General features: G+C 37.5%; 11 protein-coding genes across 27 annotated transcripts; 2 read left to right on the top strand and 9 right to left on the bottom strand.

The window, feature by feature from the left end:
• Nucleotides 1-15,841: 15,841 nt before the first annotated feature.
• ccnq (cyclin Q) lies at nt 15,842-25,283 on the bottom strand. Its single transcript, XM_067370796.1, has 5 exons — nt 25,021-25,283; nt 24,680-24,863; nt 24,464-24,596; nt 22,745-22,963; nt 15,842-17,953 (listed from the first exon to the last, which is right to left on the bottom strand). Exons 1-5 carry the CDS (start codon nt 25,136-25,138, stop codon nt 17,864-17,866), a joined length of 744 nt encoding a protein of 247 aa, XP_067226897.1. The 5' UTR covers nt 25,139-25,283; the 3' UTR covers nt 15,842-17,863.
• Nucleotides 25,284-25,535: 252 nt separating this feature from the next.
• On the top strand, nt 25,536-27,877 carry cfap126 (cilia and flagella associated protein 126). The gene is made up of 5 exons (XM_067370797.1): nt 25,536-25,575; nt 25,661-25,723; nt 26,125-26,202; nt 26,309-26,491; nt 26,579-27,877. Exons 1-5 carry the CDS (start codon nt 25,549-25,551, stop codon nt 26,855-26,857), a joined length of 630 nt encoding a protein of 209 aa, XP_067226898.1. The 5' UTR covers nt 25,536-25,548; the 3' UTR covers nt 26,858-27,877.
• Nucleotides 26,120-41,340, bottom strand: b4galt3 (UDP-Gal:betaGlcNAc beta 1,4- galactosyltransferase, polypeptide 3). 5 transcript variants are annotated; one of them, XR_010892835.1, is made up of 11 exons: nt 41,106-41,340; nt 40,826-40,906; nt 39,436-39,911; nt 38,087-38,322; nt 37,706-37,896; nt 32,898-33,020; nt 32,653-32,745; nt 31,238-31,342; nt 29,619-29,972; nt 26,352-26,421; nt 26,120-26,185 (listed from the first exon to the last, which is right to left on the bottom strand). XR_010892835.1 is itself a non-coding variant. In XM_067370793.1 (10 exons), exons 3-9 carry the CDS (start codon nt 39,695-39,697, stop codon nt 29,654-29,656), a joined length of 1,329 nt encoding a protein of 442 aa, XP_067226894.1. In that variant the 5' UTR covers nt 39,698-39,911; nt 40,826-40,906; nt 41,106-41,340; the 3' UTR covers nt 26,136-26,421; nt 29,619-29,653. The 5 variants fall into 5 exon arrangements, 4 of the variants coding, with proteins under 4 accessions (XP_067226894.1, XP_067226893.1, XP_067226895.1 ...); XM_067370793.1 differs by having other exon boundaries at nt 26,136-26,421; XM_067370792.1 differs by lacking the exons at nt 26,120-26,185; nt 26,352-26,421 and having other exon boundaries at nt 28,058-29,972.
• An 11,876-nt stretch (nt 41,341-53,216) lies between these two features.
• bgnb (biglycan b) lies at nt 53,217-77,695 on the bottom strand. 2 transcript variants are annotated; one of them, XM_067370813.1, is made up of 9 exons: nt 77,444-77,695; nt 74,882-74,910; nt 69,070-69,344; nt 64,041-64,153; nt 58,149-58,362; nt 57,911-58,021; nt 57,578-57,671; nt 54,859-54,997; nt 53,217-54,781 (listed from the first exon to the last, which is right to left on the bottom strand). In XM_067370813.1, the coding sequence occupies exons 3-9, from the start codon at nt 69,311-69,313 to the stop codon at nt 54,584-54,586; spliced, it is 1,113 nt and encodes a 370-aa protein (XP_067226914.1). In that variant the 5' UTR covers nt 69,314-69,344; nt 74,882-74,910; nt 77,444-77,695; the 3' UTR covers nt 53,217-54,583. The 2 variants fall into 2 exon arrangements, with proteins under 2 accessions (XP_067226914.1, XP_067226913.1); XM_067370812.1 differs by lacking the exon at nt 74,882-74,910.
• A 10,681-nt stretch (nt 77,696-88,376) lies between these two features.
• si:dkey-32e6.6 (extracellular matrix protein 2) lies at nt 88,377-110,173 on the bottom strand. Of its 3 annotated transcripts, none has more exons than XM_067371645.1 (11): nt 110,046-110,170; nt 107,010-107,143; nt 106,563-106,916; nt 105,444-105,508; nt 104,623-105,058; nt 104,377-104,492; nt 103,638-103,770; nt 103,026-103,183; nt 102,793-102,932; nt 90,515-90,841; nt 88,377-89,544 (listed from the first exon to the last, which is right to left on the bottom strand). In XM_067371645.1, the coding sequence occupies exons 3-11, from the start codon at nt 106,717-106,719 to the stop codon at nt 89,370-89,372; spliced, it is 1,707 nt and encodes a 568-aa protein (XP_067227746.1). In that variant the 5' UTR covers nt 106,720-106,916; nt 107,010-107,143; nt 110,046-110,170; the 3' UTR covers nt 88,377-89,369. The 3 variants fall into 3 exon arrangements, with proteins under 3 accessions (XP_067227746.1, XP_067227745.1, XP_067227747.1); XM_067371644.1 differs by having other exon boundaries at nt 107,084-107,143; XM_067371646.1 differs by lacking the exon at nt 107,010-107,143 and having other exon boundaries at nt 110,046-110,173.
• Nucleotides 110,174-111,412: 1,239 nt separating this feature from the next.
• On the top strand, nt 111,413-113,344 carry tnnc1b (troponin C type 1b (slow)). Its single transcript, XM_067370868.1, has 6 exons — nt 111,413-111,630; nt 112,266-112,296; nt 112,407-112,553; nt 112,650-112,764; nt 112,860-112,996; nt 113,100-113,344. The coding sequence occupies exons 1-6, from the start codon at nt 111,607-111,609 to the stop codon at nt 113,129-113,131; spliced, it is 486 nt and encodes a 161-aa protein (XP_067226969.1). The 5' UTR covers nt 111,413-111,606; the 3' UTR covers nt 113,132-113,344.
• A 913-nt stretch (nt 113,345-114,257) lies between these two features.
• tktb (transketolase b) lies at nt 114,258-125,767 on the bottom strand. Its single transcript, XM_067371084.1, has 14 exons — nt 125,485-125,767; nt 122,557-122,674; nt 122,336-122,449; nt 120,761-120,858; nt 119,754-119,945; nt 117,898-118,025; nt 117,598-117,794; nt 117,297-117,461; nt 116,539-116,695; nt 116,293-116,423; nt 116,095-116,178; nt 115,783-115,879; nt 115,254-115,373; nt 114,258-115,120 (listed from the first exon to the last, which is right to left on the bottom strand). The coding sequence occupies exons 1-14, from the start codon at nt 125,586-125,588 to the stop codon at nt 114,948-114,950; spliced, it is 1,878 nt and encodes a 625-aa protein (XP_067227185.1). The 5' UTR covers nt 125,589-125,767; the 3' UTR covers nt 114,258-114,947.
• Nucleotides 125,768-127,652: 1,885 nt separating this feature from the next.
• Nucleotides 127,653-130,556, bottom strand: lrrc23 (leucine rich repeat containing 23). The gene is made up of 7 exons (XM_067371085.1): nt 129,427-130,556; nt 129,151-129,260; nt 128,770-129,032; nt 128,427-128,557; nt 128,200-128,336; nt 127,871-128,069; nt 127,653-127,746 (listed from the first exon to the last, which is right to left on the bottom strand). The coding sequence occupies exons 1-7, from the start codon at nt 129,517-129,519 to the stop codon at nt 127,705-127,707; spliced, it is 975 nt and encodes a 324-aa protein (XP_067227186.1). The 5' UTR covers nt 129,520-130,556; the 3' UTR covers nt 127,653-127,704.
• Nucleotides 130,557-131,187: 631 nt separating this feature from the next.
• si:dkey-32e6.3 (uncharacterized) lies at nt 131,188-134,715 on the bottom strand. The gene is made up of 5 exons (XM_067371520.1): nt 134,147-134,715; nt 132,655-133,049; nt 132,418-132,578; nt 132,208-132,340; nt 131,188-132,135 (listed from the first exon to the last, which is right to left on the bottom strand). The coding sequence occupies exons 1-5, from the start codon at nt 134,403-134,405 to the stop codon at nt 131,965-131,967; spliced, it is 1,119 nt and encodes a 372-aa protein (XP_067227621.1). The 5' UTR covers nt 134,406-134,715; the 3' UTR covers nt 131,188-131,964.
• Nucleotides 134,716-135,079: 364 nt separating this feature from the next.
• usp19 (ubiquitin specific peptidase 19) lies at nt 135,080-158,037 on the bottom strand. Of its 9 annotated transcripts, XM_067372507.1 has the most exons (27): nt 157,639-158,037; nt 156,645-156,686; nt 156,166-156,495; nt 152,062-152,193; nt 151,303-151,439; nt 149,988-150,491; nt 149,535-149,868; nt 149,261-149,417; nt 149,111-149,182; nt 148,897-149,012; nt 147,031-147,254; nt 146,722-146,914; nt 146,498-146,631; nt 146,232-146,390; nt 145,876-145,986; nt 145,180-145,290; nt 144,950-145,051; nt 143,784-143,924; nt 143,530-143,648; nt 143,270-143,413; nt 141,994-142,331; nt 141,801-141,914; nt 141,501-141,717; nt 140,890-141,042; nt 139,965-140,131; nt 139,711-139,886; nt 137,429-138,575 (listed from the first exon to the last, which is right to left on the bottom strand). In XM_067372507.1, exons 3-27 carry the CDS (start codon nt 156,329-156,331, stop codon nt 138,288-138,290), a joined length of 4,509 nt encoding a protein of 1,502 aa, XP_067228608.1. In that variant the 5' UTR covers nt 156,332-156,495; nt 156,645-156,686; nt 157,639-158,037; the 3' UTR covers nt 137,429-138,287. The 9 variants fall into 9 exon arrangements, with proteins under 9 accessions (XP_067228610.1, XP_067228615.1, XP_067228608.1 ...); XM_067372509.1 differs by lacking the exons at nt 137,429-138,575; nt 156,645-156,686 and adding an exon at nt 135,080-136,170 and having other exon boundaries at nt 157,639-158,036; XM_067372514.1 differs by lacking the exons at nt 137,429-138,575; nt 156,645-156,686 and adding an exon at nt 135,080-136,170 and having other exon boundaries at nt 147,031-147,248; nt 157,639-158,036.
• A 749-nt stretch (nt 158,038-158,786) lies between these two features.
• Nucleotides 158,787-208,052, bottom strand: lamb2 (laminin, beta 2 (laminin S)). Of its 2 annotated transcripts, XM_067370395.1 has the most exons (35): nt 207,849-208,052; nt 207,627-207,698; nt 193,026-193,195; nt 192,784-192,919; nt 188,713-188,786; nt 188,445-188,633; nt 188,296-188,359; nt 185,499-185,701; nt 184,263-184,383; nt 183,981-184,169; nt 183,719-183,898; nt 182,696-182,808; nt 182,113-182,192; nt 181,873-182,008; nt 180,431-180,589; nt 180,198-180,325; nt 179,733-179,862; nt 179,444-179,636; nt 179,207-179,350; nt 177,842-178,073; nt 177,495-177,658; nt 177,182-177,217; nt 175,300-175,524; nt 174,990-175,207; nt 172,226-172,322; nt 171,676-172,048; nt 170,149-170,333; nt 169,692-169,933; nt 169,248-169,451; nt 168,972-169,116; nt 161,700-161,907; nt 161,461-161,602; nt 161,204-161,380; nt 160,971-161,130; nt 158,787-159,630 (listed from the first exon to the last, which is right to left on the bottom strand). In XM_067370395.1, exons 2-35 carry the CDS (start codon nt 207,655-207,657, stop codon nt 159,494-159,496), a joined length of 5,385 nt encoding a protein of 1,794 aa, XP_067226496.1. In that variant the 5' UTR covers nt 207,658-207,698; nt 207,849-208,052; the 3' UTR covers nt 158,787-159,493. The 2 variants fall into 2 exon arrangements, with proteins under 2 accessions (XP_067226496.1, XP_067226497.1); XM_067370396.1 differs by lacking the exon at nt 177,182-177,217.
• Between the last annotated feature and the right edge of the window lie 470 nt (nt 208,053-208,522).

Below are 208,522 nucleotides of genomic sequence, written 5' to 3'. Positions count from 1 at the left end.
TGGCAGCCAGACACTTATAGTGTATTTGGAGAAATTCTGTCCTCTCTACTCAACCCCCTCACCCCGAGGGTCAACAGAACGAGGGATCTGGCCGCTTCCAATCCATCAGGACACAGAGAATGAGAGCAAAGAGGGGGATATTTTGTAGATTTGCAGCACTGATGTGTTAAGATTCAAAGGGTGCAGGATGTTGGGATTGGCGAAGAAGCCTGTAGAGACACACAGACAGAATAACACATTACAGTCTTTAAAGTGCTCATGTGGGCAGCAACTCAGAATATAGTGGGCATTCCTTAAGAGACAGAGCGATTATACAGTCAGATGGCTCCAAGCTAATTCTTTCAAACGTATCAGCACATTTTCACCTCAATTCAAAGGTCTTTTGTGTTCTAATTGAGTCACACATTTCCCTTAATCTGGTTAATAAGGTATTAGACAGGTTTTTGCGACAGCAATTATGCTAAACAGAGAGGTCAGTCCATTTCAAGTGCAACACAACTAAAATTCCCGGACATACAGTGAAGTATACAGTACGAGAAATGTGTGCTCTCACAGATGGTGATGCATATAGCATATACTGTATCCCTAGCAATCCAGACCACCGCATTGGCCCATAGTTGCCATGGAAACCTACAGATGCATCTGACTCCCACAAAGCTCCTTCGGCCTCGCTATATCCCGACACACACACACACTTGGTTCTTATTCACTCACTCACAAACACAAACCCAATCACATTGACACTAGCACAGAGTTTCCTCTCTATCTCTTTAATTTTGCCCCTAATGCCATCTTCCGACTTCGTCTTTCTCTTTTTTCTTTCCATCTCCCAGCATGCCTCTGTATCTGTCCCTATGTTCTCTTAGATGACAGTCTCAGCATCAGACTGCACGCCCACAGACCACCCACGGTCCGTTCACTGAGCGTCTGATGCACACAGCACACAAAACTGGAAAGAACTTTCTCAATCTGGCAATGTCTAATTTGATTGGTTGACTCTATTCAACACCCAGGAGTAAAAGACAGGCTTTTTTTAGCAGTCCGCCTGGAAACAAAGTTGTGTTGAGGTATTGGAATAATAAATATATTGAAATATTAAATATAGAAAATTATTTAACTAAAATATATGTAATATTTTAAGAATTAATATTAATTAATACATTTTTTATGCTTGTCTTTTCACGCTTGTGGTATAATCTGTGATTTTTTTATGTTTGTGGTATAAACTTTTTCAGAAAAACTTGGCAAAATGCAGTAAAAAAACCCAAAATGAACTGTGATTCATCATGGACCTGTGAGTCTGTCAGGAAAAAAGTTGGAATTAATCAAATAAAATGAACTGGAAATAAATATAATTAAATATTATAAATATAAATGAATATATATAAAGTTTGAAAATTGCTTTAATTTAAATATTTAATTTAAAAATTCAATAACAAATTTTATATAAAATTTAATGACCAACATCCATCCCAAACTGCGATAGAACTATGAAATGAACTGAGGTTGGTCAGGCAATCCATTCCTGTCTAAGTTCACGGTTCCAATGTGGACCAGGCTGTATGCGGTTTAGTCAAGTTCTGGCTATGCATGTCTGCTTAAATATGGTGATGAGTCTGGGGTATGCAGCATGCTGTGTGAGTATTTGTGTAGGCAGTGTGCAGGAGTGTCATCATTCTCATGCTGACTCACTAACCCCAGCCTTCCTTTCCCCCTCCTTTTCCTCTTCTTCTCTGATGCACTGCATATATGCACAACAGGAAGGTTCCGCACAGTCAAGACTCAAGAGATAATCAGGGGTCATGTGTAGGCCCAGACACAATCTATGGATATTTTTCACTTTTTCTGCACTGATTTTGAGGGGGGGGGAAATGGTAAAATGTGTAAAACGGAGCTGAGGTTACTGCATGCTTATTGGGAGTTGAAAGCAAATTGTCTGAAGTATATCATAAATGAACAGACAACGAGCTGAGTATGTGTTAGTCTAGTGTACCCAAACAGGACAGTGAAAAGTCTGGTCTGCTCTTCATTGCAGCTTTTTCTGGCCAAGAACCGCCTACTTAGATGGGAAAATACTGACTGAGCGCCGTGTAACATGACCAACCAGTTTATTTTTTAGTTGTTGTTTAGGGCCAGGTGTTATCTTGTAAAAGATTACACCCTCCAAAAAAAATATCATCTAAAATGATGGTGAGATGGTTGTACAGAAAACATATGAGGTCAGAAAAAAATATCTTATGCTCACTATAGCTGCATTTATTTGATCAAAATACAGTAAGAACAGTAATGTTGTGAAATATTACTACAATTTAAAATAGCCTTTTCTATTTTAATATATTTTAAAATGTATGTATTTATCCTGTGATGGCAAAGCTACATTTTCAACATCATTACTCCAGTCTCCAGTGTCACACGATCCTTCAGAAATCATTCTAATATGCTGATTTGTACAGCAGGTCAAGAACATGTCATGGTTGCCCTTTATTTACAGTGTGCACTTGTGCACATGTACTTAAAGTGTACTTACCTAAGAAAGTACTGGGTAATATAATGTAAATACATTAAGTTAAGGTTAAGGGTTAAGGTTAGGTTCAGGTTTAGTATTACAAAGTTATTGTAATTACTATAATAGTACATAATATGTACACAGGGATCAGGACGGGGATCAGTGCTACTCATTTCATATTATTTATTATCAATGTTGGAAACATTAATATTTTTGTGGAAACCATGCTACATTTTCTTTAGATGAATAAAAATGTTCAAAAGAACAGCATTTATTTTAAAAATAGAAATCTTTTGCAACTTTATAGATTTCATTACTGTCAGGTTTGATCAGTTTAATGCGTCCTTGCTGATTAAAGGTATTCATTTCTTTCAGAAAATAATCTTTCGGTCCCCTAACTTTCAAACGCTATAGTGTCCTCAAAAAATGTCAAATTTGACATGGATATAAGGCAAAACTCACATAATGGCACTTACATTCTCCTTCAAAAAACACTCATTGCATCAACACAGTACCCTCTAAATATGAAAGCAGCCAATCAGATTTTTTTTCATGATATGTGCTTGAGCACATTTGTATCTTTTGGGGTCACATTCAGTAATCGGTCTATGCAGATTTCCCTCACCAAGAGACTGCTTAACCGTGCAGTTATGTTCAGTGTGCAGGAGGCAGATGGTCTGGAGATTATGCCGATTATTCATATTGATCCGTGTTTTCCCAAACCTTTCAGCAAGTGTGCTCTAGTGCCATTCGGTAAGACACTGTTGATACTCTACTGAGCTTTCTCAGGACTGCCTTGCTCAGACCGGCCCTGACTACCACAACCCAGCCCAATCTGCTAAAGTTAAAAGGGAAAGACAGAGGGCCAAGCATTACATAAATTGTTCAGCGCCTTATGTAATGTGTCTAAGTAACTAACAGAGAAGTACTCGCGCTCACACCCACTCATGGGCACAGACACACACAAACACAACCCCCTAAAGCTAGAAGAAACTCTAACCCATATTCAAATATTAAATAAGGGCCACACCACTCTACCCACCACATTCACACCAGGAGCCAATGATCTGACGCTGTGAAACAATGCAGGATATTACTTTGTTGAACGGCAACATTTACAATCCAGAGGTCTGCGGCACAAAAAATAAATAAAAAAGCAAGCAAGGTTCGATGAGTCAGTGTGTTGCTCACTTCATGCTTATTACACAGACAGACCACTGACAGAGTCCGAACACACACCCCAACCACTGAGCGAAGTAGTTTAGCCGCACTTCCGTCCACTCGCATCCAGACATCAGCTAGGACTTGTTTAACAAGGCATGACAGTTTCTATGGGGGAATAAAGACACATATTCACTCAACATCTACTAAATAAAAACAGATATGAACACCAGTTGTATGAGACTATTGTGACCGAGGCAAAAGAAGCTTTTAGAGAATAAAACAAACTGAATCTGAACATGAGATGTCTTAAGGGGATAATTCACCCAAAAATGAAAATTCTGTCATGGTTTACTCACGCTCCTGTGGTTTCAAAATCGTATGACTCTTCCTTCTTGTGTGGAAAACCAAAAGAAATATTTAGCACATTCTGCAAGCTGCTCTTTTCCATACAATGAAAATGAATGCATGGGAATGCAATTAGTTTTGTTCATTGAAGCTTACTGCATTGTGTAGAAGAGTATTGTGAGCGAGTGCATTACCTGCATTCAGATTTAGCATTTTCCTTTCTGGTCAGTCCTACGTTCATAATAAAAAATCCATTTGAATGTCTGCTGCGATCTTGTCCTTTTAACTTTTAATGGCTTTTCTTGTGGCCACGCTGACACTGACAGTGCTAGTCAAAGCATATGTCATGTGTGTCATGTTCCATGTTTACAACAAGTTTAAATATTTAAACATGAGATGAAAATGTATTTTGACTCTATTGAATTTTCTAAAAACCTGAAAGCTTCGAGAACAGTGGCTGTGTTTAACGACTTGGCACTTAATCTGGACTGAAAGACTGTTGGACTCTGGCGTTTTATTGTTATATGACAATGATGACAATTGTTGTTGCTGTTTTTTCTTTTCTTTCAAGCATTTAATAAAAAAAATAATAATAATTAAAAAAAAAAAGTTTCAATATAAAAGTCTTTACAACTGTTGCCGCCATTATTGCTGTGTTCACACCAGACGCGACTTGCGCGAATACATCGCGCTATTCGCGCGTAGTTGGACGCTTGAACATTTTGAGTTTACTCGCTTCATTCGCGCGTGACATTCGCTTCATTCGCGCGTGAAAATCCCTTCACAACAGACGCGAATTCGCGTCATGAGATGGGCTCTCCCGCTCCTTTATGTGTCCCAGACTCTCCCACTGCTTTCTGCACACTTCCTCTGAATAAACACGACAGTGGGGAAATAATTGTAAATTACAGCGAACAAGCTCAATTGGTCGTCTTTAGTTGGCTTGTAGTCTTAACATGTATATATATATATATATATATATATATATATATATATATATATATATATATATATATATATATATAGATCAAATTGAGTAAAGACCGTTTTTTACAATTTATCAGATTGTCCGACCTCCTCACTCACTTTCTTTCAAACACGATCCTTTTTATTTCTGTTTCTATAAATGTATTAAGATGTACAGCGACGATGATTTTGTCCTCCATTGTTGTTTCGAATTTCTGCCTCAGCTCGCTACGTCACGCCACTACTAGAGCAAGCTCCTGATTGGTTAACGCGGCGCGGAAATTCGCCAAAGTTCAGATTTTTCAACTTGCGCGATTCGCGCGAATCGCGTCATTCGCGCCGCTTCATTCGCGCGAATCGCGCCGCAGGATGTCAATTCGCGTCTTTGCATTGACTTAACATGTAAATCACTCGCGCTTACCGCTTCATTCGCGTCCGGTGTGAACGCACCATGACTGGGAAAATTCCACAACTAGGCCTACATATGTAACCATGTTAACAATATTGTCAGGCAAGTTTATTATATTAATAATATAGTATCATATATATTTTCATTGTATTAAAGTATTGAGGCAAAGCAAAAATACCTGAAATCCGAAGCGCTGTAGCCATCGATCTGATCGTAACCTATTGGTTGGTATACACCGGTTTTTAAACTTTTTTTTGTTTGTTTGTTTTTTAGCGCGACCCTTTTTATTTAAGGAGACCCATAAGCATACAACCATAACAAGCCAAAACGAATTATTAAAAACGAAACTGAAGGTAAACCTGCGTTGCTCTGGTTAACATTACCTCTCTCTTTCGGTGAAGTGGAGCAGCTGCTCTTGCTGAATGGCACGGATTGCACTATGGACTATTGTACCTTTTGTATATTTAGATTTTTTTTTAACTGTATTTTATTTTTTATAACGAACAAGCTGCGATGTCACGTTTCCAGTACTTTGTTGTGTGTGAGGCGCGGGCGCGATCAAACAGCTGTCTTTGCAGGGGACTTGCCTCATCGTCATGGCAACGGTTCGTAGCCAGGTCAGATTACGTCAGAGTTTGTTGCTGTTTGTTGGAAAACTGTTCACATCGCGCAGACATTCCACGACCCGACAAACGTCGATTAAACATGTTCAGTCGGGTGAAAACCGACTCCGATCAACGCCAGCAAACGCCAACAGGGGTTTCACACCAATCCAACAAACTCCAACAGACGAGTTTGTTGGTGTTTGTTGGCTGTTGTCGGTGCGGTGTGAATTGGCCTTACAGGTTTGGAACAACATGATGTTGCGTAAGTGATGTCAGATTTTTTTTATTTTTTTTTTTATTTTATTTTTTGGTGTGCTGTGAGACTCTTCATTCATGCGTGGAACCCAATAGGAATTAGTTAGCAGATCATCCAAGCCATGATGAAAGTGAATAGGGACCAACTTCCCCATCCAGTTTCATTGTATGGAAAAGAGCAGCTTGGACAATCTGCTAAATATCTCTTTTTGTGATCCAAGCAAAAAAGAAAGTCTTACAGGTAAGTAACTGTAATTTTTTTTTGGGTGGACTGTCCCTTTAACAAATTACAACTATGACACTAATTCAATGTCAGTGAGTTTCTTTAATCAGAAAAAAATGTCCTTCTGTTCAGTTTCTAAAAATGGAACAAAGAGAAATGATATAGAGAGAATAAAAAAGGAAAGAAAAATCAGTCCAGCCCTATGCTGCTTTGATGTCAGCGGAAAGACATCGCTTGAGTTATTTCTGCAGAATGACAAATTCAGCTACACTTTACAGGACTCATCTAATTGTCAAGCTTTTTTTTAAGAGCAGAAAATAAACTCTTCTTCCCATGAGCTCCCTGTTTATGTAGTGTCTCAGTGACAAGGGTAAATACAGCACAGAGGCCTGCAGCCCCGCTGCTGACAGGGCTTTACTAACAGGATCAAACACAGTGGTGGTAATGAAGGTGCTGTCATACTGAGGGAGAGAAAAAGGTGATTTTCCCAAATTGATGAAGTAGGACACAGCAGACACACTCCCTCTGGAATATGCTATAAGGCAATAATTAAGAACAGGCAACAACTCACTGGAGAAAAAGCCTTGGGTCAGAATGACTCTGAACACTGGAGAATGTTGTATAAGATGCTTTTTTCTGCCATTCATCCACATAGCCATTTGGCATGACACATAGAGTCTAAACACACTGCTGAGATATGAAATTAGCTTGCCATGCAGGATTGTTTGTGTTTTCTGAACTTTTTTATGCACATTCCCTAACAAAACCTGCTTGAATTACCTCATTTAAGATTATGCCTCCCCGATCTTCTCATGTGGGCACAAAACCACTCAGCGCATGCTACTCTAAGTGAACATTACCTCCTCTCTTTATAAGTTCATAAGATTCCACCCCCCTCCACACGCACTCTCCATTATCTTCAATCTTATTCTCTGTCCATCTGTTCTTTGCTCTTCCATTTTTACCTCCTCCCATCCACCTTCACTGCAGATGCCTGTATTCGTTACACTGGTTTTAGGCTTTCAAAGCGAGACATGGGCTGCATTGGCGTAAGAGCCTGTAGGGAGTAACATAAGCTGCTCGGCTTTGATTCTAAATACCTGCTCACGGTCCAGACATTTGTGTGATGTTGATGAATGCACAAGGATGGTATGATTGCATTGCAAACAGGCTGGAGTCATGTTTATCTCATGGAGATGAAATATAACCATGAACCCCCATCCCATGGGTCATTTGTTTTCACCATGCCTGGGTCTACACATGTTATCTAACCCAGCATCAGCTCTGCCATTCATGTGTCAAGACGATTCCGCAACACTACATGCTCCACAGGAAATATCATTGTCTCATACATGCCCATTTTCTATGTTTTTTTCAGTTAAAAAGACAAAAACTATAAAGTATGGACAAAAATGTATTTAATTTAGCTTATAAAATTTAAATAAACAATGCAACTTTACATTATTTCTTATCCATAGAAGACAGCTGCAGTTTTGTCCAGACATCTTCTAGGTCAACTTTCCTTATTAATGCAACAGCAGCATTCAAACTGGGGCAACCTGGACAGAGAACTAGAGCACCAATAACTCTTTTTTTTTTTTTTTTCTATGAAGTTTACAGGCTACCAGATATAAAGTTACTCGCAATGGGGGAAGAAAAAAAAAAACAGTCAAGTCAGTTAATGACACTAAAGCTGACTTTGTAATAATCAATGCAAAAAACTTACAGCTGTACATAGGCTATCAGTACCAATATATAAGATAAACTTTGCAAATCAATTTTTTAAGCTGAGACAAAGGAATATTAGATTTTGCTTAAATATTTTTCTAATTGATGTGTTTCAGACCTTGATATAATCTTATATTTGTCTGTTTGTCATTTACTACTCATTACTTTACTATATATTATAACTATATATATTTATATATATAGATTATTAACTATATATATATGTATATATATATATTATATATATTATATATTATATATATATATATATATATAGTTAATAATTTTAATATACAATAAATATTATTGTAAATGCTATTATTAATATATTATAAAATATATAGGCAATATATAGGCAATATTTACATTTTATACGTATGTGAATCTACCACATCGACCACAAAACCAGTCATAAGGTCAATCAATCAAACTTATGTCATCTGAAAGCTGAATAAATAAGTTTTCCATTGATGTATGATTTATTAGGATAGGACAATATTTGGCCGAGATATTTAAAAATCTGGAATCTGAGGGAGCAAAAAAAAAAAAATAATCTTGAGAAGATCGCCTTTAAAATTGTCCAAATAAAGTCATTAGCAATGCATATCCATTCACAAAAATAAATTGTTGATATATTTACACAAAAAAAATAAATAAAAATATCTTCATGGAACATGATCTTTACTTAATATCCTTATGATTTTAGGCATAAAAGAAAAATCGATCATTTTGACCTATACAATGTATTGTTGGCTAATGCTACAAATATACCCGTGCGACTTATGACTGGTTTTGTGGTCCAGGGTCACATACACTTGTGTGATGTTGCATATGAAATAAAAAAAAATGAGAATTTGCCATCTAACATTCATTAGCACAATCATCATCTAAATAAACCAGATGTAAAATGATTTTTGTCCTGCAAATCCTCATATTCTTACACCAAGTCGAACAACTTCTTTTGTTACCTCAAGAGGATGGTGTTGTGCGATTGATTTCACCCCTGAAGGTCATTTGTAATTAGTAAAACTGATATAATTCACAAGCTATAACACAGCCCAATCCCTCTAAATTTAGCAAACAAACAAACATACAGTACAAACACAAAGAACGTAGAAGCTTTCAGAAGCCTGATATATTGATTAGCCTGAGAATCAAATGCTGCTCTACAGCCATCAGTTTGTACAAAAAGAAAGGAAGGAAGAAAAAGGTAGGCTAATATTGATCAGCCAGTAGTGACTATTTTTCTAGTCAATGTACGAAACGTCTCTTTATTCTACACAGTTACACTGCAACAGTCTCAATTTCTCTGAAATTATGTAAACCCCCAGAACTGGGATCCTGCTTTGACGGTCATACGTAAATGGCCAATCAGAGTCGAGTATAGATTTACGGACTCATACTCGGTCACCGGGCTGTCTGAGCCATGCGAGACTACAACTACCCCCTCCTCTCCTCGTCCCACACCCAGCATACTTCGCACACCTTGCAGCAGGAAGGAGGAAAAGTCCGCACGGTTGCCAAGGAAAATGACAGCAGTGCACCTTAAGCAACTCAGACAGTGAAGTTCCCACACCGCGCTCCATAAGTCAGGTGTGTTTCCCATCGCGCTGTTTTCCACAATAAAATGACCTTTACTGGTCACCTTCAGAGGGCGACCGGTTCTCAAACAAAAGCCAGTGTGACAGCCCGAATAGTTACAAACAAAACGCGATTCTTTTGAGTCTCGTGAGCGGCTCGCGATGTTAATTGAATTAATAGCGCGAAGATGCTGCTCGTGAGAGGATGGTGCGCCACTCGCATCCGGAATAAGCGCAATGCCCCTCCGCAAGGTGACCAGTGTGGGTACCAGTGCGAGATGTACACGCTCACAGAGATGTTAGACAAAAACAACACAACTGTTAGCTGGATGTACGTGTACTTGGTTGGTTTACTAACAAAATTAGAGAGTGCATGATACATTTTCTATGTAGGAAAACGTCAGAATACCCTGGGAAGTCATACAGTCCAACACAATTAAAAGACAAGGGATGGTAAATAGTCAACAAAACACCTCATAGATGAGAAAACGTGTCATTGGGAATAATTAGATAACTAGTAGATTATTAAGGCTTCAATGCAGTAGTTTTAAGGTGCCTGACAGCTATCAAAATACACGACAAAGAGATCTGCATTAGAAAAACATATGCAGGTACAATTTAACAGTATGACAGAGAGCGGTCATTAATGAAAACGAACTGCCAACTGTTACCATGGCAAACACATCCCGATTGGTGTAAATATCAGATACTCACCAGGCCATGCTCCAAGGACATTGCCGTGGTTTGTTGGGAAAGGGGAATATCCTGGAGAAACACAAGAGCGGCTGGATTCACTCAGTAGCTGTTATCATGTCGTCCTTTATCACCCAGGTGTTCAGCAGTGTGTTTACTACGGATGGAGATGATGGATCCTAAAATAGTGCAGTTGTTGCCTGGTTAAATGGAGGTTCCGCAGAGGAAAAAATTAGAGATGGAGACATCGTTTTGAGATGTCCGTCTTGACCAATGTATCAAAAAAGGCAAATGTATTTTCTTTGTTTTTAAGCTTCTTCTTGAACGTGAAAATCTAAAAGGTGGTAAAGCGTGGTGATGCAGTATTTGGATTTTATATGCGATGTGTGATGAGAGCCCCCTCGCTGAGCTGCGCGCTGAGGACCGTGGACGCAGCATCCGCGCGGGCTGCTATGCGCGCGGATGGAGAGGACGGAAAGGAGGAGGCGCGGGGGAGGGGGGACACTCTCTCTCTTCCCACCCTCAAATCCCTCCCACTCTGCTCTGTTACAGTGCGATCACGTCAGCTCACACAACATGCCACATGCGCCGAGTTCAAACCTCCGAGATAATGCAAGAACGGAGAGGTGCGACCAGGTCATTCCACGAAACAGGTGCAATTTAGCCTACATTTCCACAAGGTGTTTTTAAAGTGAATTATATTTAAAATGAGAAAAATAAATAAATATATATATATATATATATATATATATATATATATATATATATATATATATATATATATTATATATATATATATATATATATATATATATTCAAAGCCTTAAAAAGTGCTAAGAAACTGCACTGTCATCTCCAGCTAAATTAAATAATAAAAAAAAATAATTATATTTACATATAGCCTGCATTATAGGCTACGTAACAAAATTGATGGCAGCAGGGTTGAATTGTGCTCAGGGTCACAAAACTTTTATTTCGTGTTTATTAGAATTTAATTTCTAAGTGTTTATTGGAAAGACAGTTTACCGTTTATTTTTCTACAATATAAATTTGTAAATAATCAGTTACAAAATCATGCTGTTGGTGATCGTTGTATACTGACAAAAAGTGATAAAAAAAAGGACACTTGTCCTTGAAAGGGTTCATGGTGATTTTATTAGTTATGGAATTGTACATATTTTTAAATAAATATTTAAAAACTAACAGAAAATACAGTACAAAATATAATAAGGCCTATATGAAATAAAAGTTAAAATTTTGTGTTTATACACACACACACACACACACACATATACATATATATATATATATATATATACACATACACAGATCAGGCATAACAATGACCACCTTTATTGTATTGGTCCCACTTTTGCTGGCAAAATAGCTCTGACCAGTCAAGGCATGGTCTCCTGAAGGTGTGCTGTGGTATCTGGCACCAAGATGTTAGCAGCAGATCCTTTAAGTCCTGTAAGTGGTGAAGTGTGGCCTCCATGGATCGGACTTGTTTGTTCAGCACATCCCACAGATGCTCGATTGGATTGAGATCTGGGGAATTTGGAGGCCAAGCTAACACCTCAAACTCGTTGTTGTGCTCCTCAAACCATTCCTGAACCATGTTTGCTTTGTGGCAGGCCACATTATCCTGCTAAAAGAGGCCACAGCCACCAGGGAATACCGTTTCCATGAAAGGGTGTACATGGTACACCACGCCCACTGTTGGTGCTTTTGGCAGTGGACAGGGGTCAGCATGGGTACTGACTGGTCTGCGGCTATGCAGCTCCATACACAACAAACTGTGATGCACTGTGTATTCTGACACCTTTCTATCAGAACCAGCATCAACTTCTTGAGCAATTTGAGCTACAGTAGCTTCTCTGTTGGATCGGACCACACAGGCCAGCCTTCGCTCCCCTCGTACATCAATGAGCCTTGGCCGCCCATGACCCTGTCGCTGGTTCACCATTGTTCCTTCCTTGGACCACTTTTGATAGATACTGACCACTGCAGACCGGGAACACCCCACAAGAGCTGCAGTTTTGGAGATGCTCTGACCCAGTCATCTAGCCATCACAATTTGGCCCTTGTCAAACTCACTCAAATCCTTATGCTTGCACATTTTTCCTGCTTCTAAAACATATACTTTGAGGACAAAATGTTCACTTGCTGCCTAATATATCCCACCCACTAACAGGTGCCGTGATGAAGAGATAATCAGTGTTATTCACTTCACCTGTCAGTGCTCATAATGTTAAGCCTGATCTTTCTATCATTCTATATGTATATATATATATATAGAATGAAAGATTAGACAGACAGACAGACAGACAGACAGACAGACAGACAGACAGACAGACAGACAGACAGACAGACAGACAGACAGACAGATAGATAGATAGATAGATAGATAGATAGATAGATAGATAGATAGATACTCACTTTCTATTGTTTTTTAATTCATAAATTCAGATGACCCATCACACCCACGCAGGTGTAATCTTCTAGTTGTCTCCAAGCATACAGGGCTCAAATCTAATAGCCCTAATGCAGGAGGCCTCTCAGACCAGCGAGAAAAAGCTTTTATGTGCTGACGAGTGCTCAAGTGTGGCTCTCCTGAAGCCTTCATATGCAAACACACATGCACACAAGCACAAAATGCTCTTTCCCAGATGTTCGCACTAACTCAAAAGCACAGAGGGAAATACCAAGACTTGGATCACAATTTTTGGTAGGTTGCACCTAGTTGTCCACAGTATACCAAAGACTATAGAATAACACAAGACGCGTCACTCGTATTATTATGAATGGGAGAAAGTGCAACATGCAATATGGCGGAATAAGCCCTGCCTTCTAAATACGAGCCAATCACCGATTGGTAAAGTCATCGTGTCACTGCAGCGGCCGTTAGAAGCTCCGGTTTCTATAGAAACAGACGCGTGCCTCCGAAATGAGGCACAAGAGATGCGCATTTAGGAATGCGCATGAGGTTGATCCAACCTGAAAAATACATTTTTTTTTGTCATGATTCGAGCATTTAGAAACAAAATTTATGAGACAGTTGTTGTCGGATTTCAAATTTTCAAAGAGATTGGAGCTGCACTTGGATGCCTGAGAGTCGTTTCAAAGATGGCCGCTGAGTGAAATGACTTGTCTTAAAGGCACTTTGAGTATACTCCCTAGGCTAAGCTTGACACTTTTACACCAACAATCCATGTTTCTTTGCAAAAAAAAAAAAAAAAAAAAAAGGGCCAATTTTGCACGCCTCCAATTGCACACTCTTCAACACTACATTTTTCTTCCCTACATGTGCACAAGATTGCATGCTCACACTGAAATATTTGTTAGGCATGTCCGGTAAAGTAAAGAGAAAGTTTCAGATGTAGAGTTATATCTATAATTTAGAGGTGAGGGTTTAGGAGATGGCTGTCCCTCTGGGAGCTGCTGTGCATTAGCCCTGCAGGTAGTGCATCACAGCCTTGGAGCCCAACCCAACAGATGGAATCTCACTGTCAGTCAAAACGCAATCTGCCCAATCGCATGTTACATCTCGCTGCTTTACTGAGGAACTCCGTACAAAAGCTACCAGAGTGAGACCGTTCCATGTCTGTGAACTCTAACCCACATCTCCAGGATTCGACATGAATGTTTTTCATCTAAAGGCTCTCAATTCTGGGGTGGAGATTAGATTTGAACCGCTCACAATTTTTGCAGCTACTTCAGCAGAGTTCTTGAGCAGAAAACATTTTGTCACCAGCATTAACTCAAAATTAAATGCTCCATTGGCTTATCAACCCATTTCTACTCCAATTTACCTTTAACTCTTGTTTCTAGACCCCCCTGCATGTCTTTCCATCTCTCATTGTGCTGTAAATACAGAAAGAAACATTACACTTTCATTTAGATTTCCTTAAGCACTCTGTATTGAACATCAGTAGTTTGCCCCTTTGAGAGTTGATTGATTTGGCTGTGGTCCCAACTCTGGCAGGAGTTCTGGTGTCAAGAAGAGAAAAATGCTACATCTTTGGTCTGCAAAAGATATTGTAGTAGTTCCAAAATGGTTCGTATACATAAATAGGAAGAGATTATTTTAAGGAGGATTGGGTTCTTTGCAGGTTGGGCCGTGTACTGAAGAAACTAAACAATTTGAGGAATAATGCAACAAAACAATTGCAAGTGCTCAAGTATGCCTGTACAGTCATTTGCAGTTTGAATGGCTTGTTCATTTTTCAGCAAAACACAAAAGCAGATATTGTGAAGGACTGTTTTTGTCCATACAATTAAAGCCCAAAACAACATCGGACCCCACTGACTTTCCAATTGCACACAGTTGGACAAAAACCATGAAGATATATATATTTTTTAAATGTCTTCTTTCTTCTTCAACATAAAAAGTCGTAATTGATATATTAAAAATGTAGAAATTAACATTAACCAAGGTTAATAAATGCTGTAAAACTGTTAGAAAAGAATATACCAAATGCGTTAAAGGGGTGGTTGATTATGATTACACTTTTTTAACTTTAGTTAGTGTGTAATTTTGCCATTAGAGCATAAAAACATCTGTCTACGACGAATTACAATGCCCAAAGGGAAACATTTTCATTTAAAGATTTCTGTTTAAAGAATACAACAAGTTTCTTCCTGGGTTCCCAGACATCACTAACCCTAAAATTTACATAAAACCTGCCCCTGAGAACACACAACGAAGGGGCGAGGCCACGTTGGGCTGCTTTTGAGAAGAGGAGAGTTGTTGTAGTAGTGTTGTTACCAGCTTAAGCTGTTAAAGCTCTGCCTTCTTCTGAAAAGCGGCTGGGAGCAGCAGCTCATTTGCATTTAAAGGGACACACACAAAAATGGCGTGTTTTTGCTCACACCCAAATAGGGGCAAATTTGACAAGCTATAATAAATTATCTGTAGGATATTTTGAGCTAAAACTTCACAGGCACATTCTGGGGACACCAGAGACTTATATTACATCTTGTGTAAGAGGCGTAATATAAGTCTCCTTTAAGTAATATTAATGAATTTAATTTTAACCATATAATACAGTGTTAACAAAATAACTTTTAGCTAATACAAACAACACTGGGCCCCATTGACTTTCATATCATCAACAAAACCCATTCAGACATTTTCAAAAATATCTTCTTTCATGTTCCACATAATAAAGCAAGTACTGAAATGACACATATTAAATGATGACAGAATTTTCATTTGTTGGGTGAACTGTTCCTTTAAGAAACAGTTCATTTTAAATCTTGTTTTCCCCCTCCCCCAATGCATTAAAAAAGGTCTGGAATTATAAAAAAAAAAATACTTCATCCAGCACCAGCAGAGGAAAACAGAAGAGAGAAATATTAGCAGAGAAACCTTGAATGGGAGAAAAGAGTTGAGTATCTGTAGTATGAGACAGTGAGGAGAGAGCACAGGAAAGAGATGAAGGACTACGAGATGGACTCCATGAGAGGGAAGCACAGAGCCAAGGATGTAACAAAGAGGCTTGTTTTCACACAGGACAAAATCTTGCAATGAGGGACACAGATTGAAAGTAGAGAGCGAAGAAAGATGGTAAAGAGAGTTAGGTTTGAGTCACAATCAATCCCATCCTTCCTATTCCCAGCACTCCATCCCATAGTAAGGGCCATGCTGATGTTTTATTGATGGAAGAGAATCCGGCTGCACATGTACCCTCTCCATAATTCATGATGCCCAGCATTAGGGCCTGCCTGCTGAGAGATGTGTGTGTGTGAGTGTGTGTGTACATGTAACTGTGTCCGTGTGGCAAGGAGAGAGAGAGAGTGAAACAGGAATGTTCAGATATTTTTCCCCAAATATAATCCTTAAAACTACTTACTGCAAAGAAAATTCATCCATCTGCATCACCCCAAATCATAAATTGTACAATTTGAAAACATTCCAATATGATTTTTAGTGCATTTGTTAATGCATTAAGTATCATGAATTAACCATTTTTTACAGCATTTATTAATTTAGGCTAATAATGTTAAAATTGTTCATTGTTATTTCATGTTCGTTCACAATATATTAACTTTGAAACATTAAAAATGTATTAATATATGTCAAAATTAACATTAATCAAGATAAATAAATGCTGTGACACTGTTAGTGCATGATGCTTAATGCATTATGTAATGTTACTATATAATAACTTGGAGCTGATCAAATTTATGCAAACAAATCACCATGATTGTAATATTCTGTAGTGATTAAATCCACAATTTCTAAATCATATTGATTTCATAATCCTTCTTGTTCAGGGATTTGGATGACAGATAAATGTTGCACATACTGAAATCTCTTAAAGAGCAGCTGCAGTCACTGGTTAACACAATTCAGTTAGCAACAGGGAAAACAGCTGTTTAACATGTTAGCAATAACTGATTTGGTAAATAATGACTAAATTAGTACATTTCCCGACCGCAATTATTTGATGTGCTGAGGTTGACAGGTGTGCTATAATGGAGTCTCACATTTGTATGTTTCAAAGGCTACCTCCACAATAGCAGTTGCCATAGTAACTTATTAAGATCCACTCTAGAGCAATGTCCTGACCTAACTAGATCCAGAAATTTGAAGTAGAACATCATAGATGGGGAAAAAACTACAAAGAAAGACTATTTAAAGGTGCTGTTTCAAAAAACAAGAGCAAAAAAATGTTTATTAGAAATTACATTTTTAAATATAGACCTTAGAACTATTCGTCTGTCAGTTCATGTTCATCAAAAACTGAGAATATGAAAAGGTTTTTTTGTTTTTGTTTTTTTTTAAAGTTTGAAATAGAAGTCTGGTGTCTAAAAAAATGATGGTGCTTTGCTTTACAGCATACAATAATTCTGCTGTTGGGAGCTACATAAAGAAGCCTACTGGGACAAGATCTGTAGGGAGAGGAGGAGAGTAATTAAATTAGAAAATATAAAAGAAATGGCCCAGATCTCACGACGTTTTACCTCACAATTTAGCTCGGGGGGCAGGATGGCTCTTCTTTTGTTTCATTCTTCCTTAAACCAGCTATTTCATCTCTTTTGTAATTTCTCTCCCCCTCTTTAGGGGAAAAATAGCACAAGGTAGGAGAAGAAAGTAGGTCGGTGGCTGAGAATTGATTGATGTGGTGTTGCTAAAGTCTGATTTTCATACTTCCACTTAAAAAAGCCTGTTCCTATATACATCTAAATTCCCCTCATCATTTTTAATTCTTGAAGAGCCTTTTAAACCTTCATGTTCTGTGATGTAATTAACGTGTAGAGCTTACATTAGGTTACATCACAACATCAAAAGAAAGAAGGCTGAGTCCAGGTGTCACAGATCTCAAGTGATCAGTGTTTTGTTTCCATATCAGTGTTTAAGTACCAGATTCATTTTTTTGTCCCTCAGGTACACTTGGCCTCCATGTCATAGAGCTGCAACAATTCACTCATGATGGTCTCAATCTGAGTCTTGGTGATGTCTGCACAAAAAACCTGCAGGGAAACAAGCAAACGAAATCAACCATCAATGCAGATCCCAGAGCTGGTCTACCTGCACCCTATATCTGAAATGACAACTAAATATTATTTCTGAAGTATTTAATAATAGGCGTGTTGTGGTGTTGTTCTTGCAGTTTAGTGAAACAACTGTTGGGTCATTCCATGTCAAATCAAATTTCGGAAACTTCCCCAGCTCATATTTATTTATTTTTTTTTCATATTTTTTCTGAAGAAAGTCAAACATAAATAGTGATAATAGCTAAAATATTAAATATAATGAATGAATATTAATTGAGCAATTCACTATTTTGTAGAGCAGGGTCAAAATGACCATTTTCACCTGAGATTTGGAGCCAAATTACAGAGGGGTAAAAATGACTTTAGAAAGGTGGCAGCGTCATTATTTTATTTTTACACATAGGTTGGTCTATTAATTACATCTGTTCACTTTAGCAATCATTGTTGCATTATATGCCAATGGTGCCCATTCAAAAATAGGTAAAAGCAGTTTTCAAGTGTTTTTTTTTTTTTTTTTTGCATGTCTTTAACTCAAGCAGTATTAAAGATATCTCAACATCCTTTTAGATTTTGGTTCTTAAAAAAAACTTTTTTAAAAAATCTTCATTTTGAAGGCCATATATGGTTTAATTCCAGAGATTGGATCTTCATATGGGTCCAAGATAGTTTAATTCCAGAGATATTGGGATCTTGATATGGGTCAAAGAATACATTTTTAAATTGTACAAATTTTCAATTGTCAAAAACCAAATGTGGGTCACTTTGCATACAGATAATACTTGTTTTCCTTTTAAAGAGGAAGAGGAATGTCCAAATTATTTAATATTACACATTTTCAATGTTCAAAAAAACAAATGTTGAAACTAGAAATGTAGCTCGTTTCCCTCGATCAAAAACATTTGCGTAGAACATACCCATCTGAGTGCCAAAAATACACTAAAAAAGTCAAGTTGTGGCATATTAACCTTATCTCAGTAGTCTCAGTCTAAGATATTACAATGTGAAGCATAGTCATAGATTGAGTAGTAACTCTACTCTACATCTGAAACTTTCCCTTTACTTTACCGGACATGCTAAAGGGCATATTTGGTGGAATCGCTGATTATACCTCAATCTTTTAAACATTTAAGGTCTCTTACATTTAAAATAGTTCATCCTGGGTAATTCTAAACCCAGGTAAATGGGATCCTGGGTTTCTTATTTCATGTTTCACACTGTTCATACTTTACCTGGAGTTAACAATTAATCCTGGTTATTCATAATCTGACATGTCATACTATACATACTGAAAGTCTGAGTTACTGGTCTTATAGCATATATGCAGTGTCAATAGTCATGACTGGATAAACACAAAATCACATTTGGTTTTCAACCATTGAAAATGGGTAAAAATCAACAATTTGAACATGGAGATATTTTTAACACTTCTTGAGTTAAAGGCAGGTAAATACAATTTTTTGGCACTCAGACAGGTATGATCTATGCAACTGTTTTGATATAGGGAAGCAAGATACATTTCTACTTTAAATAATGTTTGTTCTTCAGACATTCTTCTTTAAATACAGTAAGTTTTCAAACACTGAAAATTGGTAAAATTCTACAATTTGAATAGAGGAACATTGGGATACCCAAATCTCTCGGATTGAACCAAATACGGCATTTAAAATGAATACTCCAAAAAAGAAGTTTATTAAGAACCAGAATCTTTCAGATATCTTTAATACTTCTCGATTTATATTTTTGCATTCATACAGTGTTTTGTTTTTGTTTTTTTTTCCCATTTTTGAACCATCATCATTGGCATATAATACAAGAAAGATTGCTACCTACCAATCTCTGTGTAAAAATAAATGATGCTGCTATCTTTATAAACTAATTTTTACCACCCTGTAATTTGGCTCCAAATCTCTGGTGCAAATGATAATTTTCATCCCCCTCTACATAACATCGAGTTTCTCAGTAAATATTCATCCATGACATTTACAGGGATGCAAACGGGTAAGGGGGAAAAAGGTGAGAACATTGCGTGGGGCGGGGGCATGCTTCGAACAGAATTTTTTTTTTTAAAGTTATTTGCTTTACATGCTCATTTGTAGTTACTTTAAGGGATTTTGTATGTCCAAAACTAATTTTTCACACACACACAAAAAAAAAACTGTTGCAACATTTCACCAATATCAAGATTGAATAGGCTACATTTGGTCAAAACCTCATGTTATAAAAAGATGAAGTGCTATTGCTATTTAAGACAATATTGGCTGATTAGATGGCAATACTGAGCTAAACTGCAACTATTTGCCCTCTTTCTCTTCACCGTTCCCACATCTCAGACCCCAGTTTTTAGGCTCAGATGGCATCACATAGGGATGCACCGATATTGACATTTTGACTGTGATAATTATTATATTTAAAGGTGCCCTTGAACGTGTTTTCAAAAGATGTAATATAAGTCTAAGGTGTCCCCTGAATGTGTCTGTGAAGTTTCAGCTCAAAATACCCCATAGATGTTTTTTTTAATTCATTTTTTAACTTCCTATTTTGGGGTATTATTAACTATGCGCCGATTCAGGCTGTGGCCTCTTTAAATTCTCGTGCTCCCCGCCCCCAAGCTCGCGACTGCCTTAAACAGCATAAACAAAGTTCACACAGCTAATATAACCCTCAAAATGGATCTTTACAAAGTGTTCGTCATGCAGCATGTCTAATCGCGTAAGTACAGTGTTTATTTTGATGTTTACATTTGATTCTGAATGAGTTTGAGGCTATGCTCCGTGGCTAAAGCTAACATTACACACTGTTGGAAAGATTTATAAAGAATGAAGAAAATGAGGAAAAATGAAAATAGCGACAGCTCTCTTGTCTCCGTGAATACAGTAAGAAACGATGGTAACTTTAACCACATTTAACAGTACATTAGCAACATGCTAATGAAACATTTAGAAAGACAGTTTACAAATATCACTAAAAATATCATGTAATCATGGTTCCTCCTTCTTATTTGCATATGCCAGCCCATGTTCAAGGCATTAGACAAGGGCAGCCAGTATTAATGTCTGGAAGTGCACAGCTGAATCATCAGACTAGGTAAGCAAGCAAGAACAATAACGAAAAAGCAGTTATTCTCGCTACATCTGCCATTTTTCGTTATTGTTCTTGCTTGCTTACCTAGTCTGATGATTCAGCTGTGCACATCCAGACATTAATACTGGCTGCTCTTGTCTAATGCCTTGAACATGGGCTGGCATATGCAAATATTGGGGGCGTACATATTAATGATCCCGACTGTTACGTAACGGTGTTATGTTGAGATTCGCTTGTTTTTCTGAGGTCTTTTAAACAAATGAGATTTACATAAGGAGGAGGAAACAATGGTGTTTGAGACTCACTGTATGTCTTTTCCATCTACTGAACTCTTGTTATTCATCTATGCCAAGGTAAATTCAATTTTTGATTCTAGGGCACCTTTAAGCCATTAAATTAAAGCGTAAACCAAAAGTGAGGTCCGGCTTAGGAAAATCGACATCTTCCCCCTTTATTCAAATGTTATTAAATTTAAAAAACTGTTAGCATTTTGCATAGTTGTGTTTGGAGTCATTTGTTTTATTTGTGATAACGCAATGAAACATGCCAGAATATGCACCTTTAAATATAATAACCTATTTTATCAGACAAATAATGATAACATTAAAAATAAAAATCACATTCATGACCACCAATATACAGTACTGTGCAAAAGTCTTAGACACGTTAGTTTTTTCAACCCAAAAACCTGTGTGGAGCATACTGGCTCTTGTCAGACTCTTTTTGCATAGAAAAATCTCACTGATTATTACACTTAATACTTAATGGCAAAAGGAATGTGTGGAAATTTAAACTGTTATTTCTTACTGACACACTACAGCAAAAGATATAAATTATTGGCTTAAAATTTTTTTCTTTTTTGGTGTGTGTGTGTGTGTGTGTGTGTGTGTGTGTGTGTGTGTGTGTGTGTGTGAAAATACTAACATGCCTGAAACTTTTGCACATAACTGTATATGGATAAAACTGCACACCAAAAAGCACATGCTGTGGCAAATTCTAATCTGATTGGCTGGCTTCTAAGAGCAATGGAGTTTTCTGTACAACCATTTGCAGACACTACCAGACTTATTTGAATCCATTTTCCACATCATTATTTTGGCACAAGTCAGATATACCTGCACTAAACAACACAAAAAGCAAAACCAACTGAGGTTGGCCGCTTTATATGCCAGTCAGATGCTCTCTTCTTGTCTAAAAATATGATTATTGGCAAGAATAAGATTAAATGAGTACCAGGAATTATGCTGCAAGACTACATAGCTTCTATGATTGTTTAGAAAAACAAATCGTGCCTTAAATTGGGAATACAAAGTCTATTGAATTCTTGTGATTGCACTTAACAGAATTCTAGGAAACGGAAGCAAATCAAGTGGCTTTGAAATATATGAAATGGTTTGGTTCTTTCTTTTTAAATATTACTTGGGGGTGTCACCAAGGGAACTTGTGTGAAAGACAAAGCTATTTCTCTCAGCCCAGGCAGCAACCATTAGGTGCCCCTATTGCCATGGGAACAACATCCAGCACTCTAAAGGTTACTGCAATTGTGGCTCAATTGATGCCTGATTCAGCTCTTGCACCAGTAAGACTCAAACGAGTCAACATTCAGTCTCAGTGACTCAATGCAGACACAGCATGACCCGAATGCTGCCCGGACATTTTATGTTTTTCGCCACATGAAACTCCTACCTGCCACCACTCTAGTTCTCCTCTGGGGAGCTGCACTCCATACGTCTGGAGAGCAAGATAGAGGGAGGTGAGGGCAAGGTGTTGAGGCTCATGGCGGACACACACAGAGCCATGGTAACTGTCTTTTAATACAGCCAGGGCAGTCTCTGCGATGGGGGTTCGAGACCAGGCATGGCGATTCAACAGACTTCTCACAGAGAGCAGGTAGTGCAGCAGGTACTGGGAAGCAGCAAAAAGAAGTTTGTTGGAAGGGGCAAAAATATAAATTACTTTTTGAAAGCATTAGTTAGAGAAGGTAGAAAGATAAGAGTAATGTTGCAACATATAATTGATAAAATTGTTAACAATTGAGAATGAAAATAATACATCAATCCATTGAGTCTTGGCATTGCCAGTGATGACACTTTAAAGGGTTAGTTCACCCAAAAATCGTTCCAAACCCGTAAGACCTTTGTTCATATTTTTGATGAAATCTGAGAACTATCTGGTCTCCGACAGACTGCAACACAACGTCCACGCTGTTTACATAGTAAACACAGTGCAGTGCTTCCAGGTTCTACGCCAGAACGCCGACTCATTATTGTCCAGCTCCTGCGTCAGCATCGCACACATGCATCATGGTGTTCACATGAACAGCGTCGGCCAACACTGAGCTGTCGTTCTGATGTAGAACCCGGAAGCCCACACTGTGTTTACTACATCAACTGCGTAGAAGATGAGAAAAAGAAGAAATTGTTGAATAAAGCTGTTATTTTTGTTTGTTTTTTGCGCACAAAAAGTATTCTTGTCGCTTCATAACAAAGTTTGAACCACTGCAGTTATGTGGACTATTTTAATGATGTCTTTAATACCTTTCTGGGCCTTGAAATCGGTCGTTGTGTTACAGTCTATTGGAGACTGTATAGATAGCTCACAGTAATAATACATAATACAGAAAGCTCACGGATTTCATCAAAAAATATCTTAATTTGTGTTCCGAAGATGAACGGAGGTCTTACGGGTTTGGAACGACATGAGGGTGAGTAATAAATGACAGAATTTTCATTTTTGGGTGAACTAACCCTTTAACAAGGAAAAATTAATAAAAGAAATGAATAAAAGACATCAATAAAAACAATAAATTTGAATAAATTCAAATATTAAAGATTTTTGCATATACCAGATTTTTGCACAAGTTTGCATAACTTATATATTATAGTTTTTATTAATATTTTCAGTTTTATAAATATTACTATTTAGTATTCATTAATTTTTTCCTTGATTTTAGTTTTATTTATTCCCAAATAGTCATTTTAACTTATTTTCGTTTAGTTTAAGGTTTCACATTATATTTATATTTTATTCTACCTTCATTTCTATTAGCAAGAAAAAGTTTAGTTAACAATAATAACCTTGCTTTAAAGTAGTAAAAAGTGCATGTCTATGGAAAAAAGCTTACATTTTACAGTTACCTTGTGATTAAATGTGGCATGTGATTTAGCAAAACTAGTTCTTTACTTCATAATTGTAAATTGATTACAGTAGAGCATTAGTATTATTTTACACACAATGTACAGTATACATTCTATAGACTTCAATTTGCAAACCATCCAATACTTCACCCAAAAATGAATTCTGTCATCATTTACTTAGCCCATGTTATTTCAACCTATACAACTTTACTTTTCTCTGGATAACAGATATAAAGCTAGGCTAGTTGAGTACCATCACATTCATTACCTTGTGTGGATGCTCAAAGGACACTTGGAAGTTAAGCTGCCGAAGGATGAGGAGCTCACACTGTACTATACTGTCCCTCAACTCCCAGAACTTCCCATCCAGTTCCATTGGTTCACTGTCTGGGTGAAAATACCTGGATTGAAGAAAAAAAGAACAAGTGAGCTACTATGCACTGAGCTTGAAAACTAAACAGTTATTTAATATCCCCTTTTATACCTGTGACAGACATTGATTATATCTCTTGTCCTGAGATGCTGCTCTTCTACTTTGCCTGCAAGGTAGATGGCAGACATGGCCACTAGGTAAGGCTCATAGACCTGCAGACTGGCAGACTGGAAAAACCTGTGATACAGCACACATGCTGTAGCCATTGGCACAGATCTCATGCCTAACTTCACACCTACAGATGTGGAAAACATTGGATGCACCCAATTAGAAACTGAAAGCAATTCAACCTTTGACAATGATAATGAACAAGCAGTGCATACTTATAATTCTGACAGTTACTGAAATTAAAAACAAATCTCTAAACATTTCAGACTGCGAATTGCAAATACCAGTCTCGATGATAAACCGGCAGACTCTGAAGTGTATTTTGGAGTCCTCGACATATTCAGCACTTCCTCTGCCTCTCGCCTCATTGACAGCTGCAGATGTTGACGCCTGCGCGCTCATTTTACGTCTTGACAAACTGGTTATAGCTTCAAAGCGTATTATTCAGTTTAGACTTAACGTTACTGTTTTTGTGCATTTTACAACGTAACAACTTCATAGTTAGTACTATTCGTGCGCATAAAGATTGAGACTTTACTTCGGCTGATCGTTAAGAGACCAACGTAGTGCTCCAATGGTCTACAGCGCCCCCAACGTACGGGAAGATAAAACAAAAAATATATATTTATTTTAATTTTAAACTATTATATAAAAATATAAAAGCTGATTTTGACACTTAAAAATAGCCACTTTCACAAGAAACTGTCTTAAGCGGTCAAAGAGCACAAAAAAGGGAACTGGTTTAAATTATAATTTTACTGACATTTTAAGAGGTTGCTAGGAGACCACTGCCAACACATCCGTGCGGAAAGATGTCGACTAGTTACTCTGCAAACCAGGTCATTATTCTACAATGTTATTTTATTTTTTGATTGTGATATTGAATAACCTTGACTTATAACATGTTTATTATTATTTCTGCAGTATGAAAGCGCCTTTAGGTCGCAAAAGCTCCAGAATTGGACCATCCCAAAACATTTCAAGGAGGTAACGTTAACGTTAATGTCATTGGGAAAGAAATTTGATCTTTTTTTCCCACACAGAAATCTTTCGTAACTTTATAAATGTCTTAACTGTCACTTTTGATTAATTTAATGCATCCTTGATAAGTATTGATTTTTTTTCAGAATATCTTACTGACCCAAACGTTTTAACTGTAGTGCAGGCTACATTTTACTGTTACTGAGCATTTCTTTTAGGCAAAACAATGAACAATGCCACTGTCATTAAACCTTAAATGCTAAAACATGCACATCAATCAAACAGAATGCATCAACATTCTTCACTTGTTTTTTCTTTAAATGAATCAGTTACACAAAATGGAGGGAATGTTGTTCATATTACAAATGCTTGTGTTTGGTCTATTTACTTCTTTTTTGTTACTCAAGAGACCATCAGCAGCAGAAGGCCACACTTCATTTATAGCCACAGACCGTGGCCATCTTCTACCTGGTGTGAGAAAAAAGGTTTGCTTGATGATTTACATGAGTTGCATAGAATTTAAATGTAATCATCAAGCTTATGGATTTTTGCAACATACATTTTTCTATTTATAAATAATTTCATTATTAGAGTGGAAGTGCATGGCCAGGATTCCAAGGCACATGGGATTTACCTCGCCAAATCCCCCCTGCTTCCATAAACCCCACTGCCCGCTCACAAGAGGGACAGGATCGCCTCCGGACCTGGGGAAGGATTAAATTTGCCACAAATCAGGCTCATGAGCCTATCAACAGATCCACTCACAATGTGTTGGTGGGTATTTAATATCACTTTCTTATGATGTTGTTATAAAAAAAATGACACAGTTTATGAATTCTGACAAAAACAATATCCTTACAGGAAAACATAAATGTGGAACAAACTGCCGAAGAGTCAGAAATACCTGTGAGTGACCCAGACCAAAATGAGAGGCCCAAATCACAGAATAGCCAAGATAAGTCAAGACCAACAAGCCAACAAGCCCAGTCTAACCCAGTAAACCTTCATGAAAACCAAGTGCAGTCTAGACCAGGAAGTCACCACAGCCAACAGGCTCCATCCAGACCAGCCACTCAGGAAAGCCAAGCTGAGTTGAGACCACCAACCCAAAACAGCAGACCCACATCTCAGCAGAAATAACACTAATTTTAATCAGATCCCCTGCATGGGCAGTTATAAATGTTCTTCCATGAAATGGCATTATATAAGTGTAACACTTCTTTGAAAAACACTTACTTTACAGATATTATTTTTGTGTTTCCGTTGATTTATAACTGTCCTCTCCGTTTGTGCAATATGTGTGTGCGTGTCAGAACACATTAACTGAATTGTTTCAATGAAGCTAAAGCTGATTAGTTTTACTAAATGGCTTTTGTAATGGAATCTGCTTAGATGAAATGCTGCTCGAGTGCAGGGTCAAGTATCACCAGAAAATATATCAGAGTACCTTAATATCTTTATTTTAATAATATTCTTAATAAAGATAAATGCATCATTAGAGATTTTTAATATTTTTTCTTTATTTGCTCAATAATGCACTGACAAACCTGTAGGGCCCATACAACACAAAATCAGCTTGATTCACTAGTCATCGGTTAATGTTTTTGGTGCCTGGAAGCAAATGAGTGATTTTGGTAGCAGACACTGAAAGCTTGGGAAACCAAAGTTGAACTTACAGGGATGGTTCACCCAAAAATTTAAATTCTGTCATTGTTTACCCATCCTCATGTCATTCCAAACCTCTTTGACTTTCTTTTTTCTGTGGAACATAAGAAGGTATTTTCAGAAATGTCAAATTTTTGTCCTTACAATGGAAGTCAATGGTCACCAAAATTGTCTGGTTACCAACATTCTTCAAAATATCTGCTTTTGTGTTCTGCAGAAGTCAGTCATACAGGTTTGGAACAACATGAGGGTCAGTAAATGATGACAGAATTTACATTTTTGGATCAATTAGTCACAGGTCCTCAGATGAAGGCCCAATACCCTTGTTAAAACATTTTTTTCCACTCTCTGTTGATAAACATATAATAAAACAGCTGCATGGTGAACTCACAATGTTACAGTTTTGTCGATTTTTGTCTTGTGTTTATTTACAAGATAACTGAACCGTAGTAATATCAGTGGCAAACTTCACACAGATGAAAATGCAGAGCTTTAGAGGATCCATATATATATATATATATATATATATATATATATATATATATATATATATATATATATATATATATATATATATATATATATATATATATATATGCAAACAGTCATCATAGCCAAAAAATACACATTCAGATCAACAAATAGTCTGACCAAAAATGACAAGAGTAGGTCACATCTAAACTGTTAATATCAGATATAATAGTGTTCTCAAGCTAGAGACTATTAGGCATCAAAGTAGTTTAACACTAATTCCAAATATCGATAGAAAACTATATACTTTAATAATTATATATATGGTATACCAGGGTCTTGCAAATATGCTAGGATGAAATATATTTACCTGCCACATGCATTTATTTACAAAAAGCTAAACTTTTTGTAGTTTAAATACAAAGGCAAATGTTATCAGTTCTTCATACTAATAATTGTGTATCAAAATCAGAATACATATACTGATCTTTAAATAGACTCTTTGAAATGTATATCTAGGTTTGAAATATGTTGTACATACAGCAAGATATGCACTGTGTCACATGAGCACCTTCAGACTATCATTTACAGAAAATTATTTAATCTTTCCTAATAGCATGTAGTGAAAAAATGTCAGTGGATCTGCTAATATAATGTGCAATGCGATTTTATTTTCAAAAGAACTTCAAAAGAAAATGTCTGCCGCTGATATCTTTGTTCTTCAAATGTAGCTTATATACTCAAGGATTGTATTTAATACAGAGTGCAGTTTCATTTATATACTGAAAAAGTGCTATGATGGTGATACAACCAATATTTTTGGCTAACAAATAAAATTCTTGCTGCTATATTACTAACCAAAGAAGTAACCATTACCCATTTACTGTTTATAAAATCTGAAAATGTCAACTAACATCGTACACTACATTCACGCCTTCAACCTAAACCATCAAATCTATTAAATTTAACAGAAACATATTCCTGAATTCAAATAATAGAAGTCTGTAAAGCTTGTAAATATTTTTTCACTTTATATGCTTATCCCAATGATTGTCTACAACCAAAATGGAATCCAACAAAGGCACCACACAATACCTAAAATAATTAAACTATTTTACACTATCATAAAACTATTAATAGGTATCTGAGCAGCTAAAAGGGAAAATAAACCAGTGCTCACTATCAAAGATCACACCTTTCTAAGTTTGTACAATTGGACCAAAAATAGACCACAGTGATACACATCTGCTCAAGCACTAGATCACAAAGCAGTGTGTGCTGATTAGATATTAAAAGAAGAGAAAAATAGATAAACATGTGGAATGAGCACTCAACTCTAGTATTAATAACAGTGGTGTGCAGTAATAATGCTTTTGGCTGAGTCATGGCATGTTGATAAGAGACTGGTTCAAGGGTAAGAAAAGGCACAGAAAAACAGACCCACACAGTGGGATGAAGAGCAGCAGCTGGCAGCAGGTCGGCTCAAAAACACACGGGACTTGCACAGGTACGTCGATAGGTCGCTTTCGAGAGTGTTTACAACTTAACCCATTCTGATACGACTCCTACAGCAAAACGAGATCTTCAGCAAATGATTCCAGACTTGTGCAAATGTCACCATATCAGCAGCTGAGCAACATTCAGAGATGGCCGAACAGTTTCAATCAACTTTTACTGGAATTAACTTATTTGCCAAGTAGCGATGCTTCACGATATAAAACAAAGCGCAAACTGGTATTCCCTCCATTGTCTGTTAATAACTCACCCTGTGAAGTGTCTGTGGAAACTCGATTGTCAATATCATCCTACTTCTTGCTTCACAGGAGCTTTTTTAACAACACTTGAACTTTCATTACTGGCTTTCAAGTGGGTGGGCTCTACTTTTGTGGAATTAGTGATTGCCACACCCACTTTTTCAGTTTTAGTCTTGTTAGTTGGAGCAGGTTGTGGCTGTGACTTCCGGGGAGGAGCCTTCAAAGTGGGATGGTGTGGATCATCCCCAATGTTGACAGACAAATTGGTGTACAATGGCTCCAACTCTTTGGACAGGAGCTCATAAGTCAGTGAGTTCAGTCCATCTGAGTGCCAGTTCAGCCTTGTGCGCTTCAGCAAATCAAACCTATGAGAATCAATTCATGAAGAGGAACTGACTCAATAAACAGACTGAACAAATGGATAAAATAGCAAATCAATCGATCAATCAATCTATCTATAACAACAAATTATACTATAAAACATGTGTAATATAATATAATATAATATAATATAATATAATATAATATAATATAATATAATATAATATAATATAATATAATATAATATAATATAATATATACAACAGTTCATTCTGGTTCTCAAATTTCATTGGCTGAGAGGTCTTTCCAGCCATGTGATATTCTACCAGTATTGCCACAGGAATCAGAGCTCATGTACCCACAGAGAACAGCTTCATCTTGGCTAGTCCTTTGGGAATTTGCCACTGGCTCTTATGTAGATAGTGTTTAAACATGAGGTATAATTCGTTTTGGGTATATCAAATGGGCAATCTTTGGTCTTAATCTATTAATTGTTCCAGAGCTAACAGATTTGGATTAAGGGCTTTATTAAGTTTCGTAACTTTATATTTACATTGAAATTAAATCCTGCACTAACTAGAGCGCTGCTTTTGTACGTTTGACTGAACTGTTTGCTTGTGTTTATTTCCAATTTTACTTATACTGATATAATGGCTTATATTGTTAATAATTTTTTATATAATAACATGCCATATTTTTTGGTATTGAGAGAGTCTGTTAGTGATTTTGACTTCAGTGAAAGTTACATTAATACGGCATGAGATGGTGGCAAAGTCTTTATGAGTGAGTCAGTCAGTCGCAAAGACTTTTATATTGAAATGGACTAAAACAAGGAACCAAGGACGTTGTTTTTACTTTAAACATCTTACAAGAATGACAAATGCATTGACTAGCGCTGTCATGGGAATGTCTTAAATGTCACATATATATATATATATATATATAACAATGAGTTTCAATGAAGTTTAAATGAAGCAATTCAACGATTCTTCGTTACTAGTTTCTAAAGTGACATTTTAGAATTATTAACGAAGGCTTGGGCTCAATTGTTAAACTGTCAACTTGAGATTTGAATCTGTGGCGGAAGGAAGTACTTCCTCACTAAAGAGGGTTTTTAAAGGCAATCCATTGTTGTTTCTTATTTACACTCATGCCATCGAACTGTTGTATAAACACAATATTATAACTGCGATATGGCTATATATCAGCGCGCTGTGGTTACCTACGGCACTCTGCCTGATATACAGTCATATCGCATGACTACTCATGTGATATTACTCATACAATATAATTTGCCATGTGACATCACCTTCTCGGGTTCTGCTCATTGCCCCGATCTCCTTTATGTTTGATCATCTTATAATGACCAATGGCCAAAGGGGGACGCATTATCTTCATCCCAGAGAGACGGACTCTAAAGGCAAAACCATAGGGCAAGTACAAATAGTAAAACAGTATATAAGAAAAAAAAAACATGGTATAAATTATCAAAAGGACAGAGACAAAAGAGAGAGCAGCACAAAGCACAGCAGGAAAACCATTTCCAGCAGAGTCCGCAAGGTGGGCCAGATAGATGTGAACTAACTAGAAAACTACTGTTGTTGAGGATTCTTATGTAAAAAGGTTCTAAACACAACTCAATATCCCCAAAAGGTTCATCTAAAGTTGGTGAGTCTAATCCAGCTTTTAAATACTTAAAACTTTGGGTTCTTGCCTCTGGAGCAGCCATCTGAGTCATCTGAGTCAGGCAGGGATACTAACTGACGGTTAATTATGCGACAGTCAGGTTTGCAAATCACCATGAGCTGATATGCCCTTCAAAATGATCTTCAACAACACGTAACGTCAGTTTTCCCAAAACACAAAGCCGGCTCCTGGATTATCTCCACTAAAAATACTTTTTGAGAGAACTAGATTTGATCTGTACTCTAAAAATTTGCTCATGGTAAATCAAACCATGTACGCATATTAAACAAAGAATATAAAAAAACACTTGTCAAAGACGTTCAGCAGCAGGCAGAGGTGTCATGCCCATTCAAAGCGATTTTTGAGCCAAATGGAGTTTGAATGCAACTTCCAAAATATTTTTTTCATTTGATAATTCAGTTTCAAGGTTATTATAGATACAAGATATGTGATTCATAGATAGATATGTGATTCATAAATTAGACGAATTAGAGGAGTTTTTGTGTGTGGATCGTTGATTTTTACATTTGATAATTCAATTTCAAGGTTATTGTAGGTACAAAATTATTAGTGCCCCAAAGTCATGGCCTTTTGCTGAATTTCACTGTTTTGAAGCCAAAATATTTAGCCTTTTTTTGTGAATTAACACAAGACTTAAATCAGTGGGTACTGACTGGTTGTTCATATGACAACATGAAGCTAAACATTATTTATTTAATAAAGATTAATACTGTTATTTAATATTGCAAACACATTGAATTTTTGCATTTACACCTTCCACAAAAGAATTGTTAATGGAAACTTTAGGGTTTAAAATTATAAAGAACATGTGTTTCAAATTCTTAACACTATCCACTACACCTAACTCATTCTGGTTTCAAGGCTTCAACAACTTCAGACTTTTAAGTTTCTCATTGTCAAAGAAATAACAATACTTGAATTTATAATTGAATCAAAGGCAATAATCACTGAAGTAATACTGTCATCTAAATAGTTGGAAGCCTTGAGTCCAAACTGGTGATTCATGCATGTACTTACTGGTCCCTCCTGTGGCTATGCGGGGGAGGGCATGAGGGATAGACGGATGCAGTGAAAATGAGAATAATGACAAGAGACCAATGAGAATGTGAACTGAAAACAAAATGATAATGGAGAGATGTGCAATACAAATGCTTAATAGGATGTAGATGTGTCAGATTATTTGATCTGTACTACATTTCAGGCTGTTTTATGCTGAAATAACTCATGCAAATGCATCATAAACCGTATTCTGCCATCCTCACCGAGCTGCGATGTCATCGTCCTCCCCTCCCCAGCCCCAATACTGGTTTGGAAAGCCGTTCATTTTAAGGTACTGCTCCGGGGTTACAGCAGATACCCCTCCGAAGTACTGAGAGTATGGAAGCCTGCGGTGGAGTCAGAGCATAATTTGGTGAGGCACAGAGGAATAAGGTCATCTGTCTCTTCATCAATCATTCCATCTGAAGTGTCACAGCTTCCCTTGCAGTTTAATGTTAGTGTGTACGTCTGCATTACGGGTGGACGGAAAACCTGGACCTCTTATTAAGTAACAAAGAATGCTGATGAAGTTTGTGTTGTAATAACTCAATGTTCTAAACTACTTTGTAGAAAAGCATACTATCATACTACTATTTCTGCAGTATATAGTATGTACAGTGTATAGTATGCCCTTTTTTTCTATGCACTGAATAATCATATGACCTGCTTCATTTGGCAAAATGTGCAGTATACAACAGGGCTAGGTAAAATAACCCACAATGCAATAAGCACAAGGTGTAATATTTTAAACTTTTCCATGACTCATTTTAAATTGCTGCCAAATGTAAAAGAAAAACACAAACTTGAACAACAAAACTATATAAAATCTGTATAACCATGAATGTGATTTCATTGCATTTCCATGTGTTCTTTGTAAAAAATTAGAAAAAAGGGATTGTAAAAGCAAGTGATGTGTGTGTTAAGTGAAATACACTACTGTTCAAAAGTTTGGGGTTGGTAAGATTTTTTAAAATGTGTTTAATGCTCAACAAGGCTGCATTTATTTGATGAAAAATAATATTAAAATTTTAAATAACGGCTTTCTATTTTAAAATATTTTAAAATGTTTAATTTATTTGGGCAAAGCTTATTTTTCAGTCTTCCAGTCTTCAGTGTCACATGATCCTTCAGGAATCATTCTGATATGCTGATTTGGTGCTCAAGAAACATTTCTTATTATTTATATCAATGTTAAAAACAGTTGTACTGCTTAATGTTTTTGTGTAAACTGTGATACTTTTTTCAGGATTGTTTGATAAATAGAAAGTTCAAAAGATAAATCTTTTGTAACATTATAAATATCTTTACTTTCACTTATGATCAATTTAAAGGTGCCCTGGATTCAAAAATTGAATTTACCTCGGCATAGTTAAATAACAAGAGACATACAGTGAGTCTCAAACTCCATTGTTTCCTCCTTCTTATGTAAATCTCATTTGTTTAAAAGACCTCCGAAGAACAGGCGAATCTCAACTTAACACCGACTGTTACGTAACAGTCGGGATCATTAATATGTACGCCCCCAATATTTGCATATGCCAGCCCATGATCGAGGCATTACACAAGGGCAGCCAGTATTAACGTCTGGATCTGAGCACAGCTGAATCATCAGACTAGGTAAGCAAGCAAGAACAATAGCAAAAAATGGCAGATGGAGCAATAATAACTGACATGATTCATGATAACATGATATTTTTAGTGATATTTGTAAATTGTCTTTCTAATGTTTCATTAGCATGTTGCTAATGTACTGTTAAATGTGGTTAACGTTACCATCGTTTATTACTGTATTCACGGAGACAAGAGAGCCGTCGCTATTTTCATTTTTAAACACTTGCAGTCTGTATAATGCATAAACACAACTTCATTCTTTATAAATCTCTCCAACAGTGCAGCATTAGCCGTTAGCCATGGAGCATAGCCTCAAATTCATTCAGAATCAAATGTAAACATCAAAATAAACACTGTACTTACGCGATTTAACATGCTGCATGACGAACACTTTGTAAAGATCCATTTTAAGGGTTATATTAGCTGTTTGAACTTTTTTTATGTTGTTTAAGGCGAGCTCTTGGGGCGTGGAGCACAAGAATTAAAGGGCCACACACCCTGAATCGGCTCATTTCTAATTATGCCCCAAAATAGGCAGTTAAAAAAATGAAGTAAAAAAAAATCTATGGGGTATTTTGAGCCTAAACTTCACAGACACATTCAGGGGACACCTTAGACTTATATTATATCTTTTTAAAAAAAGTTCTAGGGCACCTTTAATGCATCACTCATTGCTGAATAAATGTAATAATTTCTTTAAAATAATTTTACTGATCCTAAACTTTTAAACGGTAGTGTAACTTTGATTGCTCACTCAACCTGCCCTCCAGAGATCCCTTGTTCACCTGTTCGAAATTCTTTAGTGCTATTCAGTTAATTTTTGAGTGATAGCTAGATGAGCTGCTGTTATGTATCCTTCCTTCTAATCTATCTGTATTTCTACCCAAGGACTAACTCTCTGAGTCATGTCTGAATGCTTTACAGCCTTCAGTGGATTCATCACAGAGAGGTCCTGATGCTGTCCTCAGCCTTGGTGGACTGAATATATGGGTTGTTTTCTCTGCGATCTTTCCATTCTTAGTGAATGTTTATATCTAGGTAGACATTGTGGCTGCAGAGTACAGAAATGCAGACTCGGTGACCCGAAATGTGCAGACCTGGATGTCAATTTAGAGGATCAGACCCATGAGTTACTGCATACACCTGTGTCAGCACTAATAATAAATGAACTACATAGTCTATTTTACCATGCATGAAGAGAATGAACTTTTTGTTTCTAGAAGTTCTCTAAGATTTAGCCTAATGTATTCTAAAATTGTGAAAATAGTTGATTGAAATTGTTGTGAAATTTGACAGTCTGAACATTAACCACAGCAATTTTGGAGTCTCTAACCCAACCCCTCTAGCGCCATCAACTGTCCAAATTTGCACTAATGTTTATGCTAATAACTTTTAAACCATAAGGGCTAGAATTTTTTTTTCTCCCTCTATCACATTATTTTTCGTAATGAAATTTTTTCCGCCATTTTTAATTTTTTGTAAAGTTTTCATGGAAACGAACCAGATCATCTTCAGACCAATGCCGACACAAAAACATGGAATTCAAGTTGATTAGTCAAACCATATTTGAAAACCATGCAAACTAATTTGACAAAGACCACGCCAAAATTGACGTGAGGCTCTATCTACACAATGCTTTAGCGTATTCTGACCCAACTTTGTGTGCGTTATAACTATGACCTGAGGCTACCTGCACAGTTTCATTGCAGTGCCACCTAATGGTCAGGAGAAATTAAAAATGTCTATTTTTATAACTTCTGAACAGTTTTGCCAAAAATCACAAACTAATTTCTTTAAATTTGGAATAACATGCTGAGTCAAACAATTTTCCCATATCGGCATTTTTGAATTTGGTCATAAAAGCTGTATTTTACGAATGCACTGGCGTATCATTACGAAACCCGTTAAGTATCACCGGCACCATGCCCTGAAGGTACTCAAAATTTTGCGGTCAAGAATTGTAATGAAATGCTAACGCAAATAATGCTAACAGCTTTAGATTAATTTTGCCTGTTGTAATGAAGCTGTTCTTAATTGATTTTTTTGGTCATGCCAAGAACATAGGTACTAATTTTGCTATAGTTGGTCGAACTTCCTGTCCACCATTTAGATTTTATTTAAAAAAACATTTTTTTCGAACACCTCCTAGACCATTGCACGAAAATTTGTTTCAGATCATCCTAAGACAATGCTGACAAAAAATATGAAATTCAAGTCAATTCGTCAAACCGTTCTTGATTAAGTCACAAACAAATTTGATGAACAGCATGCCAAAATGTGAGGCTATATCTCTGTAAAGCTTCAGCATATTCTGACCAAACTGGTGTGTATTATGACAAACATGACCCGAGGCTACGTGTATAGATTTGGCACAGTGCCACCTAGTGGTCAAGAGATATGAAAAATTGGTGTTTTTGCTTATAAATTTTGAACAATTTGACCAAACTGTATTCTTGAGGTTCGGTGCAGCATGTATGTTGTAAACTGGTCTTAATAGATTCCTTAGGTCATGCCAAGAACATAGATACCAAATTTACCATAGTTGGCCCAACTTCTTGTTCATAATTTAGATTTCCTTTAAAAACCTTATTTTTCAAACTCCTTCTAGAATGTCTGTCCGATTTTCACCAAATTCAAATCAGATCATCTTCAGCCCATGCCGGCAAATGTTATGGATTTCGTGTCGATAGATGAAACCGTTTTCATATGTTTCACCTCATCAATGAATGTGATGGCATAATGCCAACCTGCATCTGAGGCTGTATCTCTGGAAAGATTTGATATATTGATACCAAAAGTAATAAGCAATTATTTTGCATTACAAGTGATTGTATTTATGGGCTTTCAACCATTTTGCTTAAAAATGTCTCCAAATGTCTTTACTCAGTTTTAAAGTTGGTCTGATGCTTGTTGCCTTGATTTTTAGCTCTGTGGTGCTGCTTGCAGTTATATTTAAAAATTGTTGTCCTTTTATTTTTTAAATATTATTTATTTACTTAATTTACACTTATCAGAAATGTTTCTTGAGCAGCAAATCAGCATATCAGAATAATTTTCTGAAGGATCATGTGACACTGAAGACTGGAGTAATGATGCTGAAAATTCAGCTTTGCCATCACAAGAATAAATTACTTTTTAAATTTTTAAATAGAAAGGTTATTTTGAAATAATGTAAAAATATTTTACAATATTACTGTTTTTACTGTATTTTTGATCAAAGAAATGCAGTCTTGGGGAGCATAAGTGACTTCTTTCAAAAACAAAAACAAAAAAATGTTACCAACCCCAAACTTTTGAACAGTAGTGTATATTGGTATCTGGGACACTGTTCAACTACCCAACAAATATAAAATTAGGGGAATTATAAAATTAGACAAATGGTTCGTGAACACAAAAAATCCAGTCAAAGTGGGTAGGGTACCTGTATCTGAACTTGTCCATAGCCACGGAGAGGTGTGTAGGATACTGGGGGTGGCAGGTGTAGGTATTGTGGTCATTCTCAGGTAACAGGTCGACGTCATGCAGGAAAATACAGCTCCAGTCCTCCTCTTTCAGCGCCTCTCGCACTCCAACATTCAGCAACTTTGCTCGGTTAAACGTGGAGTTCCCTGACTGATAACACAGACTATGAGGAAATCAACTGTACACAAATTCATTCTTCGGCAAGAATAAAACACTAATATAGCCTGACAATAAGCTATGAGGTATGTTTACCCTTTGTCACAGCTACTTCCTCTAATTACTGCTAGGACTTTTTCCATACAATAGATGTGACAAGTCAGCGTAACGACAAACAAGAGACCTGGTGCACAATGTAAATGCCGTAGTGGACCTGCTGGCGCTGCAAAAAGGGGTGCAGATGGTAGAGGAGGGCGCGGAGGTGGGTTTGGCGGTTCCGGTAGGGGACCACGATGGCTGTGTGGTGCCGTGGCTCACAGTCTGGTGGGCGGTAATGACCCCCTAAGGTCACCAAGGGGTTCTTCTCTTTTATCTCCTCTAGGGAGGGGGGTGAGGAGAGGTGGACAGAAACAGGACCCACTGGCAGGAAGCAGGGGGAGAGCACACATGCACTTGTTGTATAAAATCTGTTCTACAACATCAAATTAAAGAAATTATTTCCCTAAAATTGTAAATGATGTCATTATTGAATTACAGCGTTATGTCTTTCCAAACCTGTATGACTCTCTTCCTTTTTGTTGAAAAATTTCTGACTAGGGATGCACATTATATTGGACCATATCAATTATTGCACAATATCAGAGAAATGTTTTTAATTTATTGCAATGGTTGATTTTGAATATTTCATGCTTGTTTTAGATTACCTTTGATGTCATGTAACACTCGCTTAATCTTTAAAACACTAAGAACCTAATTTCACTGTTAAATGTAATATTTATAGAGGATTAAGAGTGACAGTTAAAAAGTTAAATTTAATAATTCAAACATAAAAATGGAAATAGATAAATTGCTTTTTTATGGGCAATATAATAGAAATATATATATATTATATATATATATATATATATATATATTAAAAAATATTTAATTCATGTTTTAAAATTTAGTTAAATAAAATATTAAATTAATGAATCATCATTAAATGGAAAAAAAATAAATTAGCATAATTAAAACTGTTTATTTGATTGATAATTATTTCATTTTATTTTTAGGCATTTTTAGTCCTTCATAAACATTAGCATATCTCAAAATAAATATCTGTCTCCCATACTGTACATTATACCGTTGTGACGGCTAAATTCAATTGTAGCGTTTTAGATAAATATTGATTACAATTTTCTACAAATCTTGCCTGAGGAGGGCTGATCATGGCAAGAACTTGCTGAGCCTCACTAGTAGCCGCACAGCTGTAAAAATTATTTCTGATTGTTAACCATAAAATGAAAATAACTGGCATCATTTAGTACATTCAGTACATTCTTTAAAATATCTTTTTTGTGATCCATAGGAGAAAGAAAGTCACAAGTTTGGAAAGATAAAGTGTAAATAAATGATGATAGAATCTTAATTTTTGAGTCAACTAAACTCATCAAAGTGTGTTTAGCACACTAAAAACTGCAATGAGACTAAGTGAATGAACACATCCAATTATTGATCAATGTCTTAATCACTTCAGTGTGGATTTATATCTACCCAGCAGTGGAGAGGGCAGTGTACAGTCCCTGAGCTGCTGTTCTGGTCCACTGGGTCCTGGATGGTGGAGCAGCAGAGAGGTGAGGTTGGTGTAGACGTCATGCGGTCGAGAGTAGTCAATCTCAGGCTCGGTGGAATGAACCAAAACAGACACTAGGCCACGAAAGCCTCCCAGAGAGAAGTACAGGACAAACGCAAACTGGAAGCCCACCAACAGAGCCAGAGTGCAGGGGGAGTCCAGCGCTCGACCACAGCACACCATTATGACATCCAAAACAGAGCAGGAGTGACAGAGGAAGGGAGGACGGGAAAGTCAAAAGGGGTGGACAAGGGAGAGATAAGAGTAGAGAGATGGAGTGAGGGCGAAGCAAAATGCATGAGAGAGGGAAGAGAGGAAGGAAAACGGGGTGACAAGGAGAAAATAAAGTAAGCTCAGTGAGCTAAGGGAAGGACATCTATGGCATGAGTGGGAGTCACTGGAAAAAACAGAGGAAAACAAAAATCAATAGTGACAAATCCATCACATCTAACTAGAAAAGAGAACTTTAAAGTGCCAGCGTGCCCTGGATCAAAGCCAGATCTCACATGAAATCAGCAAAGACCATGCAGTTTTTGGGTCATTCCTGTTATAATAATATTGTCATTTTTGGAAGCATTTCTATGAATACATAAATCAGACTTTCAGAATAATGCTCACTTGATTATTTACACAATGCAAAAGAAAAACAATCCTACATAATTATTTTAAAAAATATATGTTTTAATAGAGGTTGTCAATCTGAAGGTACTTTTGATATTGTCTTTTGAAATTATCATTGTAATATAGCAATTTCTATAACTTTAAAACATTCTTTTAGGTTATGTAAAGTAAGATGAACATTCTAATAACACAAAATTCTTTAAACCCATAGCTAATACTTGCTCATGTTTGTACTGTTGTTATTAATCATTCCTGGAGGATCATTAAGGCAGTGGCTTTTATTAGTTATGGAAAGTTAAACTGATGGCTCATGAACAACTGAAATAATTATCAATTATTTACAAGCAATATTTACAAGAAAACCTGCACAGTTTAAAACATTTTTATGAAAAATCCCTGTAATATTTCTTAATAAATTGCATTTTTTTTTTTTTTGTTATCTACTATTTAGAAATGCATGGCACACTCAGACATTGCAAAAATGGCAACATACACTTAATAAAAACATAATATAAAAACATAATCACTTAGTTTTGATTTTTCAACAAATAACTAACATCATCGCCATGTTTAAAAACTGAATACATTAGGCTATTTTAATATGCTAAGACATGTGGACATGAAAGTGTGCTGCATAACAGGAATGAGCCTTTTATCACTGAATATCAGAGTGGTGTTCAGTTAGAGTACCTGGGCTGGCTGAACGGTCATAAACACAGGGTTGACGGACCACTGTCCTCCTCCTCTTGTCCATCACAGAGCATTGTGCACCTTGAAGAGACAGGCAGTTCTGGACTGATTAACAAGATCTCCTGCTTATTTATAAACAAGCTCGTCTTTTGCATTACGATAATACTGAAATGTATTTAATGCAGCAATGACAAAAACAAGCGCAAACCAAAGCTGCAAAATAATCGTCAATATGACAGATAATTTCATCACTTTAGGTCATGCGTTTCCTCTGACTCACCGGGATCACAGCGACGCTTCAAATGAGGCTCCAGCGGCAGACGATAACTAGGCCTTTATTTAATATTAATCCCTCTATTGTGAATAATCATTCCCTCCTGCCGGACGAAACCGTGTATAATACCCGCAGTCGCATTAAGCGCGTTGTGTCGTTGTTTTGAAACGCTTCCTGAGCGCGTCCGACGCTTATAGCAGAGACCCGCTGACAGACATGTTTGATGCGGTGACGCGCTACAGACGGGCATTCTTTGACTCTGTTACAATAAAAGCCCCTCAGATACCTGTGTTAAAATCAGAGTGCTGCCTACTAGTGAGAAAACACACGACAGGTTTAATACTAGAGGCCGTTTTCATACGACAGATGATCTTGTGAGGACGGGAAAGCGAAATTAATTTGATGGAAAAGGGACACAATGTGTAATCATGTGGATTATATGTAAGTGGTTATAATGTGATTTTGTAATGTGAATGGCGTCTGTGAAATTGTTTCTGTCCTCAACAAAACAATCTATGATTACACAAATGTTTCCATAATAGTATAGCTGGGGTGATTCTGTTCAAACTGTTATCTACAAAAATTGTTCTCTCCAAGATAATAGTTCTTTCAAATATTTGAACTTACAAAGAGATCTAATCATCTAATAATTTGTAATAATTAGGATGTTTTGTAAATGATACTACTAGAGTCATGTTGGCCAAAAAAAATCCTGAAATTTAAATATAAGTAGTCAAATTGTCAAGTGTGGCTTCAGATTGAGCAGGTTTTAATTACATAGTCTTGGGCAAAAAAAGAAAGAAAGGGAAAAAAGGGGGCCCAAAAATGCCAAAATATTTAGCGTCTTTTAATGGTCTTAAAGGTGCCATAGAACGTCTTTTTAAAAGATGTAATATAAGTCTAAGGTGTCCCCTGAATATGTCTGTGAAGTTTTAGCTCAAAATACCCCATAGATTTTTTTAATTAATTTTTTTAACTGCCTATTTTGGGGCATCATTAAATATGAGCTGATTCAGGCTGCGGCCCCTTTAAATGCTCACGCTCCCCGCCCACGGAGCTCGTACTTGCCTTTAACAGCATAAACAAAGTTCACACAGCTAATATAATCCTCAAAATTGTTCTTTACAAAGTGTTTGTCATGCAGCATGTCTAATCGCGTAAGTATGGTATTTATTTGGATGTTTACATTTGATTCTGAATGAGTTTGATAGTGCTCCGTGGCTAAAGCTAACATTACACACTGTTGGAGAGATTTATAAAAAATGAAGTTGTGTTTATGAATTATACAGACTGCAGGTGTTTAATAATGAAAATAAGGACAGCTCTAGTCTCCGTGAATACAGTAAGAAACAATGCTATTTAACCACATTTAACAGTACATTAGCAACATGCTAACAAAACATTTAGAAAAACAATTTACAAATATCACTAAAAATATCATGATATCATGGATCATGTCAGTTATTATCGCTCCATCTGCCATTTTTCGCTGTTTTCCTTGCATGCTTACCTAGTCTGATGATTCAGCTGTGCACAGATCCAGACGTTAATACTGCCTGCCCTTGTCTAATGCCTTGAACATGGCATATGCAAATATTGGGGGCGTACATATTAATGATCCCGACTGTTACTTAACAGTCGGTGTTGTGTTGAGATTCGCCTGTTCGTCGGAGGTCTTTTAAACAAATGAGATTTGTATAAGGAGGAGGAAACAATGGAGTTTGAGACTCATTGTATGTCATTTCCATGTACTGAACTCTTGTTATTTAACTATGCCAATTTTTAATTCTAGGGCACCTTTAACAATTTTAATCACTGGTCAGGAAATTATCAAAAATTGTAACTTAGCACAGAATAGCCTTCCCCAACTTGCACATAGCTTTTCACAGGAAGAAGAGTCAGTGTTGTTCCACTCAATGTTAATGGCTTCAAACAGTTCATGTGTAGTTGAAAAATGTCTCCCATTTCATTGAATTAATGTGAGACCAAATATTCACTATAGGGTTCAAATCTGAACTCTGACCCAGGCCAAAAACATGAGCTTGATGGACTTGTTCTCAAGCCACTTCTTGGTTGTCTTTGCATTTTAGGCTTGAGCAATGTCTTGTTGAAAAATAACATCTGATCGTTCCTCTTTAGATAGCAACTTTTCAATTGTGGGAAGCAAGGCATTCTGGAATATTCTCTGAAGCACTGAATGACTTTTCACAGTGAAGTAGCTCACCAATACCAGAGGCTCCCCACACAATGACACTCTTCCTGCATGCTTCACTGTGGTAGAGATGCATTATTATATTTCTCACCAGATTTTCAAAGACAGCGCTCTGGAGCATCACCATGCAACTCATGTGATTCATCATTCCACACAACTCTCTGAATCAAACTTTGGTAACACTTTACATTAAGATTCCCTTTATAAAGTGTTTATAAAGGCACTTGTTCATGTCTAATAAGTCATTTACAACTGCATTATAAATCGTTGATAAGAAGTTATAACTGCATGAATAAAAAGGGCGACCTTAACACAATACCTGCCAAATAGTGAGCGGCTTTTAACTCACATTTTATAAATGCTTAAAAAAAAATATTTATTCACACTTATCTAACTCAAAACCAGATTCCTGATTTATTTCATGATGCAGCAAAAATTGACTATTATAGTGAGACCGAAGGGTGTTGTATTTATTTGTGGTTTTCCCATTAATATCTAATGACTGCCACTTTTCTTACTATGTTGCTTACCAGAAGTTACGGTTTTATCCATGATAGTCTGCAAAAAGGTCATGATGCCTATCTACAGCAGTGTATAAAACTGATTTCTTGTTATCAAGATGAAATTCAAACTTTATTCTGAAAATAAAAACATAAGAGCACAACCATTATTAGTTACCTGTCTACTTTAATGAAAAGTGGACACTTGTGAACAATTTATTCATGAGTTACATGAGTTTTAGTTTCCTACTAAAGCAAGGCAGTATTCGACTCTGGTAAGTATATCCATAGCAGACTGGTGGGAGAGGCCTTGGACAGCAACACGCCCAGTGCATTATGGGTGTTTAGGTTTTCCTACCTATTTGGCAAAAGGAAAGACAGCAGTCTTATTTTCTCCGTTTTGTCCAGTGGTAGTGCCGATTTCATTTTTTTTTCACTTTTCTACTTGGCAGTTTTATTGAAGGCCCACAGTGTAGGCTTCTGTGTTTACGTCCGAATGCCGGCTCAGTATTGGCCAAAGCTGATCACGTGAGCAGCACGACGCATACGTGTGATGCTGACGCAGGAGCCGGACAATAATGAGTTGCCGTTCTGATGTAGAACCTGGATGCGTTGAACGTAAACAATGAATGAGAATGACACAGGAGATAATATATTGTTGAATGAAGTCATTATTTTTGTTTTGTTTCTGTGTACAAAAAGTATTCTCGTCGCTTCATAAAATTAAGGTTGAATCACTGCAGTCACGTCAACTGTTTTAATGATGTCTTTAGTAATTTTCTAGGCCTTGAAAGTGTCGGTTAAATTGCTGTCTATGGACGAGAATTTATCTCTCTGATTTCATAAAAAAAATCTTAATTTGTGTTCTGAAGATGAACGAAGGTCTTACGGGTGTGGAACGACATGAGGGTGAGTAATTAATGACAGAATTTTCATTTTTGGGTGAACTAACCCTTTAAAATCAGGTTCCTATTGGAAAAAAAAAAACTCATTGTAGGCTAATGTCGAGAACTGGTTGTAAAACATTTCACTTTGAAATTCACTTTGACATGACATATACATTATACAAGTTTGGGTTTAGACAGATTTTTTATTAAAGATTTTTTATTTATATGCCAAAAAATATATTTTTTTTATTCAGCAAAGATGCATTAAATTGATCAAAAATGAATAAAAGAAAATAAATAAATGTAAAAGAAAAGATTTCTATTTCAAACAAGTTTGTGTTCAAAATCTTAGGATAAGAAATAGTTCAAAGAATGAAAAATATTATTTTTTATTATGAGTAACAAATGCATGCAGAGCTGTTCATGTGACCAACATTAAGGTACAAACCTTGATGAACTGCGACTTCTGAGTTCTGACCCAAAGACCCAGGCATGTATCCCTCAATAAAAGTGGATATTGCTCAGCTGTCTTTGCTACACAGTAACCCAGAGCTGAAAAACAAAATACACTGCTATCAGTCCACTAATTAAATTTAAATTTAAAAGGAACACTCCACTTTTTTTGAAAATAGGCTAATTTTCCAACTCCCCTAGAGTTTAACAGTTGAGTTTTACCGTTTTCGAATCCATTCAGGCGATCTCCGGTTATGGCGGTACCACTTTTAGCATAGCTTAGCATAGTTCATTGAATCTGATTAGACCGTTAGCATCGCGCTTAAAAATGACCAAAGAGTTTTGATATTTTTCCTATTTAAAACTTGACTCTTCTGTAGTTACATCCTGTACTAAGACCGACGGAAAATAAAAAGTTGTGATTTTCTAGGCTGATATGGCTACGAACTATACTCTCATTCAGGCGTAATAATCAAGGAACTTTGCTGCCGTTCCATGGCTGCAGCAGTGCAATGATATTACGCAGCACCTGTGAGCCCATGCTTGCACAGGGAACGTGCCTTGCAACCATGGAGACGTTTGTGGGAGACGCTGCGTAATATCATTGCGCCTGCTGCACCCATGGAACGGCAGCCAAGTTCCTTGATTATTACGCTGGAATGAGAGTATAGCTCCTAGCCATATCAGCCTAGAAAATCGCAACTTTTCTTTTTCATCGCAAATGAAATTGCATTTTCATCACAACTCATTTCTTAGTACACGATGTAACTACAGAAGAGTCAAGTTTTAAATAGGAAAAATATCAAAACTCTTTGGTCATTTTTAAGCGCAATGCTAACGGTCTAATCAGATTCAATGAACTATGCTAAGCTATGCTAAAAGTGGTACCGCCAGAACCGGAGATCGGCTGAATGGATTCGAAAACGGTAAAACTCAACTGTTTAACTCTAGGGGAGTTGGAAAATGATTATTACGATTACTATTACTATACTATTTTCAAAAAAAGTGGAGTGTTCCTTTAAGTCTCGAAGTCTTCCTAAAGAGTACCACAAAGAGCAAGACTTTTTGATTGTAAATGACCATGTAGAATTACTTAAAGTCTGGGGCAAGACAGTCTTAGAGTCCCTAATTTCATTTGATTATGCCAGCAAAATATAGAAATATCAAAATAACCCATCATGGTTCTATTGAAACACTTCTTCAATTGCAAAAGTATTTCAGTTCAACATTTCAAATTAATTTATTTCAACAGTTTTGATGTCATAAACTGTTTCTGACTGCATGATACTGCATTAAAACAGTGATAACTGTAGTGACTTACCATATATTTCATGTTAGTGGCTGAGGGGGAACACTTCACCAGATAAATCAGGTGTCAGATACTGGATTCAGCCTTCAAAAGACAAGATCATCTATCTTTGACCACTGACAATCAGAGAGAAAGACAACACACAGCAGGCAACAATGAATGCAACTTTCTTCAGGACTCAAACAGCAAACAATTATATTTTTAGACTGACCACAAAAAAATGTCAACAGAGAGTGATGCTGACATGGAGACTGGTGTGCGGGGTCATGTTTTGCCTAAATAGCGGGGAAACGCTGTTCAAAATACATTTGAAAAATGTTATAAAATAATTTTACAAAATAAATTGAAAGATTACTTCAGCACATATACATAGGTCCTTTTAAGGTTGTTGATTAATATATCTTCTTATATATTAATATTTTTGTAATTTAGGAAGCTGGAAGATTCCTTACTCCGCCAAAAACAGGTTTGTTTTTGATTATCATTATAGATTATCACGCTCACGTGACATTTTCACTCATGGAAGTTTGTATTATTTGCACATCAGTTTAAACTTCTAATATATAATTTTGTGAGCGCACACAGAAAAAAATGCAAATATACTGTTTGGTAGCACATCCTTGATTGCGTTTCTCAAAAGCATTGTGAGCTGGTAGTAGAAACGATGCCTTTTAAGGTAGCACGCTGCTGTCTATTATGTTAATGAGAATCCAAAACAGAAAATCACTTACTGCTCTTGTTTAAATAACATTAGTACCAATTTCTTACCCAAATATGCTCTAGCGAGGAGATAAACGAGATAAACACGACGAACTGTAGTATGCAGCCAGCGCACTCAGGGGAGGAGCTTATGAGTTCTATCGTCAGTTATGGGCGGGGCATGTCACAGCAGACGTCATCAACTGGAATTATTTAATTACAATTGAAACAAAAGTTGTCAGTGTAAATGCAGCTATTGACCAAAATGACAAACACATTACATTCTGCGCATTACACACCTTGGCCAGTTGGATATTTTGGCAAAGTTATCAGTTCACCCCAAGTCAGCACTTGAACTTAGGACTAGGGTGTGTCCTGTAAGGCCGTGGTGGATGGGACACAGGCCACACCCTGGGTTGCCAAAAAAATAACAACAACATCGAACATTAAAAAAAAAAAGGTAAGCTAAATGAAATCTGAAATAGTTAAATTCAAAATGAAACACTGTAAAAAAACATTTCTAAATGACGTAGCAAAACTAATGCCTGGATATAATTATTTTAAAATGGGAAATCTGTGATGAATTGGCCTTTTTGTTGTATTGGTTCCTAGCTCTGGTGCTGCACTCTGGGCGGGACTGACCGGCTAATTGTTGTAGACTGCATCCAGAAAACCCTTAACCAGCAGCCATATCACCCTGTAGCCCAAGACTGGTTGCCCACTGAAGCTAAGCAGGGCTGTGCCTGGTTAGTACCTGGAAGGTAGGCCTCCTGGGAAAACTAGGTTGCTGCCGGAAGAGGTATTAGTGAGACCACCAGGGGGTGCTCACCCTGTGGTCTGTGTGGGTCCTAACGCCCCAGTATAGTGATGGAGACACTATACTGTCAAAAAGCACCGTCCTTCGGATGAGACGTTAAACCGAGGTCCAGACTCTCTGTGGTCGTTAAAAAACCCAAGATGCCCTTCGAAAAGAGTAGGGGTGTACCCCGACATCCTGGCCATCCCCATATATAACTGCCTGTACAATTAAGGAAAAGCTGCCATTAAGGTCAGGGAAGTAGGGAATTTGTGGCACTGAACGATGTGCGGGACAATTCGCAATGGACTAAGAGTGCATTTTGCGCATTACACACCTTGGCCAGTTGGATATTTTGGCAAAGCTATCAGGTCACCCCAAGTCAGCACTTGGAGATAGGACTAGGGTGTGTCCTGTAAGGCCGTGGTGGGTGGGACACAGGCCACACCCTGGGTTGCCAAAAAAAAACAACATTGAACGTTAAAAAAAAAGAAAAGCTAAATGAAATCTCAAATAGTTAAATTCATAATGAAACACTGTCAAAAACATTTCTGAATGACGTAGCAAAACTAATGCCCAGATATGATTATTTTAAAATACGAAATCTGTGATGAATTGGCCTTTTTGTCGTACTGGTTCCTAGCTCTGATGCAGCACTCTGGGCGGGACTGACCAGCTACGTGCTGAAAGTGCAGTCTGTTGTAGGCTGCATCCAGAAAATGTGCAGGACGATGTGCAGGACAACTAGCAATGGATATTTGCACTGAGGAGGCTGTGCGACAAGGAACCCTGATACAAGGGTGCACAATCCAGCCTGGGGGCTGATCTCACTGGGAGGCTTCATAGAAGTCTTCAACCAATAATCAGCTTAGGGAGCTAAGCACAATTACAAAAACTACCCTAAAAGGGGAGTACAAAGCTCAACCTATCAGATAGACCATACTGTAGTGTAGGCACATAATCATGGAGGCCGGAAAGGGGCCTACAACTTGACAAAATGTTCTGCATAGAGAACTAAGTGTACATATCACACTAGTATACTTATAATGGGAAGTCCAAAAGCAGCCTGACAAGGCCACACACCTGAACATCTTAACTTGCTGGGAGCAAGAACAGACCACATGACTTCAGTAACAGCAAATAAGACTGTGAGTGCGCACATAACAGTCCATCCAACATAAACAAATGAGCAGTGCAAAAGAAACTTTTACTCTTTAACCCTCAGGGGTCTGAGGATTTTTGGGGCCCTGGAGAAGTTTTGACATGCCCTGACATTTGTGCTTTTTTCAGTTGTTCATAAACATATTAATGGAAAAAGTGTCATTACACTGTATTCAGCACAAACTAGGCTACCATAATATGTGAGGAACATGTATGTACATGTTTGTGTTTTTGAAGGAATAACGTTTATGCGTGGTTATTGAAAAAACAAAAAACTTAAGTCACTGAAATAAGGCCAAAAAATATATATTAAATCTTTGTTCACAAGACTTCTGGGTATTTGAGGTTGTAGACTAGAGTTTTTGCTTCAAAATGAGGTAAAAATTATGTTGTATCAAAGTATCCAGTATCCAGTATCAAACTGCAATAAAATCAGGTTATAATCATATACATTTATTTGTAACATTTCTGATTCAGTCCATGTGAAAAAAATAAAATTCTGATTGGTTCAACTGATACATTGAAATGAACGGCTTATTCACCGTTTTTAAGTCAAACAGTAAGGAACAGAATGAAACTGGACCCTTTAGAAAAGCTTAACTATTTTAACTTAAAACACAACTCCAAAGACTTGTCTGACATTGCTATGCCAACACAAATTAAAATAACAACATAATGCAAAAACGTGCATTACAAGATGTTCATAGGAATGACAAACAAAACATTAGGCAATGCAAAATATAAAATAGTAGATTCTTTTGCTGCTGCATAAAAGACATTGACATAAGTAGTAGCCAAGCATTTACAGTCTTTGATAAGACTTGACACTGTCAGGTAGACTACAATAAGAAATCAATCGTTAATTAGCCTTAGGACCTTTAAATCCAAAAGGCAACATTCCTTCCACGTGATGGCTAGAGTCCCCTCTGCTATTACCCAGCCTGGTTGTCTTTCAGGCTCTGGCTGAGGACCAGATGTCAATAGCTGCATCAGAGAGTGAGCTATCGTCCTCTATGGAAGACGAAACTGAGCTTTGCCCCTCTGGGGTGGTCGCTCCTGCTGAGTCGGATTCAGAGCCACCACGGGCAACGTGCTTGAGTGGAACCCTCCTGCTTGTCCTGAGCACTCTCAGTTGGACGATTGATTCTTGGGTGTGGGGCGCAGTTCACAGCCGTGTGCTGCCCCAGTGCCTTTCTTCCCGAAGGTGCATGAGGAGATCCAGAAGTCATGGAAGGCACCTTTGCCTGAAGCCACTTGACGGCCTCCTCCTCTCTCACTACCCTCATTTAAAGAACTGCACGAGGGTAGTTCTGAGCTGGGGTTGATGCAGCGACTGATTTTGCTCTCCGGGCAACCAAGGTCACAATGCAGGCCCTCGGCCAGATGTTGTCCACCTTGGTGGTCCAGGTATGCCATCTCTGCAGGGTTCCCACGGGTCCTTGAAATCCTTGAAAGTTTGTGAATCTGAAAAAAAAAATATCAAGGTCCTGGAAAGTTTTTGAAAATAAACATACATAGATACGTGTCCTTGAAAGTGCTTGAATTTATTTCTTTTTGTTTTCTGGAAAAAATTCCATATTATTCCCTCCAGTCCGCTAATGTGTTATTTCACCAACACTTTGTGGCCTATGCACACTAGCTTGCTTGATTTATGTTAGTTACGCACATTTGCACGTTACATTAAGTTTTTCCCATGTGAGGTACTTTGTGTTGTACGTTGCCATGACGTTCATGCTCGCACGAAATTACTGTGATGGTACCTCAATGTTTCACAGATGTAAACCCATAAGGCAAGAAAAACTTAAAAGCATATTCATATATCTTAGCTTCTGGTTACATTCAATAAATTCATCAATTTTATTTTCAATAAAATCCATGCAAAGTTTAATATCAGATCATTTTAGAATACAGTATAGGATGCACCAGGTATTCTTCAGTTTTATGCAAAACAGAAATAAGGCAAATGGAATATCAGATCTCTGTCATATGGCCAAAAATAAATGCAAAAAAAAACAGAAAAAATGCTTTTTTGCATAGTTGTGTTTGACAAATGAAAACTGTAACAATGTATCTTAAAAGGTAACACGATGTAACCTTGCTATATCACTTGCAATGTGTCCCCACATTAAGTCCTTGAATTTGAGGGTACTTGAAATGTCCTTGAATTTGAAGTTAACCAAGGTGTGGGAACCCTGTCTCTGGTTGAACCTTGCTGAGATGCTGGATGCAGACAAAGTGTTCTTGACAACCCCAATCTCGCATGGCGGCCTCTTCAGCAATACTGTTGAGGACATCAGCCAGCAGTTCTTGGAAGTCCAAAAGCAGACAGAGACCATTTAACTCAAGAATCTGTGGTTTGTTAATTCTCTTCAACCTATATTTAACAAAAGTTCAAAGAAAAGCTTTTTAATGTTTTCACTGACCAACTTAAGTGTATTTTGTAAATATAAACACATTTTGATTTTGATGGCTGCAACACACTCCAAAAGAGTTTGGAAAGAGGCATGTTTACCACTGTGTCACATCATCTTTCCTTTTAATTACACTTTTTAATTGTTCAGGAACTGAGGATATTAATTTTAGCACATGCTGAATGAGACCTGGATTGTCTTTCTTCCCAGGAAAGATGTCATCTTGATGGCGTACCAATCCCAACATATGCCTTCATGTCAATGATTACTTCACACATATGCAAGTCACCCATGCCGCTTACACTGATGCACACCATACCATGATAAATGTTTGCTTTTGCTTTTATGCCACTTTTCATCAGAAGTCATGCTCAGTAATTTTCCAATGTGCTGTAAAATAAAAGTTTAATCTTTTTTTTGTTTCAAGTTTAAAGTTGTGTTTACTGATACAATGCATCAAAAATAAAATATTTCATAACATTTAGTATGGGGAACATATGTTCACTATTAACTACGACTTTTGCCTCAATAAACTCTTAATTTACTGCTTATTAATAGTTAGTAAGATAGTTGTTGAAGCAAGCTAATAAACAACTAGTTAAAAGTGAGAATTGCTCCCCATACTGAAGTGTTGCCAATATTTCATTAAAAAAACCTTTTATCTTCTCTGTGTATTAATAATTAATAAACAACGTTTGCAGGTTATTAAAATTTGTAACTCATGAATAAATTATTCATATATGTCCATTACATTAACAGGTAACTAGGGCTGTAACGATACACTCATGTCACAATTCGATATATATCATACTGAACTCACTATACGATATCATTGGGATACTCAAAGACATAAGGATAAAGGCTAACAAAAAATTAACTGTTGATTCAAATGCTAAATCTGGTAATAAATTGGAGGTGGAAATGTATAGGCTATAGGACTTGGTGCTGGTAACCCAATGCACAAGGACAATGGTGACACCAGAATAAAAATATTAATTGTTCTGAAGCTGAAAATACATAAATATTTACAGGTAACATAAGACATTTAGCATTATCAGAACACACAAATATTCCCTCAGTGTACATCATTCCCTCATTATACATTACATTCAACATTATATATAGTAGTTTAATGTAGGACTGACACTAAAACTCTGTAAACTTGAATTTTTTTCACACAGTAATCTTCATTTTCAGTGAACTATACACAATATACATATTGTCACTATACACAATACAGATTGTTGCATTTTTGTTTTAATGTATACTGTATTGTGACACAATATAATGTTACACCCCTACAGGTAGCTAATAGTGAAATTATTTTTATTATTATTAAATTATTAATATCTCATTATGTTATGGTTGTGCTCTTTGTTTTTATTTTCAAAGTAAAGTTTGAATTTTGATAACAAGAAATCAGTTTTATACACTACTGTGCATCATGACCTTTTTGCACAGTATCATGGGTAAAACAGTAACTTTGGTAAGCTACATAGTAAGAAAAGTGGCAGTAATGAGATATTAATGGGAAAACCACAAATACAACACAATTCTGCCTCACTATAATAGTCAATTTTTGCTGCATCATGAAATAAATCAGGAATTTTGAGTTAAATCAGTGTGAATAAATACATTTATTAAGCATTTATAATTTATATTTGGCAGGTATTGTGTTAAAGTCCCCCTTCGTATTCATGCAGTTATAACTCTTATCAATGATTTATAAGGCATTTGTAAATTACTTTTTTGTCATTAACAAACACCTTTATAAACCAAAGGGAACCTTAATGTAAAGTGTTACTTAAACTTTCCATATTCCATACTAATATTTCATGCCAAAAACTTTTTAAATGTTTTTCTCAGACAGCAATGGCTTTGCATTTGCTTAAATTTTTGCTAATTTCCTGACCAATCATTTGTGTTTAAGGCAGTTAAAAGCTTAGTGTTTAGCCATTCAGAGACACAATAACCTTAACATACAATACATTAACACATCTCCCACAAAGATTTGATGATTTTATTTTTATGTATAAAATCTGGAATTTCGCTGGCATGGTTTGCAACAAGTAGAATGATGATCCATTGACATTGTGCTTGATAATTCACTCAATCAATATTTGGCATTCATGTTAACTCAAGTTTTATTAGTCACAGCTTTCAAACCATGATGGTATGCCACTTCTGCTCCTGAAATCAAGCTGAAAGATATTTTATTGGAACATGCAGCAGTGTGCGCCACAGTAACCTACATGCATGCAGTGGTACTGCAAGAGAAAAATCACACTTAACAACAGGCTACAAGGAAAGATTTGGAATTCATAGAGAAACTGTGCAAAACAACATATCATTACAATCCTTTTCTGAATCAGCCTCGAAGCCAAGAGGGCTTGGTAAGAACATCAGGCATCTGACTGACTGAATCTTGAAGACATAATTATATTGTGTCTGTGTAAAGTTCCTCCATTGCCCTAAAGTACTCCCACGACAATAAGACCCCTGAAGCAAGGAAGCAAGGCAATGACACAAAAAAAGAGAAAAAAGTAATCTAAAACTTGACAAACAACACAGATACACTTATTATAAGCACCATAAATTTAACATTTAGATTCAACCTTACCATTTCAACATCCCATCCGAACCATACTATTAATAATACAACATAAACTAATATAAAATAATAACAATATAACAGTATGCATCAATAATATTATTATAAAAGTGTCGAGCGAACAACAAGCCCTTGCAAAGTGAACTGATAATATTAAGACTTTACGGCAACACACTTATAAAACAATGACCATTATACTGGTTTTGCAAATTGAGCCAGTTGTAAGAGCTCAAATTCCTTAGTTTTCATTTTTATTTTCCAATACTTATTTTTATTGCCCTTGCCTTTTCTCTTTAGACTTCACAAACAAATACATCCAAAGATACACATTAAAAACTATTTGGAAACACTGTTTGTTGACACCCACTTTCTCCAAAGTTTTTCTTCTGTTTTGTTTAAATTCCAGCATTATTATTGGTCCCCAAATTTCCCTTTCATCCTTTCTCTATTTCTTATAGTTTCCAAACTGAATGGCCAATCGGTCACCAACACAGCGGAAGGTGGCAGGCTGCACCTCCCAGTAGTTAACCGGGTTGCCAAAGAGGCTGATGCCATTGTAGAAGCTCCTCTTCATGTTAAAACCTTGAGGGCAGAAGTCATTAATGGTCACTTGACTTATATTGTTGGAATGAAGGTAGACCACCTGAAAAAGAAGCAAAAATCAATGATCTTGCATGTGCGAATGGGATACTTTTCATTCATCTGCTTAATATCTCGCACCTGCAGGTACTTCATGTCTGGAAGGCCCCTCGGGACGCGGGTCAGCCGGTTGTTTTCCAAATGCAGCTCCCTCAGATTAGGGAGGTATGATAAGCTGCCATTCTCAATCATGCGGATATGGTTAAAACCCAGACCCAATCTGGCAAACAATGACAAGCACGACCATGAATAAACAACGGACAATAGATGGTCCGCACACATTGTGGCAGACACCTAGTGAGGTGGAAACACAACAGACTGGAAATACTGTGAACAGGCACTGGGTCAACTGCAGTCCCGCAGAACAAGCTGCACTATAAAAATACAGCACATGCAGGATTTTTGAGCAAAAATTTATTTTGTGTGCCATCTATATAGGTTCAGTATACTTTTGAAAAATATTACTTTTTCTTTAATTTTCTAAATTTGGCTTTCGATCTCAATTTAGTTTTAAGTTGTTTTAATTGTGCATAATGAAAGTGATTTTTTAACTTTAAATTCAATACAGTTCTCATCCCATAAAGATAGTAAATTGTGTACCAAAATACTCTAATAGCAAAAAGCTACAAAAGTTAAACATTTCATTTGTCACATTTGTATCAAAATAGATGCAGTACTTTCTGACATTGAAATGTGCCACTGTGGGTACATTTAGTAGTAAATTGTGACCATCTCTCCAGCATCTCCTGGGCATCTATGACTCAGTCAGCACCATTAAATGGCCCACACAGGAGAAAAACTAGTCACTGGATTTGCCAGAGTTTGCGAATTCAAACACACACACACACACACACACACATATATATATATATATATATATATATATATATATATATATATATATATTCTCTGAGGAGATACAGGTTCAAAATGTTAACAATCCTGTTGATCTTGACTCAAATCAATTCTGAGGACTGGTTTGTCCCAATAGATCTGAGGGATATCCATCCATCCACAACAAAAGAAGTTCCTGAGGCTCGCTTGAGGGTGAAATATTCAATATTGGGTTCTTCTTTTAGGCTTAGATGCCTTTGTACCCTTGTCATGTGGAGGAAACTGTCCCAGGGTCCTGTATTGGGGGCATCTTGTCATTGGAAAATAGTGACAACAGATGCGTCCCTCACAGGCTTGGAAGTGGTCATGGAGGGCCACTTCATAAAGGGTCTGTGGAGAGGGCATCATCTCTCTTGGCACATACATTTTCTGGAGATGATGTCTATATTTCTAGCTCTGAGGTACTTCCGCCTAGACCTCAAGGGCCATCATGTTCTAGTAAGAACAGGGGCCTGAGGTTGTACCCTCTGTGCAGACCGGTGAATCGGGTCCTCCTTTGGTCTCAAGGAATTTGGGATTTGGAGGAAATTTGACCAAGAAGAAGTGGATCTGTTTGCATTTCAAGAGACTACCCACTGTCCACTGTGGTCCAGCTATGCCTTAAAGTGGAACATGTTCACTTTTTGGTGTAGAGAACATCAGTTGGACCCAGTTAACTACCCAGTGGCTTCAGTGATTTTTATCAACAAGCGTTAACAAACATTAAAAAATACTGTAATAAATATATTGTTCAGTGTTAGTTAATGCATTAACTAATGCCAACTAATAGACCTTATTGTAAAGCCTTACTACAAAAATATTGTTTTATTGCTAGTTTTTATCAGCACAATAGTTTTAGTTGACAATAATAACCTTGCACACTCCTGAGATTACTCAAATTAAATTGGCATTGTGAAATTTAAAGGATTATACTTAAAGGATTAGTCCACTTTTGAATGAAATGTTCCTGATAATTTACTCACCTCCATGTCATCCAAGATCTTCATGGCTTTCTTTCTTTAGTCGAAAAGAAATTAAGGTTTTTGATGAAAACATTCCAGGATTATTCTCCTTATAGTGGACTTCAATGGCCTCCAAACGGTTGAAGGTCAAAATTTCAGTGCAGCTTCAAAGAGCTTTAAACAATACCAGACGAGGAATAAGGGTCTTATCTAGTGAAACGATTGGTCATTTTCGAAAAAAAATACAACTGTATATGCTTTATAAAGGTTTTTCTAGATAAGACCCTTATTCCTCGTCTGGTATTGTTTAAAGCCCTTTAAAGCTGCACTGAAACTGTAATTTGGACCTTCAACCGTTTGGAGGCCATTGAAGTCCACTATAAGGAGAATAATCCGGGATTGTTTTCATCAAAAACCTTAATTTCTTTTCGACTGACGAAAGAAAGACATGAACATCTTGGATGACATGGGGGTGAGTAAATTAGCAGGAAAAGTTTATTTAAAAGTGGACTAATCCTTTAATACAGTTTTTTTAATGACTAAATAGTGAAGTAACTGCAGCTGTTTTCAGTATATTACAATATATTACTGTAAATATTCACATAATAATACATTTTCAGGGGGTCGAGAAGACAAACATATGGTCTATTTTCATGACTATCATCAATCTACGACTGCCAACAAGTTTAAATATCTGTGTATTTTGTGTGAAAATGTATATTCATAATATAAATTTTGTTACAAAATAAACTTGTGATAAACATGATCTGTTTTATAATTAAATAAATAAATAAGACAATGCTTTTTTATTTATTTTTTTATAAAACAGACAAAGTTTATCACAAGTTATTTTCACATCCATAAGATTTCATTCACCAGGTGGCGCTATTGCTTTACAGAAAGCCCACCGGCAAAGAAAAGGCAAGTTGTATGTTGGAGTGCAAGAGAGTCATGAGACAGTTCACCTGTACAGGTGTTTATAGCGGCTCAGGTCCTCTAGTTCAATGGCTTGGATCTGGTTATTGTCCAAATGGAGCTCATGAAGACTGTCAGGGAGGTCTGGGAGGAGAGAGACATTCATCATTACATTATTGGAAGTTGCATCACATCTCTGCTCTTAACATTACATTAAAACTCATGCAAATTGTGATTTATGACCAAGGATATTCCTAAAACTCATTCAAGTGAGAAATTGCACAAAGAAGAGTATTATCCAAATGTTCTTTTTGAAAGACTATCATTTGACAAGCGTTCACTCTTTAATGTCTTGACTAATGATTAATTATCATAAAGAGAACCTTTCGGTATTCCAGTGAGTTTGGCCTCAGAGATGCGCAGGTAGTTGAGTTTCAGCCCTTTGAAAGCGCCAGGCTCAAAGCCACTGTTCTGAATAGGGTTTCCGCCCATCTCTATAAGAAGCATTCAACATCAGACAGAATATCCCATCACAAAAACCAGCAGGCTCCATCTAAAAAAGGAAATGGTTTGGTCAGACTGTAACCTCTATACCACATAATGGCAAGCGCGCATACAAACCAATGCAGTTCATGCTGCCCAGACCAGAGAACGTTCCTTCTGCAACCTTCTTAATACGATTCTCATGAATCCGCAGCTCCACCAGGGATGGGGGAAGGTTCTGGGGTACCACTGTCAGGAGGTTCCGGGAAAAATAAAGCTTTTTTAAGTGTCGGAGGGGTGTGAAGGCTCGTGGGTGGACTTTGGAGATCTTGTTGTTGACCAGTGACAGGGCCTGACGGGGGACAGGAAGAGGTCAGCATTTGGTTCATGGAAACTCATGAAGACATGATTAATAATAGCTTGACCATGATCATTAAATATGTACACAAAATTAAATGACTTTTAAACGATGATATAACTTAATATCTTAATCTTTTTTTCTTTTACAGGCCATGTCAAATATTGTGTTTGGTTCGAGAGGCTGAATAAATATTAGGGATAAATATTGGGGATAATATGAGTTCTAAGAAGGGAACTAAAACATTCTGTTTGGCACCGGTGCGTGTTTCCAGAACTACAGGAACATTCTTCTTCAGACTCGAACTGTTTGAACATCCTGTCAGGCTGTTTTGCACAGTGCCAAATGTAAAGCAATGCGACAGACCAATTTTTCAAGAGTTAGCCAAAACATGCTTTAAAAAGACTGTCGTCTTGTTTCTTATGTAAAATCTGTAAAATAATAAAAATCTTAAATATTAATGATAAAATATTAATATAATAAAACCAGCTAAATCTTCAGTATTAAAGTAAATAGTGGTATATGGAGCTTGATGCGCAGCATTGGCCAACGGCGAATAAAAATCAAGCTGTGCGACTGGTGCACATCAGTGTACAGCAAAAGAAACCATCTATAAAGTTAAACAGTTTTTTACAATCGCTAGGACCCATTTCTCAATACTTAGATCACTTTTTCAAAACTCTTCACACAGTTCCCTTAATCAACTTTCAGCTTGGCACAGCAGTATATTTCACATTCAAAATGCACTAAAACACTTCATAAGTCTTAAAATCAAGTCATTCTTCCTTAACACTAGCAACGGTTGTCACCCAACAAACACAGCTTTTGTATAGATGGTAATAAAACTGAATCTAATTGTTTTAATAGTATTTCATTTTTTGATTTAAAATATATTTCAATTTGGTATTAATGTAGAAATGTAGCAAAGTGCTGTCAGTTTTGTATTAGGTTTTGAACTTTTTTACAATTGCTAGGACACATTTCTCAATACTTCTTTCAAAATCTTCACACAGTTCTCCGAACCAACTTTCAGCTTGGCACAGCAGAATATTTCACATTCATAATGAACTTCTTTCCTGTAGCTCAGTGGTTAGAGCATGGCACTAGCAATGCCAAAGTCATGGGTTCGATCCCAGGGATTGCACATACTCAGATATAAATGTATATTATAATGAAATGTAAGTCGCTTTGGATAAAAGCGTCTGCCAGATGCATAAATGTTAAACTACCAAAACACTACATGCATGTCTCAGATCAAGTCATTCTTCCATAACAACAGCAAAGGTTGTCAACCTGAAAACGTTCCTGTTACTAACATAACCTTGGTTTCCTGAGATAACGGGAAGGAACATTGCGTCAGTCTTTTCTGACGCTATGGTGAAAATCAGTTTTCTCTGAATACTGAAGCCTGATTGGTCCACGTCTCTGCATCTGCACCGGGTGTGTCTCATACGTTCTGAAAAGTGAAGCCGCGGGCTCTTTGATCGCCCCCTGGAGGCTGGATGCAGTACAGGTCATAAACCCCGCCCTCTCAATGCAGTCAAAAGAGACTTCAGTGAAAACTTAAAAATAAATTCTGCTTCAAATAAAACTTTCTGAAAGATGGTTTTGGTCATTTAAGGTAGTTGTTATCACGCTGATATATATTCAATTGTTCGTATTTGTGATGATTTAGATTTTAGCTAGCAATTTGATGCTATAAAAACGGGGTGTGTCGTCATGATTCAAAGTTGATTGACAGCTTGTCTGAGGACTGTCGGAGCTTCGAGGGGAGATTGAAGATGTATTAACTAACTGTTAATTTTCGATTTCTTTGTTATTTAACACCAACAAAATGAGTTGTTCAGCAGTAAACTGTACTAACCGACCTACAGGATCTGACGGATCACTGAACTTTTTTTCTGTAACATCAAATGTGGGCGTTATAAGCTAATTAATAAATGTTATTAGTTAAGATAACACACCTAATGTTAACCATGTCGGGAAAAAGCAGGTGATCGTTATCTGGCAGTTACTTATCATTTTTATGGGTATAAAATAATAATTAGCAGGACAAAACTAATGATAGCTTACTCTATTTACAGCAATCGATCTCCTAACGTTAGTTGAACTTGATTTAAAATGGCAGGACCGTTTCTGACGATTTAGAGTTGTTTCTAGTGGCATATTATATTGAGTTTATCTACTGAATTTGCTGTTTCAAAAATATTATTGCTCTAGAAACAGAATAGCCTATTATTTTATAGGTAGACTTTTAAATTGTGTATAATTTTTATAGTCTATTTAAAATACATGAATGATGACGCAGTCGTCTGGGCGGAAGTTTGATATCGCGACTCCGCCTCCGGCTCAACTGACGATTCCTTCTGCGCATGCCCAGGCTCCAAACTTTTTTTTTTTGACGTATTGCGTAACGTGTCACCGCCCACTCATGAGCCCATTTTGACTTCAGTTCAATACAATGGAAGGAAGCGGCATCGCGTCATCCATCTTTTTTTTACAGTCTATGATCTGCACAGACAAATGACTTTTCAGCCCGCCAAAACGGGTGGGGCCAACTGCCTATTTAAGTCACGCTACAAGCCATTTAGAGTCTGAATTTTTCAACTGAGCAGCAGTACAGCAAACTGCTCAATTCTGTTATATCAGGGAACCAAGGTTAAGTTAGTAACCAGAGCGTTCTCTTTCAAAACGGTTCACTCGCATTGCGTCAGTCTTTTCTGATGCACTGCAAAACGCCGTAGAACGTGGCGCATCACTTGTGATGACTTCTGTGCCACCGTGAAGCACTCAGAGAAGCCATCCACCACGGAACCAAATAAGCCCGAGGAAGAAACAGGGAGTCGAGTAGGGCGTCTTGTTAGCGTCCTTAATCCCAGACAGATTAAGCCAAAGGTGGCTCGCAAAGACCACAGTGTGCACTCTGGTCATGAGCAAAAATGTTGCTCTGCATGGCTTGGACAGGTTGGAGACTTTCAGCCATGGGCTGTGGGTGTATGCTTTTAGTGTATGCTTTTTTCTCTGTGCTGTCAACTGTGATGAGGGCCACTGAAGAGGAGTAATGGACATGCACTGAATAGGGGAAACACCATGATTTTGTTAGTTCTTCGTGGACCTCTGAGAAGAACTGGGCTGGTCACTGACGGGGGGCCTGCTGGGAGCTCCCGGGCTGCAGGAACAATTCATCAAGACGTCTGCAGACAGGCTCTTCTGGAGCCAACCAGTCTAAGCCCAACTCACTCACTGCTTTGTTAAGGACACGGATAAGCTCAGAGGCTTGGCTCAGTCCATCTCTTTAGCCGGCGGGAGGGCAGAGGACAGAGACATCGAGTCATCACATTCCTCCTCGGAGCCGCCAAATAAAACCATGCCGCTTGCACCAGAAAACGGGCGTTGGTCATCACAGGTGAAGAGTACAGGCGATTCAGCACGCTGTGGGGAGAATGAGGCATGCAGGTGCTAGTTCGACCTCAGTTCACTGCAGCCATGTTGCTTTGCCTCGCGGCTCCGCAGTTTCTTCCATCTCGGCCCAAGGGGAGAAGTGCCGAGTCAGCTGTGAGCTGTCAGGTGCTGTTGGTCCGCAGCAGGAGGCTTGCTTCAACAGCAAGTAGAGAGGCTTCTATGTCATTGTCTTTGGAGTCAAATTCTGGAGAAAAATTCTGACTCAAAATGGCTTGTAATTTGACTTAAATAAGCAGTTGGCCCCACCCATTTTGTATGTGCAGGTGCCCAGACGTGAACCAATCAGGCTTCAGTATTCTGAGAAAACTGAGTTTCCCCACAGCATCAGACTGACACAATGCGAATTAACCATATCGAGAAAGAACATTAACAACAGGTAGCATTATACTACTACAGAGCCTCTAAAGATACATGGTGAATAAAAAACTATGAGATGTGAGGAAAAATTATTTGGCCATGCTTTTGAGTTCGCTTGCAAAATGTTTGCGTTCCCCCGAGAAACTCTGCATTCTTATTTTCTTATTTTCTGACTGACAAGAGCAGGCTGTGGTCAATTTGGTTCGGGCCAGAAATGATATTCGCCTTCGGAAGCACATCTTGGACAATAACAACATATTAAACAATGTGGAAGCTATACGTTTTCCGACTATTGAAAAGGCGTCAGGTGTGCCTTTTGAAAGAAATGCAGATAGAGTGAAGCAACTGAGGACTGATTATGTTCAGGCATGATCAGTTTCAAGATGCCTGTTGTGAAAAATATCATTGTAATCACTAACTGTTTTTCCTAAATGTTTTTAAGAGGGTGATGGAGCTGGATGCTGATGAAAACCATCACAAATTCATATTTTTGGATGAGACAAGAAGGAGAGGTCGGAATTTAATTGGCCACCGGGCAACCCTCCAAGTACCTGGACAACATGGAGCCAATATCACCATCTCTGCGGCTATATCGAAAGATGGTGTGGTAAGACAGAGACCTTGTATTGGGCCATATAATGCAGTTCTCCTTGGAACCTTCCTTGATGAGACAAATCAAGTCTGTAGAGCTGATGATGTGACCTATGTAATATTATGGGATAATGTTCAGTTTCACCATGCTCAGATGGTACAAGCATGGTTTCAGGCCCATCCTTACTTAGAGGATGCGCTGTTCATGTACTACCCCAACCAACATTTCCTGCCAGTATTGAGACTAGAACCTGCGACCTTCGGGTTACAAGTCCGACTCTCTAATTGAAAAAAGAACCTGTTATGATTTGATTATTTCATTAGTAAATTTCAAATTTTGTTCAATGATTCCCTTGTGTCTGTACTATTCTCTCTAGTCCTAATACAGTGACATATGTACGTCCAGAACCATAATGAACCTGCATATTTAGTGATTGTAATAACATCTACACAGTGAATCTATAGGTATGTTGTGTGTGGGTGATCTAAAGTAATGTTCCTTTGATATTTCATGATAAATTAGTTATTTGAACCAATGATTCTGCCGATGTGCAAGGCTTCTATAAATATATGAAAGCACAATGCTAAGTTTTGAACATACATTTTGAGCCTGTTACAAGGGATGTCTGTTTTGTGTCTAGAGTTTTGAAAAATGACATCAAGGTTTTGAAATTGGTGTTGAAATTATTGAAAAAAAAATACATATTTTAGAAATGTTAATTGCGAGCATACTAAGTGAAAACAACATTAATTGTGTTAATGGTATGGTCCGCAACAGATGTATGTTGTGCTAATTGTGTTTAGTTTTGAAAATGTGACTACAGATTGGACAAGCATGTTAGCAATTGTTAAAAACTGTAACAGGTAAAGTTGATACATAGAGTACATAGATACATAGAGTTTTTGCTGTGTTTGTGTCTAAGAATTCATGTTTTTTTGAAAGAAGAACTTCTGTTTTGATCACTCTGTGAAGAGTTTTGAAAAAGTGACCGTACTGAGAAATTTCTCCTAACGATTGCAAAAAACTTTAATATAATTTGAATACTGAGAAAGTTAAGTTAAGGCACCACCTTGAGAAACACATAGAAGCCAAATAGTTTTCTATTTTTCTTAACAACTGACACTTTATCTTTTGTTCAGCCTCATCTATCTTTATTTTCCCACTTGTCTCATTATTAATGAAGAGTACAATTAATTACTTTTCTTTAAGTGACCTTCACCCTTTCTAGTTCTCATTTCTTCAATCAGTATCAGTGTCTTACATAGAGGTCTGTAAGTCCTTTGAAGTCATTCTCCTTCAGCTCTGTGATACGGTTGTTCTGTAGGTCCAGGAGTTTTGTGTCTCTGGGAATTTCCCTGGGCACTGCAGTCAAACCTAAACAAGATATCAACATGTTAACATGCTAATTTAAAGCATGAGGGTTATAGAACATAGAGATCTGTAAACAAATCTCTATACAGACACACCATTAGCTTACCATCTGGTCTGGATTTCCCCATGACAGAGCTTCTTATTTGACATCAAAATAATAGAATTAAATAGTGAACACAATTGAAAGTCTTAAACATTACAGCATGTCTTTGACAAAAAAAAAATTAGTTAGATATGAACCACTTATTATGGTCATTTTCCATTCTGTGCCAGATTTTGGAGGTACAGGTATACCGAATCTTTATATTGGGGTGACCTGAGGATGTATTGCCAGCACTTTAAATCAACATTTTTAAACCATTTGGGTTCACATCACAAAACTATATCTAAACTCCAACATAACCACATCAAGAGCAGAAATCCAGCATTGTGTCCGTTTTAGCAGTGCAGTGTTCAAGATTCTAAATCAGGCCAATGATTCATGATGATTTCCAGCAGAGCCCAATAACTTATACTAGGCTGGGTTCAACCTCTATTCCCCTCCAGCCATTTATAATGTTCTTGAGAACCACAACTGCCAGCCCGTCTTGCATCAGCCATTTATAATGTTCTTGAGAACCACAATTGCCAGGTCAACTTGCCTCTCTCACAAAAGAAAAGTAAAATCATTTAGATATTAAGCACATTATAGGGATAGTTCACTCAAAAAATAAAATTCTGTCATCATTTACTCACCCTCAAGTAGTTCCAAACCTGAATTTGATGAATTTCTTTGTTCTGCTGAACACAAAGCAAGATATTTGGAAGAATGTCAGTAACCAAACAGATCTTGCACCCCATTTACTACCATAGTGGGAAAAATAAATACTATGGTAGTCAATGGGAGGGCGAGATCTGTTTGGTTACTGACATTCTTCCAAATATCTTCTGTTGTGTTCAGCAGAACAAATAAATTCATACAGGTTTGGAACAACTTGAGGGTGAGTAAATGATGACAGAATTTTCATTTTTGGGTGAACTATCCCTTTAAAGAAATACATTTTGGATTAAATAATAATAACCTAATCTCTATAGACAGCACAGCCCATTGTCAATTACCACAGAAAATAGTTTTGACAAAAAAAGTCTGGATACCTTAATCAACTCAAGCATTTTCACAGAAAACTGAATGAAGACTTTTGTGTTTCTGTGTGGTGTAGAGTTTTTCCTTATTCACATTCTATAGGGAGGAGCTATTATCACATTAGTTTAACATTTTTCTGCCCACCTGCCACTCAAACCAACAAGTCCACTGAGGACACAATGCCAGACCCTCAGAGTAAAGCTGGGCTTCGACAGCTGCCCAGCACATCACAGCCCCCCCCCAACCACAGCTTTACAGACATCTACAGCCCCTAATAAGAACATATTTTTTGATGAAGGCACATAACCACATAAATATATACACAATTATGAACATCTGTTATGAATAAGAATCACCATCAATTTAATTAAAGCCTACATGGCAGAATAAATTCCAGATACACAAAAGAAAATAAGAGAGCGCAGTGGATGGATCAATGTATTACAAAGAAATCTTCATCACAGTGGGAGGAAGCATATAAAGAACCGCCTAAAGCGAGAGCTGTATTTTTCGATTTTATATCAAATCCACAAGCATAAACAAAGATGCAATGACATTCACAAAAACACTTGCAAACACCAAAACACATGGAATAAAGCATCCATGCACATAGGCAAACACAGTCAGACACGCACAAACTAAAAAAGAATACATATAATTAAAATAATAAGCTCCAAATTCCGAAGTTTTCGTTGCTTCTGTCAGTTCAGTGGCTGTAAATGTTCTATGAGGATCATAACTTGGGCAAACTTGGCTGGAGGAGGAGAGAGCGTGTGTATCTATAAGTATGACTGTTGGTGCCATGCTGAAAAATACACAAAACAAACTGGCCAAATTTTGCCTGACATCTAATTTCTTGAACCTAAATCTATAACCCTGATCTTTTCACTTTCCCACATAATAAAAAGGCAAGCTCCGCCACTGCTTTATGGGTGTGCACACATGTATGGTGGTTGGTTGGTTGGTTGGTTGGTTGGTTTGTTTTGTTTATACAATTCTTGTACATGTTTGTCCATCCACAATTTGTGTATTTAGATTTGCAAACTGAATGATCTCTGAAAAGCATAACCTTCACTTGAATGACAAAAATTCCTATAAGGTGAGGGTGAATGGTTTAACAAATCAGTTCAGTTAACAGTAGTGTTTCCTCGTTGATTGTAGGTCTGTTATTTCCCATCCTTGGAAAAGAAAACAAGAGTATCTAAAAGCATTCACACTGAAAGTGGCCCCAAATGACAATTTTGTGGATGTATTGTTGACAAGGCATAACCCAAGACTATTTCTGGCCATTCTGAAATAAACAAATGCCCATCAAAGACTTCAAAATCTTCCTCTTTTCTTATTCTCCCTCTCACATTCCTTCTTACTTTCCCTGTCTATCTCTCACACACTTCCTGTGTGTGTCATAAAAACAACACAGAACCCCTCCTACATTTCAGTGGGAAATTGCACAGGCATTTTTCATTGTTTCCAATTCAGGCTGCAGTTTTCTTTGAGACTGTCAAACAGTCTTTATAAGATGCTGTAATTATCGAAATTAAACTAATATTAGAAAACAATCTTCAAACTTTCAATCAAGCTATCACTCTAACGCACTTTGATGATTCATTGTATAATGTAAATATTTTTAATGATTAAAGGACCTTTCACACAAAAAAGTATAACCATAAAGATAACTATACAGTAAGAATAACTATATTAGTATCCATACCTATGGATGATAATACTCTGTTTATTATAAACACGTGCTGCAGTTATGCAGTCTGGAGTCTATAGCATTAAAGGGATAGTTCACACAAAAATGAAATTTTTGTCATTACTTACTCACCTTCAAGTGGTTCCAAACCTGTATGAGTTTCTTTCTTCTGTTGTACACAAGATAAGATATTTTAAAGAATGTGGGTAACCAAACACTTAATGGCACCCATTAACAAAAAATACTGTGGAAGTCAATGGCTACCATCAACTGTCTGGTTACCGACATTCTTCAAAATATCTTCTTTTGTGTTCAACAGAAGAAACTCATACAGGTTTGGAACAACATGAGGGTGAGTAAATGATGACAACATTTTCATTTTTGGGTGAATTATCCCTTTAAATGCTTGAGCTCATTAAAGTCAGGTAGATCTGATTTTCTGTCAAGTATTTTATCGTTCATCAGCTGTCAGATGTGTAAAGTATTTGAGTAAATGTAATTAGTTACTGTACTTGAGAATTGTTTTGGCTACTTTGTAGTTTTGCTGAGTATCAAAGATATTAGCAGCTTTTACTCTTTATTTGACTACATTTTTGAATAAGTAAATGTACTCTTTAATCCACCACATGTGCAATAAGCAATGCAATTACTCAATGCACTTAACTTTTTCTGCAGCAGTTTATTTGTGCTACAACAGAAGACTGCAAGTACTACATCTACATCGTTTTTTGCCCTTACTCACCGAAACTTGTCAACAAGGCTACTTTACATGAATGTGAGTGCATTAGCAAGTAGTTGTGATTCACTGGCGTGTTATATATGAGATGAGGACATGACAGCCACCGATGAGACTTATTTTACTTATCAGTTATATGGAAGAGAGCATTTTGAAGGATATTAATTTACTTATGCTCTGTTTGAGCACTTGAGCTTAAAGGGTTAGTTCACCCAAAAATGAAAATAATGTCATTTATTACTTACCGTCAGATCTTCGTAATCTTCGAAACACAAATTAAGATATTTTTGTTGAAATCTAATGGCTCAGTGAGGCCTCCATAGCCAGCAATGACATTTCCTCTCTCAAGATCCATTAATGTACTAAAAACATATTTAAATCAGTTCATGTGAGTACAGTGGTTCAATATTAATATTATAAAGCGACGAGAAATGTTTTGGTGCACCAAAAAAACAAAATAACGATTTATATAGTGCTTATAAACACTGTTTCAGGAAGCTTCGGAGCGTTATGAATCAGTGTATCGAATCATGATTCGGATCGTGTGTCAAACTGACAAACTGCTGAAATCACGTGACTTTGGTGCTCCGAACCGCTGATTCGACACGCTGATTCATTATGCTCCAAAGCTTCCTGAAGCAGTGTCGGCCATCACTATATAAGTCGTTATTTTTGGTGCACCAAAACATTTCTCGTCGCTTTATAATATTAATATTGAACCACTGTACTCACTTGAACAAATTTAAATATGTTTTTAGTACATTAATGGATCTTGAGAGAGGAAATGTCATTGCTGTCTATGCAGGCCTCACGGAGCCATCGGATTTCAACAAAAATATCTTAATTTGTGTTCTGAAGATGAATGAAGGTCTTGAACAGCATGAGGGTGAGTAATAAATGACATAATTTTCATTTTTGGGTGAACTAAGCCTTTAACTGAGACTTGATTGTCTGTAGATGTTTAAGAGGCTGTTATGTCAACCTTGATTTACTGATTTATTTTTATTATAGAAAATAAATATGATCAATCTTTTCACAAATCAACTGTTTCTTGTGTTTCACTGGCATGTCTCTTTGGTGTTGAGGACTAGTGCATCTTTGAGCCTATATTTAGTATGAGTAAAATACTTAAGTACTGTTAAAATCAGACTTTTACTCAAGTTGTTTTGGAATTGGTGACTTGTAAGACCTTCTCACAGTAAGGTATCTGTACTTTTACTCAAGTATGGTTTTCAAATACTCTTTACACCTCTGTCAGCTGGAAAAAAAAAAAAAAATTCTGAAAGAGATTCCAATGATATTGTTCCTCTGTGTTGTTATTGTTACAGCTGTGGTATGGACAGACAGACAGATGTGATACTCACTCAGGTCTGAGCATTGCACCACGCTGACTTGACAATGGCAACCAAAGGGGCATATAGACACATCCGGTGGCAGTTCCTCCATAGCCGATCCCTCTACATCTCTCATCATTACTGTCGTCAGATCTCCTCCTTCTCCGTCCATAGCAAAGTCCCAGAATCCTCTCTGCTCAAAGGGCAGATTCAGTGAAGGAGCAGTCAGGCTGCAGACAATGAGCAGCAGCAAGAGAGAGCGGCAGGACAACATCACTGAGCTTCAGAGACTTACACGCACTGACCTGCAGGATCAGGAGAGAGAGATTAATCATTATTTATTGAATTCGATATAACTGTGTGTATTCACACAGGCCTATTAAACAGAGCCTTTAGTTTTCTTGGAGTAAATGTGTTAACTACACAAGAGGCAATGTGTCCTGCAGTTATTTAATAAGACTCTATGTCTTCAAGTTCAGCCCGCAAACCCATTTCCTTAGCTCTGTTTATAATCAATAAAACAGTTTTCACAAAGTACATCAAAAGAACAGGATGGAACCAGGTTGTTATTAGGGGTTTTGGGAGGATGCTGTAACATTGCCATACGAAATATAAAAACATCATTCAGCACAGGACATGAGAAACACTAAGAAGGCTTTGACATTTGTCATGAGGGCATATTTAAACATTACTCAAAATTACTAAAAGTACTATTATTCAAAAGTGCATAAATTAGTTTGTTTCTTGATATTTAAAACATTTTAATAAGAGGAAAATTACTGTGTGCAACTATTTATTTCATCTTTTGGTATGCAGATTTTTTAAATAAAAAATATAGCGTAAGGGAAATTTAAAAAAACAAGCGGTGAGTCTGTGTCTGTAACACACGTCAGGTCAGACAGTATGTGGTGGTGGAAAAACTCAAACTGACCTTCTTAAAACATATCTTAAAACAAGCCATTCATTAGACAGGAAGGAGGTAGGAGGGAATATTTCTGACAGTCTCTGTTTGTCTATGTGTGCGTGTTTGTGCATGTGTGTGCCAAGAAGGGTGGGGAGCCACCCATGATGTCATTTCTCAATGTGTTCCAGCTGAGTGCTGTGACATCGTCAAATTTGGGGGCTGAGATGTGGTTAAGGGTCTGGGGTCCGCAGAACCCACCAGAGGACCTCAATAATACCTTAAACATGGGCCTGTAACCTAAACCGCAAACTCGATTCAGCCACATACCCTCCACCTGTCACTTCCTGACTTAACCTTGGCCCTTGTGGTAAACCTAAACTAACCAAGGCCTAAAGTTAAAGCCAACACCTGTTCTAAACCCAAATCGACCACCTAAACTCAACCTTCATCCTGAACTTTGACTCTGAATCATGCATACTCTAATACCTCACACTAAATGTGATAAATGGCTAAAATATATGCAACATAACATTACAATTATCCTTTAAATCCATCCAGCTGCAAAGAAAATTCAGTAAATCTCATCTATGCCATCATAGTTGATTGCCTACACAAGTGAGTCTCCCAAGAGTTGCCACAACACTTTAATCCATATGGTATTCCCTACACATACTGGGAAGAAACACATGTGGACGGGCTAGAGAATCCAGATGTCAGAGGATGCCATGTTTCCCAAGAGAGAAACTCAATGTCTTCCCATCACAATTTACTGCCACATACAAATTTGTTCCCTCAATAACAAAAGTCGGGATGACCCAGAATAACATTCTCAGTTGTTCATTTATTCATCAGTATCCTAGAATTTGTCTTTTGTGTTACTAATCTTTAGGAATATAATATAATCTGAATTTTCAATCGTAATTCAAGAACACCTTCCATAAACTTCATTTTTTAAAGTTACAAAATAACTGCCGTATCTTTTGTCAGTCAAAGAGGATCATTAAGTTGAGGAATGTCTAAAAGTCATTCTAGACTAACCTCGGTTGCTATTTATGCACTGAAAACTCCCTGTAAAGACTCCCATTATCTCAGAGTTATCCCACAAATGTTGTTCATGTAAATGTGTCTGCTGAGTCCTTTATGTCTCCCATTTCACACGGCGTCTGTGTCATTAACTGAGTAATGAGCACGGATGCTTTTGCCGTTCCCCTTGGCTACTCCTCAATCATCTTCTGTGAACATTCACACTTGTTATCGGTCTGAGGCAACATAATGATCTTTGAAATGGACTTACAAACAGACATTTACATTAAAAATTTGTCACAGAGGCTGACAGTTCCCAGAGCTGACCATATGGCTGATCTAAACATTTACTAAATATCAGTTCATCCAAAGTAGGCATTAGAGCCTAAAGTATCCAATGGAATCCCATTCTTCATCCTGACATGCCAACATCTATGTGTGTTCCTCTCATATTGTCTGCCCATCTTTCACTTTAAAGTTAAACACTTGGGAAAACGACAGCCGTTTTTTAGGCCGCTGACCTGGAATAAAAGCAAACAGGGAAGAAAATGTACCCATTTGTAAAAATAGCAGCTAAATTATACCATGCTCCCCAAAAAAGGTCCGGTTTGGACTGGCCAGAGGAATGCAAGGAGAGGGCCGAGGCACAATTATACACAAGTCCTTGCATCCTGCACTCCATTTGAAAACTATATGCATTATTTATGAACACAAGCACCATAATATGCCATTTTTACAGGATAAAATACAGTTGCGCTCAGCACTTCCACGCAGCAACTCTTTAATGAGCAGCTGCTCAAAAAAACAAGGTGTCTTGAGTAGGATTTCAAGAGTTATGTTCACACATCAGCAGAATACAATTGTCTGTGCTGTTTGGAATACTAAATACGGTTCTACAGGGCTAGACGCTGCAAATAAAATAATTACAAATGAGATAAAAAAGAGAATTATTCTTAAAATTTAGTTGGGAAAGATTTGTCTCTGTCCATATGCCGTTTCATCACATTTCATCAGTGTGCCAGTGTTTTTTTACGCCACCAAGACACCACACAACAACAAAGCCATGGTAATTTGTGAACAAATGACTCTTAAGAGCCAGTCCTTTTCAAAGCTGATGTGTTAGAAGCAGGAAAAATGGGCAAGCGTAAGGATTTGAGTGAGTTTGATAAGGGCCAGATTGTGATGGGTAGACGACTGGGTCAGAGCATCTCCAAACCTGCAGCTATTGTGGGGTGTTCCCGGTCTGCAGTGGTCAGTATCTATCAAAAGTGATCCAAGGAAGGAACAGTGGTGAACCGGCAATAGGGTCATGGGCGGCCAAGGCTCATTGATGCATGTGGTGAGCAAAGGCTGGCCCATGTGGTCCGATCCAACAGATGCTCAAGAAGTTATTGCATCACAGTTTGTTGCGTATGGGGCTGCAGAGCCGCAGACCAGTCAGGGTCCCTATGCTGACCCCTGTCCAGCACCGATGCAATATGGAAAGAAGCAATGTTCTGCTTGGAAACCTTGGGTCCTGCCATCCATGTGGCATGTTCAGGGAAACGGTATTCCCTGGTGGCTGTGGCCTCTTTCAGCAGGATAATGCGCTCTGCCACAAAGCAAAAATGGTTCAGGAATGGTTTGAGGAGTACAACAATGAGTTTAAGATGTTGACTTGGTCTCCAAATTCCCCAGATCTCAATCCAATCGAGCATCTGTGGAATGTGCTGAACAAGCAAGTCCAATCCATGGAGGTCACACTTCGCAACTTACAGGACTTAAAGGATCTGCTGCTAACATCTTGGTGCCAGATACCACAGCACACCTTCAGGAGTCTAGTGGAGAGCATGCCTCGATGGGTCAGGGCTGTTTTGGCAGCAAAAGGGGGACCAACACAATATTAGGAAGGTGGTCATAATGTTATGCCAGATCGTATATTTATATATGTGACAGAACCATAACCATTTATTTATTTACAAACAGACAGAAATATTCTTACAATATTATAATATTGTAATATATAATATTCTTGATATTTATATAAAGCATAAATACAATCAGATCACTAATGTTAGGGTGGTCAATGTCATGTTAGGAAAATGGTGTGAAGGTACACTATGGCTGTACCAGCAAAAGTAATAATTTTTAAAATAGCTATTCCTAGAGGGTTTTACTGTACAAACTGGTAAAGCAATACATGCTGACCTCACTGATCAACTAGTCGCTTGTTAGATGGGTGGTTGTCTATTGTGATCCATCACCGCAGAAGATGATTGATCTATATTCATCATACAGACATTCAATCCGCTACTGTCTGCTGTTATACAGAACAATATGAGAGTCACACCTGTTAGTAAATACACTTGTCAATCCCATAGCCAATAAGCAAAATCACATACACCTGATGCCTTTGACAAAAACACACAAATAATTCTATCACATGGCCTTAGCCAAATACATCAGTGGACAATCCAAAAGCTCATCGCACTTCCGACTCCGACACCAGTCTACAGACACACTCCTCTCCAGCACAGTGACTTGGTATGGCCTAACAACTGCTTCTGCTGTTAATTACACAGCACATACTCCTCAATGAGGAATGCAAACAGCTATTTCTATCACTCAAAATGTCAGTCTTAAAGTCACATGTACATGTTAGTCTTAGAGACTAAGGTGAAAGTTAAAGTATTCTCTTAGTTAAGATCATGTATGTCTGTGTATACATAAGTCTATAAAATATGGCCCAAAGTACCGTGTTAATAAGACATTAGGAATGTAACGATATTGTCAATATCGTAGTATCGCGACAGCAAAATTGTCTCGATATTATTGTGGTCACATGACTGTATGAAACGATACGTCGTCCGGGAAGAGAGCGTATCTCACCTCATGAATATTTCTGTTACAAATATTCCACAGAAGCATACAAAGGTGTATTATTCAGATATAAACGCTGATGTCTACTTTACCCATCAAAATAGGATAAATCACCTTTTGAAAGTGCTTCTAATAATGACTGTATCGATTAAATTGTTACGCCACTAGGTGGCAATAAATCACTGTTAAAAATGTATTTATCATGGAATCATTCTTTTAGGAACAAGTGAAATTTTTATGAATCTTACAAAAATATTCTGCTTCACCTGTCTGGATCTTACATGTGTGTTCAAGCATCTTATTTGAGCTGAATCTGTGGTAACACTTGACAATAAGGTTCATTTGTTAACATTAGTTAATGTATTAACTAACCATGAGCAATACATTTGTTACTGTATTTGTTCATCTTTAATTAATGAAAATACATACAAATACAAAGTGCATTAACTATTGTTAACAAATACAACTCTTCAGAATTTTAGAAAAAAATAACAGATTGTCAAGGTCCAGCTGGTCCAATTATTTTATTTTATAAAGGGGAGTTTTAGGTCTCATACTATACCTCATAACTCTAAGCAACAGTTATGATTAGAAGATAAAGAAAAGAGGACAGGATATGACATGGTTCATTTGTACATCATTGTAATGTTCAATCATTGTTTATCACTTATGGCACTTTTTTCCAAGTCTGCATTTTTTTTTTTAAATATAGCAATAAATATCGTACTGTGGACTTAATATCAAGGTATTATAGTATCGTAAGATTTTGATATCGTTATGCATCCTTTTAAGACATTAATACGCACATGACGACAGGGAGGTGACGGCGGTGCATAAATCGAGTTCTTGACTTCCCTCCCACTTCTGGTAGTTTTACTCAGATTTCTAATCCTGTGCGAATATTACAGACATCCTGTGGTAAAATTACATTACACTATCTACCCTTGTAAAACTAATCCCGTCTGAATAGGGCTTTAGTCTAATAAGCTTGTGAAACAATGCTGTTTAATTTTTAGAACAATACTTGTCTTTTATCTGCATGAAACAATTACTTACTGTCTAAATCTCCACCTAGTCTGGTGTTTCTGAAAAAGACAGACAGTAATTAACAAAATGTCAGATTTTAATAATAGAGCGCACAGCAGACGCCTCTCCAGAAATGACAGAGACTGAGCAGTACCCACACACAGATCTCTCTGAACACCGCAGCATGTTTCCCATGATTACTGTAATAATAATAATAATAATAATAAAACACAAGACTAACACATTAGCCAAAAAGGGAAATTCCCTCCAAACTGTGAGGCATGCGTTTATGTCTGATTTGAATTTGTAGAGTTAAGTCTAAAAAACAAAAAGCCAAGGCTATGACACGTCTACATGCTTATTTATTGATTTTCAATCTATAAATGGGACAAGAGATAAAATATATGATTTATTTAAGCAATTAAATAATATAAGTATAATGAACTACACAAAAAAGCATTTCGAACGTTTACAGCTTATTTTATAATTACCCCAAAATCAAACATACAGTAGTTCACCCCTTATGGCTGGCTGTCGGTTGGAATATTAGAACTAAAAAGCTGTGGGACAAGAGAAAAAGGTTTGGAAACACTGCTTTAGAAGAAAAGCAAACAACTTTAGATATTCAAGTATGATTGTTAATCAAAAATGTATTGTAATGTAACTCTCTTTAGAGCATTAGTAGACTGATAGAAGACTGTTAGTTACTTATAGTCAGTAGAATGTCTTTTGGGCGACCATCAAAATAAAGCGTTAGAAGATATCAACAAACAATCTACCAATACTGTGATGAGAGTTAGTTTACATGTAGTTGCAAAGTTACTAATAGTTTGTAGAATGTCTAAAGTGGACCATCAAAATAAAGTGTTACCAAATGCCTTTTTCATCTTTTAGAATATAACCATGAGGAGCTGAATGTTTAGAATTAAATTATAGCACTTATCTAACTAACATACCAAAGTTGGGAGGAGGAAGTTGTTCAGTTTGCACTAACCGTGGGAGCCAGTGAACTCACATGACCCTGGTGAATCTGTGGTTTTTTATATTAGTTGGCAAGGCCATGAATAATGCATTTCTCTCAAAACTGCTTTGACACGTTAATTGTGGTTTGCTTTCAATGTTCAACACCCAAATTCGGACATCAAGCAAATTCCCAGTGTAATCTGTTCTCACGAATAAAGTCAATCATCTAAACTGAGCCGTTTTGTCTGTTGCATGCACACATGTATAGGCTACTTACTTTTCTCTGTCTTACTGACACACACTTTCTCTCCTGACAAACCATTGGGTGGTTCTGGGCTCTGTGCACTTGGCAGGAATTAACTGCTGGCTTGACTGTAATTTGTTAACTTCAGTCCCTAAAAAAGCTTCTGCCTGGCAATGTCTGTTACTGCTCTGCTTGAATGTGGTGACTGGCACAACAAAGAGTGAAGGCAGATCTGATCATCAGAGCAGCTGGTTGTTAAAAGAGTTATATAGTGTGAAACAATTTTATTTTAAAAAGATATTGGCCATTTCCACAATTATATGTATAGACAATTCTGAGAGAGACTGAAAGAGAGAGAAAGTGAAGGCAACTTGAAAAGGACAGAGGTGCTTTGAAATTTGTGAGAGAAAGAATTCAAATGGTCAAGGTAAATAAAACTTGCTGTGCAGAACAATCACCAAAAAATAAATACATAAATAAATAATAAGTCATCATTGTAAATGTGATTTTTTAGATGTTATAGTGGCCTTCCCATGTAGGGTTCCTACACTGAATAGATAGATAGATAGATAGATAGATTCACTGTTTTTATCCTGAATTCAGCAAGAGTAACAGTCACAACGTCATTCTACATCTCCTAAACATCCGTCTTTCCTCTTCATCCACCCTCTCCTCTTTGAGTTTTAGTGTTCACATATATATCACTGTATTTACTCCATGTAGAGGGACATTGAGAAAGCATGAATTCTGTACATAAGCTAAGTGATGATTCTTTAATCACATACATTATCAAAATTTCACTTCTCTGCATATGAGCTGATGATGTATCAAAACAAGAAGACAGAGTGCTGAGAATTTTAGAATTTTTCCATGACATAAAAGAACATCTATCTGATTAAATTTAAAGTAGGAAGAGAAATTTAAAAGATGAAAACTCTGAATAGCAAGAAATTAGAATCGCCACAAAAAATAGCTAAATTAACAAAACAAAACAAAAAATCTGATTTAAATGTAACTCTTTAACTAAAGCATATTAATGACATGCACCACCAGATCATAATTTAGAGCATCAATATCTTCACAACAGTTCATCACGACTGTATATGAATAAAGAGAGAGCAACAAGTTTGCACACACATAAGATACATAATGCAATTCGTTGATTCCATGTACCTCAAGGCTCGCTAAAGCCATAAACAGTCCATAAACATAAACAAAAAGTCCATAAACTTTATATAGCCTACCTAAAAAGGTTCATTATTCAAAATATCAAAAATCTGAGGTGTAGACAAATCAAAATGACAATATAACAGAACAGAAAAAAGAAGAAAAAACATATGCTATACAAGTAAAGTAACTAGAAAACGCAGTTAAATACCACTCACCTTAATTTAGGCAGTAGTATTTCCACACTGTGAGCTCCTGCTACCGTATTTATCGTCAGTGTTTGTTATTTGGGCTTTAAATTATATATTTTCTTCGTCGTGGCTTGGTCTCCTAATGTTAACTATCTTAACTAACTCTAGTGGGTCAACAAGCCTGTATCTGTCAGTGAGACGGAGAGCTGGACTGGTTTACACACGGAGGAAACAGGCGAACACATCGCGCGGGTTTGGGGGTTGGACAGTGCCAGAACTTCTGCCAACCGCTCTCATACTGTCAGTGATGCGCACTCAGTAGTGTGTAGGCTACTTACTTATTGTGCAACACATTTATGAAACGATTTATGACAGATTTAAAGACGTGTTTTTTTAACACGTCTTTAAATGCAGTCAAGCAAAGGAAACGTTTTTTTTTTTTTTCGTTGATATTATATTACAACCATACCCTAGCAAAAAATGTCAACATGGTAGGATAACCGTGAAGTTTCCGCCAAAATACATTTTGTACCATATATGATGCTATCCCAATAAATTAATGTGGTATACTATACTTTTATTTTTAATTTGCGTCGAATGTGAAACTTTAAAACAAAAAATTATGAAAAATGTTAATAGTTCAGTTAGCAAGTTAGCCTAAAGCAGGTTATTACGTTTTTCTCGTGGTCGTTGTACATTTAAGTAAGCATACATTTAACACAAGCGTTTAAATTTTATACATTTAATAATAATCACAACATAACCACTGAAATTTCGCTTAACAATCTACAGTAAAACAGTTAGCCTATAGATAAAGTAGGGTAATGAGGATGTTGGCACAGATGACAGGTTTAACTTGAAGGAATGTAATACCCTACGGTGACTGAAATTCATCCAAAATTCAAAAGAATCATTAGGTGTTAATATCAGTTTTGCTTGTCAAAACCTATTACAAAAGAACATTAACTTCTTTGTAATTTAGAGCAAAAGACTTCCACTTTCATCAAGGTGGAGGAGGAAAAAAAAATTAAATGCAAAAAAACTATAATATAATCTCATATTAATAATATCAAAAATCTATTCAGGTCTATTTATATTTTTCTGTCCTCTTAGCTATTCCTTGTCTTTTGCAGTTTGAAACTGTTTAATATACCTTAGTAACACACTGCGACTTGTATTTAACTTGTTTGGATAAGTATAGCACTTTCTGAGGAGACTGCAACAAAGCAATAGGGTATGCACTTTCTTTCAGCACAGAGAAAGATGCAGGCAGGACGTTAGTCTGCAAGGGGATATCAATGATTGCATTAAAATGTATCCTAACATTGGACAGTAGAGAGCTACATAATCTAATATGAAGAGTACTACTTTTCTTCATCATGATTTATGGACATTCACATTTAATTCATGTAATGCTGAGCTATAGAAAGCACAATTTAGCTCATGATGATGCTGTTCAGGTCTGTTTCCTATTTACCATTGGCAACCTGCACCGTTATTCATTTCAGCATTTAGTTAATTCTACTGCCAGCACCCACTCACTAAATGCAGCTGGGGGAATGAGAACAGAAACTGGTAGATTTTCTGAAGCAGACCAAGGAAAAATATTTTCCTGATGCTATATGCACTAATTATATTAGAAAAGAGGTATAATGTTAATATGCACGGACACCTTTCATAGTTGGTTAAACAGTCCTTTCGTACGTCACACCTGAAATTCACCACTCCATCATGTACACATGGATCTTTCAGTGTGATGGAGACAATGTTTACTGCCTCGTCTTTACTTCAATGCTCACATTTCCTCCACCTTCATCTTTCTGTCAGCTATCCTCTTCATCTTTTTGTGGTTTGTGTGGTTCATCTTTTTTACTACAGTATAGGTCTGTAATGCGTATTTAGCGGGTCAGCGCCGAAACTTGTGGATGGATGCAATGCAATAATGTACTGAGAAGTATGTCTGTGCATATTCTTGTGCGCCATGAACGTTGCTTGCTATATCTTTTCTCACTCATTCCATTCTCTTTTCACTCTCTGTCATGGAATACTCTGTGATTTGGGTTCACTGTCCAGTAGGGGGGTTTATGGGCCGCTGCCCCCTTCTTGATCCTCTAATAACAAACACAGGAAGCTGCTGTCGCTGGACAAGGGCAGAAAGAGGACAACACAGAGTTTGTACATTAAAAAAAAAAGTTTATTAGACCAGCATTTAATTTTTGTACCATGTGTTTTTGACTATTGTAATATTCATTTGTGCTATTTAGACAGCAGGTGCATTATAGCTTTAATATATGCTTCAACATAAGCAGATGCTTTCATCCAAAAAGATTTACGAAAAGAAAATGTAGAAGCACTGCCTGCAGCTACAAGATACTTTTTTTATACAGTATATTATTTACTCTAATTACTGCTTTAGATTAAAAATAAAAAGCTAATTATGACTATAACGCTCGTAATTCTTCCAACTGCAACATTGTTTCTCATAATTGTGACTTTATAACTTGCAATGTAACATATTTCACAATTTTAAATCTCACAGGTTGAATTGAATTCACAGCATATCTCAGAACAGAGCTTTTGCATTTGCTGGCAACGCTTTTCCATTCCTCCATAAACTTTACATTTGCTTGCAAAAGCTTTGAAATACTCCTGCCTCATATTTTTTACATAACCAGTTTTGCATTCACAAAAACAAAGTTTTTCATGTTTCCCTCCATGACCCTGTCCCTTTAGGGGCATTATTTCTTATTTTAAGCTTTATCCAACAATTACTTTTTACTTTGAGGCAAAAAGACAAAAGAGATTTGTTTTGCTGTTGAACTTTAAAGATTTAAATTATGGAATTCATCCAATTGACATTGGGTTTTTCTTCTAAACAAAAGTAGCTGACTAGTCTGGCAGAAAATGAGTCAGAGAGAATTTTAGATGTTTTTGCATGTCTTTGAGGATGCGTGAAGGCCAGCCTTGCCTTCCATGCAGAGCCCGCTGTACATGTGAAAACAGCTTGAGGCTGAATAAAGAAAGAACAGTGCTTGTCTGTGGGCCAAAGAGGATATGAAGGATAAGACGGATCTCCTCTGGGTTGAAAAACGTATCCTCAGTGCCCTTATTCTCAAGCGGAGGAATCTGAACCAGTCACAGCTTATGCTATCAAGTTAGTGAGTCCAGTCGACAAAAGATCTCTATACCACCATATACATGGTCCCCTGCAGTGACTTTATGAAGCTCATGACAAACAACAAAGCATGTATAATTTATATTACACTGCTGGGGAAGATGTTGAGATGGACTAAAAAGTAATTTTTGTTTTATTTAAATATGCTCCCCAAGCTAAAATCACTCTGAAAACCCAGCAGCAACATAAGCAGCATGAATTTTGTTGGTTGCGGTGGCCACTTTCTTAGACAGTAAAGCACTGTTTTCAAAATGACTGTACAATTATGTCAAATCAAGGTTATTTTGCGTGCAGATCGGATAACCAATTGCACTGGCCAACTTGGTGCTTAGAAGTAATGTGTGATTATATGCTCAGCTCAGCTGGGAGTTAGAGAAAAGAGTTTGTTGTACTTTTTGTTAAAATAGAAATTGTGAATTGCACTGCTTATTGTGTGGCTTCAAAAATACAGATGTGTGTATTTTCATTCTATAGAGCAGCTTTTTAGTTTTATGGAGTACCATTATCATTTCATCAATTCATGGTGCACTGGGAAGACGCCGGTTTTTAGGATATAAGAATTTTTCATACCACATGCATAAGAAGAATGTAAATGGGGCTGCAGTGTTAGCCATAAATTATAAAAATGTTATCAGGAGAGAACCATTGAGAACTATTACAATCATGATTGTTACAAAATATAATTAAAATAAACAGGAGTATCACATCAATTTTTGAAAGAATATATACACTGATCAGGCATAACATTACTGGCAGGTGAAGTGAATAACACTGATTATCTCTTCATAAGGGTGGGATATATTAGGCAGCAAGTGAACATTTTGTCCTCAAAGTTGATGTCTTAGAAGCAGGAAAAATGGGCAAGCGTAAGGATTTGAGCGAGTTTGACAAGGGCCAAATTGTGATGGCTAGATGACTGGGTCAGAGCATCTCCAAAACTGCAGCTCTTGTGGGGTGTTCCCGGTCTGCGGTGGTCAGGATCTATCAAAAGTGGTCCAAGGAAGGAACAGTGGTGAACCGGCGACAGGGTCATGGAGGGCCAAGGCTCACTGATGCACGTGGGGAGCGAAGGCTGGCCCGTGTGGTCCGATCCAACAGAGAAGCTACTGTAGCTCAAATTGCTCAAGAAGTTAATGCTGGTTCTGATAGAAAGGTGTCAGAATACACAGTGCATCAGTTTGTTGTGTATGGAGCTGCATAGCCGCAGATCAGTCAGGGTGCCCATGCTGACCCCTGTCCACCACCGAAAGTGCCAACAGTGGACCGTGAGCATCAGATCTGGACCACGGAGCAATGGAAGAAGGTGGCTTGGTCTCATGTTTTCTTTTACAACACGTAGATGGCCGGGTGTGTGTGCGTCGCTTACCTGGGGAACACATGGCACCAGGATGCACTATGGGAAGAAGGCAAGCGGGAGTGTGATGTTTTGGCCAATGTTCTACTGGGAAACCTTGGGTCCTGCCATCCATGTGGATGTTACTTTGATACATACCACCTACTTAAGCATTGCTGCAGACCATGTCCACCTTTTCATGGAAACAGTATTCCCTGGTGGCTGTGGCCTCTTTCAGCAGGATAATGCGTCCTGCCACAAAGCACAAATGGTTCAGGAATGGTTTGAGGAGCACAACAATGAGTTTGAGGTGTTGGCTTGGCCTTCAAATTCCCCAAATCTCAATCAAATCGAGTATCTGTGGTATAAGTCCGATCCATGGAGGCCCCACCTCACAACTTACAGGAATGCTGCTAACATCTTGGTGTCAGATACCACAGCACACCTTCAGGGGTCGAGTGGAGTCCATGCCTCGATGGGTCAGGGCTGTTTTGGCAGCAAAAAGGGGACCAACACAATATTAGGAAGGTGGTCATAATGTTATGCCTAATCGGTGTACATTTGGTGTAAAGTTGTCCAGTAAATATCCCAAATTGCTGCTAAAACTTGAAATCAATATTAGCTTTGATAAAGTTTCTGCGAGTTGTGTGGACCAGTGTCTTCTGAGCAGTGAACTGCTAAATAAAGCATTAATGTGATGTGTGTGTATGTGTGTCATGACTAATGGAGATGAAAAATGTTCTCTAAGCATGAGACAAGGATTACTAGAATCTCTCAAACTTCCCTCAGAAGTCTGCTTGCTGTCAGATTATAAGGACTGTTCAAAAGGAGGAGATGATGCTATAAATAGAAGCCTAAATGGACTTGAAAAGAGAACAATAATAATAATTGACCTACAGTGTATTTTACAGCAACCACAGGATTATATGTAAGTGTCTTACAAATTAGACAGGATTTCTTAAAAAGAGGAAGGCTTTAGCATCCTGAAAGCCTGTTTTGATTACTGTGCATGTTTTTCATTATTGCTTGTTAATAAAATGTCAGGACAAAGAACGTCAAGAACTAAGAAGTCATTTTGTTAACAAAGCTGGAAGGACACCAGGGTTTCTGCGGCCTGGACGTGCTGGAGAGGATCGCGGATCCTCAGCATACGTCTTTCTGCTTGGCCCAAGTATCTTTTAAAGAATTTCTCCCTTTTGAGGCTACAAGAATACAAGCACTGTGTTTTGCAAACAGACCAGTCATACTGTTCTTAAACCTCTCCTCTAGGAAAAGGATCAGAGGATCACCAGGAAACATGCACATTTGAACCTCAGAGCTATTATCCCTAAACAGCAGACACAAGCCCTGCTGCCTTCTTGACTTTTAGGCCATGACACATTTGAGACCAACATGTGGGATGTTTTAAATCATGTAGCATTTCTTTTTTCCCCCCGCATGCCCTATTTGAAATGTCCAGCTGCTGTTTTGCTCTCCAGATGTCGATGGAGCCATATGATGTGTGTAAATTTTACACTTTATTTTACAGTGTCCTTGTCACACTTTACATGTGGTTACTATAGTAATTACTATAAATTGTGCATAATTATTAAAGTTTAACCCCTCTTTTTTCTTTTACACAGTTCTCTGGAAAAACCAAGTGATTCTCCACCTATGGCTGATTGGTTCTGAGTTGTGTCCACATTACCTAAACTACCCTGAAATACAATTATATTTCAGCAATGATTTCATGATTCATAATAGCTGCGAGTGGTCTGACTTATAAGTACTTTAAATGAGTCCAAATGCCTTCAGTGTAATGTAATTCAAACTAAATGTGTCATGCCATAAGATTTCTTTTGAATGATCAGGCAAGGTCAGTGGGGGCATCCACAGCTTGATGTAAATCATTTAGAATTGTGAGCTAGACATAGATGCTAAAAGAAACTCATCTCGAGGCGCTTTAAGCTTTGATAGATTACTTGGTTACGAGGATTCTGAGGTACTTATGTAAATTCCATTGAAAATAACCCGTTCTTACCCAGAGGCAGTTCTGTTGAATGAGCACAGAGGGGCCCTTTTCAGAGCTGTGGGCGTCATTCACACCTGAACTCAGCAGACATCGCAGCTCATAAGTTCTATCTCGTTACCTTGCCATTCAAGACATCCTCTTCGCTCCGAGGCCTCCAGCCATTCACCTGAGGCTTCACTCAAGAATCTAGCAGTGTGACCTGAAACCTGAAAGTCAGGAATAAAGATGCTGTCACGTCCCTGGGGGAAAAATCCTTATTTATAGTATATATATTAGTGGTGGGCCGTTATCAGCATTAAAGGTACAATATGTACAATTTTTGCAGTAAAATATCCAAAAACCACTAGGCTAGTGTTATATATTTTGTCCAGCTGATTACTAACAATATCTCTAATGTTTTCAACTACTTGTAAATCATGAGAAAATTCCCATTCTAAACAGTGACACGGGGCAGAGCAGTCGCCTGTCAATGACGTCAGTTACCTTTGTTACCGCCTTTACTGACGTATAAACCACATGACAACAGTGCCGTGGACAGATGCGGAAGTAGTGTCTAGCGTCCAGCAAACCACTAGCTTGCTTCAAGCAGTTCCTTATTTACTTCTTGCACGTTTTATGGTGGATTGTGTTACTTATTTATGGAACATAATTACTGTTTACCATCTGCCGCTGTTTCTGTCGACAAGGACAGCTCCCGTAAACTCATGACCGGAAAAGCGGAAGCGGCGCCGGCGGCTGTGTCATAATAAAAGTCCCGCTGCTCGTGAGGCGTGTGTTGATCAATCGCTCCAGCTCCTCGTTCAGCTCCCGCAACACTCGGTCCTGCTCTGCTTCATACTACAGTAACGTTAATAATCGCATCCACGAACATGAGTTCTTCCAGACTCCAATCCCTATTCTTTTGCACCGTCCGTTGAGATGGAGACCACATGTCCCAAGTTTCCGCTCTAAAACTTGGTGTCATCAAACTACGCCTTTGTTTTGAATAGGCTTCTAGCGGAAAAAAATATCACAAATAGTACCTTTAACGTGCTTCTTTAACGTGAGACTCTTATCGGGCGATAAAAAATATAGCCGTTAATCCATTCTCAAAGTTGGGTTGGGAGCTGGGTCTATACTACGCAAGCTATGATGACTTTCACCTTAATATTTTAGCGCGGATGTATACCTAGCCGAATTGACCCTTCGCAAAGACCCGCCCCCCTTAGTTACTGTTGCTTTGTCCGACAAGCTGTGGCGCTGTCACGCCACACACAGTGAAACAGAGTGCCCCAGGGATGACGCGTTTTTGTAGGCAAACCCGGAAGTTAGCGGCGCACGAGTTCCCACGGTTGAAAGCCTATGCATTTTTCCCATAGAATTTTGGAAAATCGCAGATAATAAGCTCTGTGTTTAACAAAGGGTTATGACACTTACACGTTTTGTCTATCAAGATAATCTTTACAAGTGAACACAACATTTATAGATTTTGAAGCCTAAATAAAGTGGTCAGATATAAAAGGCTAACAGTAGGCTATAAACGGAGTACAGCACACCATGGTCGCAAATCAACGTCGTCACCACCAAGCTTTCTCAAACTGTATTTAAAAATCTACTTTATTTACAAACATGCTCGCTGATTATGATCTGCGCTGTGTATGAACACTTATCCATTTTTTCATGAGAAATGCTGTTCAAATGTCCCGTTTTTAATGATGACCTCTAAAGTCCCCGCCAAAGGAAGTAGTCCCTTTTTGTTAGCAACCGCCGATTTTAAGACACAGTAAAAGTTTAAAAACTCACTAGTGGGTTATAACTGGTGTGTTTTATATCATAGATCAAAACGTGAAAGTATTTAGAGGCTTTGTTAACCACAGACCTTATTTCAGGCGATTTAGCAAAAACACATAAAAAAAAAACACACAGACTTTACGGCGTTGGAACCGGAAGTCCAAAAATGCTAACTCGCTTCCGGGTTTTGCCTACAAAAATGCGTCGCGGATCAAAGAGGACACTGACAACACATCGACAGACAAGACAGAGCAGGTTACTTATGATATTAAACAAAGTCCCAGCTTTAAAACTGTGTATTTTCTTTAAGAAATTCAAACAATAAAAACCGTTTTGTTGCTCTTTAATGTGTCGTGACCATAGTCGTGATTGCTGTAGCGCCTCAGCTCAAGAGGCTCGTAAACGATAATCTCTTCCTACTAGTCCATTTATCATGAAATAACCATGAGAATCAATGTTGTTTCAAACGCGGAAAGACATCACTATACACAATTTTTCAAGTTTAACTCCACAAATGTTAATCTTCTAACTCCTGATTGCTTTGTCGGACAAAATGGCGGATTACTATTAGTCATTATTTGGGAAGCACACATATTCTGAATGTCTTCGGCAGAATTCAAATGAGCCATTTTAATCTAAATTAATTCCAAGATTACAGTGAGATTAATCTAGATTAAAAAAATGAATCTATGCCATATATATATATATATATATATATATATATATATATGGGTCATTGACGGATAAGACTTTTTAATAGGCCAATTTTAAAATACCAAAAATATGGGTATGTTTGGCCATTTTCTAAACATTTGGAATGTAGTGTACACATGCCCTTATAAAGAAAAGTAAAAAATTGACATTTTAGTGTTTTTACACTTAAGTTAATAATACATAGCCTTAAAAAAGTCATCTGGGGTGACCGTAATATATCTCAAAATTCACATTTTTATGTATCATTAAGACTAGTTGAACTCATATCAGTAAGTAGATAAACTCATGAAGAAAGATAAACTTTAGTGCCATTTCATTTTCTGAAAACCATTATTTCACAAGTTTATTCTACAATATCAGAGTCTCCCTCATAATCCAGTTACAATACTGATTTTTACTTTAAAAGCAAAAAAACTGAATTAGCATTTATACAGATATTACACATTCAACAATAGCATACCACTGATTAATATTTGAGGCTAAACTGATGGATATTTGGTTATGAATTTATTCATTTATTCATTCATTTGTTGGTTACCCCACATGACATATTGTCACCCCAAATGATAAGAAGGTATAAAAATTTCTCTATCTTTTCTCTCTGGTGTGGAGGACATCTGTGGATGGAAATCCTCATTTTGAGGTGGAGCATCCACCACAACACCCCCCCCCCCCCGCCCCCCCCCGGACTCTCTTGCTGCTCCTCCACTCCTTCTACACCTGCTGGATCTCTATGGATTGAGGTGTCAGGTCCAACATTGCCTTCTCCATCTTTCTTCTCCCCCTGTATCCTCTGGATGCAGCCTTCCACTTGTTTCTCAGATTATTCCTCTCCCTCTCTGATAACTCTGACTTCACATATGGAATCTTCCCCTCATGCTTTCTTTTTTGGTAGCTGAAACAATAGTGTACAGAGTTCCATCGTGCCATCTAGGAAATAGGTAAAATAGATTAAAACTTGTTTACATACATAGAATGTCATTGTGTAGTTTTTTCTTTCTTTATTTATTTTTTACATTTTTCCTGTAGGATTGTACTACAAAAAAAAAAAAAAAAAAAAAAGTTTATCCCTATAAAAGGAATGGAAAATGGCTGAATTAAAAAAAAAAAAAAAAGATAAAATATACAAATAATTACATTATAATTCACAGTTTTGGGGTGGTTGCCCCACATGTTGACCAAAAGTGACTACGACATTACAGCAGTTAAAAAACAGCTTTTTCTTACTATATGAGAGAGACTGATTTACCTTACAGTTGTTTCCAGGGGGTCTTCACTTTTTCAAAATAAAGGTCCCAAAATTGTGGTTTGTTGATGGTCGCCCCGGATGATATGGATAGAATCAACTTAATTCGGACAACATTCGTTTGTATAAATATATGTGCAAATGCTTTATAGTTTTGTCAATGGATGTAAAACATGTTTGAAATTATGCCAACTAGGAAAAGGGATATATTTAAGTTGATTTAAACAGTTTTTAAACCAGTTGTCCTAACAAAAGTCAAGGCTGGACGGTCGCCCCATATGATGTTTTGGCACTTCGGATAGCAGAACAATGATGAAAAACGTAAAAATTTGGAGAAGTTAGAGTGGTTTAGTATGTGAAGAAGGTATAACAAGTAGATGAGAAATTTTTATGTATTTTTTAGTTTTTTTCTGCAAAATAAAATTAACCCGGACAGAAAAAGGGGGCGTCACGTCATTGACCCTTATACATATACATACACAGGGCGTAAAATAAGTATTGAATACGTCAACATATTTTTTATTAAACACAGTTCCAATGCAGCAATTTCGATTTTGAAGAGCCATCGATATTAACTTAAGAAATCTAAACAGAGAAAGAAATCATAATTTTACAATCCATAAAAAAAGCTATGTGTAATAAAGGGAAATGATTCAGGAAAAAAATATTGAACACATTAACTGAAATTATATTTAATAGTTGGTGGAAAAACTTCAAACGAGCTTCAACATGCCTTTTCTTCAGTAATGGCGCTTTCCGTGGTGAGCGTGCATTCTGTGGCAGTAGAGTGCATTTCCTATTGTTTTCTCTGTGAAAACTGTACCTGCTGCCTCCAAGTCTTTCTGGACCTCTTTCCGAGTGGTCCTTGGGCTACTCTTCTGACTAACCTTCTGACTCGCTGATCAGAAATCTTGCGAGGAGCTCCTTTGCATGGCCAGTTGATGGTGGAATGATGTTCCTTTCAGTTGTGGAAAATGGCCCCAGTGGTGCTTACATTTAGGAGTTGGAAAATTCTTCTGTAACCAGTACCGTTGTTATGTATGGCAAAAATCTTGTTGTGAAAGTCTTGGGAGAGCTCTATCATGAGATGTCCAACACTTGCATTCAGAGGTGGGTAAGTTTTTTTCTAACCTAACAACATGCACTAACCCAACTGATTCTAATTTGCATAGGTAGGAGTATACTAAATCTGTTGCATTCTTGACCTGCCTTGCCTTAGTGTACTGCTTTTTCTTAGTGTGTTAAATTAAACATCATTTTAATGAATTTGAATACCATTTTAATGAATTAATATTAAAGTATTATACATGAATTTGTTTTAATGTCACATCAGAATATGAAGACAGAAAAATACAATAAAGTTATAAATATAAAATAAAATCTTTGCAAATGCACCAAAGTATAAATGAATATTGTGATAGAAAGCCATTAATAATTGTCTGAGCCAGGGAGTTTCTGATCCCGCTTGTGACATTAAATTACAAGAAGAATGTTTTTTATTACATACAAAAGGAAACAAAATAATGTATTTTATGCTACAAGTTGCTGAACATGACCCAAATGTGCATTTCAAGAGCAAGCATGCACACTATTAATAGATCTAATGGACCTGGTGTTTACAGTATTTAATCTGGGAATGACTGACAGCGGGGGCAGGGAAGGGAAGGCTGTGAAGTGAGAGGATGATGTTTCTGTAGAAGTTCACTAGCCCTGTGTTTGGCTCTGGGGCTCCAGTATGACCTTGCTGCGGTCCCGAATGCAGGAGAAAGCAGCACGATGGATTTTCTGCACATTGATGTAGTTGTACTCTAAATGGACAGCTGACAGGGGAGAATCCTCCGTCCTTTTAACCTTACAGATTGATTTCACTGGAACGGAGCTGAAAACACAAAGCCATACATATGTTTCACTATCAAACATTTAATTGCAGCAATGTACATATTTTATCAGTATTTCTGTAATGTTTTGCAATAAAAATATAATTATTTAAATGTAAACATCAGAAAAGCAATAAGACAAGAAACAATTTAAGAATGCTGATTAAGAAAATGATTGCAGTGTAGTTACTGATCGATCCTGAAGAGTATTTCTAGACTTTATTCATTCAAGACTGAAGAGTGGTTTAGAGAGTAATACGCATCTTCATAATTACTGGCTGAACCCCAAAGCAAGCACACAAATATTTTGCAGTTCACGTAGCTCACTCTTGAGCTTGGAGCATCAGCTGTCATTTTGGTTGCTCTATCTCATCTGCGTGTACAAACAAGCCTTTGAAAAGCAAACTAAGACAAAAGAAATAGTCAAATCTGTGGATATCAAAATAGAGAGAATGTTTAAAGAAAAGGAAGATCAAAAAATAAATTAGTTGAGCTGAGTCTGAGCATGTGGGGAAAAAATCTAAAGGGAATGAGGATTTCAAGAAATAAAAGGCCAAAGTAGATGTTTAGATGTGATCATTGGTATAAAGTTCAGAAGGTTTCACAAATGAAGGCTGTATCCATGGGTATATAGCAGCTTAACGCTATGGTTTTGTTCCAAAAATTAGTGAGACAATTAGCATTTTAAGGCATTCAAGCTGTGCTCCATAAACAAATATTTTTCTAATCATTATGCTGCCTTCTTAGATACCTAATTTTGGACAAGTTCTTTGCATTGTATGTATTTTTGGGAATTAAGCATCCCAGAATGCTTTGCGATTTTCTTAAGATGGCATTATACATTAGTCAATACTGCAAAGTATACACTACCAATCAATAACATGCTGCCTTAGAAGGTAGCAGTATATGTAGGCTGTAGGCAGTGAGGCAACTCACTAGGTAAGGATCACAGCTTAAGTGTACTGTACATACCTTATACGGTTGTGGTCTAGACGCAGTAGCTGGAGGTTCTTGAAGTGCCGCATATTGTTGGGCACCCTCTCAAACCTGTTGTTGTCCAAGTGTAACTCTACCAGTGTTTGATAAACGCCACGAAATGACTTCCCCAGCACCCCGTGCTCTTCCAACAGGTTGTGGGAGAGGCGTAGGGACTGTAAGCCTGGGCGGAGGTGACTCAATGAGTATGGAGGAATGGAGTGAATGTGATTGTGCTGCAGGGAGAGTTGGCGCAAGGCCCTGGGCAGATCTGTGGGCACCACTGCCATCTGGTTATGGGACAGGTCAAGAGCTTCCAGCTTCCTGAGGAAACAGACAGACAGAGGTGTGGTTTTACATCATGAAGTGTATTAGCGGTAGGCAATATGACCAATATTTTATGTCACAATTAGTGTTGTCAAAATTTAAAAAATTTCTATGAAATTTAAAAAATGTGACAAAACCAGCATTTCCCCCCCTGTGTGCATCTGTGTAGGCACTTGGTGAAGAGCGTCAAAGATGTCAATTTACAACATGTTTTTGAAGCATTGATCATTGTAGCCAATCACAGACATATCTGTTGGCCAATCAGAGGTGTTTAAGAATCTGCTCAACAGCATTCAAAATGCTAGGAAAAATGCTGGTATCATCACATTTTTAAAGTTTCAGCACAGACTTTGTAACGAAGTCGGTAATTTGGCAACCCTAATCACAATATGAGTAATTTTATTTAATGATAATGATATATATAATAAAGTTGTTATGGTACCAATATTGTAGATACCAGTGAAATTTCACAAGTTTCAATACCACAGCAAAAACTAAAACCATAAATATGTAAATATTGTTAAATATGTAATATCAAAGACTATAGAATAACACAAGACGTGTCACTCGTATTGTTTTGAATGGGAGAAAGTGTAACGCACAATATGGCGGAATAAGTCCCGCCTTCTAAAGCCAAGAGCCAATCGCCGACTGGTAAAGTCATCGCGTCACTTCAGCGGCCGTTAGAATCACCGGTTTCTATAGAAACAGAGAAACTCCGAAGAGACGCGCATTTAGGTCTGCGCATGCGCATTAGCTTGATCCAGCCTGAAAAAAAATACAGCTTTTTGTCATGATTCGAGCGTTTAGAAACTAAATTTATGAGTCGGTTGTTGTTAGATTTCATTGGTGATTTCAAATATGAAATTTAATCGTAAGGTTGGAGGACAGTTTTGGAGAATTTGATGTTTCCCCATTCAAAGAGATAGGAGCTGCATGATGCCCAGGATGCCCGAGAGGCGTTTCAAAGATGGCCGCCGAGTGAAATGACTTGTCTTGAAGGGACTTTGGTAATATTTAACATGTAATCTGAAGAAACCAATCGACACAATCAGTGGATGAATCTGAACAAATCTTTTTCGTGAATAGATGAGGATGAAACTAAAATCCCCACCACTAGTAGTCAACCAGCTTAATCAGAAAGACCATGCTTTGCTGATCTACCAGGCAGACTTGTCCTAACCAGCATGGACCATGGGAATTCATGCTTGTACAAGCTGATCTTTACAACTTGTATTTGTGTAAACCGTGTTAGAATTGTTTTGATGTTAGTGTACATTGGTTGCAGCATATGTAGAGAGTTTCTCTCAAGTGCTGAGGGAGCTTGTGAAGTATTCTGCTGTGTTTGCACGGAGAACGGGCCCCATGGCAGGTCATTAACCCAGCACAAGACAGCTAGAGCCAAAAAAGCCCGAGAGTCATATTCGGTTAAGTGCATTTGAGTGTGTGTGTGCTCTGTGAAGGCACAAAGGCAGCAGAGCAGCAAGAATGAGTGTATGCATTGTGGGGGTTTTTTGGGTGAAGGGTTTCGAGTTCGAGAGAGAATGTCTTGAAAGAAATGTTAGTGTATGAGAGGCTTTTGTGTTTTTCAAGAGGGGTCTGGAGGAGGCAGCTGGTGTAAGTTTACAATGTTAGTCTCAGCTGGAGTCAGGAGCACATTTCCTCTGCCTCCGTAACACTGACGGCTGCCCAGTCCACCAGTGCAGTGAGGAGGGTCTCGTATGGCAACGAGGGTTATTATTACATCAAAAGCTACACTGACCTCCATGTGGTTTTCATTCACCCAACAAGCTCTGATACTGACCTTGAGATGAGAGATGAGACTGTAGATGTTGCAGACTGAATATCAATAAGGATCTCTGACAGTGTATGTAGCTGACAGAGTTTCAGTGGGAACCCTGAGCTATTATGTTTAGCTGTAGATTTAAGTAAAATAAAGCAATAATTGGTATCAGCTAACCTGTGTTTTAAAAAGCCACTGAATACTGAACAAAAACAGCTTTAAGTAATGTGTCACATTCATTGTTTCTCTTTGTGTCTTCCCCCCAAATATATTAATAATTATGTTTTATAATTATTTTAGGCAAAAGAGTTTGTCTTAAACTCTGTGTCAGAAATTTGGGAAAAAATTCTCAGTCTTGCCTAGGGCACAAAGGACTAGTGCCCCTCAAAAAAAGGTGCATGACGTTCCTGTTCTTTGGAAATAAGTGTAAATGCTAAGAAGCAGAGGGAATTTTTTCCCTCTCTTTAGGAGATTTTCATCAACAGTTGGGTTGTTAAATAAATCCATAAATGTTTTATTATGCATGTGTGCAGTGGACCACTGTCACAAGAGAGCCAACACAATAATTTACAGCCAGACACACAACACACACACAAATATACATGTATGTATGTATGTATGTATGTAATATATACTATATATACAGTTGAGCTCAAAAGTTTACATACCCCTTGCAGAATCTGTAAAAATGTAAATAATTATAACAAGATAAGAGGGATCATACAAAATGCATGTTATTTTTTATTTAGTACTGTCCTAAGTAAGATATTTTACATAACAGATGTTTACATATAGTCCACAAGACAAAGTTTATCAAAACTGTTTAAAAGTTTGAACCCTTGATTCTTAATTCTGTGTGTGGTTACCTGGATGATCCATGACTGTTTTTTTTTTTTTTTGTGATGGTTGTTCATGAGTCTGTTGTTTGTTCTGAGCAGTTAAACTGAGCTCTGTTCTTCAGAAAAATCCTCCAGGTCCCAAAAATTATAAAAAGTTCAAACATTCACTGATGCTCCAGAAGGAAACACGATGCATTAAGAGCCGGGGGTGAAAACTTTTGAACAGGATGAAGAAGTCCAAATTTTTCTTATTTTGTTTAAATATCAGATTTTTCATTTAGTACTTCCCTTCGGGAGCAAAAGAAGATATTTTCACATTTCCTGGAAGACAAATTACAATTTACCTCGATATTCAAATTCAAAAAGTTTTCACCCCCCGGCTGTTAATGCATCGTGTTTCCTTCTGGAGCACCAGTGAATGTTTGAACCTTTTTAATAGTTGAGTTTGAGTCCCTCAATTGTCCTCATTGTGAAAAGATGAATCTCAAAATCATTCAGTCACTGCTGGAAAGGGTTTAAATATGCAAAAAATGCTCGAAAACTTAAGATTCTGCAAAATCTGGAGGATTTTTCTGAAGAACAGAGCTCAGTTTAACTGCTCAGGACAAACAAGAGACTCATGAACAACCATCACAAAAAAAAAAAAAAAAAAAAAAACAGTCATAGATCATCCAGGTAACCACACACAGTATTAAGAATCAAGGGTTCATAAATTTTTAAACAGGGTCATTTTTATAAATTCAGCAATTTTTTTTTGTCTTGTGGATTATATGTAAACATCATTTATGTAAAATATCTTACTCAAGACAGTACTAAATAAAAAATAACATGCATTTTGTATGATCTCTCTTATTTTGTTAAAATTATTCACATTTTCAAAGATTCTGCAAGGGTTATGTAAACTTTTGAGCTCAACTGTATATGTGGGTCAATGACGTGATGGGTCATCTTTCTGTCCAAAGGCCTTAATAATAATAAAAAACAAAGATATAACATCCAAAGTATATAAGGTAGTACAACTAGATCTCTTTTAATTATATTTTGCTCGTATAAAGGTATTTTAAAGATTTTGAAGTGTCAAAAGATTATTCAGTTTAACCGTCCAAAGACCAATACAGCCATTTCAGTTGTGATTAAAATTTCTTAAAATGTAATAAATGTATATATTTTTTATTCTGCCATGATTTTATAACATCATATATCAACATAGTGCAAAATGGTATTAAAATTATCTGTTGAAGTCATTACTTTTATGAGAAAGAATGTCAGGAAAAATGAATTTCATTGATGTCATTCAGCGTAACCAATATAAAGGGACCATTTTGAATCAAGACATGCGGTCAATATCATGTAACATCATTCAGACACCTGCAAAGGACCACATGGTCATGAAGCAAAGTAACTAACTCTCTCTTAAAGGGATAGTTCACCCAAAAATGAAAATTTGATGTTTATCTGCTTACCCCCAGGGCATCCAAGATGTAGATGACTTTTTTTCTTCAGTCGAACGCAAATTATGATTTTTAACTGCAACCGCTGCTGTCTGTCAGTCAAATAATAGCAGTGATTGGGAACTTGAACAATAAGAGTCGAAAAAACTTCCATAGACAAATCAAAATTAAAACCTGCGGCTCGTGACGGCACATTAATGTCCTAAGACACGAAACGATCGGTTTGTGCGAGAAACCGAACAGTATTTATATAATTTTTTACCTCTAATACACCACTATGTCCAACTGCGTTCAGCTTCCGGCTAGTGTGGTCTGATCGCGCTCTGACAACGGCAGTGATGTCTCGCGCTCATTGAAGTATATGGGCGAGACATCACTTCCGTCAACAGAACGCGTTTTTTGACCTCACTAACAGGAAGCTGAACGAAGTTGGACATAGTGGTGTATTAGAGGTAAAAATTATATAAATAATGTTCGGTTTATCGCACAAACCCATCGTTTCGTGTCTTAGGACATTAATGTGCCGTCACGAGCCGCAGGTTTTAATTTTGATTTGTCTAAGCAAGTTTTATTTACTGTTATAGTTGAAGTTCCCATCCACTGCTATTATTTGACTGACAGACGGCAGCGGTTGCAGTTAAAAATCATAATTTGCGTTCGACTGAAGAAAAAAAGTCACCTACATCTTGGATGCCCTGGGGGTAAGCAGATAAACATCAAATTTTCATTTTTGGGTGAACTATCCCTTTAACTATTTGAAAAATTCATGTTTTCACTTGCTCATACGCATGTCCAGAAACATCATCAGGTCATTCGGTACAACCGCTATAAAACATGGAAAATGTTGTAATATTTTAAAAACTTATACTAAATATAAAATGTTTGATGGTCCTTTTGCCAGCTAGCTAGCAAGCTAACTAGCTAGATATCAGTCTGTTAGCATTGTTTACAAATATCATCATTCAGTAAAATCGAAATTTTGGTTAAACCGAATGACTTTTTTGGTGACAAACTTTGTTCATCTTGTAAAAAAATAAATAAAAAACAAAACAAAAGTACTGTTAACTGATTATAAAAACCACATAATCTCATTAACACTTAATAAAACTTCTAAATTAATTATATCTTATGTTTTTTTACACTTTTAAAAACCTTCGTTTTATATGTGTGTGTGTATGTGTAAACAAATCATAATTAAAGAACATAAGAGCCTCGGATTATAAAGCAGTTCCAGGATTATTGGCTTCTGATGTCCTAGTCAGATTTGTGTAGTTTCCACACAGATCTCCCCCACTGACTAGCCAACAACGGTGAGCATCCTCAGGGAGCACTGCTATAATGAGAAGCAGAAGAGCACGGCTGCCACCACATGTCCACAGGCACACCGATTCAAGCGTTGCACAACCGCCCTTACATAACCTGGCACGCGGGACAGGAAGACCACTGTCATGATGAAGCACATTTCGTTAGATCTCATGTTATATCATGCATGCGGGAGACCCAGGCTCAGCCAAACTCAGCCCTTTCTTTTCGGGCACTATAATGAGATAACCAGCTCCAGCTGAGGCTTTGCAAATTCATGTTCTTTTTCAGATTCAGAAGACAGGTTTTGAATATTTTTTTACATTTTAAGAGTGAACAGCATCTACTTGTGTATATCTCTCCTCAAAACTGCTGGCTCTTGGTTGTCTCCTCAGGCAGAGGCACTTTATATAACTCATTATAAAATGAGAATGTGCACTTCTAGTTGAAACTGCACTAACTTGCGTTTTTGTCTCCCTGTGTGAGAAAACAAGCAGTGCGTGTCCTCTGTCTCACCCCCCTGCCTCATTCCCGTAAGCTCAGTCCAGCTAGCGCATCAACACTGTCCTCGCCATCCATCAAAATCCTCAGTCTCAGGTCATTGGCCTGCAGAGGAGCCCTCTCCCAGCACACCCTGTTCTTTACCCCGAGAACCAAAACAACCCTCCAGATGACAGGGGGCATGTGGTGTCAATGCACACACACAAAAACATTGTGCACCTATATAAACACACCAGCATACACACAGAGCACTGTTGCACAGATTCCCATGACATTTGGCTGCTTATTGAAGTTTTGTCACTTTTAAAGAAACTTGTGACTCCCATTAGCAGCTAAGAGAATTATACCATGAAGGTTGTTAAGTGAAATTAAAAACAGTAATTAGATTTAATAGGTCTGGCACTTGAATCTTTAATTATATGGTAGTTGTGGCCTAATGGTTACAGCCGGACTTGTAACCCAAAGGTCGTGGATTCGAGTCTCAGTACTGTCAAGAAACGGAGGTGAATGAACAGCACTTTCTTCCACTCCCATTACCCACAACTGAGGTGCCTTTGAGCAAGGCACCTAATCCCCGATCACTCACAAAAATGGCTGCCCACTGCTCCGGGTGTGTGTTCAATATTCACTGCTATGTGCGTGTGCACTTGGATGGGTGAAATGCAGAGCACAAATTCCAAGTATGGGTCACCATACTTGGCCACACGTCACTGTCATTTTAAAAGAGAAGGACGAAGCTCAAGGAAGTTAGGAAAGGCTATACACACAATGTTCAAAGGGTTAGTTCACCCAAAAAGGAATAATCGGTCATCAATCTGTCATGTGTTAAACATGTATGCATCACAAGCTAGAACAAACCTCACTGGCTCATGTGCGTCACACATACATGTTTAAGCTTCTGTGTTTACCATTTTTGAGTGCTCTATGTATGTTTGCTGATCATGATTTATATGTGAATAAAAGCCTAAATTAAATCTGTTCATCATATAAAGCATTTGGATTAAACTGCTTCATTCATATGGATTTGTTTTTTGGATCTTCAAAGTTTTAGTTGCATTGACTTTCAATTGAGAAACAGAAATCTCTCAGGTTTATCTTTAAAGGATTAGTTCACTTTCAAATGAAAATTACCCCAAGCTTTACTCACCCTCAAGCCATCCTAGGTGTATATGACTTTCTTCTTTCTGAATGACGCATCCGAGCTTTATAATGGCAGTTACCAAATGTATGAGCTGAAGAAAGTGTCTCCATCCATCATAAACCTATTCCACACAGCTCCGGGGGAGGTGGGGATGGGTTAATAAAGGCCTTCTGAAGCTAAATGATGCGTTTGTGTAAAAAAATAAATAAATAAATAAAAATCCATATTTAACAAGTTATGAAGTAAAATATCTAGCTTCGGCAAGTTACAAAGAAAGTGTAAACTAGCGGCGCTAGTAAGTTCGTATCCGTAAGTTGAATAGGGAAGGTGTAAGCTTTTTGAACTGCGAGAGTTTTCCACTTTCTTTGTAAATGTAATACTGAAGCGCTCCTTACCCGGAAAGGTCAAGCCTCTTACCATAACGTGTGCTGCACATAGTTTTACATGTGGATTATTGTGGTGTTGTGCCGAATGAACACAAAAGACAATAATTCCCGAGAGACTGAACTCTTTAATCTCCACAAGCAGCGACAGAAAATGTACAACGTTAGCACTCACTCAGAAGAGTACCTCATACGGAAAACAGCCATATACATAAACATAGTCCCCTCTTGTGGCCATTATGTGCACTGCAGTCCAACATTAACTATTGCAGTAAGGATACCACAATTATAATTTTCGGTAACCGAGTTAAGCAATAAATTGTAACCATTGATCTCTAAGTACAGCGTCCCTGGGAAGGCCAAACAAAGGTGATTGGACTGCGGGATGAAAATAACACGTTTCGACAACATGGCGACAAACACACTCTCTTCTCCGCTCTTTTTTGTGTATTTCTGTGGGCGGAGGTTAGTCAAAAAACTGTTTTAGTGACGTCATTAAAGAAGGAGGTAGAGGGATGTAGTCCAAACTGGCCGTTCGATGTAGGCGACTTCAGTTAAATAAAATATCTCGCTTGGCATTGAACTTTGAGCTTTAAAATTTTACAGATTTTATTTATACTCTAACAACAACATTACACACTAACTAAAGTTTGAAACATGGGATCACGAAGAACGGGACCTTTAATATTTCTCAGATTGTGTTAACCAGAAAGAAGAAAGTCATTTACACCTAGGATGGTTTGAGGGTGAGTAAAACTTGGGCTAATTTTCATTTGAAAGTGAACTAACTAATCCTTTAATTTTGTTTCAAAGAGGAACAAAAGTCTTATGGGTTTGGAATGACATGAGGGTGAGGAACTGATGACAATTTTCATTTTTGGGGTGAACTTTCCCTTTAAGTGTTTATCAGGGGCTTTTATCCAAGGTGATTTACAAATGAGGGAAATCAGAATTTCTCATACAGGAGCCATCAGCTTCACTGAATTGGAATTTGAAATGAAATGGCAGGAAAAGGAATTTACTGAATTGCAAATTCAAAATCAACGCAGTTCATTTTGGGACCCTCGTCTGCAAGTTAATTTAATTTATATAATGTATGAAAATATGATGAAATGTGAACTAAATGCAAGTTTTATTGGTGGCATTTCAAATCTATTGTTTTTTTTTCTTCTGAGGTCTTTAAACCTTCAAACCTTAAATAACTTTACTGTTCTGAATTTCTTTGGATTTCAGTTCATTTAAATTCTTTCTTACATTTCAATTCAAATTGCAATTCTGCACCCTGTTTGCAATTTAATTAAAATTCAGGAATTAAATTGGGCATACTCAATTCAATTATGAATGGCACACAACCCAGAGTAGAACAGAAGCTAGAGCAGAAGTGCAAATGCAGAAATGTACAAAAGAGTTTATTTAAAGGAGGGGCCTTTGTTTATATGCAGGGGGTCTGTAATAGCTTGTTCTCAATAATTTCAATGGCAATTCTGGCACAGATCCCCAAAGAAGTACACAATTTGTCATCTTTGGACCAAATTCTAAGCTAATCATCTCTTCTAGAAAATCTCTGATCACAGCTGGAAATGACTGATCACAAAGAGGCTTCAGGAAAATATCATCATGGCTACATCTTTATTTATGTGTATATACTGTATGTGGCTGGGTTGCTACATGAGCGAAAGTTTGAGAAATGGAGTGGTGAGGAGGTGTTGATGGAGCTGGGATTTAGTGGTATTTACACTGGGTCCATGGTGCCGTTATAGACATTATTTGGGCTGACAGGCACTCATAAAGGCTGAAGAAATTGAAGTAGACATTAAAAGACCTGCCTTATCTCGAGGAGGTTCACAGATTTGTGCAGAGATAATAGTACGGTGCTGCAGTGTTTGGATAAATCAGAGGCTCATACACGTGACTGCACACACACATCTAACAGCACAATTTGGCTACACTATAACGTTATTTTTAAAATAAAGAGCCTGTATATTTGAGCTGATGGCTGATCAAAGCTTACTTACACTCACTGCTGCTAATAACAGGTTACCTTAAAAAAGCAGCTGGAAAGCAAACAGTTGGCAACAGTTCCAATGATAATGCAGATGTTGATGAGAGTGAAAGCGAAATTCCTTCTATTCCCACTTTGAATGGCACTGTTTCAAAAAGACTTGCAATTCGCAAGAAAAGAAAATGAGTAAAAGATGTTAGAGCTGAATAATGTATTAGTATGATTTGCTGACGGTATGAGAGTCAGTGTGAGAGCGGGAATGGAAAAGACAAAAAGCTTACGAAGCAGAGAAAGTTGTAATGAAAGGCCTCATTTTGCCGTATGCCGACATTTTGGTCTGTTTCTCACAAAAAAGCTATTGTATGACTTTGGAAGACTTGGAATATAAGTCAAAGGCTACTTTTATGATAATGTTATGGTGCTTTTGTGTCATTTTAGAAGCTTGAAAGCTTCATTGTATATATATCTGTACTTTGGCAACTCATAGAAATCCACAAAATATTTCTCAGCAGGAATGCTTGAGCATCACAGTCACCCCTCTATGAATCATACCCCACACATTCACCGTCACACAGCCAAGCCATAACCAGTGCTGTTAACCGCTTCATTTGGCTGATCAGCGGCCAGCCAAACATCTGCTTTCACCACAATACAAGTGCAAACTGTTATCCATGAGTGAGCTTACGCTTAATTACAAAACTGAGTAGAAATCTTCCAAGTACAATCCTAGATAAAGTCTTTATTACTCATGCAGGGCTCCAGACTGCGCCTAAAACGGTCGCATTTGCGACTAAAAATATTAATTTGCGAGTGATATTTTTGCTTGGGTTGCCATTGGCGACAATACAAAATCACGTTATGGCTGTAAAATTGTTATTTGCTAAAAGCATTGTGTTGTCGCTTGCCTTAAAGTCAAAAGATGGCGTTGTTGCACATTCTTCAGGCTCTCGCAACAGTGCTTCAGAGCAGCTCGCAATCAATGATTAGCGCACATTATTCTAATGCTGATCAATTATGACAAAGTTTACTTTATATTATTCATATTGTTTTTTTATCTTCCTCATCTGAACTTGAATGAGCAGCAAAAGGAAAGCACAGGCATTTCAAAATAAGAGTCCTGCTGTATTTTGGCTTGTTCATTAATCACAGTCATATGTATATCAACTCCCCCTGATTTTTATTTGGTTGCACAAACCAAATTTAATATATTTATATATTTATTTCCATATATTTATATATATTTTAATTTGATTCAAAGTAAACTGTTGTAGCTTCAGGAAGGAAACACTAAGAACATTATTTGACACATATTATTCAATATAAAGATTATAGTAGAACCATTAAAAAAACTTTTTTTTTCATTGCTTGAAATAAATGTTAATACTGAAATAAAAATTTATAAAAACTAAACAGCCATGTTTAAAAACAACCAAAAATAAAAACAAAACAAAACAAAATATTAAAACTTTTAATTAGATTCTATAAAAATCTAATTGGATTCAAAATATTAACAAAAACTATAATAGTATAAATAGTGACATTCATTTCCCAGAAAAATAAAAAATATGAAAATGCCAAACTGTAAAGGGGAGATATATATAAACACAACAGGAAGACTAAAAGTAAGTGATTTAAAAATTTAAGTTCTTAAAAAAATTATCTGGCGCCTGTTTTTTTCCCCCCTATAGGAGCCAATGGTGTCTGGAGCCCTGTCATGGAATTAAGTTCGGATTTCCAAAAAACTGGGACATGGTAAGTATGTTCTCTGGCTTGTTTTTTTTAACTTCACCCCATCTCTCAGTGTGTTTGACAGGGCAAAGGGCAGAGTGAGTGATGAGTGAGCACTCTGTCACTTCTGCCTCCCGTATAATACACTCCTGAGGATGAGTGATGCCAGACCTTGGAGAAGCACATCTACCATGGTCTCCGGAAACTATGAGGCAGATGCAGGATGACAGCAGGGCCAGAGTAAATGATCACCGTCCTTCAAATGATTCTGATGATGACGAACGCACAGGAAGTGTGTTCTACCAACACATTTAGCAACAGGGCGGGTTAGACTGCTCTCAGTGTGGTGTTTGTGCACCATCTAGTGGCTAACAAGGAAAATGCCAAGGAACCATTTATACATTTCATATTTAAATACATTTTATAAAATGGTTAAATATATAAATATATTTAGCAGTTACAATTATATTTCATATATTTATATACATTTAAAAATTATAACAATATATTATATTAAATATTTTATATAAAAATATAGATTTTTTTCACTATTTATGAAAAACTTGCACTGGAACTCTGTATATATATATGAATTTTTTATGGAAACAATTAAATCAATTTGATAAATTTTGACAATTTATATTAAATATATGTTTTATAAAATATTTTGTATAATAATATAAATATATCAATATATATTTTATACAATTTATAATGCACTAAAAAATGTTGAAGCAGGTTGCCATTCCTCGAGTGATAAATCTAAACCTATAATAATGTGTATTAATAAAGTATAAAAATGTGCATGTGAGACTCACGGCAGTTTGATCCAAGCCTGAGGGTAGATGCTGTTCTCTTTCAGGAGGTTGTGACTGAGATCTAACACCTTCAGGTGGACACACTTATCCAGAAGCCTGTCTTGCACCTCCACTATTTGATTTTCCTGCAACCTTAAGTCCTGCAAATACACCAAAACCAATCAAAATACAAAATCCCTAAACTTATACAGAGAAGCAAGTGACTGAAACATTGGCTGGATTACAGAACTGACCTCTAAAGACGGGGGTAATCCCGCTGGAATGGAACTGAATCTGTTTTTATCCAGTCGTAAATATTTAAGTGCCTTCAGAGGTTTGAAAGCCCAGGGTGCAATACTGCCCTCATAGAGGATGTTTCCTGTCAGTTCTAAGACTTGTAGATTAGCCAAGCCTAGAAAAAAATTAAATGTTATTAGTTGTTTCAATAATTTTTGTTTATTTTGAGCTGTCCTGGACTTATACTGACACCTAGCGGTGTGGATGTGACCTCACGCAAAAGCAGAAGCAAAATTATTTGTACTAATGACCTATTAGCAGACTAATTTAGGTATATCTTCTGAGCAAAAGTGAAAGTTACTACAATAAAGCAAGTAATATTGGCCTGGTCATGTGATCTTAACGACTCACTCCATGTACAATAAAACAATCTCCTGTGAGTGCACATTATTTTAAACATATTATCTAAAAGTACTATTCAGTTCTTTATCTGTAAACTGACAAAAAATGACTAAAGAAGAACTCTGACGTTCCTCATAATAATGTTTCTACATCTAAACTTACATAAATCCATACCAAAGCCAGGAGTAAACTCATGTTTGTGCAGCTGGCATGAAAACAGCACAAACCTTTGAAGCTGTGTGAAGCCAGTTGGTTTATTTTATTGCTGTTTATCTTTAGATCCTCCAAAGAAGATGGCAAGCGTGGAATTGTTGTAAGCTCATTGCCGTCAAGTTTCAGACTTTTCAGCTTTGTCAGATTCTGTTAAAAAAGCAGAAGAAAAAAAAAAAACACACTTTTCAACTTGGGACTTGTCTGATTTGGGTCTAGTGAATAGTTTCCACTGTGCCTACGACCAAATGAAAAGCCTCAATTTTGCATGTTGGTTAAATTATTTTAATGTTAAGACAGGTATTTCACACCGTGCTGCCCCAGACTACTGGGCTTGTATTATTTTTCATACATTAAATGTCATAAATTGCCACTGTAAATTGTGCACTTGTTTCCCTACTCAAAGGAACATTTACTCTTCATGCTAATTTCACTAACATTGCATAGACAGTCCAAAGAAGACAGTGCCATTTTCCATTGGTCAGAGTTCCTATTTTCATGGAGCTGGGTTTGCTTTGGGAGTGGTGTGTTTGGTCACTTCTCAAGGTCTCCCAGTGGGAAATCCGGACTTATCTAGGCCCGACATATATTTAGCAGTTATAATTTGAAACTTTGTGTTTTTAATTTGTATGTTCTTAAAAATCCTGACTTTTTTTTTTTTTTTTAGATTTGATGTAGACATGTACAGTACTTAAACTTTAAGGATTATAGATGTATATAACTGGTGTAATTACAGGGATAAAGAAATGGCAGTACCATAAAGAGACTTAGGTCGAAAGAGGAGTCGTCCAGCATGTTCATACTTAGGTCAAGCTCTTCAAGATCTGGCAGTCCAGAAAAACCACGGGAAGGAATTCTTGTTAAGTTATTCCCTGTTGAGACAGCACATTGGTTAAAACGCTAAACGGCTGGGCTTATTACAAGACACAGCCGACATAAATTATAGAGTGTCTCAGAGATCCATATACTTATGTTGGATCTTTCAGCTTGTCCAGACCTTACCAGGCAGTTCAAGTATGGTGACTTCCAGGTTCGTGATGACAGGCAGGTGGGACAAGCCAATCTGCTTGCAGGAAATTCTAGTTTCTCCATATTGGCAGCCTTCTGGTAATGAGTCTATGAATCCATCTCGGGTCAGGGTGCTGTTAGAGGCATCATTCTCCTCCTCTTCTGCTTCCTCTTCTTCATTTTCCTCTTCCTCCTCTTCTTCTTCCTCCTCCTCTTCTTCTTCTTCTTCTTCCTCATCATCATCTTCCTCATCTTCATCTTCATCCTCTTCCTTTTTCTTTGCTTTCTGCTCTTCCCCTTGGTCCATAAGGCGTTTTTTTTCCTCGTTGAGTTCCCTCAAGATTGCGTTTAGTTTCCCTGCTACCCCACCCCATCTCTCCAACACAGCATTGAGCTCCACCCACACGGCCTCAGTTCGCCCCATAGCTGACTGGAGGGACACAGAGGGAACATGGCAGGAATCGAGCCCATTAGTGACACAGGAATGACCAGAAACATGCTGAACAAACTAAACAAACTAAATATAGTGGACAAATAGCACAGACAGGAATAAAGGAGGTGGAAAATGAGAGGTTGAACATTAAGACGGGAAGCAAAAATAGGCTTATAATTAGCATTTATGGTATGGTCGTGCGATCTTGGACTGCCAGAATACACATACTTGTTCCACTGTAACAACAGTAGCAGCTTGTGCAGCAAACAAGCATTACTATGGGACATGAATTCAATATTTACTGTTTTCTATTTATTTCATCACACTATTTGATGTAAGAAACCAGGATAGTGATGTTTTGACTGCAGAAATACAGTCTCACCTTTGTATCTGTGGCAGTGTCGCTCGATTGCCTCGTACTTTGTGCTTGATTGGCTCTCTTTTCACCTGCAAATTCAGCCATGATTCAACACAATTCAATTTTTTTTAAAGAAACTAATACTTTTATTCAGCAAGAATGCACTAAATTGATCAAAAGTGATAGTAAAAACATTTACGTTGTTACAGAAAAAAAAATTGTTTCAAATAAATGCTGTTCTTTTGAACTTTCTAGTCTTCTAAGAATCCTAAAAAAAAAAATTATTATAGTTTCCACAAAAAGCACAGATGCTTTCAACATTGATAATAATAAGAAATGTTTCTCTATCAAATCAGCATATTAGAATGATTTCTGAAGGATCGTGTGACACTGAAGACTGGAGTAATGATGCTGAAAATTCAGCTTTGATATCACAGGAATAAATTACATTTCAAATGTATTAATATAGAAAACATTTATTTTATATTGTAATAATACTATATTTCACAATATTACTGTTTTTACAGTATTTTTGATCAAATAAATGCAGCGTTGGTGAGCATAAGAGACTTTAAATGTTGAAACAATAGATACAATGTTCAAAATGAAAAGAAACATGGTTTATACTCTTTCAGGTTGTCAAATGTTAGTGGGTCATATTCATAGTTAACGTGACTAACTACACTTGCGGTCACTTGAGGAGAACTAATTCAAAATAAATCACCTTGAGAACAAATAATTGTAAAAACGGCACAGAAATGTAAAGTTAGCTCAGTGAAAATCCATAATTTGTTTGCAAATAGCACTTGCTTTCATATTTTGTTATCTAATACAATATAATTCATCAATTTTAAATGAAGTGTCATTAAAAGACATTTCAATGAGTTCATACTACAGTAGTCAACATTTGAAGTGGATCAAAAAAGTTAATTAAAGTTGTCCTAAGAAGGTTTTAGGACAACTTTGATGAATGGTTTTGATCCACTTCAAATGTTGAGTACTATAGTTAAATAAACTACTTTGAACAAGAAAAAGTATAACAGACACCATGAACTTTTTACTTTTTGCCTGACCAAGTCCTGAGATTTCATCCTGTGCCACTGCTCTTGAAATCATAATTACTATAATTATTGCTCTACTCACCTGATGCTGATTCTGAAGAAGAATCCACCGGTGGATGATGTGAGGATGAAACATCAGTATGAGGTGACAATGTGATGGGCGAATCCAGATCATTCAGCGCTTCTCCGTCCACAACTAAAACTCCTAAGCACAAGCAGAACACCAAAAAAGCCTGCATGGTTCTGATCCGATCTGTTCAGATGCTCACTGTGTACCTGCAGGCTCACCTCCAGCTGCCCTCTTAAATTCTCTCTTAGTCAGCAGTGAGAAGGAGGAGGAGGAGAAGAAAACAGGGAGGAGATCACAGTACGTGTACAAGGAGTTCACAAAAATATCAACCCCTCCTTATAAAGTCAACGGTTGTGCCAACAAACACTAGAGTTGGGACAAAGAGAGAGAGAGAAAGAGAGGCAGGGAGATTATGGTCAATGTCAGTCACATCATGCCACAATGACACAGTGTTCACACCTTGTAGCACTTGAGATGGACAAATGAGAGAGTTATCCAAACAAGAGGGCAGTGAACCCGACAGCCTGACTGACCCGTACAGAGATCTCTCTCCGGCTCCATGTCTCGTCCACAACATGTTCCTGCCTGGCACTCTGCCATTAGCACGTATGTAAGAAAAAGAAAAAGACCTTGCCAAAAGAGAAAGACATGGTTCTCTAACTCATAAAACAAACACATGGAGGCAGACAGGCATACAGACAAATGCAATGTGTTCTCAAAGCATACAGCTACACACTCCTCTTGTTTATGGAGATTACAGGCTGATATATATATATATATATATATATATATATATATATATATATATATATATACAGTGGCTAAGTCACATTTAAAATGTCTGAATGTAAAGGCGTTTGATACTTAGACTGCATTTCTTGGGCTTTATTTAAAATAAATGCCATTGGGTTTAATGTTTTGTTTTCTAATGCAATGACATTTATACATTTTAAGTGTGGCGTCAGTGTCGAAATAATACACAGTATCTTTTTTATTTCAAGCATTAGTGTGAAATCAGAGATTTGGGAAATCTAACTGGCTGTGGGGGAGGACAGAAGGATGCTTAAAAAAGCCTGAGTTAAGGTTGGTCGAATGTCTCACACACACATACAAACAGACAGGCTCTTAGGGTCACATTGTATAGGGAGAGATTGTTTGCATTTACATTTACTCCATAAAGTATCACTGCAGAGCGAGATACTGCCTTGCAACTCTGTTTAAATTTGCTCAGACAACACAGGCTACAAAACGGGCAACAACTCTGATTGTTGACATAGGAAGCATATTTTTAAGTGCACTTGAGAAATTTTCATACCTTTTTTTTTTATCTTATTTTTTATAACTTTATTCTATTAAACAAAAACATTCCATTTCTTTTAAAATTAAAATGCTCAAAACACATACACACACACACACACACACACACACACATCCTCCTGAGAACAAGGCTTTTTTTTTATTATTATTTTTTATAAATATTTTTTATATGTATTATTTTTTTTATAGTCATTTCATTGTTTGGAGCATAAGAAATAAATGGATAAAACTATATTTTATATAAACTATAACTATATAAAAATATATTTTATTTATATGTTATGTTATGCTATGTCAATAAATAAAATAAATAAATAACAAGTCATGAATAGACATGTATAGGCAAAAACAATGGATTTTTTTTCATTCATCAAACAATTTTTAGGTTTCAGGATTTCCTTTAACCAAACATTGTATAAAGAGGATTCTCAACTATGTTATGAAAGATATAACAATTATTTGAATAGAATTAGAATCATTTGATATACTATTTTACTCTATGCAATAGGCTATGTGCAGGGTTTAAGTGGGTTGCATGATACATTGTATCTAATTTGCATATTAATGAGTTCTTGCAGCAACATGTAATGAAAAATTATTTGTAATAATGGGATTAATAATTGGCAACATTTTAAGAATATCTAATATTTCACAGGAATACTGATATATAATGCTTATGCTTTAAAGAGGTAGTTCATTGCAATTTCACTTTTTTAGTTAGTGTGTAATGTTGCTGCTTGAGCATAAACAATGTCTGCAAAGTTAGGACACTCAAAGTTCAAAACAAAGGGAGATATTTTTAATTTTAAAGAGTTGTCTGTTTAAGGACTACAACGAGCTTCTTCCTGGATTGGTGACATCACTAACCCTAAAATGTACATAAACCCTTCCCCCAAGAACACGCAACAAAGAGGGTGAGGCCATGTTACTGCAATACAGTACAACACAAATGCAATAGCATGTCATAAAAACAAGATGACAACGTGATAAACTATAACCGTAATTAAACTAAACTATACCTGTTCTATCTTCATGCAGCATATATTCTCTGGCTCTGTAAGCATCTCACAACAGTTCTCACATCAGCGATTTATAGATTATCATGACAGAATATGCTAATCAATGACTTTAAGATAGTTAACTCCACATCAGCTACATAAATTCATCAACTAACCATTCAGAAACGGCCTGTTGCATTCAAAATGTTGTCACTTCTTCTTGAGTGTCTCCATCATTGTCCGACTTTGGTTTGAACATAAAAGGCTGAACAGTTTCTGACATTTTCAGTGAGTCTTTGTGAGGTAATCGGTGTTGCTAATGCTATGTGCTGCTAACCTATAGTGCTAACAAAAGCTATTGAAACTCTTCGTAGGAGCAGCAGCTCATTTGCATTTAAAGGGACACACACAAAAACTGAGTGGTCAAAAAGTGACAAATTTAACATGCTATAAAAAATGATCCGTGGGGTATTTTGAGCTAAAACTTCACATACACACTCTGGTGACATCTTGTAAAAGTGGCATTATATGACCTTGATGTCCACTATAGTGGACGTATGAAATTGACATCCTGTTTTGTAAAAGAAAGTCATATTCAGATTTCAAACCCCGTAACAATTTCCTGAGATGTTGATTTATAACAATTTGAAAACTAGTCAGATTTAAACCATAATTACAAAATATCATATTTCCTTAAACGTGCAAAATTTGATTATTCAATCAATGTCAGTCACATTTAAAGTCCAAGGAGAGGGAGACAAAAGTCTATGCTTGGGTCTCAGGAGGATTATATATTATATATATATATATATATATATATATATATATATATATATATATATATATATATATATATACTAAAATTATAGACTATTTATTAGTTTTCATTTAATTCATTTTAGTAACTGAGTATGCCTGTTCTAAAGTTACTTGGAATAAATTTGTCACAAAATTTAGGCTTTTTCTAAACTTCTCCCAACACAACCAAAGTCCCTGAATCTCTTCTTCTTTAAGTACCATTTTAAAATGGATGACCCTGTATTTCTGTCCAAACAAACAGTGGGTAAGAGTGAGACAGTATCTTGTAATTTTACGCTATCTGGCAAAACCACTTTGGCAGACTGCTGTTCTTCGTACAAATGTCTGTCCATAGTGAGTCACGAATGTGTGTTGTGCTGACCTGTCCAGTGTCCAACTCCTGTGTCCTCATTGCTCCACACACACCTTCTGAACAGGTCAGTGTCTCAGTTGTTACATGTTCTCAGGATGTATGCTGGCCGTGGAGAAAGCTGCAGAGAACGTGGGCAGAGAAAGAGAGAACCAACATCATATCATTAGCTAGACTTCCCAAGTGAAAACAAGAAGAGCTTCCCCTAACACAGCAAATGTTTGGATAAATGAACAAGATTACACTTTCATACTTCTTATGAAATTACACTATTTGTGAATGAATTGTATGGGCATGTACTTTGTAATCTCCTACTCTGAGAGTCTTTTAAGGGAAGGTTCATGGCTAGTTGGTGGTTCTTTATTTAGGCCAGAGGAATCCAGAATAGCATAGCGTATCATTGTGATGTCAGCTCCGGTGCCATTAGTCTTTCATGCTGGTTGTCTTGTGGCCTAAATGACACTGTTGCTGTCTAATTTTGACATAAAATACTGACTGATTTGTAGAGAATGATGAAGAGGGGAAAAAAAGAAAGAAAAGAAACAGAAGGACCAATGTAATAATTCACAAAATAAGTTTATATGTTTTTAAGCAGCTCAGGCACAAGACGTGACTTGACTGCTGGGTTCACTTGTCTGGATTTAATTATAGAAATAAAGGTGGACTTGTGGTGCATGGATGCCACAGTGAAGCAGCTGTTTACATATCACTAACCTTAGGACTTGAATAATTAGATGTCTTTCATTCAGAATTACATTTAAAATGGTTCATTTAGTCAAAAGCATATTACTTTTTTATCTACAACGGACAATAGAAAAATAATTTATGGGTTCAACTATCAGAGATTATTTGAATATACTGTATATAGGGTCCAAAAGTCTGAGACCTTTAGTTAAAGTGCTTCTTTTTTGCATTAGTTAATCGCAAATTGCATTAGACACAAAATTTAAAAACTGAAATTCATGAACTCCACTAGTTTGTGTAAAATCTGATGATCATGTTGTCCAGCATGAATTAAGGTGATCTAAAGATTTCTTTAAAGGACCCACACCCTCAACAAACCCAAACATTGGTTAAGATAGATTTAATAATAAGAAGTGCCCTTGGCTTCTTTGATTAGTCATTTAGTAGTGCCTGCCACAAGAATGGAGTCGTGATGCTTCTCAACAATGATTGGCAAATGCAGGTGACCGTTGGATAAGTTTAGAACTTGATATGGGGTTGTTGCGCAGGCTGCCTGGGAGACCAGTGCCAAGGACTTATTGTCATAACTCGAGTTCTCCTGCCTGTTGTCTCTGACATTCCTCCTCTATTTATAGCCCATACCATCCCTAACCCCTTTCCTTTTTCACCCATCCCTCGCTCTCTCAGATAGGGAAGGGGAGTGACAAAAGGCTTTGTCTTTTCTAAGCCATCCATTCCAGCCATAAAGGCCAAGGCAGGTGGCCCTGGGACTCTTCGTCCTGTGTCTGACGTGAAGAGAGGAGTGCTGGGTGACAGGGCATCAGTGCTGGATTACCTGTGAGGAGTTTACAGACAATTTCAAAAAGAAAACCCCTAATCCAGGACAGCCATGGATGATGTATATAAAGCAGCGGTAAGTTGCGAATGCAATAATTATCAGCATTTTATTACGTCTCAAGCTGCCTGAAAGGAGAGTGACCCTGTAATAAAGAGTCCCATATGTGTTTTTGTATGAAAGCATCAGCTAAATGATAAATTAATAATTGTTAATTTGACAGTTAACCTGTCCTTGACCATTTCCTTCCTCTGTAAATGACATATTTCAACATTATAATTAATAATCTGCCAGAGAAATCAATCAGTGCACTGTCAGGCTATTTAGCACTCAAGGTTAAATCAATAAATGGAAATGGGACAGCTGCAATTTGGTGCCTTTTTAAGGGTATATAGCACACAACACACCATCGAAATGAATTTGTTCAATAAATGAACTCAACAAAATAATTGAAAAGTTTCGGTTTAGCATACCCCACAATAGCTGGTGAAATAGTGAAGGGTCATAGACACTGAGACTAAAGCATTTAACAATGGGGCAGATGGTGTCTGGTGTCTGAAGAACTTTAAGCGAGTGACAGCTGTCATTCCTGTAAAGAATAGACCTTGGTCAGTCTCTGACGAATAACATGCTATATAGTCTTACCACATATTGTATTTTTAGTTCAAAGTCAACTGGAGCAAAGTTTTTGAGCTCTCTCTTACACCTAATAGGTGGAGAACTTGACAGAAGAACAGAAAAATGGTGAGTTTCTCTTTCTAATCTGTTAGTTTAAACATCACTGCATGCACTGTGATTAAACACAATCTCTCTTTATAAGAGTGTTGTTGACGTGTGACTTTTGTACCTGGCAGAGTTTCGCGCTGCGTTCGACATCTTCGTGCAGGATGCTGAGGATGGCTGCATCAGCACTAAGGAGTTGGGGAAGGTGATGAGGATGCTGGGCCAGAACCCCACTCAAGAAGAGCTGCAGGAAATGGTAGATGAAGTAGATGAGGATGGTATGTCGGATATTAGATGAAGATATCATTCATATTCACGTGTAGTTTATGGTAAGAATTGGGATTTCATTGCTGAGCGGTCTCTGTGCTTTGTAGGAAGCGGGACGGTGGACTTTGATGAGTTCTTGGTGATGATGGTGCGCTGTATGAAAGAGGAGAGCAAAGGAAAATCAGAAGAGGAGCTGGCTGAGGTTTTCCGCATGTTTGATAAGTATGGTCCATTTTTCCCAAAGCATATTATAGTGTATTACATCATATCTAAAATAAGTTGTTATACTAAACACGCTTTATTGTTGTCTCTTTAAGGAATGGAGATGGTTACATTGATTTAGATGAGCTGAAGAACATGCTGGAGTCGACAGGTGAGGCCATCACTGAGGACGACATTGAGGAACTCATGAAGGACGGAGACAAGAACAACGACGGCAAGATCGATTACGACGGTAAACGCAAGCAGCAAAACACTCAAAACATGGTACATTTGTGAATATTTACTAGAAAATGACCAATTTCGACAACTGAAATGCATGTTTTTAATACCAACAGAGTTCTTGGACTTCATGAAGGGTGTCGAGTAAAAATCCCACCTGACGGTCGGATTCAAAAGCCATTCCCTGACCCAAAACAGTATCTCTGACGTCACCACACGGACACTCAACTCGGAAGCATGGAAAATTATCTATATTTCATACATTTCAGAAACTTGTTGAAATAGGTCAATGGTGTCATGTACCGCTGCCAAGAATAGTAATGTTATTTGTGTTCGAGTAAAAAACATTTTCTGTACACAAGCAGCACGTTTTGTTCATTTCTTGCACAAATCTTTTTATCGTTTAAAAATCAATTAAACCAAGAACCAATGAAAACAGATACTGGAGTTTTGTGGCCTTTAGTATTTTAACTTTTCAGATAATCTATATGCTACTCTAGTCCTACACGTATACAAAGATAAAAACGTTGTAAGCGGTTAGCATTTCTATGCTCGGTTTCATAGACAGGTCAGTCCCAGACAAAATAAGTGCATGTTTCAGCTGTCTTAACTGAAAGCATCTTGCACTGCTGTCTTAAAATATGTCAGCGTCTTGGAGTTTTTCGTTTTCATAATGTCAGTGCCATTGTTTTGTGTCTCAAGATCCACACCATTTTTTTCATTTCTTTTCCTAAGACACCTTTATTAAAGCTACTTAAACGTCTTAAGTAAGCCTTGGCTAATCTAAACCCTGACTGAAACCAAAGGCCAGTTGCATGAACTTAGTCACTATATTAAGACGGTCTTAAGAACTAGTTTGACCAACTTGCAGTTAACCAAGGGGTAATCAATTTTCCAATTCCAAGTACACCAACCTTTTTATGACTTTAAAAAAAAATAGGACTACTCATTAGTGTCTTAACGTTTAAGACTAGTCTAAGTGGTTTATGCAACTGCCCCCAGAGATTCCATCACATAATTACACACCCCTCTTTCTATAGCAATATTAACCCAACAGGTCAAGGCCATTGCTAAGGGGAGAAAGGGGGTGGAGATTATCGGGCCCCCAACTTTTTGTTGGCAGAGGGGGCATTTGAAGTAACAAAGGGGGCGATGACATAACGCAAAGTGTTCCCATCTAGAAAAACACGTGGCCCATTCACATATATAGAAATCAGTCTACACACACAAAAACTAACTGATAATAAAGCTATACCAAGAAGCAAATAGGCAGATTGGCTGGGCAGTCAAATTTATTAACACATTACATCAAATTCAGTGAAAACTACAGGTTTAAACAAGCAACAACAGTGAGGGTGTCTCAGTAACATGATACATTTCAAGTCACCAAAATCAAACCACTCATGTACTAACTTTCCAAAACAGGGTTGTCCAGTAGTTTATGCAACAGAGTAAAAAACAAAACAAAAAGTCATATACTTTATTACTCCCTGAAAGCACCTTCACGCACCATTATCACCAAATTAATGTTTCATTTTTTCAGGATACTGGCTTGTAATAACTACAGGAAGCACACCTAGTTAAAGCTTGGGAAATTATGAAATGACAAGGTGAAATGGTCTTTTTTTAAGTGATGTTCAGAAATGTGTCAACTGGAATGGAACTCTGATTTAATCCAAGGATACACTCTGATAACCTTACAAACCTTTAAAACCCATTATTAATGCAGTATTAAAGATTACAAGAAGGCAAACCTGATAATGACACAAAATGAAAGCATTTCAGAGCAATAGGTGACTATTGACTATAGTGCACAAGTTAGAGAATTTCACACACAATGAATTTAGGTATATCTGCGAGCCGTAAGCCTCTGGAATGACACTGATGTGTGGTGAGCTTGTCTCTTGGGTTGAGTTAGGAATGGAGAAAGAGGAAGGGTGTAGCTCAGGGTGGTTCAAAGAGTTTCAGTTGGCGAAAGTACGCTTGACGGCAGCAACAATACATTTTGCACTGATGCCAAACATGTCCAGAAGCTCCTGCGGTTTGCCGCTCTGGGGAACACGGCTCACGGCCAGCCGGTGCACCACAATGCCAGGCTCTTCACCCACTGCAGACAGGACAGCCTCGCCCAGACCACCTACAATGAGAGCATAGGAACCAACATAAAATACCTCTCACAGCATAAGGGGTGGAGACAGGGAATCTAGTTGTGCCATCTGATCTTGGTTTTTCACTTAAAAAAAAGAAAAAAAAGAAAAAAAGCAGCTCACCCTCTTTGTAGTGGTCCTCTACAGTGATCACCTTTCCTCCTGTGGCACGAGCACTTGCCACAATAGTAGAGGCATCCAGGGGCTTAATGGTGAACGGGTCGATAATCCGAATGTTCACACCTTGCAAAAAAATATATTTAACAGTTTTTTTTTTTTTTTGTCAGCAGCATGGCTATCTTCATGGCGAGAACAAAGTGAATAACAAAAGTCATACAATTAACAAAAACTAAATAAGACATTAATAATACAAGACAAAAATAAGACATTAATACAAGCCAAAAATTCGGTGATACTTTATCAGTTAAACGCACCTCTGAATAAAAATGTCTATTTAAATTAAGACATTTGAGTACAATCGCATTGAAATATAAGAAAAAGAAAGCAATGTGCTTTAATAACAACAACATATAACATAATAAGTTAACTAATCTTACATTGCAAAGTTACTTTTTAATTTTCTAAAATGAAGCTGAGGTACTGTTCATGACTTATGTAATGTCCCATTATGGCCAGTAGGTGCTGAACAAACCTTCTTTGGCCAGTTGTTCATATGCTGCCAGAGCCTCATGCAGTGTTACTCCAGCTCCAATGACAGTCACCTGATCTTTGTTGGACTGCCGCACCACCTACAGGACAGAAAGAGAGTTGTTAGTAAACTTGTGAAGCAGAGTTTTTTTTATCTGCCCAACAGGAGGCCTCATTTGCTCACTGGGCTACTAAATGGATTACACTGAACTGAGTTTCAGCATGGCTGCTAACTTTAGCCGTCCTTGCAGTAGTGTGAAAATAAATTTAGAAACTATAAATAACAAAAAGTTTTTTTTTAATTATTTATTCTCACCTTGGCTTTGCCAATTTCAAATTTCTCTTCAGCATCATAGAGGACAGCAGTGTCAGGTCGACTGGTGCGGATGAAACAGATACCCTGAAAGCAGGAAATAGCATGAACACTGAACCAAAGAACAACAGATTAACTCTCTGGTGACAAAATAATGACCGTCCTTGTATAAGATCATCAAGTGGAAACCATAAACCATACCCTTGTATTGGCTGCAAGTTCCACAGCTCTCTCAGTAGATACTCCATCACTAGGGTAAAACAATGTGCATGTTGGAATAGCGCGGAACATTGCGAGATCCTCCAGTGCCATCTGTGAAGGGCCATCCTCACCTGGACAAAATTAAAAATAATTAATAGTCAAGTCTTTGCTTTTATCTGAAATATAGAATGGTTTAAGTCCAGATAGAAAGCAAGAATACATGCATTTCCCATCATGATGCCTTACCAATGGAAACGCCACAGTGAGAGCCAACCAGGTTGACGTTAGACTGGGAGATTGCTGCCATACGGATGTGGTCATAGGCACGAGAAAAAAAGGCGGCAAAAGTGCTGGCGAATGCAACCGTGCGATCACGAGTGCCACAACCAATAGCCACACTCACCTGGATAGCAGCATAATTAAATACATAATATTATTAGACAAATTATATGGATGTTTTATGTAGTAAGTATTACATTTGATAAGTTACATACATATACTTGCACTACTGCTCAAAAGTTAGGGGAGAGAAAAAAAAAAAAAATCCTCAGAATAAATATCTTACTGACTCCAAACTTTGAACCATAGTGTATTATGAGGTGTATTTATATTTAGTAATATATTTTAAACTGTTAATAAATCACTAAATACAACAAAAAATATATACTTGTGGCTCAATTTATAATTCATTATAATATTTTTTAGATTTTGACTCTAAATGAGAGATTTTTCACTGTGGGAAATCATGTTCTATTGAGTAAGCACTTGACACTGATAAATATTAGTCAGAAAGTGAATAGTAAAAGATAACATTTTAACAGGGTGAGGTCAGGTATTTACAATGCATGTATGAATAATGCACCACACCTTCAACTTAAAAAGAGCTCCACAAACACAGTTTACAAACCTATTCACCCATGACACACTGTCAGGTTTTACTTTTGCTTTGCCATCATGACTTGTTAAATTATTAGTGCAAAGGGAAGAAAAATCCAGTTACACACCATGTTCTGCTCGGCAATGAAGCACTCAATGTAGCGATCAGGATGGGCCTTCTTGAAGATATCAGAGAAGGTGGAGTTCTTGGTGTCACCATCAAGGGCAACCACACGAGGGCTGGCATCTCCCATCCTCTTCAGGGCGACACCGTACGCCTTCCTAGTGGAAATCTGAGTGGCCAAACAAAAGCAGAAGCTTTATAAAGCCTCATTTTGAGGAACTTTAGAAGACAGGAAGCATTTGCTCAAAGAAATGAATCAGTCAAAAACTCCAACAGCTATGAAGTATAATGTCTCAGTTCATCACCTTGTCTCCGATCTTGTATTCTGGAGGTGTGAGCAGGTGGATGGGAGCGAGGTCGGCTGGAGCAACATCATCATTGGGCTGTTGAGGGTGGAGGGGCTTATTGGGGGACTGGATCTGACTCAGAAGGTCATTAATCAGCTCATCCACACGGTCTTTAGGGATAGGCTTCCCATGCCAGTTATCCTGATCCTCAATGCCTGAACAAAAGAACAGGTCAGAGAGTCACGTATGAGGACTATCATAATAACAGACATCAATGCTGATCATCATGGTCTTGCAGTACAGGATATCATTAGTCACCTTTGAGGCCTTTGCCCTTAAAAGTTTTGGCTACAATGGCAGTGGGCTTCCCTTTTATTTGTTTGGCATGCCACATAGCCTTGCACAGCTCCTCCACATCATGGCCATCCACCACGTAAGTGTTGAAGCTGAAGAAACAAATTGGTTACAAGTCACAAAAAAAAAAAAAAATACGGGCAAGGAAAGTGGTTGTGTTCAGAATGGAATACTAGCACACTGCTTATAGCTTAGTAGGCAGTAGAGAGCATATACACTATGTTAATCATTGTTAAACATATGCAATAAGGCTAAATAATATTGAAAAAAAAAAAAAAAAAAACTTGTCTGCATTCGGCTGAGTCATGTACAGTAAGTGGTTAAATATACTTGCACCTCAGCTCAGAATGCTTTTATGATACAAGATTAATGTAAAGAGCCCACTGCGAACACCCTTGTAATTCACTTCAACCTTTTCAAATTTTATGAATGATTATTTCAGGTTTAGGTGGTGTGTAAAGGAACTGGAAGTGAGCAGAGTATGTGTGTTTCTAAAGCACGTAGTGCCATCTGCTGTTAAAAACTAAGCTCAGAATTCAAGAGAGAATCTGAAAATGGGGTCCAGCCTGGTAATAGTTAGTAGGGCTGGGACAATACATTTATTATCGATTTGCGGTACAATGAATCTGGAACGATTGTGATATTTTCTGAATGTATGAATCGCGATTCATTCAGAAAATATCACCATCGTTCCAGATTCATTGTACCGCAAATCGATAATGTATTGTCCCAGCCCTACTAATGATTACCGGATTGGACCCCATTTTAGGAACTGCTTTAATTCTTCATGGCACGGATTCAACAAGGTGCTGGAAACATTCCTCAGAGATTTTGGTCCATGATGACATATCATTACACAGTTTCTGCAGATTTTTCGGCTGCACATCCATGATGCGACCACATCCCAAAGCTGCTCTACTGGATTGAGATCTGGTGACTGCGGAGGCCACTTGAGTATAGTGAACTCATTGTCATGTTCAAGAAACCAGCTTGAGATGATTTGAGCTTTGTGACATGGCATGTTATCCTGCTGAAAGTAGCATTCAGAAGATGGGTTCACTGTGGTCATAAAGGGATGGACGTGCTCAGCAACAATACTCAAAAAGGCTGTGGCTTTAAACGATGCCCAATTGGTACTAAGGGTCCCAAAGTGTGCCAAGAATATATCTCCCACAGCATTACACCTCTAGCAGCAGCCTGAATTGTTGATACAAGGCAGGATCCATGCTTTTATGTTGTTTATGTCAAATTCTGACCCTACCATCTAAATGTTGCAGCAGAAATCACGACTCATTAGACCAGGCAACATTTTTTCCAATCTTCTGTTATCCAATTTTGGTGGGTTTGTGCAAATTGTAGCCTCAGTTTCCTGTTCTTAGCCGACAGGAGTGGCACCCGGTGTGTCTTCTGCTTCTGTAGCACATCCGATTCAAGGTTTGATGTGTTGTGCATTCAGAGATGCTCTTCTGCATACTTTGGTTGTAACAAGTGGTTATTTGAGTTACTGGTGCCCTTTTATCAGCTCGAACCAGTCTGGCCATTCTCTGCTGACATCAACAAGGTCTTTTCGGTATTCAGCCGCTCACTGAATATTCTCTCTTTCTCCAGACCATTCTCTGTAAACCCTTGAGATGGCTGGGCATGAAAATCCCAGTAGATCAGCAGTGTGTTTACATGCCTAAATGCAATGAGTTGCTGCCATGTGATTGGCTGATTAGATATTTGCATTAAAGAGCAGTTGAATAGGTGTACCTAATAAAGTGGCCGGTGAGTGTTTAGCATAGCAAGAAATAAAACACAGCAATATCTGGAAGACCTACCCGAAAGCCTCGCAGCGCTCCTTGTAGATGTTCGTGTTGTGCTGCAGTGGTGCTGCTTCGCTCTGGCCCAGACGGTTCACATCAAGGATGGCCACCAGATTGTCAAGCTTGTAATAGGAGGCAAAAGCCATGGCTTCCCACACAGATCCTTCTGAACACTCACCATCTCCCAACAGGCAGAACACACGGTAGCTAAATGAGACAGTGAGATAAGAGACGTGTCCAGTTACAGAAACATCAAATTATCAGCAGAAACTGGAGTTTTCCCTCTATAAGCCATATTCAGATGGGACTAGTTTTCTAAATGACATTCGAGTTACATTTATCACTTGATGTTTGTGACTTTGTGTATCAATTCGGACAGGACTAACATCTCCATGTATATTAGAGGTGGGAGTGTGTTTTCAAGATGTGGGCATTACTGAAGGTCATCTGCTGTGCTTGCATGCATCACGTATGATGTATACGTCTTAATTATTGATATAAAAACCCTACTTAAACTTCACATGAGTTTATAGAAGTGGCTGCTTATAAAACTGCATAAGTGAGCAGAAAAATGTAGACAAGCATCTTGCTCTTACCTGACACTGACTGGACAGTCTTAGCAGTTAATTTGGCTATTAATTTTATAATTTTATTTTTTCATAGGATTAAACAAAAGCATGCTTTATGTGCACAAGATTGGTGCACAAACAGTAGCTCAGGTAGATCAAAAAAAATGCATGAGAAGCATTAGGATAATACAACATCAACAATCACAGACATTCGGATGTGATTCGATTTCTCAGAGGACCAATTTAGTTAGCGAAAACAGTAGGTAATTTGCTCTGAAATTTTTTTATGTTTGAGGAAAAACAGACATGGCAGATTTGGATGGGATTAAAATAATAATAAAAAAAATAAAAATAATAATAATTTGGTGTACATTAAATGACTCATGTAGTACAGTGGGTCATGGTATGAAAAAGAACAAAATAAGACTGCATGCTCTGGGAGAACACCCATACCTAGATTTATCGAAGTATTTTCCGGTGTAGGCCATACCGCAGGCAGCACCCAAACCCTGGCCAAGAGAACCTGTCGCCACATCCACAAAAGATAGTTTCTGAAATAAAAAGAAGTGAGGTTATTTTCATGGTAACTGGTTATGTGAAAGAATTGATAAATTTATTCATTATACCTTTATTCATGCATTAAATTAAGAGACAATAAAGGCATTTTTTAACATTACAAAAGATTTCTATATCAAGTAAATAGTATTTTCCTGATCTTTCTATTCTTCAAACAATCCTTGAAGAATGCATTACGGTTTCAACAAAAATATTAAGCAGCACAGCTGTTTTCAACATTGAAAATGTTTAAGCACTAAATCAGTATTAGAATGATTTCTGAAGGATCATGTGACACTGAAGAGTGGAGTAAGGATGCTGGAAATTCAGCTTTGCCATCACAGAAATAAATTACTAGGGCTGGGTGCTGGCACAAATTCCACAATTTGATTTGATTTCAATTCACTTCAAACTTGCGATTCAATTCCGTATTCGATTAAGTGGGTTATGCATCAGGTACAGTACTTTGGATTTCGGTAAGTTTTACAGTGTATTTCAACATACCTTCTAATGTTCATTCATGCTTATTTTGTGCTGTAGCCAGTAGTAAAGCGGAAAAGATGATCAGTTCAGTTGCGCTCAGCGCTGCTGCTCTGCTTGATCTGAGGCGCTACAGCGATCAGTCACGGCACATTAAAGAGCAGCAAGTGGCATATCATTTGAATTTCATAATTAAATTAACAGAATTTAAAAGATTATTACAATTTATTGTAATAATTATGTAATAAATAAGTGTTATATGGGAAACAGGCTACAAAGTTGTTCATTTAACAACTGAAAACACCATAGACTGAAAGATTGATTGTTGGGATTTAAGAATCGATATTGGTTAATCAAAATGAGAATCGATTCAAATTGAGAAATTTATATTTTTAACCCAGCCCTATAAAAAAAACAAAAAACACATGTATTTCTTTGTTCTGGTGAACACAAAGGAAGATATTTGGAAGAACGTCAGTAGCCAAACAGATCTCACCCCCCATTGACTTCAATAGTATTTATTTTTCCTACTATGGTAGTAAATGGGGGGCGAGATCTGCTCATTTACTGACATTCTTCCAAATATCTTCCTTTGTGGTCAGCAGAACAAGGAAAGTTATACAGGTTTGGAACTGCTTGAGGGTGAGTAAATGATGACAATTTTAATTTTTGGGTGAACTAACCCTTTAAATGGCATTTCTTTTATAATCTTGGGTTGACTAAAATGAAAAAGAAAAACTAAATAAATGTCAAGGTTCACATCTAATTCAGTGCGATTTTCTTTCTTCTACCGTCTACCGCAGTCATATAGAAAAAGTAACAAAACAGTAAACTAGATTAATCCAACTAGAATAATCTATGCATATTTCAAATCAAAATTTGATAAATTTTTTTTACTTCCTTTTTTCAATTGAATCGTGACCTCAAGAATCAATTTGGATCCAAGATTACCACCCCCAGTGTATAAGTGCTGATAAGAGTAGTATTACTCACAGGGGTGGGGTGACCCTCCAAGTCAGAGTCGACCTTACGCAGGTTCAGCAGATCAGACTCTTTGATGTATCCAGCCTCTGCCCAGGCAGCATACAGAATGGGTGCAGCATGGCCCTGAAAACAGCAACGTAAGGAGGAGGAGTACAACATTAATTCTCCAAGTACTTAGAGGAAATTAAAAAGAGCAATGAAGCTCAACCCAACACAGAATGACAACCCACCTTGGACAAGACGAAGCGGTCATTGCAGGGGTTACGAGGATCGTCGGCTTTGTAGCGCATGGTGTGGAAGAACAGCACTGACATGAGCTCTGCAGCACTGCAGCACGAGGTGGGATGTCTGCGAGAGGGAAGACACATCAGTATCAATCCATCCATCAACTATTAACCATCAGCTCAAACATGCTAGATGTTAAAGACCAATCAGACGTGCAGGTTATCTTTCACTAGAAAAACTAGAACATGATTGCAAATGGTACTAAAGGGCAAAAGTTGCTACTGTCATCATTGGGGTTTGAGGTGTAGTAATAGACCTTATCAATGACTTCAGTTACTGCCAAAACAGGCACATAATATAGAAGCCATATAATAATCAATAGGGCTGTAGCCTCAAATCCTAATACAGGGACTACAATGCAATAGGATAAAGATTCGAGCCATTACACACATCTTGCTTATTTTTTAAAGGTATAAAAGCTTAAGTAACAGAACATTAACTTTCATTCTATACTTGTAAATGTTTAAGCTTCAAAGAGTCATTCCTTGTAATTGCATTGGAAAAGAACAACTTGTACATATTCTAAATTTCTCCTTGTGTTCCATGAAAGTTTAGATTGGAAAAACATGATGTAAGTAAGAAGACAAAGTTTATTTTCTGAGTGAACGGTTCCTTTAAGTGAGTGCGAGACTTACAGAACAGTCAAGCAATTAAATTGCAGCACTGGTTACTGTCAAACACACAGCAAAAACAAAAAAAAGGGTCTCATTCATGAAACATTCGTAAATATGTGAGTGATTTGCGCGTAAAGAGACCTCCCTGAAAACTCTTCTCCTGATTCACAAATACTTCGTAAACGTCAGAAGTGATAGTGAAATGTGTGTGTGTTAATGAATTCCAATCAGTCGTAAATGGGACGCGCGTGCACGCTCATTCTCAATTACCATAAATCCCGCCCATTAAATCCGACTTACAACTATATATGGGCATCATATTATGACACCAAACGAAGGATTTTGGCCATTTGGGGCCATTAGTTTGCCCAGCCCTATTGAAATCAATTAATTATTTGATTAAAGTGCTCCGTTTGCAGATGCTATTACTGGCTCTCACAAGAAAAGTAAAAAAAAAAAAAAAAAAAAAAAAAACTATTGTAATTACTATATATAATATTTTTTCAAAATGCTGTGTAAATATTAAGGTGAATTAAAATGCAGCCTTATTAATGAGCAAAACGTTCGGATGTTAAACGCAGGTGTAGATTTCTTTCGTACCAACTAACATTTGGAAAATACAAACATTTTAATGAATCCGAAAATTTACGCCAGAACCACTTTACACACGATTTACACAAAAATTAGTTCTGCTCGTGTTTCATGAATGAGACCCAGAGTTTGTACTTCAGTTAAGGGTGCAGTACAAATTAGTTTCTGTCTGTTCCCCAAAGTGACTTAAAACTTTGAAGTCAGAGTTTGGAAAGCACTCATGCAATTCAGTGGTCACAAATCCATCTGTTGAAAAACCTGTTATAATTTAAATGTGAGTCAAAATACATGCAGTCTTATGTTATTGTTCAGTATATTCTTAATTCTCCACCAAACATAACACCATTGATGAATTACCATCTTTGTCCTATAGTGTGACTCATTTAGGCTGAAATGAAAAATGGAAAAGGGGTTAAAAACAAACCTCCACTAAACAGATTCAGAATGAAGGATTAGATTTCAAAAGGTACAGACAAACATCTACATCACAATCAGTACTTCCTTGATATCTTGTTTAAACCACTACATGTATACTAGTGACTATACTTGAGAAGAGGGGGGAAATGGATATCATACATAGAGAAATAACAAGGAACAGAATAAGAGGAAGTGTCACAACAGTAAAACAAATAGTATCAGGTAAAAGTTTCAACACTCAGGGAAATTCCTATACAAGATTTACAATGAATGAAAGATTGTTGCATGCCAGCAAGGGTGTGTGCAGCGTATTGTAAAAAATTAACCCTCTTGAGGCGCAGTCCAAAAAGGAAACACTTTAATTTGCTTTTCCTTTTTGATATAATTAATGTATCTAATAATAAGGCAGTCTTTCTATATGTTAAGAAACTCCCCTTGTCGATTTCAGTTCATGTTGAGAAATGACCATCTGTGGCAATAATTTGGTCAGTCTCAAAAAAAACAAAAAAAACAAAAAGAGAGAGAACTGCAGAGATTAGGCAATGTCAAAGCAAAGCTTTCCTTTTCTGCAGAACTCTCCTTATCACCACATACTTGAAGCTATGGTATGATGAAAATCAAAAGCATGTTTATCCATGGAGACTAACAGCACTTTAACCCTCAGCACAACGGATATCACGAGTCCTGAACGCCTCCACGTGACAACCTGTAGGGGAAACCTGTAGCCACGAGCTAGCAGAATTAATTAATTAGTTATGGCATGTCCGAGTCACTTCCGCAGACCGGTTCTTTCGAACAGTTCGTTTCAAAGAACCGGTTCAAAAAAAAAGATTCAACTCAAAAGAACAATTCGTTTATGAATCGGACATCGGTGAAATGATGCATATGACTTGAACGCAATGGTTAATTTAAAATTTACAAACACTGACACTTTATAATCCCACGTGCAGCCCCACATACCCGTGCTAATTATAGGGGCGATGAGAGCTAAGCCAATTTTCACTGGGCATATGCTTTGAGGCCACGATGGGCTAAAAAGCTGTGAAATATATTTGGAGTCACTCGCGTAACTTAGTATTAATAGCAATGCTAATGACTCGTTTGTAAGAACTAAAAAGGTCGAATGGTCCGCCCCCTTGCCAAGTTCACGTGTTCATTTGCACGACAAAATAAGATAAATGAGCGAACACACTTGCAAACCTGACCTGGAAAGTCATAAGAATGAATTTTAATAAGTTCAGAAGATTTTACCCGGAGTTTGAGGCGCATGTTTCCTTGATAGAGTGAATCCTGAGCTTGTTCGCGATGTCTTTCAGGCCCTGCAGAGTTTTCTCGTCGGGTTTGTGATAGCTCATGTTTCAGCTGTGTGGGTAGATGAGATGAAGTAAACGCGAGTGCTGTAACTCAAATAAACTCTTCTGAGTCTACGTTAATCTGTAGTTGCTGAGATAACGCAGTAAGCACCAGAGCCGAGCACGGTGTGGGACGCGGGTAACGTGGTGCGCTGTCGCTTTTAAGAGACGCGTTACGTCAACTGTCAACTCATCCGCTGAGGCGAGCCATTGGACGAGACGCTTTTCGCAACAGGACTGCAGAAGACAGGTTGCCAGATCAGGGCAGAGAACGCAGACAAACAAAACACTGTTAAATCTCGCATATAAGATTAGGGTGTGAGAGAATTGAATTTAATTTTTTTTTTATACTGAAGTAAAAGCTTCATTTGCACACACTGTTACACTGTCTAAATGTTGCGATTGTTGTAAAATCACTGAAGGAGTAACGTTAGTTGATTTAATCCATGATTCGTCGAGTCATGATGACAGAATTGAGGAAAGGAGTGTGGAAACTATTTAACCCTATGATGCCTGCTGTATCATCTTAGATACACGAGTTTCTAATTACCAAGAAAACTTTTCTGAAAAACATTATCTTCTACATGTCCTCCTCTTGATAGTTCATAATGTTTTAGCAAGTAAAGGCCTTTTAATATTTATTTTTCTGTGAAATCTTTGATGTTTTGAAAACGTAAATTTTATATTATATTTCTAGATGACTATTTTTTCGACTGCGGTAACTTTTACTAGATTATTTATATTTATATATATATATATATATATATATATATATATATATATATATATATATATATATATATTAATTAAAGAAAATCTAGGGAGATATTTATGATATATTTGGGAGAGATTTATATAAGTCTAGGTAAAATCTCATTACAAACAATCAGTATTTTATTCCATCAAAAAAAAAAAAAAAAAATTTTAGTTCAGTTTGGACATCTGATGTGTTTTTCCCCCATGAGCTCCATATTCACACTATATCATAGCTACTATATTGACCATACAAGCCTAATGTATCAAATGTGATACAAAACATGCCATGCAATAATAAAAAATAAATAAAACCATCTCGAGATTAAAGTTGTTAAATTTCGAGAAAAAAGTTGAGAAAAAATGTTGAGAATAAACTCATTAAATTACAAGAAAAAACTCGTCAAATTTCAAGAAAAACTCATTAAATTTTGAGAAAAATTTTTAGATAAAATGTTGAGAATAAACTCGTTAAATTACGAGAAAAAACTCGTTAAATTTCGAATTTGTTCTCGTAATTTAACAATTTTTTTCTCGTAATTTAATGACTATTCTCATAATTTAATGAGTTTATTCTCAACATTTTATCTCGACTTTTTTCTCCAAATTTAACGACATTTTTCTCATAATTTAACTAATTTGTTCTCGTAATTTAATGACTGTATTCTCAACATTTTATCTCAACTTTTTTCTTGAAATTTAACGTTTTTTCTCGTAATTTAATGAGTTTATTCTCAACATTTTATTTTGACTTTTTTCTCGAAATTTAACGAGTTTTTTCTCGAAATTTAACAACTTTAATCTCGAGATGGTTTTATTTTTTTATTATTGCTTGGCCCTAATCCTCTTCCGTAATATGATGACACACATGTAAAGGTTTTTTTTTTTTTTTTTTTTTTTTAAGATTTTGTCTAAAGGTTCAATAAACTGTCCATTAAAAAAATTAAAAAATATGTTTTTGACTATTTCCTGTCAGGCTTACAGGGTTAAAAACAGGCTCTGCCCCTTTCATGTGGTCGAGTTGAGGAAGTAGCATTTTTTGTTCTCTTGGTAGAATACCAAGTGTGTGGCATTGCAGAAAATAAAACATGCATGTATAGATAAAAACATGAATGCATGTACAATTAAGTTGCAAACCTTGATATGAGTTCTCTTCAAGATAGGCATTATATTACAGTGATATGCACCCTGTTATCATATCTAGTGACGTGCTATTCAGTGTCTTTTTTTTTACCAACCGCTACATCTATAAAGTCCACATCAGAGGCTATACTGCATGAAATGAAACCAAAACTTTTTTTTGATAGTAGACTTTATTGATTATAGAATTATATTTACAAGTATATTTCAATGTAACACAGCCTATTCAGTTATCCTCTTGATCTTCAGCAAATTCATCTTCAAATTCCTAAAAAAAAAGACATTGTTACAATGTAAAATTTAAAAATATTACCTGAGAAACTTTTACTGACACAAATAAAAATAAAATGAAGATAATTAACAATAGCATATGCCCTAAACAGGTTGCGCACCTTCTCCTGGGCCGCAGACTTCTCTTCAGCTGTGATGGGATCCTTGTCCAGTCGCTCAAGCTGGGGGAGATGCGAGATCACATACATCCTGTAATCGTCAGTCTTCGCTAAAGGGTTCTCCAAGAGCACAAGGGCCTTCAGTGTTTGCCCGACACTCTCTAGATTTCGCAAAGCCCTCATAGAAGATATAAGGTTCCCCCTAAAGATGTGAAATAGAGGGTTATCAGAGAGTGGTAATAAGACTGTCTATATTAGTGAAACACATTTGCTTCCTCAATTTCAGCCAGACTGAGAACATACCAAACATGGTGTGATTGTATTTCTGTTACCTGACATTAAGATACTGGAGAGATTTCATATTGGGGCTGAGTCCATCCAGTGTTTCTAACTGGTTATCTCTGAGGTGAAGAGTGTTGAGATTCTCAAGCTTCTCCAGACCCTCCAATTGCTTTAGGTTGTTCTGAGCCTAAATAGTTGAATGAAAGTGTCAGATGGTAGTTCTAATCAGCATCATATACTTTTTATCTACCATAAACATCAATACGAGCAATTGTACCAGATACAAGTGGCGTAAATTGGGGAGGTAAATGGCATCTGTAGTTTCCAAACAATTTCCTCTGAGCTCGAGAATCACCAGATTGGTTAGATTGTGATATTCCAGGCCCTGCATGGTCTGGATACCATTACCTACAAATAAAGACATGAAACAATGCTGTTTAGTGCTGCCAATGAAGCTGTATAGTAATTGTCTAGTGCAGATTACAAATAAATGTGGCTATTGCCAGCTCATATGTATTGAATCAACCAATGAAAGAAACCAATGGGGTTGGTACTATAGTAGAAAAAGATATCATTATCACTGCAAAAGTACAATAACCTACTTAATGGACCTAACTAACCAGTGAGATTGAGGGTTTCCAGTGCTGGGCCTCCAATGCCCTTAACATCAAATAGGCGGTTGTTGGCAAAGCTGAGCCACTGTAGGTAAGTGAGCTGGCCAAACGGCTGACCCTCGAACGTCTGAAGCAGGTTACCGTCTCCCTTCACCCACAACAGCTGAGTGAGGCCAGCCAATGGAGAGAAGTCTGACAAATGATTGGAGGAGATGTCCAAGTAGCGCAGATGGATGAAGGAGCTGATCAAGGCCAGGTCTGTCAGACCCCTGGTTTAGGCAGGTACAGTAGGAGCCAATTTAAAATGAGTAGGCTCAACTTTGTGAGATACAGTAAATCTGCGTGGCAATATGTTGGGAATGAGAAGAATGTCCCAGACAAGCTTACTTGCTTTTAAGGTCAAGTCTGACATAGGCATGAGACAGACCATTCCCTGTGCGACACAATAAGGACAAGCTTTTCGCCATCATGTCCTGGGTTAGCGGACAGGACTCTAGCTGATAATTAAAAAGAAAATCATGAAAAATCATCTTCTTAATGTCATGTGATAGCCAATTCATTATTTTACTTTTAAATTAATATAGTATAATATATGTTAATATAATAAAAAGAACAATAAGAAGAATTAAAATAAAATAAAATGCCTAATGCAATCTCGTTTACCTTATCCTCTTGTCCTGAAATCTCCTTCTCTTTCTCTTCATCCTCTTCCTCAGACTCTGCTTTCAACACCTCGTCTTCATCAGAGACTGACATTGTTCTGCTGTCTTGGTTACCTTGTGGATAAACTTTTCGCGTGTTAAAATAAATGATTTGACATTTAAATGAATAAATTCGTTCACATCATCAGCACGCTAGCTTTAGCTTCCTTGCTAGCCACTAAACTAACAATATAGGTTGTACCAAAAAAGAAACAACTTACTCAAACAGTTTTAATCAAAATAATTTAGTCAAAAAAAGAATAAACTTATATTTGTAGATCTGAACATGTTTTCTTTGTCACTCACCTCGCGCTGAATCGTGTTTATGGCCGTTACCATAGTAACACCATGTGTCTCTGAGCGCCTAAATATGCACATGATGCGTATTTTTTTTTATCTCGCATGTGAACATTTATTATATGCTCAAATTAAATGCCTATATTACAAATCTTGACCTTGATGGCACATCTAAAAAGAAAGCTGACAAATATGTCAGAAAAGCAAATGTTTAGTAGATATTCAGTCTCCTGCACATATACACGTAAACTTATACACAACACGTTCGTTTAAAAGTGTGTAAACAAGTAAATACAGAGGCAGTCAACACAGTGCAAAGTGACCAGACAATGAAGTCCAAATAATTTATTTCTGTAGCATCTCTCCCAAACTACAAGTACAAAAAAAACCTACAACTACAACATAACTTCGAAATTGCCATCATAAATAATGCATTAAATAACAATACACACTAGATACTGTGCAGTGAACTTCAGTAGAATAACATCTCCCATTAGTGAGATGAAAAAAAATCCTGCATTCCACAGGAATCAAAAAGCATTAATTGTTGTTTGATTTAATATGATTAGAAATAGTTTTTATATCAGGTCCTTTACCTCAAAACTTTGAAACTAGTGAGAAGAATGTAGTGTGAAACTGCAACATGTCATTTAAATAATGGCAATATGAGAATGTAACATGTAAAAGTGTGTAAAACAGCATATATATTTCAACTCTGAGCTACTTAAAGGGATAGTTCACCCAAAAATGAAAATTTGATGTTTATCTGCTTACCCCCGGTGCATCCAAAATGTAGGTGACTTTGTTTATTCAGTAGAACACAAATTATGATATTTAACTCCAACCGTTGCCGTCTGTCAGTCAAATAATGGGAGTGAATGGGAACTCGAACAATAAGAGTCGAAAAAATTTGCACAGACAATTCCAAATTAAACCATGCGGCTCGTGACGACACATTGATGTCCTAAGACACAAAACAATCGGTTTGTGCAAGAAACCGAACAGTATTGCTATGATTTTTTACCTCTAATACACCACTACGTCCAACTGCGTTCAGCACTCGGTTAGTGAGTTCTGATCGCGCTCTGACAACGGCAGTGATGCCTAGAACTCATTGAAGTATATGCACGAGACATCACTTCCACTGTCAGAGCGCGATCAGACCTTACTAAATGAGTGCTGAACGCAGTTGGACATAGTGGTGTATTAGAGGTAAAAAATTATATAAATACTGTTCGGTTTCTCGCACAAACCAATTGTTTTGTGTCTAAGGACATCAATGTGTCGTCACGAGCCGCAGGGTTTCATTTGGATTTTTCTATGCAAGTTTTTTCGACTCTTAATGTTCGAGTTCCCATTCACTCCCATTATTTGACTGACAGACGGCAAGAGTTGGAGTTAAAAATCATCATTTGTGTTCTACTGAAGAAACAAAGTCACCTACATCTTGGATGTGCTTGGGGTAAGCAGATAAACATAAAATTTTCATTTTTGGGTGAACTATCCCTTTAAAGCAACGAACATGTTAGAAATATTGTCAAATTCTGCTTTGGTTAGTCTCCACTTGAACTGGTGTTAGAACAAACCAAAAGGGTTTAAAAATAAAATAGAAGTGCAAAAACAATGAATTCTTCTTCACAAAAAAATGTCTAAAAATTCAAGTGTTTTAATTAGTGCCGTCAAATCGATTAATCGCGATTAATCACATTTAACAAAGGTTTGTGTGTGTGTGTGTATATATATATATATATTACATATATATATTAATTATTTATATATATATTTCTATGTTAAATGCAATTAATTGATTTGACAGCACTAGTTTTGATATGATTAACTTATTTAGTTAAATGCATCAAAATATAAATAACACTAAAAAACTATCTCTGATGTTCACAAACCCTGAGAATACTGTTGGTAGAACCATCTTCATGAGCATATAACAAACTAGATCTACAGAGCAGCTGCCAGTGCATTTATGATTGGAGTTAATCTGACCAATGACTATATATAAATAATATATACTACTATATTGATCTATAGTCTGCAACATTCTTCCTTAGGTAAATAAAGTGTGCTGATCTGTGGCTGTAGCAGAGAACATGGTTTTTCCACATATACGCACATACCACAGGATTGTGTTTATGCATAATTTGTCGGTTTTATATTATGTGTTCCCCTGCATGTCTTGAGATGCATCCGACTACCCTGTCTGAATGTTCCCCTCATAGTTCTCAATGCAGATCTGGATGCATCGGGTGAAATATCCAGGCTCAGAAATGGCCTTCAGAAGGTCGTTCTGTACCAGACACAGATCGTAGAGCTCTGATGTGGAGGCTGTTCGAGTCTGCAAGCCCTCGGGGTCCAAAAACACCTGAGAGTACAGTGGAATGGGTGAGACACATGGGACGCTCATTCTGGAGAAGAGAAAATGAACATCACATACCTTAGGATGGACAATAGTGTCCTCGTCGTTTTGCCGAATGTTGTCATCAATGAAGATATGCTGAACTTTGGGATCGAAAGGGTCAATCCATAGTGGTTTTCCTCCTAAAATGGAGTATGTGTTCCGTGCCCACCTATTTGGGATAAACAAAGGCTTGATACTGATAATACAATATAATGTTTCTTTTTTGATCCACAACAGGCTCCTCACCAGTCAAAGTTGTCTTGGAAGCCACCCAGACCCTCAGCAGAGCTCAGATACTGGTACACACACCGCTCTCCGTCCCGTGTGGACACGTGTTCTTCTCCACGAATCAGCGTTGCACCCTTACCGTTGCACTTGATGCGTCCGGCAGTCAAATTCACCTTCAGCTGTGAGAGGAGACAGTTCTAATGAGGCTTGCTTCATCTAGGACAACATGAAACCTAGTTCTGCAATGTTAAATACCTTTAGAGCCGGAAGGTTGGGAAAGAGCGGATGTGAGCCTTGTTCGACGGCGTGCTGGATGGCAGTCAGAACACGGGGCAGATCTGTGCCAAACGTACGGAACAGGACGGAGAACTCCACACCCTGTGAAGCCAAGTCCTGCAGCATCTGGAAGAAGGAAGGTAGGATCCAGTGATACAGCTTCCCATCTTCTCCCTTAACAGACAGCTCCTTATCTGCAGGTAAGTCAGACGGCCATCGGAGAAGTTCTAGATGTTCCTCAAGGACCTTCCGGAACCGTCGGCCTGGACCTACGGTGGTGAAGCTCACCACTCGGCCAAACTGAGAGTAGTATGTGACAGCGCCCTCACAAGGCTGGAGGAGAGATGGTGCTTCTGACAACCACTCCCATTTACCTGCAAGTAGTGAGAACATGTGATGCTGTGAAACGTGAGATATTATGAAGCAAGGCAAACACTATATGTGCTATAATATTAAAGGCACAATATGTAATTTTTCTACCACAAGAGGTCGCTTATTCAAGACAAATTCATAACTTGATGACGCCTTGATTTTGTGGAACCATGGGAGGTGTTGTCTTCACGTCTACAGCTGATGGAAAAGAATTCGGCGGTCACGGGACTTTGGTAGAAATCATATTCATGGATGAGCTAATGTATTAAAGATTTATTAACATTACTTTAGTATGAAGCAGGGTGTGCCGTTGGAGCGAAACAAGGCAGCTGGAGCGATTGCTAATGAGAGACAAGCGGGACACATGGCCTGAGAGCAGTGGAGCCTTTATTATTCCATGGACGAATGCTTCCGTTTCTTCCGGTCAAGCGTATGTGGGGTAACGTAACGCTGTTTTATTATATTAGATACATTTGTTTGTTAAAAGTTGTTATAAAGCTAAACTGTGTGTTTGCGCGGTGGCTACTACAAGACACTTGTTGCACAGATCGATTTTAGGCGTGGTACTTGCGGTAAATCAAGAAAACGAGATTTAAACAATAAGACTTACTGTGTTGAGCTATATAACATGATTAGTTTTCTATGAATGTATCCAAACAGTTGCTCGTGTGTCTAATAAAACAATATTTTTGGCGTTTCCATGGTTTCTACAAAATAAAACCGGATATCGAGGGTTATGATGTCATTGATAGGCGACGCACGGACACGGTCCGTGTCCTAGTTAAAATTAAATATTTCTCTAGATTTAAACATTCTTGGAAACATTGGTGTACATGAAAGTACACAAATCAACAAAATATGTAACATTGTTCTAGTGTTTTTGGATATTTTAATCCAAAGTTCATATTTTGTTTTTAAGAATAAATATTTAAAATTAAGTATATCGGCAGTGTATAGCGTTTTGTTACATTTTATACATTACAAAATGTATTCTACACATAAGTTAACGTTTTTTTCTTTATTTAATGAAAGTTGAGAATGTTTTTTAATTAAAGTTGAGAATTCTGGGTCTATAAAAAGCCCTTATAAGTTGTTTTACCTTTTGCCATGCGCCCCCATGTCACCGTGGACAGAAAGTATTCAAGAGCAGCTACAGTTCCTTGTCTTGTGACTGCGTCAGATACAAGGATTGTGTTGTTGAGATCAAAGTGAAGGACGATTTTTCTGGAAGGTCTCGCCGGGATTAAATCAGTATGGTCTTTATCTTGACATGCCCCGTCAGAGTTCACATCACTTCTGCATCCATTGGTTTGGTTCTGATCGAAACTTGTTTCAGGAATCCTCTCCGAGTTATACATAGTGCTGAAATATTTATACGAGGGAATATTTAAAACAACAAATATTCATAGACTAATAAAAGCTCCTTCAACGTAGACTAGGATAATTATCTCTAGCGACGAGTGACTGATGAATGTAAGTTACGAGAATGACACTCATCTCAGTCAATTGAAAACAGCCTGACACGTGATCATCCCATTCTTTGTCTGTCGCGCATTCAGTTAATGATACATTCGTTTAAGAAAGAACGTTTGACTAAAATCCGCTGAGCTCTCCAAACCGGCTTTTGCGATGACAGCATGACTTCCTTGTCACTGTCAAATGCCGCGAGAAAGAGCGGGGTTGCCGAGCTTCACAAGAGAACTTTTGTGAGAGCGCCACCTACATACTCCGGCCCGCCTTTTGGGTAATGTAGATGATAACAACAATGTGCATTGAAGAAAAATTGTTTTACTTCAATGAAAAGTTAGTTTTTTTGTGATTTTTCTGAATTAAAGATAAAAAGGAGAAACAATGCATATTATTGGGGGAATTTTGACCACAATTTTGGAGTGAAGCATGACATTTTTTCATGGTATTTTCATGTGGTTCACCTGCTAATTAAAATATTTTACTTTAAACTTACACGTGAAACATTTTTTAACAAATATGACAAATAAATATGCACATACAGCTGTAACACCTAAGGTTGTTACGCAAAAAAAGGCTTTTATTTATATTAACCATTTGTTTTATTCACAGCAGCATTCTTACGATCAAACCCCCAGTTCCACTTTCTATGCAGTCCAATACGAAAACAAGGAATGGGGAAACAAGACAATCCACTCAAAACTTAGAAAAGAAAATAGGAGATGGTATATGATACACACTACTAGGGCTATTGTAGGTCAACATGCATCTCAGCCAATCAAGCTTTTGCATTTCCACAGGATCTGACATGGAGTAAAACAAAATAAATTTAAATCACTGGATTGTCTGAGAATGAAAGAACAGGACATCAAGTTAAGTAATGGCCAGAGTGTGTGAGGAAAAAAAATAACCCAAACAATCAGCCTTGCCCACACTTAAAACTTCACCTACAACAGTTTTGCACAACACTTCCAGACTCTTTACAGAGAAACACATCAGGCCAGGCGACACTTCAGTGAGAAATCAAACTCTTCTGTGCATCCAAACAAACTGTGTTGATCTCATTGATGGGTTTTTGCCAAAGTAACACCTCGTGTAAATACAAGCAAGATAAACATTGTATTAGAAACCTATCATATGTGAAATTGTGAATGACATAATTTCTAGGTGTTAAAATGTTTACATATACATAAAAAAACACACAAAAAAAAACCAAACAGATCTGTGCAATTCCTCTTGTGCACCTTCCAGAATTATTTGTGAATGTGTTTGAGGATTAAGTCTTTATTTTAAGCATCACTTTACTGTACGTCATCTGAACATACAGGCCATTTAGATCGGCTGTTTACAAACAGTCTCTGCGTTGGAAACGTACACCCAGCCTTTTTTTCACTCCACATTGCTAATGTAAATAGAAAATTGAGCACCTTTGCCATGCTAGATCCACTTGTGAGCATTAACGTCTATTTTTATTTATTTTTTTGAGGAAGCAAGTCTCCCTGACTGGGTCAAGTCTCAATCCACCTCTTCCATGCTGCTGTAGGACGGGGCGGCGCATTCTCCAGAGTGTGCAAACATCTCAGAGGTCACTTCCGTGCTCAACTGAGGGGGTCCGTCTGGGTCCAGGTCTGTCCCAAACAGTGTCTGGCTAGAGGCCTGTAAAATAAACCACCGTTATAGACAGAAACACAGCATTTTCTGAACGAAGTACATAAAACTTCCAACTGCACAATTCATCCATTCATTATAAATAAAAATCAGTGATTTCAAGACCATGTAATTTTGAATTATTTATTATTTGTGAAGAGCGTGGTACAGGCACTATTACAATTGAGCAGCATTTAGAGTGGTCTCAATTATTGCTGGGATATTTTGTGCAGCGTCATAAATAGCATGAGCATTTTTTCTTGTTTTTTTTTTTTTTTTTAAGATTATATTTAAATAATCACTTACCCAAACATATTCAATTACTGCTTAAATATGATTACATACATAAATAATAATGCAGTCCTGTGCCCTTAATCAAAGATTTATCCTTAAATTAGAACCAAAAACATTTCAAACAGGAACACCCATGATGACATAATGACCCATGACCTTAATGAGGTACAATAATATCTGATGGTATTGTTTTGGTCACGGTGTCCAGAGCTGAGGCATTCACAGAAGCCAAATGTCTTTAGGCTTTATAGTGTGGACGGCCACATGAACGATCAAAGCCCACCAGCATCCCTGAGACTGTTGAAACTGCCACATACCCACAAACCCCGTTACCACTCATCTTACAATATGTGGATCTCATCTCAACTTACAACATGTGCAGCTAGGCTTTGAATCAATGGATCAAAGTACAAAAAAACCAAACCTCACTGATTTCCCTAGTTGGGTACAGAAGTACAGTAAGGAGCTGACCTGCCTTGCTGACTCAGAAAATGCTAACCAGTCAAGCTATTTTTAAACAAAACATATTAAACTCTTACCAGATTGCTGACAAACTTTGGCAAAAAAATAAAAAATCGTTTTAAGAAGAAAATCATTTAGTTGTTAAAATGAGTAAATGATATAAATAACTAAAAACAAAAACAGAAAAAGTGAACATGAAACCATAAAATGAAGTAGCAAGATTATCCCAAAATACAAAGAATAAGACTCCAATCATCTAGAGTCAACATGAACTAATAGCACACACCGCTCACTTTACTTCTAGATTGCATCATAAACAAAAAAAACAATGCAAGACAGGACCTGATTTCATCCATTGGAAATGATTGGTTTGCGAGAAGAGGGTGTTACACACAGAATGGTGTCAGAATTAATGAGTTTGCTAAAACAATGTCTAAATCGTTATCTAGCCATTGTTCAACATTATTTTCATCAGCTGAAACCATCAAAATATATATATTTTTTAATTCCAAAGATATAAAAAACCTTTACCTGGAGAATAGCATGCACTGTAAATTCATGCATAAGAGTAAATAGAGTAAATAATTTTGAATTCATGTTGACTTTAAATTAAGCTCTGACATAATACACAAAGATAGTCATCACAGAGTTTAAAATGCCGCCATTATGCCGTTTATAAAGGCATTTAGGTTATATTAAAAACAGATGATACACAATGCTGAGCTCATCCAAAAATGTTAATAATTTAATAATAATTTATTGTCCTTCAAAACCTTGTGAACATAGATATTTTGAAGAATGCTAGTAACTAAACAGTTTGAGTTCTCATTGACTTCCACTGTATGCGTATGGACAAAAAACCCCCCAAAAAATACAATGGAATTCGAAGGGAACCAAAACATTCTTCAAAATATCTTCTTTTGAGTTCTGCAGAAGAAAGAAAGTGAAACAGGCTTAGAAGGGCATGAGAGTGGGGAAAAAAAAAAATCATTTTTGGATTATCCCTTTAATATTTGTAATTAAGCTGTTTTATTGGTTAGTTGTACAGCTAAAATAAAATCTCAAGTCTGGCTAAAAATGAGGCAGCAAATAACGTCCTAACTGCTATAAGTATTAAATGAGTATACGAAGTACATTTATGCAAGACATTTTTCCTGAGTGTTTTTTTTTAAACATTCTGGACAATGTTGTAAAAACTGAAATGGGACAAAAAAAAAGAAAAAAAGAAAAAGAAAAGAGGACTGGCATGGCTGCGTGACTCAAGCTAAATAACATTGAATTTGCCATCAAAGACGGTCATGACTTACAGTACAATCAGTTTAAAGTGCAAATCTTTGTACTGAGGGTCTGCAGCTGCAGTGACTAGTAAATCAAGCCCAGTTAGACCAGTATAACAAAGGATAGATGAGGTTGAACAGCAACGCTAGGACTGCGGCCACAGTGCCCAGGATGAAATATCTCAGGCGCTCGCCGTCACAGTAATCTGAGATGCCATCTCGTCTGCGGTGGAAATGCCCTCTCCTGTCCTCCTCTTCTTCTTCCTCCCCCAGCCTTGTCCTGGCTCTTCTTCCTCGTAGACCGGGGCGGAACAGGCTCCGAAGAGAGGCTTCTCGCTGCCCCTCCTCATCCTCCTCCAGTTCCTGCCATATCAGAGACGCCTGCGATTGGCGGAAACCTGTGTCAGCTTCTGGGAAAGGGCCTTGCTTCATCATTACACCGCAGAACACCAAATACACTTTCAGAGAGCTCACTGCTGTAGTTTCATATGCCGCTCACACACTGGATGGATAAGCAGATAAGCATGCAAGAGTAGATTCCAGAAGTAGAAATTCATAGCTTTTTTTTGAATCAATGTACACACTAAATTAAAGGCAAGATGTTTCCCAAGAAAGATACACCCATAAATAATCAAAAGGATGGACTACCGATGTTTAACTGGATCACGTGTGCCTCATTATCAATCATATAAAATGACCCTGATGTTACCAAATTGCCCTCAAAGCTTTGCGATGGTCAGTCACACGTTCGATTGAGCAGAAAAGCAAGATGTGAAGCAACGTCTTGTTAAGGTGCAGTCACATTTACCATTGCGCTGCGAAATCTCACAGGCGAAATCCAGTCATTTCAATAGGAATCTGTGCGCTTGGGGATGAAAAAGTTCCCCATGAAGATTTCGCTCATGTTCAAGTCGGTCATGCAAATTTACTTTGCTGACCAACAGAAAACTGCTTGGTTTGAAAGTGACTTCTGTGCGAGCGCTGCAATATTGTCACTGAACCTTTTCAGCCAATGATATTTAGCTGAAATATCGCTAATATGACCGCACCTTTACACATTGTTGAAACCAAGGCTCAAATGTCATTGTTGTATATTTATACCTTTTGAGATGCACAAAAATCATGAACAAAGAAAAAACATCAGAAAGAGGTCATGAGATCCTAACACAATTAATCAAAATCCACTAATTTAATGACCGTGATGCATTGTGATTCATCTATTTATCACGACTCTGAAGATGTCACATGGTGATTGTACTTCTGAACATCTGAGAGAAAATAATCTCTCATGAAACTGCTAATTAAATTATAATCATCTAATGTTGTCTGGGCATTTTTTAAAGAGACACCTCATTAAAAAATGAACAATGGAGAAATAGCCCTTTTTTAATGTTGAGAATCCACCAGGAACATTACCCAATCCCTTGCAACTTTAATGACCAAGTATATAGCTGCTCTACTAAGATTAAATGTTTTTCCATTGGGTTGCGGTGACATGAGAAGGTGCTGAGCTCACCTGACTGGCAGCACCACCAGTTGCAGCAGAGGATTCAGTGCCAAGGGGCCCCAGCAAGTGAGACGGCCTCTCCACTGGAGAGTTCCTGCGACGGTAAAACAGCACATATGCGTAACGTGTCACCACCTGACTCTCTTCCACTGTCGTCACTGTGCTGTCATCAAACAAACGCCAACCTGAAACAGTAAGACATACAGTGAGATGTTTCACATCATAGCTGTTGAGATGTTATTGAGCTAGAAGCGCTCACGTACCAACATCGCTGCGCTGGCTGTTCTTGTCACTGGGAAGACGAGCGTAGGCCGTGTAGTGTCCTCCAATCATTCCGCCATAATGGTTGATCACAGCGTAGAGGTCATAGATAGGGGGCTGCTGAATGTCACCCTTATGACCAATACAGAACTTACTGAGGTCCAAGTTTCTGATGAGAACAGAAAAAAAACTTGATGAAATATCCATTATATGGCCAATCCAAAACATGGATGATACACAAAACTTGTTCATACCACCATTAAACTATCAGGGTTATTTTTGCAGTGGTACTAACAACTGAGATGCCACAATTATTAACAATATTAATAACATTAACATTATTGCAGATGTTTTCAATCATTTTAAATTGTTCACTTTGTATCAAAATAACTAACTTGTTTCAACCATTCATAATATATTAAAATTTATTTGTATAGCACTTTTCATAATAAATTTCATTACAAATAAGCTTTACAAGTGATAACTGTTAGGAAAGGACTTCCCAGAAAGATTAAAAACCTTTTCCAATTTTCTAAAACTTTAAAATTAACATGGAACATATACATACATACATACATACATACATACAAACATATATACATATACATACATATACACATAAGTATAATAATAATAAATAAATAAAAATAGCTCAATCATACTAAATCATACTTGGGGTCAATAAGATTTTTTTTTTTTTTTTTATCGAAATGAACATTCAGCAAGGATGTATTAAACTGATCAGAAGTTACAGTAAAGGCATTTCTAATTGAACAAAAGATTTCCATTTCAAATAAATATTGTTCTTTTAAATGTTCTATTAATCAAAGAATCTTGAAAAATATCTATCATGGTTTTCACAATATTACTGTTTTACTGTATTTTTGATCAAATAAAATGTAGCCTTGGTGAGACATGAAAGTGTACCTGACTGGGAAATCGACCATATCATTAATCTTGTCCCTCCATATGAAGCTCCTAAATGAGAAGCGCTTGAGCTGGATGATGAGCACGTTGGGAAGGCGCCAAAGCAGCAGCTGTTTAGAGGCCTCCCTGTGTTGCTGACACTTAGGACAGTACCTGAAGAAGAAAAGATTTAAATGGGCCAATCACATTTATGATGCCATTTAAAGTGCCCCTATTATGCTATATTAAAAGTCTCCTACAATACGTTTACATTAGGGCTGTGCAATTAATCGCAAAACAATCACGATTTGAGCACATGCAATTTCTAAATCGCATAAGACTGCAATTTTATTTCTTAAATTTATTTATATTTTAATTCAGAATATTTTGGAGTATTTTGGATTCAGGAGAGAGGATGTGTCAGAGAGCAAGGTAATTTGCAAGACCTGTGAGATACAAATAGTGTCTGAGGGTGGGTCAAAGCAGATTTTGTTCGCAGGCAGCCAATGAAAGCTATAGGCTGGTATTATGCAAATGTGTTACAAACCAGGTAGGTGCATAATGGGGCACTTTAAACACCTTGCAAAAGGTACTTGATGCTTCAAGAGTTTGAAATTGGGGTGTGTCCATACCATGCCTCTTCAGGGGCCAGCACCTCAGGTTTGGTAAAGAGGTTCAGGCACTGCTCTAAGGTGAAGTGTCCTGCCCTGGAAGTCTCCGTAGCAGAGCCCGGGTCTTCATCAAACTCCAGCTCTTTAGAGCGCACCAGCACATATTCCTTCTGCCGCTCGTTGTTCTTCCACACCAGCTCCAGCGTGCAGTCATCAGGCAGCTCCAGTACCACATCACCTGTAGGTGGCACCAGGATGAAGATATGCTTCTCTAACACAAGCATTTTAAAAAACACATCCATCCAGAAACCTCTGACTGACCTTTGTCCTCAAGTTTTTTGTCCTCCTTTTGGTTTGAGTCCTGAATGATTATGTAGAATTGAGACACACTTCCACTCCCAGACTCAGAAGGCTGCTGATACCCGGTCACTACAGCTATCAATGAACATACAATGATGGACTATTCCTCCACAACAAACAAAGACTTCAAACAAATAGCTTTAGACCAACTTACCTTCTGGTTTAATAGCCTTTTCACATGATGTTTCTTTCTCAACCAAAGAATCTTGGGAGCTGGTAGCAAGCTCACAGCATCCTGAGTCAATGGTGTGTGTGGAGAGTGTGTCACCATCTGCTGCGGAGAGTGTAGACACGGTCTCTGTTTGAGGGGCTGTGACAGTATCACCCTGCTCCGCTAGGTTTTCCACTTCTCCTGCAGATGGCGGCTCTTCCTCCTGCTCTTGACACTCTGAGACACTGCCCGCCATGGAGGTCAGGTCAACACGGGACAAGCCGGCCTCTGGGGACGTCCTACCGGACTGGAAAGGTGGCTGGAACACATTGACAGAGTACCTGCACACAGAAATGAAGGGTTGCACAGTGCTTGCTGGTTCCTAGTTTTTAAAAGATTTTTCTTTTTATGTCAGCATCAATCTATTTGCCAAAACTACTAAATAAACTAGCTAAGAAAAATAATAATACAATTAAATAATTTATAAGTAAATGCTATAGTAAATACGCAAACAAATAATAATAAAAAACAACTCAAATCACAAATACATTTTAAGAGTCATCAATAAATAGACAAAATTATATTTAATAAAGGGTATCAAAAATATAACAAATAAAATGGTTAACGCTACAAAATATGTATAAGATATACAACTAAAAATAAAAAAAATGCCATTAAATAGACAAAAATAAAAAGCTATAAAATAAACAGACAAACAAGTAATTTATAAAATAAATTACTCCAATAATTTCTATAATAAATACAAAATGCTCACAGAAATGCTATCAAAAATATAAAGTATATAAAAAATAAATACTATGGAATTTACAGACAATTAAATAATTTATAAATAAATGACATCAATAAATGCTATAATAGACAGACAATAAACATAAAATGTTCACCAAAAAAAAAAAAAATTTCTTCAAAATCTGCGAAATGGCTAAAAACTCTATTATGCTGCCAGGCCAGTAGGTGGCAATGTCACTTTGTAAAGAAAAACTACACGCCTGTTAACTGAACATTTAATATGCATGCGCATGACGTTAACACCATTGTTTTCAAAAACTTGCACTTTGAAGGCAGTTTTCAAAAGTTTGCATTTCAGGAATCCAAAATGTCACTGTGGTATAAATGAACAGCCAAAACGTAGAAAAAAAAAAAGAAAAAAAAAAAAGCCAAAAATGCTGTGATGTAAACATCCACTTACTTCTAAAACTGACCCAATTCCCAAAATACACAAATGGTTAAATAATTCTAAATCTAATTGTAATTATACCTAGAGTAGCCTTCCAGAAGCTGTGTGAGGCGGGTGTAAGTCAGCCTAGACTCAGGCACACTGATTAAAAATGGCAGTCCTATATTCTCCACATTGGGCCGGCACATGGTCTTGTGATTAGGCCAGTGGTTCTTCTGGCAGGCCCTGTAATCAGAGGAAAGAAACTTACCACCAACTAAACCAAGACAAAGTCTCTAAATCCTAAGCGTGATCTCAGAGCCAGCACAACACATGCTTCTAACGAACAGATGGAAACTCACTGATTGCAGTAGCCGACACGGTAACAGCGAGTACAGCGCTTGAGCTTCTCGTCATCAGAGGCAGGAGGCTTCAGGCAGCCAGCACACTTTGTGATTGGGATGCTAGGTACCTGAGGTCTCTGAAGATCAATACAAAGACAATTAATACATGAAATCATAGCAAGAGAAAAAACAACAAATACTTGAACAATACTGACACAAACCCACAAAACCTAGGGAAAAAGGTGAAAAAATAAGTGATGGAAATGGTGTACCTGTTGGACCTTCAGCAGCACCACCCTCTCTTTGGCAAGATCTTTTGACAACATCTCAAAGCAGAAGAGCAGGTCATTGGACGAGACCGTGTCTAAAGATTGAGACGGTGAAAAGATTCTGTGGAACCTGCCCTTCAACACCTGAGAGAAAATATAGAGGCTTATAAATGGCGTACAAAACATAATATCACAATTCCAACAATTATGAAAACAAGATAATCAAGATGAAACTAATATTGTGGCACATTCTGCTTTGCAATGTTAATTTAGAAAAAAAAAAAAGAAAAAAAAGGGACACGCAAGACATTACAATGTACTAACAATGTTTCTTGGAGAAGAAAAATCAGAAAGAACAGTTAAAAAAAAAAAAAAAAAAAGAAGTTTCAAATAATCCAATCAGTCAATAATGTCAAGGATTTCCTGGCTTGAGCTGAGCATTCCTTAAGCATGAATTCAATGCCATTTTAGTAAAACTGACTAAAGTTAATAAACAAGACAACAAATTATTGACTAAATTGAAAGGATATTTTCATTAAAAGACAAAAAATTATGACTAATAATCAATGTGAAACATATATATATATATATATATATATATATTTATTTTTTAAATTGCACTTTGTATCATTGCGCCCTCTTCTGGACTGTTGATTTTAAAATCTGGGTGTTCTCTTGTAATTTCACATAACTGAACTAATGTTTAGAAATATAATCAATTTAAAATAAATGTTTCCAAAATTCCAATTAAGTGAAAATTTTCAGTTTTGTTTTTGGTCATACACCCTTTTCTTTAAAGCTAACGCCAATGGAATATGTTGAATATAGTTTACAAAAATGTTGACTATGTTTTGGAGTTTTCATTAAACATTATATCCACTCTTAAAAAAAATGAATAAATGAATGATGTTTATAATGACTAATCATGTAAATCAACATTTCAATATTGACAAAAATAATTGTGATTTTGACCATAATTGAGCAGCCATATACATCAGCATATTTTCTAAATCAAAATATGAATATTTTAGAACACAAACAAAATGTATCATAATAGTTCCTGGGCATTGTATAGTAAAAACATGTTTGCATTTTAGCCTCTAGATAATTTGACAGAAAACATGGATCAAACAAGTGCAGATGAAAAGTTTAGAACAGAATCATCATACCTCTGCCAGCCTCAGATTCTCTGGTTTGGTCCTGACGCTGCGAGATATTGAATCCAGTACTTCAGTCGTGCTCGAGTTCTCTTTACTCACACTGACCAAAAACTGCACAAACGGTCGGCAAATTGTTTAGATCAAATATTAATTTGAAAATATTACAGATTAAGCCCTTCATGCCCAGGCTTACTGAGGAACTTTAGATTGATGTGCTGTTTTTTTGTTTGTTTTTTTACCTTGACTGGTTTCTTGTGAGGTTCTTTAGCAAAATAGAAAACAGTCAGCACCTTCTGTTTCTGAGGTAGAGGGACAGGCAAGTACAGGAAGGGGTCAAAGGTTATGGAAACCTAAAAAAAAAAAATCATAAAAAAAATGAAATAATAGATGAGTAAACTCCCACAACCATATAGCTAAGAGATACTAGACATCATAATTATCTGCCCAACATCATCAAAAGTAATAAACATTTCCTAACACACAAAGGCGGCCTAAACTGGGGACCACTTGACCTGTATTAATATCCCATTCTGTTTCCCATAGAAACCAAAAAGCCAAATCAAAAGTAACAGACACTTAAAATGTTACAAAAAGATTTCCATTTCAAATAAATGCTGTTCTTTTGAACTTTCTATTTAAAAATCCTGAAAAAATGCATCTGTTTCCACAAAAACATTTAGAAGCACAACTGTTTTCAACATTGAAGATAAATGTTTCTTGAGCACCAAATCAGCTTATTTATAATGATTTCTGAAGGATCATGTAAAACCTGAATTAAGTGACAATATTCAGCTTATATTACATTTTGAAATATACAAAAATATTTTAAACAGTAATATACAAGAGACCTTGTTTAAAAAAAAAAACCTCCAAAACATTTGAATAGTAGTATATACATTTGAATCATAGGTCTTGTTTTGCTCTTGACGCATTACCTTAGAACACACTGGACACACCAGCTTTGACTTGTACTGGCCCTGAAAGAGGTCAACAATGAAGGAATCGTTCCTCATTTTATGCCTCTGCCATGCCTCTTCTGCAATAACCTGCCAAACAATAAACAAGAACAACGTTCAGCAGATTTGTAACCATACTTGATAAAGCTTGATACTCCTAGTAAGAATGCTTACGTTTGTCAGTTGTAAAACTTAATACAACATTTTTATTTGTTTATTCCTGGTATTTGCACACTCTGCCCCAAATCCAAGTGCACAATCTCTTCCAAAATTCAACTGAAACCCTTTTAGGTAATATTGTTCAGTATGTTTTGGGACAAAAATCAAGAACTCACTTCATCCTGACGGCCGTCTGAGTCAACAGTCTCTGTATATGGTTTGTGTTGGATGCGGTTCAGGTCCTCATGCAGCCCATCTAGCAAGAAAGCCATGAACTCCTGAGCATCGTGCTGTGCGTAGCCTGTAAATTGACTGGCCTTACTGGCAACTATAGCCTATGAAGAGAAATGAAACACCACCCGGTCATTATGGGTTTTTTAACCATTAAGTTTTTAACTAGCAGATATGGTATAACAGGACAGTTTTGTTGCTTCATTGATACCTTTAATTTGGAGGGTTGAAAAGCGTGGTGAGTGCCCTTCCACAACGCTCGAAGTAGAACAGCAAAGCCAATGGCCAGTCGTCCACCCGTGCCCAATGGGTTAGTACAGTTAATCTCGGACTCAAATGCCCGGTCTGAAAACAAACAACACAAAAACACACAGCTGGGTAAGACACATAACCATATGAAAAGTAGCAATTCTCATCAATGAAAATGCCACTGACCGTGGAAATAATCCCTGAGCTCCCGTGTGTTGGAGAGGGACTGAATCACACTGTTCATAAAGCAAGTGTTTCCCAAATTGACTAGTCCAGTGAAGCCGGGGAGACACACCTTCTTCTCCTCTACTTCTTCAGCTCTCTCACTGCCTGCAGGAGGAGTGTGAGTCATGGGCTGCACCATGCAGGTGGGCTTGGGCTATGGACAGATGAAAAGAAAAGTCTTATCTAAAAGGTCTGAGACAAGTTATGGTCCACTAGATTATCATATGTGACATAAACATGATGATGCAGCCTTATTGTCTGCTATATTACCGTTACAACAGTTGGTTCCTGTTTGAGGGACACGTGTTCTGGGACTGAGCGAGGGGCCACGGCATCCAGACCCGAGTCCTCTGGGGCTCGAGGGGGTTTGACTTTCTCCTCTCCCACACGTGGTTCTTCTTTAGCAGGAAGTGCATGCTGGCTGCTTCCTGGCTGACTCTTTTCAAGTGTGGAAGGGCTGGAGGGCACAGCAACCTTGGCGCCCCCCACTGCACCTTAAACAATAGACAACAGACAAGAGAAAAATAAAGCTTATGGTTAGCAGATTAAAAGTCATAGCTTCAATCTTCAGTCATTTCTTATTAATATGTTAAAAAGAGTTTTACTGCTTAAAATTTGTGTGGAAATCATGATACATTTTTTTCAGGATTCTTTAATAAATAGAAAGTTCAAAACAAAAGCATTTATTTGAAATAAAAATTGTTTGTCTCTACTATCACTTTTGATGAATATTAAACGGTAGTGTATATATTATTATAACAACCACAACTGAACAAGCTACTTAAATTTGTAAAAAGTTAGGCTGGGTATTGTCAACCACTTCATGATACACTTAATTTGTGAAGCATTACCATATCACAGTGTATCAATATATAATTGGACTGAAACAGCCCTAGTAAAACGCAATGTTGGAGTGGTAGCTAAAATTGAGAGAAGGCTATGTAGAGCAGTGTGGGTCAAAACCCTGGCATAAAGACAAGAACACATTGGCACATTTGGCTTGACCCCGTCTCACACTCGTATTGAGTTACTGGATCACTCCCTGTAGTCACATTCCTTTTCTTGACTGGTTCCCTCATTTCAGCATGTAAACAAAAACAGTCCAGCTTTTCCACAGTAATAATATAATATGTGCTCCCTATTACACATGTCAGAGCTCTCTGAAAGATCAAGGGTCCAGTTGTTCTGATTTAGCCAAGCCTTAAAGGCCTTTTCACACTGAGCGTGGTTAAGTTATGTGAATGCATAGATCCCTATGGAGCTATTCACACCAAGTGAATCACGCGATCATTCTTTCGACCAGTGTTTTGATGTTTTCCCCTGTCGTTCTATGATAAAATAGGCCGTCCAATTAGATTTTAGCTTTAGATCGCATAACCTGAGTCACTACTGTTGCACAAAAGGGCGAGATTGGTGGCGCAAGAGAATGGATGCGGAGTTCTTTTAATCATTGGTGTCTGAGAACAGATTTATTCTCACATGTTCTTTCACTTTAGAGCGCAGTCGGAAGTTATTACAAGCACTCGAGGATGGTTTAAAGTGGGGTTTGAGCAAAAACATAGTAATAATCTCATAAGTTGTGATGTAGCTTAATGCTTATTGTAGCTCTAATTACACCTGTTACCCAGCTGCAATATTTTATGATGTATTAAGTAAGAATTCTCATAAGATCTCGTAAGATCCCACTTTTTTTTTTTTTTGCTATTCAAATCAACAATGGAGTACGACCGATGGACCAACAATGAGGTTTAGGCTTTATTAAGCTTATATTTGGAGGACAAAATCCAGCTGGAACTGGAAAGTCGCACCCAGTCCTATGTCACCGGACTTCACCAGTACTTTGGACCGCAATGGAAACGCAGACAGCAACAGGTCTGGGGGGAAAAAAAGTTCCTGGAGCAAATTGTTCTGGGTAATTTCGGTGGAAAAGCAGCTATAGATAGCTTGTGTTTCTCGCGTAGCACCAAACTTTTTTTATCTTAATATATACTTTTGTATGTTGTGTAGCGAATGAGGTTAAAGCCAAATTGGAAAACCTACGAGATACATACATGAGGAAAATGTATTTATATAAACACATGTGTGTGTTTGTTTGTAAAAGACTGTTCAGAAGCAAAGAGAATCCAGGCAGCAGACCTTGTGTGGCAGGGGCCTCCAGACCCCCCCAGCGCTGACTGTGTCTCTTCTTCAGGGTGATGTCGATTCGGGACGGAGTAAAGGCATAGCTGGACTGATCTGGCTGGATTAGATTCCTGAAACATCAGCAGATGGAACCAATAAAGAAACCTTTAGAAACGCACACTTGATAAGTGGATCGACAGAGATTAGGATGCCCATCAGACAATCTTACCTGAGTTTAACCTGCCATTTAAAGACAGTGTTTGGTCCGCAATCCGGATGAAGGCGCAAAAAGTTGGGATCACTGTGGACAGTTTCAACAATTAATGGAAATATAGGTGTTTCTCATGAGGAAACTCATGAGTGCAGACTAATCTTTCACCTGGTCTGGAAGATAAGAGTGAAGTCTTGTTCCCTGAACAGCACCCTGGAGGTCTGCCGGCAAATTTCTTTCATGTAGACATTAACAACCATCAGGTCTGTCCCTTTCTCATAAGAGTCATTCTTCACCAACTTCAAGTTCACCATCGGCTCTGGACCTTAACACACATCAGTCATGAGAAATAAAAAGGTTAAAAAGGTTTTGGGTCAGCAAGATTTTTTTATGTTTCTGAAAATCTAAGCGTCACAGTATATTACAAATATTCTTAACTAACCTTCGGTATCCTCCTCATGGCTCCCTCCATGTGGCTCCTCCTTGGACTTGTCTCTCTTCTCCTCTGTGCAGCTCTTCTCCTCTGTGCAGCTCTTCTGAGGAGACTCCTCTCTCTTTGAGGATGTTGAAACAGGCTCTCCAGATCCTGATTCATGAGATGGAAGCACTTTAGGGATCTGGGTATCAGCTTGTGGCTTCTTTTCCTCCTTTCTGTTTCCTGTCTCATCTGATGCTATTTTTTCAGAGTTTGTTTTCATAGGAGAAGAACTCCTCTCCTGATGCGTCACCTTCGACTCACACACAGAGGAAACAGTCTTGTGATCATCTGCTTCAACCTGTAAACAACACAAAGGACAGACCACAGGATGTGAGAGACTTTTTCCACCATTCTATTTCCTGCTGATTATTTTCATTTTCAGGTGAAGTCTCACCTGATTATTGTTATTAGTCTCACCTGAGCATTGCTTTTTGGCCTCCTGTCAACTCCTTTTTCTTTCGGCGATGTCTGGCATGCTTGACCTTTGACCTGCACCTGAGCCCTGTTGTCTTTTGCATTGCTAGATGAAGAGGCACCACTGCTAACGGCTGATGTGTGTGTCTTGCCATTAACTGCTTGTTTGGATTGAGACGTCATCGATGAGCAGGGAGCTAAAGGGGGCTCCTTTATGTTTTTGGAGGGTCGTGTGGTACGCTTTGCGCTGGGCTCATTGCTCGAGTCTGCTTTATCGCTTGATTTAATGTCTGCTACTTTCACGCCTGTGCTCTCAGTGAGCTCCACCTGTTTGCCTTTCATCCCTCGTTTCAACCCACGGTCGGGTTTACCTCGTTTTTGCTCAGCAGAAGTCACTGCGGGCGTTTTCTCAATGCTTTCGCTAGATTTTTCAGGCCGCCCTGTGGTTGACTGCTGGTTGCTGCCATTCTCTGTAAGGATGTTCACCGTTTCTGTCTTTTTCTTGTTCTGTTTAATGGGGAACATGAATAAATAAAGCTTGTCTGAGGGATCTCTGACTAGGCAAACATTCATGAACGCTCAAAGCTGCATGTGTACATGGCAACACAGTTCTGACTTTGCTCTTGCACAGACCAATAGGAAATATCTGTAACTTTCAAACTTTCTAATCATCCTAATAACTTATATATAACCCATATTATGCTACCAGAGTTATGTATTGTATTATACTAAATACTAAATATTTATTAATAATATAATTATTTTGCTAAATATGTTAAAAAACCTTACATAAAACCTTAAATTTCATTAATGACATTTTCAAACACCATCAAAAGGGATGTCTAAATAGACTAAAAGCCAATTCTCACCACACAGACAAATGCCAACAAACAAGTTAGCCTTTGAATGGAGTTTTATGAAAAGAAAAAAAAAAAAAAAAAACACATTCACACTGCCCCAACAGACACTAACAAACATTGACTGAACATGTTCACTAGGGTAAAGAACTCTGACCAACGCCAACAGAGGTAACACTAATCCAACAAAACCCAACAAAAGTGTTTGCTGGTATTTGTCTGTAAAAAGTGAATTGGCCTTAATAATACAAATTGCATTAGATTAGAAGTTCAGTCTTTGAAAATTTGCAGAATTTCTTTCTAAGGAATGACAGCTCTATCTGCCAACAAAAATAGATTTTGCTTAGCAACAAACTACAACAAATCAGTAGGAAGTAAAAAAAAAAAAAATCTTCTTTGAAAAGGAGATGGACAACAGTAGGAAAAAAAAGAAAAGAAAAGAGCAGAGCATGTGTTCTTACAGCGAAGGTAGGCCACGTGTTGAGGGGGATCTTCTTGTGCATGACAAGCTGCAGAACATTTGTTTTCTCCTTATAAAGCAATTTACTGCAGGAGGCTTCGATCTCTTCATGGAGATGACAGCTCCATTCACGGCCATCTAAGAAAACACAAACAGCACAGTACACTACTGTTCAAAAATTTGGGGATGGTAGGATTTTTTTACGGTTTGTGAAAAAAGTCTCTTAAGCTCACCAAGATTCATTTATTTGATCAGAAATATAGTAAGAACAGTAATATTGTGAAATATTATTACAATTTAAAATAACCGTTTTCTATTTGAATATATTTTAAAATGTATTCCTGTAACAACAAAACTGAATTTTCAGCATCATAACTTCAAACTACAGTGTCACATGATCCTTCAGAAATCATTCTTATATGCCGAATTGCTGCTCAAGAAACATTTCTTCTTATCAACTTTAAACTTTTTATCAGCATTCTTTGATAAATAGAAAGTTCAAAAGAACAGCATTTATTTGAAACAGAAATCTTTTGTAGCATTACAAATGTCTTTACTGTCACTTTTGATCAATTTAGGAGTCCTTTCTGAAGGAAATTAATACTTTATTCAAAGAAAATAAAGAAAAAACATCTTACTGACCCCAAACTTTTGAAAAATAGTGAACACTCAAAAACAAACAAAGACAAACACAGCACACACTAACAAAAGACCAACATTAGCCAAATACGATAGACACAAGCACACATAATGTCCTTACCCGGCAAGCGGATGTGGCAGGCGGAATCGGAAAAGGCAGAATCGATATCTTCTACTCTCAGCACCCCAGCATCTCCACAGTTCAGCCTCACAATCACCTCATACGCATTCTGCTTCCAGTCCAGAAACAAATCTACAAATAAATAAACATTCATGTAAGGCTGGATCCATCACAAACACATCACATAATATAATATCACTGAAGAAAACCCTGACTGTAATTAAAAGTATTTTTCCATAAGCAGAGGGAAAACGAGAATATTTGTGTACAGAAAACACAATTAATTATTACAAACTAATAGCAAAAATCAAACCTGATTTCATGATAACGCTACACGATCTGAAAGCCAATCATAGCAGAAAGCCCAACTCCCTTCGATTTCAAACCACTCTGTTATTGAGTTTAACATAGGTGCGTGTTAGCGAGCAGGTCAGAGACAGCAGGAAAGAGCGAGAAAGAGAGCGTGTTTATCTCAGGATCAGGCTTCAGGGTCAAGTGACAGCTAGTCCCGTCCCTTAACTCTCTCTCACTGTGACACACAGATCTAAAAGGTCATCAAGAAACCGCCACGCCCCACAGCTGGGCTTCTATTCCACGTGATGTCATCTCCACTCTGCCAGTATCCCATGAGCCTCCCTTGTATGACAGGAATCAGCAGTCCAGAGATAGACTTCTCCCTCTATTTGTGTAAGGAAGGTGCTCTGCTCCATCTCGCAGAGACAAAACACAACACTTTGACAAAAGAAAGACAATGGCGCACCCATATCGAATGCATGTAGAAAGGCCGATGAGGAAGGAATACTCTAAGTGAAGTCTTCTCATGCATGTGCCGGGCAGAGTCACTCCACTGACCTTGACAAAGCACTTTACTGAAGCAGTGGCTCACAGGCTTGGATTACAACACTTCAGCACTCAACACAGCACTGCAGAGGCAAAACACTCAGCAGACAGCAAACGCCAATATATGTTTGTCAAACCTGTAGTCACGCATCTCAACAACCATTGGTAATTGTAAACTGAACACATTACCAGTCGACGTAGATGTCAATATTTTTATTCTATATTGTGACGTACATACGAGTAAAGTGGTTATTGAAAAAAATAAAAATTAAGGGCATATCTGAATACAATCTTGCAGTTGATTGTAAGTAAGAGGCAGGGTTTATGCAAAGGAAATGATTGACAAAGTCTGGCATACCACCTAGGAGAAGTCAAGTTATGATACTTTAATTAAAGCTGCAATCTGGCATTTTTCCTCTTTGTCGCCATCTCTGTTTGAAACCTGCAATTGGAGTCATATGCGGAATTGTTATCGTTACGTGCGTTGTGCCTCGGCATGGCTCAGCGCAGATAAATGTAATGTTTGCTGTCAGTCACTGCACTGGTGTGGATACTGTACTTCAGAATCACAGATTCTGCGTCTTGAAAGTATGACCAATATTTTCAAAATTTTCACCGGAAAATATCATCTGAACAAGTAAGTAACATGTCTGCCACTGCCACTGTTCTGACCAACTGAGCATTAGGCCTACAATAAATCATGCTGTCAATGATGATTAAATCTAACGATCGCTTAGCCTGGATTATTACTATTGCGCTACAAATTATTATTACTGTTATATTTGTTCTCAAATTGTTAATGTTAACAACATCAGCATTGCATGACTGTGCATTTAGTGTATATTAGCGTTACCTGTAGATTTCAATTTCTGTAACCACTCTGCCGTCTGAAGTCTTTTGCTTTTGACTACAGGTGAATCTCCAGTTGTCACTGATGATGGTCAGTGTCAGATTGATGTTTAATTATTTCAGCTGCTGTGTGAACAGGCTATAAATGATCCGATACCAGCAGCATCCTCACATGCCTGGACACCTTTTTTCTGTTTACAGACGTGATGTAATGACGCAAAGACGAACTGCTGCATGCTCGAATTTCCTGTGGAAATCCACCTGGTGGCTCTTATTATAAAACATTATTACAAGCTTACCTTTGTGAATCGAGCTAAGATAAGGAGATAGTTTTGAATACTGGCTGGATATGTACTTGCTCAAAAATTGATTTGGGATAATTTTTAAACAAAAAAAAAAATAAAAAAAATTACGGACAGCAGCTTTAAATTACAAGGTCAAAAAAAGAAAAGAATCATATGCATGGATGAAACCTTCACAATGAGATCACTAACATGCATCTAAAATGTTAGGGTGATACTAGGGTAAATTCACATTTCATGCTAGGCCTGACCGATATATCGCATGTGATTGTCACACGCATTTCGTCAGTAAAGCCGGTTCCCTGATTACCGCTAAATCGCCATCACCTGCTTTCAAATGGAGCGGCATTTAATAGACAGAACCGTAGATCACTGACAAGCTACGCAATATCACGTTCATATCGCAGATGAATCGCCTTCGATAATGAACGCGATATTGTGTGGTTTGTCAGTGAACTACGGCTCTATTAAATGCCGCTCCATTTGAAAGCAGGTGATGGCGATTTAGCGGTAATCAGGGAACTGGCTTTACTGACGAAATGTGCGTGACAATCGCATGTGATATATCAGTCAGCCCTATTTCATGCCAAGAAGCATTATTAAGATATATAAATATCAGACATTAATTCTCAAGGTAGAAATGTATGGATGCTTGTTTCCATCACTGAATAAAAAAAAAAGGTAACTGCAACTTTTTAATTCACAATTAAACTTTTTTCTCAGAATTATGAGATATAAACTCACAATTGCAAATTATAAAGTCATAATTGTGAGCTGACTTTCTCAGAAATTGACTTTATAACTCACAATTGCAAATTTATCTCTCTCAATTGGATAAAAACAATAGTGAGAGAAAAAAAAAAATCTGAATTGTGGGACATAAACTTGCAATTGTGAGAGAAAAAGTCGCAATTACCTTTGTATTTTTTTTTATTCTGTGGCGGAAACAAGCTTCCATAAAAATGTGCAGCTAAACAATTAGCACAAAACAACAATGAAAATCATGACTATGTAGGTTACAATTTAAACTAATACAACTGCATTTGTTAAAAAATATTTTTTTAGTGTTGCAGTACTAATTTACATATGGAGTCAAAAGCACAAATAAAACAATTTTTTAAAAAAATGGTTCTGCATAAAAGTTATCTGAAAGTTAAGCAATTATCATCTGTATTGGTCTTAAAGCAATACTGATCTCTCTCTTCCCCGGTCAACTGAAGTATATTCACACAAGTCTAAGAAGCTGCCATATACTTTAAGATTAAGGTTCTTCATGAATGCCAAGGACATGATAACTTTAGATAATTGAAAAGCAATCACTAACCAAACAAATTATTACTTATGGACATACATAAACATCCAACAGGGAAAATAAGGCTCATTTAACAACTGTCAGCAATGTAAAATCTAAGATCTCAGATCACAGCATTCAAAAATCACATTGTTGTTTTACTTTCATTATCACTTTGTTTTGATCAAAGATAATTACCAAAAGATGATTATCAGAAATGTCAAAATATGAATCGTCTAAATAAAACTGGATTCACTACATACCAACTAATACAAGCTTCTAATGCCACACAACAACCAATTCAATAGGCCAGCTATAGAAGTAGTGCCATAGCTAAATCAATAGGGACTACCATAGCAGAACAATTACACAAGTTCAGTGCGTTTCACACAGTTCGTGTCTGTTAACTTCACAGTTCCCTGTTTACCACACTATGCAACAGATTGGAATCCAGCCCAGCTCTGCACATGAAAATAGGACAATGACTATACCTTCAATGACTTTAACCTCTAGTTATGGGCCAGACTGCATTTTATACCGGTCAAAAGGACACTGCACCACAGACGCTTTCTATCAGATCATATTACATTAGATATCACTGCAGTACAACATTTATCCCACGCTATATTTTTTGCCCAAGTATATGAATCAAATATCTGTCTAGGTCCCAACGGCTTGATTTCCAAGAATAAAGCCTGGCAGAAGACAAAGCGAGAGCACAATCAAAAAGATAAGAGACAAAATAATTAGGGAACAGGACCTAGGTGAGATAAAATAATTCCAACCCAATTTGAGTGTTTACGAACCATTTCCTCTCCTTACCTTTCCTAGACTCTGTGCTAATGCTTGAGGCTGCCCGCTTGGCCTCTTTGCTCTCCTGGTTGACTTTGTCCTTCTGCTTCTTCTTGCTAGCGCTGACCGCATCGTCAGGTCCTCTCTGACCTCGCCTCCGACCCGATTCGCTGGGTCCTGTACTGCTGCTGGCCATCTTCAGCCACTTGCCGCTAATGGGTCGGCCGTCTCCGACCTCGCTCCCACTGCCGGAGCTGCTTCCACAGGGGTCTGGATCTGAGCTGTGCCGTTTCCTGCCTGGTCCAGCTATCTTGGCGGTGTTTCAAGTGAGAGTACTCCCAGAAGAGAATCAGAGGGAGACTGCAAACAAAAACAAAGGAAGTATGTAATACGAATAGACTCTGGTGGAGGGAATCACCTGGGGCCCCATGGTAAAAAAATATTACCACGATGCAATATAATTATGACATTTTAAGTATTGTAAACATATATATATTGCAATTTATTACCTTTATTTCAACTGCAAATGTCCCAAATGGAAAACTTTTTATCTAATAAGAAACAATTTTAGTTACTTCTTGGCTTGAAAAATAGTAAAGCAAAACTGACTAGGTCTCTATGTGAAGCTTCTAAGCCATTTACATGACATCTCACACCTTTTATATTATCTCATTTCCTATTTGTTCAGTATGTTTGGCAAATTGTATTTTGATGTGCAAGTATTGTGTTGTCACGTTAATTGATTAGAATTTAAATGGCAATATAAAAAAGGAAAAAGCACCTCTTACTTTAAAAGCTAATGTGCTCGGAGACAAATGTTCGACCAAACCTTTTTATTTCACTGATTAGAGTTTGTTTAATAGAAAACATTAAACGCCAACCCACCAACACCGGTTACTGTCAGTGTCCTGTCACTTCTCTGTCATTATCCAAATATATGGCGAAAGAGAAGATATCTTTGACTTCAGTAAATTCTATATTTCCTTTTGTTTTACATTTCAGTAGTCATAAGAGAAATATATATATATATATCTATCTATCCATGGAAACCCAAGCAGCTTAAAAATCCATAACAATCGCTAATGCCGCGGCTGCTAACCCGACTAGCTTAGCCTGTTCGAGTAGATTCCACACTCTTCACCTCAAAACATGCCACCAACAAACTGTCACTTAACGTTCATTTTGTTGTAATGATGCTAAATATCATTTGTAGTAAGTGTGACATATCTTAACTTTGTTGTTTGGTTGTTGGAGATGCCGGTTAGCCGTGTGAGGAGCGAGCTAAATATCCGTTAAAGGGAACCGAGGCGCGAGGCCTCTCGCGCTGCGCCGGCTGTCCAGCTAATAACGAGCTTAGCTTCTAATAGCACGCGCTACTGAGCCGGAACACTTTACCGCAAGGTCGGATGGTGAGGCATTGTCAAAAGTGTGCATACCTGCAAAGGACGTGAGGGCATTTTACGATATCTGGATATGACAGCAGTTGTTTAGATGAAATCTTACTTTGTTTCGTTGTTTTTCTGTAATGACGAGTCGGAACGGCTTGTTCTTTCTTTCGTTAGCGGAGCCGCAGCGACTCCAGCTTAATTCAGCACCAGGCTTCGAACACGGCAGCGGGCCGCCGATCTCCCCTGAGCCGCATCAGCTCGCCCCTAAAAACACGATGCTTCTTATTTCCGAAATAATCCTAACCAGGACCCATTCTGTTGCGTTAAAACAGAAACCAAGCTGCTGTAAATACAAACAAAGACGCAAAGACGGTGCCCGTCCGTCACTTGATGAGCCGACCGCTGCTCTGTAACTCACACTTTGTCAGAGAACAAAAACAAAACCGGGTAGCAACGGCTATCACGCCAACCTGCTCCAGACACAAACATACACACGGGCGACTTCCGGACGCTGTGCGTTTACAACCATGCGCAGATGAAAACGATTTTAATGCATCAAAATAAACATAATAAATTGTTATTTTGAATGCATCACATTTTTTTAAATTAAAAATGTATCACGGTATCCACAAATATATTACGCAGCAATATTATTCAGCATTGATAATAATACCAAATATTGAGCACAAAATCAGCTTATTTAGAATGATGCTGAAAGATTATGTGACATTAATAATTGATGCTGAAAATTTTAAATGTAATTTATTCCATCACAAGAATAAATAACATTTTAAAATCTATCTACCGTTATTTAAAATTGTATATTTATGGATTTTTTTTCCTATATTTTGATAAACAATAAATGCAAACATGGTAAGAATAAGAGACTTTAAAAACATTTTAAAAATGTATAATGAACTATGTTGCATCAAGAAAGGTTAAGAAATTGTTTGGGATTTTCATGTAATTTCTCAAATTTTTAAGGAGGTTCTATTTAGTGCTATTTTAAAAACAGAAAACAGCAATTGCATTTAATAAATGTGCATAAACATGGCTATTTTGTCAACACTGCAGGCTAGGATTTCCTGACTGCGGTGACAATTCAATAGCCCTGCAGTCTGGTTTCACTCTTTAAAGTGAATGCTAGATATTTATAGAACATATTTGACACTTTTTTGTATCTGAAGGTGTTCACACATTAGATTTTTGTTCCTCATTTTGTTAGTGTTATATGTAGAGAATGTACAAGAAATCAAATTGGGATATTATTACTTTTTATTTTTATTAACTGTTATTGTTGGTTTTGATACTCATAAGAACAATCATGATGTACATCAATGTACATGATACACAACCAGTGAACAACAACTCATTTGACTTCATTTAACAATGTCTTTGTAAGTCTATTCTTACAGTAGTTTCTCTTAGACAGATATTCAGCCTATTATAGAAACTTTTCTTAGAAGACAACAAATGTAAAGTGTTTCTCATTAGAAAATGAGAGTGTTAAAATACCATTAAAATCAAATACCAAGCAATACCTGTTTTAAAAGAAAAAGGGCAAGCAGAAAATCTAAACGCTACAACTTCTGTGCCACGATTCAGTGTCTTTTACATTCAAGCAAACTCAGTAACTTCATCATACAGTATTTTACAAGCAAATTTCTAATGACAAGAAAGTAGAATACTGCTCTGCCTTACAAAACACATGTGAATATATGCATTTCATTCGACTCCATAATGAAAATAGGTTAATGTAGTGTCTTTTGACAAAAGCCCTTCGTTAAAACAACATTTGTTGCAGACATTGTGTCTGGTGGCAGTTTGGCATTGCAGGTTTGTTGGCAAACGGCAATTGTTGTAGCAGCCTGGGAAAAAAAAAAGTCATGAAAATGGCAGATCCTTTCAGACAGTAGTGAAGTTTCAGAGACAGCAGCAGTCCAGCTGATGGGCTTCCTTCCTGTGACGGATTATTGACAGGTGTTGTAGATCTGTATCTGTTTATTGATGGCATGCAGGATTGCCTTCATTTTATCTTCTAGGCCATCCAGCTGCCTGGCTTTTCCTTCCAATACCTTCTGGTTTTCCTCATAGTCCTTTTCAAGCTCTATGGATACAAAATAACAACAAAACCAGGTTAGAGCTACCAGGAAATAAAACAATGACTGCCTTACAAGAAAATGGCACAAGATCAAAATTACTTGTCACCACAAGAGGGCAGACCAGGTGATTCTCACAAAACTGTATTTTCTGCAAGCTTTTTTTTAAAGGTAATTGTAGGTGTGACACTTGGAGACTCCATAAAGACACCAAATAACCAAACGATATAAGGAGACCATAAAATTCATACAATTATGCACACAAAAGCACCCCAAAGATACAGAAAAAAGCTTTTCAGAAATCATAGTGTATATTATGAACAGTGCAATACAAGCAGGACCACATGGAGATGCCAGAAAACACTAAACCAACCGCCTTGACCTGACTGCATATACCTACTACCAATGTTGAAGGTAACACATTACAAGTAATGTGAGTTACATAATCAGATAATGCTTTTTCCAAGTAGCTAAAAAAGTAATACATTACTTTTAAATTTACAACACAATATCGGAGTTACTTCTTCAAATAAATAACGCAAGTTTCTTTGATTTCCCATTTAATGACTGAAAGCTTTCCTGTGGATCATATATATTTTAACTGATATTTTGACATTTTTGTTTTTCATTTCAGAGGGAAAATATATATAGTGATGAAGGCAGACATATTAAAACAAAAAACATCAATGTCAATACAAAGACAGTGTCTCAACCAATCATGTATGCCACTGGTCATGGAAATAAAACACTTTAGATGTTTTGTATTTTCCTAATTTTTGACAGCAACAATGTACAAAAGAACAAGGGAAGGGATATATCAAAAGCATTACCTTACAGACCACTTATGTTTCAAGAAAAGTCTGGGAGAATTGGTTTTATATAATCAGTCCATTTTCTCCAAACTGAAAAAAAAATCTTCTATCTGGGTAAGAGGAAAAAGGAAAGCTTTTCTATTACATATTATGTAATATGTCAATCCAGTCTTCAGCTGTAGGTGTCTCTGGTTCTATTTCTTTGTAATTACTTTTTTACTGGCTGCAACAATAATTAACATCAGTTTCTTATCTTTGTTACTTCACACATCAAAAGTGCACAATTAAGAGAAATCACCATATATATATATATATATTTATATATATATATATTTATATTTATTATAAAATAATATCTATTCACTATATGAATACAACACACATGTATTTCCACTACTGGTCTTGGACATTTCAGAAGAAAAGGTACTTCCAAATTCATACAGCTATGAGGGAAATAAAGGAATTGTTAGGATTTATCTAATTGAACTGTAAAAATAGACTTCCTCCAGTTCTCTGTGCGTCTCCCACACACTTACCCGCCAGCCTCTGCAGTTTATCCTGGGCATCCTTTAGCAGCTCCTTCGCTTCTTCTCTCAGGTGCTCTGCTTTCTGCTTGGCGTCCTGCATTGTCTTCGCCTTACTGTCCATCAGACCCTGAACAGTACGGTACTTATCGGACAGTTCGCCATCCAGGATCTAAAACAGATGATAAAGTCACTCAATTCTGGTAAACAAAACACACTATGACAAACAGAAGACTGTCACACACCTCTTTAGCTTCATTGGCCTTGTCCCGGGCCATGGTGGCAGTCTCCTCTGCCCGTGCTGCATCCAGGCTGTTGTTGGCACGTTTGGTCTTTAAGGCCTCTATTTGGCGTCCCAGATCTCCCAGCCTGTCCATGGCATCATTAAGATCTCTCTCACGAGCTGTGGTCTCCGACTGGATCTTTAGAAATATTGCAAGAATGCTTGTGATCAATTTATAACAATAAAAATTCAAGTTAACCCAAATGAAGTTTGTTTTACCTGTACCAGCTGGTTTTGAGTTAAGCCAATGTCATTTCTAGCTTTCTGAATGGCCTTCTCTGCAGCTGCCTGGGCCCTGGTGGCATCGTTCAAGGCCTTTTTCACACTCTCAGCTGTGCTCTTCACTCCCTCTGCCTTATTCCTATAGTGAAACAATATGGATTTATTCACATTTACAAAGTGATGTACTAAAACAATGCACAAATAAAGATAATACAACCAAATGTGCAGATAGTCACCTTGCTTTCTTGGCATCCAGCAGCAGCTGTTCTGCTTTGCGGACGTCATTCTGGGTCTGTTCAAGAATGGCGTCTACATTGGACAGACTCTTGACACGGTCTTTAATCTCATTGGCGAGATGTCGAATCTGCTCGGGAGAAGCAGGGATAGATAGTTCCAGCACCCGATTGGCCACTGCCTCAATGCTGTCAGGATCTGCCCCCTCTTCTGCAAATATTCAACATGACATGTAAACAGTGACCAAAGCATGAACATTAAAGGGGTTTCAGACAAGTATAATATAATATAATATAAAACAATAGGTTACTTGCGTAACCCCGGTTCTCTGATAGCATTAAGTGAGGTGTCTCACTGTGGGATACGCCCCTTCCGCGTATTCGTCAGAAGCTCTATTACATTAAGCCAGCCCCAATTGGCTGGCAGACGTGACGTCGTGTCAGGGAGTGGCTTCCCCACCCTTAGTATAAAAGGAGCGACACAACGTCACTAAGACATTCAAAACAAGCACACCTCTTCCTCGCTTCACACAGCAAGGAGGGTGATCTGGTGAGACACCTCACTTAATGCTATCAGAGAACCGGGGTTACGCAAGTAACCTATTGTTCTCTTTCAAGCATACGTTTCGGTGTCTCACTGTGGGATATCCTAACTCCCGTATTGCCAGATAGCCTGTCTCGAAGTCTCCTGCCAACCACACCACAATCACTGTATCCGTGGCCGAATGGTCATGACTCGTGATTCACGTTCCGACACTCAAAACTGCATGTGCTAAAGTTTGAGCTGTAACGTCCAGTTTATAAAACCTTGCAAATGTATGCGGCGAGGACCAACTCGCCGCTTCACAAATGTCCTGTATCATGACTCCTTTAAATAGAGCCCACGAAGTTGACATTCCCCTTGTCGAGTGTGCGCGTAATCCAGGAGGGGACACAAGACCCTTACTGGAATATGCCAACGAAATCGCTTCTACTATCCAGTGCGATAGACGTTGCTTAGTAATCGGCTTCCCCGTACGAGGTTTCGTCCAAGATACGAAAAGCTGATCGCTCTCCCTGAACCCTCTAGTTCTTTGTGTATAAATGCGTAAAGCACGCACTGGGCACAACGCATTCAACTTTTGTTGTTCTGATGAAGCAAAAGGTGGTGGATGAAAGGCTCTCAGCTCAAGAGGAATGATAGCACCAAGTATTTTGGGCATGAATGCAGGATTGGGCTTCAGAACTACCCCTGCATCGCCAGGCATGAACTGCATACACGCTGAGTGCACTGAAAACGCGTGAATCTCGCTTACGCGCTTTGCCGAGGCCAAAGCTAACAGCAGCGCCGTCTTAAATGATAATATCTTAAAATCAACCTTGTCCAGCGGCTCAAATGGGGACATGGAGAGAGCATCAAGCACCAATCCTAAATCCCATGAGGGGGAAAGAGGTTTTGAAACTGGCAAAACGCGGCGCGCGCCCTTCATAAACCTGCACAACAAAGGATGCTGCCCCACAGTTTTATTATCAAAACCAATATGGCAAGCAGATATAGCGGCCAGAAACACTTTTATGGTTGAAAACGCTTTCCTTTGATCTATCAAATCCTGAAGAAATGATAGGACAACTGCCACTGAACACTGAAAAGGGATTTCGCGTTTGGTTGCGCACCAGCGCTCAAACACGCCCCATTTGCATTCATAAAGAGACCTAGTTGACGAGGCTCTAGCATTTTGTATGGTTCTGATAACGCTGTCAGACAGGCCAGTTGTATTTAAATTGAACCACTCACGGGCCAGGCCCATAGTGCCAGGCGTTCTGGATGAGGGTGAAAAATCTCCCCTTCTGCTTGTGACAAGAGGTCTCTGCGCAGCGGGAGAGGCCACGGGTCTCCGTAAAGCATATGTATGATCTCCGCTAGCCAATATTTCCCTGGCCACCTCGGAGCTATTAGTATTAGTGTCAATCCCTCCTCCCTCACTCTGAGAAGTGTTGGGGATATCAACGCTATCGGTGGGAACGCGTAAAGGAGAGTGCGAGGCCATTCGTGCGCCAGCGCATCTATCCCCAGAGGCGCGCTCTGGTCTTTCAGGGAGAAAAACAGAGGACACTGAGCATTGTCGTGGGACGCGAACAGATCCACTGACGCCCTGCCGTATATGCTCCAAATCTGCTCGACCACCTCCCTGTGCAATTTCCACTCCCCGTAGAGGGGATTGCCCCTGGACAGCAGATCCGCTCCCTGGTTCATGACACCCTGTACGTGCGTCGCTCTCAAGGATAAAAGATTGGCATTGCCCCATAGAATCAGTTTGCGTGCTAACGTGTGCAAGGGAAGTGATCTGAGACCTCCCTGTCTGTTTATGTAGGCCACAACTGTTGTGTTGTCCGTTCTCACGAGAACATGATGCCCCTTTAGAAAGGAGAGAAAATGCTTCAGCGTCAGAAAAACGGCTAGCATTTCCAAATAGTTTATGTGAAGACTGGACAGATGAGGACCCCATCTCCCATTCACTATCCTGCCCTCGTGAATGCCCCCCCAGCCGGACAACGACGCGTCCGTTGTTATGACTTTTCTGGCTCGAACCACGCCCATGGGAACCCCTTGAATCAGAAAGTTCGGGTGTCTCCACTGGCGCAATGCCAAGACTGCCTCTGACGTCACTCTCACTCTCCTTCGAGAATGACGTATCGGGTCCAGCCTCAGAGACGCTACCCAGCGCTGAAACTCTCTCATGAACAGTCTGCCTAAGGGAATAACTATCAGGGCTGAGGCCATCAGTCCTAACAGTCTGAGGCATGTGCGAAAGGAAACATTTTTCCCCCTCTGAAAATCTGTCATGCAATGAGTGAATTTTCTTACCCTGTCTTCCGACAGTCGCGCTTTGAACATTACCGAGTTTAGTGACAGCCCCAGATAAGTTATGGACTGCGTGGGGATTAAAACACTTTTTTCGATGTTTAATTTCAATCCCAGTTTCTGTATATGTCCCAGAAGCATAGCTGTGTGTTCTTTCGCTTCTCGCTCTGACCGAGCTGTCACCAGCCAATCGTCTATGTAAGTAGCGAGACGAATGCCTTTCTCCCTGAGCGGGGTCAGGGCCGCTTCTGTACATTTTACGAATACCAATGGGCTGAGAGACAAGCCAAACGGTAGAACCAGATATTCGTATGCCACTCCACGGAAAGCAAACCTCAGGAATTTCCTGTGGGGTGGATATATCTTTATGTGAAAATATGCGTCTTTCAGGTCGATCGACGTAAACCAATCGCCCTGGCGCACTAGTTTCAGGAGTGTAGAATGAGTGAGCATCCTGAACTTGTACTTCCTTAAGTATTTGTTCAGTGCACGCAGATCTAATATGGGACAAAGAGCTTGAGTCCCTTTCTTTGGGACGAGGAAGTATCTCGAGTAAAACCCGCTGTGGCTCTGCTCGGTTGGGACCACTCTTATCGCTTTTTTGTTTAACAGAGAGGAAATTTCCTCCTGAAGAACATGCTTTAAGTCTCCCCGCACCTGAGAATGAATTATCCCTTTGAAATGCGGGGGGGAAGCGGCAAACTGCAGTCTGTACCCGAATTGTATCGTTTTTAATACCCAGCGGGACTGTGTGCATTCTCGCCAACTGTTTATTTGCAGCGTTCTGGTGCCATCGTGTGGCTGAGCGGTGGACGAGTTTGGGGTCTGTGCTGCGCATGCGTGGGGACTTAGCGCTTGGACAGAGTTTAAGCGGCTCATCACCTCTAAGGGGGCAAAAACTCCCCGAGGTGACGTTGTATTGTGTTCTGTTAATATGTTTTGCAACATTTTTTGGGGAATTGTGTTTTGCAACATATTCTGGGAATACAGTGAAAACTTTATTGAGTTCTGAACATGAAAAGTGCTTGTGACTTGTGGGTTGGTGTGCACCACTGCACCATCTCTTGTCCTTCTCACTGCTGTGCTTCCCCTGGCCCAACCGGGCTCTGTTTTCCACACAGAACATCTGGGAACTTCGAAACTCGTCCCTTGTCGAATGCTGAACATTTGGGGGTCGGGAGCTCGCGAACAGGGGGGCTGTGGGCTCCTTTCCCCGGGGAAGACCCCATCAAACTGCCTTCTTCTTCCTCCTCGCTCCCTGAGCGTGGGATTGAGGATGAGGTTGAGGAGCTGGCTGAACCGACTGAGCCGTAGCAGGCGGGAAGCTCTTTCTAGGCCAGGCAGTTCTCTGTTCTGGGACTCCGCTGTGACCCGCTGCATTCACATTCGGTCTCTGTCGCCTTGGAATGCGATAGCTGGGGGGTGGGCGGGTCGTAACTTGAGCGAAGGTCTGCCGAGGTGGCTGAGGGGGTGCAGTCTGCGTCTTCCTAGGCAAACAGAGCTGCAAAGCCTCATCGTCCCTTTTCTTTTCCTCGCATCTCTTTTGCATCAGCGTCAGAGCCGAGCCGAAGATGCCATCTGCGACGACCGGTGCGTCCAGGATGGCTTCTTTTTCCCTGTCAGAGAGATTTGCCAAATTAAGCCAACGTCCTCTCTCTTGAATGACCATTGTGGCCATGGCCGTGGCCATGGCCTTGCCCGCGGCCTGCACCGCGCATCTCTGAAGACGGAGAGAAAGATCGGTAACTACACAGATCTCCTCCCAGTGCGTCTGACCTGGCGTGGTCGACGCTTCGTCCTGCAGTTCCGCTTGGTACGCGGTCAGCATTGAGATAGCGTTCAGAGCCCTGACAGAGAGAGCGACTGCCCTATAAGCGCGTTCCGTCATGCTCGACTAGAAACGGTCCGCTTTGGATGGCAATGTCGGATTCGCAGCCGCTGTGTGCTTTGGATGCAGATGCGCAGCGACTAATGGCTCCATGGGGGGCATTCGGAGAAGTCCTACTTTCTCCATTCCCTCCACATCGAGAGCGGATCCTCCCTGCACGGGCAATTTGCTGGTGAACGGTTTGTCCTTCCAGGTGATAGCCACCTCCTCCAGGAGCTCTGGAAACACAGGAAGGAGCTGCCGTGCTGCCCGTTTCGCACTCTGCAGCCTCTTGCCCTCGTAGCGAGACTTTGCAGTCTCCGCTACCACGGTCGGCCATGGAATGTTTAGTTTCTCTGCAGCGCGTTTGCACACATCTTGCAGATCAACACTGAGAAGCGGGGATGGTGCCCCGCCTGCGTCTTCCGTGGGTCCCGCCGTGGCGAGGGGTATTACCGAGTGCGCAGGGGGAAGGAAAGGGGAGTCCTCGAAATCCTCCTCTTCCTCAGAGAGGAGGTAATCCGATTGTCCCTCTTCCTCGAAATCGAGCGCGTCCTCCTCATCATCCGTACTGAGCACGTTGGGCAGAGGGACGCAAACATCGAGCTGTTCACCCCAAGATAAAGCTGCCGTGGTGGGCAGCTCTACAGGAATGGGTACCTGTGGAGTGGTAGCTGGAACAGGGCTAGGTGACATGAGGGGATCCTGGCCTGACAGACTAGCTTGGCGTGCTAGTCTGCGACGAAGGCTCTTCATTGTGAAGCGTGCGCAATGTTCACAGGAACCTGGGTTATCGATCGCCAGTTGAGCATGTTTCAGCCCAAGACATGCAGAGCAGACCTGGTGTGTGTCTTTGCATGAGATTTTGTTCCCGCATGAACAAAGTCGCACAGCATCTCCCTCACTAGCCGGAACAGCCTGCATTGCTGCAGCCATCGTATTAACGAACAATCCTTGCAATCGAAGGAGTCAGGCGAAGGATGGCTTGGTGGCCAGTCGTTCGTCCAGGAGTTCGTAGGCTTCTGGTGTGAAGCGAGAAGAGGTTTTTGAATGTCTTAGTGACGTTGTGTCGCTCCTTTTATACTAAGGGTGGGGAAGCCACTCCCTGACACGACGTCACGTCTGCCAGCCAATTGGGGCTGGCTTAATGTAATAGAGCTTCTGACGAATACGCGGAAGGGGCGTATCCCACAGTGAGACACCGAAACGTATGCTTGAAAGAGAACGGTTAGTTCCTGTCCTTGATTCTGATTGGTCAATAGCTGTGTTTTATCAAAGACTATAGAATAACACAAGACGTGTCACTCGTATTGTTTTGAATGGGAGAAAGTGTAACGTGCAATATGGCGGAATAAGTCCTGCCTTCTAAAGCAAAGAGCCAATCACCGACTGGTAAAGTCATCGCGTCACTTCAGCGGCCGTTAGAATAACTGGTTTCTATAGAAACAGTCAGACTCGCGCCTCCGAAGAGACGCGCATTTAGGTCTGCGCATGCGCATTAGCTTGATCCAGCCTGAAAAATAGTTTTTTGTCATGATTCGAGCGTTTAGAAACTAAATTTATGAGTCGGTCGTTGTTAGATTTCATTGGTGATTTCAAATATCAAATTTAATCGTAAGGTTGGAGAACAGTTTTGGAGAATCTGATGTTTCCCCATTCAAAGAGATAGGAGCTGCATGATGCCCAGGATGCCCGAGAGGCGTTTCAAAGATGGCCGCCGAGTGAAATGACTTGTCTTAACGGGACTTTGGTTTTATTCACGCTATGACCGCTTCACCCAACTGTTCTGTGTATCACTACACCCTTAGCAACCACTCTTAGCAACGTAAACTGTTTGTTCTCAATTGATATTGTTCATTGAAGCTTACTGTATTATGTAGAAGTGTATTGTGAAAAAGAGATCGAGTGAGCGAGTTTATTACCTGCATTCACATTTTCCTTCAGGTCAGTCCTATGTTTATAATAAAAAATCAGTTTAAATGTCCGCTGCAATATCTTGTCCTTTTAACAGTTAAGGAGTTTTCCGTGAATGACAGCGCTAGTCAAAACATTAGTCAGTTGCGTCTTGTTCCGTGTTCACAACAATTCAGTTTTTTCAATATAAAAGCCTTTGCTACTGACTGACACACTCATAAAGACAGTCTTTGCCGCCATCTAATGGCATAATAATGTAACTTCTGTTGCTGTTCACGGTTAGGAACTATTTTTTCCAGTGGAAGGAAGGCTTTTAGTGATTTGACTTCATCATGAATGTTGCATTGATACATATTTTTTGGCTTTAATATTTGTATTGTGTGGTAACCATTTTATAAAAGCAATAAGGTACTCAAGGCTAGTGCTGTATCATGAATAAGTCACGGCTGAAGGGGTTGCAGCCACTCTGCTTCACGTCGTGCTTAACAATGCCCCTCAGCCGTGATTTATTCACGATACAGCACAGCCTCTCGTACCTTATTGCTTACATATAATATAATATAATATAATATAATATAATATAATATAATATAATATAATATAATATAATATAATATAATATAATATAATATAATATAATAAAAAAACTCACGCATAAGAAATTCACGAATTTGTTTGATGAGATCCCTCAGGTCGTTGTTAGAATGATCCACCTTGTTCTTGGTATCACTAGCTTTTTCCAAAGCTGCCTGGGCTCTATCCTTAGCTTCCTGAGCCTTGGTCTTAGCATCTGCCACCTTAATAAGACCATCAAGACATTATAAGATGAAGAGTAAAGATTGAGCACGTTCTGGAGAATGTTAATAAACGGAATTGTCAGCACTGAAAATGCTCTAATCATGCTAGTCATTGGTCACAGTGTCTCTACCTGCTTAAAAAGCTCTTCCACCACTCCCATAGCTTTATCCAACTCTTTTTCTGCATGCTTGGATCTATCCAGGGCATTGTTGGCCACTGCAACAGCTCCATTGCAATTCAGACCTCCACAGTGGCGTTTTCCCTCATCATCACGACAACCAGCACCACCACAAGGGCTGTCCATACATGGAGCATCACCCGGTGCTCCACACACCTACAACAATAATAAATCAAAAGTTCTAAAGTAAACAATATAATAATAAACAATAAAATGTTATTTTTAATAATAATATTTTATAATATTTTATACATTACAATGATTTTATATATTATATATATTTTTTTTAAATAATACTTTTAAAATGCTATAAAAATATTTAAATTAACAATCTAGATGTATGTATGTATGGTTATAATTTTAAATTTGAGGTGTCCATCTTAAAGAGCTGCTTACCTTTTCATTGATTTTCTTGATGTCCAGATTTTGAGCTTTTGCATTTAAGTCTGTGAGCGTACGTTTGTTGGCAGCGTTTTTGCGGTTAAAATCATCTCTCTTTTGGGCAATCAGTCGCTCTGTTTTCTTGCGGGTGTCTGCTGATTGGCTCACTGTGCTGGGAATGTCAGAGGTAGATCTGTTGGCACGATGCTCTGCGTCACGTGACTTGTTGTACGAGGCTCGTATGCTGTCATATGCACCTGAGGAAGTATACCAAATATTATAAAGTATACTTTCCTTCTCCAATAACAAAGAGCAGTCAATGGGAGCTATTGATAAATAAATGCCACTTGTTTTGATATTTTGTTATAAAATGCAAAGATGTTCAAACATTTGTAAGTATGGCCTAAAACAACACTTTTTGTGGCCACTGTAAGTGTATTTTAGATACAGTAAGACAGCATCAGTGACTAACCCAAGAAGTTGGAGTTCTTGAGGATGTCAAGCTGACGGTTAAGCTGATCTGAGTTCAGGTTGAGCTCTTTCGCTTCCCTCTCCAGGGTACTTAGCGCATTACTGGCCTCATAGTTACTGTCCTGCACAGCAGTCAGGTCTCCCTCCAGCTGGTTCAGTGTGTCCGTGGTCTCACCAATCTGAGCTCTGCGAGAGGAAAACATCATTTTTAGACCATCAAGGGTGTAAAAAGTGAAAAATAATGCGAGAAAAATGGTAAAATATGAAATTATACTTCAATAATATTTATGTGAAAGTATGGGTACCATGTCAAATTTGTACTCATTTACTAGTCAAAGTATTTAAAGGGTACTAAGGGTGATTTCAAAACACCGCTTCATGAAGCTTCGAAGCTTTACGAATCTTTTGTTTCGAATCAGTGGTTTGGAGAGCCAAAATCATGTGATTTCAGTAAGCAAGGGTTCGGTAAGTCATAAGTGTTTTGAAATTTCAATAGTTCAAATGACTTTGGCGGTTTGATATGCGCTCTGAACCACAGAAGATTCAGAAACAAAAGATTCATAAAGCTTTGAAGCTTCATGAAGCAGTATTTTGAAATTGGCCATCACTAGATTGTGGAATAAAGTCGCTTTTTTTTTTTTTTTGGTGCACAAAAATATCCTCATCGCTTTATAATATTATAACCACTGTAGTTACATGAACTGTTTTAAATATGTCTTTAGTAGCTTTCTGGGCACTGAAAAAGGAAATGATCTTGCTGGCAATGCAGGTCTCACTGAGCCATCGGATTTTATCAAAAATATCTTAATTTGTGTTCCGAAGATGAACGAAGGCCTTATGGGTGTGGAACGACATAAGGGTGAGTAATTAATGACAGAATTTTCAATTAATGATGTCTTTACTACCTTTCCGGACCTTGAAAGTGTTGATTATATTGCTGACTATGGACGAGTTATATACCTCTCGGATTACATAAAAAATATCTTAGTTGTGTTCCGAAGACAAAAACAAAACCTTAAATAGTTTCCAAAATTAATTAGAAACTTAAGTGTTTCAAAGTAAAAAATATTTTCTTAGCTATTTATATTGACTGATATAAAACATTATATAAAACATTTACTAATTAATTATATACATATAAAGATATTTGCTATTTAATTAATCTAATTTAATCTAATACATTTCTAACATAATCTAATGTAACTAATTCATTTTGATGGAGAAATGTAAAAATTGCATACAAAGAAAAAGCATTTTTTTTAAATTTACAGAATATATTTATGTTATAATGACCTCTAAAATGTTTACTTTGAAGGTCTAAATGAAATTGAAAAAGTTATACTTTTCAATAGCACTCATAAATAATACTAGAAATATGTAACTAGTAATACATCTTTTTACTAAAAACTGAGTATAGTAATGATGTCTCGTCAACACCCTCAAATAGTCTTGCAGATCTTTCAAGTAATACGACAGAATTTGGGGTCTGCAAATGTGGTGTATCTGTCTGCCTCTAACCAGACTGTACCTGAGATCCTCTATCATGCCCATCAGAACGGTCACAGCTTCAGCGGTGCCATTGCGGGCATTAACAATGTCCCGCACCTGAGCCAGCATGTCCTCCAACTCTTTAAATTTTCTCTCAAAGGCTCGAGTCAAGCCGGTAGTGTGGAGCTCCTTGGCTCGATCTGTGAGAGCTTTGGTTCTGGTCGCCAGATCCTGAACGATGCGGTCCCAGTCCCCAAAGCACTGGTGGCAAGGCTTGCAATCAGGGAAGGTGCCAGAGAAGCCACGGGCACATTGATCACAGCGAACGCCTGACACTCCCTGCTGGCACACGCAATGACCGGTCACACGGTTGCACTGAGATGACTCGATGCCACGGGGGTCACAGTCACATGCTGTGGGAGGAGAAGTAACCAAATCAATAGGATTTTGGTGAATTATGATTAATTGTGAAGCAAAAATGTTGTAATTAGAGCATTAGAGTTGATGATGAAATGTGTTACAATGTGTTAACATCAGAGATGATATGGATACAGACAGTATATATAAAATGTTCTGAAAGATCATTGTACCTCGGCATAGTACTCTTGGGTCGCCCCAGTGGTTCTCCTGGCAGTCTTTACAGGTCTTTCCTCCAAACCCAACACGGCACTGGCACTGGCCTGTGAACTATATGAATTTGGGTTCAAAAAGAGGAATAGATATATTTAAGACTACTAAATATGGTACCATATCGGTTATCAGAGATTTTTTAATTGATCAGTATGGATATTTAATTGTTCATACTCAACTGTTACATAAAGTTAACCTTTAATAAGATCAATAATTTACTAACACTATTAAATGCAATTTTTAGCAAATTTCAAAAATGAATATCCATTATTATACTGTAAATTATAATGTTGTGATGCCTAAATTGTAGCATTAAAAACAATTCATTTGAGTTTTTTTGAGTTTTATTTTTCATTTATTTAGACACAATTTTATAGAAATGTAATATTGTCCATAAATAATTCATATTCGGTTATCTACCATAACAGACAATGACCACAGAAGAGTCAAACTAACTAACTAACTAACTAACTCATTCAACGCAAGAAATTGATTGAAACTCATGGAACCATCACAAGACTACTTCAACTTGAACTTCGGAAATGGCTTCCACCGCAATGGCCATGCAAGAATCGTACATTCAGTGAGGTGAAACTATACTCTGATGGTTCTTTTTGTGGTTTAATGACTCTTTTCCATAGCTTCATCTCTTGTTCTCACTTCTGGTTTCATTCTATCACTTTTCATTTTACCTATGTACACGTGATTGTGTTTGTATGTGTTTGTTAGATTGGTTGTGTTCGTTATTTAGTTAATAAAATTTTTGCACAATTCATATTTGGTTCTGCCTGCAAATAACTGTCACTTAAATGGTTAGTTCACCCAAAAATGAAAATTATGTCATTTATTACTCACCCTCATGCCGTTCCACACCCGTAAGACCTTCGTTAATCTTTGGAACACAAATTAAGATACTTTAGTTGAAATCCGATAGCTCAGTGAGGCCTGCATTGGGGGGCAATGACACTTCCTCTCTCAAGATCCATAAAGGTACTAAAAACATATTTAAATCGGTTCATGTGAGTACAGTGGTTCAATATTAATATTATAAAGCGACGAGAATATTTTTGGTGCGCCAAAAAAAACTAAATAACGACTTATATAGTGATGGCTGATTTCAAAACACTGCTTCATGAAGATTCGGAGCACAAATGAATCAGTGTGTTGAATCATGATTCAGATCGCGCGTCAAACTGACAACGGCTGAAATCACGTGACTTTGGCGCTCCAAACAGCAGATTCGATACACTGATTCATCTGTGCTCCGATGCTTCCTGAAGCAGTGTTTTGAAATCAGCCATCACTATATAAGTCGTTATTTAGTTTTTTTTGGCACACCAAAAATATTCTCGTCGCTTTATAATATTAATATTGAACCACTGTACTCACATGAACCGATTTAAATATGTTTTTAGTACCTTTATGGATCTTGAGAGAGGAAGTGTCATTGCTCCCTATGGAGGCCTCAGGGAGAAATCGGATTTCAACTAAAATATTTTAATTTGTGTTCTGAAGATTAACGAAGGTCTTACGGATGTGGAACGACATGAGGGTGAGTAATGAATGACAGAATTTTCATTTTTGGGTGAACTAACCCTTTAAATGATCTCGATCTTGTTACACGCTCTAAGTGCTGTAAATGCTGAGAAATTATTTTTTCTGTGGCCATGAAAAATACCCTTTTCTTATAATTAATTAATAATCAATACTGAGTGTTCATAGGATGAACTGATTAATTGATTGTAATGTTAATGTAGCTACATCAAGTTAATCTGATTAATCTGAATAGTCATAATTAATCATAACATGTTATGAATAATTATTATTTTCCCTTTGAGCTTATTTGCTACAGCATCATTACTCCAGTCTTCAGAAATCATTCTAATATGCAGATTATTTTTAATTATTTAAAATTTTTGATGAACAGAAATTTCAATAGTAATATTTTGGAACACTGTTTAAAATCTTTACTGTCACTTTTGATCAATTTAATACATCCTTGCTGAATTAAAGCATTAATTTCTTAAAATATATTACACCATGTCCAAACCAGATGTGATGCTGCAACACGTGATAAAATTGATCTTTTCTATGAGTTTTTGGCCTAACCAGCTGCAACGGTGACACACAACGATTCTTTTTTAGAAACGTTTTCTATTTTTCTGCAACAAAAAGAATGAAAATGATAATGGTATGGTAATGATTGTGTGTTTTATTTAATGTTAAAAGCGTGTAATGTGTTAACTTACACACATTGAATATCATTTAGCAGCCGTACTAAAAGCAACAATTGTTATTCACTTCAGATCTTGAAATTAAACAAATGGAAACAAGATCGTTCAAACTGTGAACAAACAAGTGTATTCTATGACAAAGAATGTTTTAGTAACGCAGTATTTTATTTTTAATATTGTTTAAATGGTGTTATATTTGTGAATTTATGTACTTATTCATTTCCTTGCGAGTGCTGTCAAGCTTAATCTCTGCTGCCTTGCACTTGCTGCGAGAGCCAGACCACATGCTGTTCTGATTGGCTGTGCTTTTTTAATTGATTTTGTTGCATCTCGTAGTCGCGTCACATCTCGTGTGGTCGGACAAAATTCTTGTCACTGGAATCTTATCACATCTGGTTAGGACACGGTATTACTGGCCCAAACTTTTGAACAATACCGTATGGAAGACCGTTTGCCCTGAGTGTGTGCAGTATTTGTGAGTCAAGGGTACCTCATTACAGGCAGATGTGTAGGCATTGTTGGGGTCACAACCACAGGGCTCACAGCCTCGCCCACTTGCCAGGTTCCAGTAGTTGGGAGCGCAGTGATCACAAGTTTGTCCAATAACATGAGGTAGACACTGGCACTGTCCTGTGGCACGCTGGCACACACAGTCATCTCGAGACAGACACTGACTACGCTCCGTGCCCAAAAAGTTGCAGGTGCACTCTGGGTAGATTAACGTGTTGATATGTTTATCATTGTTATTACAGTAGTGCACTATAATGTAGAAAAGTAATTTGAGACCCAGGTAAACTCACTCCGGCAGTTGCGGCGGGAAGCCTCTCCATAGTATCCGCTCTTGCACACACTGCAGTCCGGTCCTTCAGTGTTGTACAGGCATTTGAGACACTGGCCAGTACGCTTGTCACATGCCTCAGGATCCGATAGGTCGATGTTGTTACTGCAACGACAAGGTTGGCACTGCCCACCGGGCCTAGAGGGGTCACTGTAATAACCAGGAGCACATTCTTCACAACGTGGACCTGGTTGATGGAAAAAGCAGGAGTTTAGTTGCATAAAGATAGAATTTTTAAATTTCTTTATAAGGTATCGGTGAAAAGATACACATGAAAGACATTTTTAACTCTTTCCCCACCAGCATTTTTGAAAGAAAGAACAGAGCCTCTGCTTTTAAACAACACATTTGTCTAGTATTGGCCAGCTCTGGTCACATGAACAGCACGACGCATGCGTGTGATGCTGACGCAAGAGCCGGCCAATACTGAGCTGCCGTTCAGACATAAACACCGAAGCTCTGCAATGAACAGGGGACAGACAAATTTGTTTAATAAAGTCATTATTTTTGTTTTGTTTTTTTCTGCACAAAAAGTATTCTCGCCGCTTCATAATATTAAGTTTGAACCACTGTAGTCACGTCGATGGTTTCAACGATGTCTTTAGTACCTTTCTGGACCTTAAAAGGTGCAATGTGTGGATCAGATGTGTGGATCAGATACCCTCAGATTTCATCAAAAAATCTTAATTTGTGTTCCAAAGACAAACAAATATCTTGTGGGTTTGGGATGACATGTGAGTACTTAATGACAGAAATTTCATTTTTGGGTGAACTAACCCTTTAAGGTATTAGAATAATGTCCAGTTATGACATTAAATTATTAAGGAAATTAATGAATGAAATATTTAAGTGATGCAAGTGCATGCATACAAAATCTTCATGTAAAGCTCTACTAAGAATACAGTATAAGAATACATAAATCAAGTTATGAAAAATGACTCTCCAGAAGATTTTACATTTTAATCTTAATGTCAAATCATAATATACTCTGCTGTCTGAAAAGTACTGTAATAATCTCCTGAAGAGTGATGAGGTACAAAGCATCAGAGTGGAAATAACTTCTTTTTTTCAACATTAAAAGATCCAAAACAGTTTGAAGCTCAATTAGCTGTAATATTAATTCAGTCTAAATAGGATGCCATGATTCTTGTATATTTAATCACTCTGTTGCTATGTTCAAATTTCTTTGCAGCCAAGTGCAACAGAGACACACGCCTGCTTCTCTGGCTCAAAAGCTGGCAAAGGAACATTGATGGGTTCTCACTTCAAGTGATAGAATAGAATAGAATAGAATAGAATAGAATAGAATAGAATAGAATAGAATAGAACTCTTTGAAACAACTAGAATGACAGAATTGAATAGCATTTGAATAGATCAAACAGATCAACCACCAGTACAACTAGAAAACCAGAAATATTACAGAATAATATTTTATAATATTTTTTTGAAAAATGATTTAAACAAAGAGTATAATATTATATTATTTTGTATTTCTACAAAATGAACCATCCATACAAACAGATTCACTGAATTGAGCTGGACTTCCCAATGCTTAATATGAGAGAGAAAGAAGATTTTAGGTTAGTGTTTAATTAATACAATTTTATTTTGATGTAAAGTTAAGCACTGGAAAAGCTTAGTTTTAAAAACCTACTAGTAGCTACATTTAGTTAGTTACTCCCCAACACTGCTCAGTCACATATGATTAAACTGGGTTGAGTTTCACAGGGTTCTGCAAATGAACATGCAAGGTGTGAAGTGCGTGAGCCATGCGCTAGGGAGGGACGGGAGGGGTGATGGAGGTCGGGCAGCAGAGGTGGGGTGGGTCTCCATGGTTACTCACGCTTGAGGACAGCCCCTGCAGAGCGCTTTACAATCCCTGTGTCCAGTTGAGGGGGGACAGGAGATAACACACATGATCACTGTATGTCTGATCAGACTGACAGTGGCCTCTGATTATGACATTTTCTGCATCCTATCCAGATGCAGATGGACTCAGGGTGTTAAATGACAAAATAAAGCCCTATTCAAGCACTTATTAATTTGGGAAGTCATACAAAAACTACATTCTCCTGTCGCGTGTATGCAAGAAATGCAACTGCATGACCCAGACCATCCATCTTTGGAAAGAAAGAAAATTCTGAGGTTAAAAATACCTGTGTAACCCTGGTTACAGTTGCAGACCACCTGTTGGTTGCGGTTGTCTTGATAACATGAGGCGGCAAAGTGGCGTCCGCTGTTGGGGCCCTCAGGACAGGGGCATGGTCGACACTGACTCCCTAAGCCAATGGCTGGGTTTCCATAGTAACCATTAGCACATCTGTGTCAGGAGGTATTTATTACATTAGCTTGGGCAAAGAAACCAACCCTTTTTTACTGTGTGCCTGCAAGCTTTAAAAAAATTCTGCTTTTCTCAAATATTTTAAGTGTCCTCTAATGTTAGTAATTATCAGATCAACCAAATGGCTTAAAACGTCAAAAATGCCTGCTTTATTACTTGTACCTTTCACACTGGTCTCCTGCTGTATTGCTTCTGCAGTTGAGACAGGCTCCAGTCCTCTGGTGGCACTCATCAGCCTGGCCATTACATTGGCAAGACCTGCAGTTTGGGAAGCCCCAGTGTCCAGCCTGACAACCATCACAGCGTTGACCAAATGCACCAGGCCGGCATGGACACTGTCCTGTGTACTGGTCACAGAAACGGCTCTGAGAGCCCTCCAAACTACATTCACAAACTAAAGACAAAGAGAAATATGAATGAATGAATGAAGCAAGGAAGGAATGAAAGAGCAAACAAACAAAAAGAAAAAGAAAGAAACTAGTTTAACTAGTTGTTTATTAGCTTGCATATTACTAGAATATTGACTATTTATTAGTACTTATTAAGCACATATTAATGCATTATTCTGCATCACCTTATTCTACATTCTTAATCCTACCCAATACCTAAACTTAACAACTACCTTACTAACTATTAACTAGCAGTAAAGTAGGAGTTTATTGAGGGAAAAGTTGTAGTTAATAGTTTATATGTGTTTCCTATACTAAAGTGTTACCAAAAAATGAAATAAATGAAAAGCAAAAAACAAAAATACAACAAATCACAACAACAACAAAAAACAAAGGATAAAAAATAAAGAGAAAAAACAAATAAAAGAATTAAACAAATAAAACAAACACAAAACAAACAGCAACAAAAGCAAAAGAAAGAAACAAATAAAAACAACAAATCAAAAACAAAAAACAGCTATGATAAAAACAAAAGAAAAAACATTAAAAAATGAAAGAAACAAACAAAAACACATAAAAAGAAACAAAGCAAGAAACAAAGAAACAAACAGCAACAACAAAAACAAAAGATAAACGATAAACGATAAAAGATAAACAAAGGAAAACAAAGGAAAGAAACAAAAAACAAAACAAGAAAACCCTAACAAAAAACAGCAAAAGAAAGAAAGAAAAACAATTCCAAACATAAAAGACAGAAAGAAGGGAAGAAAAACAAACATAAACAAACAAACAAACAAAAAAGCTAAATGTTATTGATGTTTTAGATCAATAAGATTTTGTAATGTTCTTAAAGGATGTCTTTTCTCCTCACCAACGCTGCATTTAATTGATCCAAAATACAGCAAAAACAGTAATATTGTAATATATACATATATATTGAAATATATTAAAATTATTATTTTAATTTGTACAAATATTTCACAATATTACTGTTTTTGCTGTATTTTACATCAAATAAATGCAGCCTTGGGGAGCAGAAGAGACTTCTTTTAAAAACATTAAATAATCTTAACGATCTAAAACTTTTAAAGAGTAATGTACCGGAGCAGGGAAAATGGTTTTAGAATATGTATCTTACGTTTGCACCCGGAAGGGCCAAAGCCATAAGCCCCCGGTGCACATTTATCACAGCGGCGGCCTGATATGTTGGGCCTGCAGCGGCACTGACCCCCACGGACATCACACTCTGAGCTGAGCGAACCCTGAGGATCGCAGTCACAAGCTGTGGGAAGAATGTATTTGTCTTAATAAAAACATATACAAACGAAACCAAACAAACCCCATCTCAACCCCTAAATTCATTGTTGACACTCACGCAGCGCGCCGTCGTTAATGAGGGCAGACATGCTGGTGATGAGTTTAGCACACACTTCACTCATCTGTGGGCGGGACACACTCTTGGCAGTCTCGTGGCAGCGGTAACGCTCATAGCTCTGCTTCCGCGTGACAGAGGCAGGGTCTCCCGCGGTAAACATCTCTAGAGAAGAGTAACGAGGGAGAAGGGCAATCTAGGGAGGTGAGGGGATGAAAGGAACAAGTCAAGATGAGACAGTACATGAAGATAACCTGATAAGAGTCAAATAAAATCACAGATTTATGCTTACAGAGTCAACAAGTACAAAGGCATTAGTGGAGGTAGTGATGCTGTTCCTGTCAGCGAAACGAATGAACTCCACACGCAGTTTGTAACTCACTCCTCTCTCCAAACACACCGTCTGAGGCAGAACCACAAACCTGCAGCAGTGCAGAAATATTATAAGCAAAAATCACTTTCTGAGAAGATTCTGGGATACAGAAGTGAAGGAAAACATTTGTCTATGACTTTATTTCTTCTTTAGAACAAAAAAGAAGATATTTTGAAAAATGTCTCGACAGTCAATGATGTCATTTGTTGTTTTGAACCCCATTGACTTTCATTATATGGACAAAAACTGTTGAAACAGAATTCAAAATATCATCTTTTGTGTTCCACAGAAGAACGAAACAATATGAGGGTGAGTAAATAATGACAGAATTGTTATTTTTGGGTGAACTGTCTCTTTAAACATTCATAGATGTGTTTCACAGACCTGGCACCAGAGGGGAGCGATACGGTTAGCAGATCATCTGCAGGGATGGTGTTTCCACATGGACTGCTGGTAGGTATGGGGCCTGGTCTAATCACCATTACACGGACTTCCTCCCAGTCCCGTGGCATCTTTTAAAAACACATAAATGCATATGAGTATACCCATGACACACTTCTCTGAGAATGCCTATGAAGCCAATGGGGAGACATGTAATGTCTAAGTGTACCGTTTACCTGAAGCTCATAGCGAATGAGGACGTCATATTCCATAGAATATGGAATGTTGTTAATGGCGAACTCCAGCGTACCACCTTCAGGAGCCCGTGCAAACCCAGTGCCTGTCCACGAGACGGGACGGCCCGGCTGGTACTCTCTTTCCTCAAATGCAGAGCCCTATCAAATATATTTTTTATACATTTATAATGTTTTATATTCATTTTAGATTTTAAATAATTATTGATATCGGCCAGAATTTTAATATCGGTACATCGGCCCCAAGAAATATTTGATCATAATACACTCTAAAAAATGCTGGGTTAAAAACAACCCAAGTTGGGTTGAAAATGGTGATTGCAATCCAGCGATTGGCTTGTTTTAACCCAGCGGTTGGGTTATATGTTTGACCAGTTTTATTTAACCCAGCTATTGTTTAAAATTACTATATGGCTGGCTTAAAATAAACCCAGAATAGTTTGGAAAATAAAAATCTGACACATATTTACTAGAGGCAATAATAATAATCAAACGGTGAACATTTATTAATATGCAATTTAATAAATGTTTGTTTAATTACTATTCATTAAACTTTTTTTAAATTAATACGTTCATTTATTAAACATATTATTAAGCTAATTTTCAAAATATTTTGTTTTTTTTAAGCAAGCCATATAGTAATTTTTAAACAATAGTTGAGTTAAATAAAACTACCCAGCAGATTGCTGGATTTGTCAATTTTCAACCCAATTTGGGTTGTTTTTAACCCAGCATTTTTAGAGTGTCTCTCAAGAAGATATCTATATTACTTTCCTTTTGATGTTCCCATTGATGTTTCATTAAAAATATACACTAAAAAATGCTGGGGTAAAAACAACCCAAGTTGGGTTGCAAATGGACAAACCCAGTAGTTGGGTTAAATGTTTGCCCAACATGCTGGGCAGTTTTATTTAACCCAACTATTGTTTAAAAATTTAAATGGCTGGCTTAAAATGAACCCAAAATAGATTGGAAATTAAAAATCAGACATATAATTACTAGAGGCAACAATAATAATCAAAAGGTAAACATTTATAAATAAGCAATTTAATAAATGTTTAATTATTATTAACTAAACATTAATAAATGTTCATTTATTAAACATTAATAAATGTTAATTTGTAACATATTTTGTTTTTTTTAAGTGAGCCATAGTAATTTTTAAACAATAGTTGAGTTAAATAAAACTACCCAGCAGGTTGGGCAAACAACCCATTCGCTGGGTTAAAATAACCCAATCGCTGGGTTTGTCCATTTTCAACCCAACTTGGGTTGTTTTTAACCCAGCATTTTTAGAGTGTCTCTTTAGAAGATATCTATATTACTCTCATTTTGCCACTTGGCATACACCATTGATGTTTGATTAAAAATATATGTTCCATTACTTGAGTATCAAAAATAATTTTTCCCAGTTCTGTACTTACTTGACCCAGTCTGGCATTTTCAGCCTCATAGATGTAGTGGTCGAGGGCCATAAAGAAATACCCAGACTCCACCTGGTTACACTGGCGTCCAATCATGTGACTCCGACAGTGACACTGTCCTGTTTCCATTGAGCATCTGAAGACAGTTAATAACCCAAAGTACATCATTATTATGCCAATTAAATTTTATGTTTATTTAAAAAACGCTAAAAGCCTGAATCCAAACTGAATAATACTGACTGGTTGTCTGTAGCTCCACCCACATCACAGTCACACCCTCTGCAGCCAATGGCATCATGACTCAGGGCCCAGTGCTCAGGCTGTAGGAGAAACACAAAAAACACACACAGGTGTGATGGATTCTAATAAAAAACAAATATGACATTTAATATTCAGATTGTTGACTACAGGTACCATATAAAATACTGTGACAGAACTATGGTATGCTGATGGAACACCATGATACTTTGATATCCATGCCATGCTAGCAAAATGCCATTGTAAAAATAATAAAGAATTACCATGGTACATATTCATAAAGAGATATGACATCACTTTAACACTAAAGGCATTTATTACTGGTCTAATTTCAGGATGCAGCTCTTCCTTTCATGCCATTTTAAGCCGTGTGTAAACCTACACCATCTGCCATAAGCCCCTAGGCTAAATGCAGACATTGTTGAGCAAACATTCTCAGTTCATGTTCCCGCCCAGTAGAGAAGATACAAGGTACCAGTAAAAGCATGCAGTGCTTACTGGTGAATGATAACCCAAATGTTCTCAGAGAGGTGTATGGGGAAAAATAAACTTCTAAAATACTTACCAGACATTGGTTGCAGCTGTGTCCAGTGACCAGGCGTTTACAGAAGCAGTCTCCACTAACGGGGTCACACTGTGAGCTCCCGGACACTGTACCCCTGGGGTCACATTTACATGCTAAAGCAGACCAGTGAGAGAAAGAGAATGATTGTGAATCAAGAGTAAAATATACCAGAAAAATGTCTGTCAAATAGATCATGGTCTAACTTTGATTGAACAAAAAAAAAAGTGCTCTGAAATGTCAATGTGTCTAATAAAAATATGCTAGCGTTCAAAAATTTTTTAATGAAACTAACACTTTTAATTTAATGCAAGGATGCATTAAATTGATCAAAAGTGGCAGTGAAGACATTTCTAATGTTTCTATCTCTAATAAATGCTGTTCTTTCTAAGTTTCTATTCATCAAAGAATCCTGAAGAAAAAAATATTACTTTTTCCCAAAAATATTAAGCAGTACAAATATTTTCAGCATTGATAATAATAAGAAATCTTTCTAAATTTAAATATCAGAATGAATTCTGAAAGATCATGTGACACTGAAGATTGGATTAATGATGCTGAAAATGTAGCTTTGCATCAATTACATTTTAAAATACATTAAATTAGAAAACAGTTATTTTAAATTGAAAAATATTTCACAAAATGATTAATTTTTAAAATAAACTTAATCTGTAAAACACAAATAATTTAATAACACTATTAAATGCAATCTTTATCAAATCTCAAAATAAATTCCCAGTTTTCGTACTGTATAATTTTGTGCTGCCAAAATTCACTTGTAGCATTTAAAATGGTTTAGTTTTTAATGTTTTATTTATATATTTATATATTGGTTATTTAGAAGTAGTATAGAACTTTAATATGGACCATAATGAAAAAATTATTGGCTTATTGTAACGCAAGACAAGTTTTTAGTGTTTTATTTTTCATTTATTTAGACAAAACAGCAAATATTTTAATATCGGCCATTTATTGGCTATAACATGTAATATAATCCTCAGCTGACTGGTATCAGCTTGTACTTACGTTGGCAGCCACGAGGGTCGCTAGCACTGAGTCCAAAGAAACCAGGCTTGCATTTATCACAGCGTGGGCCTTCAACGTTGTCTTTACAACGACACTGCCCAGCAATCATGCGCGAAGAGGGGTCATCGTGCCCGTCACAAATGCCACCGTTCAGAGAACCATCTGGGTCACAGTCGCAGGCTGACAGAGAGAATAGACATAAGCAATCATATACAGTATTATGCATAAATGTATATGTCTAGCATTTATGTTTCACACGTACCCACGCAGACCCCAGGGTCTCTGATGTCTCTCATTGGATCCTGATAGTAAAAAGGTTTACAGGTCTCACAGTTGCGGCCCATGGTGTTGTGGAGACAGTTGTCACACACTCCTCCACTGACGTTCCCAGTAGCCAGATACACCGCCATGTCAAAATGACACTTGTTGGAGTGACCGTTACAGTTGCATTCTGGGAAAAAGAGGAAAGTGTTAACTGTGGCATTGGAAATCTATGTCTGTATGCACTGCATGAGCAATATTTATTATGGTTATTGATAATTACTCTTGCAGGCGTTAGTGTTACGGCCCTCAGCTGGTTTCCAGGGCAGGTCATTATAGAAGTCATCACACTTTTCACAGTTCAATCCATTCGTGTTGTGTTTGCACACACACCTCCCGTGTACCTAGAGATGGAAACGGCAAACTTCATCTCGTCTTGTAGTATTAACGTCTCTGGCAACGTAATGTTTGCTCTCATTACAATAAGCCGATAATTTTTTTCATTATGGCTGATAGCAACTACTTTGTCTAAATAACCAATATATAAATAAAACATTAAAAACTAAACCATTTTAAAGTGAATTTAGGCATTTCAACATTTTAAATGTACAGTATAAAAATGGATATCCATTTTAAGGTTTGCTATAAATTACTTTTAACAGTGTTATTCAATTATTAGTGTTTTTAAAGATTAACTTTATGGCACAAGGGCGGGACAACCTGTCAATCACATGACATCACAGTAACAGCAAATCACAACCCTGCAATCAATTTTCCAATAGACAATCAAGTCCCACCCTACATTTTTTAATGTTCAAGAAGCCGTTTCCCTTGGATATACGTCATTATAGGGAAGAAAACTTCCATTTCCAGCTAATTTTAAAGGTGCTAAAGAGGATCTTTTCATCGACTGAGAAACCAAAGACTGTTAGTGAGTTTTTGAAATGAGTTCATGCGTAAGAACAATCCCCCTCCTTCAGAGCTCATTTCAAAGGAACGCCTCCCAAAACTCGTGCACAAGTATTGGAACACGAGTGTTTACCACCGGCATTGGCTGTGTCGTGTTACTGGATTCATTATGTCGGACTCACCGCAGGTCACTCATAATCTGCAGTTGTTACTCCTGTCTCCGGACAAAAACATTGCATGCGGCGCCTGTAGAGTGTGGAAAGTTACTGGAGCGCACAGCTGTGCTCGTCTCGCAAAAGGAACGTCATTGCAGTGATTGACAAGCCAGAGGGCCAATCGTTTACACGATGATCGTGTAAACGTTTGGCTGATGTTTTTAAGGCCCTACCTCGTGCACAGATGATGTATTTTATTATTATTCCTTTCAGTGCACCTAATAAATAGTCTTTTAACAGTTAGTAAAGACAGTTTCAAGTAATATTGCAAAAATGTATAAAACAAAAAATCCTCTTTAGCACCTTTAAGTGAGAGTTAGAAGATACAAAAGTAGTCTAAATGTAAAAACAGGTCAAAATGAGCATGTACATCTAGCTACAGTTTGGTAACTCACCATGCCCTCAATGTCATCCCTGATTCCGTCGATAGGAGCACACTCGGAGGCGTGGCCATAGCAAAAGCAGTTGCCCCTGACAACCAGCTCATACATGGCATAGTAGTATTTCTCTTTGATCTCGGGCCGTGAGTCCAGCAGATTATCACCCAGAGTGTGCAGCTTGGTGAAGTTCAGACGGAGATTAGTGATTTTCAGCTGGTCTGCAATTTGAAGAAATTGGGGTTAGTGGAGGATAGTGGCCTATAAACCAACGAGAAAGACATAAATGCCATTTTTGAAGTGAGAATGGAAAAAAAAGCTATAGATATTAGGTACACTACCATTCAGAAGTTCAGGGTCAGTAAGATTTGTTTTGGAAGAAATTTATACTTTTATTCAAGAATGCCTTAAATTGATCAAAAGTTATTTAGACATTTATAATGTTACAAAATATTTCTGTTTCAAATAAATGCTGCTTTTTTTAACTTTTCATCAAAAAATCCTGAAGAAAAATGTATCATGGTTTCCATAAAAGTATTAGGGGCCGTTCACAGAGAAAGCGTTTTTCCATGTCAATGCGCTACTTTTCCATTGTTTTTCTATGTATACACATGCTAGATGGACGTGTATGACCACTGCGCTTGCGTCTTTTGCAGTGTCTCGTGCATGACAGCATTCTAAAAATGCGGTGCTTAAGTTAAAAACAGTTCAACTTCAAAAAAGTTTTTTCCCCATTCCACTGTCTGCATCTCGCATTTTTCAAAGCAAAAATGCATTCTGTGTGAACGAGCCTTTAGGCAGCACAACTGTTTTTTTCAACATTGATGATAATAAGAAACGTTTCTTGAGTAGCAAATCAGCATATTAGAATGATTTCTGAAGGATCATGTGACACTGAAGACTGTGTGATGATGCTGAAAATTCAGCTTTGATATCACAGGAATAAATTACTTTTTTAAAAAATATATTCAAATAGAAAACAGCAATTATAAATTGTAATTATATTTATCAATATTACTGTTTTACTCTATTTTTTTATCAAATCAAATCAGCTTTTGGTGAACACAAGAGACTTTTGACCAGTAGTGCATTAACTGTCTACAAATAAAACTGTAAGAAAAGACTTTCTAAAAATGTCATGTACAGTAGTCTTGAACAGATATGGCCCTATTAAAAAGAGTAATAAAAGTTCTTATAATTTCGTGTTATGATGCCTAAATTATGTTGTGATGTTGGGAAAAATCAAAATTGCACCAAAATCGTAAATCACTCCAAATGATCATCAAGTACACAATCACGAACATCCAATTATGAGAACATTCTCCAACCCCTGTAAAAAAAATCCCTAAACCCTGTTAACCAATGACCTCTGACCCCTTCTCCCCTCAGCCAATGGCCTGCTCATCAGTGGGAGGTCACAGTCAGCTGAGCGTGGAGGCCTTTAGCAGGAGTGTGGTGGATAGACTCCTGTTACGCTTCACAGAAACTCAATGAAGTGGGACTTGTGTGATTTATAAGGAGAAGAGTTGGAGGCAAAATCATGGAGTTCTAGTCGTGTTTGTGTGTGTGTGTGTGTGTGTGTGTGTGTGTGTGTGAGAGAGAGAGAGAGGGCACACATCCCAACATCAAAGAATGCAGCTTCTGTGCACATGCTGTTTGTCCCAGTCATGCTCTATATGTCCAGTATAAGAGAAAGTGAGAGCCACACAGAGAGTGTGAGATCAATTTATACACACTCACACTGTGCATGACTGAGAACTCACAGCTGTATGGCAATAGCACCCTGACCGGCTGAACATTATTTGTTCATCCTTCTGAGATTGTCCCCATTTGTAAATCCGAATTTGATACAAAACATTTTTATTTAAAAATAAAAAAGACATTTATTACCACTATAACCAGCAGACGGCGGCAGAGTAGCATTTATTTGCTAATATAGTTTTTCACTCAGTTTCACTTTTGAATAAATATCAGGCCTAAACATTATAAAATCATTAGGTTTAAAAATACATTTTGTCAAGGTGAAGTATGAAGTACTCACAAAATCTCATGAAAAACAATAACTTTTCTTGCGAATGAATTACACAGAAAAAGAAGATGTCAGTCAGTGCAGCGCAAGCTCAATGACTTGTGAAAACTCACATTTTATTCAATGAATCTAACTAAAGTACACAATAAATCTTTATTTTAATTTAAAAACAAGTTAAAACATGCAGAGGAAATCTAAAAAGAGGGAAAACTGAGTGATAAAGCTTGAATAAGAGAAAACGAAATGTCTATGAGATGAAGGCTGTACCTGTTTATATCTGTGCTGGGTTATTAGTATTCATTATATACTAGATGTCTCATCTGAAACTTTCATTCATTTGTTCATACTATCTGTTGGCTACTTAGGTTATTTCATAGCTCACTTTAAATTTTCATTAGCAAAAAATACAGCAAAAGGTAAAACATATGTAAATGGTCAAAAAGTGAATGAAGATCCAGCCTTTGCCTAAATAAGCTCCTGTTAACCACAGCTACTGCAATGTAACAGCAAAGCAGATTTTAGTTCTCTATTTAGTATATATATATTTTAATAAATGAAATATTATATAAATTACATTATTAATATGATCATAAAATGATGTGGTAACACACACATTACAAATAATTTGAGTTATGTAATCAGATTTTTTCAACTTTTTTCATGTATCTAGTAAAGTTACACTTACTTTTAAATTTACAACAATTTTAATATAAAACCACTTCAGTGCAAAACGCTGCATCATCTTAAGTATCCAGTAGAAGGTTAGAATTGTTAAGGTTCACTTACTCTGAATGTTAGGGCTGTAAGGGTCTTCGATCCGAATAGCAGGGTCAAGAACACGATAAATCACCTGAGAAAAGAGAAAGTGCAGTTCAGCAAACAAATTACATAAAAAAATTAACTGATGCAAGGTATTCCAACTGAATAACTCTCACCTCTCCTTCTGTTGATGGCTCGATGTCCGAATATCTGGATTCGCAGATAACATCATCAACCTTACGAAGAGGACTCTGAGAAATTCCCGGGAAGTTGGACTCACAGTCGGAAGAGAAGTAACGGTACACCTGCCAGGTTCGACCAAAATCTGCAGATCGCTCAATCAGCATGGCTGCCGGACGGAAAGTCTGTGTACAAAAACAATTGAGAGTGTAAGGTCAGTTTTGGAGAGAAGGTGATTTCTTGGAGGAAAAAACTAATTCTTACCTTAAATGTCATGATGAGATGAGTAAAGTGAAACTCTGCCTCCAGGTCCAGCTGAAGGTAAACGTCAGACTTCCCTGAGGAGAGAAAAGAGTTCATATTCACATTAATGATCCAAGGCACCAACAATAGCTATCAGCAATTTCCCAAAAGTCCCTTCTCCTGTAATAGGATGATGTCATGTAAAGAAGAAAATGATATCAAATACTCTTGGAGCTTGTGTGCATTGTGTGATAAACCACAAATACACCAGGTAAACAGTTTAGATGGTTAGTGGGTACCATTAGCTGAATTTGATTTGGAAATGTAATAAAGTTCTGACTCAGAATAACAATGCACAACAATATGCACATTACAAACACAGTGTCCTACAGTGACTGAGCAAAGCTAGAAATACTGTAGATGGGGTGGTTTAACAATCAACTTTTGTTTTGTTCAGTTCTTACTTTGACAGTTCATTATTCATCTGGAGTGACAGACGGTCCGTATTCTGCAGAGCTGGCACCATATAGAGCTCACCTGTGCCTCCCTGCATTACCATTACAAAGCTGTAACTCAGTCCACTGCTGCAGCCCTTTGTGTGACTGCTGGATTTAACATGCTTTTCATAATCAAAAGCTAAACAGGAAGGAAAGGAACGTTGAGGAAAAGAGAGACAGGTTGTACTGCAGTCGAAGAGAATGAGGGACTAGAAAGGGGGGAGAGGCCAGCGGAGGTCAAGTGGAGCACAAAAGGAAATTGACTGAATGACTTGCTGTTTTTTCAATTCATGTTTCAGTGTTTCGGCTGGAGGAGGAAGTCGTTAAAAGTGTTAAGCCTCAAACCAGAGCACATGCCAAAGAGCCATGAAAAAGACTACTCTTACAGAATGTGCAGCACCTGATTTTCACTATAAAACACGTGACACGACATGAAGAAAGCCAGAGAAAAGCAATTTTTGTGAACATTACATAATTATCCAATTAAATAGACACAATTGCCAATAACAGGACGTTTAGCATTAATTAAGATGTCACTAAGTAGGGGGCAATTAGTTTGGGACCAAACTTTGGTTTCTCGTTACTGATAAACTTACATTTAATGTATTTGTTCATTTTCAATTGATCAGTTTTTTTTTTTTTAAATGCCTTAAAAAGTACTGTAATTGCATACCAAAATGTACCCTATCTGGTATCCACTTGTATAATACCAATAGAGGGGCCATGACAGGAGCCACTTGTGAGACACGTTCTACAAGTGCTGAACAACTGATCTACTGTTCATTATACAGCATTGTTACAGAAAAGTCACTGAAGCCATAGTGACCATGAGCAAAAATAGTGACCATTTCCTGAAAACGCCCATATTTAATTTGCTCATTTTGTTGCACACAGAGAAGACACATAGGGGCCTCAGGCACTTAAACTATAAAAGGAACTTTGTTACGATGTAAAGAGGTATTGTTTTGGATGAAATGACATATAAGATCTAAATATAATTACAGCCCATCAGGCATCAGTGTTTGGGAAGCTTCTAGAAAGTGTAGCTTGCCAAGCTACAAACTAATTAAAGTAGTAAAAAGTCAAGCAATTAAAAAAAGAAGCTTACTACAAATAGCAATTTGTTTATATCTAAATACATTACTTTATATTGAGTAAAATAGCCAGTGTTGGGGGTAACACATTACAAGGAACTTGAGTTACGTAATCAGATTACTTTTTCAAGTAACTAGTAATGCAATAGTTTTTCTATTTTCAACAAAAGATCTAAGTTACTTTTTCAAATAAGTAACGCAAATTGCTTTTTGTGTTGTGTGCGCTGTGTAGTTCTAGACTAAATGTGAACATGCATTTACTCATCTTACTTGCACGAAAACATTCAGTATTCCACAAAATAAATAAAACAGTGAAATGCAATCTCAGAATTTTACGCAATCCTGTAATAATTAACTATATTAGATTATATAAATATTCACTTTATTAACCAATGATTTTGCTGCTGACCTTCAGAGATCTAATTCAACCATAATAATTTCTTCTCCCTTATCCTATTCTTCTTTAAACCAGAATGGCAGCACAGCTCTTTCGGCTTTTTCTTTGATTGAGCTGCGCCGTCTACTGTACAGGCATAAATATGTATTTCCTTCAGCCTGAGGCTTATTCATTTCACTTTCGGTGTGAAAAGGCCTTATTTTGCCAAAAATAGAACTTTAGCCCAGCCCAGGTAAGAAAAAGTAACGCAAAAGTAATGTAACACATTACTTTTCATAAAAAGTAATACAATTGGTTAATTTTTTAGGGAGTTATGCAACATTGTAATGCATTAGTTTTTAAAGTAACTTTCCCCAATACTGAATACAGCTATATTAAGTGCACAATACAATGTGATATTAAAAACTACCATTTAGCATTTGGTGCATTGCACTGCTACTCGTTCAAAAATGTAACTTGTTACTAGAAAAGTCAAAATTACTTTTTTAAAATAAATCAATTACTATCATGTGAATATGTAGTTAAGTTTGTGGCATCACTAATTTTAGTTAGTCACTCCCCAACACCCAACAATGCAGCCCACAAGTGCACTTAGCAAAGTAAACAATAAATGCTGAGTGCATTAGGTTCAGGTATTAGCCTGTAGCTTTTTCTTGCTCTATTTAAGTTTTCTGTCTTTCCATCCTTTTTCATTTCCATGTTCTGCTCTATTAGAGTTTGGGTTTTCCTCTTTCATCCTCTCTGCCTCTCTGTGTGGGTATGCCAGCAGCAGGCTGTCTGTAATTATCTCTAATACTGCAGGGTTTAGGGAGTGTGTGTCAGGGTGAGCTTGGACATCTGAGCTTTGAAATATAGCCAAATCATCCAACAAACTTCCTCTGTTTCTGCACTCTTGTACATACTTCCATTCTGAACATCCATCGTACTTGTAAAGTTAGGGCTGTCAGTTTAAGTTGTTAATGGCCTGTGTTGCTTTTGTTAAAAATAAGGAAATAAATCAAACATTATTGACTCATAAAGCCACTTTTTTTTATAGACTGTTTGTAATGTCTTTGAATTTTCCTCATTTGGGGGCTTTTGTCAGCAAAAACAAATGTGATTATTTGTTATTAATTGTATTAGTTAATTAGCATATATAATTTCTATTTATATAATACTATAAAATATTTATATTACCATTTATATATTTTTTATTTACATTAATGTACATTACTTACACTAACATTCAAAAGCCAAGGCTGCATTTATTTGAACAAAAATACAGTAAAAACAGTAATATAGTGAAAAATATTATTACAATGTGAAATAAATGTTTTCTTTTTGAATATATTTTAAATTATCATTTATTTCTGTGATGGCAAAGCTGAATTTTCAGCATCATTACTCCAGTCTTCAGTGTCACATGATCCTTCTGGTTGAAAATCAAATCATTCTGATTAAAACATTTATTATTATTTATGTTGAAAACAGTTGTGCTGCTTAATATTTTTGCTCTTATTCTTTACTGTCACTTTTGATCAATTTAATGCGTCCTTGCCAAAAAAAAAGTAATAATTTCTTTCAAAAAACAAAATCTTAATGACCCGAAACTTTTGAACGCTAGTGTATTTTAAAATATTATTCATAAATATTTAATTTAATCACTTATTCTATTAACTGTTTTAGACTAATTTGCTTCATTCTGAGTGCATGCACCTCTCTCCCTCAGCCCCTGTGTTATTAATAGACGCTCTGAACATCAACCTTCTAATAATATATGTGAAGCGTTTCCAGTCCATGCCAAGCAGCTGGGTTTGGAGGGCTCAAGGAGGCAATCAAATTTCCTGCCAACATATTACTCTACATTTGACAAATGAAACCAAACGGATGTGTGGATTTCCATCAAAACATCACTGAAGCTGTAGATTAGGTTTTCTGTATGCCTTAATTAACAGCTGGCTGAAGTTGGAGCCATGGCTCAGCGGTTAACACAGACTGTGTTAAACTGTGTTGGTCATGCAGATCCAACTCTGACATATCTATGTCTTATAAAGCATAAAAAGCCCAAGAAAATACAGCTACCAGTTGAAAACGGACATTTGACATGAAAGTCTCATTCTCTCACCATTCTCGGACTGCCACCAGGACTTCTTGCGGTGTGGTTTGAAGGTGGTGATGACATTCTCGATGCGGTGACTGATGGGGTTTGAATAAGGATCATAAGGTCGCCGTGAATCACAGTGGAAACACTTCTTCTCTTCCTATATAAGGTCAAGAGTCAAAAATGGAACGGATCAGCTCTGCAGCATCAGGATAGTCACAAAAAACTCAAATGGTGTTTGTGTATTGTCTATGACGACTGGTGACCTGCAGATGGCTGACAATGCAGTAGGGTTCTCTCCTCCGCAGGCCACAGGTGGACGATGCTTTCAAGTTCATTTCCCGCCCCACCAAGAGGTCGCCGGTTGCAGGGTAACAGCTTCCATGGGTGCAGCCGTGGGCATGATCAGGCTCCTGCGCATTGGCCGTTGACAGGACTTTTAAGGAAACAGAGATAAAGGAAATAGATGAGCAGAACATAATTGTATTTTTATAATGTTGTTCAAGTAGAAGCTTTAGTGTACAAGAAAAAACTGAACATCAAATTTTTGTTCTCTTGCCAGTTTGGCCAACCAGAGCTCAAGCTATTTTCCATCAAAGTTCAGCAAATGCCAAGTTTCCACAAAAAGTCCCTTTAGGCTGTGGTGGTAAGGACCAACAATGCTGCCTTAGCATGATGGGAAATGATTTGGCTGTATAACAAAATAAATAAATAAATAAAAAATGAATATTGTGGGGTTTTTTTAATTTATTTTTTATTTGGCTATTCAGTTTCTCAAAGACAGCCATTAGACATATTTTCTCAATCCCTCCTTGTTTCAGTAACAAAAAAGTAGCTTAGTAGGTAAATTTGATGCTTTTACATGAATTAGACAAAACTTTTGTAATGAATCAATTAAAAATGATTAATTATTTCTGTGTGGGTTAAAATCATTTAGTACATAAAGTAAAAAAAATAAGAGTAATACCTCTGTTTGGGGGATATAAACAAAAATTATTCTTAATCATGTTCATTTATTGAAAAATACTATATCAAAAAATGTATTTTCTACATCTTTCTATATGGTCAAAAAGATGATTTCTCTGATTTAAAAACAAAACACAAACCAAAAAAACAAAACAGAACTATTCGAAATATTGCCAAAAATCCTAAATACTTAATCTTTTTGCAGCCACAGTTAAATCTTGAGTTAAAACTGGGTCAAACTTATTAACTGTATGTATAGAGAGAGACAGAGAAGGCGGCTACGAGATTTCAAGTTTCAGAATAACTTTTTACAACACCCAACAGCTGCTAAACATTCCTGCCAGTGTCCCTCTATGTGAGATGATATTAGGGTTTGCAGTCAAGAAAGCTGGAACTGCTTCAGACAGGTGCTGTGATACACATATACACTCCTATATGTGATCTTTAATGTCACATTGTATTGTGTACTTAATATAGCTGTATTCACTCGTGTGCGTAATTCATCTTATGGGTTTCTAGCTTTTAATGTCAGAAATCAAATGTAAACTAACACACAAATAGAATTAGGAAATCGTAGTCACGTGAATGAACGTGAGGAGCCTGGGAAAACTTTTGTTTACAGCATTTATCCTTCAGAGATCTGTGTCTTCAACACAAGACAGCTGTGTCTGTCTGGCACTGTACCATCTCTCACCCTTCTGCCACCAAATACACACACACACACACACAAGTACCCGGCCTCACACATCAACACAGGGAAACACACTCACCTGGAGCCAAACTCCACAAAAGTTATAAAGCAAACTACAGGAACTGATGGGAAAATGCCTGAGAAATGAATTCAATTCAAATTCAAGGGAAAACCATCTCCATCTCTTTTGCCAACAGGCAGAACAACTAACCACAGATAAGTCTAGATACAATGATTTAATCTTTCTGGCAGTGTGGTGACCACAAAACAGTGAGAAAGTGGACAGAAACTGAATAATGGGAAGCAAAAGCTAAAATGTGAATGAGAGGAGTTCTGCTAAAGGGATAGTGCACCCAAAAATGAAAATCCTGCATTAATGTACTCAGCTTCATGTTTCACATTTTGAAAAATCCATTGTTGTTTTGGACCCTGCTAAATTTCATTGTATGGACAAAAATTCTTTTGTGTTCCATACATGTTTGGAACAATAAGGTTGAGTAAATGATGACAATTTTTGGGTGCAGTATTCTTTTAAATATTCTTGGCTATACAAACCCCAGCAGGTAGCAAGAACAAAATAAAGTCACGGATTGAGGATGAAAAGTTCACTTTAGGGAATGACAAATGGAAATAGTTTCTCATTTAGTCGCTACACCCACAATGAGCTGATAATATATGCTGACAGCGAGAACACAGAGTTATATCATATATGCAGGTTTCATACTATGTCCGAAGTTCTACTTGAGAAAGCTGCCCTTCGGTCAGTGTGTGTGCCACTCGCTGCTTCTGCCTTACATGGACAAGCTCTCAGGAATGTGGGAGGACAGCTGGCACGGCAGACATACCTCAGAGCTAACAAAGACTTGCTGTTGCCTTACTGTACTCACTGAGGAGATTTCAAACTAAACACCCCATAGTCAAGGTAGTCAATATGACAGAAATACATAAAATGCATACCATTCTTGGATGGTGTTGAATAGAATATACTGATTACAATTAATGAATATTACAAAGAAAACTATGTAGTACAATCTACGGAACCCCAAATATATATATATAAAAATTAGTTCCCATGACTTACTAACAAGTCAGCACGTTTTACTAATTCATTCCCTAGTTTTAAGTAAACTGTGCACACAATGGATAGTCAGCCCTGGTTGATTCATTTTTCTTGCTGTGAATATATGAATAAGTGGGCAATATAGGGGCTGTGTCGTGGTACAGACAAGGTTCACTGACGAACTCAGTCTCAGTGTGGTACAGTGCAGCCTGTACAGTAGGGCAGAATGTGTTATCTATATCTCTGAAAACACAGCCACAGCCCACAGTGATTGTGGACCAGCGATATCCCATGATGTTCTGTGGTTTCCTGTTTGTCCTGTCTGAGATAATCTCCTGGTATGACCCAGAGGATGAGGCAAAGAGAGAGCTACTCTTTCTCTGTCTTTCTCTCTTACATACATTCAGACTACATTTTTTCTCTTCTGTAAATCTAATAAACCTCCATCCCTCTATTATCTGTAGCCTTCAGTTTCTGCTGGTCTGGGTTTGGCTCAGTGTGCCAGGTAGGGATTATCACAGCTGGGACTGTGCGCTTTGTTCAAGAGCTCCACTTTTTCATTTTCTTGCATCTCTGCCCCTCTCAGCTTTCAGAGGGGGATTGTTTTCGACCAGGGAAAGCAGAGAATCGCCTCCTTGTGTCTCTAACCCCAGAGAGACATTTTATCTTGGGGACTGTTCATTTGACGGGAGAGGAAAAATTGACACTAACATAGCACAATGTTCAGCAGCTGAGTGACAGAAAACAGCCGGCTATTTCTAAATAGTCCATTAAGAAGCACAGAAGCCCCTCTGAAACATTTTTGAGCAAGGTTTTTACACAAATACTGATAAAAGCCACTACATAAACTATCACGGGTCAAATTTTTAAATCTTGGTAATCAGTATGCCTTGACCTTTGACGTACAGTCCACATTCATCCACCTGCTGCTGGAGTGCCAAAAATGAGGTAAGAATCCACTAGGGATCTGACCAGGGAAGGATGGATGGAAGCCAGAACTTCTAAATATGTCTGTACTGACACTTTGACCCTCCCTGTGACAAAACTTCTAAGAATTCAACCCCAGATATGCACACAAGGTCTCTATGCGTCAGGGGTACCCACTATCAAGGGTGTAAGCTAAAAGACTGGGATCAAATGTAAAGGTTTAAGAATGTCATTGAAAACTCTACTACTATTCTGAATACTGGGGATGTTCTTACTGTCCTCACCATGGACATGTTCCACTAAATTGTATTTTTTGAAAGTGTCCAAATATATCCATATGCTTAATTTTACACAGTTTATCTATTGTTTTATTGTTTAAAACCACCAAAATTTTATTAGGTGAAATATTTCTCTTAAAAAGTTTGCTTGTGCTGTCTTTCTTTAAAGTAAATAGCCTCTTGGATTTTTAGTAATTCAATTCAATTCAATTCAATGGGTTCCCATTTGATTCAAAATCGATTATTGCAAATTCGGAATGATCCGATGCGTTCATAATAATTAAATAGTCATTTCTGAATGTTGATGCACTGTCAGTATTATTTAAACAAACAAGGCTGCAAAATACAGTAAAAATAGTAATATTTTCAATTTTAAATATATTTTAACATAAAATTTGTTCCTGTGATGGCAAAGCTGAATTTTCGGCATCATTACTCCATTCTTCAGTGTCACATGATCCTTCATGCAGATTTGCTGCTCAAGAAACATTTCTGATTATTATTATTAATTATTATTGTGTTGCTTAATGTTTTGGTGGAAAAAGTGATGCATTTTTTTTTTCAGGATTTTTGATACATTTTTTGATAAGTTCAAAAGAACAGCCTTTACTTGAAATATATATTTTTTTGTAATATTATATATGTATTTACTGTCACTTTTGATAAATTGAATGCATCCTTGCTGAATAAAACTATTAATTTCTTGCAAAAAAAAACTTACTGACCACAAACCTTTAAACAGTAGTATGTATATATATATATATATATATATATATATATATATATATATATATATATATATATATATATATATATATATATATTTAAATACATACACAAATAATTAATATATTATAATTTAATAAGTACATATTTTAAATATGATACTTATTAAGTATCATGATTTAAAGGTGTCCTAGAATTAAAAATTGAATTTACCTTAGTATAACTGAATAACAACAGTTCAGTACATGGAAAATCTCATTTGTTTAAAAGACCTCCAAAGAACAGGCGAATCTCAACATAACACCGACTGTTACGTAACAGTCGGGATCATTAATATGTACGCCCCCAATATTTGCATATGCCAGCCTATGTTCAAAGCATTAGACAAGGGCAGGACGTATTAACGTCTGGATCTGCACAGCTGAATCAACAGACTAGGTAAGCAAGCAAGAACAATAGCGAAAAATGGCAGATGGAGCAATAATAACTGACATGATCTATGAAATTTTTAGTGATATTTGTAAATTGTCTTTCTAAATGTTTCGTTAGCATGTTGCTAATGTACTGTTAAATGTGGTTAAAGTTACCATCGTTTCTTACTGTATTCACAGAGACAAGACTGTCGTTATTTTCATTTTTTAAACACTTGCAGTCTGTATAATTCATAAACACAACTTCATTTTTTATAAATCTCTCCAACAGTGTGTAATGTTAGCTTTAGCCATGGAGCACTATCAAACTCATTCAGAATCAAATGTAAACATCCAAATAAAGACTGTACTTACGCAATTAGACATGCTGCATGATGAACACTTTGTAAAGATCCATTTTGAAGGTTATATTAGCTGTGTGAACTTTGTTTATGCTGTTAAAGGCAAGAGCAAGCTCCGGGGGCGGGAGCATGAGAATTTAAAGGGGCCGCAGCCTGAATCGGTGCATATTTAATGATGCCCCAAAATAGGCAGTTAAAAAAATAAATAAAAAAAATCTATGGAGTATTTTAAGCTGAAACTTCACAGACACATTCAGGGGACACCTTAGACTTATATTACATCTTTTTAAAACATGTTCTACGTTCACCTTTAAAGAGGAGGTTTTATCAACAAATCAAGAAAGCAATGCATCCTCAATGCATAGACTATATATTTTTAGGTGTGGCTTGAGTGACTAAATGCTTTTTGTGGCAAGGGCAGACAACATAAACACAACTGGTGTGACAGTAAAATCACCACTGTTTCAAGCTCCTCACATTTCTGACCACTGTCACAGCCTGAGCAAGACATGACAGTAATGATGATGCAGCATTCAGATGCCCTGGTGAGCAAATGTGAAATATAGAGAATACATGTGGATACAGGATGTTGCTGCTGGTAATCTTCCTCCCCTTTCACTGAGTTTATTTTGGCTCTGTGAGTCTAGTTAGTATGACGAGAGGTGTCTGCTATTTGGAGCCCACTGCCCAGTCTCAAAGTCTGCACTCTCCTCTAACCCTAGTGCTATTTCCAGCTCCCATCATATCTAGCTCCTCTTCGGTCACACATCCACATACATCTCTCCTAAAGTCTCCTTCCTTTCCTACGGCTCCTCCTATGACCAAAACAGCTGCAGCCCTGACATTACAGACGAACAGATGTCGCTAATGGGAGATGTCCTTATAGGATTACAAATAATCAGTCTTTAGATACTTGTTTGAGTTTAAATGAAATACATAGATTATAAATTGTGTGTGTTCCTGCCCTTTTCTCATATGACATTAACAAAGTCAATGAGAACTGTGCCAAAAATGTAAAAAAAATAAATAAAAATAAAAGGTTTACCTGATCTACTGTATAAGGACAATAATTTAGAAACATTATGGAAATTAATGTTCTACCATATACAGTTCAAAAGTTTGGGGTCTGTACGATTTAAAAAAAAAAAGTTAATACTTTTAGTATATATATACTAAATATTTCTCTTAAAAAGTTTGCTTGTGCTGTCTTTCTTTAAAGTAAATAGCCTCTTGGATTTTTAGTAATTCAATTCAATTCACTGGGTTCCCATTTGATTTAAAATCCATTATTGCAAATTCGGAATGATCCGATGCGTTCATAATAATTAAATAGTCATTTCTGAATGTTGATGCACTGTCAGTATTATTTAAACATAAACAAGGCTGCAAAATACAGTAAAATAGTAATATTTTCAATTTTAAATATATTTTAACATAAAATTTGTTCCTGTGATGGCAAAGCTGAATTTTCGGCATCATTACTCCATTCTTCAGTGTCACATGATCCTTCATGCAGATTTGCTGCTCAAGAAACATTTCTGATTATTATTATTAATTATTATTGTGTTGCTTAATGTTTTGGTGGAAAAAGTGATGCATTTTTTTTTCAGGATTTTTGATACATTTTTTGATAAGTTCAAAAGAACAGCCTTTACTTGAAATATATATATTTTTTTGTAATATTATACATGTATTTACTGTCACTTTTGATAAATTGAATGCATCCTTGCTGAATAAAACTATTAATTTCTTGCAAAAAGAAACGTACTGACCACAAACCTTTAAACAGTAGTATGTATATTATATATATATATATATATATATATATATATATATATATATATATATATATATATATATATATATATATATTTAAATACACACACACATAATTAATATATTATAATATCAGCAGGAATCCATTAAATTGATCAAAAGTGACAGTAAAGACAAATTTTTTGAAATGTTCTCTTTTAAATAAATGCTGTTATTTTAAAACTTTCCATCCATCAAAGAATCCTAAACATAATTTATCCACAAAAATATTAAGCAGCACAATTGTTTTCAACATTGATAATAATAAGAAATGTTTCTTGAGCAGCAAATCAGTAAATCAGAATGATTTCTGAAGGATCATGTGACACTGAAGACTGGAGTAATGATGCTGAAAATTCACAGGAATAAATTAAATCTTAAAATATGTTCAAATAGAAGTTGTATTAAAATTGTATTTAAATGGCAGTAATATGTTACAATATACTTGAACATTTAAATGTAGCCTTAGTGAGCAAAAGAGGCAATTTCAAAAATATTTTTTAAATCTTACTGACCTCAAACTTTTGAATGGTAGTATAAATCTAGCAAAGTCTGTGAACTTACCTGTTAATTGCAAAAAAAGCTTTCCTTACTTCTAAACGGTTGAACAGTTGCCCTAATAAAAAGCCTCCACATAGTTTAGAGATGAGTGATTTCTGTTAACTAGTAGTTCTCCTTTGTTATTACGACCCTGCAAGAGTGCAATTAAATTGAACCTTACTATAAAGCGTTACTCAATAATAAGTTGAAATGTTCATTGGAGAAGTTGCTGGAGGTGTTCCAGCTCGTTAAAGAGGATGTTCTGTGAGCTGGTACTCAGGGGAAAACGGGTAGAGCATGAATTATAACGTTTCTGCACACCTTCCCTTGACCTGCATGAGAGCTGAGATCATTCTTCATTCCCCTCAGGACAGCCTGTTAAAATACTTCATATGCTGACAATCACATATGGACGTATATACAGCTGTGACACATACGTGTCCACATCTGGAGTTAGCATGAGATTTTTCATGAATCAAAAGGTCAAAGGACTGAGAAAAGTGTGAGAAAAGTGTTTTAATCAGTGAACGAATCATTCTTTGCAGTCGACTTTTTTTTTAATAATGATTTGTTCAGAAGACAAGCTTTTATGGTGCTTTTATGTCCTTTTTGAAGCTCTAGTGCATGGAAAAGAGCGACCAGAGGAAATAAAAATCATGCGGGTTTGGAATAACATAAGTGTGATTAAACAATGAGAGAATTTTTTTTTATTAAACTATTCCTTCAACAACAGAACTTTTTATTTTTCTTTGCCATGTGCATTTGATATACAGCCGTGGCCAAAAGTATTAGCAGTGACATACATTTTGTTTTTGTGTTTGCAAAGTTTGCTTCTTCAGTTGTTGTGGTGTTGATTTATTGCTTCTAGATTATTGTGCAGAGTGATCGGATGCATTTTAAATAATTGCAAAAAGCTTCATTGGTCAAAAAAAGAAAAAAGAAAGAACAATTTTACTGTTTTTGGTCCTGGCACAAAATGACCAGCTAACATCATTTCACTAATCATATCATCAGCACATGGGAAAGTGAACAATCACTCTATCATTCTGGATGGATTAGAAGAGCAGACTGATTGCTAAAAAAGGAGGGAAGAAGTCCTTGTGTTCTTGTGTTACCTCCACAGAAAGACATGCAGCTATCATAGCTTTGCTTCAAAATGGCCTACCATGCAAGGAAATTGCTGAAAAGAACATTGCACCTGAAAGAACCATTTACAAAATCATCAAGAACTTCAAGGAGAGAGGTTCAACTGCAGTGAAGAAGGCTTCAGGATGTCCCAGAGTGTCCAGAAAGCACCAGGACCACCTCCGCTTGAGGTGTCAGTGACGAAATCGCGTCCCCAGAGTTGCTCAGTATTGGCAGCAGGTGTGTGTGAGTTCATCTGCACGCACAGTGAGGCTTTGGGACAACGGCCTGGTGTCAAGAAGGGCAGCAAAGAAGCCACTTCTCTCCAAGAAAAACATAAAGGACAGACTGAAATTCTGCAGGAAGTACAAAGATTGGACAACAGAAGATTGTGGTGCATAGTTTTTTCTCTGATGAAGCCCCCCTTCAACTGATTGGGACATCTGGAAAATCAATTGTCCGGAGAAGAAAAGGTGAACGCTGCCCTGTATCGTGCCAACAGTGAAGCATCCTGAGACCATCCATGGGCTCTCTCACAATTCTGCCCAAAAACACAGCCATGAATAAAGACTGATATAAAAATGTCCTGCAAGAGCAACAATTTGGTGATGATCCGAGCATTTTCCAGCATGATGGAGCACCATGTCACAAGGCAAGAGTGATAATGAAGTGGCTCAGAGATCCTTACATTGAAATTTTGGATCCGTTGCCAGGCAACTCCACAGATCTTAATCCCATAGGAAACCTGTGGTCAGTCCTCAAAAGGTGAGAGGACAAGCAGAATTCCACAAATTGTGATGAACTCCGAGCACTAAGAAGACAAGAATGGATCGTCACCAGTCAGGATTTGGCATGCCAGAGAGAATTGCAGAGGGTCAACACAGTAAATATTGACTATTTGCATATATTGAATGTTTTTACAAATAAAAGCCTTTAAAAATATTAAATGCTTATCGTTGTTTTCCAGCATAGAAACATGAAGCCGCACACTTTGTCACTGCCAATACTTTTGACCACAGCTATATAATCTGACACTTCTTTCTTTAGAAATCTCTTTCCCCAAGGCTGAAATCTTATTCAGCTCAACTCACGTAAACGGACATGTTTCTTTGCCTTTCATTTCATCACCTCTCCACCCCCCGTATTAGTGCTTTCTTCTATTTTCCCTCCTCCTCCACCTCAAAGCTCTATGAAAAGTGTCGTATTGCCCCATTGTTTTGGAGTGCAGGGTTCTGCGGTGCTCATCAGCGGCAGCATTCAAGCGGCTCTATGGATCACAGCTACCGTCCTGAATGTGCCGGCCTCTACCTGTGTCTGCACCACACAGCTGCACGCTGGGGGATGTATGATCTCAGCACACATCAGAGGAATGAAAAAAGTCACAAGGCAAACAAGCTGAAGAAAGAGATTAAAAGAAGGAGAGTCAAAGGGATTTTTGCAGTTTCCTCTCCTCCACATTGCACCAAAGCTTTGCCTGTAGATGAAACTTATGAACAAAGGTTCCTTACAGCTTTCATGTTCTTTTCATCAAGAGTTTCTTTTTATTTAATGTTTTTTTTTTTTTTTCCCCTGAAGAAACAGCATGACAGGATTATTTCATGATTTTTGGAGAAAGACTGTGATGGAATTTTAGGGTCCTCTAACACAAAATTATAAATTCTATCAATTATAAAGTGCTTATATATTGATTGGTCAGCACAAATTCATATGCCCCATTCACACAAATATAACAGGAGGTCGTCTAGTGGTATCATTGTTAGCAGACATTCCCACTGTCAGATGGCAGTTAAAGGTGCTAAATAGGATGTTTTGTTTTATACATTTTTGCAATATTACTTGAAACTGTCTTTACTAACTGATAAAAGACTATTTATTAGGTGCACTGAAATTAATAATATTAATATACATAATCTGTGCACGAGGTAGGGCCTTAAAAACATCAGCCAATCGTTTACGCGATGATTGGCCCTTTGGATTGTCAATCACTGCCATGACGTTCCTTGTGAGAGACGAGCGCGGCTGCGCGCTCCAGTAACTTTCCACACTCCACAGGCGCCGCATGCAATGTTTTTGTCAGGAGACAGGAGTAACAACTGCAGATTATGAGTTACCTGCGGTGAGTCCGACATAATGAATCCACTAACACGACACAGCCAATGCCGGTGGTAAACACTCGTGTACGAGTTTTGGGAGGCGTTCCCTCGAATACGCATGCGCTCATTTCAAAAACTCACTAACAGTCTTTGGTTTCTCAGTCGACGAAACAATCCTCTTTAGCACCTTTAACACTAATTGGCCTTAGCTTTTGATAAAAACTAGGGTATGTAAAAGGGATATGTTGCTGGTAAAAATGTAAAAAAAAAAGTAATTCTAATTTGACAAGAAAAGATTGACTAAAAATGAACATTTTTGATGAGAGACCCAGGCTCAATAATAAGGATGGTCTGCTGGCCCTTTTTAAAGTAACTTATTAAAAATTATAATGAATTATCCTTGATTCTGATTGGTCAATAGCTGTGTTTTATTCACGATAAAACACAGCTATGACCGCTTCACCCAACGGTTCTGTGTATCACTACACAACACCCTTAGCAACCACTTTTAACAATGTAAACTGTATGTTCTCAATTGATATTGTTCATTGAAGCTTACTGTATTATGTAGAAGAGTATTGTGAGAAAGAGATCGATTGAGCGAGTTTATTACCTGCATTCAGATTGAGCATTTTCCTTCAGGTCAGTCCTATGTTCAAAATAAAAAAAAAATCTTTTTTGAAAAAGTCTGTTTTAAATCTTTTTAAATCTGTTTAAATGTCCGAAGTATTATCTTGTCCTTTTAACAGTTAAGGGGTTTTCCCGTGACTGACAGCGCTAGCATTTGTCAGTTACGTCTTGTTCCGTGTTTTCGGTGAAAAAGTTTTAGCTACTGAGCTACCGCTTCGCGTCATGCCCTTCAGCACAGCCTCTCGTACCTTATTGCTTACATGTATCACGTAATATATCAATTTTGTGTTCGGCCAATGAAAATGTTGACAGGGCTCACTTGCCCAAACAGGGCCAGAAGAAAAAAAACTGTTTGCCTGTAAATCGCAACAGTGCAAAATCATGAACAAAAAAAAAATGACGATAAATGCATGAAATGCTGATTATTTCTAAAACACAATCAACTTAAATTAACTTTGTCTTCATTAACAGGCAACCAGAACTGTCTGTGAACAATGTTGTCGCAGACACACAATCTGTGAACAGTTCAAAGGCCTTTAAAATTAAACTTAGACAGGCAGTAGATGATAAATGTGACAGGACCTAAATAAAAGCATCTCCTCATCAGCTGTCTGCCTCCTACAAACCTGCTACTTTCATTAGAGGCTCACCAAAAATAACACTCCCTCTGCTCTGCCTCTGACACCTCCACATTCTCTCCAGCTTTATCAATCCTCTCAGACACAGAGGCTCCTGCCGAGCTCTGCGGCCCATCACTTACACAAAACGTACACAGCTGGAGGACAGCTGGACAGTAACACTAAATGATAAATAAAGACATGGAACACAGTAAATACACTGAGGGCACTGTGTTTAATGAGTGAGGTCTGGGGTATATATGAAAGCACTGATTTTGCAGAGTTACGGCAACATATTTTGTTGATCCTGGAACAACATTCCTGTCTGAAAATTTAGTCCTAAACATACCCCTAAACCCTAAACCTATACCCATAAGTTATCCCTACAATCAGAGGGAAATGATATTGATACTACTGATGTAGAAGCACCAAACCCTGATTGTAATCCTAAACTTGACAAACTGTAAACTTGTCCCTCAAATCTGATTGGTGTTGATCCAGGAACATATTGTTGGTGAAATCAGGTTCTGCATATATGCAAACAAGACTGTGACTCTTATCAGTATCTACAAAGTAATATACCAAATCTCTTTAATTGGATCTTAAAGGTGCCCTAGAATTAAAAATTGAATTTACATTGGCATAGTTGAATAACAAGAGTTCAGTACATGGAAATGACATACAGTGAGTTTCAAACTCCATTGTTTCCTCCTTCTTATATAAATCTAATTTGTTTAAAAGACCTCAGAAGAACAGGCGAATCTCAACATAACACCGACTGTTACGTAACAGTCGGGATCATTAATATGTACGCCCCCAATATTTGCATATGCCAGCCTATGTTCAAGGCATTAGACAAGGGCAGCCTTATTAACGTCTGGATCTGTGCACAGCTGAATCATCAGACTAGGTAAGCAAGCAAGAACAATAAGAACAATAGCAAAAAATTATCCATGATTGCATGATATTTTTAGTGATATTTGTGAACTGTCTTTCTAAATGTTTCGTTAGCATGTTGCTAATGTACTGTTAAATGTGTACTGTTAAAAGTTACCATCGTTTATTACTGTATTCATGGAGACAAGACGGTGTTATTTCATTATTAAACACTTGCAGTTTGTATAATTCATAAACACAACTTCATTCTTTATAAAACAGTGTGTAATGTTAGCTTTAGCCACAGAGCACTATCAAACTCATTCAGAATCAAATGTAAACATCCAAATAAACACCATACTTACGCGATTAGACATGCTGCATGACGAACACTTTGTAAAGATCCATTTTGTGGGTTATATTAGCTGTGTGAACTTTGTTTATGCTGGTTAAGGCAAGCGCACGCTCCGTGGGCGGGGAGCAGGAGAATTTAAAGGGGCCGCAGCCTGAATCTGCGCATATTTAATGATGCCCCAAAATAGGCAGTTAAAAAAATTAATTAAAAAAAATCTATGGGGTATTTTGAGCTGAGACTTCACAGACACAATCAGGGGACACCGTAGACTTAGACTTTAGGAAGAAAAATGTGTAGGCAGTCAGTCAAAATGTGTGTTGAAACAGGGTTCCCAACTTTCCCAAATTGGCAAATTTGGAAATATTTTTATTCAAATAGCTAATAAAACTATTAGCATACTAAACAGTTGAATTTATCTAAATGTACTACCAATAAACCATTTTAATAAGATCATGTAAATGTTCAATTTTGCTAGAATTTTTCTCCATTCACTTTGATTTGTTATTTCCAATCACAATCCTACTGAAAGTCATTCAAATAATGGCAAACTCTTAGCTGTGATTGCAAAGCCCTGGATTAGAGAAAGAAATAGTTGAGAAAAAGGAATGTGAAGGTCAGTATCCAGTATCCTGAGCCAATTTAGTGTGTGCCTAATTCATCAAAGAACAATCAAGGATGCATATATCTGGCTAACACAATTCTTAAAGATGAGAGAACCTAGTTAATTCAATGAATGAAGAACTGTCACTCATTAATATAATACACATGGCCTCTTTGGAACCTGCTAACCTTGTTTCCCTTTTACTATGCCCGTAAATGTGTTTCAATTTAAACTAGACAGACAGGGGAAATAAGCTAATTGGATGCCGGAGGGGGGTAATAACATAGTCTGGAGACCTTTTGCTTTGAGAAAGAGCCTCCCTTCATGATTCAGTTTTAGTGTGGAGCATCACAACTCAACTAACCAGAGTCTACTAAGACATTCATATAGACTTCAATTATATAAACAGGTGCAAACGATTCATGGGTCTTGTGTGGGGTCAGGCGAAAAGACATTTGGTGAATGTTTAAACTTGGCCATTCACATCTAAATGCAATACATACTAGTGTAGGAAACATTTGCATATCAATATATGGAAAAAACAGAGCTTTTCAAATGGCAAAGTTTATAGTAATCTCTGAAAAAAAGCTCTCTCAAAAAGGGTATAGAGAGGCAAAACAATTCATTTTGCATTTAACATCTGTACAAAACATATTTACATACATTGTAAACTACATGTAAACTAATAGGTTAAAGATGAAATATAAGATATAACGAATAATATTTAAATGATTAATGACAGTACAAAACCAGAATAGCATATAATGAAGAATATGATTCACTAGCTACACTTACCATAGATGAACAGTAAGAGAAGCGCGCGCATGGTGCGCTTTATGATGAGCTCCCTTCAACTGTCGCGCGCCTCTAAAATATGAAAATCAGCTGTCACACAACTTCACCATGTATATATAAAATTACCGGACAAAGTGTACTTTCACATAAAACCTTTAGTAATATCAGAAATAAAACACAAACGTACGCATTTCTTTAACAATGTCTGAAGCGAGTACTCACATGTTTACTGTGATGTTGTCGATGGTCAAGCTGTTCTTTAAACCAATGAGACTTTGAGAGATATCAGAGTCAGACAGACTTTCTGAAGTCCTGTTACAGTTGTGGAAATGACTAATGGAAAACATGCGCTGGAGTCCCGTGAATCGTAAAGCTCCACGGTCCTCAGGGAAAGTGCTTTAGAAAAACAATATTCCACTACTTGCTTTCCGGAGCACCCTCTACATGAACGCGCGTAGTCGAACAGGAATGCGCGCGCTCCTCAAAACCGAATCAAAAGGACTCTCACAATAAACAGTAATAGTAGTAAAAACCCAATTAAAACATACACACTACTGTATTCATTTTTATTAATGTGTTAAGGAAAGCTGCATGTTTTTAAGCAGCATGCAACTTAGATATTAATGCAAATAACATCATGTTAAACATTGTCTGGTTATGTGAATACAGCTCACAGAATGACTTTATTAGTAACTTATTTCAACCAGTCATATTCAAGCCAGACCTTGAGACCCCCAGTAACAGGATATAGCCTAAGCTTACTGATTTGACTTAGTAAACATACTTTTCTTATTAAATGTAGGACTATCAGGAGAAGACAGTCAAGATGAATGAAAAATATAGTGTGAAACAAATATGCGATTCATTCAGTGGTATGATATGAGTATCAACTAAAG

This window comes from Chanodichthys erythropterus, chromosome 20, assembly GCF_024489055.1.
Source record: "Chanodichthys erythropterus isolate Z2021 chromosome 20, ASM2448905v1, whole genome shotgun sequence".
Classification (NCBI taxonomy): Eukaryota; Metazoa; Chordata; class Actinopteri; order Cypriniformes; family Xenocyprididae; genus Chanodichthys; species Chanodichthys erythropterus.
Note: the sequence above shows the minus strand (reverse complement) of the source record. Positions and strands in the feature narration are given on the sequence as shown.

What these genes read in the sequence shown, in the direction of transcription:
- usp19 (XM_067372507.1), bottom strand. Translation starts at nt 156,331, where the DNA reads ATGGCCAGCAGCAGTACAGGACCCAGCGAATCGGGTCGGAGGCGAGGT. An exon ending in CGTGTCGGCTACTGCAATCA is followed by an intron (nt 143,414 to 143,529) that starts GTGAGTTTCCAT and finishes CTCTGATTACAG; the next exon opens with GGCCTGCCAGAAGAACCACT. An exon ending in CTTCTGGAAGGCTACTCTAG is followed by an intron (nt 142,332 to 143,269) that starts GTATAATTACAA and finishes TTCTGTGTGCAG; the next exon opens with GTACTCTGTCAATGTGTTCC.
- tktb (XM_067371084.1), bottom strand. Translation starts at nt 125,588, where the DNA reads ATGAGCTATCACAAACCCGACGAGAAAACTCTGCAGGGCCTGAAAGAC. An exon ending in AAATACTTCGATAAATCTAG is followed by an intron (nt 119,946 to 120,760) that starts GTATGGGTGTTC and finishes TGTCTCATTTAG; the next exon opens with CTACCGTGTGTTCTGCCTGT. An exon ending in AACTTGCAGCCAATACAAGG is followed by an intron (nt 116,179 to 116,292) that starts GTATGGTTTATG and finishes TCCTGCTTTCAG; the next exon opens with GGTATCTGTTTCATCCGCAC.
- bgnb (XM_067370813.1), bottom strand. Translation starts at nt 69,313, where the DNA reads ATGTTGTCCTGCCGCTCTCTCTTGCTGCTGCTCATTGTCTGCAGCCTG. An exon ending in ACTCACTGGAATACCGAAAG is followed by an intron (nt 57,672 to 57,910) that starts GTTCTCTTTATG and finishes CTCTCCTCCCAG; the next exon opens with ACCTCCCTGACAGTCTTCAT. An exon ending in CAGACATGAAGTACCTGCAG is followed by an intron (nt 54,782 to 54,858) that starts GTGCGAGATATT and finishes CTTCTTTTTCAG; the next exon opens with GTGGTCTACCTTCATTCCAA.
- cfap126 (XM_067370797.1), top strand. Translation starts at nt 25,549, where the DNA reads ATGTCGACTAGTTACTCTGCAAACCAG. An exon ending in TCCCAAAACATTTCAAGGAG is followed by an intron (nt 25,724 to 26,124) that starts GTAACGTTAACG and finishes TTGTTACTCAAG; the next exon opens with AGACCATCAGCAGCAGAAGG. An exon ending in TACCTGGTGTGAGAAAAAAG is followed by an intron (nt 26,203 to 26,308) that starts GTTTGCTTGATG and finishes TTTCATTATTAG; the next exon opens with AGTGGAAGTGCATGGCCAGG.
- lrrc23 (XM_067371085.1), bottom strand. Translation starts at nt 129,519, where the DNA reads ATGTCAGTCTCTGATGAAGACGAGGTGTTGAAAGCAGAGTCTGAGGAA. An exon ending in TTTCAGGACAAGAGGATAAG is followed by an intron (nt 129,261 to 129,426) that starts GTAAACGAGATT and finishes TTTAATTATCAG; the next exon opens with CTAGAGTCCTGTCCGCTAAC. An exon ending in GGAAACCCTCAATCTCACTG is followed by an intron (nt 128,558 to 128,769) that starts GTTAGTTAGGTC and finishes CTTTATTTGTAG; the next exon opens with GTAATGGTATCCAGACCATG.
- si:dkey-32e6.3 (XM_067371520.1), bottom strand. Translation starts at nt 134,405, where the DNA reads ATGTATAACTCGGAGAGGATTCCTGAAACAAGTTTCGATCAGAACCAA. An exon ending in CCAACCTTCCGGCTCTAAAG is followed by an intron (nt 132,579 to 132,654) that starts GTATTTAACATT and finishes CTCCTCTCACAG; the next exon opens with CTGAAGGTGAATTTGACTGC. An exon ending in ACACTATTGTCCATCCTAAG is followed by an intron (nt 132,136 to 132,207) that starts GTATGTGATGTT and finishes CTGTACTCTCAG; the next exon opens with GTGTTTTTGGACCCCGAGGG.
- lamb2 (XM_067370395.1), bottom strand. Translation starts at nt 207,657, where the DNA reads ATGCGCGCGCTTCTCTTACTGTTCATCTATG. An exon ending in ATCTCATCATGACATTTAAG is followed by an intron (nt 188,634 to 188,712) that starts GTAAGAATTAGT and finishes TTTTGTACACAG; the next exon opens with ACTTTCCGTCCGGCAGCCAT. An exon ending in AGACCCTGGGGTCTGCGTGG is followed by an intron (nt 183,899 to 183,980) that starts GTACGTGTGAAA and finishes TCTCTCTGTCAG; the next exon opens with CCTGCGACTGTGACCCAGAT.
- b4galt3 (XM_067370793.1), bottom strand. Translation starts at nt 39,697, where the DNA reads ATGGTGTGCTGTGGTCGAGCGCTGGACTCCCCCTGCACTCTGGCTCTG. An exon ending in GCATTTACATTGTGCACCAG is followed by an intron (nt 37,897 to 38,086) that starts GTCTCTTGTTTG and finishes CTGTGTTATCAG; the next exon opens with TCAGGGAACTCCACGTTTAA. An exon ending in CATAGCCACAGGAGGGACCA is followed by an intron (nt 31,343 to 32,652) that starts GTAAGTACATGC and finishes TTTTGCCTTTAG; the next exon opens with AGTCCGTCTCTCTGGGATGA.
- tnnc1b (XM_067370868.1), top strand. Translation starts at nt 111,607, where the DNA reads ATGGATGATGTATATAAAGCAGCG. An exon ending in ATGATGTATATAAAGCAGCG is followed by an intron (nt 111,631 to 112,265) that starts GTAAGTTGCGAA and finishes TACACCTAATAG; the next exon opens with GTGGAGAACTTGACAGAAGA. An exon ending in GACAGAAGAACAGAAAAATG is followed by an intron (nt 112,297 to 112,406) that starts GTGAGTTTCTCT and finishes TGTACCTGGCAG; the next exon opens with AGTTTCGCGCTGCGTTCGAC.
- si:dkey-32e6.6 (XM_067371646.1), bottom strand. Translation starts at nt 106,719, where the DNA reads ATGCAGGCTTTTTTGGTGTTCTGCTTGTGCTTAGGAGTTTTAGTTGTG. An exon ending in GATTACCCCCGTCTTTAGAG is followed by an intron (nt 102,933 to 103,025) that starts GTCAGTTCTGTA and finishes GTGTATTTGCAG; the next exon opens with GACTTAAGGTTGCAGGAAAA. An exon ending in CTAGACCACAACCGTATAAG is followed by an intron (nt 89,545 to 90,514) that starts GTATGTACAGTA and finishes TTGTGTTTTCAG; the next exon opens with CTCCGTTCCAGTGAAATCAA.
- ccnq (XM_067370796.1), bottom strand. Translation starts at nt 25,138, where the DNA reads ATGAGCGCGCAGGCGTCAACATCTGCAGCTGTCAATGAGGCGAGAGGC. An exon ending in ATAATCAATGTCTGTCACAG is followed by an intron (nt 24,597 to 24,679) that starts GTATAAAAGGGG and finishes TCTTCAATCCAG; the next exon opens with GTATTTTCACCCAGACAGTG. An exon ending in GAGAACTAGAGTGGTGGCAG is followed by an intron (nt 17,954 to 22,744) that starts GTAGGAGTTTCA and finishes GTTTCCCTGCAG; the next exon opens with GTTTTTTGTGCAGACATCAC.